This window comes from Chiloscyllium plagiosum, unplaced genomic scaffold (assembly GCF_037043375.1).
Source record: "Chiloscyllium plagiosum isolate Xiang-an unplaced genomic scaffold, Cpla_swu_hap1 HiC_scaffold_21, whole genome shotgun sequence".
In the NCBI taxonomy this organism is placed as follows: Eukaryota; Metazoa; Chordata; class Chondrichthyes; order Orectolobiformes; family Hemiscylliidae; genus Chiloscyllium; species Chiloscyllium plagiosum.
Genome location: NW_028270159.1, coordinates 22572788 through 22861145, shown reverse-complemented (window position 1 = coordinate 22861145; position 288358 = coordinate 22572788). Strand labels below are relative to the sequence as shown.

At 40.1% G+C, this 288358-nt stretch overlaps 1 protein-coding gene across 6 annotated transcripts; it reads left to right on the top strand.

The window, feature by feature from the left end:
• The first annotated feature begins 61832 nt into the window (after window positions 1-61832).
• Window positions 61833-263513, top strand: LOC122564861 (LIM/homeobox protein LMX-1.2). Of its 6 annotated transcripts, none has more exons than XM_043720224.2 (9): window positions 61833-61882; window positions 65970-66092; window positions 66616-66802; window positions 236354-236586; window positions 243028-243206; window positions 244453-244530; window positions 245509-245575; window positions 246269-246430; window positions 259886-263513. In XM_043720224.2, exons 2-9 carry the CDS (start codon window positions 66023-66025, stop codon window positions 260041-260043), a joined length of 1134 nt encoding a protein of 377 aa, XP_043576159.1. In that variant the 5' UTR covers window positions 61833-61882; window positions 65970-66022; the 3' UTR covers window positions 260044-263513. The 6 variants fall into 6 exon arrangements, with proteins under 6 accessions (XP_043576159.1, XP_087854528.1, XP_087854527.1 ...); XM_087998401.1 differs by lacking the exon at window positions 61833-61882 and adding an exon at window positions 64960-65028; XM_043720223.2 differs by lacking the exon at window positions 61833-61882 and adding an exon at window positions 65039-65057.
• The last annotated feature ends 24845 nt before the right edge of the window (window positions 263514-288358 follow it).

Genomic DNA, 288358 nt, shown 5'->3' with positions numbered 1-288358 from the left:
AAAAAAACCCATTTTAATAGAGAGAAGGAACTGGAGAAACAGGTGTTAGTTACCCTCTGCAGAATGAGGAATCAAATCCAGATGCTGTGGAATTTGATGTGCCTAAAAATATGTTAAACAATGAGGAAATCCTTGAGGAGTGGGATAGGTTAGTAAACAATCTGTCTCAGGAGCAAATAATGTAGTTCAAAGGTTTGTTGCAGCAATATGAGAAAATATGCAGGAATAACATGGGGAGGACTAATACTATTGCACATGAGGTAGAAGTAGGGAATGCTGTTCAGGTAAAACTTAATCCTGACAGACTTAATCCTTACAAAGCCACACAGGTCCAGAAAGAAGTAGATGTGATGCTCAGCGAAGATATCATCAAACCGGGTCAGAGCACCTGGAGTCCGCCGATTGTGTTAGTTCCCAAACCTGAGGGGACTCAATGATTTTGTGTGGACTATCATAAGGTCAATGCTGTAACAAAATTGGACTTATACCTAATACCAAGATTGGAGGACTTTTCAGAGAAAGTTGGTCAAGACAGTTACATCACAAAGTTGTACTTAAAGTGTGGCTATTGGCATGTATCTTTATCAGAGAAAGCAAAAGAAATTTCTGCGTTTGGAATTCCAAATGGGCTATATCAATTCAAAATGATGTCCTTTGGAATGAAGTATGCACCTGCTACACTCCAAAGACTCATGAACAGAGTTGTGAACAAACTGTGCAGTCTATCTGGATGATGTAGTGGTCTTCAGTGAGTTCTGGAAAGATCACATGGTACAGACGGCAGAGCTCTTTGAATGATTAAAAGAAGCAAAACTTAATAAACTTAAAGAAAACAAAATTCGTGAAAGCAGAGTTGATGTTCTTGGGCCATAACATCAGTCATGGAAGGTTGATCCCAAGGAATGCAAAGACAAAGGCCATCGGCAAGTTTCCACATCCAACCTCAAAGAAAGAGGTGCTTTGATTTTTTGGGGACTAAGCGGATTCTACCAGAAGTTTGTTCCAAACTTCAGCGGCATAGTGGTGCCATTAACAGATTTACTGAAGAACAACACAAAATTCCAGTTGACAGAACAATGCCAGGAGGTATTTGACAATTTTAAAGCAGTATTAATCACCGTCCCAGTTTTAGCTACACCAAACTTGTTGAAACCCTTCAAAGTTAAAATTGATTGGAGTTGGAGCTGTACTGCTACAGGAAAATGACGATAGAATTGAACTTTTCAAAGAAACTCAGCATTCACCAGAGAAAATACTCTATGATTGAAAAGGAATTACAGAGGAACCTTAATTATCTGAACGAGATCAGCGGGCACTATTTCGTTCAGATAACTGATTATTCGGTTAATTGATTTCCTCCGGGGCTTGGAGTTTTCTGTGAAGTCTGCTCCACGTTCAGGAGACTAGGCAGCAGCACACCGTGTGCGAGACACCGCCCCCCCCCCCCCCCCCCCCGCCCGCCCCCAACCATGCAGCCCCAAACCCGCAGCCACAAATCCACTCCCCAAACCCATAGCAACCCCGTCCACTCCTAGCCCACCCCGTCCACCCCCAGCCCGCCCCAACACTGCAGCCCCAACCCCGCTCCCCCAACCCCATACCCCAGTCCATCCACACTCAGCATCTGACCTGCGCCCCCGCCCCTGACCGATCCACCCTCCCGTCCGCTCTCCCCAAGCCGGACTGGATACCAACAGTAAGACTGCTGCTGCCTTTGTGGGGTAAGTCTCCAAATAGCGCCACACACAAAAAATACTTTTTGACAGGTTCCACCTTGTATAGGATTATATTGGTGAGATTATCTGGGGAAGGGAGTTTAGATTTCACCCCCATGTAGAACTCCAGGGAAAGTGTGGGGTGAGAGAGAGGGTGGGAGGTCAGTCATTTAGAGATGGTGTCTAGACAGCCCAGGACTGTTCTCAGCAGCATTTCAGTGAGCCGAGTTCGTTTTTAATCATTATACCTGTAAACAAAAGACGTGGGTTGAAACAGCTCTTTGACGTAATGTTTCTATCGGGACCTTGAAATCCCCTTCGGATAATCCGATATTCGGATAATTGATATTCGGATAATCGATGTTCCTTTGTATTGAGTTTGGTGGTGGCCTTATAACATCTTATGTCACGAACAATGTGTCAGACATGGTTGTGTCCACGGATCACAATCCTCTTACATTCTTGGAACGATTTAAAGCCAAGTATGAGACTATTTCTTTGGTGTCTTGTGTTACAGATTTTTAATTTACAAATCATACATATAGTGGGTCATAAGAAGGTGATAGCAGATGCGTTAAAATGGATTTAACAAATAAAGTAGATACGATTGAACAGATACCAACGTTTTTTATATATGTGTGTACAGAAGTTAATATGAACTTAGATTAATGACTTGTATATTTCATGACAATGGGGTGAAGAAATAGAACCATCATTGTGATGGTTCATTGATTTCCTTAAGGGGGAGGTATTATAAAGCTGAAGGCGTGTCTTTAAGAGAGACTGAAAGCTAAAATGCTGGCAAGCACATGTCATGTGACCAACTTGCAGGCACAAATTGTACTGGACAATTTGAAGATGTCACATTTGGGCTATAATCTAGATATATGAGTTGTTTTCATAACAGTTCGAATTTAACCACTCAGTTCAAATTATGCTCCAAGATACTAAAACCCAATTGATTTTGAATTTTACTGTTTTGACAACATTGTATCAATGAGATGATCTGATGTTGGGGTATAAAAAGCCAGAGAAAGAGCACCTAGTGCCATCAAAAGACTGCTATTCAAAAACAGTCTCTATTAAAGGTACCTTTTTCACATGAAACATCTTTACAGCAGAAGACAGAAGATGACCCAGGGAGATTTAGAAACAAAGTAAAATCGACACCGGAGACAATAGCTGCTGTCTAGTTTTGAAAATTGATTTGCTGTAAATTTAATAGGGACTTTATCCGATCAGTATATTGTTATAGAGTGGGAGGTTGATAATAAAGCTTTAAGACAAAGGAGGCTTAGAATTGTAAATAGTTGTTGCTTAATGTTCACTTTTAGAGTTAAAGGATAAAATTGATAATTTTCCTTTAAATAGTGAAATTTGGGTAGTTCTTTGTAACTCATACTTTACGAGATTACGAGGCAAGGTGGGCTTTCCTGTGTGGTTTAATTAGCAGAATGGTTTACCGCCATGTTATTACATAATCAAAATCTCTCCAAGGTCAGGGAAGAATTGAATCACTAGTTTCATGATCCACATTACTTTGCTATTAGGTTTATTAATCAGAACCCCTGTAAACCGTGCATTATTGGAATTTACATTCCCAATCTGGAAGCTACAATAGAAGGGAATGTGTTTTAGCGATGGAGACACAGTATTGTGAGTCTAATTCACTGACCTATGTTTACTGGAGATGCCTCTCTCCACTAGGAGCATTAGATTACCCTTTGTAATTCTTTTGTTCAATAGAATGTGAAGATTGCAATTTAAATGTGTTGATACAATTCTCTTTCTATATATCGAAGCTGATAATGTTTCATATTTCAGAAAACATAAAATATTAAAACATTATGGCAGTAAGCCATATATGAATTCCAACGTCCACATTTTTAGTAAAATTGACTGTAATAAATTTTTCACAATAAATATTTCTTCCAACCATTCATTGTGCAGTAGTCATTCATTGGTAAGTATCCAGCAAATTTTACCATGCCCTTTAATAAGATCACAGTTGATCTGACTGTGATCTCAACCATCTCTTTACCTCACTACTGATACCCTTTGACTCACTTGTTAGTTAAGAGTCTGAAATAACTCCACTAAGGCTGGGTGAAATACTCTTTCAGGGGTTGTTGTGGACTTGTTGGGCCGAAAGAACTGCTTCCACACTTGAGGATTCTATATTGCAGAACCAGATCTCCAGCAACCCTACATCTGCTGTGGTCACAGCATGTGCACCAGCTTGGTGAAGATGCCACGCCAACTGAGGGACCAACACATTACACCAAAAAGGGCATGTCTATTGCGCTCTGACCCTCTTTCCATCCCAACCCACATCAACCATTCAACCAATTTTCATTGCATTGAGTAAAATCCATTGTCATATCTACATGAATTATGATGCAGCAATGTTCCCCTCCTTCTACAGCACTTTTGCACAAATGATGGGGCATGATTGCCCATCATTCGCCTGCTTTTAAGTTATTGCTGCTAGCGTTTGCTTCACTGAGATGACACTAGCACCAATGGCATGGTGCAATCTTCTTTTGACCAGCATTTGATGCCAAACACGTTAACTCTTCATGTACTGCATATGCGCAAAGGATTGTTGGCAGTTGAAATGTAGTTGGAGTTTGAAAACCCATATTCACACATTTGCCCCTTTGATGTCCTAGCATCTTGCAGACAAGGATCTTGTGTGATCAAAGAACAGTATAGCACAGGAACAGGCCCTCTGGCCTACCAAGACCCATCACCCATCATAGTGATACTGATTCCTCCCATCTGGGGCATGATCCAACCATTATTCAGTTGCAGTGCATATCATATTTCAGTTGGGCGGCACGGTGGCACAGTGGTTAGCACTGCTGCCTCACAGTGCCGGAGACCGGGGTTCAATTTCCGCCTCTGGCGACTGACTGTGTGGAGTTTGCACGTTCTCCCCGTGTCTGTGTGGGTTTCCTACGGGTGCTCCAGTTTCCTCCCACAGTCCAAAGATGTGCAGGTCAGGTGAATTGGCCCTGCTAAATTGCCCGTAGTGTTAGGTAAGGGGTAAATGTAGGGGAGAAAGTGAGGTCTGCAGATGCTGGAGATCAAAGTTGAAACTTTATTGCTGGAAAAGCACAGCAGGTCAGGCAGCATCCAGGGAACAGGAGATTCGACGTTTCGGGCACAGGCCCTTCTTCAGGAATGAGCAGAGAGTGTTCAGCAGGAGAAGATAAAAGGTAGGGAGGAGGGACTTGGAGGAGGGGCGTTGGAAATGTGAATGGTGGAAAGAGGTCAAGGTGAGGGTGATAGGTCGGAGTAGGATGGAGGGGTATGGGTTGGTTGCGCTTCGGCGGGTCGGTGTGGACTTGTTGGGCCGAAGGGCCTGTTTCCACACTGTAATGTAATGTAATGTAATCTAATCTAGTGAACAGCAAGTGTTGGCAGGGAATACATTCACAGTAACCCCTAGACTGACAGTGGCTTCAACACCCTATGCCTAGATTAGATTCTCTATAGTGTGGAAACAGGCCATTTGCCAGTGTGCAGGTAGGTCCAAAGTGAGCAAGTACTAAAGGCACAATCAAGCAGCATGAAATGCAGCCGACTCCAGTTTGTGAGCTGAGTGCCTGCTCTCGCACACAAAATGACCCAGCTACAGCATTTCAAAGCTCATAGTGGGTGGCACAGTGGTTAGCACTGCTGCCTCACAGCGCCAGAGATCCGGGTTCAATTCCCGCCTCAGGTGACTGACTGTGTGGAGTTTGCACATTCTCCCTGTGTCTGGGTGGATTTCCTCCCATAGTCCAAAAATGTGCAGGTTAGGTGATTGGCCATGCTAAATTGCCTGTAGTGTTAGGTGAAAGGGTAAATGTAGGGGAATGGGTCTGGGTGGGTTGCTCTTTGGAGGGTCGGTGTGGGCTTGTTGGGCCAAAGGGCCTGTTTCCACACTGTAATTAATCTAATTGTCGGCAGACCCTGAATTTCCTGGTTTCCTGAGCAGCCTGCAATTGGAGAGGAGAGATGTTCTGTTGGTTGTGAGGGGTTGACAATTGTCAAGTGCCAGTGTCCATGGATGAGCTCATGTCTGTAGATCATGCCCTGAGATGCAGTTTGGTGCTAAGCAACATAGACGCTCCACTGAAGTCAGCAGTTACCCGCTCTGATTCCCATGATTCACTTGGCATCTGGATGGTTTGATGCATTCTGTAAGACAGGAGTGAATATTAATGAGATAGCTTAAGCCCTTAACAGGGTGTATAACAAGCCCGAAACCTCCTTAATTGGCAATTTTTCTGCCAAATGAGAAACTCGCATTGCCGCTTGGCAAAACCATCAAAGATGGAGCGAGACAATCCAGATGGTGAGATAAACCCCACCAGATTTCTCGTATGACTCCACCACAGATTTCACACCCTTTCGGGGGATTCCGCCCTGTGAAAGAACAAAGCAAAACAAAAACTGGAATTAAACATGTGAACTGGAAGGTCACGTTAAAAATGCTTTATGTTCATTCTATCCAGGTTGTTTCTAAATTGCAAGTGGATTTTAAGTGACAGCGTGCTTTCTGAATGTTTTATCTCCCCTTCATTTCCTGCCTGATGCTACAAAATGGTTTCAGGTGATCTTAGAAGCCGATCGATTTGCAAAGCATTTCTGGCTCTTCAGCCCCTACTTGTGGTGTCATATGTATTTCAAAAATCACCATGATGCCAATGGTCTATGCAGATAAGCTAGTCTAATGACAAAGATTTTCAAATGCAATCTATGTTCAATTTATTGGGAACACTTAATCCAAACTTCACAAACAGTTGAACAATTGATTATTTGCACATGTAAAATTTGTGAAGTACAACGGAGTCTTAGGATACAAATATGTGAATGCGATACACCTTCTTGTGTACTAAGGAAAAGACTTACAAAGGGTTTAGTTTTTTTCTATGTGTTGCTTGCAAAAAGAAACCACATGAAAAATGTACCTGGTTATGTTGCTTGCAACCTTCAACACCAGCAAAGCACATCAAAGTAAATACTTTTGTTCTATTTCTTCACGTAACCCACAACGCTTCAACATCATTTGTCTTCAAGTTATGCATATAATTCTCTACCCAACTGAAGTATCAAATTGAACACAGGGATTTATGGAAAGCTGATTTACCACTATTATTATAAAGGTGTGCACCCACTGCATAATGCTCTTACATACGAGCTGTTTCCCTAAGTAATTGTTCACTGTTAGTCAAAGGATTACCACATTTTAAAAAGGTTCAAATGCCAGGAGCCCAACTGCTGTAAATAGACGTTTTTGTCCTCAGGTCACTTAGGGATAATTGAGAGGCTCCTTTTCTCTTTTTATACATTTTTTGGCATAAGAATGTAATTGTGATCTGTCAACTTCAATATCGTGAATTATGTTTGAAGTTGATGGGTACACTTTCAAACTTTTATATCTAGTTGGAGTTAAAATTAAGTGCAAAACTATTTTTTTGTACAGCTACAGAATAAACTCATCTCATAACTGCAAAGCATTAGTTTGGATTTTATTTGAAGAATTACTATGGCGTTTCCATGATTTTAATGTCAGGTTTTACCTTTTGTAAATTGCAAACTCAGTAATCATGTAATGTTAGGCCGTGTAAGAAAACCTTCAGGCCTCAATTCTAAATTTACCTTAATGTTTGTCAATAAAGTTTTGCTCACCTATTTATTTACAAACACTTCTTCAGTGACAATCTCCACTTGCATGTGAATTTCAGCACCTCCTTAGTGGTATACATAAACTGCACTTCCCCATTCACTACTTGTACAGTGAATCCAATCAAAATCAATTGCATTGCCTATATCAAGGCATAAACATTATTATTTTAAAACAAAGCAACGTTATAAAACGTTAAGAATATTCACGCATTTGTGATCCAGCAATTTTATGCTACTAGTCGAGTTTAATTTGACACTCATTAAATTCACTTGGATGAAAGATAATAATCCTTTAAAATATCAAACAGCCCGCTGAAGTCAGAGGTTACTTACCTAGTTGCCCAGTTTTGGACATCCACTACTGGTGTTATGGACCCCCTTGGATCTTTTTAAGAAAGTAGCCCACAACTTAACTTTACTCATTGTTTAAAGCAGGTGTGTAGTGGATATTCCAGGAGTGATGCAGCTGGCCCACACACTTAGTTTTAAACAAAACAGAATTTATTTGCAAGATTACCAAATGAAACACAAACAAAAGAGCACAGAATAGAGAATAACTTAACCTATCTGAAAACACAGCAGATTATCCCAACTTAATAATGTTGCTTCAAATACATGCAACAATCTCCATTAAACACCCCTTGGCAAAAACGTAAAATCAAACCCAGGGTCTTACAGGAGAGATATCAGAGAGAGAGAGAATCAGCCTGGACCTGCTTCGCTGGGTCCAGCAGCTTCACAATGACTGACTGCTAAAACCAAACCCAAACCCAAACCCAAACCAGAGAAAAGCTGAGCTGGGAGAATTGGCCACACCCCTTTCATTGTACAAATGTCTTTTTTTCAAACTTTAAAGCTTTTTTAAGTAGAGCAACCCCAAACTTGTCAGAACCTGTGTTTTTACAACCTCCTGAAAAAAAACAAAGACAACATAACCTCATTAAAGGAGCAGCATCATCACACCTGCCCTATCAAAACAAAACCATCAATATCCAATTACGGCTTCATTTTAAAGCCCCTTAATTTTAAATTGTTAGTCCGCTATAACACCCATTTATCAGTCGGACTGGTATCCCTCTTCATCTGTGTGTATGGATGAATACTAGTGATAGTTGGTCATGCCTTTTGGTGGCTACTTGGTGCTCATGTTTCCTGGTGGCTAGTTTCCTGCCCATTTGTCTAATGCAATGTTTGTTGCAGTTCTTGTAGGGTATTTTGTATATGATGTTCATTCTGCTTGTTGTTGGTATGGGATCCTTTAAATCCATCAGGAGCTGTTTCAGTGTGGTGGTAGGTTTATGGGCTACCATGGTACCTAGGGGCCAGAGTGATTGGTCGTCATCTCTGAGATATCTTTAATGTATGGCAGCGTGGCTGAAGTCTCTGGGCGCATTGTGTCTTCTTGATTAGGTCTGTTGTGCAGGAATTGGCGGACTGTGCTTATTAGTTGGTACCCGTTGTTCCTGAATATATTTTATAAGTGTTTTTCCTCAACTTCTCATAGTTCCTGTGTGTTGTGGATAATTTTAATAATGTCCTGATGCAGCACCATTGGTAGGTGTTGGGATGATTGTTCCTGTAGTTGAGTATCTGGACAGTGTGTGTGGCTTTCTTGTAGACGCTGGTCTGCAGCTTTCCATTGGCTTTTCATTCTACCGTGACGTCTAGGAAGGGGAGTCTGTTGTTGTTCACTTCTTCTTTGGTGAACTTTATACCAGTAAGGATGTTGTTTATGTATTTGTGGGTTTCTTCTAATTTGTTGCATTTCATGATGACAAAGGTGTCATCCACACAGCGGACCCAAAGCTTAGGTTGGATCGTGGAAATGGCTGTTTGATCTAACCTCTGCATTATTGCTTCTGCTATGAGTCCTGATATTGGTTATCCCATAGCCAACTTGTTGACTCGTTTGTAGATCTTGTCATTGAAGGTGAAGTGGGTTGTGAGGCACAGGCCTACTAGTTTGAGGATGCTGTCCTTGCTGATGGAGTTGGTGCTGTCTAGTGTTTGTGTCCTTGGTTCATCTGGAAGTGAGGTCAGTGTTTGGTTCTTCCCTCTGTGTTGTAACCAATGCCATGGTCTCTTTTGGCCTTCCTTCCCTGTCAAAATACCTTTTGAGCATATTCACATGACACACTCTGTGAGATTTCTTTCTGTCTGAAATCCTTATCAAGTAGTTCACCCCACTCAATTTCCTTTTGACTTCATAAGGTCCACTAAATCTTGCTTTTTTAAGGTTCACCTAACACTGGAAGTAACACTAATACCTTATCCCCTATAGCAAAATTGTGAGTTTTTGATTTCTTGCCTGCTTCCTTTTTCATTGCAAGCTGTGATACTTTTAATTGCTGTCTAGCCAACACCCCTGCTCTATTTAATCGTTCCCTAAAATTTCACACATAGTCCAATGATATGGTTTCTGAATTCTTACTTATCATTTTCTCCTTAATTAATTTTAGCTATCCTCTCAATTTATGCCCAAAGACTAATTCAAATGGACTGAATTTGGTCGATTCATTTGGTGCATCTTTGATCACAAAAAGTACAAATGGAATTCCCTTATCCTAAACATCTGGATAGTCTTGGCTATAACCCCTCAACATGGTTTTTAATGTCTAATGCCACCATTCTCGCGCTCCCTGTGACTCTGGATGGTACGCAGTAGATTTAAATGGTTTTATTCCTAAACTGTCCATAATTAGGGCAGCACGGTGGCACAGTGGTTAGCACTGTTGCCTCACAGCGCCAGAGACCTGGGTTCAATTCCCGCCTCAGGCAACTGACTGTGTGGAGTTTGCACGTTCTCCCCGTGTCTGCGTGGGTTTCCTCCGGGTGCTCCGGTTTCCTCCCACAGTCCAAAAATGTGCAGGTCAGGTGAATTGGCCATGCTAAATTGCCCATAGTGTTAGGTAAGGGGTAAATGTAGGGGAATGGGTCTGGGTGGGTTGCGCTTCGGTGGGTCAGTGTGGACTTGTTGGGCCGAAGGGCCTGTTTCCACACTGTAAGTAAGTAATCTAATCTAATCTAATCTGATTGTATCTCTGTGAGTAGTCCATATCTACTGAAAGATTGGAGTAACTCTCTACAATCCTTGTAGCTGTGATATTGTGTAATGGAACAGCCTCTAGAAATCTAATGAACACATCCATTATTGTGAACAATTACTGATTCCCACTTTTCGTTTCAGATAGGGGACCTACACAATCATTTACGTCTCTTGTAAAAGGTTCCTCAAATGCAGGAATAGGTATTAACGGTGCAGGTTTTATTACTGCCTGTGGTTTTCCAATTACTTGACATGCATAACATGTCTGGCAACATTCAATTGCAACCTTGTGCAATCCAGGCTAGTCAAAATGTTTTTGGATTTTAACTTGTGTTTTTCTCACTCCTAAATGATCCCCTAGTGGTAACTCACGCGCTACCTGCAATACTTCCTTTCTATAACCCACAAGCAATACGACTTGATGAACGTCTGCCCATTTCTCATCTGCCTGAATATGTAATGGTCTCCATTTCCTCATTAAGGCATCATTTTTAAGATAATAACCTTCAGGGATACATTTGGATTCTTTTTATGTGTATGCCTTTTGATACAATTGCTTTAAATATTCAACTTTCTGCTGTAACTCACTGAATGTAACTGAGCTAAAGATGTCTGCTGTGTCATCGATCTGCTCCTGGTTTGCATCAACCATCTGATCAAACAGGGTCTCTGCTAATGCCACTTCAACTTTCTTTTCTGTACTCTTTGATCTCTCCTGTTTCAACAAGTGACTTTGTGACCTTGTTACCACACAGTCGGAAAACAAATCCCAGGATATGTGTCCTGCAATAGTTCAGTTGCCTGAGTTCCCACTGGCCTTTCAACCACAGTAAGCAGCACTCCTACCTGTGAACCAGCTACATCATTAGCAAGGAAAAATTGTATTCCTAGAGCTGAGAGTTTGTCCAGTACTCCAACCACTCTTCACTGGAAACTCTAACCTCACTTTACATAATTGAGAGCTTTTTATCTCAACGTGAATTCCTGTTATTAGTATATTTTCTAGCAATAGTTCTTCAGAGGTAAATATCTCGACATCGTTCAACATCAAAGATTAAGAGGATCCTGTTTCTCTTAACATTGTAACCTCTTTACATGCTGCTCCTGGTCTATGCGAATAAACTTTACCTTCGCAGGTTTTAGATCTGGCACTTCTTCCTTAACCAACCGCTGACCAGCTTGTACATTCTGGTGCAGCTTTCTAGCTCCACTGTACTTTCCATTACCACTCCAACAAAATTCACTGGCTTATCCTGTTTTCTGACATCTGGCTTCCTAACCCACCAACACTGTGATTTCATGTGGCCTACTTTATTGCAGTGAAAACTCTGGAGCTTTTTAACTTCTCTTTCTCCTTCAAGGATTTCCTTTTTACCTTGTGGTAAGTTATCCTTGTGATCTTCCTTGCCACATGAGGGTTTCCCTTTTCCCTAATTTCTATCCTCAAGGATTGAGATTGATTTTGGAAGCCAAACTTTGATTTATGGACCAACTCATAATCATCAGCCATTTCAGCTTCTAATTTTGCTGTTGTAACTTTCTGCTCTTCAACATGAGTTCTCACTACTTCAGGAAGTGAATGTTTGAACTCCTGTCGATGTCGCAACTTCTGAAGCTCAAACTCCTTTTTCTTCCTTTTCTCTTTGTCCTTTTCTTTCTCTTCTCTTTCTCTCTCTTCTCTCTGCTTTTTAATTGTCATTTAAACCATTACATTTCTGTTGCACTTTCCTTGTCTTTTGCCTCTCACTCGAGCTGTTTCATTTTCAGTTGAGCGATAGCCATCTCTAAAGATTGTGATGGTGTTTCCAGCAAATTTAAATGTTGAGCTATTGCTGTAATTATCTCTTCTTTCCTCATGGAAGGAGACAGCTCCAGCTTGTCTGCTAATTCCAGCAGCTTCATCTTAATCACCTTTTGCAAAACTCACAAAGTCACTTCTTCCACCCCCAGTAAACTCTTGGTGACTGAAAGAGTCATTGCTGTCCCAAGCAGTGTTAAACCAACCAAATTCAACACCCGGAACAAACGACACTAACACCTACCACTCACTGCCTTCGAGTCCAACAGCCCCAGTCCCAATTTGGAACTCCAGTGGAGGGCACAAGAATCTGAATTGACTCCCGGTGGGATGTGGACTTTCTTTGTTATTCCCCCTCACTTCATGGAAGCAGGAAGAGGATCATCCCTAAGTATTGGTAGAAGAGAACGAGCTACTCCATTTCACTACTGGATTTTTGATAGGGCACACATCTTTGTTCCTTGGAACCTGCTACAATAGAATAAATGCAAATTACTCTTACAGGTGGAAATATTACAGAAAGTTATATAATGGTACTCTTTAAAATGAAATTTGTATAGAATATCTTTCCAAACTGTGTTACTAGACATCATTAGAACAATAAAAAGCACACCTCTATTGTAGCTCTTACTTATTAGTATCAATACTAAGGTAGAGATTATGACATATCTTTTTAGAAAGAGAACATAATTGAATCATGTTTTAGAGCATGGATTCACTTTAAGGAGACCTGGAAATATTGCTCCATTCGTGTTATAGTATTATAACATTATTATAGGTGACACTTTCAGATAAGGTATATTTCCTAAAGCAGTGGTTTGTAATGCTACTGCAGTGATATATATGTTGTTTACTTACATTTCAGTCTGCATTTGCTGTAAAGAAAATGTAATAATCCAATCATTTTGACTAACACTGCAGACTTGAAATTTATAAGTTTCTTTGAAAACCTTGTTCATTTGAATTGAGTAGGCTACGTGGGCTTAATGTCGAGTATACTATACTCTCCCGGAATGCTAAAACATCGATGTGACTCAGTACGAAAAGTGGAGGAATAGGACACTAGGACACTAGTGAAGAGAAATCAAAAGGACGATTGTGTTTCTAATCAAGGAATTGGTTCAGTAATTACTGACAAGCATACAATTCAGAACATATTGAACTTCAAATGAAAACACAAAAATTGATTTTTCAAATTTGAACAATTGCTCTGTAGTTACAGATTAGATTATTTGGTTAATTTTGTTGCTTGGACAATAATACTTTGGAGCAGATCACCCATTCTTTATTGAATCCATCCAACTCTCAGTTCAATGATATTAGAGTTGCAGGTTCATTGTGATATTTTATAACTGTTGTCTCAGCATTAACCGACTTAATACTTCTCACCTTATGAATGACAAACTTTATTCCTGGGCTTTAATTCATCCCTTCTTCAAATATCATTATATGTGATAACAATAAATGCATATTATTTAAGGAAACAGGGTTAGGGATTTGTTTATGTTAGCTCTATGAATGTGAACATTCACATTTCAGAGTAAGTCTTCTTCAGGAACATTTTCAAATAAATGAGAGCACAAATTCCATGACTTCTCAACAGAAATACCTCAAACCTAATATTTTATGGAATATTAGTGTGCTACTTTAGGAAAGAATTGATATAAAAGAATTTTGCGTTTCCCAGTCCTTGTACTTCCTCCTTTCCATTGTTGGTTAATCCCATAAACTACAGCTAATTTCCTGTCCTCTCCAATCACCAAGCTCCATTGGTGTGTTGGGTGGTGCACACAGATTACCAGATCCAAACAAACAAAGGGTTTTGATCTCAATTGAAGAACAGTGGGTGAGTGCACTTAATATGTTTGCTGTCCATTTTGCACCAAATGTAAAAAGTGGCCTGAAATCCTTGGCTCCCCAACTGAATTGCATTCTGTTCTGGATATTAGCAAATTGCGATTTTTGAGAAGATTCTATGGACTACCTGAAGTACACCAACCAGGGGCCCCCCTCAGACCATAGTCTCACTACCTGGAACACCGACACACAGACTAGATAAAGAAATCCACTGAAAACTAAAATACCTGGTAGAAAACTCATGCCACTCCATTCACTCCGCCCAAGAATTCCTGAATATTGTCAAAGACACCAAGATAGAAGAGGATGAAATAATGGTCTCCTTTGATGTAACAGCCCTGTTTATATCAATTAACGTCAACCTGGCCAGAGAAACACTGACTGCACTACTCGAGGAACCAAGGACCCAAACACCAGACGGCATCAACTTCATCAGCAAGGACAACATCCTCAAGCTAGTCAACCTATGCTTCACAACCCACTTCACTTTCACTGACGAGACCTACATATAAATCAACGGAGCACCCATGGGATCACCAATATTAGGCTTCTGAACAGAAGCAGTAATGCAGAGACCTGAACAAACATACTTCCCCACTGTCCAACCCAAATTTTGGGTCCGCTATGTGAATAACACCTTTGTCATCACAAAACAAAACAAGTTGGAGGAAATCTACAACAACACCAATGCTATCTTTACTGGCATAAAATTCATAAAAAAGGAGAACAACAACAGACTCCTATTCCTAGATGTCACGGTGGAACAAACAGTTAATGGAAAACTTCAAACCAGTGTCTACTAGAAAGCAACACACACAGACCAAATACTTAACTACAGGAGCAATCATCCCAACACCCACAAACAGAGCATCTGGAAATTACTTAAATGGGCCATGACACATTGCAGCACCCAGGATTATGAAGAGCAGAAGAAAAATACCTGTACAGCATATTCAAGATGAACGGGTACCCAATAAACACAGTCCACCGATTCCTAAATAACAAACCCAAGCAAGCAGACACAAGGTGCCCAGAAACTCTAGCCACTCTCCCCTACATCAACGACATCGCTGAAATGATTACCAGACTACTCCGACCCCTTGGCATCATGGTAGCCCACCAACCTACCAATACACTGAAACAGCGGCTGATGAACCTGAAGGACCCTATATAAACAACCAGTAAAATTAGTGTCATTTACAAAATACCATGCAAGGACTGTAACAAACATTACATCAGGCAGCCAGGCAGAAAACTAGCCACCAGGGTATACAAATACCAACTAGCCACCAAAAAACATGACCCACTATCACTAGTATTCTTACATACTAGCTCAGCAAGGGGATGGGAACCTGTGGTGTAGTTCAGGTGTACAGGAGGATGAGAGTAGGGAGGACATGGACATGATTTCACGGTCACAGAAGTGTGTTCGCAGACAGCGAATGGTTTGAAATGTATCTACTTCAACACCAGGAGTATCTGGAATAAGGTAAGTGAACTTGCAGCATGGACAGGTACCTGGGACTTCGATGTTATGGCCATTTAAGAGACATGGATAGTGAAGGGTCAGGAATGAATGTTGCAAGTTCCAGGGTTTAGATCTTCCATTAAGATCAGGGAAGCTGGTAAAAGAGGGGGAGGTGTGCCTTAATAGTCAAGAACAGTATAACGGTGGCTGAAAGAACTTTTTTTAATAAATATATTGTGGCTGGTGGAAAGCAGCTTTTATACTTACTTCCATAGATAGGATCCATATGATTGATTACGTTACTCTAGACCGCTGACACAAATCATGACCAGCAAATTATATGTTATTAGTGGGCGGCACGGTGGCACAGTGGTAAGCACTGCTGCCTCACAGCACCGGAGACCCGGGTTCAATTCCTGCCTCAGGCGACTGTCTGTGTGGAGTTTGCACATTCTCCCTGCGTCTGCGTGGGTTTCCTCCGGGTGCTCTGGTTTCCTCCCACAGTCCAAAGATGTGCAGGTCAGGTGAATTGGCCATGCTAAATTGCCCGCAGTGTTAGATAAGGGGTAAATGTAGGGGTATGGGTGGGTTTTGCTTCGGCGGGGCAGTGTGGACTTGTTGGGCCGAAGGGCCTGTTTCCACACTGTAATCTAATCTAATCTAATCTAATGTTAAACTTTTGACGAGGACTCATCTACTGAGGTGGCATGGGCTGAGGTTAGAATCAGGAGAGGAGAGGTCACACTGCTGGGTGTTTTTTATAGGCCTCCGCAGAGTTCCAGGGATGTGGAAGAGAGCATTGGCAAAACAATTCTGGGTAGGAGTGAAGGGAACAGGGTGGTCATTATGGGGGGCTTTAACTTTCACAACATTGACTGGAAATGCTATAACTCTAGTACTTCAGATGGATCAGTTTTTGTCCAAAGTGTGCAGGAGGGTTTCCTGACACAGTATTTCAAAGGGCCGACAAGAGGGGAGGCCACACTGGATCTGATACTTGGTAATGAACCAGGTCAGGTGTTTGATTTAGTGGCAGGTGAGGGGTGACCACTTTGGAGAGAGTGACCATAATTCAGTTACATTTAGTTTAGCGATGGAAAAGAATAGATAAATGCAACAGGGCAAGAGTTATAGATGAGGGAAGGGCAATTATAATGCGATTAGGCAAAACTTAGGAGGCATAGAATGGGGTAGCAAAATGCAGGGGATGGAGACAATGGAAATATGGAGCTGGTTTAAGGAACAGATATTGTGTGTCCATGATAGGTATGTCTCTGTCAGGCAGGGAGGAAGTGATAAGGCAAGGGAACCGTGGTTTACTAACGAAATTATATCTCTTGTTAAACTGAAGAGGGAGGCTTATGTGACATAGAGACAACATGGTTCAGATGAGGCGCTGGAGAGTTACAGATTAGCTAGGAAGGATTTAACGAGAGAGTTAAGAAGATCAAGGAGGGGACATGAGCAGTCTTTAGCAGTGGGAATAAAGGAAAACCCTAAAGCTTTCTATAGTTATGTGAGGAATAAAAGGATGACTAGGGTAGGAATAGCGCCAGTCAAAGACAGAAGTGGAAAGTTGTGTGTGGACCCTGCGGAGATCGAAGAGTTGCTAAACAAATATTTCTCCTCTGTATTCACTCAAAGGAGGATATTGTCGAGGGGAAGACTGAGATACGGGCTATTAGACTAGAAAGGATCGAAGTTAGTAAGGTGTGATCAATTCTAGAAGGTGTGAAAGTAGGTAAGTCCCCAGGGCCGGATGGGATTTACCCAAGGATTCTCTGGGAAGCTAGGGAGGAGATAACGGAGATGGGATAGTGTAGGGGGATTAGTTCACAGGTTAGTGCAACACCAAGGGCTGAAGGGTCTGTTCTGTGCTCTATTGTTCTATTCTATTCTATTCTGTTATATGAGACAAAGAAGGACATCACTTCGACTGGGACAACACATCCATGCCAGCACAGACTAAACAGAGACACACATGGGAATTCCTACAGGCCTGGCATTCAAACCGAATCAATAAATACATTGATTTGGACCCCATTTACCAATGTCTAAGGAAAAGAACTGGAAATGATATCACCCACCTTAAGAGACCAAGACACATAAATAGGAAGTGGGACAGTACACCAGTACTTCACTAGAGGCTCACTGATGATGCTATTTAGCATGGTAACGAAACATCTGAAGCAAAACTACCAGCTCAGCAAGAAAAGTTAGCAAATTGTTTTACACCAGAGGTATTCCATTTTGCAATCAGGAATCTTGTGTTTATTTGTGGATCTGTGGATCACCCACACTGGGGATTTTGAGCATGAAAGTGAGAGACTGGATAAATCCTAAGAAAGTACTCAAAAAAAAATTGATCCCATCAATCCCATGTACAATTTGTTTCATCATGAACTCTATCCAATGTACATAATCTCCGAAGAAAAACTCCTACCTCTTCCCAACATAATACATTCTTCGTAACTACGATTTTTAACAGAGCTTTGGTGTATATGTTTTGTCATCAATGGCTGGAATGGTATTTTGGTGGAGTGTATGAGCCACCTCATAGAATCCCTACGGTGTGGAAACAGGTCATTCAGTCCAATGAGTCCATACCAACCCTCCAAAGAGCATCCCATCCAGGCCCATTCCCCTACCCTATCACCCTGCATTCCAATGGCTAACATACCTAACCTACACATCCCTGGACAGTACCCTGTAATTTAGCATGGTCATTCCACCTAACGTGTATATCTTTGGATTGTGAGAAGAAACTGAAACACCCAGAGAACACCCATGGGAGGAATGTGCAAACACCACACAGAAAGTCACTGAAGGGTGGAATGGGACATGGGTCCCTGGCGCTGTCTGGCAGCAGTGCGAACCACTGAGCCACCGTACCTCTTGTTATTCAATGCACAGGCATTTCATTGCATCAATGCCTGTAAACAGCAAGTGACTGATACAGGATTTGAAGATGAAATTTACCCATTTCAGTTCAAAAAACAACTCAAGAATAGCAGGGATTAATTGATGAGCAGCAGAGTGGCACAGTAGTTAGCACTCCTGCCTCACAGAGCCAGGGACTCAGGTTCAACTCATGGGTTTCCTCCAGATGTTCCAGTTTCCTCCCAATGAACAAACATGTACAAGTTATGTGGATTGGTGCTGCTAAATTGCCCATTGTTTGCAGGGTAGGTGGGTTAGCCATGGTAAATGTGGGATTACAGCGATTGGGGGGGATTCTGGTTGGGATGCTGTATGGAGGGACAGTGCAGATTCAATGGGCCAAATAGCCTCTACCTGTACTGTAGGGATTCTATGAGTCATGTTCTTTATCACTGATGGGAACACTGTGTAATGTGGGAATATATAATTTGCGCAAACTCATTTACAATGAAACATCTTGTTGATTTTATTCCATTGTCCCAGAAAACACAAAAAAGACTTCTCTTAATAATAAGTGGAAAATCCAAAACAAATTTATGCATTTATTCAAACAACTAAAAGCAGAAATTAAACCAGGAATTCAACACTATCAGGTTAAACAGACTTTTCTTAGCACAGAAATTTCATTCAATTTTTTTTCCCTTTTACATACTGTGACAATAATATGGCTTTAAGGAGTGTATTTTGTCCTGGATTTTTTAATGAAGAAAGGTTGGGATAGAAGTGCTGAGCTGTTTGCTCCAAATCAATAGAATAAACAGCTTGTGACACCTTGTTTTTTTTAAAAGTTGGAACAATAGAAGCAGCCTGAACGAGTGGGGTCAAGCTCCCATAGACCCAGAAGTTTTAGATTTAGCTTTCAGCAGTTGCTGGGGTCTTGAAGCTGGATGTGGAAGCTTTTATTCCTCTCTCTGTTACAGCTAAAAGCTGGGGCTCTCTTCCTGCTGCTAGGATTGTATGTGAGACAATCTAGTTTACTGAATTTGTCTTTGCCAAGGGTGTGTTTATGGGATGTTATGATATTGGAACAGTTAATTAGTAGTAGTTAATATTTGTTAAACATTTCAATAGAGCTAATTTGTTTTTGTTCTGACCTATTTTAGTGTATGAATAAAACATGTTTTGTTTCAAGCCTGGTAGTTTGACCAACCAAATTGCATCTGGAACACAACGCCTTACATTTACCTGTAAAATAAGGAAAAGGTAAGGTCTAGACTATTTTTAAAATATATTTTGAGGGGGTTAGGTCTGATCCATAACAATACTGGTAATATGCATTTCTTGTTGGAACTTCATCTATTTTTGTGAAGTCCTTACTAAACAACACCAGAAATATTAAATACAGATCATGCTGCTACTTTATGACACTACAAAAAAACTTCTATGAAGAAACAATTCTGGAAAATGGGCAAACACAGTGGAGGACATACATGAGTACATTATTTGTATACAGCAAGGCTTGGTGGTCAGACACTATTTATGTAATGCCTAAATGGCTATGCTGGAATCAAGTCCAACAACTCAGTTATTCTTCTTATTTTATATATTTATTTCAATTTGACCTTTGAAGTAAGGTTTTCAGAACTTAAGTACAACATCCAGAACAAATGGATGATATTATACTCATTGCCATTTTTACTCAATATTATGTCCTATTATTTCCCCCTACTTGTATGCAGTTTCGTATAATTAATGTGATAACCTCTCTGCCCTGACTTTTTCACCTCTTAGCTGTTATATTTCATGGTTCTTAGCTCCGTGATGGCAGAAGAATCCATCCACTCATTTCCCAAACTTACTTTCATAGAACCATACAGTACAGAAGAGGCCCTTTGGTCGATTGAGTCTCTATTGCAAAACTATTCTAAATCTACAATGAATCCGTTCCTCCAACACTTGACCCATTGCTTTGAAATGCTATGACATCTTTGTCATCTTCCTTCTCATAAGGAATGATTAATGGTTAAAAATGTGGATTGTCTACAATTGTCTACAAATATATAAACAAAATTTTTAGAAATCTATGATTTAGGATTTTGTATCAAATTATAGTATACAAATTATACTCTTCAATTTTTAATGCAAATGGTGGGGAGGTGATTGCCTAGTGGTGTTGTTAATCCAGAGATCCCAGGTAATGTTCTCGGGACTCTAGTTCAAATCCCACCATGACAGATGGTGGAATTTGAATTCAATAAAAGTTTGGAATTAAAACTCTAATGTTGACCGTGAAGCTATGGTCCCTGTCTAAAAAAAGGGTGGCACAGTGGCTCAGTGGTTAGCACGGCATCAGGGACCCAGGTTTGATTCCATGCTCGGGTGACTTCTGTGTGGAGTTTGCACATTCTCCCCGTGTCTGCGTGGGTTTCCTCCATGTGTTCCAGTTTCCTCCTACTAGCCAAAGATGTGCAGGTTAGGTGAATTGGCCACACTACATTGCCCATAGGGTGAGGGTAAAATGTAGGGGAATGGGTCTGGGTGGGTTACGCTTCAGAGGGTCGCTGTGGACTTGTTCGGCTGAAGGGCTTATTTCCACCCTGTAGGAGTTCTAATTCTAAAATTCTATATAGTCAATTGTTAGAAAATCCTATTTGGTTCACTAGTGTCCTTTAGGGAAGGAAACTGCCATTCTTAACTGGTCTGGCCACATGTGACTCCAGACCCACAGCAATGTGGTTTACTCTTAATTGCTATCAGTGATAGGCAACAAATGCTGGCCTAGCCAGTGACGCCCTCATCCTAAGAATGAATTAAGAATTTTGAAAAATGAAAGCAGACAATGGAAATATATGGCACGTATATTATGTTCACCTACATGATGTAGTTTAAGTTACATGCAGTTAGTATTTTAAAACATATGTTGCCCAATTTAACTGAAAAATGTGGAAAGAAATAAACACATGTATACCACAGCTAAAGTTATTCTGTGTGATTGCCCGCTTTCCCACATGGCAAAATGCCTCATTTAAGATAAGGGTGGATGTGTATTGAAGAAAAAGGAGAATAAAAGACTATGGGGACAAGAATTAGGAATATCTCTCGTGTGAGAGATAAACACCATTACAGAGTGAATGAATCAAACATTGATTTTGTAGGTTCCATTAAAATAATGCAACTGGTTTTTGTTTTGTAAGAAACACTTCTTTTTGAACTTCTGTTCCAACCCCTCAACTCTTGCCATTGATACAGAAAAGCATCCCACGGGACTTCATGAAGAGTAATTAGACAAAAATCAGTTATGAGCTCAAGGAAATATTTGGTGGGGTAATTAAGAGCTTGGTCAGAGTGATAGGCTTTAAGGAGGATCTTGGTGAATCAGCAAGGGATGAAGAAGCAGAGAAGTTTAGGAGGAAATTTTCGGAGCACGGAATCTAAACAAAACTGAAAGTATAGCTGCCAATGGTGAGATGAAGGGATTGAAATATATAATTCAGCAGGGGGCACTTCAAAACCAGAAAATCTATTTTAATTTTGACCACTTTATAATGCCAATGCAAATTGTAAATTAATTGAAAAACTGTCAGAAATACCCAAGAGCTGGCTTGGCTTATGAGTCTGTTATAGTGATATTATATGGTATCATACAAGGGATCTGGCATTAAAGGAAAATAGCTAAAACATCTGATGCAATTTGATCATTTCAAAAGCAATATTTATTTTTAAGCTATTGCTTTAACGTTATAATGGAAACCAGCCAGCAAAGAATATTGCTACAAGAATGAACAGGGATTTTTAATTCCAGAGCCATGTTCTATAATGTGTTTGTTCAGGCATGAGATTTAGCAAAACCACTTTGCCCATTCTCTAAGCAGTCTGTGGACACTCATGTTCTTGCAGGCAGCTGAGGTTAGCTGCCTGTGTTAGGAATGCTAATTGTAGCTGTTGGCTATCAACGCTTGAAACAACCAATGCTCACATAAATGGTATTATGTAAATCACTTATTCTTACTCATTTGATTGATGGTATGGGCCAAATTTTGCTGCAGATCCATTTTCCTTAACAAGTAGTGCATTATACAATGCCGGTTTAATTCATGCGAGTGTTCATGACTTTCTCTCTCTTACTGGGGAAGTTACCGTTTAGCTCATTATTGCTTTAAAATAATAGTAGATACTATTACGGTGGTGACATTTGTAACTCATTGAATGCTCATACAGCACTGTGGGACATCCTGAGGCTATGAGGCATTCCATAAATGTTGAATTTGATTCTTGATTCAATTATATTTTACACACATGAACACAGATTTTTCACCTAAAAGCTGCTTAGCTGATGATGGACCCAATTGTAGTTACACACACATAGCTACTCAGTTCTTCAGTTATCCAAGATTAGAGTGGTGGGCTTTTGCCCGAAGTGTCAATTTTCCTGCTCCTCAGATGCTGCCTGACCTGCTGTGCTTTTCCAGAACCACTCTAATCTTGACTCTAATCTCCAGCATCTGCAGTACCCACTTTTGCCAAGTTGATTCTTATCCAGTCAGGGAGAAAGTGAGGTCTGCAGATGCTGGAGATCAAAGTTGAAACTTTATTGCTGGAACAGCACAGCAGGTCAGGCAGCATCCAGGGAACAGGAGATTCGACGTTTCGGGCACAGGCCCTTCTTCAGGAATCTGAAGAAGGGCCTGTGCCCGAAACGTCGAATCTCCTGTTCCCTGGATGCTGCCTGACCTGCTGTGCTGTTCCAGCAATAAAGTTTCAACTCTTATCCAGTCACTCCCAGATAAGTCAATCCACCTTAAAACCCCTGAACAAAGAGAGGAAAGTAGTTAAGTCAGGCAGGTTTGTTGCCCCCAGTTTTGATTCAGGGAAATCTTGACTGAATGTCTGAGGGTGGATCCTCGTGAGAAAGATTTGTTTGACTTGTATCTCCCCCAAATGACATAAATTGGCAACAGCCTTCAGGAGAAGGGGAAAGAATATTGGAAATAAATAGCAAATTAACATGCTCTCAAGACTACAGATTTTGGACGTATCTTGAAGTGTTACGAGGCAGCAATGCAATAGAATTAGGATGACCCTGTAAAATGATTTGTCTTTATGATTTATAGCAACATTAGATTCGCTCACTCGTAATGCAATGATAGCACGGAAGGCCTTCCTTCCTTTTGCATAAAGAAATGAAAGATTTCATATTGTATGGTTTGGGGACTTCATTATCAGAAACCTAGTAGCCAAAACGTTGTAATGGCTTGATGAAATATAATTATCTGTCATCAGGAGCCTCATGAGTTACGTTTTTTAATCTTTTAGGTTGTGCTGGTCAAATCTGTTCAGGGGAAGATAGTGCAGAGCTAAAGAGAAGAATTGGTATTCTAGCAGTAGGTACTTGGTTTTCTTTCAACTCTGAAAATAGAATATTATAAAGATACAGTCAGCTTTTATGACAGCCTATTCTGATATTCATGAAACTTTGATTTTTAATTCCTTTATATGAGTGCATTTGTGTGCTGAACTCCAAGCTATGTCCTGTTTTATGCATGAGTCCTTCAGATATGTGAACTGCATGATTCTGACTTTGGTTTTCAGATAATCTTCACTGAAGGGTAACTGGGTGATTAAAATATCTATGCACAGTGAAAAAAGTTGTATTGTAACTGTATACTCCAATTTAAATGTTCTGTTCACTCAGTAATAAACTGGTGGAATTGATTCACTCAAACACTGTATGCAGTATTAACTTACAAGGGGACTCATTCTGATTAGGTCATTGAAGGAGAAAATGATACAAGTATGATTAATAAAAATTCTGCTGCCAAAGTGTGTCAGTACTTATACAATTCAAATAATAAAACAATGCAGACTGTGGATTATTTACAAATAATTCAGAAATCCTCAGCCAATTATTTGAAGTCTTTAGTAAACTGAAATTTTAAAGATTTTTTTCCCTCTCACCCAATACACAACAAGCAATTATACATCTCGTAAAACAGCAATGGCTTATATTTATGTAGCACCTAAAATGTAATAACCATTTCAAAGCAGTTTAAAGCAGTGTTATGAAACAAACAGCCATTGTGCCACATAAGACCATATTTGGGGCAGGTGGCCCATATAAATTGGTCAATGATGTAAGTTTTAAGGCGAAGGCTAGAAAATGAAAAATAAGTAGAGAGTTGCAGGGATTCTGGAAGCAAATTCCGGAGCTTAGAGTGTGGAAATCTAGAGGCACAGCCACCAATGCCAGAGGTACTCAAGAAGAGAGAATGAGAGGATCCCAAATGTGTTTGATATCTCAAATAAAAACAGAGAATGCTGGACAAGCTCAGCAATTCTGGCAGGATCTGTGGAGTCCAAAGACTTTTTGGAACTCACCAGGTTGTGGGACCGAAGTGGATTCAGAGATCGCGAGGGGCAAAGCCATCAGGCAATTGCAACAAGGAGGAATTTTCTAAAATCAGGGGTTTACTTGAATGGGAGCGAGCATAGATCAGAGAGCACATAGCTGAAAAGCGAACAGGATTTGTTGCCAGTAAGGACAAGCAGAGTTTTGGCTGACATCCAGTTTATGGAGGGCAGAATGTGGTGGCCAGCCAAAATTGCATTGGAGTAGTCAAATCTAGAGATAACAAAGGTATGAATAAAGGTTTTAGCAGCAGGTAAGCTGAGGCATGCAAATTCAGGTGATTTTATAAAGGTGGGAAGAGGTGATCTTCATCTGAACAGTCTGGTTTATTCTCAGATAGTTGCTAGGGAGAGTCATGAAATTGTGGTTAGGAAATAGAGTTTGGAGTGAGGAGTGAAGACTATGGCTTTGGTATTTCCAACATGTGATTAAAGGAACTTTCTGATCATCCAGCTGTGGATATGGGATAAACAATTTGATAATTTAGCAACAGTAGGAGAGTCATTAGAGATGGTCATTGGGTAGAAGTGGGTATCGTCAGCATGGATGTGGAAACTAAAGCTGTGCCTTCGAATGATAGGGCAGCATGGAGACAGGAAACACAAAGCATCAATGGTTTGATTCTGGAGGGGGTGGGGAGGGGAGGGATTGTGGACCAGAGGTAATGGTACAGAAGCAGAAAGGAAAGCTATGGTAGTTAGGAATGGAAGCACTTGAGTGCAGTTCCATCTAACTGGCACCCAGTGGAGAGGTTTTGGAAAGGTATGCTGATGTCAACCATGTTGTACGTGACAGACCAGTTGAAAAGAAGGAGGGGGATAGTTTATCTTAGTCACACAGAAGGGGCAGAAACTGGACTGCTGGATCTAAACATGGGATTTTTTTCGAAGGCTACCACTTGGATTTGGAGGCAAGGCACATTCAAGTACTTTGGACAGGAAAGAAAGCATAGAGTCACGGGTGATAATTCACAAAAATGTAGCCATTATAGACACCATGAATGTAACACTTGCAAAAGGTCTGGGTGCAGTCAATGTCAAGAAATGCTTGATTCGTTGTAAAGAATGTGTATTTTGATTTTTCTGTACTTTTGATTGTTGACTGAAATGGCAGGGTATAGGGCTGTTTTAAAACCAAGGATTGTGAAAGGGATTGTTGCACATTTTAAAAGAAAGTTTCTCAATTGTTTGTAAGTGATGCATACATCTGCTGCTTTGTTCCACCTCTGGGGAAGGTTACTGCAGACAGGCTGGTATCGGGCGTGGGGGGTTGGGGGGGGGGGGGGGGCAGGGGGATGCTACACAAAGGGAGATGTAGCTGGCAACAAGGAGCTGATTGGTTTGTGGATTGCTGACCAGTTGTCAATAACAAAAAAGTGCCAACGTCAATGTCATTGGCTGCTGCATAGCTGAACAGCTTATGGGTGTGAACGATATTGCCAGAAGCCTTTGAACCAAGAATTTGTACTCCTCTCTGCAGTAAAATGCATAAAGTCTGAAGAAAACCAGCTCAGTTTCCCTTACCAGTTGCTGCAATCTGTTACTATCAATCAACAAATTAGAGACTCTAATCCATATTTTCTATTAATCTGAGAGTACAAAAACAGGTAAAGTAAATACTTTGCATGTTTTAATAAAATCTTTAACTTCTGTGACAACTTGGGGAATGTTTTCCAGCATGCTGTCTCGGTGGAGTGTGAACATGCTTCATTCACCATAAATATACTTTGGAGCAACATGTATAGTCTGTGCTGCATCTATCTTATTAATCAATTGGAAGCAATCATGTAATATTTTGAGAGTATGGTGAAGCCATTGGCTGTTATTCAGTTTTGACATTGAATTATGATGCATAAACCTTGTTCCTTTGAAATCCTTTCAGTACCTTCATTTAGCTTTTTGACTGTGACACAATTATAGTTAAATCTTGTTTTTCCTATATTTCACAATGAAAACAGCTGAGTATTATGTTGAGAATCTGAGATACTCTACAAAATCAAAACTGTATATTGTATTGATACTTCTGAACTATTCTCTCTGCTCCGAAGATCAGATTCTGTATCTTATCCAGTTCATATTTTATTGGTGCCTTTTCATCTGTCAATTAATAGCTTATTGTTGGTTTTAAAATATTATGACCGTCTTTGATAGACAGTTAAAAACAATGAGGGCTTGGCTGCTGACCAAACATCAAAATCAGCTAAATTCTGGTATCATCTTAATGACAGCCATTTAAGTTACTCTTTCATTTTACTTATGCCAACCCCATAAACCAGAAGGCAGTACCAAGCACTAAGGCATTGTTCTTGTCTGAAGGGTTCTCCAGGTCTTGGATTGAAAATCCTAATTCTTGAGCTGCCGATGTTTCATGTCCAATCAGCCATGGGAGGGAAAGTTCGAGGGGCTAAAGGGAGGGCCAACTGCAGCTCATTCTGAAAGGAGGGTATGGCTCAGGCAAATGAAGAGAAAGAAGATGTCAGCTAGCACAGGTGTGGCCAAATAGCATCCTCCAAATGTTGGCCAGCACTTTCAGGGATCTGTGTACCAGGGCAAATGGCTGCTTCTCTGACACCAGTAGTGGCTCAGTTGTCACAACTCTTGCCACAAGGTTTTAGATTCATGCTCCATTTCTGAGTTTCTGCACAAAAGCCACAGCTGGCAATGTGGCCTGAGGCAACAGTGAATGGAGATGATATCTTTCAGTCCTATCTCTTCAGTCAGGAAAATGTGAAAGATCCTGTGGCACTAATTTGATGGAGAGCAGTGGATCTTTCCTCACTGCCATATCAATAATCGCATTCAAACAACACCACATAATACAGATTACCTGGTCATTATCACATTACCGTTTGTGGGAGTTTGCTGAGCACATATTGGCGAAGAAGCATCCAAAAGTGATAAAAAGCGTGATGTAAATGTGGGCCTCTCCTTTTTTTCTTTTATACATGTATCAGCATGTTTCTGCCATGACTCTCTGACCCCATATGCTGATTGAGGTCAGCAACATAATGTTGTCAAGTATGTGACATAGCAGAGGGTCCTTGTGGTACTGGCAAACCCATCTTCCTATCAGGAAATCACCATTATTCCTGACCTTAAAGGCTGTACTAACCTGTACTAACCATGGACAGGCAGGTAGCCATTAAAACTAGGAACCCATCTCCAAGAAACGCCAATGAACCAAGAACTGACCTGACGTATATTTGCACGAATTTCTCACCCAGGGACATAGTAACAGAATAAGAAGCACTCATTTAAAACTTAGATGCAAAAAAATTTCTTCTTCCAAAGGATAGTGAATTTCTGGAATTATGTATCCCAGAGAATTGTGGAGGATGGATGACTGTAAGGGGTTAAAGAGGAAGAGAGTGATTTTTGAAATGCCAGGTAGTAGTGGGCTATTAGGAGCTGACATGAAAGAGGAGTTGAGACTTGGGGCAGACCAGCCTTAACCTTATAGAATGGCAGGGCAAGCTTGAAAGGCCAAATCTCCTGCACCTCCTCCTACTACTTATGTTCATATCTCTCCAATTTTCATTCCAGTTCTGCATCAATGGTTTGACTTTATTTCACACCTGACTCTGTAGAGTCATAGAGATGTACAGCATGGATACAGACCCTTCGGTCCAACCTGTCTATGCTGACTAGATATCCCAACCCAATCTAGTCCCACCTGCCAGCACCCAGCCCATATCCCTCCAAACCCTTCCTATTAATATACCCATCCAAATGCCTCTTAAATGTTGCAATTGTACTATCTTCCACCACATCCTCTGGCAGCTCATTCCATACACGTACCACCCTCTGTGTGAAAAGGTTGCCCCTTAGGTCTCTTTTATATTTTCCCCTCTCACCCTAAACCTATGCCCTCTTGTTCTGGACACCCCAATCCCAGGGAAAAGACTTTGTCTATTTATCCTATCCATGACCCTCATAATTTTGTAAACTTCTATAAGGTCACCCTTCAGCCTCCGACGCTCCAGGGAAAACAGCCCCAGCCTGTTCAGCCTCTCCCTGAAGCTCAAATCCTCCAACCCTGGCAACATCCTTGTACATCTTTTCTGAACCCTTTTAAGTTTCACAACATCTTTCCGATAGGAAGGAGACCTGAATTGCACGCAATATTCCAACAGTGGCCTAACCAACATCCTGTATAGCTGCAACATGACCTCCCAACTCCTGTACTCAATACTCTGACCAATAAAGGAAAGCATACCAAACGCCTTCTTCACTATCCTATCTACCTGCGACTCCACTTCAAGGAGCTATGAACCTACACTCCAAGGTCTCTTTGTTCAGCAATACTCCCTAGGACCTTACTATTAAGTGTATAAGTCCTGCTAAGATTTCCTTTCCCAAAATGCAGCACCTCGCATTTATCTGAATTAAACGCCATCTGCCACTTCTCAGCCCATTGGTCCAACTGGTCCAGATCCTGTTGTAATCTGAGGTAACCCTCTTCGCTGCCCACTACACCTTCAATTTTAGTGTCATCTGCAAACTTACTACCTCTTATGCTCGCATCCAAATCATTTATTTAAATGATAAATGCTACAAGCTGTCAGAATTTGGTGATCAATATCATTGTCAGATATCAAGAATAAAACATTATTATGAATGTCGCCTTTAACCTCTTTCTTTCAGCATTGAGGGTTATTCAACACCTGGTGCCAGGGTCATTCTCATCCCTACTTGATGTAAAATGATTTAAACAAGTTTAGCTTAAACTTAGGTTCCTTGTTTCTAGCTAAAATCTTTAACTTACAAATATTTGTGTCAATAAATGAGCAAAATCTGTAGTACAGGTATATTATGTTTGAGATTACTCAAGTTTATTAATAATGCATACAATTTTGATAAATGTATGAATAAAATAGGATAAAATACATAAAATGTATTTGAAACCTGTTTTAGCATCTTGAAAAAAAAAGCTGTGGGCTATTTCAATGTAAGCAGTTATTTTGTCAAATAATAACTATAGTCCTTAGTAAAGTCTAACAATGGTGCAGAAATTGTGTTCCTGGACTGAATATCCAGAAAAATCAGGCTTTTGCACGAAATGTCAATTCTCTTGCTCCTGGGATGCTGCCTGGCCTGCTGTGCTTTTCCAGTACAACACTCTCAACTCTATTCTCCAGCATCTGCCATCCCCAATTTTGCCCTGAATATCCAGAAATTTGAATGAATAATCTTGAGAATGAATTAAAATTCCATCATGAAGTTAGAGGATATTAAAGCAATTTAAAATTGCATGGCCAGCTACTCATGTTAATTCACTATTTTCTCAGGGCAGTTTTATGTAACAACTAGGAATTCACATTTGCCAGAAACAGACCTTGGAATTTGCAGATGAGTCAGAACCATGTATGAAAGCCTCAAATTCAGACTTCTGTTGCTGACTTTAGCAGAATCACTTCACTGGTATTATAAGTTAATGATCGAAAAGTATGGTGCTGGATAAGCACAGCAGGTCAAGCAGCATCTAAGGAGCAGGAGAATCAACATTTTGAGCATAAGCCCTTCATCAGGAATGATTCTCCTGCTCTTTGGATGCTGCCTGACCTGCTGTGCTTTTCCAGTGCCACACTTTTCAGCTCTGATCTCCAGCATCTACAGTCCTCACTTTCAACTTATAAGTTAATAGTCTGACTACCAATCATTTAAAATATTATATATTGAATATATATAGGTTTTCTCAATACACAATATCTGATAGGTTTAAAGTGATTGTAAAACTTTGCTTCCACCTTTGTAATCTTACAGATCATATATTTATTAGTTGTCTCCAAAATAAAAGGACTTGACTCTTTGCTAATATTAAAAGTTATGAAAATTAATATTTAATAGGTACTTATGATTACTTGTGCAGAGCTCTATGCAAACTGGAAGAAAAGACTGTGCCTGGCACCAAGAAGTGGTGCATGTGGTGCACTCAATACAGATTACTGTCAAGGTGGGAGACTTACAGTAATGTCTTCATCTGAAATGATACATGGCAAGAGAATCCTGAGCTAAGAGCTGAGTTACTAATATCCTCCTCTTATAATGTCATCTAACTACTGGATGCTGTCTTAGAGTCATAGTGTCATCAAGTTATACAGCACAGAACAGACCCTTTGGTCCAACCCATCCATGCTCACCAGATAGCCTAAACTGATCTAGTCCCCCTTGCCAGCATTTGGCCCATATCCATCTAACTCTATTCATGTACCCATCCAGATGCCTTTTAAATGTTGTAATTGTACCCACCTCCATCACTTTCTCTGGCACCTCATTCCATATACACACCTCTCCCTGCGTGAAATGGTTGCCCCTCAGGTCTCTTTTATATCTTTCCCCTCTCACCTTAAACTTATGCCCTCTTGTTTTAGGCTCCCTTACTTTGGGAAAGCACCTTGGCTATTCACCCTATACATGCCCATCATGATTTTATAAACCACAATATGGTCATCCCTCAGCCTCCGACACTTCAGGAAAAACAGCTCCAGCCTGTTCATCTTCTCCCTATAGCTCTAACCCTCCAATCCTGGCAACAGCCTTGTAAATCTTTTTTCTGCACCTTTTCAAGTTTTATGGACATCCTTCCTATAGCAAGGAAACCAGAATTAAACACAATATTCTAAAAGTGACCTAACCAATGTCCTATAAAGCCATATAGGACATGACGTTCCAACTCCTATATTCAAGCACTGACCATGAAGGTGAGCATACCAAACACCTTCTTCAACACCCTATCTATCTGCGACTTCACTTTCAATGAACTATGCACCAGGGTCCCTTTGTTCGGCAACATTCCCCAGCACCTAACCATTAACTGTATAGGTTTTTGCATGTTTGCTGTTTAAAATATATTTGTTTTTGATGTATTTGGATTTTTAACATAAATGAATGCTGAAATTTTGTCTTTTAATTTATTTTCTCCTTGAGCTAAATTTGAGCCACCTATTACACTTGTAAAAATGCATTGATGCTTTTATACTATCATGCTGGTTGTAACAAGTTACTGTTAGTTAATTATTTAGCTACATTTTCACTGGCTTATATTTCTCCCAAAACTGTATACCTGTCTAGGAAGTTGCTGGCAGATATTAAATGTAAGTAGGAGATCCAGTTGGATTCTACACAGGATTGATCATAATGAAATAAAGAAATGACAAAGAAACTTTATGCTTTAGAAATAATTGACTTGAAAACTGGAAAATCTGTTAGCCATCAGTGCAATACTCTATATTTCCTGCCATGGCAAAATCCATTTTACGTGCGTGAATAGTCTTGTACAGACATAACAAGGCAGTCAGATAATGGCCTGTAGCAATTGTATCAGTCCAAATTCCACTCATAGTTGTCTGATATTCAGAAAGGTCATTTGTCCTCCACATCATTTGTTACAGAAAAGTCCACATCCTGACTGGATCAGGTTTTGGGATTTTGGCTTAATCAAAATCAGCTGACCCACAAGAAAACCTAATTGCTTTTTTTTAAAATTAGAAGTCAGATTCGTTGACACATTATGTATGCCATGTCTAGTGGAGTGGGTGTTTAAGAGGATTTAATGTGTCCTCTGGAGAAAAAGTGATACTGGAGAGTGTGTTACAAGGCAATAATCCTAACAAAAATTTCAAATAACCTCACAAACCTCATAGGCCAGAATTTAAATGGCTTATAATTGTCCTCCCCTCCTTGAGATTGGGTTACAGAGTTGAACAGATTCCCAGCAATTTCCATGCATTTCCTGCAAACTTTTAAACAGTATCCATTTTCTCAAGACAGAGGTCTTTTTGTCAGGGGTATGTGGCGCAAGGTAGATGAATGCTTTGTTGAACTCCTCATCCTGCTCCAAAATGTATCTTTTGTCAACTGCCCATGCAATTCTCCATTGGACTTCTTTCAAACCTCCCTGCCTTTGGTTTTCCATATTGCTCCAACGAATATGACCAAGGAATCACAGTTATATAACATCTCTTATGACCACAGGATGACAAATGTATTAATGTTGAAATGTAGACACTGTTGTAATGTAGGGAACACAACAGCCAGTTTGCACAGAACAAGCTCCCTTGAGTGGCAATGAAGTAAGTGACAAAATAATCTTATTTCTGTTTTTTTGCGATGAAGGATGTATGTTGAGCAGGATGCTGGAAGTATTCTACTCATTCCCTTCGACTAATATCACCTTATTGACAGATGCACCATTGGAGTGCCCATTTATATTTCAAACTTGTAGCTGTGATCCTGTGTATGTTCAAGACGATGGATGGTCTTCTGTGCGAAACAGGCAGATACTGAATGTCTTTCTCCAGAATTTAAATAGGTTGGAGGCAGTCAAAATACCAATGTCAAAGGGTGTTTAGTGGACCCACCTCCATTTCAAGTCACTGCTGCTCTGTATATATCAAACGAATGTCTTTACAACTGGTTCCATTGTATAGTAATATCAAAAACGTGGGAAAATTAGATTCTCCATGTTTACATGCCGCCAAATTAGTCATAGTTAAGATTATTTGCTCCTTACCCAAAATCAGAGTTATTTGATGGAGAGAAATGATGTTAATCTTTTTACACACACTGAGTCATGAAAAGCTTTAACTGCATTAAATTATATGGGATGCAATTTTATTAGAAATCTCTCCACAATATTAATAAGTAAACTCAATATATCTACCTTTCTCTAAGTAGCATATATAAATTTGTGTTACTTTTTGTTAACCAAGCTTTCTTGTCATGTGTGATATTTTGATTATGTAATTACCAACGTGAAGAATGTTAGCATTGGGAAATTGGTCATTTTCCAATTTGCAATCTAAGTTGGAAATAGCTGCAGCATAAATCTCCCTGCGTTTAACCTCAGCAAAATTATTCCATTTCAGTCATGAAAGCGTTATCAAGTACTGATTGTTTCCTTATTCCATATTGTTTTCTTTTGCTATTTATTAAAATATCTTTGATGCAATTTCAGAGGCGCTAATATTTGGATATGCTTGACTAATTTAGGTCCTACTTGCACAAGATGGCTGATTTACATTCCTTCTATCTGAACCTGATTTCGTACATGTCTCAGAGGCTGAAGCAATGTTGGCCTATGTGCACTCTCTGGCATGTCAAAGACCTCCCACCAGCCTGCAAACCAGACTTGAACCATATGCACGATTGAAAGTGGCTCCACTGCTAGAGAACTAACCAGTCACCAGGAAGTATCCCAGCATCGCTCTGAATAATTTCCCACGCAACTGCAAGACACTGCTGTCTAGTATGTCGCCTTTGGTGTTGGTGCATGTACTGATTACATTCTCATCTTAGCTTATAATTGCTCCTATTGCCCCCTCCTCAGCTTTGCTTCTCCCTTTTGCCTCTATTTTGCTTCAGTGTTTCAGATCAGCAGATGATGCCTTTTAGCTGTTTCTGGGAGTACCCCCTCCCCGCACCCACACTACCACCATACCACCAGAACAGTAATTCACTAGCAATATCCCATTGTCGAACTCTCACTGACCTTATGTGTGAGAAGAGAATTTGAAATGAGGTCCCGCATGTAAAAAAGTTAGATGACCCCAGACTAAACCATAAATTTACACCTTCTTATCACTCAAATCTATGTTTCAGAAATTGAATACCAACTAGTAACTTTGCTTAGCTTTTAATTAAGTGTAATATTTTTCTAGCTATCTAAAAATGACAGTGTTGAAAAGTGAAGCATTTTCCCACTATTTGCACACACTATTTGTTCTCAATAACAATCAAGCCATAACTTGATGTAAGAAGCACCCTCTCAAACTCTGCTCTCTGTTAATCCAAGTGTGTGTTTTAATTGCTGTCCCACTCATCAGCTATTGAAGTAGTTCTTGGGTAAGGTTTACATTGTATGATTCCTTTTGCATTTCAGTGAAGTGATGATAATTAATGAGACAGTAGCTGTGTAACACAAGCATTCGGTCTGTATTGTAATCCCAAACACCATAAAAGCAGGGTGTGTGAGGCTAATCTGATAGATAATTTCTTTTTATCTTGGTCTAACCTGAGGAATAGGACAAATCCAGCTTGGTGCATCGTCTGGATTTGTTCAAACTCGTTACAATCAATATTTAACATTTCCCCAGAAAGTCCACTGGGATCTCTGAGGTCAATGCTAAATTTGGTTCAGCTTTTTCCTTCACTCATAATTAATATTGACTATCCAGGAACCCGAATTATTGCTCCAAATTCATAGCTGAGGAGCTGTTTTGTCTGTGAGCTCAATACAAAACAATAGTTCATGTCTGCTCAGCTCTGCGAATAACTACACCAATCTGAGTCAGGTATTAACAAGGCAATAAGAAAGTCATTGCATTTCTGTAGCATCTTTCATAACCTCAGCATATTCCAAAGCACTTTACAACTGATGAAGTGCTTCCTTTTAGATATAGGCAATACTGTAGTGTTGGAAATGTTGCTCGCAATTTGTATAGTATAGGGTACCACAAGCAATAATGTCACAAATCACCAGATAATTTTAGTTTTGATGGATAGCCATGTTTAAAAATTCTCTCACAGGATATGAGTGTCAGTGACAGGGAGTATTTGATGTCCATCCCTAATTGCCATTAAAATGAGTAGCTTACTTGGCCATTTCAGAGGTCAGTTAAGAATCAGCCACGTTGCTGTGGGTCTGGAGTCACATCCAAGAACAAGAAAGAATGTGAAATTACCTTCTCTAAAGATATTAATGAATCAGATGGGGGTTTTGCAACAATTAATAGTGGTTTCATGGTCACCATTAGACTAACCTTTAATTCCAGATTGCATTAATGAAAATCAAATTTCATTATTTGCCATGGTAGGATTTGAATCCCTATTCTTAGAATATTAACATGGATCTCTGCATGACTGTTTCAGTGACAACACCATCACCTCCATTTATGAAACACCAAATTAAAAGTTTCATCTGCTATGGATCCAATCCCTGTTACAGATTGCTCTAAAAAAATCTCATACTTCAGAAATGTGGGACTTGTACAACCAGCAGAACAAGGGGGTATTCATTTTGCCAGTTCAGACTGGATCTGGATCTACATCCCAGATATGAAAGCACAATATGCTAACCTGAATGAAAGTCAGTCCTCTTGCATTTCACTTTATGTTTATCAAAATAATTGAAGTTTCATTCAACAAAGAAGGTGGCTATTGGGCTCAACATATCTTTAAAGGGCAAGTTAATTAGCCCCACATTCCTCTTTCTCCCCCTTGCAAAGTCTTGCAATATTTTTTCTCTAAAACAGCAACACTGCATAAATTGATTTTCTATATTTTTCATGACAAACGTATAATTCCATAGTCAATTACACATCAGTTGTTTGGGTATCATTTAATTTAGCTTCTGCTGACTTTATGTTATTGAACACAAATGATTTACATCTGACATATTAATTAATCGTTGAGTGTGTTAAAGCAACAAAGACAAACAGTTCAGGTAACTTGCAAGTAACAACTATGTATTTATAAAGTGTGCAATACAATGAAGTGGGAAGTCTCATATTTCTAGATTATCACAGATAAGTCCATGTGAATTAAGTTAGCAAGTTGTACTAACTCAGCAACATAGTAATTAATGTCCTTATTATTCTTGGACTATGCACCTTTGCATTCATGTTGGTTAGTAGAATAACATTGAACATGGCATCAGAAAACTCCTCTTCAAAATAAATCCTTGCATTCCTTTTGTCCACCTAAACAGGTCTTTATTTAAAAGAGGGCACCTCTTGTCATGTAAATGGAGTGAACTGTGACAATAACATATCAACACAGGTAAGTGTTACCCAGTTTTGACTGATTAAGAATAGATCCAGGTTTCTATAAATAGTTCATTGAGCTTTAAGAGTCTGTGTACATAAATTACTAAAAAATTGCTGTCATGTAAAAAAAAGTTAAAAATTTGAAGGGACCGAATCAAAAAAGGGATGAAGTTTTGGTACACTTATACAAAGCCATGTCTGAAGTATTGTATAGAATTTTAGGTATTGCATCTTAGAAAAGATATCTTGTCCTTGGAGAGGATGTAGCCCAATTCATCAGCAAGGGTTAGCTTATATAAATTACATTTGCATTACCTGGAATATAGGAAGGAGATTAAATGATGGAATGATTGAAATTTTTACATTTTGAAAGGAAGAATAATTTCCCCCAATGGAGGAGTTTAGGCGACTAGGAAAAGAGGATGCATAAAACTTGAAAATCAAAGCCAGGCCAGTCAGAGAGGTTTGGGAACATGTCTCCTCACCAATGGTAGCTGTTTTGTGAAATTCCCTTCCATAAAAGGTGTAGATGATAGCTCAATTAATAACTTGATGTAAGATTAATAAATTGCTACTTACTGAGGGTATTGACATAAATGGAGTCATATATGGAGCCAAAGAGAATGGATTATGTTAGGGTACAAATCGGACATAATCTCATTGTTTAGCAGAAGACGTTTGAGGGGTTAAACAGCCTTCTCCTGTTCCTGTTATCACTCTTTTAGTTTCTCATTCGTCTGTTAACCTAAAAAATGTGCTCAAGTCTTAGAATGATTTTGGACCTCTGATTCAGAAACAAGCATGCTACTGCTGAATAGAGCTGATACTCAATGTGAAAATATATAATACAACTTCTGAAAAAGAATTCAGGCAACACTTATTACTTATACCATAACCTCTTTTCCTTTTATAGATGTTGATAAGTGCTCTGTATATTTCCAATACTTTGTTATTGTATTTGGGTTTCATTTGTTTTATGTACAGCAACACAGTATGGAGAAATGTTTGTTCGGAAGATAATATCTGGCATGTTCATATAGTTCTATCATTACCTCATGGTAAATTGGTTGAGATAAAATCTGTTTGAATTTTCTGCTTAAGTCTGCTGATGCAATCGAGAAACTAGGCATCCAGTTTTATTCTGGATCCTTGGTGCCTTCCCTACTTTGTACCTCATAAAGAATCTCAGAACCTTGCTTTTTCTTTGTTTTTGCATTTACAATAGAGCAAATGAAATTAAGGTTCCAGTGCCAGTTCTCAAATCCTCACTGAATTGCAGCTCAGTGTTTGCCATTTCACAAATGGTATGCTTCATGTGCAAGGGATGGTTGGCATTAGACTTCCCTCCTTACATTGCTATTGTTTTCAGAAATAGTAAATCATTCAGTAGTGCTTAATGTGTGAACTACACGATACCAGTTGCATTCAGAATGACTTGCTGTATTGATACATCAGGCATTGGTTACCCACTGATATTTAGCTGCCACTAAGTAGATTAGATTAAATTCTTTACAGTGTGGAAACAAGCCCTTTGGCCCAACATGTGCACGCCGACCCTCTGAAGAGCAACCCACCCAGACCCATTTCCCACTGGCTAATGCACCTAACACTATGGGCAACTTAGCATGGCCAATTCACCTGACCTGCACATCTTTGGACTATGGGAGGAAACCGGAGCACCTGGAGGAAACCCACGCAGACACGGGGAGAATGTGCAAACTCCACACAGACAGTTGCCCAAGGCTGGAATTGAACCTGGGACCCTGGTGCTGTGGGGCAGCAGTGCTAACCACTGAGCCACCGTGCCGCCAGCTTCTCTGACTAGGTGAAGAGTGTCAACTATTATTACAACTATTATTATAACTGTTATTAAACTATTACAAACTGACTGCAACATATTTTGGCCAAGAAGCTAACCACAGTCATAATGGATATATACAATATTTTCATGAGGTAGAATTTTGTGTCAAACAGCATCAAAATTCTTGATGCCCTTTAGCTAGCCAAGATCATAAGTGGATTAAACTCATTCAATATACTGGAATTATACTATGGACTGGATATTAAATAAATTAAGGGTAGCCACAAAAGAGCTCAGTGCACACATACATTAGAAAAAATTCCATTTCCCAGGAAGTTTGGTTAATGATGAAGGTGGGCAGATGGAAATGTTTCATTTTCCTAACAGTTAAAATGGTAAAGTTTTAAAGATGACTTTGCATACAGAACTTATTCTAGGATTAGATTTTACACTTTCCTGATGGTACACAGCACTTTCTGTAAATGATGTCAGGTTGGCTACCTGACAAAGGAATTCAACCAAAACTAAAAACACAGATGTTGAAAGTCAGAATCAAAACAGAGAATATTTCAAACACTCAGTGAACATATCAGAATGTGTTGAACAACACCTTGCATTCATAAAACATTGCTAATGCAATAAAATATCAGAGCATCTTTCATAGGCCAAACTAGGATTGACACCAAGCCACATAAAGAGCAAATAGAACAAGTGTCCAAATGTTTGGTCAAAGAGATTTTGTCTTGCATCATCTTAAATGAGAAAAGATAGAAAGGCAGAGAGATTTCAGTTTGGCATTTCTAATTTTAGGGTCTGGCTATAGTCATGGTTTCAAACTAATGGGGTGCCAATTAAGGCAGAGACGAGAAAAATGTTTTTTTTGCACAGTGGTTCATGAACCTTTGGACTTCGTTTCCTGAATAGGTGGTGGAAGCAGATTTTGTCGAGGTAGATAGATTCTTCATGGCCACTAATGGAGAGAGAACAAATTGGTCAAGTATGGGTTGTAGGTCTGAGATAGGGGAATAGAAAGGGAACAGGGAGATATCATAACAGAATTTGAAATCAAAAGTATTGACAGAAGAAAATCCAGTCTGCAAGCACTTGGATAAGACTTGGAACAAATTAGGATAGAGACAATAGGCAATTTGTCATTTTTGGTATGAGCCCTTCATCAGAAAAGCATATTGATGTGGCTGCAGTGGTGCAATCAGTCTGCGCGTAGTACCTATATGACAGTAAACAGGTTTGTGAAGTGCCGAGATGGGAATTCAAACCTTACGTTAAGCAATTTTACATTTGGAAAAATATGGACTTATTAGCGGTAGGTAGCATAGCTTTGTACAGGGAGATTGTGTCTCACAAACATTAGAATTTCTGGAGGAAGTGACAAAGGTGATACATGAGGGCAGGGTGGTAGATGTTGTCTATATGGTTTTTAGCAAGGTCTTTGACAAGGTCCCTCATGGCACGCTGATACAGAAGGTAAAGTCACATGATGAACTGGTAACAGGCAGATTGGCTTAATCACAGAAGACAAAGCGTAATGGTGGAATGGTGATTTTCAGATTAGAGATCTATGACCATTAGTGTTCTGCAAGGTTCAGTGTTGGGACCCTGTTGTTTGTAATATATATAAATTATTTGAAGGAGAGCATAGGTGGCCTGATTAGTAAATTTGCAGATGACACAAAGACTGGAGGAGCTATGGATTGTGAGGAGGTTACAGATAGGCTAGCGACTTGGGCAGAAAAATGGCAGATGGAGTTCAATCTGGACAAATGCGAGGTAATGCATTTCGGGAGGTCAAATGCTGAAGGGAAATACACAGTAAATGACAGCACCTCAGTAGCATCAATATACAAAGAGATCGAGGCATACAGATCCACAGTTCCCTGAAATAGTCAATGTAAGTTGATCACGTGATCAAGAGGCGTATGGCATGCTTGTCTTCATTGGTCAGGGTATAGAATTTAAAAATTGGCATGTCATGTGGCAGCTGTATAGAACTTTCATTAAGCCAAATTCAGAGTACTGTGTACAGTTCTGTCTCCACACTACCAGAAGGTTGTCGAAGCCTTGGAGAACGTATAGAAACTGTTTGCTAGATTGTTACCGATTGTTGCCGGTAGAGAATTTGGACAAACTTGGTTTGTTTTCACTTGAACGTCAAAGGATGAGGATTTACTAAAGGAAGAGACATTTAATAAATTATAACAAGCATGGATAGAATAGATAGTTGGGTGTAAATGTCAATTACTGGGTACATAGGTTCCAGATAAACAGGGGAAGGTTTAAATGAGATGAGAGAGGCATTGTTTTTGTGACACAGAGGGCAGTAGGTGTCTGGAATGTGCTGCCTGAGGAGGTGGTAGGGGTGAATACAACAGCAACATTTAAGAGACAACTTGACAGATTATGAATAGGCAGGGAACAGAGGGAAATAGACAGCGAGGAGGCAAAGATTTTTAGTTTATAAAGGCATAATGTGTTGGCATGATCTTGTTGGTTTGAAGGACCTGTTTCTGTGCTGTACTGTTACACTGTTACTTGTTTTTATTCTGTGTTTTGTTAAGGATCTGATTTACAATTTGAGTTTATTATGATCTGGATTCTGACTTACAATTTAAACTGGCGGTTTTATTATCTGAGGTACTTCGACAATTGCTGTGCACTGACGTACCAATGTGAGAGTGAAATGCCTTGTTTAAAAAGGAAATATGTGACCTTTATCATACTGGGAAAGTGGTTGACAGTGCAGGGATATTTCTGGACAATAGTTATGATTTTAGATGCAAGTTCTAAATGACTATTAGCCAGTGTTTTTCTTTTGTTCACTACATGATCTAGCAGACTAGCTCCAACTCTGCATAATCTGAAACAGGGGTCCAATTAATCCCTACCCAGCCCTGCACTGCCCCCTGGGGGGCAAGATACTTTTGTTCATATTTTGTTAAAAGCAGCATTTTGGAATGCTGGGAAGTCAACCTACTTTCTCAACCATTGTCTATCTTATTACTACTTTGCAAATTAACTGGGTTAAATGGTGCTTGAAATAACCCCACGGAGGCTGGTATCCTGTCAGCAAGTCATCCTTTATTTACACATCCTTGACATTGATCCAGCTCCCTCAGAGCTCTCAGAGTGAACAGGATGTCAGAAATTCCTGGTTTATGTCTGTCAGCCAGGGCTCCCTGATTGCACCAGGTTAATAGCACAATCAGGGACTTCATATTCTCTGAGCTCCACCTGGCTGAGCTCATTAAAATCAATTCAGCCCTCACCCTGTGAGTCTGAGGACATAGACTGGTTTGTTTCTTTTGTAGCTCCTCCTGGGTCGTTTTAGCATCAGGTCAGGTTCCTCCGACTCTGTCTCCAATATGGGTGACATGTAAATCACCATAACTCACCTCTTATTCCTGAGCACCTTAGAAGAAGTTAACTCTCTTCTACAGGCAGCAAACATGCTGAGGTATCTTCAACGCTTCATGGAGAGGGGGACCCCACTGGTTCCAGAACAGTTGGAAAGGCTGTCGAGGAGCCAGATAGGTTTTGCTCCTGTACCATTTGCAAGTTTGCAGCTTTCATATGGTCCATGTGCTTGTTCTGGACTGTCACACTGGACTGAACTTTATACATCACTGGATGTGACCTCATGTCAACCAGGCCTCTTACCCACACAGGGCCATTCCTGTGCCTCTTACACCAAACTCCATCCCCGAAGCAAACTGTCTCTCTTGCTTTGTGGAATCTTGTGTCTGGCATTGGTGTTCCTGATGCCATTTCACCCTCTCCCCACAGATCCAGGAGGTTCTCCCCATTAGCAAACCTGCTGGAGCTATCCCTGTAGTTGCACGAGGGGTGGTCCTGTGATTAAATAGGAACCAGCACAGTTTGGTATTGAGTGAAGTTGTTGGCTATTTCTCTAAGCCTGCCTTCAAAGTTTGGACTGCTCTTTCTACCAGACCGTTGGATAATGGATGGTGTGGAGCTGTCCTTAAATGACAAATACCATTCAACTTTAGAAAATACTCAATTTCCCGGCTAGAAAACAATGGCCCGTTGTCTATGACCAACATTTCTGGAAGGGCCAAAAAAACTGCAGATGCTGGAATTCAATAGACAGGCAGGAGTCTGGAAGAACGCAGCAAACCAGGCAGCATCAGGAGGTGCAGAAGTTAACATCTCAGATGTAACCCTTCTTCAGGACTTTATTGCAAAAGATGTTTGCAGTTTTTTTAATCATCGCCCTCCTGATTAGAGAATGAACTCTGTGCACATCCAGCCACTTTCAGTGGTCATCCACAATGACAAAGAACATTCAGCCCATGAAAATACCTGCACAGTTGACATGTAACCAAGTCCAGCGATTATCCGGCCATTTCCACAAATGTGGGCAAGCTGCTGGCAGTAATTTTTGTCTTAGATTGCACTCTGGGCACTGCCCCACCAACCCAGCTATGTCTGACCACTAGACCTAACTTCTTGCCAACATCTTCATTTTGGAAACCCCTGGGTGACCCTGGAAGAGTCCAGCCAGTACCTAGCGGCGATCTTTGCTCGGGCCAATATTATGCCAATCTCTGCCTTGAGCTGGTCCCTCCATGTCCAGAGAGATTTCAATTCTGGTTGTGACAGCCCTTTGGTTTTTCTCCATCACCACCAGCTGTTTCAGTTTTGCCAGGACCAGATCTTTGTGTCCAAAGTCTGATATTGTAAGCTGTGACTGGAAGTGTGTCCAGAAAATTTAAAACCATTATGGACTCTTCCAGTGGTGCTACCAGCAGTAGTGCATCTGCCAGTGGGAGGTGACTCAATGCATCTACATTTGCTACTTGGCCTCCCGAATGGTGTTTCAACTTGTATTACAGTCCACCGCTGCATTCGGCCTGAAGCGATGGGGAGCACGGCCTTGTCCTCATTAAGTTTGGGTTTGTGATCCATTATTATTACAAATTCACATTGTAAAGGTATTGATAGAACTTCCTGGCTCTAAATATGACTGCCAAACCTTCCATCTCTATCCGGGTGTATCTACGCTCTGAATTAGCAAATGTCGTGGCTGCATGTACTGTTGAGCATCCCTCTGTACTGGGCCACCTATGAGCTAATACCACCCTGCTGTCCTAAATGGAGGCATCGTATGTAAGTACCAGATCTCACAGGGAATCATGGTGTGCCAACACCTGAGAGGATGACAGCTGTTTCTTCACTTCCCTGAAAGCTATGGTTTGGCTACTTGACCATTTCCAAGGCTGACCTTGTTTTAAGAGTTGATGCAAAGGGCCGGAGGGGGTGGGGGGGAGGGGGGGGGGGGTGTGCAGGTTATGTAAGAACGTTCCATAATAATTCACCAGCCCATGGAAAGACCTAAGCTCTGGTACAGATGTGGGAGCTGGGACACTTTGATCACCCTCACTTATCTTCCAGTAGATGTAACTTGGTCTTGTTCCAGGCAGCCCAAGTAGTTCACTTGGGTTGCCTGGAACACTCAGTTTTCCCTTTGAAGGCATACATCTAAGGACGATGTCCAAGTTCTCGGGTAACTGCGCCTTTATTGGCCTGCCCTGTTATTAGCACATTATTTAGATAAATGGCGACTTGGGGTAGATCTTGTAAAATAATCTCCATTGTCCATTGAAAAATTGCATTGGCTAATGATACCTCAAATGGCAGTCTTGTATATTGATACAAACGCTTATGGGAAGTAATTATAATATACTGGGAATCCTCACCTAACAGCAATTGCAAGTATGTTTGTCTCACGTCCAGCTTTGAATATAAATCCTCTATGTGAGGGATTGGGTATTTATCCAGCTATGAAAAGCAGTTTACCGTTTGTTTAAAATCCCCATAAATGCTAACTGACCAGTCAGACTTCACAATCAGTCCGACCGGTCATTCCACAATCTGGACACATTTCATTATTCCTTCACATTCCAGCCTGAGTTTTGCCTCTACTTTCACCCGTAAGGCAAATGACACTGGGCAGCCCTTGCAGGATCATGGAGTTGCTTCCTGGTCAATATGCAAGGCGGCCTTGTCTCCTTTGATAGTCCCGAAACCTTCCTGAAAAACTTCCATATATTTACTTAGGGCTTCAGTCAGGCAACCATTTTTCAATTGAAAAATGTTGAGCTGATTGAGATTAATCTTTCTCAACCAATTTCTCCCCATTAAGTTTGGGTTTGAGCCTTTTACTACAATCACTGGTAACTGAACCAGCTGCTCCTCATAATGGATCAGAAACAAAGTTGTCCCCTTAATCTGTAAAGTTTCCCCAGTAGAGGTTCTCAGTCTAGCTGAGGTCTTGTGCAAATTTATGGGTTGGAATCCAGAGTGAATTTTATTAAAGATTGGTTCACTGAAATGACCACGCCGGTAACGATCTCTGTTAGAACTGGGTGACCATTTAAGGAGGCGTTTATTTTGATTGGTTCTGATTTGGATGTTACTAAGCAACTTTACTGTTCCAAACCCAATGTCGGTGGACTTTCCAGGGTGTGCACTCTCCTGGCTACCACCTTATGAGTTCTCTTATCCAATTTAGGTCTGGTGAAAGTCTTTTGCTGTCTCAAGTCCAAGTAGCAGCAGCAACTACAGTGACTTGCTAACCTGCATCTTGAAGGAAATTTTAACCGTTTGGACGAGGCTTGGCTTTGTTTTGGGGTGTTGCTGTGGGTTGGCCTAGAGTCCCTCTGTTCACGATATGTCCTGAGTGAGGCTGTACAACTGTCTTCACTCAAGTAGTGTTTCCCCAAGCTCAGTTGGACTGGCGAGAGTCTCCACTTTCATTGGAACATTCTAGAACTCCTATTTTCCAATGAGTAAGCCAGTTGTTGCGCCTGTTTGGAGTCCAGTTGGGCTTCAGTTAGTAAGTTCTTTTGCATTGTTACATCATTAATCCCACATTCCAAATGGTTTCTCAGCATCTCATTAAGGGTTAAAGCAAAATCACATGTCTCTGCCAGTTTTCTTAACATTATCAGAAATTCCGAAACAGATTTGTCTGCTTCTTGAATTGCAGAGTAAAACCGATAGCATCTCAGAATCAGAGGAGGCTTGGAGGTCAAAATGTTCCTTAACTAAATCCATCAACTCTTGAAAGGTTTTGGTATCTGGTGCCTCGGGTAAGTTTGACTCCTATTAACAGAAAAAGCTGCGGATATACAAGCTGTCAGGAGAATTATTCACTGCATTTCATCTGCCTCAATGTCGCTTGTCTGGAAAAAATAATGCATTCTTTCCACATTCTGGGCCCAGTCTTCAATGGCAGGATTGAATGAGTCAAGCTTCCCAAGTAACAGCATAATGCCAGATATGCTTATCTCAACTCAAAGGTAAGTGTTGAGAAAGAATTTCTTCAGGAGTGTGCATTGAAGCAACTCCAGAGAGGCACCAAATCCCCCTTTATTTAGACATGGAGAGTCCTTGACTCTGATCCAGCTCCCTCAGAGCCAGCTCTCAGGGTGAACAGAACCTCTGACACTCCTTTTTTTGTGTGCAGGTGTAGGACACAGTGAAGAACAACATGTGTGTAAATCTTTATTTATCTTCCACCACCCGGAAAAAAACAAAACACCTGAGTGGCCAGTGACAAGCAATTCTCTTCTCATCAAAGGACAATGCTGCATGATCAGTGAGGGGGAGGGCAGGGATAGAATCAGACTGGGAAATAAACCACTCCACTCCCTGCGGTGCCCACCTCTCCCTGCACAGCTCAAGTGTATTGGTGGACATCCTGTGCTCCTTCTCCAGGGACACCCGGGCTCTGACATAACCACAGAAGAGGGTCAGACAATCGGCCCGAGCGACCCCCTCCACGGCCCGCTCCAGTTTGGTCAGGCTCAGGAGCAGACCCACAAGACCCACACACACTCCTCTTTTTATTACACACTGATAGTGGCCCAGCCAGCACAGAGTCAGTCCCCTAAACTGAGGAGATTCTAAATCTCTTGATTAGATTTGTCTTTTTCCCTTTTCTCCTACAATAATAGCGGTAGTGCTTATTTTTCCCCAGCACCCATGTCATTGTGTGTGCAAGTGTCAGACACAGTGAAGAACAACAAGTGTGTAAATCTTTATTTATATTCCACCACCAGAAAGAAAGGAAACACCCAAGTGGCAAGTGCCCTTCACATCAAAGGGCAATGCTGCGTGATCAAACAGGGAAGGAGAGGGCGGGGATTAAATCAAAATGGAGTTGGACGGGGAAATAAAACACTCCACTCCCTGCGGTGCCCATCTCTCCCTGAACAGGTCAAGAGTATTGGTGGACACTGCGTGCTCCTTCTCCAGGGACACCCAGGCTCTGACATAACCACGGAAGAGGGAGGGGCAGGCATTCAGCCCTAGCATCCCCTCCACAACTCGCTGCTTAGACCAGTTTATGGCCAGTTTGGCCAGGCCCAAGAGCAAACCCACGAGGAGGTTCATATTCTTCTTTTTTTTTGTTTTTTTTACTCTCTGGAGGTTATTAGCATTTGACCTGCAGCAGGCATTGAATATCACACTGTTGGTGAAATAACTCCACAGAAGCTGCCATTCCATTACCAAGTCACCCTTTATTTAGAGAATGGCGAGTCCTTGACACTGAAACATGATGGATCAGCAAACATTTCCCAATTGGTTTCAATTCCATTTTAATTTTACAGGAATAAATAGAGTCACAGAGATGTAAAGCACGGAAAAAGACCCTTCTGTCTAAATTGTCCATGCCGACCAGATATCCTGAATTAATCTAGTCCCACTTGCCAGCACTTGGCCCATATTCTTCCAAACACTTCATATTCATGCACCCATCCAGATGCCTTTTAAATGTTGTAATTGTATCAGCCTCCACCACTTCCTCTGGCAGCTTATTCCATACACGTACCACCCTCTGCGAGAAAAAGTTGCCCCTTAGGTTCCTTTTAAATCTTTCCCCTCTCACCCAAAACCTATGCTCTATATGACTCCCCCACCCCAGGGAAAAGACCTTGTCTATTTACCCTATCCTTGCCCCTCATGATTTTATCAACCTCCATAATGTCACCCCTCAGCTCCGACACTCCAGGGAAAACAGCCCCAGCCTGTTCAGCTTCTCCCTGTCGCTCAAATCCTCCAATCCTGGCAACATCCTTGTAAGTCTTTTCTGAACCCTCTCAAGTTTCATAACATCCTTCCTATAGGAGGGAGACCAGAAATGCACAAAATATTCCAAAAGTGGCCTAACCAATGTCTTGTACAGCCGTAACATGACCTCCCAACTCCTGTACTCAATACTCTGACCAATAAACGAAAGCATACCAAACACCTTCTTCACTATCCTATCTACCTGTGACTACACTTTCAAGGAGCTTTGAACCTGCACTCCAAGGTCTCTCCCCAGCAACACTCCCCAGACTTTACCATTAAGTGTATTAAGTCCTGCCCTGATTTGCCTTTCCAAAATGCAACACCTAGCATTTATCTAAATTAAACTCCATCTGCCCTTCCACGGCCCATCTGATCAAGATTCCTTTGTACTGTTTATACAGTTAGTAAAAGTTTAAGCATTTGTTGGATTTACAATATGTCACTAACTTCTGCCGTGCCAACACCTTGAAACGTTTTTATAGGAAAAATCAGTATTGAGGTACTGTTGGCAGCTTAGCCAGTTGCAGTACAACTATATCAGCTTTTAAATAAAAACGGAATGTTGTTTTAAACCCATTTTTGTTGGTAGCTTCATGTGTGAGAACTATGTAAATGCTGGAACAGAATGGAGCAATTGTAATTTTGTTTTTACTGCCGGCTATTTTAAACAGCCCAGGACATGAATACAGTAAAATGCAACAACAGTACTGCACATCGCCAGGAGATGGCACCAAAGGAAGCGGAGTAAAGCAATATTATGTTCAGGAGCGGTCCAAGAATCCTGCATTCATTATTTGTGTTAAATGTTCCCTGTCTTTATGGTTTAAATGTTAAAACAAATGGTATTGCACTTACTTGAGATCGATTGTCAAACGAAATGCCAGATATTTAATTTTGGATTTAAACATCAAAAGTAGAAGGTTTGTGTCTGTTAAACCCGATCTAGAAATAACTTAGATTTAACGTATTAGTAAAATGCAATACTTAGTGGACTTCGTTTCGATTTATGGATCAGTGTGCCCCAATTAAAGGCTGCTTTTAATTACTTCATATTTTGTTTTTTTTTGGTTTAAGTATTTAAACAGAACTTTGCTGTGCGATTACTGCTAGGGAGCAGGTGCACGATACGTTTGAAGTGTTCAATTATTTTTCTTATTTTAAATGCCGGAGAAGTAAATGAGAAAGGAGAGCAAGGCATTATCCTTTGTCGTCCCAACAGCGGACCACATCTCGCATTCACTGTGTGAAATAGTTGCAGAATGTGTGCTATTTACTTCCACGTTGAAAAGCATGCTTTAAATTCCTGCTCGCGCCTCAAGGTGGGGAAGGTCAGGATAATAATGGTGATTAAATATGAATTACTAGTTAGGTCACAAATCACTCTGAAACTTCTCCACTAAGTCACTAATGATGCGGATCACCAACCGTTTACAATCTGCAAAAATAACTCAGTGAGCTCCTTTGATCGGAGCTTCAGCGTTTTAACCTGTGAAAGGTACAAGACAGAAACTTGTTCTAATGAAAACTCGCTCACCACATCCAAATCTTATTCCTTCGCCCCTTCCTAACTGTTCATTTTTCGTTTTGAACTAACGGGAAAATGTTTTGCAGTTGAGCCGACGGCAATTTAAATGTGTGAATTGGACTTTTTGGGGAACGCGGCGTGTTAATACCTTCAGATTCACGCGGGGGGGGGGGGGGGGGGGGCATTGGATCCTCGTTGACCATTGTTTCAAAATAAATCTAAATCGCAGATTGGTTTATCGGCGCGTCTTTGGATTTCGTTTGCTTGTTTTCGAACACTTACACTAACAGTGACGATTTCAGCCAATAATCCTAAACAGTCTTTTAAAAATAGAAATCAGATCTTCTGAGGCGGTAACAGTTAAAATTCGATCAAAAGGCATTGGGTTTTCAATCGTTGATATTCCCAGGATGTGGGACTAAACCCAGTAGAAGCTTTAACTACAAGCGTGGAATACTATCTAACAAAAAAAGCTTATTTTAAAAAGTTAACAAAAAAAATGTAATTTTAGTTAGACGGTCCGCTATGAGATATTGAAGGAAATAACTAGTAATAGTAGAGTAATGTGTACAGTTTCCCCTCGCAGGAATCTGGAAAATTAGTGTCCAGAGGAGTTTAGTTTTGCATTCCATACAAATTGGTACTCGTTAAGGTGGGAACGCTTATTAAAATTTAGTCAACGCTTAAAAACCTTTTAACCTTTATTTTTGTTTGGAATAAGCTGAATCCATCCAGTGATGGAATAAAGTGGATTTCCAGTCTGTTCTGACTATACATTGAAAGCAAACAAAATGAAGTATTAGAGAAACTCAGCAGGTCTGATAGTAACTGTGGAAAGAGAACAGAGTTAACATTTCGAGTCCAGTGACCCTTCTTCAGAAACCAACTCGGTCTTCTCTCTGGACCGGCTAAGTTTCTACCAGAAGCTGTGTTTTTTCCGTTCGGGTTTCCAACATCCGCAGTTTGATCTTGGACCCCGGGCGCAGGGTTACAGGTGAGAGCCGCAGTCTGAAGCAATGTGACCCTGCAACTCGTCCCAGGCTCCTGAGCAATGCAGAGTCCATCAGCATTTCTCAATGAGGACATTTCGATGTTGCTTCACTGGGGAGTGACAGCAGTGCACGCTTTACCGAGGTAGGGGCCATTTTCCTTGCAATCGGGACGATAAGTGGCCAATTATGGTTCAAATTGGATTCGAAACACGATTAAAAAAGCGCGCTTCCCTTTGAACGCCAAGTAATGACCATTATTAACCGGCGGGATAATCGTTTGAGCTCCAACCGATTAATCACTCTGTCTGGCCTCTGCCTTCCCTTCTTAACTGTCTATTAACCCGCCAATTATTCTCGTGTGGCGTGGGCTGGGTTCAGAACAGGGAGTTTGTGTCTGTTTGTATTCACCATCACCTTCCACTGATAAATATTTAAAATAAATATTTTTGGAGTTCCAGAAATGATCAGGTTTGTGATTCAATCCAATGTCCTCAATAAAACTAGACACCAATTGGAGACTTATATTGGGAGGGGAAATCTAATTACCTTAAACACCACCACCCCCCTCCTTCCCAAACAAATCCTTTTGAAGTCGAGACGATCTCAACGAGTAAAAGAAATGATCTAAAGGTTAAAGCCGAAAGTTCTTCCTTAAAAACATTACTGCCAACAAGCAAAGGGTTAGACGTCTGTAAATCCATCTCTATATCCGGGGTCAAATCTTACATCATTTTCCCAGCGGCCCTGATCAAATGCAAAGTTACAATGTGTGTGTGTGCTTTATTTTAAAGCCTGCCGTTTAAGGTGCAACAAATTCCAACCGAGCTGGTCATTGATTGGCGTTTGATCCATACCTCCATTAGCGAGCTCTGGTGAGGGGCTGCAACTAGCACGTGGGAATCCGAGCGGCCTTTGAGACCGGGAGAGAGGGGGTGAGTTGGAGAGGATCATTGTACAAGTGGCTCAGATGGAGGGGTCTCTGGGAAAGGCCAGATCGTGGCTCAGGTGGCTCACCCTGAACATCACTTGGTGGCGTGGTTCACCCATCGGGAAGGTGGCGTCAACACAGAATGTCAATCTCCAATGGTAAGGGTGACAATGGGCGCGATATTTTGCTAAAAAGTCCCCTAATGTCCCTGAAATCTGACTGAAAGTTTTTTTTAAAGCTATTGCAGTCGGGTAATAACTAATCTCAAATGAGATAGGAGTGTATAGGTCCGGCAAAGTCTATGGCGGTGTTATTTTTGTTTTAACTGGTTAATGTATTGAATTCTTTCTGCTTATAAAATTGGGAGGGGATGCTAGATATAGAGTGGTTTACTTAGTAAATTAGGTTTAAAAACCTTCGAGTTGAGTGCGATTTGTATTGAAGTCAGGATACTGATTCACACTCGCCACAGAGTGGCTTGGAACTATCTTGTTTTAATGTAATGTCGGGTCCCAGTTTCGGAACTAACTGCAGAATCTAAAAGGGGACAATCAAACGGATTCAAACGTCCTTTCCTGTAATCTTCTTTGGATTTAAAATGTACGGATTCCAGCGGCATGTGGGCGTTTGTTACCCAACACCCCCGTTTCCCGGTGGGGGGAGAGAGAAGGAGGGGCGGGTGAAGGTGGGGGAGTTCCCGGTTTATGGAATTGCTCAGGTTTGGAGCATACCGTGAAGGTGTGGGATGATCATGTAAAGGGTCAACACCAGCTGTCTGGGCTAAAGAATCCATCTTGTGTATAACTATATACTGACCAGGGATGTTATAACACACAGCTCTGGAATAGGAAGGACTTAAACCCGGGATTCCTGGATCAAAGGAATGGACCCTACCAACACTCCATAAAAAGAGCTCTTGGACTCTCGCTGTGATTATAATGTGTTTTATGCGCAGCCGGGACTATCATTAAGAGCAAACCATGATGAGCTGAAAGGTGAATATTAAACAAGATTGTGTGCAGGAGTAAACTCCTGCAGCTGCTAGAATCTGTACTGAAAACGACAAATGCTGGAGATCACAGCGGGTCAGGTGCATCCATGGAGAGAAAGCAAGCTAATGTTTTTCAATATTGTTTGGGGGCAGGGGGAAGATGTGATAACCAGTTCTGATTGGGAGATACACAGACTGATCCCAAAGTGAAGGGAAAGCTCCCCACGCAGCCCACATCACCAACCCAGAGAAAGCCAAACATATAAATAGAAAGCAGAGCTCACTATGTCTGTCCAGTCGATGGCACACTAACGTGTCCACTGAGCTCTTTCTGTTGAAAGTTACCCTCACTCACAAGTAATCTTCAGATCATTCAAAGAGGATGAGGAGAGATCTGGAAAACATCCGATCTCTGAGGTTAGGAGTTGATGGACTTGGTTAGGAACTGACTGGAAGTACAGTTCAGGAAGGAGAGGAACACAACAAGGCAGGCAGCATCAGGAGGGAGAGGAACACAGCAAGGCAGGCAGTATCAGGAGGCTGGGAGAACACAGCAAGGCAGGCCGCATCAGGAGGCTGGGGGAACACAGCAAGGCAGGCAGCATCAGGAGGGAGAGGAACACAGCAAGGCAGGCAGCATCAGGAGGCTGGGGGAACACAGCAAGGCAGGCAGCATCAGGAGAGAGAGGAACACAGCAAGGCAGGCAGCATCAGGAGGGAGATGAACACAGCAAGGCAGGCAGCATCAGGAGGGAGAGGAACACAGCAAGGCAGGCAGTATCAGGAGGGAGGGGAACACAGCAAGGCAGGCAGCATCAGGAGGCTGGAGGAACACAGCAAGGCAGGCAGCATCAGGAGGCTGGGGGAACACAGCAAGGAAGGCAGCATCAGGAGGGAGGGGAACACAGCAAGGCAGGCAGCATCAGGAGGGAGAGGAACACAGCAAGGCAGGCAGCATCAGGAGGGAGAGGAACACAGCAAGGCAGGCAGCATCAGGAGGGAGGGGAACACAGCGAGGCAGGCAGTATCAGGAGGGAGGGGAACACAGCAAGGCAGGCAGCATCAGGAGGGAGGGGAACACAGCAAGGCAGGCAGCATCAGGAGGGAGAGGAACACAGCAAGGCAGGCAGCATCAGGAGGGAGGGGAACACAGCAAGGCAAACGTCGACGTTTCGGGTGTAATCCTTCAGGACTGGGCAGGATGCTCCCTCACCCGCTGATCTCGGCAGCGAGAATCTTTCGGGTGAATTTCGTGATCCGAATGAAAAATTATTAAAACAATAATGCATGCAGAATGGTTTGTATTTTTAAAAGTCGAGAATTCTCCTGCTCCTGGGATGCTGCCTGACCTGCTGTGATCTCCAGGGCCTGCAGTCGTCACTTTCTCCTCCTTGTATTTGTAAAAGCCTTGGTAAATTTAATCAGCTAATTAATCCCTGGAACTTTCACACCTATCTCTCCTCCCATCTCAACGCGTAAAGCGCAGGGTAAACCTCACCTCTCATGGATAGGTTCCACGCTTATTCCCTGGTCTGAAGCTCCTAGTTTGGTCAGACTTGTGTACAGACAAAGGCTGTTTTGAGGTTTGTCTGGGGAGGGGACAGAGTAAGGCAGGAGAGATGGATGAGTCTAACAGTGAGCGGCCCAGGGCAGCAGCACCCCCATTCCCCCTACCCCATCCCCAGCTCCTTATCCCCTCTTTCAGAGACAGGAGCACAAACCCTTTTTGCTAGCGCTGAACTGTTAAAACAGACATCTTCAGAAGAAGCAGAAATATAACCGAAAGGATGTGTGTGGGAGGGGGCGGTTGCGAGATTTCGGGTTTGATGTTTGCACCAAGTATTTCGGAAATCGGGAACACTGGAAGATTTTGGGAGGGGAGGGTGTACCATCCCTCGGTGAGAGGGAGGACGAATTTAGGTACTCGAGTCTTGCCTTGTTACAGAATGACAACCCTTGCAAATATAACAAAAAAAACAAGTCCGAGGCGTGATTATTGTTGTGTGACCTGTCGGCCGGATTGGTTCAGGGCTGGGTAAAAGAGTTTATGGGCAGCTGGCTTACTCGTGATGCAATTTACCAAGCTCCGACCGAGAAAACAAACACGTTTTTGATCACCTTTTTGAGGATCCCTTGTTTTTTAAGTAATGGGTGGTAGTGGCTGATTGATTGTGTTCGACACAATGCTGTGTTAAGTGAAAACTGAACTCTGGAGAAACGCAGCAGGTCTGGCAGCACCTGTGGTGAGACAGAGAGAGAGAGAGGGTTAATGTTCTGTATGTCATAGCAACCATGTTGGACTCAAAACATTAATCCTGTTTCTCTCTCCACGACGAACTGTTGGCTATTGATAGTATTATTTGTTGTACTTTTAAAAACAAGATTTCCTGCATTCGCAGTATTTTACTTTTGTCCGTTCTATATGGTCGTGGGAGGGCTCTTACGGTCGATTGGCAATGTCCCCTTCTCTGGATCAGGAGGCATGGGTTCAAGTCCCACCTGCCCAAGCGACAGGTTACTGTGTGGTGACATTTTTGAACAGGTTGATTAGAAAATATCTGGAGTCCGTTTTGACTAAAACAAGGAAACCATTTATATTGTTCTGACACTTACTTTTTTTAAAAAAAAATCTTGGTTTCAATCAGAAAGTTCGAAATGCGAACTACAAATTTCAGATATAAGGTTTTGATATGACAGAATGTAGAAACTGTAATCAGAACTATTTATCGATCATTTAGCAGTTTAGATGTCTCAAGTTGGCTCGTGATTGTGACAGCTAACTTATCATCTTCGATCTTGTCTGAAAAGACGAAGGGACTATGTTTGCGGTCGGTTAGAATCATCGAATCATTTAATTATTTTTTTTTAAAAACCTCATTCATAAATTCGGGAATTCAAATCGGCCCTGCTGGATTCCAATTGCTGTTTTTTTTTTAAAATAACGGTCAAAATAGGTTTGACGGTTTGTATGCTCAGTGGAGTTAGTTTTCCTCCAATTGATAACGTTTTATCACCACAGTACAATGCACTTCTCATGGGCTGGACCGAGAGCCAGAAGGAGCGTAGGGGCAGGCTGCCTTAGAGTGGCCGGAAGGTGGGAGGGACAGGGGGCTTGCTGGGTCTGTACTGTCTGCACTTTCCTATGTAACAGGATTGCCTCATGTACAAATGTCATTGTTGCTGTCTTGTCATATGTGAAACTGGGATTTGAGGTTTGTCCTCATCTCTCTGTAAACTGGTTGAACGGTAGGGTTTGGGGTCTGGCTTTGCTGCTCCTCTCCCTTGTAAAATTGCTGTTGTATAACTGTTTTTCTGTAAACTCTTTTGTAATTGTTTAATAAAATATTAAAAAATACAATCCACTTCTCTGCGGTGTCAGTCACCAAATTGAATCTGAACGCGGATTTCAAACTCTACCGGGAAGATTCCCAGTTTTAAAAATTGAATTCTTTTGGCGGGACTTTCCAAGTTATAATAGAGTACAAATGTGTAGAAGCGGCGCTGACTGGCAGCTCTGACAGGGGTGAGGTGACAGGATTGCACAAAGAAACAGCAAAGTCTTGGCGAGAGCGGGAAACCAAGACTGCTAGACCCCCATAAGACAGCTCTCCGCTCAAAGGCAGCTCATGGCTGAGTGTTCAGGTGGGCGCACCTGGAGAGCTCTGTCACCGCCAGCATATTGCACTGATCTCCTGGACATCTTGCTGCAGCTGCGGACTATCCGCAGTATGTTATAAGGCCACCAAATGTTTTAGCTCCCCTACCGCCACCGGCAGAAGCCGTCAGCATCACCACATCTCGGCTCTCACTCTCCAAGTTGTCACCCTAACGTGGCTGAAGTGTTAATTTGAGTCCCCATCCCACCGGGGCTCATTTCACTGATTTTAATTCAGCTGGACTCTCTGTCGAGTGAAAGGAAAGCGGGCCCACGAGAGGAATGAGGGTCTCTTTTGAAAACGGTGGCCCTGAACTGTACAAGGCAACACTCCCCAGAGTCAGAGGTCAGATTTCGATTAGGAGCGAATATTTTGATTCCCAGAGAATCTGGCCTAGCAGCATCTGTAGACAGAAACACGGTTTACCTTCCAGGTTCCTCCAGGTTCTGTTTGTCTTAGATTTCTACCGTCCGCAGTAATTTGCTTTTATTCGGGAGTTAAAGCTCAATCTGCTTAGTCATGTTATGGCCCACGTCTGGGGAAGCAGGTGGGGCTTGAACCCCCGGTCCAGAAGTATGGACACTACCGCAACGCCACAACACGCTGCCTACAGTCCGCCCCTGATATTCAAACGGCAATTCGTGGCCTGACTTTCAATGAACCTCCTCCCTCCAACTATTAACACACTCAAAACATGAGTTAGCCCCAGCCCAAACAAACTCAGACCATCAAAATGTTGAAAGGGTGTGTACGTTCGAATTCTGTTCCATGTAAGGCGGCGGGTAAGATCTATCCATTTCCAAATACTGCCGCAAGTCGACTGTTTAAGTCTGAACCGACACCTGACGACATCGAGGGGCGCAATCTCCTGTTGAATAGATTGGGTGCAGAGTGCTGTATGCAGCTACGAAAATGGCAACACTTTTGCCTTGAAGTAATTCTGTCAAAAATGGAGAAATCTGCAGCATTTGGCTTTTTTTCTTCAAATGTTAGATTGCTATTAGATTGGTTCATGGTCATTTCGTGTGAAGCAGCTCGGGCCGTTGTCAGTCCATCTCAACGGTTTTAACACAAAAAACTAAATAAAGCTTTTGCAGGCACCTCAGCCTCACCGCGCGTTTAGCTCGGGGGTGAGATCCTGACTAGGGCAAAGCAAAATGAAAAATAACGCGCCCCATTCTGTGTTGCAGAATCGCTCCGGTGACGGTGTTTTGAGGGTGGCCACGCAGTTTGTGAATGTTTAATACGAGCTCGGTTTCCAGTAGCCCTGACCGACCCCTGTAAAACCCAGCTTCAATGAACCAGCCTGCTAATGTACTTGAACTCGGTGGCAAAGTCAAGTGAGTGTGAAGCCAGTGTTATTAACTGTGTTTCAGTTTAAGGCTCGAGGAGGCCAGTGTGGGTGAAAACTGTACAGTCTGCTCAGTTCTCCTCCTTGAGAGTGGCATATGGTCACTCCCCGTGTCCAGGACAGAGACTCACTCCCTGCACCAGACTGACCCCCCAGCAGCGTCTCCCCGCTAATCTGCAGGCAAACAACGGCTGGAGGTTCGGACAGCTTCCTGGCCTGATTTGTAAACCCTTGTGAATCCAGGAGATGTGTTTGACAGGGTGAGAGAGCGTGCAGACAGTAAAATCGGGCCCAAAGATTGTTTAAACTCCTAAGATTTCCCTTGACTCTGTCGAATTTTGTTCTGCTTCCAGTCCACCCTGACAGCAGGGTGTCAATAATAGATGAGATTCCCTACAGTGTGGAAACAGGCCCTCCGGCCCAACAAGTCCACACTGACCCTCCGTCGAGTAACCCAGCCAGACCCTCTATTTGCCCCAGACTAATGCATGCAACACTATGGGCGATTTAGCACGGCCAATTCATCTGGCCTGCACATCTTTGTGATTGTGGGAGGAAACCCACGCAGACGGAGGGAGAATGTGCAAACTGGAATCGAACCGGAGTCCCTGGCGCTGTGGGGCAGTAGTGCTAACCATGAGCCACCGTGCCACCCTCAGTAGACACGGGAGTTCATGTCTGATGCTCTGGTGAACGATCATTCACGCTCAAACCCAGGGAACTGTATCCTTCCTGTGAACACAATCTTTGCCAAACAGGTCGATCAGGTCTATACCAATGGGTATGCCCTTTGTGCACTTCCACACCGTCCCGCCCCCACCCCAACACCCCAACCCCCCCCCCCCCCCCCCACCCCCACACTCACCCTCGTATATTTGTCCAGCTATCTCTGAATTATATTATCGCAGGCCCAGGGACTGGACTAGCTTAGACTGCTCCATTAATTCGTTCAACCCTTCATTTCATTCTCTCCTGGGGGCCTGGATGGTGAATGTACAGAGCAGTTGACCCAAGTTGCATGGTCAAATGGTGAGGCAATGTGTTAATGTCACTGGACCAGCAATCCAGTAACCCTGGGCTAATGCTCTGGGGCCCTCGGTTCGAATCATCCCAAGGCCGACGATGAAATTTGCATTTAAATAAAAGTATACTCTCCGTTGCTCTCAATTTGACTCGCTAATACCTTTTAGGAAGGAAATCTACCGTCTTTACATCTGACTTCAGACCCTGTAGTTGACTCTTAACTGTCCTCTGGTCAATTTAGGAATGGACAATAAATGTCAATTTAGCTGGCGATGCTGAATGGATAGTTTTACAAAATGCTGGAAATAAAACCAAAAAGTGCAGGAGGAAGCAGAGTTAACTTTTCAAGCCCAGTACCCTTTCTTCAGAACTGATATTTAATCCTAAAATTGAAACCTCCCAACAGAAGGCCACCGTGGAAGTTGCGAATGCGGAGTTGGATCTCAACTAGATCAAAAGAGTGCCGATTCTGAAGAAATCCTTTCAAACTGGAACCATTAACTCTGCCTGACTCTGCGCAGATGCTGCTAGAGTTTCTCCAGCCAGTTCTGTGTTTTGTTTTGTTTCAAGTTTCAGCTCTGTCGGTTTCCAATTCTCTCGCCTTCTCATTCGCCACGTGTACCGTCTGACTTCCAGACCATCCAACTCCCTTTTAAGGAATGGTCTGTCAATGTTCCATGTGGGGAAACGCTCTCTGTAACAGGGTAGGGACGTGTTGGAATGTAAGTCTAGCTAACGGCTTCAATGAATTGGGGGTTGCTCAGACTCTGTTGGCATAATGTGGCAATCAAAGATGTTTTTCCAAGCCGGATGTTGTGCCGCCCTGTTTAAGTGTCATGAAGACTTTGTTTCCCTGACTCCGTTTAATCACATTGCATATCTCAGACTGGTTTGCATTGGCACCAAGGTGGAAAAGACTCAGGTTAATTGCATAGCCAGTACGAACGACCACACGGTTCACCCGCAATGACATGATTTTTACAATGTGCGACTGAAATATTGATAACCATCAGCTCTTGAATATCAAGGGGATCTAGGGTTACCTGGAGAAAGCAGGACTATGGGGATAAAGTTATCAGCTATGATTGAACGGCGGAGTAGATTCGATGGGCTGAATGGCTTAATTTATGCTCCGATGTCTTATGGTCTTTCCGGCCTTAACAAAATGTCACTTCCTTGGTGTTTCCAGGCAGATTTTTTGCTACGTATTGGCGCATTGGAAAGATATACGAAACGACAGCGCTTCTGTTCTGCGAATAACGTTTCGTTCATGACTCAGGAAGGATTTTCAAGGTAGACCTAGGTTGAGAGCAGAAATATTGCGCTGCTCGGCTCAGTCCAGAAGCCAACCAACAAGCGAGACCTGGACAACACGAGCGAGGTAAATGCAGCCCACATCTATGTTTGTGAAGAACCCAACTCTGTCTCGACACAGACGGCCCAGTGTCACTGAACACGACTCGGGAAAACAACGTAACACCTCTCAAAGTATTCTTATAGGAAATCTAATCAGTTGTTCTAAGTTTTGGAGATCCCTCTAAATTGGGCCATAATAAACTACATGAGCTGGTGGGTGGGAACTGTTCCTGGAAATGTAGTGGAGGCAAGTTTAGGAAGGAATTGGATGTTTCTTCGGATGGAAATAGACTGCGAGAGGAAGGGGCAGGAGATTGGCGCCAAGGCATGAAGCAGCGGGCCGAATGGCCTCCTCCTGCACACTGAGCCCGGCCTGTGGCACGTGAACCCCCCCCCCCCCCCCCCCAGGCCGTTTCCGGGCAACGTACCTCGGCGTTCCATTGGGAGACAGTCCCAGGTAAGGACAGGGTGCACAAGCGTGCAACTCCCTCCTCAGATCTGATCACCCCCCCCCCCTTCCAGATCTGACCTCCTCCTCAGATCTGATCACCCCCTTCCAGATCTGACCCCCTGCCCACATCTGACCTCCTCCCAGATCTGATCACCCCTCCCAGATCTGACCTCCCTGCCCATAACTAACCTCCTCCCAGATCTGATTGCCCCCTACCAAATCTGACCCCCCGCCCACATCTGACCTCTTCCCAGATCTGATTACCCCCTCCCAGATCTGATTCCCCCGCCCATAACTAACCTCCTCCCAGATCAAATCAACCCCTCCCCAGATCTGCCCCCTCCCCCAGATCTGACCCACTCCCCTGACCTGATCACTCTCCTCCCCCAGACCTGATCAGCCCCCTCCCCAGATTTGACCTCCTCCTCAGATCTGACTCACTCCCTCAGAGCCCGGATTCTGACCCAGCTCAGAGCCCCAGATCTGACGCCCACCCGCACCCCCGCCCTCACCCACGTGCCCTTTTTGATTTTCATGCCCATACCATCGATTAGAGGCAACAGTCTGCACTGGCTTCGTTTACTGAACTTTTGCAAAGACTTTCCATTGAGTTGATTTTGGAACATTAGACCTCAATGCACAAAACCAGCCACTAACCCGCAAGAGCAGTTAAGGCGTATCATCCCGGATATGAGAGATTTTTAAACACTGCATAGAAATTACATTTGTGCTGAGCGAATAAATGTTGTAAATTAATAAATATCGTTCATTTGATTGTTGCGCTTTAATTTCCATAACGTTCCTTTCGATGGCTAAATTTGAACAAACAGTTGCAAAGTCTTGGCAATAATTTTATGTGGATGCTGCTTGATTATAACCTGCACACCCGCCAATGAAAAGGATACTGTTTTGAAGAAATGGAAAATTAACTACACAATATGGTGAATTGGCCACGCTAGGTCGTCCATAGTGTTAGGTGCATTAGTCAGAGGGAGTTGGGTCTGGATGGGTTACTCTTCAGAGGGTCGGTGTGGACGTGTTGGGCCGAAGAGTCTGTTTCCACACTGTAGGGAATCTAATCTAATATGTTATTGTCAAAAGTTTGTTCTAATAATATGGTTTGGACACAAACTTTCCAACTTTATCAAAACACCGTCAGTGTATTGATTCTGTTCACTGGCGTGTTTACTCCCCTGCAAATAGTCATTTTCATTCGTTAAAGAGATTGCGCCGGAATATGAAAGGTAACATCTGTCTTCTGCCCCAGACGTGACAGTCCCTCAGCTATTGCGACTATAACACTAGTACTATAGCTAGCTGTATCTCATTCATTCACTGACAGATATGAAGGACACATTAAAGTCTGTTATAATCAGACCTCCAAACCCGCGCCCAAGTGATGGAATTGAAAACGTTGCTCTGTGTGAAATGTATAGGTAATTTATCTTTTAAGTCCCTTTTGGCCAGAGTAGACCACAGTTGGAAAAGCTAAGGGATCTGAACGCGGATACAATTCGTTTTCAGTTTATTTCTTGTTCAGAGTTGCCCACGTGAGAGAAACTTTGCAGTCACTGACGGCAAATGGCTCGGCTCTCACTTTGGTAAAGCTCAACGCTCCAACCTGGAATATCCAATAGAGTCCCAGTCACATTCTCTACCTTGTCGGCTTCAGTTCTGTGTTTTTTTTTCATGCAAGACATATGCATGCTTTGCTCGAACGGATTGATGGTGCGACTGTACCGCATATAATCTCTTCTGTCCAGGGGGTGTAGCGCCCCCATTCTCTCTCTTACACATTCACACAAAACGCCCTTTAGCATGCTTTTGCCTGAAAGGTTGTCTTCTTCCTTACATTGGTTTGTGAGCTACAAAAGCAAAGCTTTGCAACAGAAGGGAGGCTGTCTTTGTCTTGTTGAGTGTTTCTGGTGTACAAACCCTCTATTTCTATTGTTATCCGGACAGGTCGATGTATTGGCGACACAGGGACAGCGGGGGGCGCAGTGGTCCGGTTGCGCCTCGCTGGTATAGTTCAGTTACAAACCTGCCTGCGGGAGAGCTGATGCGGTTCAGGAATTAAGGTACTGTAATGCCCCACTTATATTCGAATCTACTTTGCAGTAAACCATTTTCATCCACATTTCGACTAATAATTCGCTCTAGTCCGAGCCCCAAAATGAACAAAAATAGTGTAAACATAGAGGTCAGTTCATACAGCTTCAGTACTCACGTTGGTGACATTTCTGTTACGTTCACTTGTGTGGATTGAGATGTTAAATAACAGCAATGGTCTGCAGTGAGAAACGTTAATTTATATTAACACTGTCGCTATTTCTCAATTGAGAACCGGTACGTTATCGCCCTCAAAATTGCAATCAAGCGTTTGAACACAAAAAGGCAACAGCGCAGTACACGTTTCGCAAACGTAACTAAGAATATATTAAGACACTTGAACAAAGTATTTAAAAATCAAACACTGCAATTCAAATATTTACAAGAATAAATTAGAGGCTATAGTATTGTTTTATTCGCCTGCTTTCAGTTATGGTTCTCAGTTTCAATTTGTTAAAGGAATGGCTGACTCTGAATCGAAACATTTCAAAAATGTAAAATCCAACGATAAAGAAATTCTCGCTCTGCCGTTTCCCTGCACTGTAGTCCGTGTTATGAATTTTTGGCGTTAATAAAATGATTGTATTCGAATTGGCAATGAAACTTCGTAGTGGTGCTTATAAATTTCCTTCAGTTGCTGTTAAAAAAATAGATTTACACAATTCGAAATCTCCGGGATTTTGAAAATCTATTCGATGTCAAAACTAAATGTAATCGTACGGAGAAACAAGGCCGGCCACGGCTTGCATCCCATAATCTTTAAACCCAGAAACCGAAAATTCCTAAAACGAAATTTCTGGAATCTGAGAGATAAATCCATCGTGTGCTAATTTTCCCCGAATTTCTAACAGATACAGCATTGGAATATTCAGCGTAGAATGTGGAGAGTCGGACAAGGTAACAGAACAATTATTTAGGAGAGTATGATGCACATATAAAAATATATTTTGACCTAGTTATTTTAAGCGATTTATTTTTTAATAACCCCCCTTATTTTAATTTAAAATGTTTCCTTCCATGGGCCAACTAACATGAAATTGCAAGTTCTAAATAATACATATTTAATAAAATCAATGTGTGATTTTTATGAACCTGAAATAAGCAGGCGATTTCCCCAGGATGCCAATTAGAATTTAATAATAACTACGACCGCGATTCCAACTTTAAAGCAGTTTGGACAATTTTGTGAGCCTGGATTATATTGAGATATGATCCGGAATCGTTTCCAATGGATTGTACGGCGATTTGACATTTGCAGACGAATGCTCCCATTCAGTATAATCTCCCATTGTGTGCGAGAAAAGTTTACACGGGCATATCAGTCTTGTTCCGGTGCGCCTCTCGCGATGCGTGGTTTATAGGCAAGTAACGGAAAGTAAGTACATTTTAATTAAATAAACCCAATGGTTTAGCGGCTGAGGGTCACAATTCCCCACTGACTGTGCTCGATCGACTCAAAAGTTGCATTAGTCTTGGCGCGGTCAAATTCGCCTAAACTCACCTAAAAACGTGAGAGGCCACTTGCAGCCACGTCTAAAGGCGTGAAAGCGGCCCAGTGATGTGTGTATGTCTAATTTTATTTAAAGCCCCTCTTATTTAACGCTTGAGCACTAATGAAGGAAGACTCCGTGATCTTAACTCGCTCATCCTGCAACTTATCCACATCAATCTCCTCTGGCCAGTCCAGAGACTAAAGTCATTTTTAAAAATATAAATTGAGCATGATTGGGACTGTCTAGTACCCTTAGTGGGGCAATTTACACGCAAGTTAGTGAAGTCTGCCGCTAATAACCATTTCAATAATTGTTGTAAAGATCCAGAGTCTGATCAGAGAAGAGGGAGATATTTTCTCCAACATCATAACCAAGCCGCCGACACTGATCTTACTGAGAGCGGCTCACTCACACCTAGGGACATATGCAGTTGATGAAATTCAGATGTTATTAAAGGAAGACGAAAAATATTTTAATTGAGATATTACGACTTCAAAACGCCAAGCGCGCAGTTAGAAAGAACACAGCATAACGTCCCAAAGTAACCGTCCAGATAGAAGATGCGTTCTTTATTCATATAACCACTCTCAGAGCTCCTGCGCAGACTATATTTTAGTGATAGACATTAGGACACACTTGCTGACGGCGAGTGCAGATGTCAGATGAATCAAGAATCAAACGGGTGTGTGTGTTTGATGAGGAGGATATTTACAGATGTCTCGCTTCGAAGGACCTGCTTGAATATTATCTCCAGTCCCTTGTTGCAGTCGAAAAGAGGGAGACAAAATGACAATGGGTGCCGGCAAAGCCGCCCGATATCTGAGCAATCTATCACTGCATATTTCAGCGCAGAGATACCGGCTGTAGCTGGGGCATAGGGTGCTGAGCGCAGTCTCTCTGCTTCTGGGGAGATTATCAGCCGCGAGAGCCAGGTGCAAGGTTCGCAATTTGCTCAGGAATATAAAATAAAAGGAACGTCGTTAGTGTTCCTGGCTTTCCAACATTCGTTTTATTGTCAGCGAACATCACTGAGTCAAAAATCTGATCAATTGTGAAGCCTCGCTTTTGTTTAATATTGTATTTTATTTTAAAAAATGTACTAGCAAGTCATTAGGAGTGCGGACACATTGGTTTAAAATCTGAACGCGCATCAAGTGTCCAGGCTGGCTCGATGCCCTGCTGGAGAGACAGTCTTTGCTCGCTTTTAGGGAGTGCAATCTGGGGACTGCAGCGTTCGCTTTTAAACAAGTGCGTGTGTGTGTTCCAGTAAACATTTAACACACTTTATATTAACTGAAGTCAAAGACGGCCACTCTATCAGTCACGGTACAAGCGAGTGGCCCGAATGAGACGCCTTCGGTTCTCCTCGGTATCTCGGGGAGCTCTCGCCTTTCCCAGCCGGAGCGAAGTCTCTGGGCGGCAATTGGTCACATTTAACGATTTCCTCCCCTGTCATTTTAACATAAACAAAAACACGAGCGTTTCCGAAACCATTAACTCGTCACTTAGGCCGGCTCACATTTCCAGGGCAGAAATGTGCATGTCGCCAGGTTTATCCTGAAATATTGTCTCGTCAAACATTTTGTTTTTTAAGTTTTGAGGAGGGGAAATGGGAATCAGTGGTGAGTCAAATTGAGGGAGAGAAATCAGGGTGCGTTTCGCTGTCAGCTTTTTTCGCTTTCATTATTTTTTGCCTTGAAGCTGGGAAGTTACTAGTTTGAAGGGGAGTAGGTGTGTGAGAGAGAGAGAGAGAGAGTGGAGCTGCTGCCGGTGAGTGGGGACCGCACCTGGTCTCATGTGTGTGTGAGAGAGAGAGAGTGAAGCGGGCCCGTGGGAGGCGCAGTGCTACAGCGGCCAAGACAGCGTTCACGAGCTGGTGGGGGGGGGGGGGGGGGGGGGAGGCGCATCTCCAGCGTGCTGGCGTATGTATCCGTGCGCCGGGCTCTCCACCCCCCTCCCCCCTCCCCTCTCCCCTCCATACCAACACCGCCCCCCCTCCCCCCCATCGCTCTCCCTGGCTCTATACCCACCCCACTGCAAAGAAGGGTCCATGGCACACTCCCACCCGAGCACCCAGGGAAAACCTCAGCTTCGCTTCTTGGGATTTACTCCTAGTTCATTTCCTCCTTCATCATCCCTCAAAAAAAAAGAGAGAAATCACCCCGAGAAGATTGGATTGCAAGTTTTGTCCTGGCGAGTCTCAGCACTGCTCCTTTCCTCCTTCACTGGGTTCCCCCAGGTGCCAATAAGTAACGTCTTTATTTCAGAGCAGCCTTTATTTTTAAACTGAACCAAGTGCTGATCTTGTAAGTGCAACGATCAATTACTCACCAATACCAAGTTACAAAGCGATCTGTCTGCCGCCTCATTTCCCCCCTCTCTCTCTCTCCCTCCTGTGCATGTGAACGTGTGTAGGAAATAGTTTGTATCGATTGTGCTAAAGTTAGCATTAAAGTTGGGAGTTGTGGGAAGGTTGGGGGGGAGGGGGAGGGGTGGTGAATGTGTGAGTGGACGCCGCTTGGTGCTTTCAGAATAGTAATCCTAAGGATGGCTCTCACTACAGGTCCCGAATCTCTGACCAGGGGCTTCAGCAGAAGAGAACCCGAGTGTCGAAAGATGCTGGACGGCATCAAAATGGAGGAGCACCCGTTACATTCAGGTCCTGCTACCTTGGGAATGCTACTGGGTAAATCAAGTATTTATACCATTTATACAGTCTCATTTAATTGAAAACAAAGTAAGCGCCATTTGTTGCATATCGTGAACCAAGCCATTGCTGGCTTTGTGTGCAACCTTTCACTGACTGAGTGGCCAGTTGTAAATGTGTCAAGCAGCTCTCGGGCACTCAGTGAAATCGGCACTCTGTACAATAGGATTTCTTTATGAAACAACGTTTGAGGAACCATTGCTGCCGGTCGATATGGCACTAACTTTCTCCAAGTTGTTTTCTGCCTCCAACAACCCACGTCTCTTTTCTCAAGGAGTGACACATTCTCCCGAGCTGTCCCTGAACAAACCCTTGCGTGTAGAAGTGGAGAACGCGGTGAATCATTCTGGCGGGGATGAGGTGTGGGGGAGATACAGTACAGATCGATGCGCTGGGGAAGGGGTTTTCGTCAATATTAAAATAGCCAAAATAAAAAAAAAGCACCCATCATCCAGCAAGATATACTTTTCTCAATGCATTTTTGTTTTGTTTATTGCTGCAGGTTCTGACTGTAAACATAAAGAAGTATGCGACGGTTGTCAAAGACCTATCGAGGATCGCTTTCTGATGAGAGTGAATGAAGCTTCTTGGCACGAACATTGTCTGCAGTGTACCGTGTGTCATCAGCCTCTCACCAGGAGCTGTTATTACCGAGACAGGAAACTTTACTGCAAACAAGACTATGAACAGTAAGTTCGTGCCCATCTTGTTTAAAGAACACAAGGAGACTGTACCCCATTTAATTTTTTTTTCTTCCTCTGTAGTGAATAAGGATTGTTTTGAGGGATGGGGGAGATACTGACGCCGCAACTTTCCAGATTGCTTTGCAAAACACAAAGTCAGCTGCCATCACAGCCTCCCCCCACCCCCAAAATATTGCTTCCATGGTCACTATTATTGACGGTGAGTTTTTCTTTGTTAACCAGAGCTTTTGACACAGGGATTTTTTTTTTTAAAAATAGGAATATAAAAGCTTGCTAGCAAAACAAAACCCGCGCATTTTTCCTGGCCGTATTTCTGGGTTTTCCCACGTTTTCTCAGGATATTCAATGCGTGATAATAACTAAACAAAAACGGCTGATTTGCAAATGTCAGTTTCGAGGCCTATAACTCTGGGCCTGCCTTATTCCGCCAAGGTGGAAATGTAATCATGGATTCGCTTCCATTTCACGTGAGGGTCGGTGCCTCCGAGATTCCGCTTGGAAAAGCCAGCGGAATCTTCTCTGTCATTTCTTTCATGCAGTTTGTCCTTGTTCTAACGTACAGTAACGGTGCCACAATAATTAGACAGTGACCATCCCTCAGCAAAGAGAACTTGGTCGATGTGCTATGTCAAGAATTTTCTTTTGTTTTTGGTAACTGTATTGTGTGTGTGGAACGACAATGAGAATAATATCGATATTAGCCGAGATTGGCAGTGTAACTGTGGATATGGGTGTTTGGAGCACAGTTTGTGGCATAGCTGGGAGTACATATTTTAATACTCTCACCTTACTTTCGAACAGAATAATTTTAACACATGAGGAATTCTCTTAAAAAAAAGAGCTCAGTTTATGTCTGGGTACAACATGACCACAAAACCCCAAATGATACCTCAAGTATTTCCCCCCTCGCCAACATTATCCTCAACAGAATCAGCAATATGCAAACAGTATTCGTTCATAATAAAGCAAGTGCTGCCGAAACAAATCGCAACTGAACGGAATCGAATGTATTGTGTGTGTTTAATTCAAATCCCCTCGTGGATCAGCCCCTACCTCCACCTGGCTATTTGCCTGTTTCTCTCCATTTGGAACTTTGTTGTTAATTTTTTTCTTTTTTTTGGTGGGGTTGGGGGCGGGACGGGGAGTGTCACTGAAGGTGCCGGGAGTATCATCTCCTGGGCTACTTTACCGCTATTCCATTCTCTGAAATTAGCGGGCTGCCAGATAAACTGCAGATAGCTAAATATAAAACAAAGCACTCGGGCAAAGTAACGCGCACGTCGCCGTGGACCCGGGACAGCAACGTCAAGGCGTTACAATCCTATCGGCCTGGACCGTTTCAGCTCCCCCACCCCCCTCCTCAACACACACACAAAATGCCCCCCACCTCAAAACCCTCCAAAGATTCGCTGTGATGGGACAGACACATTGAGCCACTGCTATTGCATGAGGAGTCGAGTTAACACTTTGCATTGAGAGCGAGCGAGCTTCCAAATAAAAATCCCGTAAATCGGCCAGTGCTGATACATTTCACGGACATCACTATTTTTTTGTCTTTAAATAATACATTTTGTTTTAAATCACCAGGCGGGATTGCTTTAATATTTTTTTTAAAATGGTGTTTGAGGTGTCACTTAGGCTTTGAGAGTTTGATTCAATCTGTAATTATTCTGTATTCCCACGTTTATGGGTGAGATGTAGATATTTGTGCAAGTTCTGAATATGAGAAAGAAACGTGTGTGTGTGTTTGGGAGGGGGGGGGGGGCAGAATCAGCCCGTCCCGGGTCGGTATTTTTAAAGGTCTTTCAAAATAATTTTTAAAAAGCCCATCCTTCAGACATTTCCCAAACAGAATCTCGCAGTCAGGCCTGGAATGCAGGAGGAAAGCACCAGCGGTTCCACACAGGCCTTTGAATGAATACAGGTTCTGGGGAAAGTTACGTTGGACGGGTTTGGGGAGCACAGTTTGAACTCAAAACCAAGCGCCTGGATTTGACCTGTTCAACAAGTGTGTTCGCCGGCCTGGAAATCAAAGCAGCATTTGCAATTGACTGCCTTTGATCGGCTGGAAAATGCCACCGAAAGTATTTATTATAAAAGACAAATTCAGTTTTGAATATTGTAGGGCAATTGTGCCATCTTCCCAAATAGATGTTCAGTGGGAAAGGGACAGAGTAGGCGAGAAAAGAAAGCTGATTGTGAATTCTTGGACGTGAGTGGGCCTTGCTGTAGCCTGGAATTCTCATTTTCTAAAACAAAAGTTAGTTACACTCCGAACGGAGAACTCAGTGGGGCTTAAAAGTTGTGTTTTATATGTACGCATTGGTTCTTGTTCTCAATTATTAACAGCGTTCCTAACTATTGCGCCCTTACTTAAATAATCGTGAAGTTTTCCTTTCGCAAACTGCGCTCTCCATTTCCCACCCAACAGTCTGGATCAGAAAAGGCTCCTTTATGGAGTTTAATTCTAGCCAGACCATCCCAGAGCGTAGGGTGGGAGAGGGGGAGAAGATGGGGGTGCGCAGAGGAAAAGCGGACGAAGAAGTGTTGAAGACGGAAGGGGGAAGGTGGGAAGGGTGAGGGGGAAGGTGTGAGCACAAGGTAGGAAGAGAGAGATGTGAGCGCGAAGGAGCAAAGGAAAAAGAGGAACTGCAGGAATGAAGGAAAGAAAGAAAGGGGATTGGGAAGGAGAGATAGAAAATAGGGAAGAGTAGGAAGGGGAAGGGGAAAGCAGGGAAGAGAGAAAAGCAAAAAGAGTGGGAAGAGAGAAAGGAGAGTGGAAAGGAGAGAAAGGCAAAGTAGGAAGGAGATAAAAGAAAAAAAGTGGGAAAGACAGAAAGGAAAGAGAGTGGGAAAGAGAGAGAGGAAAAGGGGAGACTGAGAAGAAGAAAGGCAAAGGAGGAAGGAGAGAAAGGAAAAAAGAATGAGAAAGACAGAAATGAAAGAGAATGGGAAAGAAAGGAGAGAGTGGGAAAGAAAAAAGGGGAGAGTGGGAAGGAGGAAAAGAAAAAAGGGGAGCAGGAAGGAGAGGAGGGGATAAAAGGGAGGAAAGAAGAAAAAGGCAGGGGCGAAGGAGGAAAATAAGAAATGGGGGAGAAAGATGTGTAGACTCATAGCAGAGTGCGGTCCATCTTGCTTGCCTGAGTGGGGTTTGATGGTGTGAGGCAGTAGAAATGCTAGAGGAGTTTGTTGCAAGTGTTTCGGAGAGTTCACGTGTCAAGTTGATGCACAGAGGCGGCGCCTTTAAGCCCAGGCACAAACTCTGATCGGGATGGTGCGGGAAACGCAGCACGCGTCATCACAGCTGGCTGATTTATTCGGCCTCTTGACTAAACAAAAATTCAACCTTTCAAAAATGACATGATTTATTTCTGTCTTTTCACTTTTTTTTTGTTTTTTTTTAAAAGAAAGGCAAGTTACGGGATGGTGTGTGTGATCTCTGCAGTCTCCGCAGTAACAGGTGGTAGGGCAAGCAGACGCGAGGGGAAATCCAGAGCTATCAGCTCCCTGTCTGTCAGACTGGGTCCAAACCTGCCCTCTCATTAACGTGTGCCTCTCTGTGTGTGTGTGTGGCAAGGAATACTTTTTTGGGGGGTGGGGAGGGCATTTTTTTTTAAACTTGTTTGAAAGTTTGGTTACTGCGGTCTGAAAATTTGAGCAGTCAACTGAAGTAGATAAAAACTCCCCAATTTTAACCTCGCCATGCACATATCCCTAAGAGAAATATTCCCAAGGCGAAAAACCGCGGACTATGTATTAAACACTTTCGGCACCTCGAGTTCTCAACACATCTTGGTGCCTTCAGGTTTTTTTTTGTTTTGACGCGGTTGGTGGGATTTTAATGTATAGGAATGTATATTTAAAGTGTAGGAATTAGATGGTTAGATCGTGAGCCGACGGACTAACCCTCCAGAGAAATAAGCTTACTGCAGTGCTTTGATTTCTACGATATCTCTTGTAAAGTGAGAGTTTGAAATGCTCGAGAAGCTTCCGTTGGTACCGTGAAGTCGATCTTAATAAAACCTTTAGGCCCGAAGCAGTTTTGAAAGAATTTCGATTTTTTTTTCTTAAAAGTCAACCATCTCTGAAGTGCAATTGTGGGGCTGTGTGCATTTTATTACAGTGTCAGGAAGGTACCCCGTTTGGATTGGAGGAATTATATTTTGCGTGAACTCGGTATAAAACAAACGACAATATTGCAAACGAACGATGTTTTTTCAACGAGGCAACTCCCTATGAAATAATAAAAATGAACGCACATGATTGCAGATAAGGGCTGTGTTATTAACAGTCACACGGGAAGCACTACGTTTACCTTCGGTAGTGTTTCTGAATAAGACCACGCGTTTGGGAGGTTTAGATCACTGAGCTTTGTGTTCCGTTTCCTATTGAATTCAAGGCGAATGATTTGAAACGATTTTGAATGGCCACAAATGATTATTCTGTCTGTTGCAGTCGGCTGATGTAAATTGTTTGCGACTGAATTGGTGTAATGGCTGTCAGAAATCAAAACGAGCCCATGGAAATGATCACGTTACTAAGCAGATTTTTTTCTTACAGTAGTTCCTACAATTATTCCTGTTTGGAACACGCTCATTTTTCAGTCCTCTCAGAAGTGTATGCTGATAACAGTGTTGTCTCTGGAATTTAATTGCAAAGAAATCAAAATTGCCATCATATGATATAGGTGTACGATTTATGTTTGGGAACATTCGTAAGGTTGTCATTTAATCAAGGGATTGATACTGGTTTTCAGATCACCATTGCAAAGCTTTAATATTAACTTGCTGCTTAAGCTGTAACATTTACTGAGATACATTTACAAGGAATTGAGAGTTGTGGAAACAGCAAGTCTGTCAGCCATTTAGTTATTGTTGTGGACAGTTAACTCACATAATCAGAAAATAAATCGCCTTTGGTGGGAATTATCGTCATTCAATGATTGTGTAAAATATTCATTTACAATGTTCTGTCTGGAAGAAATTTATTACAAGTTGTACTTTTTTTAAAAAAAACTTTATATACACCTTATTAGGATTTCTCTGTTACTACCAAATTTGCATTACCGATATATCAGAATTGCCCAATATTCACAAACATTTACCTCCACCAATCTGCTCCTTCCTGTCTGGGCTGAAATGCCATTGACTGATACAGGTTAACTACTTATTCTGGGGTTTCTGATCTGAAGTTCCCATTTGTGACCAATTCTGTGAATTCATAGCACAAGGGCTCAGTTTGTTTCACCCTTATGTGAGTTTCTGAGTTAAGCTTAGCCCTTAGTTATTTTAGTAAGACTTTCTTTCACCAAATTTTGGGCTTTCCAGAGAGAATCAATGTGATGTCATTCTTAAAAAAATAAAAGGTCTACCTCACATAGCTGTCCACTGCATTATCACACTTCATGCCTGTCACTAAAATTTAGGCCCTTTTTATATATAGGGTTTTAACATGGCCACTTCAATCACTGAAGCATAATAGTACTCTGCTAGAAGCCTGGCAACTAAACAAAAGACAACAACTATTGCTTTGCATCAACTTTTGTCAGGCATTCACTAGGCTTCCCAACAGGGCTTTAAGTGGTTAGTGGCAACAATGTGAATTTCATAGCTACAGCATGAAAATCCATTGCCATGGATACTGGCAGTAAATGCTTACATAGGAAAATCTTTGTTGAGGTTATTGTGCTTATGAAAGGTTTTCTTTTAATGCAAACTGGTATAACATTACATTTCCTCAACACTGGCTGAGGTCTCTGCTCACTCTATTATGCAAAGTTTGAAATACTAAAGTTTGATTTACCTGTGCAGGGAACCTTGTGACATCATGTGGATCTGATGCAAAATTATTTAAATGTACAAATAAGTTACACATTGACCGAGCATGTTAAATGGTGCAGCTGAGATGTGTAAACTGTTCTGTAGCAGAATACTTTATACTTATTAACCTCAGTTGAATCATGATACCTGGTGTGACATGACATGGTAGCCTGCTGTGAACACCACCTCAGACTGACAGCAACAAACATTTAATGAGATGGGATGCAGCCGCATAAATCAACAGCCCTTTGGAGAACCCTGTTCTGAAATGCTTTTATAAGTAGGTATGTTCAGCATGGTAACCCACAGTTTTTTTTTCTCTCTACCCTTTTATTGGACCTACTTAAACACGAAAGGCACCCTACAAATTGAAACATTGTATCCTAATCACTTTTTTTTTCTAACATTGCAAAGAAGCTGGTGCTTTATCATTGGAATTTTTTGTCAATTGAGACCACAAGGAAAAAGGTTATATAAAGTGTGGAGTCAAATTGCTTTACCCACTTTAATTTGTTAATTAGGATTACAGTTCATGCTTCCTAAATTATGGGCACAGCTGATTGTTATTGTACCCAAAGACTTGTCTACATGGTCTATTCTTAAAGGAATCAAGCCCAGAAACCATGCGATTTTTACGAAAAATTGATTTTTTTCATATATGCTGTGTATTTGATATTATTTTTGTTGTAAAGAACAAGTGAACAAAATATGTAATATCTATTTAAATGTAAGTTTCTTCAGGATATTTAGTTTCTAGTAAATCAAATTGTGTACTTTTACTTTTGTTTATAGTAAGGCCATATAGTGGCTGAAATAAAGGTATCATACCAGAAATGTATATGATTTAGCCCCGTTGTCATTGCTGAATAAGACAGGAATTTAGTTGGTGTGTATGCAGTACTCCAGCATGCAATTTGTCTTAGGTTATAACTTATGATGAAATCTAAAGTTACAGTTGTACTACTATCTTTATGTTTCACAGTGATGCAAATGTGGCAAAGTAACTGTAAAGTCAAGTCTGGACGTGATTCTGGAGGGGAGCAGTGTGACACACCTTGAAAAAGGTCATCTCCTGTTCCTTATTAGAGCTTCAGAGCAATCTAACGCCCAGTTTTAAAACATGCTGATGAGTTCATTAAAGGAAATCGTAGCTGTGACATAATTGTAGTGTTGGTTAAATTCTGGGAGTATCAGTGCTGTCATTTTCTGAGAGTTAACAAATAAAAATACTGTTTTAGGCAATGAACAATTAGATTTGTATATGTTTAATCTTGAAATACCATAATGTTGGGAATGCTGTGTTGCTTCCATAGAGATTCTAAGATTTGTTGGTGAAGTAAGTATTGAGTTGCCCTGATAGTAGTGTGCACCAGCAATACCTCCAAGGAGAGTTTAATTCTTTATTGGTGCTAAGTTTTACTGAAAGAGTGGTACAGTTACCTTCAGAGTATTAGATTAGAACAAGCAGCCAGGGTCCACTTCTGATTGCTGTTCATTGAATACTGCTGGATCTATCTGTGCATGGTAAGGACAGTAGTGGACTCAGCTGTGATGTTCAGCCCATTGGGAGTAGCTGGTTGACATCTCCACTCTACACTTGCACATGAAGCAAACCAGGTACCACGGCCTGCCATGTCTCAATGTAAATCACTGCCCTCAGGAGATGGGGGGATATAGAGGGGGAGAAAATTGGAAAGAGAAAGCACATGTGTATTTCACTTTAAAAAATGCAGACAATTCTGTAATTTAATCTTGGTAACACTTTGAGGCTGATTTCCCTTGTTTTCTCCGTGTAGAAAAGTATGAAGATTATGACTTAATAGAGTGGTCATGTCCTTAGAGTGGAGTTAATAGGCTTACTGTCCTTGGCGCTGGTGCTAATTTGAAAGGGACTTACCTTAGAATCTTCCTGTTTCAGGCAGTAGCCAATTTCAATATGCAATATGAGGGCTTTGATTGTGATTTCAGTTTGGAAATGGTTAGAACATGTGCTGTGCAACACTCCATTCATTACATGGGTGATTAGAAAGATATTATAAAATTGACAAGGAGCATCATACAGGATTGCAGCTCTCTGACATTAAGCAGCCCAATGTTGGCAAGCCTTAATCTAACAAACGGCATTATGTTTCTGTTAAGTCACCTACTCGCTGGTTTGATTTACATGAGGCTGGTGCCACAAAATCATGGCTCTCTTTTCACCATGGATACAAGCAAACTAAGGTTAGCTTCATTCCCTTTCCAAAACTCCACATCTTTTTCTAGCTAACTCTCTAGAATTTTGAGACTTGAATGAATGAATGAAAAGGAAGCATGAAGGGAGTTAGTAAAATATTGAAATCAATAAATGCGATAAAAAGAAGCTGTTAGAATTTTTGGATCCTTTATATTTTGTGCTTTGATCATGTCCTTTATTAGATAATGGAGATTAGCTTATAATACATAACTGCATTTACCTTTCCAATCAGTGTTCAATCAGTTAAATTAAATGCAGTATTTACAAGTGTAATGAGGCATTTAATGCTTTGATTGATACATTCCAATGTTAGTCCACTTTTACAAACAAAACGTACTAACATTTGATAAAGAATAAAAATTTAGCATTAAGCTGGGGAGTTTTTAAATGCCTTTTACTCATTTGAATGGCAACTGCTTCTTTATCATCAGTGCCATTCAATACTGAGTGACAGCAGCATCTGCTTTTAAAGTTACTAAACATTTGCAGATTTTCTTAACCAGATTTTGATTAACCTTCATTTGGCTTTTCCTTCTCCCCCTCCAGTCATCCTTCGTCTTGTACAGCAGCTGTTGAAGTGCTAGTTTAGCAGTGCAAAGAATCTTTGGGGAGAGCATGTCATTAGGGAACTGTGTTAAGATTGGGAGGATCAGAATACACCCTCATTCTCTCTGTGTTTAGATTGCTGATACTTAAAAAATATTCCTCAGTTTACTAAATAAATAGTGGCCTCCTATTTTCTGGGAAAATTAATTTTCCCATCAGTAAAATGAAGGAAACAATATGGAGGTGACAGACCTATCTTTGTCTCTCTGTAACCTCAGCAGCTGAAGAAATTAAAATGAGGACAAGTAAATAGCTGAAGCATGCAGTATAGACTGATTCCCACTAATCACTGTTGTGTATGTTTAACACCAAGGAATATCGGCAACCAATAGTTTGACTCCTATGCTGTTAACCTGCCCATGTCTTCCTTCAGACTCAAGGGCCAGATTGCCTGGTTTCACATATATCTGCTGCCATCATAGGCATGATGGACTGAAAGGCCTCCTTCTCTGCTGTATTATTTCATTATTCTGTGTCCTTGATGTTTACTTTTATCTTCTTATCCTTAATGGCGTTAACTCACGATAGGTCACGATGTTGCAGATAACAGCCTTAATGTTGAGTTTCAGAGGCTTGTTGAATCACGAAGGTCATTGAAATCAAGACTGATAGTGTTCTCACTCAAAGTCTACCCAAACGCAGCCACTAAATGACTTTATTTTATCTTGGCCAGAGGACGGAATGGGGAATAGTGGAATTATTGGTACACTCACATGCCTTGCCAGCAGAGATTGTCTAAGCAAGCAACAACAGGATTGGAACCTGTCAATCCGCTGGTCTGTGTGTCTCTGTGCCATATGCACCAGCTTTGATCAATGACAGGGATGGATCTTTCTTGTAAATTTTTCCCCCTTGCAGACAAACTGATTACTTATATGTAGGAGAAAATAACTGGAAGAACATCACAGAAGCTGCAGTATTTATTGTTTTGCAAAATTCTTACAAATAATGCATTGTATGTTTTAATGCCATCTCTAATGGAAGAAGGTTTCAGAAGGAGTATTATGGGGTTAGCATAATAAAACTGCACTTTTTTTTAATCGAGTAATTTTCTTGTAAAAGAGACACTTTTGTGGGAGAGATAGCAGTTGGAACACCCACATATTATTTACATCATGTTAAAGCTATGCAGCGATGTGGATTGCATCCTCCTATCTCATTGTTTTGGAAACAAGAAGATTTATCTTTCATAGGTTGATCTGTGCTCAGATATTATTACACATTCACGATTGCCTACTTAGTGAATCTTGATCCTAGATGACTACGGGGGAAGTGTTGGACATGTTGCAGGTACGGCTGGGAGGGAAAATTAGAAAATGGCTTGTATGGTGCATTTCCTTGTAACTACTTATGGAGTAGTGTTGACAAACTGCTTTATTCAGAGAGTGATGAATGAACTGCTAGAGGGACACTGTGAGGCCTGACTATACCAATGAATTCTCAGAAGACTTGGAACAGATCCTAGAGGAAAAGCGATAGATGAATATGAGAAGTATCATGTTTGTTAGACATTGGCAAAGGACAGAGAGGCATTTTCTATGGTCGTTTTTTTTAATTTCAAGGATTCCAGTGTTTCACTTCAAATAGTAAATAATCTGATGTTAAACTAAAACCCTGTCTATTTGTTCATTTCAATATAAAGCATAGAGTAGCCTTATTTGAAGAAGAGCTGGGAATACGCCATCAGTTTCTGACCATCACTCATCAAACAATTGCAAACAATTAGTGCAAAAACACATCAACTGCTTAGTTATCTCATTACTATTATTGAGACACAGAATAGAATGCATTTCATAGAAGGAGGTATTGTCTGTCTGACACTAGCACTCCGCTATAAAAAGTCAAATAGTTCCACTCCCCAGTCCATTCAGTGGAGCCCTGCAAATATTTTCTGTTCTGGGCCTAGCTGTGTGTAAATCGGCTGCTGCATTTGCCTGCTGAAACTAACAAACCAACTAACAAGTCAATAGTTATGAATTATCTGTGCAGTGTTATTGGATATACTGGGGACTTGGTAGATGGTATATAAATGTGAATTCTTTCTTTTCCTTGTCAAAGGCATGATCAGGAACTTCACAGAAGTTTTTCAGAGGGTAGGTCAGAAGAGGGAGAGAAAGATAAGGTTGAAAATGTCATCTCTCCAAGTAGGCTTGTTTGGACAGGGCGGGTGGAATGTTAATGTCCCAGCGAGATGACCTGGTAGGCAGGCAGATTGGGGCAGCCATGTCAGAACAGTTCCCAACATAGTCCCATCTCAGCAGCATTTTCACAGTTATGTCTGGCTGAAACTTGGCTGCACACCAAACATGCTAGGGCAATGGGCTGCTGTTCCAGTAGGGCTAGAGGTTCATGGTTCACATGGCCTCCAGCAGAAAAGGCATCGGTATAGTTCATATATGATTTAGTTACATTGCATCTAAAAATTAAGAAGCTGATCTCTTTTTGTCTTTTAAAATTAGTCTCTTTTTCCCTTATAAAATTACCTCCATAGTTCTTAAATTGACCGCTAAGAATGTCAGAGCATTTGGTGAAATTGGCACTGATCTTGATAAACTTGTATGCTATTCACTAATCCTTTCCTTCAATGCATGTTATGACATTGCTGCACTAAGATCTGTGGACACATGAGATTTGCTTTAAGCTATGTATGTTAATCCTTTTGTCTCAACTTCGTTCTGAATTTTTGCATGCTTTAGATGGTGGAAATCTTCAGACTGTGCCAAATTATTTCAGCAATTCTACCTTGCAGGTAATTATAGGAGTGGATTTCAAAAGAAAGTATTAAAATTAAAGGCATTGTGTGAAGACAGTATTGACATTTTACATTGTTTTCTAACAATCTATTTATTAAAAATGTTCTGATTAGATAAAATCAGATTCTATTTATGAGCTGCTGATTCACCAAAAAAGAAGCAAGAGTTAGCTTATTGTTGCAGGTTTTCTACACTTCTACCATTACACACTACATGAAAAAAGACTCTCATTACCTTTTTAGCGTCTTAGCGTTGTGTATACACATTTTATGAGGCTGATCTGATTGAGAATGCAAGAGTTTGGTCAGTTTTAAGTTTGATATGATAACCTTTTGCTGTAAAGGGTGGTTGTGCATTTATAAGGCTAACAACCTTCATATTTATAAAAGATAAATAGCCCGAACCTCATTAGTCTCCTTTTCTCATTGTTCAGATAATCCAGTAGGGAAACACAGCATAAAGTTTGGTGATAAGCCATAAACACCAGAAAGTGTTCAGCTTCTGTACCCATACTGTGCTGAGTTTAATTATTATTGCTTAGAGGAGAAAGAGACCATTAAAATCGATCTCCTATTTTTAAGCTTGCGAAGGAGAAAAATGACTAGATTTTGTACTTAAGGTGAATAACAGCACACCATCCTTCTTCAGGAGGCAAAAAGTAATTTAAAGTCAATTATTCGACGATCTGAGCTGTTGTCCAGTGCTGAATTCTACTCATTACATCATTCAAATTACTTGATAATTCAACCTTTTTAGTGCAAGTAGTGACTGAATTATCAGCAATGGATTGGAGAATAGGAATAAATTAAATGTTGAAATAGAACTTGTTCTTGTAAGTACATCTTGCAATAAACATTGAATGTACCTATGACCTACATTCCAAATGTTAGTACAAATGTTGACTAAATTAAAGAGTTGAAGCAATTTAGTTGTACAGCTAGTAACAGCATAGCAAACCTTGCTGGTTGTAACCTCTGCTAATAATGGCTGTAAGTCCCTTCCACACTGTCTTTCCATCACTCTTAATTCAGTTCTAAGGTATTTGTGTGGTGTACCTGTGTTGACAACTGCCTGATTCCATTTCATTTCAGCCTTAATGGCATAGAGTGGCATAGCCATGATGGGCCAATGGTCTCCTTCTCTGTTCATTCATTCCATGATTCTATGTTGCAAGCTACCTATATCTGAAAGCAGAGTGTACTCACACATTGGCTTGACCCAACTACAGAGTGTGTCTTCTTTGCTGCTTTTGTGGTATAGCACAAAGTTTATTTCCAGTTAATTTTCCATGCATTGGAAAAAGGAAGAAAAACAAAGAAAACTTCAAAAACTTGATTTTTAAAATGTATGTCTTCCTGGGAAGTAGGTGTCACTAGCTAGACCAGCACTTATTGCCATCCATTGCCCTTGTGAAAGTGGTGGTGAGCCAACTTCTTGAAGCACTGAACTCCATGTGGTGTGGGTACTTCCACAGTGCTGCTAAGAAGGGGGTTACAGGCTTTGACCTCACAACAGTGAAGGAACATCAGTACAGCTAGAACTCAGATTAGTATGTGGCTTTAAGAAAAACTCACTGATAGTGGTATTCCAATGCATCTGCTGCCCTGGTCGTTCCAGATGGTTGAGGTTACCAGTTTGGAAAGTGTTGAAAGGAACCCAAATTAAATTGCGGCAGTACATCTTGTAGATTCCCATTCACTCCAGTTTTGCTAAGGCTATTTGTTGATGCCATATAGAGCTAAAGGCTTCTTACCCATCTAATCTCAACAATGTCTCATCCCATTTCTGGAATTCAGCTTTTTTTGTCCAGTCTTGGACCAAGGGTGTAATGATATCAGGAGCTGAATGACCCTGGTGAAAACCAAACTGAGGATCAATGCTTAGATTATTGCTGAGTATGTATCACTTGATAGCACTTTGATGACCCTTTCCATCACTTTGCTGATGATCTAGAGTACACTGATGGGGTGATCATTGGCTGGGGTGAATTTGTCCTGCTTTTTGTGGACAAGAAATACCTGGGCAATGTTCCACATTGCTAGATAGATGCAAATGTTGTAGCTTTACTGGAACAACGTGGCTTGGGGCACAGCTAGTTCTGCAGCTCAAGCCTTCAGTGCTATTGCCAGAATATTATCAAGGTTAAAAGCCTTTGTAGTAGCCAGTGCCTTCAACATATTTTTGATGTTATGGAGAGTAAAGTGAATTTTCTATAGTCTGGCATCTGATGCTATGGACCTCAAGAGAAGGTGAAGATGAGTCATCGATGTGACATCTCTGACTGAAGATTGTTGCAAATACTTCAACTTTGACTTTTGTACTATTTTGCTGGTCTTGACCATGACTAAGGAAGGGGATATTTGTAGAGTCTCCTCCTCCTCCTGCAGTTGTTTAACTGTCCACCACCATTCATGACTGGATGTGGCAGGGCTGCAGAATTCGGATCTGATCTGCTGTTTGTGGGTTCACTTGTTGCATCAGCTGTTTGGCATGCAAGTGGTCCTGTGTTGTCAGTTCACTAGGTTGACACTTCACTTTCAGGGATGACTGGAGCTATTCCTCAAATGCATTCATGTTCTCTTCATTGACCCATATTTGATCTCCTGCCTGTTGGTTCTGCTAGAGTAGGGAATATGCCAATACATGAGGTTACAGATTGTGGCTGACTACAATTCTGCAGCTGATTGCTCACAGTGCCTCATGGATAGTTTTGAGCTTCTGGATCTGTTCAAAACTGTCCTGTTTAGCAAAGTGCTAGTGTCACACAACACAGTGAAGGGTGTGCTCAGTGTGAAGATGGGTCCCTCATCATCTGTCACAGATCCAGTCTACCAGGTATGACCTTTAAGACTTGGCCAGCTCAGTCAGTTGTGGTGTTACTGAATCATTCTTAGTAGTGGACATTAAAGTCCACCATCTAGAGTACATTCTTCTCCCCTGCCACTCTCAGTCATAATTCCAAGGGGTGTTTAACATGGAGGAGTTTCAATTCATCAGCAAGAGGGTCAAGGATGATGGGAGATAATCAGAAGGAGGTTTCCTTACCCATGTTTGACCTGATGCCAAGGAACTTCATTGGGTCTGGAGTCAATGTTGAGGACTCCCAGTGCAACCCACTCCTAGGTGTATACCACTATCCTACCATTTCTGGGTTGCTGGTGGGACAGGGAACATCAAAGAATGGTGTTGGTGGTTTCTGGGACATGGTCTGCGTGATTGCACATATAATTCCATGGGTGCTTGACTAGTCTGTGGGTTAGCTCTCCTGATTTTAGTACTGTTCCCAGATATTAATGAGAAGATATTTCCAGGGTCAACAGGTCTCTGTTTACCCTTTCCTTTCTGGGTTGGTGCTGAGTGGTCCGTCAGCTTTATTCATTTATTTGCACTTTGCAATGGTTTGATAAAATGAGTGGATTGCTCAGTCATTTCAGAGAGTGGTAGTTGCTGTGGGACTGGAGTCACATGTAGATCAGACTAGATAAGGGTGACAGATTTCCTTTGCTCAAGGGCATTACAGAATCAGATGAATTTTTAAAATGGCAATTAACAGTGGTTTTAATTTCAGATTTTATTCACCATCTGTTGTGGTAGAATTTGAACAACATCTAGGCCTCTGAATAATTGCCCAGTGCCATTACCACTGCCTCCCCATAAATGTTGTGATATAGCAAACTTAAACTGGGCAGATGGACATATTTTGGCTTTTAAATATGCAGGAGGACAAGCACATACACTGAAGCTGACAGGATAGTACAACAGCCAAATGGTTACCTTTGCAAGCAGAACATTTGTGAAGCCTTTAATTTTTTTTCAGATGACAGTTTACAAATGAATCTAAAATATACAAAAGTTTGTAGCAGGTGGAAGGAAGATTAAGCCATTTAACTCCTTAAGTATTCTCCTCCTTTCAATATCATGAATTTCTACTTCAGAAGACTAGTCTGCTCAGTTTATGAGACAATCCCATCAAAACACCCACATTCTAGAAATTGCCTCACATATACTTTACATTATTTTTAATTTGCCTATATCTCCCATTGTAAGATCTCAGCCCAAGAGATTTTCCCATCAGAAGGCAAGATGACTTAACTTGTGCAGCTTGCATATGTTTCATTGCAAATAGGAGAGCAGAATGATACATGTGTCAGTGTGTCTGCATCCTTGCATGGAGAATTAAGCAGTCTCTCCTTAACAACCACCTCAATTGCATGAGAGAGAATATGAAGTACTAGATGGAAAATCACAGAGGTGAATCCATAGGATACCATTCAGTGACGCAGTCAAGGAAGAATTTTCATTATTTGACCAAATGAACTGAAAGGTCAGGCAGCATCCAGGGAACAGGAGAATCGACGTTTCGGGCATAAGCCCTTCCTGAAGAAGGGCTTATGCCCGAAACGTCGATTCTCCTGTTCCCTGGATGCTGCCTGACCTGCTGCGCTTTTCCAGCAACACATTTCCAGCTCTGATCAGCATCTGCAGACCTCACTTTCTCCTCAAATGAACTGAAACCCAACTTACACTATTTTAAACAATGGTTAATATATTTGTACCAGAAAATTGAGGCAATATTGAGTTTGGGACATGTTAAACCTTGACATTCAAAAACAGCTCAGCTGCAGTTTCATAATCAGATACAGCTTTGAAACGAAGGAAAGACCAGGAGTAGAGCATTCAGCCCTCAGACTGTACAACCACTCAATTAGACCATGTTTGATTTGTATCTCCACTACATTTATCTGGCTTTTCTCTATCCCTTGATACCATTACACAACAAAAATCTATCCAACTCAGTCCTGAATATCTCAAGTAATCAAAGTTCAACAGCCTCGTAAGAATGAGAGCATGTTATTCAGTTACATGGGTAGGAAGGAAGAGCTTCTATGCAACATATAAGTAACAGTAGAGTTTACAGTCATTTTCAGCATAATAACCAGATGCTATAGGGATCACTCTATTAGATGGTAGCATAATAGTGTTGTCATTGGACTAATAATCTAATGGCCCTGTTCAATGCTTGGTGGTCATGGATTCAAATCCCACCAGTGCAGCTGGTGGAACTTAGATTTGATTTAAAAATCTGCCATTAAAAACTTGGCTTGGTCATGATGACTTTCATGAAAGCCACCCATCTAGTTCAATAATGCCCTTTGGAGAAGGAAATCTGCTGCCTAAACTGGTCTGGCCAACCCGACTTCAGACCCACAGCAATGTGGATGACCCTACAATTGCCAGCAAGCTACTCAATTCTGTCAAGCCATGGCCCAAGTCTAAAAGGGATGTAGCAAAACAGATCTGGCCCATGCATCAGAATCAGCAAGGGCAAACCCAATCCTGTTGACCCTGCTAAACCCATCTTACTTGCATCTGGAGGTTGTTCCAATTTTGACAGAGCTGCCCCACAGGCTAGTTAAGCTAAAGCCTGATGTAGTCACCACATACTCACCAAACCATGCCTTAAAGTATCCTAGATATCTCATTAAGCTGAAAGCAGAAGGTGTTGAAGCAAAGCAGGAGAACTGGCAGCATATTTGGAGAGAGAAACAGAGCTCACCTTTCAGACCCATGTGACTCTTCATCATACGGTCAGAAGTAGGGTAGAAGCTGGGGATTGCAGACCCCTGAGATACTGAAGCAGTTCCTATCCATATACAGCAAAACCTTGACAACATCCAGGCTTGGGCTGATAAGCAGTAAGTAACAATTACTGCTCACAAGCACCAGGTATACCCATCTCTAGTATAACAATTTAACCATCACCCCTTGACATTCAATGACACCACCATGACTGAGGGAAGAAGGATTCTATGACAGAATAAATCAGCCATGGTTAATTGAAGCAGTTGAGGATAGTTTCAAAATGAAAGATAAAAATACAACGTGCAAAGATTTGCAGGAAACCAGAGGATTAGGAAAGTTTTAAAAAACAGCAAAACTGATCAAAATAAAAGGAGTGAAAATAAATTTTAGGATAAACTGGGAAGTAATATCAAAATGGACAACAAGAGCTTCTTTAAAAATATGAAAAGGAAGATAAAGGTGAAAATGTACAAAGGCCCCTTCAAAAACGAGGCTGAGGAAATAATGGTCTACTGGAAATTGCAGAGGTATTTTTGCACCAGTCTTTAAGATGCAGGAAGACTAATAGCATTTCAAATGTACTAAATGATCAAAGGGCAAAAGGAGTAGAGGAAATAAATGCAATAACTATCACTAGAAAAGAAGTACTAAGGAAGCGAAAGGGGCTAAAGGCTGATACATCCCCTGGACCACATGTCTTGCAGCTTACAATATTAAAGGAGGGAACAAGCAGGTAGTAATCTTTCAAGAATATTTACAGTCTGGAAAAGTTTCAGAAGATTGGAAAATTGCCAATAGAACACGATTGTTCAAAAAGGTTGTGAGATTAAAAAAACAATACTGGTAACTACAGCTTACCATTTGTCATTGAGAAAATGTTAATCTGTTATTCAACATGTCGTAGCAGAGCAAATAGAAATGCAATTATTTGCAATGTTTATTAGACACTTGGCCAAGGGAGGTGAATGTACAATCACCAAGTTGTGGATAACACAAAAATACAGAGTTAAAAATCACAGAACACCAGGTTATGGTCCAACAGGTTTATTTTGAAGCACTAGCTTTCAGAGTGCTGCTCCTTCATCAGGTGGTTGTGGAGTATAAGGTCATAAGACACAGAATTTATAGCAAAAGTTTACAGTGTGATGTAACTGAAATTATATATTGAAAAAGACCTGGATTGTTTGTTATGTCTCTCATCTTTTGGAATGAACATGTTGGTTTCAGTTCTTTCATATGTAAATCGCAGAACTTTTTTAAAGTTACATCTTACATGGATTCATTCAGTTTTTGAGCTAAATAAAATGTAATTCTTATGAATCCATGTAAGATTCTTTAAATCTGTTTTTTAGATTAGAATCAGTGTGAACATTGTGACAGAGACAGTATCACACAGGACATCTGACATCTCCAATGCATTATCTGGGCCAACATGACACCAATTGTTAAAGTTCACTTGAGAATATAACTTTAAAAAAGTTCTGCAATTTACATATGAAAGAACTGAAATCAACATGGTCATTCTAAAAGATGAGAGACATAACAAACAATCCAGGCGTTTTTCAATATATAATTTCAGTTACATCACACTGTAAACTTTTGCGATAAATCCCATCTTATGATTTTATACTCCACAACCACCTGATGAAGGAGCAGCATTCCAAAAGTTAGTGCTTCCAAATGATCCTGTTGGACCATAACCTCGTGTTGTGTGACTTTTAACTTTGTACAACCCAGTCTAACACTGGTATCTCCAAATCATGACAAAAATACAGGAAGGCGAATGGTGAGGGTGACACAAAAAATCTGTTGAGGAATATAAACAGGCTACATGAGTGAGCAGCACTTAGCAGATGGACCATAATTTGGAAAAATGTGAGGTGACACACTTCGGCAGGAAGAATAGAAGAGCTGAATATCATTTAAACAGAGAAGAATTGTAGAATACTGTAGCACAGAGGGACTTCAGATCCTCGTATAAATCACAAAAAGCTAGCAAACAAGTTCACCATGCAGTAGAGAAGGCAAATAGAATGTTGCCTTTATTTTGTCAGGAATGCAGTTTATTTCATAGAGGGCATTGTGCTTAGCACTGCTGACTCACAGCACCAGGAACATGGGTTTGATTCTAGCCTCGGGTGACTGTGTGTAGAGTTTGCATGTTGTCCCCATGTCTGCATGGGCTTTTGCAGGGTGCTCTGGTTTCCTCCCACAATCCAAAGATATGCAGGTTAAGTGGATTGGCCACGCTAAATGTGGGGTTATAGGGATAGGCTGGGTCTGGATGGGATGTCCTTTGGAAGATTGCTGCAGATTTGATGGATCAAATGGCCTCTATCTGCATTGTAAGGATTTTATGATTCTAATATAAAAAAAGAGAAGTCTTACAAGAACTGTACAAGTTACATCATAGATCACATCGAGAAAACTATGAAAGGTTTGTACCCTTATCTGAGGAAAGATATGCTAGCATTGGAAGACGAGATTGATCCTGAGTAGGGAGGGATTTTGTACCAGGAGAGGTTGACTAGATTGGTCCTGTACTCATTGGCGTTTTGAAGATTTAGAGGTTTTAAAGGAAGTGGCTGCAGAGGCATTGATCAAAATATTCCAGAACTCATTGGATTCCAAGTGGGTTCCAGGGGATTGGAAAACCACTAAATTGTTTCCTCTGTCAAGAAGGGAGGGAAACAAAACAGGAAATGTAGTTCAGATAGCTTAACATCTTTTCTTTGGGGAAAATGCTAAAATCCATTATTAAGGAAGAAATATCGAGAATTTAGATAAAGCTTAACAAAATCAGAAAGACTCAACATGGTTTTGTGAAAAGGAAAACGTGTTTGACATAATTTCTAGAGCTCTTTGAGGACATAGCAAACAGAATTAATAAAGAGGAATGAGTAGATGTGTATTTCAATTTCTAGAACGCATTTGATAAGGTACCACAGAAAAGGTTAGTGCACGACTAACCTTTGGGGCGGCACAGGCGCTCAGTGGTTAGCACTGATGCCTCACAGTGCCAGGAATCTGGGTGCAATTCCAGCCTCAGGCGACTGCCTGTGTGGAGTTTGCACATTCTCCCTGTGTCTGCGTGGGTTTCTTCTGGGTGCTCTGGTTTCCTCCCACAATCCAAAGATGTGCAGGTTAGATGCATTGGCCATGCTAAATTGCCCACAGTATTTGGTGCATTAGTCAGGGGTAAAAAAAGGGTAGTGGAATAGGTGTGGGTGGGTTACTCTTTGGAGGGTTGGTGTGAACTTGTTGGTCTGAAGGGCCTGTTTCCACACTGTAGGGAATCTAATCTAATCAAGCTACGAACTCATGCTATTGGATTAATGTATTAGCATGAACAGAGGATTGGTGAACACATGTGAGGCAGAGTTAGGATTAAAGTCGTTTTCATATTAGAAAGATGCAACAAAAGGATCAATGCTCGCACCTCAATTATTTACTATCTGCATTATTGACTTGGAGAAGAGGGCAGAGTACATGTATCTATATTTGCTGATGATACAAAAATAGGGGGTAGGGTATGTTGTGATGAGAATCTAACTGACAAGGCATATGGGTAGGTTGAATGAGCGGATACAAACTTGGCAGAGAGAGTTTAATGCAGGAAAGTGTGAAGTTGTACATTTTGTTAGGAAGAACAAAAAAGCAGGCTTATTAAAAGAGAGAGAGACTCCAGAAGAATGCAGCACAGAGGGATCTGGGTGTTCCTGTGCATGAAACACACAATGTCAGCATACAGGTGCTACAAGCAATTGAGAAAGTAAATGGAATTTTGTCCTCCATTGTGATGGGGTTGGAGTTGAAAATAGAGAAAGCTTGTTACAACTCTACAGGGTGTTGTTGAGGCCACACCTGAAGTATTGTGTACAGTTTTTCTCTTTGTATTTAAGAAAATGAACACTGGCATTGGAGTATGTTGAAAAGAGATTTACTAGATTGATTCCTGGGATGAAAGGGTTGACTGCTTAAGAACAATTAAACCTTCATTCATGAGAAGAATGAGGTGGTCTTATTGAAACATACAAGATTCTGAAGGGGCTTGATAGGGTAGATGTTGAGAAGGTCCACTAGTCGGGGAATTTTGAACAAAGGGACATAGTTACTCATTTAAAACTGAAGCACAAATGAGTTTCTTCTCCCAAAGGGAATGAACATAGGGAATTCTCTACTTCAGAGAATTATGAAGGTTTAATCATGTAAAGTATTTAAACATGAGGTCAATACATTTTTGAAATTTCGAGACTTTGAAGGCAATGAGGAGCTGACATGAAAGAGGAGTTGAACCTGGACAGGCTGGAGGGAGCTGAATGACTACTTCCACTCCTAGTTCTTATGAATTGCAACTACATTGTAATGGGTAGGATTCTTAGAAGGCTTGATAGGCTAGATACTGTGGGGAGACCCTCGAGTCAGATAGCATGATCTCAGATTAACAGGTCATCCAGTTAGGACAGAGGTGAGGAGGGATTTCTTCTCTGAGGTTGGTAAACCTGTAGAATTCTTTCCTGTGTTCTGCTGAAGAGGACTGTTTGTTAAGTATATTTCAGACTGAGATAGACAGATTTTTAATCAGTAAGGAACTAAGGGTCATGGGGAAAAAGTCGGAAAGTTGAATTGAGGATGATCAGATAGACTGTAATCTCAATGAATTGCCGATCAGATTTAATGGGCTGAATGGCTTACATTTACATCTGCATCTTATATCTAACAGCACCTTCCAAATCTGTGACATCTACCACCTAGAAGGACAAGGGCATCTGATCCATTCGAACATCTCTGTTTGCAAGTTCCTCTCCAAAACCACACACCTTGTAACTACTTTGCTGTTCCTTCATTGTCACTATGTCAAAATCCTAGAGATCCCTTGCTAACAATGCCGTGCGAGTCCTGACACTCAAGGACTGCAGCATTTTAAGAATGCTGCTTACCATCAACTTATCCCCGACAACTAGGGATTGGCGTTAAATGCCAGTTTATCCAGCAACACCCACATCCCATGAACAAATAAACAAGTGCGTTATTTCCTTCTGTGTTACTCATTCCTCCTGTTTCTCAATACATAGATGAGTCAGCAGTTTAGCAGTTGCATAAAACTGTACAGAGACAATGAAATGGCTATGATATTTCATTGCAAGCTGCAAATATATTCGGCACAGATTTTGTCTGCTCCAAATTTTTATTTGTACATATTCACTTATTCTTCCTGTTGCTGAATATGAATAAATGTGATCTTCTGCAATCACAGTACACTTGGAAACTGACTTTTGGAAGTTAGCAACAGGAATATTTGAAAGGGATTTGCCACAAAAGCAAATTTGCATAGCAAAAGCTTAGGAGTATTGGCATGGATAAAATAGCCAATGAAAAATATACTTCAGACTACCTTTTCTCTTTCTGAACTCTGTATTTTTCTGGGAATTTCGCCAGTCATTCTAACAAGTGGATGGTATAATTGGTGTAATAAGTAGGAAGCTTGTGGAAGGATCTTGAACACAGTGTGCCAGCTGGATGCTAATCTTTTGTCTTCAAGACCCTTCTGCCTTTGTAAGTACCCGCCTACCTGCTCTGGGCCTCAGGCAGCATTGCCAGGGCTTTGCAGTCAACAAATATTGGACACCTGCCATGATGACGGGATTTCCACTGGGAGTGACCCAAGCCTGGCTGACCCCAAGTAACTGGGCAAGATCTTCAGTGATGTGAGAGGTGTTGGCCGGAATGCTGCCCCATCAGAGAGCACCAACATTGGAGGACAACTGTGGTTGCTGTGTACCAGGATGAGAGAGACCGTGACAAATTTGTAACACTGTCAAAGAGCAGAGCATCTTTTCAAGTTATTTTATGTATTAGATTTATCCTGTGTTTTCCCGTGGTCCAGGTTTGGATTATTTGGATAGAAATTGTGTGCAGGATTATGGGGAAAGGCAAGAGATTGGCACCAGGTAATAAAACGGGTGCAAGCACGATGACCCAAATGGCCTCCTTCTGTACCGTAACAGTTCAGTCATTCACTGATTTCCAGGAGGTGCTAGAGGAAAGCCAGTGCTTTTGACTCACACATCACATAGTAAAAGGGCATGCGAGTAACATCTATAACATAAAATATGGATTTGTAGATCTTAAGCTTGAGCTAGCTCTCTAGGGATGACAAAAGCATGGTGTTTGCAAATGCATCTCTGAAGAATAGTGTATTCCTGTGAATTAATCTGCTTCCTTTTGTTTTGTAACTAACTTTGGGCTTGATTTTTACCAATTACTTATCTTTTGAAAGATAAAAAAGCAGACTCTTTAGCTGAGGCCAGATTCAAAAAATGTGCCCAACATCCATTGGATTCAAAAAGAATTGTGCTAAGTTCTAAGTCAATAAAAATATATTTGAACATGTTATGCAATATACTAGTATTTAAAATGAATGGCCTGACCTTTTCTTTTAACTCCTGCTTGACAATAATTGATTTCTACAACAGTGCTGTGAATGAAGCTGACTTTTAACCCATTAATGGTATTTCAGTTCATTATAACCTTAAAGGAAGGAAGTAAGATGGACTGTTGTCAGGATGACATTCCAGAGATTAGGCACTTGAGAGCTGAAGGCAAGGTCACCAAAGCAAAATGATTACAAGAGGCCAGAATGAGAGGAGCTTTGTGATCCTGGAGGGTTTTGGGGATCAGGCAACTGTGATAGAAGCTCGTACTAAGTTAAAACGCAGGTGGAAACATTTCATTTTCTGTCATACCTTACCCCTCCCCAATTCAGAGTCAATTAATGTGAATCTCTTGTTGACGTGGTGTCAGACAGGGTTGAAGCCATCTTTATTCCTGAGACAGCAGCATGCCAGCATTCCTGTATCAGGACAACAATATTGGGCAACTGTCATCCTTCTTGTCATTTGATCTATTGCAACAGACATGCATTTTTATTACAAGATGACCGTCAAACCTACAGAATGATTATGGTCAGCACAATAGCCCCTTGGGATGTTTTACTATTTTAGAGGTTCTATATAAATGCAATTAATTGTTGCAGAATGCAATCTGATTAAAAGCTGGTCTTAGCTTCTGCAGTGTCTGTCCAAGTGACACTGAAGCATTCCTTTTCGGTTGTTTGCTGTGACAATAGCATATGATTTTTCCTGCTGCAACTCAGCAAAATAAAGATAGCAATTTTCAGTTGATTATTCTTAGTAACAATTTGGATAACTTTGCATGGGTTTGCATGACAGGGCATCTTTCAGATTTACAAAACCAAGATCAAAACCAAATTAATTCAGACTTGCTGCAGTTTGTGCTGCTAATCATGTAACACCCTTGTTTAAGAAGGGAGGGAGGTAGAAGTTGGGACATTATAGGCCAGTTAGCCTGTCCTTGGTCGTTAGTAAGATTTTAAAGTCCATTATTAAGGATGAGTATACTTGGAAGTGCATGGTAAAATGGGCTGAGTCAGCACAACTTTGTCAAGGGATAACACAACATCTGTTAGAATTCTTTGAGGAGATAATGATCAAGTTAGACAAAGGAGAGCCAGTGGACATGATCTATTTGAATTTCCAAAAGGTATTTGACAAGTTGCTGTACAGCAGGCTGCTAAATAAGATAAGTCCATGTTGTTAGGGTCAAGATATTGGTATGGATAGAGGATTGGCTGACTGGCAGAAGGCAGAGAGCAGGGATAAAGGGTTCTTTTTCAGGATGGCAGCCAGTGACTCATGGAGCTCCGCCGGGGCCAGTGTTCGGACCACAACTATACATTAACGATCTGCACAAAGGAACTGAGGATGTTGTTGCTAAGTTTACAGGTGTCACAAAGGTAAGTGGAGGGACAGGTAGTCTTGAAGAAGCAGGAAGACTGCAGAAGGGCTTGGACATGCTAGGAGAGTAGACAATGGAGTGGAAGATGGAATACATTGTGGGAAAGTATAAGGATACGCACTTTGGTAGGGAAACCATTTAGAAAATAGTGTAGACTATTTTCTAAATGGGGAAAACTTTGGAAACCTGAAACACAGTGGGACTTGGGAGTCCTAGTTCAAAATTCTTTTCAGGCTAACATGCAAGTTCAGTTAGCTGTTGGAAAGGCAACTGCAATGTTTGCATTATTTTCAAGAAGGCTAGAATACAAGAGCAGGGATTTCTTGCTGAGGCTGTATAAGGCTCTGGTCAGACCACATTTGGAATATTATGAGCAATTTTGGGCCCCGTATGAGGGACCCGAAGGAGGTTTACAAGAATGACTCCAAGAATGAATGGGTTAGCGTATGAGGAATGGTTGAGGTCTCTGAGTCTGTATTCAGTGGAGATTAGAAGTATGTGGAGGGAATCTCACTTAAACTCACAGAGTACTGGATAGAGGTCTGGATAGAGTGGATTAGGCGAGACCAGGACCCAAGGGCACAGCCTCAGAGTTAAGGGGCAACCCTTTCGAACTGAAATGAGGAGGAATTTCTTCAGCCAGAGGTTGGTGACTCTGTGCAACTCATTGCCACAGAAGGCTATAGAGACCAGTCATTGAGTGTATTTAAGACAGAGATAGACAGGTTCTTGATTAGTAAGGGATCAAGGATTACTGGGAAAAGGCAAGAGAATGGGGTTGAGAAACATATCAGCCATAATCAAATGGCGGAGCAGATTTGATGGGCCAAATGGCCTATTTCTGCTCCTATATCTTATGGTTATGATTTTATCGTATATAGTTCAAAGCCAGTCCAAAGAATGGCCAAACTGTGTTCTCAGTAACTACTGCAACAATTCAGTTTATCCCTACTCAAAGGATGACACAAGTACACTGTCTTCATTGCACCTTTTGCCTTCAGCCATCAGGCTCCACACAGCTGCATTAATATGTTAGTTATGTTTTTGAGGTGTCCAACTAAACATTTTGATATACGGCTGTCAGAAATAAATTCATCAGCTGCCAAAATATGTGTCTGTATATTTTGTTCCAAAGGTATGACTCTAAACTCCCACTGTGAACCATGACTGGATTCTTGCTTTTAATAGCATTTACCAATAGCATAGTCAAATACAGACCAAATAAGGCTGGCAAGTATCGCCTAGCTTTCCAAGGATTGTATAAATTTGGTTGTCAGTGTTCAGCTTCTGCTAGGTCCAGGTAGCTGAACCACATGATCTAAGTATAGTACAGTTGACAAAGTCTGTGCAGCACTTTGATCAGACTGCACCTTGAGTGCTCTATGCAGTTCCAGTCACTGAGAAATAAATGGCAATATACAGGTATGAGATAATGCAAAGAGTCACAGATATCCAAGGACTGAGTTATGAGAAACGTCTGTCAAAATATTTGTGTTTCAGCTGAAAAAGGCAATATATAAAAAAATGACAGTATTGAAATACACAAAATCATGAAGAAAACATAAATCATGAATATTGGTGACTTTACTTGACAGTAAAACTAATGGATACAATGTCAAACTAGTGAAAAGGTAAGTACCAGGAAGCACTTTCTAACACTTGGCATGAACTTATAGATAGAACATTGTTCGCTGAGCTTGGAATTTGTGTTGCAGACGTTTCGTCCCTGTCTGGGTGACATCCTCAGTGCTTGGGAGCCTCCTGTGAAGCGCTTCTGTGATGTTTCCCCCGGCATTTATAGTGGTTTGTCTCTGCCGCTTCTGGTTGTCAGTTCCAGCTGTCAGTTGCAGTGGTCGGTATATTGGATTCAGATCTATGTGCTTATTGATTGAATCTGTGGATGAGTGCCATGCCTCTAGGAATTCCCTGGCTGTTCTCTGTTTGGCTTGTCCTATAATAGTAGTAATTGTCCTATAACACTACTATTATAGGACAAGCCAAACAGAGAACAGCCAGGGAATTCCTAGAGGCATGGCACTCATCCACAGATTCAATTAATAAGCACATCGACCTGGACCCAATATACCGACCACTGCAACGGACAGCTGGAACTGACAACCGGAAGTGACAGAGACAAACCACTATAAATGCCGGAGGAAACATCACAGAAGCGCTTCACAGGAGGCTCCCAAGCACTGAGGATGTCACCTAGACAGGGGACGAAACGTCTACAACACAAATTCCCAGCTCGACGAACAGGACCGCAACAACAAGCACCCGACCTACAAATCTTCTCACAAACTTTGAAGATAGAACAATACAAATAAAAAAGAATCTGATTCAGAAATAATTTAGCACTGAATTAGAAGGATTGTAGAATTTGTTTTGAGGGATGACCAAATATCATCCTCAAATGAAATTATTTTGTCAAGACTTTGAAAACTAGGTCTAGAAGATTCAAATCTATAAATTGAAATAACTTCAAATTCAAACATATCATTTTCTTTTCCATCAGCTTAGTACATATTATTGAAATAGTTTGACTTTGTCATTCACAGTGAAACGAGTGAATGTTCATGGTATGTTTAATTTTTAAATCTATCCACAGTCGGCAGAGCAAGTTTGTACTAATATTTATCCAGAATATAATCAACGGAGAAAATGCTTAAAGACTCCAGATTGTATTAATATGACATATATTATACTGTCTTATATGACTCTATGCCTCTACTATCAAACTTGTGGGAATGAAAATTCATACCCAATTGGAAACAATGACATGAAATAGAGAAGTTGTTATCTTGCACATTGTTATTGAGGGAGTGTGGTAGAGTCTTGGGACTGAAGATTTCAAGGGGTCTGCTGAGCCCCATGGTCCATCTCAAATGTGGGTTCAGCAACCATAATGTGTGGGAAACAGTTACTACTGTGATTTTCCCCAGAGTGCTCTAGTCATGGCCACAGGGTGGGCTTGCTGTTCATTGAAGGACAGCCAACCAACTCTCAAAACCAGAGGGACAATCAGTTGCCTTGAAAGCAGTAGCAGGATGCAATGGCAAGTAAGCGAGACAGGGCCCCCTTTAGAACCTGTTAAATGTTTAAAGATAAAATGACTTTTACTACCTGGCCACCATTATAGTGTTCTTTGGCTGCTGTAGTGCCCAAACAGTCAGGCAGGGCATGTAGACTTGCCTGGAGTACAGACACTCTGGATTGCCGACAGGAAGTTGCCTCCAAGCAGTCAAGTTCTTGCCCGGAGGGAATAAGAAAGCAAACTGGAAAATCTCAGTGGACTTCTTTTAATTAACCTCAAGTGGCCTCAGTTGAGCTTGTTTGGTACCTGTCATATAGAGGCAGGTAACACTGTTGCTTGATCCCCAGTTGGTCTTTGGGATAGGATGGAGTTAGTGTGCGAGTACACAGGCTGATGATGCCTTTTTTAACCACCTACCTCTGATCCTGACCCCTGAGAGGTCAAAACTAAACCCTGGTTCGTTAGCCACCATCTCAGGTAGATGTAAAAGATTCCATGGCTTTATCAAAGAAGGATAGGACATTCTTCCTTGTCAATATTAATCATTCAACAACACCATTATAAGCAACTTATCTGGATCATTCTCAGATTGCTGTTCATTGGAACTTATTGTATGAAAATTGTCTGCCATATGTTCTATATTGGCAACAGTATGAATAGATAAACAAATCTTTTGACGTAACACAAAAATGTACACTGTTGAAAGTCCAGACTAAAAACAGAAGATGCAAGAATTACTCGCTACATGGTAAGAAATAAAAGTTAGATTTTCACCTCAGTGGAGGTCACCCCCACCGTGGCATGATGCTAGAAGAAGTCATGAATCCCAATTCCCACTCATGAACCCAACATTTCTCATTCTTGTGTGATTTGGATTGGGGGTAGGCTGTGGTTATGTCTGTGGTTTTCAGAGGCAGTGGATTTCGGAATATCAGTGTCTGAACTCAAAGTGTGGAGTTTGGAATATGTCTATTCTCAGTGCCGTATTTCTGGTTAATAAAAATACCCTTGCAGATATGGTCACACGTCCTTTTTGGACTCTGGATCCTTTAACGGTGAAGGTCGGGCATTCTCTGGGGGAGAGTGGTGCAGTCAAGTGCTCTTTGGGACCGTTAACTGGGGAGAGGATTGTGTGTAAAAGGTGCAGAAACCCCTCGGAACTGTCCAATATATCAAACCATGTCAAGAAGTGACGAGGAGAGTCAACAAATGTTGACCCGTCAAGAAATATCAAAATGTGTTTCTGTGAATGAGTGTTTTTCTCAACAGAATGTAATGTGGAATGTAGATCTTTTAAGTAATATATGATGTAAAGTGTGTGATTTATATATTTTAATATAAAATTAATATAATATTTTATTAGAATTCATTTTAAAGTTTGGATTTTGAATTAGTTTCATGTGGGTTTTGGCTTTTGTGTATGAGAAGATTTAATGATGAATTTGTCTTTACTTAGTCATAGAGTCATAGAGATGTACAGCATGGAAACAGACCCTTCGGTCCAACTCGTCCATGCCAACCAGATATCCCAACCCAATCTAGTCCCACCTGCCAGCACCTGGCCCATATCCCTCCAAACCGTTCCTATTCATATACCCATCCAAATGCCTTTTAAATGTTGCAATCATACTAGCCCACACCACTTCTTCTGGTAGCTCATTCGTACACGTACCACCCTCTGCGTGTAAAAGTTGCCCTTTAGGTCTCTTTTATATCTTTCCCCTCTAACCCTAAACTTATGCCCTCTAGTTCTGGAGTCCCCCATCCCAGGGAAAAGACTTTATCTATTTATCCTATCCACGCCCCTCATGATTATATAAACCTCTGTAAGGTCACCTCTCAGCCTCTGACACTCCAGGGAAAACAGCCCCAGCCTATTCAACCTCTCCCTGTAGCTCAAATCTTCCAACCCTGGCAACATCCTTGTAAATCTTTTCTGAACCCTTTCAAGTTTCACAACATCCTTCTGATAGGTTTAAATAGGTTCTGGAGCCATAATTTGTTTTAAATTCGAATGAGAGAGGGAGTCTCTGGGGTGATAATGGGAAGTTGCTTGCAATGGGAAAGATTTCTGAATGTACAGAGTAAACATTGTGAAGCATCAGCTAATTTTCAGTTTGGAAGGATCATGAATTTTTGTTGCAAATTTGTCCCAAACCATTAAACATAACATCCACAGCGTACCTTCAGCTCATCTATCATGATGGTACTGAATCTGGATGGGTTACATAGATTCTGATAGATTAATGCAAAGTCACCATGATAACAAAAGCAGCTTTATATCCTATTCCAAGGTTTGGTAACTGTACTGAGCAAATTAGAAACATGACATCTCTCAAAGATTGATGAGCTAAAAGTATATTTTCAAGTTCCGTTGACTGATAAAGCAAAAGAAATATCACCTTTTGTAACACCAGAATAAAAATTGTAGCAGCAACAGTGTTCCAAGGTTAACCAATTAAGTCATTGAGTGAATCAGTATTTGTGCTCTTCACATCGATGATTTGGCTGTTATTAATCAACCTTGGTAGAATATTTACACCATCTAACCAAACTGTTTAATTGGCTACAAAAAGCTGCTTTGTTTATAAATCTGGTTAAGAGTAAATTTGCCAAAGCAAAAGTGACTTATTTCGACCACACTGTTGGACAAGGCCAGGTGGCACCTAGAGAAGTGAAAGTAACAGCTAGTTTTCCTGTGCCTCGGAAAAAACGGGAAATGTTTTGTTATGTTGGCATGCATGGATTTTATTGCAAGTTTGTTCTGAACTTCAGTACCATTGTTGTACCTTTAACAAAATTGTTTAAGAATGGCAGAGAATTTGAATCGATGCAAGAATATCAAAGTGCCTTTGACAACATAAAACTTGTGCTGACAACTTCATTGGTTTTAGCTGAGCTAAATTGTGAACAGTCATTCAAACTAGCTGTGGATGCCAGCAACATTGGTGTGGGGGGCTATTTTATGACAACAAGACCCAGATGTAGATTGAATGCCTGCCAGCTACTTTTCAAAAAGAATGCACATTGTCAAAAATATTCAGTGATTGAGAAGGAGTAACTGAATCTTCTGCTGACTGTACATCATTTAAAAAAATGCATCACCAACAATTTGGAAGGAGCTGTTATTTATATGGACCACAATCCTTTGATTTTCATGCAAACATTTTGGGACAAGAACTTACAATTATTTTAGTGGAGCATAATTCTCCAACTGCATAATTTGAAATTCATTCTTGTTCCTGGCAAAGAAAATGTTATAGTGAGTGCTGTATTGAAAGAACTCATGAAGGACACCAAGTGTTATGGTGCTGGTAGACTTCATGTGGTTGTTGTATTTGTAATTCATTGTATGTTTTATGTGACTACTGTTAATGTGATATAGAAATAGTGTTAAGGTAATTTGAAGAGTAATGAAAATGCCTGTAAAATGTGGGAGGAGTCTTAGAAGTTCTATACATCTCCGCATCTATTTTGCAGTTTGGAGTTTGAACTAGAGGCATGTGGGTTTTGGTCTGTGAGCATGAGGGGATTTAATGATTAATTTGTTAGGATCAGAGAGAGGATATCTGGTGTATTAATAGGAATTTGTTTCCATTGGGCGAGTTTTACGAGTAAACAGATTAAACAGTGAAGAGCATTAGCTTGTTTTCAATTTAGACGGATCAGGATTTTAAACATTTTGCTTGGATAAAAAAACCCATAGTTTGGAAAGTTTGTGTTTGACTTTAAGAATACTGGTTGAAGTTAGACATACAAAACAGTTTTGCTTGGTAAAAAGAGTTAGTTCAGAAAAGTTAACAATAGATCAGATCAGTATAATGGTCTTAATTGAAAGCTTGAGACCAGAAGTGTTTCGATTAGAACACAAATGGTTTATTTGAAGATGGAAAACTCTAAGCTCGGTTGACTAATCACTGAAGAATCTATTAAATGTTCAAGACTGTGAATGAAAAGAAGCAGATAAACCAAATCTGTTTAAGTATTACATTGATGGTTTTTTGGGTAGATAGGATTGCAATTTTACTGTGTGTTTAGAAAACTTTAAATTTGTGTTACTTGTAAATAACTAGGTTAATTCTATTTTATCTTCTTTTCTTTCAGAATAAATCGCTGTAAAATTGTTAAAACAAATCCACAGAGTTGTGTACTTATATTTCAGTTAAAAGCCACCACGTTAAAAAGACAATCACCAAGCAAAATTTCAGTATGGGATCTGACTTAGAGTCACAGAGATGTATAGCATAGTAACAGACCTTTTGTTCCAACTTGTCCATGCTGACCAGATATCCTAACTTAATATAGTCCCACTTGCGAGTACTTGGCCCATATACCTCTAAACCCTTCCTATTCATATACCCATCCAGATGCCTTTTAAACCGTGTAATTGTACCAGTCCCCCACACTTCCTCTGGCAGCTCATTCCATACACACACCACCCTTTGCGTGAAAAAGGTACCCATTAGATTCCTTTTAAACCTTCCTCCTCTCACTCTAAATTTATGCCCTCTATTTCTGGACTCTCCCAATAGACAAAAAGACCTTGTCTGTTTACCCTATCCATGCCCCTCATGATTTATAAACCTCTATAAGGTTACCCCTCAGCCTCTGATGCTCCAAGGAAAAAAGCCCCAGCCTATTCAACCTCTCCCTATGGCTCAATTCCACCAACCCTGGTTGCATCCTTGTAAATCTTTTCTGAACCCTTTCAACATTCACAACATCCTTCCTATCGGAGGGAGACCAGAACTGCACATAAAATATTCCAAAAGTAGTCTAACCAATGGCCTGTACAGTCGCAACATGACTTCCCAACTCCTGTACTCAATGCTCTGACCAATAAAGGAAAGCATACTAAACACCTTCTTCACTATCCTATCTACCTGAAACTCCACTTTCAAGGTATTATGAACCTGCATTCCAAGGTCTGTTTGTTCAGCAAAACTCCCCAGGACCTTACCATTAAGTGTATAAATCCTACCCTGATTTGCCTTTCCAAAATGCAGCACCTCACAGTTATCTAAGTTAAATTCCATCTGCCACTCCTCAGCCCATTGACCCATCTGATCAAGATCCCATTGTAGTCTGAGGTAACCTTCTTCACTGTCCACTACACCTCCAATTTTGGTGTCATCTGCAAACTAACCATATCTCCTATCTTTACATCCAAATCATTTATGTAAATAATGAAAAGCAGTGGACCCAACACTGATCCTTGTGCCACACCACTGATCACAGGCCTCTAGTCTATGCTTCTTTCTCCCCACCCCCACCCTCCTCTCACTTATCTCTCCACCCTTCAGGCTCTCTGCCTGTATTCCTGATGAAGAGCTTTTGCCCGAAACGTCGATTTTACTGCTCCTTAGATTCTGCCTGAACTGCTGTGCTTTTGCAGCACCACTCTAATCTAGACTCTAGTCTGAAAATCAACCCTCCACCCTCTGTCTTGAACCTTCGAGCCAGTTCTGTATCCAAATGGCTAGTTCTCCCTCTATTCCATGTGATCTAACCTTGCTGACCAGCCTACTGTGAGGAACCTTGTTGAGCACCTTACTGAAGTCCATATAGATCATATCCACCAATTTGCCCTCATCAATCCTTCTTGTTACTTCTTCAAAAAAAACTCAATGAACGTTTGTGAGACATGATTTCCCACGCACAAAGCCATGTTGACCATCCCTAATCTGTCCTTGCCTTTCCAAATACATGTAAATCCTGTCCCTCAGGATTCCCTCCAACAATGTGCCCACCATTGAATTCAGGCTCACTGGCCTATAGTTTCCTGGCTTTTCCATACCATCTATGTTAAATAGTAGCACCACATTAGCCAACCTTCCAGCACCTCACTTGTGACTGTCGATCATCCAAATACTTATCTTGCATTAACTTTAGTCAGGTTCATAACAAGTAGAACAATATTTTTTCTCCTAAGTGCATAGATGTTTGAGGATAATTAATGAGTTGGCACGATAGGTGAAAGGGAGATGGGCGGTCATAAGTTTGCATTGGGGTTTGGGGGGACATTGGTTATGTAGAGGGTATTTGGCTTCATGGGTTCACAAGAGAGAGAATGAGGGCTGCAGGAATGTTTTATATTGTTCCTCTTTCAGGATCTGGTCCCAGGAAGTCCTTTGGTAGATGTCTTAGTGGAGGATAGGTACCCTTTTGGATTGTGCAAAGGCATCCTTGTCTGTAAAAAGTGCATAAACGCACTGAGACTATCAAGAAAACTATTTACAAAATATGTGGAATTTTTAAAAAAGGCAATGCTCAGAGTTTTATCATGGAAACTGAGAGCATCCCTGAGAATTACATCTGCAGGAAATGTACACAGCCTCAGCTGCTCACCGAGTGGGTGGATTGGCTTGAGTGGCCATTGGAGACACTAAGGAGCAAACAAATGGCAGAGAGTGCCATTGATAGAAGTTATAGAAACATGATTACACCCAAGGTACAGGAAGGTAGAGGGGTGCCTCCTAGGCAGAGCAGGCAGTCAGTGCAGGAGTCCCCTGTAGCTGTGCCCCTGTTAAACGAGTATTCTAGTTTGGATACTGATGAGGGAGATAGCCCATCATGTGACAGCAGCATCAGCCAGAGCAGTGGCACCATGGCTGGCCCTGCTCCTCGGAGGAGGGAGGGACAGAGTATAACAGAGCAATAATAATTGGAGATTCGATAGTCAAGGGCACAGATAGGGAGAGATTGCAGAATGGTATGTTGCCACCCTGGTGTCAGGGTCATAGATGTCTCTGAGTGGGTACAAGGCATCCTAAAACAGGAGGGTAAACAGACAGAAGTCATTGTCCATATGATTCCAGGGAGGAAATGGTCGAGCGAGGGAGCCATGGTTTACTAAAGAAGTTAAATCTCTTGTTAAGGGGAGTAAGAAGACTTATGTTAGGATGAGATATGAAGGCTCAGTTAGGGCACTTGAGAGTTACAAGTTAGCCAGGAAAGACCAAAAGAGAGAGCTAAGAAGAGCCAGGAGGGGACATGAGAGGTCCTTGGCAGGTAGGATCAAGAAAACCCCTAAAGCTTTCTATAAGTATGTCAGAAATAAAAGAATGACTAGACAAAGATTAGGGCCAATCAAGGATCGTAGTGGGAAGTTGTGCATGGAGCCCAAGGAGATAGGAGAAGTTTGTCAGTATTCACACTGGAAAAAGACAATATTTTTGAGGAGAATACTGAGATACAGGCAACCAGACTAGACAGGATTGAGGTTAACAGGGAGGAGGTATTAGCAATTCTGGAAAGTGTGAAAATAGATAAGTCCCCTGGGCTGGATGGAATTTATTCTAGGATTCTCTGGGAAGCCAGGGAGGAGATTGCAGAGCCTTTGGCTTTGATCTTTATGTTGTCTTCATCTACAGGAATAGTGCAAGAAAACTGGAGAATAGCAAATGTCCCCTTGTTCAAGAAGGGAGTAGAGACAATCCTGGTAATTATAGACCAGTGAGCCAGACTTTGGTTGTGGGTAAAGTGTTGGATAAGATTATAAGAAGTAGGATTTATAATCATCTAGAGAGGAATAAGTTGATTAGGGATAATCAACACGATTTTATGAAGGGTAGGTCATGCCTCACAAACCTTATTGAGTTCTTTGAGATGGTGACCAAACCAAACAGGTGGATGAGGGTCAAGTGGTTGATGTGGTGTATATGGATTTCAGTAAGGGGTTTGATAAGTTTCCCCACAGTAGGCTATTGCACAAAATATGAAGGCATGGGATTGAGGATGATTAGTGTTTTGGATCAGAAATTGGCTAGCTGAAAGAAGACAGAGGGTGGTGGTTGATAGGAAATGTTCATCCTAGAGTTCAGTTACTAGTGTACTGCAAGGATCTGTTTTGGGTCCACTACTGTTTGTTATTTTTATAAATGACCTAGGTGAGGGTGTAGAAGGATGGATTAGTAAATTTGTGGATGACACTAAGGTTGGTGAAGTTGTGGATAATGCTGAAGGATGTTGGAGGTTACAGAGGACACAGATAAGCTGCAGAGCTGGGCTGGTGGCAAATGGAGTTTAATGCAGAAAAATGTGAGGTCATTCACTTTGGAAGGAGCAACAGGAATAAAGTGTTCTTGGCTAATGGTAAGATTCTTGGTAGTGTAGATGACGAGAGAGAACTCGGTATCCATGTACATAGATCCCTGAAAGTTGCCACCAAAGTTGATAGGGTTGTCAAGAAGGCATGCGGTTTGTTAGCTTTTATTGGTAGAGGGATTGTGTTTCGGAGCCATGAGGTCATGCTGCAGCTGTACAAAACTCTGGTGTGGCTGCACTTGGAGTATTGCGTACAGTTCTGGTCACTGCATTATAGGAAGGATGTGGAAGCTTTGGAAAGGGTTCAGAGGAGATTTACTAGGATGTTGCCTAGAATGGGAGGAAGGTCTTATGAGGAAAGGCTGAGGGATTTGAGGCTGATTTGATCAGAGAGAAGAAGGTTGAGAGGTTACTTTATTGAGACATATAAGATAATCAGAGGGTTAGATAGGATGGACAGTGAGAGCCTTTTTCCTCAGATGGTGATGGCTAGCACGAGGAGACATAGCTTTAAATTGAGGGGCGATAGATACAGGACAGATGTCAGAGGTAGTTTCTTCACTCAGAGAGTAGTAGGGGTGTGGAATGGACTGCCTACAACAGTAGTAGACCCGCCAACTTTAAGAGCATTTAAATGGTCATTGGATAAACATATGGCTGAAAAGGGAATTGTGTAAGGTAGGTGAGCTTCAGACTGGTTCCACAGGTCAGTGCAACATCGAGGACCAAAGGGCCTGTACTGCGCTGTACTGTTCTATGTTCTATATTGGCACAAATGATGTAAGTAGGAAGGTCTTAAACAACAATTCAGGGAGTTAGGTAGTAAACTAAAATGCAAGACCTCTAGGGTAGTAATCTCAGGATTACTCGCTGTGCCACATGCTGTTGGGGTTAGGAACAGAGACAGAGCACGATTGAACACGTGACTGAAGAGCTGGTGCAGCAGAGAGGGCTTCAGATATTTAGGTCATTGGGGTATCTTCCAGGGAAGGTGGGACCTGTACAATAATGGATTGCACTTAAACTGGGGGTGCACCAATATCCTGGTAGGGAGGTTTGTTAGTACCACTTGGGAGGATTTCAACTAGTGCGGCAGGGCGCTGGGAACCGGAGAAGCAGGTCAGTAATTATGGAGACCAGGGACGAGCTTGAGATTCTTGAGGCAAATATAGTTAAGAGGAAGAGCAGTCAGGGAGAAGTTGCTAAGCTCAGCGGAACTGGAGGCTTGGACTGCATTTGTTTCAGCACAAGAAGCATAACAGTTAAGATCGACAAACTTAGAGCCTAGATTAAATGCATGCAGTTATGATGTTGTTGATATCACAGAGACATAGTTGAAACAGGGACAGGATTGACTGCCTAATGTTCTGGGATATCGATGTTTTAGATGAGACAGAGGAGGAAATAAAAGAGATGAGTGAGTTGCATTACCGGTTAGGGAGCATATCACACCTGTGCAGAGGTAGGACACCCTGAAGGGATCTTGCAGCAAGGTGTTATAGGTAGAGCTCAGGAATAGGAAGGGTGCGATTACAATGCTGGGATTATACTACAGATGTCCTAGCTGCCAGGGCATTTAATATAAAAGGTGGCAAGTTATGTTAGTGCTGTACAAAACTTTAATTAGGCCCCACTTGGAATATTGTATGCAGTTCTGATCGCCACACTATCAGAAGGGACTTAGATGCTTTGGAGAGGGTGCAGAGATCAGGATGCTGCTGGACTGGAGGGTTTTAGGTCTGAGGAGAGGTTGGATAAACCTAGATAGTTTTCACTGGAAAGATGAAGACTGAGGGGCAATCTGATAGAGATATATAAACTTGTGAGAGGCACAGATAGGGTGGATAATCAGAGGCTTTTTCTCAAGGCGGAAAGGTCAACTACAAGCAGGCCCAGGATCAAGGTGAGAGGGGGAAGGTTAAGGGGTGAAGTGCAGGGGAAAGTCTTTCACCCAGAGGGTGGTGGGCGCCTGCGACACACTGCCAGTGGTGGTGGTGGAAGCCAACATATTAGCAATGTTTAAGGTGCATCTTGGGTGATAATGTGATGTAAACAGAGGATGGATACCACACGTGGCCAATAAGTAGTGGTTCTAAATAAGGGTTAGGAAGCGGCACAGGCTTGGTGGGCTGAAGGGTCTGTCCCTGTGCTATATTGTATTGTGTATTGTATTGTTTCAGAGCCCCTGTTCACATAGGCCATTATAGAGTTTGCATTGCATTACTGATATCTTGAAGTATCATTTTTACAATTGAGTGCCAACTATTTGATCATTTTGATGGACAGCTGCAGCTGCTTATTAACTGAAAATGTTCCTTTCCACAAGAGATTTCCACAATAGTGATGTTGCCAACGGATACTGTCAGCATGCCTCATGATGTTTGTCCATGATGGGTTGGCATAGAGTGAGAAGGTAAAAACTCCTCTGTTCCTGATGAAGGGTTTTTGCCCGAAACGACAATTTTCCTGCTCCTCGGATGCTGCCTGACCTGCTGTGCTTTTCCAGCACCACTCTGATCTAGACATAGAGTGGGAAGGACAAGGGCTGGTGTGTTGTGGGGCATGAGTTCATATCAGTTAGTATAGGGCTACAAAGAACCATGGGGCAATTAGGGACATAGGGTGCACAGGGTCTATGACTGGTTGAGGGTAGTGGGTAGATTGGTCATAAAGTGGCATGGGAGTAAGGGGCAGTAAGATTAGGTAGTTGGGCATAGAATTGAAGAGGGACTATTAAGGGCTATAGGGATATCTGGGGACATATGATGGCACAGGGTGTATGAGGGTCCATGGGATGGGCAGAGTGGTACAGGCTGGCTTGGATGGGCATAGAGTGTGAGGGTATGAGAGCAGGGAGATGCTTTATCTTCCATCTGTAGTTTTAAACTTTGACCACAGTGCTGGAGGTAGGATGACTTTGCTCATGAAGGCTTGTGTCGGGAACAGGTCAGCGTCTAAGATGCTTCCCCAGTCTCCAACCAACTCCTCTCCCACACCCCCAGACCAAACCTCAGCAAAGTGTGTGGCCATTTTTAAAGGCCTGGTTCACCAAGCTAGGGGTTCTCCCATCTCTCTATGCACTTGACCAGCGGAAGAGTATCAGGGCTAGAGTTAAGATTTCAGTTTTTGGTTGAAAAGATATCTTGGGACCATGAAAGCTGCCTTTAAATGGTATTTGTTTGCTTCATTTTACATATGTGTTCGAATATTCAAATTGTTTCTCCTAATTTCCACATCTGCTATATCTGTTATATATTACTGTCTGATATCCATGTTGTCACATATCCCTAATCTTTGGCCTCTTCACCTGCAGTTTGCGCGCTCTGTTGTAACTGAAACAAAGGGCAAGGGAAGTCATTTTGGATGTCATTAGAAAAAATGAGGCAGCTGGGTTGAACTGTGGATGGTATGTGTGGGGTCCCTTGCTGCCTTTGTGCCTGTATCTGCAAGACTGGTGTTGGCACTTGAGCTCATACAAGCTCAAAGTTGAGAAGGAGCCGCAGGAATGTGCATGTCAGCAATTCATCACCACCGTCATTTTACACGGCATCTTTCAAATTAAGCTGCATCTCAAAACGCCCTTCATCTCTACTCTTTTTAAAAGGTACATTTTTCATGGCATGCATCAGAATACAAACAGTCAGTTGCAGAACAGAGTTTAGCCCAATACCTGCCAGAACGCCTACTCTTTATGTTTTTCCACCCTTGCAGCAGCTGTTATCTGGGACCATCTTAGCTGCTGAAAGTGAGTTGTAACATAACACCATACTTAACATATTGCAGGTTCCTGCACATTTTCAGGCTAGCTTTATTACTTAAAATTTAACACGCAGCAGTAGAGAAAAGAGCCATTCAGTAATTAAATTGTCTTTACTGATCGGGCTGTAAATAGATATTTTTCTTTATGAAAAGATTGATGGAAGATGAAGGTGCAGTGTGTATAAAACATCCAAGTACAGTCTCTGAAGGCTGACAAAAGGAGCTAGTGTCTCTGTGTAATCTGATATGTATAGGGATGGTATCATGCAAGGAACGAAATTGTGGTAAGATTTTAATGATGCCCTGTGCATTATGTACGGTTTATTGTATTTACTGCTGCTTTTAAAAGCTTGAATGAACCAAGACTCCAGGTAGATTTTTGCTTCATTTCTGTAATTATTGACCATCACTTTTATGACTTTGGTGAAAAAGGTAAAAAGTGCAAAATGTGGCAAGGTCTAACTCTGTTTCATAAGTAGACAGCCTAAAGGGTGAAGCTTTTGTATGGTAACGCAAGGGAATTTTATACACCAATTCACATATCTGTCAATGTTTGAGTAGGTAAAGGAAGTATGGTATAGCCACTGGGAATGAGACCATGAGTGATGATGAGACTGAGGGTGGGGGTGATTCAGAGATTGAGAGTTAGGGCAGCAATCGGGATTGCATTCTCAGAAAAATATAGAATTACACCCCAGTAACAGTACAGAAACAGAGCATTCAGTCTAACAAGTCTCTTCTGGTGTTTGTGAAATTCTGATGGAATTTGAACTCAATTAATAATTCTGAAATTGAAAACTCGTCTCAGTAATGGTGACCATTGTTGATTGTTGTAAAAACCCATCTGGGTTCACAATAATGCTTCAGGGAACAGAATCTTTCTTCCTTACCTATTCTAGCCTACGTGTGACTCCAGGCCCATACTATGGTGGTTGAGTCTTAACCAACGTTCCCTCTAAACTGTGCAGCTATACATGCATGCAATCGCTCCCATCTTCCACGCATGGTGATTGGCATTGGCACGGTGACCACAGCGCAGACATCCAGTTTCAGAATTTGCTGAGGAGGCCTGTGCAGTTGGTGGAAGGAATGCTGTACTTACCTGCTCTCTGAAACCACCCAGCAGATCACTGAGTTCAAGGGCAATTAGGATGGGTAACAAATATTGGTGTTGGTGACACCAAAATCCCGTGTAGAAATAAGCAGCATAAAAACTTTAACTCACTCAATCCACATATCATCAGATTAGGAATTGGCAGCAAGTAAGCACAAAGTCTGAACAGAGAATGATCTCCCCGCTAGCACTTCCACTGGGCCTCAGGCTTCACTTAAAGGAGGCTGGTGAGCTGTTGGTGTGTGTTGCAATATCCAGGAGGTTTGCAATCAAATTGACATTGGATGTCAGGCTGCACTATTGCTAACAACAGCCTTCAGGTAGGTCTTCGGATAGGATGGAGGTGTTGGCAGTCAAGAAGGTGGCACAATCAGAAAATGGCCAAGTGGGGCTGGCAATGGTCATCAGGACTGCTTCGCCTCTCAACTCATCTCCAGGTCAATATTTCTTAGCAAACTTGTCTCTTTATTGGCAGCTCCAGATTAAGCAAAAAACAATTTTCTAGAATGCAGCTGACCGAGAACCAGGACAGCTTAATTTTGATTTTTTAAAATATTCATTCATGGGATAAAGGTGTCACTGGCTAGACCAGCATTTATTGCCTATCCCTAATTGCCCAGAGGGCAGTTAAAAGTCAACCACATTGCAGTGGGTCTGGAGTCACATGTAGAGTCATAGAGATGTACAGCACAGAAACAGACCCTTCAGCCCAACTCATCCATGCCAACCAGATATCCCAACCTAATCTAGTCCCATTTGCCAGCATTTGGCCCATATCCCTCTAAACCCTTCCTATTCACATATCCATCCAGATGTCTATTAAATGTTGTAATTGTACCAGACTTCTCCACTTTCTCTGGCAGCTCATTCCATACACACACCACCCTCTGCGTGAAAACGTTGCCCCTCAGGTCCCTTTTATCTTTCCCCTCTAACCCTAAACCTATGCCCTCTAGTTCTAGACTCCCCCACCCCAGAGAAAAGACTTTGTCTATTTATCCTATCCATGCCCCTCATGATTTTATGAATTTCTATAAGGTCACCCCTCAGCCTCCGACGCTCCAGGGAAAACAGCCCCAGCCTGTTCAGACTCTCCCTAAAGCTCAAATCCTCCAACCCTGGCAACATCCTTGTAAATCTTTTCTGAACCCTTTCAAGTTTCACATCTTTCCAATAGGAAGGAGAACAAAATTGCACACAGAATTCCAAAAGTGGCCTAACCAATGTCCTGTACAGCCACAACATGACCTCCAACTCCTATACTTAATGCTCTGACCAATAAAGGAAAGCATACCAAATGCCTTCTTCACTATCCTATCTACCTGCGACTCTACTTTCAAAGAGCTATGAACCTGCATTCCAAGGTCTCTTTGCTCAGCAACACTCCTGAGGACCTTACCGTTAAGTGAATAAGTCCTGCTAAGATTTGCTTTCCCAAAATGCAGCACCTCGCTTTTATCTAAATTAAACTTCATCTGCCACTTCTCAGCCCATTGGCCCACCTGACCAAGATCCCATTGTAATCTGAGGTAACCTTCTTCATTGTCCACTACATTTCCAATTTTGGTGTCATCTGCAAACTTACTAACTATACCTCCTATGCTCATATCCAAATCATTTAAACAAATGCCGAAAAATAGTGGACCCAGCACTGATCCTTGTGGCACCCCACTGGTCACAGACCTACAGTCTGAAAAACAATCCTCCACCACCACCCTCAGTACCTTTGAGTCAGTTTTGTATCCAAATGGCTAGTTCTCCCCATATTCCATGAGATCTAACCTTGCTAACCAGTCTCCCATGGGGAACCTTGTCGAATGCCTTACTGAAGTCCATAAAGATTATTTCTGATGTAGGGCTTTTGCCCAGAACATCGATTTTCCTGCTCCTCAGATGCTGCCTGACCTGCTGTGCTCTTCCAGCACCACACTGTCAACTCCACATAGATCACATCCACCCCCTGCCCTCAACAATCCTCTTTGTTACTTTTTCAAAAACTCAATCAAGTTCATGAGACATGATTTCCCACGCACAAAGCCATGTTGACTATCCCTAATCAGTCCTTGCCATTTAGGCCAGACAAAGACAACAGTTTCCTTCCATAAAAGGCGTTGGTGAATCAGATGGGTTTTTCCTGACAATCATATCATCGTCATCATTCAATTCATAATTCCAGATTTTTATTGAATTCAAATTCCACCATAGCAGGGATTTGAACCCAGGTCCTCAGAATCTGGGTCTCTGAATTAACAATCCAGCATCACCTCCCTTTGTTCATTGGGGCTTCCCATTTGCATATCAGGCATTTCAGGCAGGGTGCAAAACACTTCTGCCTTTTCCAAAATGGTCAACAGAGAATATGGTGGCATCTGTGGTGTTGTAAGTGTGTGTAAATTAGGCAGAGCATCACTTGAAGTTTTACCATCTTTGTTGATTTCTGTGAGTAAATACTAATACGACAAAACAAAATAAATGTAGAAGTAGGAGAAATAACTTAAATGAGCAATTAAATGACGAGATAGCATTCTTTCTGTAAACCATCCCCAATGTCAGTAAATATCAATATTCCACCCAAACATGCAAAATGACTTGTGTGATGTTACTCTTGCAATCTTCTGTTGAAAGGACACAGTATATGTGTGAAAAGAAACGGAACTTGTAGAAGAAAATGGAAGTCAAATTCTTGCATGCTGAGTTTATGGCATAGTGATTAAATGCACAATAATTGTTTTGTGTGATTACGTTGTGTTGATCAGAAGATTTCATCTTATATTTGCTGAGTTGGTTCATTTTGGCTGTGCTCACCTTGAGGAGACACAACTAGTTTCACTATGCCAAGGCAAAAGTGGAAGATCAGTTTGTTCCCATTCCTGACTTCTGCTCTCTAGTCCCTGTTGGAAGTAAGCTCAGGAGCCTGCCCCTTTATGGCAGTTTGCCACAGATTTTACTCATCATCCAGGTTCAGTCTTAATGATTCGGTTTTTGGGTGATTGATCCGAGACCTGTTGATGTCTAAGCATCAATACTCAATCTGATTTTCCATCTACAGGAAAGGAGTACAGATAGAAAAAAATATATATATTCCTCAATGAGCCCATATTTTGATTTCAATATTTTGTATTTATAAAATTACAGTAGAACTTCATGCAAGTTTGTCAAAGATTACTCCTTCCACACTCTTTTTGTTCACTCATGGGACATGGGTATCGCTGTCTGGACATGCTTTTATTGCCCAGCCCTTGTTTCCCTGGAGAAGGTGGTGGTGAGTTACCTTCTTGAGCCAATGCAGTACACTTGCTGTGACCTACAATGCTGTTCCTTCCTATTGCTTTTCATCCTTTTTTTTTGTCTGGATTTCTCTCCATTTATTTAGCTCCCTGTCTTCTTGGAATCCATGACTACCCCTTCCCTGGCCTCACCAATACTCTGACCACTATTCTAATTCGTATCCTGTGTCTTCTGTTCATGGTGGAATCTTCTGTAGATGGATGTGGTGAGTTTAAAGGGAGCAAGGGTATTTAATTAAGTGGGAAGGTGGTGTAGGTTAATCTTCCTGCTCCACAACTGAGGCCATTAAGTGATCACTCAAAGATCCCTTAAGGTTCTTCAATCACTGCGACTATTTTATCCCCTTGCTGAGGGGTGCGGAGAGACATTCTGCGTTCAAAGGCACTTAGTATCTGAGGGATTGGACACAGGAATAGGAGTAGGCCATTCAGTCCTTGAGTTTGCTGTGCCATTCAACTAGTTAATTAGACATCTATGCCATCTTCCTGTGCTATCCCCATAACAGTGTTTGATATTAGTATTCAGAAATCTATTGAGCACTGTCTGTCAAGCAATGATTGAGCATTCCCAGCCTCTGAGGTAGAGAATTCCAAAGACTCCTTAATCTCTAATGGATGAAATTTGTTCTCATTTTAATTTTAAATACTTTACCTCTTATTCTGAGACTGTGTCCCCTTTGGTTCTAAGTGCTTTCAACAGGTTAAAGCCTTACCCACATCCATCCTGTCTAACAGTTCTGTTGTTCCATGATTAATCTGGTAAAATAGAAACAGAAAGTGCTGGAGGAAATCAGCAGGTCTGGCAGTATCTGTGGAGACAGAAAAACTGAATTAACATTTTGAGTCTGACACTTCATTGGAACCAAATTCTGAAGACATGACCTTCTGTTTTTATTTTAGATCTCCATCATCCACAGTACTTTACATCTGTAAAGGCATAGGTTTAGGGTGAGAGGGGAAAGATTTAAAAGGGACGTAAAGGGCACCTTTTCACGCAAAGGTTAGTGCATGTTTGGAATAAGCTGCCAGAGGAAGTGGTGGAGGCTGGTACAATTACAACATTTAGAAGAAATCTGGATGGGTATATGAATAGGAAGGGTTTAGAGGGAAAGCTTGCAAATGGGACTAGATTAGGTTTGGATATTTGGTCGGCATGGATGAGTTGGACTGAAGTGGCATGTATATTCTTTCTTGGATAAGGAATCCAAAAGTGTACACAGTAACTCCAGGCACGAGGCTGTATATGAATGTAACAAAACATCTTCATCCCTATATTCAAATCTGCTTGTGATGAAAGCCAAGATATCATTTGCCTTCTGAACTGCACATGCAAGTGATGAATCTCCCAGATCCTAATGGACATCAAAACTTCCCAATGCTTCAGCTTTTAAGAAATACTCTGTCTTCTCTAACAAAGTGATAATATTGTGTTTATTTGCATTATATTCAATTTATCACATTTTTGCCCATCTTGCCAAAACCTCCTCCAAGAGGGCCTAGTTTTGAACAATCAGCAAATACTGCATTTGATTCACACATTCAAGTCAACTCTTTAAAATTACTTTCCTAGGAGTTGGATATTACTGACAAGTCTTGCATATGTCACTCATCTGTAATTGCCCTGAAAGTGATTGGCTTGCTAGGCCATCTCAGAGAGCAATTAATGTTTTTGTGGATCTGGAGTAAAACTTCTTTCCCTAAAGGAAGTGAATCAAATGGGCTTTTGCAATGATCAATGATTGTTCATGATAGATGTCATGGTCATCTTTACTAAGATTAGCTATTTAATTCTAAACAAATTAATTTAAATTCCACCAAAGATAAATTTGAATCTGTCTCTCAAAAGCATAGCCTTAGTCTCAGTATTACTAGTCCAATGATCTTGCCACTACACCATTATTTGGTCTGATAAAGGTCATCAACAATTGTGGCTCCAACACCGGTCCTTGTGGTCTTTAGGATTCAATGCCATTTGCCCTCTCACTATTTTTAGATGTGGCTATCAATTTTTGCTCCTTCCAACCATCTTGTATTATCAAGTTATCAGTCCTATTCACAAACATTAGGACCTCAGCAAAACATATGATTCAGCATGGTAAGTGATGTGTGTTCCAAATCCCTAACATAGCTTTGGGTTCAGGTGGCATTTCATTTTAACAATTTATAAGTTCTGCCCAACTTGTCGATTTATTCTGCCTGAGTGGAGTGTCCTCTGCAAGTCTTTTTGTGAATAAAGAAAAGCATGAAAGTTGTTAATTTAAATACTGGGTACATTAAGATGCAGCAGGAATGTGCTCAAGAGCCTGATCTTGCAGAGGAATAATTTCTTTATTCTTTTTTCTCTTGTTTATGAGGGAATAAAATGCAGTTTTGCAGAGTATTTGACAAGTTGCTGCTTCTTTACTGGGTGCACGTCTTGAAGATTTATACAGACGTGCTCTAAAAGAGCGGAACAAATAATTTTACCCTCTCATTGTCTTATTAGCAGCACTGCTCAGTTTGAAAGGGATAGTGTGCTTGTTAAGTTTAATGTGGCTTGTAGTGTGGGAGAAATTTGAAACCAACAGCTGTTTTGTTGACTTTTAAAAAATAATCAGCAGAAATAATATTTATTTTAAATTAACTTTTATATTTGGCGAGGGCAGGGGTTGAGGCATGTTCTGCCATTTTAAGATGCTTCACCCATCTTGCTTTATAATAATTGCCTGTTGGTATTAATAAAGCTCAGTATCTGAATGACAGAATGATCAAACTCAGGCCAAAAGCCTTTTATGCGAAGAGGATATCCATCAGTTAATGATCGTAATGCCCTTTCTGTGAACTATATGTGCGGCATTCTGCCAAAAATGTGCTTTCAGTTCTTTGGAGACTATAATGTCAGTATTATTTACCTGTTTGCAAGGTTTTATGAAATAAAGCATGACTTCTCAACGCAATTGTCCTGTAGTGAAGTAGTCGACTATATTTTTGGTCTGCTGATACTGTATATTATAAGAGGCACATTTTTGTAATCTGTGACGCAGACTGACTACTCTTAAAGAACATTAATTTGTAATGCTTTCCTTGTACACAAGTCACAAATTATTCAGATGTCAGCATGTGTTTTGCAAAAGCAGCACATGTCCTATTAGTTTCCACTATGTAATTTACAAGGCAATATTAGGATAAGTAAAATATTTAATACAGAATTAATTCTCGACATTTTGATATTTCCTTTGGTTATAGACATTACACTAGTTTAAATGGTTCAGATAGACCATAGCATCTTCACGATGCGGAAGCAGGCCATTTAGCCCATGTCCACACCAACTCTCCAAAGATGATCCCACCTGGATCCACTCCCCACCCCTGTAACCTTACATTTTTCATGGCCAATCCACCTAACCTGTACATCTTTGGATTGTGGGAAGAAACCAGCACACCTGGAGGAAACCCACGCAGACACATTATTAAGATGTGCAACCCAAGGCTATTTGTTGCTTGAGTTCATCAACCACCAATTATGAGCAGTGCTGGACATTCTCAGATCAAGTGGAAATTAGAAATATATGACCTGGAGTTTCAAGTTATTTGCCAGGGTTGTTTTTTTTTTAATGAGACTCACCTGATCTATTGGCCAAAGCATTGCAAATGATTGCGGAATTTTAAGTGCAAATTGCTTTTAGCATCATTAAGTTTTCACAATCTTTTATGCTAGTTTTAAAATCATTTGCTGGGATCATCCCAGGCACTGAATGATGTGGACACTAGTAAGAAAGTTAGGAAAATCACCTGAGATGGTTAATGAGGAGTTGCTTGACATCAAGAGCAAAAGGTCCCATTTCCAACCAAGCATTGAATGTAGAAACTAGACAGTGACAATTCCCGATATGAGAGTCAGAGCAATGACTGGGATCTCCAGCTCAATTAGGTAAAAACAATGACTGCAGATGCTGGAAACCAGATTCTGGATTAGTGGTGCTGGAAGAGCTCAGCAGTTCAGGCAGCATCCGAGGAGCAGTAAAATCGATGTTTCGGGCAAAAGCCCTTCATCAGGAATAAAGGCAGAGAGCCTGAAGCGTGGAGAGATAAGCTAGAGGAGGGTGGGGGTGGGGAGAAAGTAGCATGGAGTACAATAGGTGAGTGGGGGGGAGGATGAAGGTCAAGGAGGAGGGTGGAATGGATTGATGGAAAAGAAGATAGGAGGGTAAGACAAGTCATGGGGACAGTGCTGAGCTGGAAGTTTGGAACTAGGGTGAGGTGGGGGAAGGGGAAATGAGGAAACTGTTGAAGTCCACATTGATGCCCTGGGGTTGAAGTGTTCCGAGGTGGAAGATGAGGCGTTCATCCTCCAGGCGTCTGGTGGTGAGGGAGTGGTGGTGAAGGAGGCCCAGGACCTCCATGTCCTCGGCAGAGTGGGAGGGGGAATTGAAATGTTGGGCCACAGGGCTGTGTGGTTTCAACAGTTTCCTCATTTCCCCTTCCCCCACCTCACCCTAGTTCCAAACTTCCAGCTCAGCACTGTCCCCATGACTTGTCCTACCTGCCTATCTTCTTTTCCATCTATCCACTCCACCCTCCCCCCGCCCGCCGACCTATCACCTTCATCCCCTCCCCCACTCACCTATTGTATTCTATGCTACTTTCTCCCCACCCCCCACCCTTCTCTAGCTTATCTCTCCACCCTTCAGGCTCTCTGCCTTTATTCCTGATGAAGGGCTTTTGCCCGAAACGTCGATTTTACTGCTCCTTAGATGCTGCCTGAACTGCTGTGCTCTTCCAGCACCACTAATCCAGAATCTCCAGATCAATGCTAGTTCCTATAGATCTCAATCAGTTACCGACATCTCAGGGTATGGTCTATGGGCAACAAAAACTCCACATATTGCCTCTCCCTCCTCAAACCCTTCCTCCATCCGCTAGGGCAACCAGATTGCTAGCAGTAAAGCAGGGTGCCAGTTACTCTCTGTCTGACATGCCCTAGGCAAATAAAACAAGAGTTGCAGGGCAGCTGTGGACTGCCAGTGCTTAACCAGGTCCACAGGTGGACTTTAAAGGTGGCAGAGGCCAGTATTTCTAACTGTGGTGAGTGGGAGAATTTTGAGAATATGGTGTACAACAGAGGTGTGGTGGATAGCTAATGAAATAAGTTTGCAATGATAGTGCAAGAGAGCTTGCTATTGCTCGCAGCGAGTGACCCTCCATTAAACTTGTCAAAAATGAGTTTAGAGTCAAGAGTGTGGTGCTGGAAAAGCACAGCAAGTCAGGCAGCATCCGAGGAGCAAGACAATTTACGTTTTGGGCATAAACCTTTCATCAGGAATGAGTTTAGGCTAATTTTTGGTGAGGTCCATTGTGCTAGAAGCTCGCCATGCTGACCAAATTGGCCATGATTCCCTGATGATTTAATCCCCACTGGGAGTTCTCATTAATTGGTCTCATTTGTTTCTCCTTTATGGAGAATCTGAAAATTAAATTGGAACTTTCAGTCCTGAGAATTAAATGGGTCTGTTTTTCTTGAAAACTTCCTTTATTTGTTGAGAAACTCATGAATGTTCCTCAATAAAAACTAAAAACAATTTGGTGGATTATCAGCGATAAAAATTTTAATTTTATTAATTGAATACATTTACAATAATTTTAATCAAACTTCATTACATTACCATACTTAAGTTTATCAAAGGATACATTTTAAGGCACAATTTGTTTTCTAAGTAATTATTTTCTGTAATATCACCTGATAACATAAATTCACAGATTTGGAGATGCCGGTGTTGGACTGGGGAGTACAAAGTTAAAAATCACACAATACCATGTTATAGTCCAACAGGTTTAATTGGAAGCACACTAGCTTTCGGAGCGATGCTCCTTCATCAGGAGCATCGCTCTGAAAGCTAGTGTGCCTTCCAATTAAACCTGTTGGACTATAATCTGGTGTTGTGTGATTTTTAACTAAGTTCACATAGATTTTGTGGATGTGCAAATGAGCTCAAGTGAAAACTATGAGACAGATGTGGAGCAAAATGCTTTTCAAAAGTTGGAACAATTTTGGATGCAGTTTGCACCCATTTTGCCCAGTGTGCCCGAAGTGAAAATTCTGCCCCATAAACCACCCAGCTGGAAGTTCTCCTTGCAGGTGAGTTTGTGAATTACATCAAAATCAGTGATATAATCGACAGTTAAGAAGGTTATCTCAGATTACAAAGAGATCTTGATCAGTTGGGTCAACAGGCTGGAGAATGGCCGATGGAGTTTAATTTGGATAAATATGATGTTTGCATTTTGATAAAACAAACAAGGGCAGCAATTAACAGTTAAACATAGGGCCTTAGGTAGTGTTGTAGAATAGAGAGACTTATGGGTTCAGGTACATAATTCTTTGAAGTTTGCATCAGAGTAGACATGGTGGTTAAGAAGGCATTTAGTTCACTTACTTTCATTTCTCTGACCTTTAAGTACTGTATAGGAGTTGGACCGTCATGTTGAAAATGCACAAGACATTAGTGAGGCATCTTCTGGAATACGGAGTTCAGTTCTGGTTGCCCTGTCATAGGAAGGATATCATTGAACTGGAGAGGGTTCAGAAAAGATTTACCAGGAATGGAGGGTTTGAATTATAAGGAGAGGCAAGGTATTTTTTTCATTGTAGCATAGAAGGTTTGAGTTTATAAAATAATGTGGGGTACAGATAAAGTGAATGACAGGTATTTTTTCCCTCGGATGGGAGATTTCAAAACAAGAGGGCCATATTTTTAAGATAAGAGGAGAAAGATTTAGAAAAAAACATAAGGGGCAATTTTTTACACAGAGAGTGGTTCATGTGTGAAATGAACTTCAAGGCGGGTACAGTTACAAAATTTAAAGACATTTGAAAAGAACATGAATAAGAAATGTTTGGAGGGATATGGGCCAACCACAGGCAGGTGGGACCAGTTTAGTTTGGGATTATGGTCAGCATGGACTAATTAGACTAAAGGGGCTATTTCCGTGTTGTATAACTCTATGACTCAGCGGCTGTAAATAAGATTCAAAAAGCTGATAGAATTGTTTCATCCTAGTTTCTGATAACTAACTCTCAGGATCTTATTCTGCTCAATGGTGAAACAAGCCATCATGGTTGATAGGTATTCATAACTTGGGCTGGTTACTGGAGAAAGAAAGAAACAACTGATTTGTATCCAAAATTGGTAATTATTGAACTTGTATAGCTCTTGTGTTAATTGTTAAAGAAGAATATGAAGAATTTAAGAGAAGCATTTTTTGTAAACTTCCTGATAATTTTGGCAAATGCACCATTATAAAGTGGTAATAGGTAGTCCAGACTGACAGTTTTTAAAAAGATGGCAAGTTGGATGGGTTTACCCAAAAGTTCATAAGGACAAAGTATAGAAACCCCTATTAGTAATGCCAGTGGTTGAGTGGTTTGTGTCCAGGCATTTAGGGGACAGGGTCCCATAAATAGAACAATGGCACTGAGCTATAGATCAAATTTGGGCCATAAAATAATTTGAAAGTAGGAGTGGGGATTTCAGAGTTTCAAGAGCATGATGATCGATGATAGATGGGGATTAAGTACCTTACTGGATGTAATTAATACAGTTCCAGTTGAGTTGCAGTTTACATAGAGTGGTGGTCAGAAAGCTGCTCAGGACGGTACCAAAAAATTTAGTCATGAGATGAAAAGAGAGCAAGCCTGAAAGTGTCAATGGCAGTGAGACTATGATACAGGTATAGGCTGTTGATATTCTGCAGTTATGGGTAGGCAGTGTTGATAATGCATTAAGTGTAGTCTTGAAATTCAAACAGGAGCTTGGATAGAAATATACGTTAATTGCTGAGATTTAACCAGGCATAATAGCCATTTGTGCAATTGTTGTTAGCGTATAGGATTAAATTAAATAAGATCCAACATCTTCGTGGAATCAGAAAAGCAGAGAATCTTGCAATATGGGGCAGATATTCAGCCCGTTTCTTTGAGAGAACTGTTAAATAGTCTGATTTATCAGCTTGTTGCTCAAAATCTTGCAAATTAGACTTTTGCAACGACATACCCAGTTGCCTGTGGGAGCAGGTTCAATGGGAACTTTCCATCACCCTTTTCAGGTAATGCTTCCTATGTGAAAATGTTCCTCTTTGTTTTCTCTCTATTGCTTTCGCAGTTATTTTAAATCTAGGACCACTCGTTGTCAATCCATTTTCTAGAGGAAACAGAGCAAGGAGGGAGAACCTATCAAAACCTTTCATAATTTGGAATTGGTGTGTTTGATCCCCTCTTGTTACTCTGCTCGAAGAAGAACATCCCCAGCTAATTATTTTCATCCAGTTGCCCTGGTGCTGGAAGCTTTCCTTCATTGCTGCAATCCTCTTTCACATAATGCTCCCAGTGTTTCTTATCGTGGTGGTTAATTGTGGTTTTTGATTTAAAATGACTGAATTGCTAGCTCAACCACTTATAGAGTCATAGAGATGTACAGCCTGGAAACAGACACTTCAGTCCAAACCATCCATGCCGACCAGATATCCCAGCCCAATCTAGTCCCACCTGCCAACACCCAGCCCATATCCCTCCAAACCCTTCCCATTCATATATCCATCCAAATGCCTCTTAAATGTTGCTATTGTACCAGCCTCCACCTCTTCCTCTGCCAGCTCATTCCATACATGTACCACCCTCTAGTGTGAACTGCTACCTGTGGATTAGAATCACCTGTCAGCCAGACCAGGAAGGATGGCAAGTTCCAATTTCTGCGGAACTTTAATGAACTGATTGGGTGGGACTATCAGATTTCATTTTCCTTAATATTAGCCGCAATTTACTGGATTTATTGAACTCTATTTTACAGTTTATCATGGTAAGATTTCAACTTGCAGCCACTGGATTGTTGGTCCAGTGCGTTAACCACAACATGTCCATACTTACATTTGTAACACAAAGTAGTAGAATAGTACCAGTTTTTAGTTGAATACTGAAAATCAGAACTCAGGACAAAATATTTATAAAAGCATAGTTGCATTCATTGTTAAGTTTAGTCCTTCAGAAAGAAAGCTATACTTATGATGTCAATTTAGTTGCAACTATGCTTGATACACAGGTGAGTTTTATTTCTCTTCAAAAGTGCTTCATTTAATCTAATGCTTTTCTATGAGATTTGAGAGTCTCTGAAATTCCCTTACTCAAAAGGCAATGGATGCAGAATCTTTAAATATTTTTAAGGTAGAGGTCGATAGATTCTTCCTTATGAAGAGGATGAAGGATTATCAAGGACATGCAGGAATGTAGTGTTGAGGTTAACATCAGATCAGCCATGGTCTTATTGAATGGCTGAGCAGACTGGAAGGGCTAAATGGCCTCCGCTCGTTCCTTGTTCATGTGTTTGAATGTTTCTTACTAGAAAATAAGATATTAAAGGGAATTGACAAGACAACACAGAGTGTGTGTACTTATATTCTGAGTGATCAAGTTGTCAGTGGGCTATGTGAAACTGCTTTACAAGTACACTGTCGCAGGAGCAACATAGGCTGCTTTTACATCCCTTCAGTATTCAACTTAAATTAAAAAAAACTATTAGAGGTGGAAACATGTGTGAGAATGTTGAACTCTCACAGATTCTTGAAGTTGAAATATTGCTTTTTGCAGACAACAAAAAGTGATTTATCGTAGGAATCATAACAGGGCTCTGAGCTCTGTTAAGTTGTATATTTGGACATCCATAAAGAGTCCCACAATGTTGCACTTTTGAGAAACCTGGCATGCTGTGATTATTTCCTCAAACTGACCCTAGAAACTGCACTGTAACAGAGTCTGCCCAACATCAACCTTTACAACCTTGGAGAAGCCATTGTTGAAAATGAAACCTGTCTTTCTGTGCCAGCTTTTCCTTCCATTATGGGAAGATTTATTTTAACTGTGCTGCCATTCAGCACAGACTTTGTACAGACTGGAAACATGTGAGTGTTCTTATCGGCTGTTTTCAATCAGGAGAAGATACCCAGAAGGCTGATTTCATCCTGTGCATGTATTTGACCACAGCCATATAGCTCTATCACTCTCTGCCAAAACCAATGTAAATAGGCAGTATGATGAGGTATGTTCCATTCACCACACTACATAAGCATGCCAGAATTCGAGTGAAAATAAGCTTGGAGTGTAAGCAACTTTATTGGTGGAATGTTGCTATGGGGCATTGCCATTTTGCTCTTTGCACACCTGCAGTGTTACCTATGCCTCACATTTTTCCTACTATGTATCTACTATACTTCAGCAACAGCACCTGAAAGCACAATGTCCAGTCCACATGTACGCTGCCAACTCTCCATGCTGTCTCAATCTCTCAACTGCCTCTGACTTGACAACCTACTTGTCAAACATTCAATATTGGATGAGCAGGGAGTTCCTGTCACCATATACTTTAGCTTTAGTACTCTCCCTCCTTCCACTCCACAGACTCCATTCTCTGGTTATCGACTCCATCTTCGTCTTGGGTCACTCTCTGAGCCTATATTAGAGTGCTCATAACTCTAGCATCCAATTTGTTTCTGAGCTGAATTTTCCACTTTATATCCTCTCTTTTACCAAGAAGGTCTACTTCTACCTTTGCATTATTGTCCAACTCTGCCCTTGCCTCAATTTATCGATGGAATACAATATCTCCGACTGGCTTCTGATCTTCTACCCCTTATAAACTTTAGCTCATTTAAATTCTTATGTCCTAACATGGTATGGCCAAGTCCCATTCACTCATTATCCCTGTACACAGAGACCTACATTGTCTGGCAACACCTCAAATGTAAAATTCTCATCCTTTTATTCATGTAGTCTTTGACCCCATCTCCAAATATATCTTGAGATAGCACTATTTTAGACTTTGTTTTATAAATTTCTTGTGAAACCAGTTGAAATAGTTTACAATGCTGAAGGTGTTATATTAAGTGTAATTTATTGTACCTTTTTAAATATAGATCTCTAACTTATTTAATCTCTATTCTAGCAACCAAGGACTTTTTGCGATTCCTGTCAGCTGTTGGAAAGTTCTTTGTTTTAATTTTATTTTGGTTTTATTGAGGAAAATGTGTTTGCTTCAAAACATTCACTTAATTCTGTTATGTATAGCAACTTAATTTCCTCTCCATCAAAGTTACAGAGCAAAATGAGGTATAGAATCAAATGCCACATGACAACAGTGAGCTGTGGGTACTATTTGTACAAATATACAGCACATTCTTCTGGAGCCTCTGTTTGAACTGGTGCTTTTCATTATTGACACAGAATGTGGAATTCTTTTTTAGTTAGAAACCAATGAACAACTGTCTTCAACCTTGAATTGCTTCCCTAGGTACTCCATCAATACGAAGTTGGCCTTATGTCTGTTAGTCCCTCCTGGGTCAGCTTTCTCATGTAAAATTGAATAAAAGAAAGAATTCAGTAAATGCAAGCATTTGTGTGGTTATTTCCATGACATTTAACAGTTATGCATGTCAGAATGAGTTCATCAAGATGATCTCTAATGCATTAAGGCATTGCTTTCTGAACAACCTCTGAAACATTTGCAGTCTGCTGTCGTTTCCAGCTATGCAGCACAATTATGTAAATTCATGAAAAACATTCCCAATGCAACGTAAAAATGAAAATTCATTTTATACAATACTATTTTGCCTGCCATGGTATATTCACAGATATTTTATAAACCTCCATGTTCAGAGTTTGTTTCTAAATGCCCGAGTGAAATCATAACCCATATGGCATGTTTTATAAAAAAAAAGCTGAGTCGGAAGTACATGAATAATCAAAGCTTACATCACCTCTCATTTAGATAATAAATGTAGAAGTGATGAAAATAATATCTAACTTAATAGTAGCTTAAATCAACACCAGATCCAGAATGGCTTCTTCAACTGATTAAACTAAAGACCATTTGTAACATGTCAGTCAAGCAACAATGCCTATAAACAATGGCAACTTAAAAGAGCCCAGTCCCAACCACTTGATTTTCATCACCCGAGGGTCTTGGGGGAGTCATAAAGGTTCATTTAGAACTGGAATAAGTACTTTAATTCTTCATTTTATAAATAACTGAAACCTGTGGAAAACTGAAACAAAACATATTTTAAGTCAGATTTTAAAATGAAAGGATTTGGAAAAGAAATGAGACTTCATAAGCTGAACAAAGTTGACTAGGTGATGTTTGCCATTTTATCAGTTTACTGGACTGATCCCTATATGTCATAAGTGTCCTGTGTCATTTGATGCCAAAAACAACACAATCCTCCTCCCCAAAGACCTTTAGGGTTTTTTGTGATGAATGTTTATTTATTAATAATATACTTTAAAGAGCTCAGTCCTGACCTCAAGTCAGTAAAAAAATCCATCATCTTCTGGAAAAACCGTTTTTGGTTAAATGTTTGGGAAAAGAGGCAGCTGATAGGCAGTACATGTAGTGCATCAGCTAAACTGCTGCCTTTATCACAGCTACCATGCTTAGGTTATGTTGCATTATACTAACTTTTTATGAGGCTCTATTGTCCCATGAGTGGCTATTATTGTAAATATTATAAGGAATAGAGCTGACATTGACAGAACTTCTTCATAGTTAGTTGGAACTGTGTGCAATTGCATTATTTTAAAATGAAGCATCGAGATTATTTTGTTCATTTGTTATTTTTTTTGTATGAAATTGATTAATCAATTTTATAGACTTTTTATATTTGTACTATAAATGGGTTTTCATTTTTATTCTTTTGACTTCTGTCCTATAATGTTTTAAGGATGGCCATTGCAATGCAGGGATAATTTACAGCAAGAGTGAAATATACTACCATTTCTTAAATTGAGCGTTGTTGTACTGAGTAGAGAAATGTATTGAGTTATGTTACATTTTTTGACTTTTGTAACTATTTAAACATGTTATGACCTTGTTCTGAAATACAGGGCAACACTGTTATATTGCTTGAAGTAAACATCCTAACAAAAGACTGTTTCTGTATATTTGATTTATTTTGTTGACATTTATGTGATTCTGTTTAAAGCAGGGAAAGGCAAAACACTTACATTTCTTTAGCAAAATGGGATGCAGGGAGCCTTAAAACTGTCTTTAAGAAAGTTGTTCTAACCTGATATATTCTCATTTCAAAAGTACTGATTAATAATTAATTTCAACTCGAACAATTTTGGATGGAACTGGTTTTTTGATGACTTTGAATTACAACATCTAAATATGTGAAAGGTTTGAATTTTAAATCCTCTTACATTATTCTGAGTTCATTAGCAACACACTTGTCGTATGACAACAGAAAAACAGTTTTATTTATTTTCCCCCTCTGCTCCATTCTAATTTACTGCAACCTCAAAACTCTGATTTTAAAACTATCTGTTCAGGAAGTAGAACAGGTGCCTCTCTTTAATGTAGAAAGCAAAACAGCATATGGATGGAAAGGGGAAATAATAGGATGAGAGCAATTAAACTTAACTTTTCCATATAAAAGGGACTTTACTCTTTTATCCTCTAATAAGATTATGTCACAAACACAAGTACCTAAGAGAAACCTGATTGACAGGCCCCTGTACTTTTATCAGTAACTGTGACACTAAACCCCTAGGCTCTTTGTCCAATATGGTGATCTGACGGAAGCATGCCACCCTAATCCCCTTATTTGTGTCAGGCAAAGAAAAGAAGTCTGACTCACATTTGGATGGCATCAGACAATGGGGTTACAACCAAGAGCCAAATGAACAGTGGACAGATTTCCCCCGACATTGTGGGGTGAATCTTATTTTTCCCTAATCATGATGGGCATGTTTAACTTTTCCTTCTTCCAGACTGGCCATCATTTCTATTGTTTGCAGTGCTCTCTGTGCAGTTAATTGGAGTGAGAAAACTACAATGCACTGTAAAATCATATTTCACGTACAAAACCAATTTCATGATCACAGTATCTGAACTAATCAATGAGAGAAATGCTCTTTTTCAATGTGAAGGATGTTCTGCAATGCCTCAGTGCCCAAATGCATTATATGCTGAGGTGGTGAACATACAGAAAAGAGAAGTCCTATTTGTTACCAGTATGTGTGTCCAGAGAGAAGTTTGGTGAGTAATCTTGATCCAGATTACTGTTCAGGAATTCTAGTGCGTGCACATGTCAGAGGATGATTGGATTAGTCTCAGCATGAGGTGACACTTTACCAATATTTTGACCATTCAGACTTGTACACAATGCACAAATCCTAAAATGAGGCTCTAAAGAAAGAAAAAAACAGAACAAAAGGACCTGGGATGCAGGTGCATAGTCAAAAAGTGTGGTGCTGGAAAAGCACAGCAGGTCAGGCAGCATCTGAGGAGCAGACGAGTCGACATTTTGGGCATAAGACTTTCATCAGAGCAGTCCTCACTCTCTCCTCTCTGACTTCTCCAGCATCTGCAGTCCGCACTTTCTCCCTGCAAATTCATCGTTCCTTGAAAGTGGAGTTGCAGGTAGACAGGTAGTGAAGAAGACATTTGGCATGTTTCCCTACATTGTCAGAATATTGAGTATAGGTGTTGGGACGCCATGTTGCAGCTGTACAGGACAACGGTGAGGCCACTTTTAGAATACTGCACATAATTCTGGTCACCCTTCTAAAGGGAGGATGTTATTAAACTTGAGACGGTGCAGAAAAGATTTTGCAAATATATTGCCAGGACTGGAGAGTTTAAATTATATGGAGAGGCTCAATAGGCCATGGCTTTTTTCCCTGGAGCATCAGAGGCTGAGGGGTGACCTTATAGAGGTTTATAAAATCATGGGGGGCATGGCTAGGGTGAATTCCTGCAGTCCTTTTGCTGGATTGGGGGAATCTACAACTAGAAGGCTTAGGTTTAAGATGAGAGGGGAATCATTTAAAAATGACCTGAGGGTAACTTTTTCACTTAGAGGGTGACATGTATGGAATAAACTACCAGAGAAAGTGGTGGAGGTACAATTATAACATTTAAAAGGTATCTGGATGGATATATGAATAGGAAGGGTTCAGATGGATATGGGTTAAATGCTGGCAAATGGGACTAAGTCAGTCTGCGAAATCCGGTCAGCATGGACAAGTTGGACTGAAGTGTCTGTTTCCATGCTGTATAACTCTAACATTGTAACTGCATTTATGTAACTTTATGGCTCGTAAAGCAAATCTGAAGGATAGTCACTGTGGCAATGTAGAAGACATTATATAATTAGGAAACATTAAGATTTTCACACAGAACCATACCCCATTGAAGCAGTAGAAGAGGTTTTATCGGGAAGAGATTGACAAAATAAATTGATAATAACATAGAACATTTTTACTTTTAAAAAATTGTAAACCTTTATACATAGCTCTTAAAACAACTATCACAGATGTGATTTGTCATCTTATCTTTATATTATTACTTTATAAGGTATAAGATATAAATTTGCATAAAGTTTATGTTATATGTCATAATTATTATATGGTATAAACTGTGTAATTGAATGAATTCCACTCCAGCAAAGATGACAAAATGTTCTCAAGCTCTCTATTGTTTTGACTTTACTGATGAGTGCAAAAACTTCAAGCAAGTAGAGTTAAATATTACAATTTACTCTGTTTCACCGGAAACAGCTACACTGTGATATGTCAATATAATGGTGGAAAGTAGACAAAATTACACACTTCTTGTTGGCTGGTGTAACACCAGAATTATTCTCTGTGGTCAGTATTATACTTTCATAGCTGCAGCTTTTGACTAACTTAAATTCCTTTGTTCATATCCCTGTGGTAAACCATTTGAAATGGTTATTCCCTGGAGTGCTTTATTTACTTGTCCAACTGTTTGGAAGTCTGTTAGAGTAAAGATCAGATGCACTGAAACAAATCTTATTACCTTAACCAGTCCAGCAAATTCTTTTCTATCCTTTCTTTATTGACTTCTCTTCAGCTAGAACTAATACACGTACGGCAGGTGGGCAGGAATGTCTGCGTCAGCTTAGACTCTCAAATTTAATATGACCTGTTATAAATCATATAGTTTTTTCTTGGAAAAGAGGCAGAACCAAAGGCATTTTTTTAAAAAAAGTGACCTAAACATTGATAGATATGTCTGTGTGTGAGAGAGAGAGAGAGATAGAGAGATAGAGAGAGAGAGAGAGAGAGAGAGAGTGTGTGTGTGTGTTCACTCTGTTCATGAAAAATAAGTTTTCATGAGGCTGCAAAAAGTCAGAGTGACACAAACAAGACTGTGAAGTTTTGAGAAAATCCATGCCTTATTTGTCTGTCAGCAATCTTTTAATATTAAATAATTAGTTATTCTGGGTGGATTCCTGCCTTTTCATAAGGGTGAAACCAATAGTAAATAAAAGCGTTATTATTGTCTTTTCAAATATCATAATTATTTGCTTATATTTTTCTGTCCAGCTTGGCTTGTGTGCTTTTGTCGCTCTTGTAGTCCATAGTAAAAAAAAATGTAAAGTTAGAAGTTGCATATTTATAAATGATGCTTCTGCCAGCACAATCAATAATCATTCTATGTATTTGTTTCTCTCTCCCTCTCTCGCATGCAAGTAGTGCAGAGCTGTCATGCTTGAATTTGTTGCCTCTCCAAAGCTAAGACAGTTTATTTTTAATGCTTCTGATACATCTGAAATTGGCACAGTATGTCCACCTTCTATGGTACAAAGTTTAAGGCTGGTGGAAGGAAATCAGGTTTTCATTAGGTAAACTTTAAAGCATTTTTGCTTGAGTGATAAAAATGACTGTGCTTCAAAACTTCTTGACCTGTTTACCACAGTGGCAGTAATTCATAAAAAGTGCCGCAAGCTGAGTGTTACACTGTAAAAACTAACTGCTCTGTTTTATTGGAAACTAGACAATGTTGTAAGTACTGCATCTATCAAAGTGAACAAAATCCAGGGTAAGTCATGAACCTTTGCCCAGCAGGGTGTGGAGCACACTAGCTATCCTGTGCTTTCGGAACAAGAGGTTTTGCAAACTGAAAGAACAACATTTGTATCGGGGCCCATTCCCTTGGACTTTGTTGTGGTGTTGCAGCTGATGGTAACTTGCTCTCTTGGAAAAGAAAAATAACGTTAGCAAACGTTTTCAGATTGAATTTCAGAGCCTCTGTTCTCTGTCCCCAACCCCCCACTATTAAGCAAGATGATTTGTGCTCAGAGGTCCGTGACCTAGGGAAGCATCAAACAGAGAAGAGGGGAAGCGTGTGGAGGTTCAGAGGAACAGTGGATGTAGCTGACCAATGTAAGACAATGCAGATGTTTCCGATCAGAACTGCCCACCAATGACAGGAAAAGCCACTGCACCAGGCTTACCACTTTGATTTTCAACCAATTTGAAATTGCAGCGAGTGGTTCCATTTCAGTTCCAGTTATTTGGGGAGCTGTTAAAGGTAATGCCCATTCTCTTCAGCAAAGGGATCATGTTGCGTTCAACAAACCAAATTTATGCCTGATGATGTTTCCCATCAAAATAAGTCAAACAGTGAGAGTTTAAATCTTTTATTAGTATATTCTCCAAAGCCAAGAGTGTAGGAGGGAGTCAAAAGTCAATGGGTTCTGCTTCTGTAGGGACAAAGTTGCAATGAAATGTTAGTCTGATCAACAAAACATTATTAGATACTGTTAATATTGAAAAATGAGAACTAAGCAATTTCTGTTTATGCCAGCTTTAGTGGGAATAATCTACAGTGATGATTGCTCATTACAATATAACTGTAGAATCTGCTGATGCAATATTCCAAATCTATTTGAATTGCACTTGTAACATTCCCTTATCTGCTCTACTGTGCCGGTACCACATGCCTTTGCTTATCCATTTAGGTATAATTCATATCAAAATCATCTCAACTTCAGGCATCTATACATGCAACAATTATACAGTTCTTTTTGTTCAAATGTATTTCATTATTGCTTAGTAGTCTTTGTATTGAATGGTTCCATTTATATTTGTAAGAAGCCGAAACCTTGCAACATGCTGATTTATATTTTGAAAGGGCAGTGACTATTACTCTGTAGCCAAGCACAACAGCAGTTCTCTACCAGCAATGTCTGAGAAACGTCACTGAGAGGAATGGCAATTTGATTTTTTTTTAACAGCAGTACTTGAGAAGGATCGTTGGCCAAGTTACTACTCTTTGAATAGCACTCTGAAAGATGGCAGATCTGACAGAGCAGCACTCCCTCAGGGCTGCATTGAACTACAGAACAAGATTGTGCTAGCCTCCGTCTCTGAGGAGGGAACAGTGCCAACTGAGGTACACTGGTCAAACTGTGCTGTGCTTGGAAGATAGTAAAGAGTTTTATGTATCAGCAAATGCCCCATTGCACGGGTCTCTTGTTCAACAAATAACTGTGCTGATAAATTTTTAATATTTTATTAAAACAAATCACTTAGGAATTAATGAATATAAAGTTCAAGCTTGTTAATGAAAACTATGATATTACAATAGCCTTGTTAAGAAAACTCACTTTGCCATTCCCAGCAGTATCTTTGTGTATCATAGAGAATTATGATAAATACTTGCTAATGAATACCTTGGATTATAAACTTTGTTGGTCCCTCTGAGTTTTACTAACAACATGTTACTGGCGTAGTCGTTGTATTAGGGTTTTATGCTGTTGTCACTAGTATATCCTAGGGTGTAAAGAATCCCAAAACTTGTAAAACTGGTTTAAAAGTCAAATCAATGTTATATACATGTATATTATATATGTGTGTGTGTGTATATATATATATATATATATAAATTATGAACTCTGACATTCTTTTGTATGCAACTACTTGTATCTAATAGGATTAGACATGCGAGAAAATGTGAATCTTGAAACCAAAGTGAACCATGCAGTTGTTTAGCTGTAGGGGCAATACCTGCTCACACATCACCTCTGTGGTTGAAACAGGTTCGTTTGGCACATGTTTGTGGTCTTACTTGCAGCAAATGTGACAAGAAAACCTGTATGAAAGGAGAAATTCCAAAGCTGGAAATTTGAGGTGGAAAATTCATGGGAAATGAATGCCGGAGCAGTCAGCAACCGAAAGGGAAAGATTAATTTACAGTTCTGTGAGGTTCTAATTAAGGAAAGTTTATCTTACTGTTCAAGATGCTAACTGGTTATCATTTTCACTTCTTGCTTTCAGATGCATAGAAAACAAATTGAATGCAAAAAGGAACAAGTGAACGCTGTATGTTTCTTGGCAAGGTTCCAGGCACAAAATAAATGCTTACTGCAGTTTGAATTACTATACCCTTGTATTTCAAAAAGGGTTACTGTACCAGTGTCTTAAATACAGTGTTTATAAAGTTGGCCATTCATAAGTGTTTTCATTTCTATTTTTTAAAGCAAGTTTTTGTTTTAAATTCATACATGGAATGTGGGCGTTGCTGACTGGGCCAGTATTTGTCTCCCATCCTAAGTTGCCCTCGAGAAAGTGTGTTCCAAACTGTGTTCCAAGAATATTATGAATGATTTAGCCATATGTTAATTTGTAGTTGATTCAAGTTTTATAAATTCTGCATGATACGTGCAAGAACCCAAGTGTGTGCACCATGTTTGCAGACCAAAATCAGTCTCATCAGTGTGCTAGGTCAAATATATAAGCTCGAGTGATATTGTACTGTAAGGGTAGAGCAGGAAGATCGAAACTGCATGACATCTCACCTCGATATTGATACATGCGCGGTGTCTTTAAACTTATTCAAGTGACAACTTGTTCCAGATCTGGCAGTTGTAGACAGCCTTCTGAGTGAGTGTGTCTGAGCCCAACAGGAGCACTTGGAAATATTTAGCTACTTTGAGTTAGCAATTTAGTAAGATTCAAAAGATAAACCTGAGCCTATGTGAGATTTAAGATTTGTATGCTTTGACTTTGAGCATGTCTGGTGTGACTGCAGGATATGTCAAGGTCACGAACTGTTCCTTATAGCAAAGGTGGTGTTTTTCAGACTGCCTTTCTACTGACACATTGCATCAATCTGAAGTTGTGTGAGTGTTTGCTGATGTGAAGGTGGCCTTAGATTTGCCACCCAATCTGATTCTGGGATGTATTAAATCTAAGAACTGTGAGATTCCTCCAAGATGCTGCTTGGAGTTGATCCCATGTGGTGTAGAATTCTAGGAGAGTGTGAGGTCAGATATTACATAAAATTAACCCACAGAAATTTTTAAATGTAATGAGTGCATGTTGCCCTTCAAGGTTTCCCTAACATTAGAAGATAATGGCCAGAGGAGCAGAGGTCATTGGTTGTGCAGACTCTCTTTTGGTGGACAGAGTAAAAGTCAGAACCACGCAAAAGCTGCAGTAACCTGGGCTTTGCTGACGTTATGTTGTATTCCTCAACTGTGGGGTAAGTTAATTTAAACACTGTGATGATTAAGGTTAGCTCTATCATGGAAGTGTAGTACTAAATATGATGAAAAAAAGTTGCTTTGGAATACATGGTGTGATAGGGAACCTTGTCAGGTACTTATATACGTCACAAAATCATGGACAGCACATCCTCCATTCCTTGATCTGTTTAGCTGGTGACCCGTGTTGACTACCAATATCTGCAGAGTGTCAGCTTGTTCTTTGCCATCCATTTGCTTTGCATTTTAAGTTGTGTGTTAGATTACCACACTCAGCTTCTGTACAGATAGGAAAAGTATAAATGTTTCAGAGGTGGTGGGGGGCGTGGGGAGGCATGCATCGCATTTCTGTGCCATTCTTTGTTGAACATTCACAAACTACCCCAAGGGTTTAAAACCAAAAGCATTGTGGTTGCTGTGTATCTGCAAAAAAACAGAAATTGCTGGTAAAGCTCAGCGGGTCTGGCAGCACCAGTTCTATAGAAGTGTGCCGAAACATTAACTCTGATTTCTCTCCACACATGCTTCTATATTCTGTTTTTTGTGATATAGTTTAAAAATAACAATTATAGAGACATAGAGTCATAGAGATGTACAGCACGGAAACAGACCCTTTGGTCCATGCCAACCAGATATCCCAATCCAATCTAGCACCACCTGCCAGCACCCAGCCCTTATCCCTCCAAATCCTTCCTATTCATATCCCTATCCAGATGCCTTTTAAATGTTGCAATTGTATGAGCCTCCACCACTTCCTCTGACAACTCATTCCACACACGCACCACCCTCTGTGTGAAAAAATTGCCCCTTGGGTCTCTTTTATATCTCTCCCCTCTCACTCCAAACCTATGCCATCTAGTTCTGGACTCCCTCACTCTAGGGAAGAGGCTTTGTCTCTTTCTCCTATCCATGCCCCTCATGATTTTATAAACCTCTATTAGGTCACCCCTCAGCCTCTGACACTCCAGGGAAAACAGTCCTAGCCTATTCAACCTCTCCCTATAGCTCAAATTTTCTAACCCTGGGGGCAACATCCTCGTAAATCTTTTCTGAACCCTTTCAAATTTCACAAAATCCTTCCGATAGGAAGGAGACTAGAATTGCACGCAATATTCCAAAAGTGGCCTAACTAACATCCCGTATAGCCGCAACATGACCTGCTAATACTCAATACTCTGACCAATAAAGGAAAGCATACCAAACATCTTCACTATCCTATCTACCTGTGACTCTACTTTCAAGGAGCTTTGAACCTGCACTCCAAGGTCTCTTTGTTTTCCCTGCTCCTCTTCAAGACACTTCCGTGAGTTTATTTCATATCCATCTGAAATGGCTTTGGACCTTGATTTAATGGCTGAGCCAATAAACAACACCTTTGACCATGCAGCACCAGTTCTGAAGAAGGGTCACTTGACCCTAAATGTTAACTCTGATTTCTCTCCACTCATGCTCAGCTTTTCTAGCAATTTCTGTTTTTGATTTATCCCAACGCTTTGTTTAATTCCAAAATGTTTCAAAAATTGGAAAAATCAAATCTTGAGAAGATTTGCATGCTAATAGAAGCCACAGAATACTAGTAAGTTTTAATAGTCTGCGAAATTACCTATTGGTGAATGGTGAACCTCCTGCTGGTACATTGCACCATTACTTTCTCGCTCCTCTAAAGTTGAAACATCTGATGATTGAAAGAAAAATTTATATTTATATAGTACTCACAAGCCATCCTGAAGTGCTTTATAGCCAATTAAGTACTTTTGAAGTGAGTCAGCATCGTAGGAAATGCAACAGTCAATTTGCACACAGCAAAGTCCCTCAAACAGCAATGTGATAACAGCCAGATATTCTGTTTTTTGTGATATGATTGAAGAATAACAATTGAATGGGAAGAATTTCCTTGCACCTCTTCAAGACACTGCCATGGGGAATTTCATATTTATTTGAAATGGCAGCTGGACCTTGTTTTAATGACTGATCCAATAAGCAATATCTTTGACCATGCAGCACTCCCTCAATACTTCACTGAAGTGACAACATTGAGTTTTGTACTCAAGCTGTGCAACATGGCTTAAAATTCTCAACCCTTTTGATTTCAGAGTTAAGGATCTACATTGATAATGTTATTTTCTCATTGTTTGTAATCATCTCCATGAGTTAATAATTTAAAGGCACCTTCAATTGAATGTGATTAATACTGTTTTTCAACAGTACTACTATATTCTTCCTTATAAATATGTATTTAAAAGAACCAATTTTTAAAGGTTCATTCAAATTTGAATCTTTTGAATGTTTTTTGTGACAGAAAATCCTAAATGTTAATATGATTCCAGCCTATCAATTGACAACCTCAAAATCATTGTTGTTGGACTTTTTTGAAATTGTAATTTTCCAGCTGTACAAGAAATGTACCCATTATCCAAACAGCTAAGTGTTTGCTGTTGTTTCCTCTTACTGAATATTTCAGAATCTGTTTAAATTAAATTGAAATTCCAGAAATGATTTCAGTTTTAATATTCTAGGCCTTAAAGGAATAAATCCTAATGGAACTTATATCTGCATAAAAACAACAAGAGAACTATTCATTTAAAAGACAAGACAGGCCCTTGTAAGCCAAATGTATAAGAGTGAGCACCTGGATTATTGTGTGGGTTCACCACACTCAGAATCACAAATTGCAGTACAGCGGAGATCATTCGGCCCATCATGTCCATCATGTAAGACAAAATAAATGACCGTCCAGAGAAGGAGAAGGGAACAGCAGAAAAGTGTATTGGATTTAATGTCAGATAAAATTACGTTGCTCTCCCATACCTATAAAAACGTGGCTGGGAGCAGTTTGTTTTGTGGATAATGCAAATAGAACTGGTCCTTCTGTTTCCAAAACAGGGACAGAGCGGTAACATCAGTGACAGCCTCTGTCACACCACCCTCTGATTCCCAGGGTCATTCCACCAACGCTGCCATTAAGCTATTTTAATCAGCATTGATTCCACTAGGTTTAGAGTTTTGCCCCAAAGTGCTATTATCATAAAATATGACCATTTGAAAATTGGGCAGTAAAAGTATTACATGCAATAAAGACCAGTCTAATGTGGTTTTATCAACTTATGTGCCAGTTTGCACAGTGTACTTTCTGAATGCTAGCCAAATTGTTTTTATTACCTTTGTGAAATTATATGGAGAAAATTGGTAAATAATGGAAGAACATTAAGTACCTCAATCACTGTAATTTTATGCTGTAATCTAAAATTCACAGTGAAATGTAGGCTAATTACAATTATTTTTATAAGGCTCTGTACTGCTTTACTTGAGTAATGAAAAAGCCAACAACCCTGATTAGATTAACGATGACCTTAAGGACAGGTTTCTTAATACCTTGAAATGTTTTTTTGCATGCCATGAAACCTCCAGATTTGTTTCATCAATAGTTCTTTGCACATTTTTCATGCTGTACTTTGGAAATGACTGATTTAACCTAGTTTGCACTTCATACCAGCATTGTTGTGTATTTTACTTAAAAGGAAATGGTTAGCCCATTAAAACTGGTTAGGTTTGCTTGAAGAGGCAAGACAGCGTGAATACATTGTGTGTGTACATATATGAACAATTTAAACTTTTAATTTCTTTGTAATTTTAGTATCGCAGTTGCATAGTATCGCTCTGATTTTGACCCTCCTGTCAATTACGTAGTACAATATTTCCACAGTGACAAATGTCACTGTCATTTATCAAAGTCTTTGCAGCCCATTCGTAATGGAAATGACTTTGGAAGAACAAAGTCCAGGTTCATGCATATTGTGCAAAATAACAGCACTTTGTAATTAAGTACAATGTTGTAATCTAATACCTGTTTCAGATGGCAACTACAGTAGCTTCCATTCATATAGTGCTTTAATACAGTCAGAGTTCCCAAAGTGATCTGCAGGTTTCACACATAATTGGGCACCTCGCCACGTTAGGGTACATCACCAGTAATGTCACAGCGAGGAAAGTTTTAAGGAATGTAAAAAGTGTGAAGTGATTTAAGGATGGAATAATAGGATTTCAGGCATGGCCACTAATTATGGCATAATTTAAATAGAGGATCATAAGAGGCCAGAATTGGATGAGCGCAGGGATGTCAATAGCTCCTAAATTGGAGGAGACCACTGAGATAGGGAAAGGCAATCCAAATATGAAACAATACATGGTTTTATGTGTCCTCCAAACCAGTTCATTAAGTTGCAAATACATTTTAATCTCACCCCCCGATTATCTATTACCCTAGCTAAGGTCAAGACTTTATGCCGAAAAGCCTCCTCCTGCGCTGTTACAATTAAGATGAGATTTAATATAAATAAAAGGTTTTATTTATTTTATTTGATTTATTATTGTCAGGTGTACATAGATACAGCAAAAAGTTTTGTTTTATATGCAGTACAGGCAGATCATACCATAGAAAATGCATGGAGGAAATAGAACAGAGCAAGGATTACAATGTTCCTGCTACAGAGAAAGTGCAAAAAGAGTGATATCAACATTAAATTTAAAATTTGAATTTTTCTTATTGTGTTATAAAATTGCATTGTGCCTAGGTTATTTTTCAATCATTCTTTCATGCAGTAAGACAGAACCTGCAAAAATGATTGAGACAACTTGACACAAATATTACAAGAACTACTCAACATATGAACCTCAGCAGGACAGGTACTGACAACAGTTATTTTATCCAGAATGGATTGCATTATCAAATGTGGCACATATTATAAATCAGTATTAATTATTGTTTGATTACCGTCAAATAGATTACCATTTTGGTGAAATAACAGATTTCTTACTACTGCAGATTGCCATCATAAGCTGTCATCAAAGAAGTTTAATTGTTCTGCAGCATTCTGGGTGATAGTGCTCATTTGAGACTTTATTGTCTCACAGATCTGACTCATCAAGTGTACAGAGGGCTCTGTGTTCTGGCTTTGATCTGTGCTTTTTTTCTCCTTCCTTTTATGTTATTTCAATAATAGTTTATAAAATATTGATGCAGGTTGTATTTCTTCCCAGTATCTAGACTTAACTGGTATCTTGCCAACCTTTCCAAGTGCCAAATACTGGAGTTTATAGAGTTAGCCATGCAAGGCGTTGAGTTTCTTTCTGACTTAACATGATTTACTCAGCAAAGCATTTGATTTTTGTGAATTTGAAATGAAGTGAAACACTCAAGCTCATAATGATGCTGAGCAAGCATGTAGGAAAGCTGATGTGGCTTTCTGTAAAATGTGATCCCTCGTGAATCAGCTGATTCTTTTAGCAGTTTGATGTTGCTTGTATGTATATTTTCAAAACATCTGCTTTCCATATGGATAAGTACATGCTTTGTGTATATTTTTCCTTCTCTCTGTAACTGAATGTATAGGTAGCATTATTGAATGTGAATTTTCTGTATGTGTCGAAGTGAGAGGGAGGTTTAGCCCGAAACAAGTCATGTAAAGACATGGACGAACGTGGATTGGTTCACACTCAGAAAACAGTGTAATGGTGTTGCAGTTTTACTAGGGTCCTGTATGATGTTAGACCATATTTTGGCAGGCACTAGTAAAATTAGTAAAGGAATTATCCAAATGGGAGGAAAGTGTATGGACTTCCCATAAAAATCTCTCTATTCATATCAGAGAAAGTTAATGGTTTGGATTTAATTTCCTCTTCTTAATCACTGTTTAATATCTGATGTATATCTGTTTAATCAGTAAAAATTCTACTAAACCTTTATATTAGAATTTATCTCTTATCGTTTTAAGTTTTTTATATTTAGAAGTTTTCTATTCTAACTGTTGCTCATTATTTTGATTGAGGGTTTAAGTTTCTCCCCAACCTCAAAACTGATTCAGTGCAGAGCATGCAAGACAAAACAGTACATCATTCTGCTCGTGAATTCAAATTGCTTCTGATTATTTTAACTTTGAATGCTTTCTCCATGCTGCTTTTATTACAAGACAGAATATCTTTCTTGCAATAGTGTCTTCAATTAAGTGGAAAAAGACAACATTCTGTAGCTATATGTAGAGAAAATAGTTATTACTGCCACAAAATTACTGTCAAACCTGTTTCTGGTAAAATAGACGTCTCCTTCAGTAACCACAGTATAAAGTCATCTTTCCCTGCAAAACATTTTTTTTAGCCATTACATCAATCGTCTACATGCCACTAGGCATTCTAAATTTTAAAAGTGTGCAGCTAGAAAATGGGACAACTTTCAAACTGCTGGTTTTCTATTCCCAGCAACTGAAAGCTGTGTAAAATCTTCTCTCGGCCATCTTAAGTGCAGTAGCTACAGAAATACTCGGCCTATTTCAATTAACTAAAAATGTCATTTAGGCTTTTGTTCAAATGAGGAGTAGGTGGAGCTTTAATGGTTCTATCATTTGAAACAAATAGCAAATATAGTGAGGGATTGTTCACAATTGTCACTTTGAACTATATTTGGATGTCCCATGGAGGTGACCACCTCCTCCCCTCCTTACCTCAACAGGCAGGGATCTGGTTCCAGTCTGAGAGCATTGGAGCCAGTAAGTGGGTCTGGTCAGGTAGCCCTACTGTGAGATGGGAGTCTGATAAGTGGAAGTCCAGACTTATCAGTAAAGATCAAGTATATGGCACATGAACCCACATGTTTAACTACCAGCATGCATTCAGGGCCAGCACTTTGAATTTGGAAGGAGCAGTGAACTGATAAAACCCCTTTTTAAAGTGTGGGGTGTACTTGAAATTCAATCCTTTCAAAACAACGATTTGAACTAAAATATTGAAAAATTAATTGGTCTTTCAAAATGAAAATACTTGCTGGCCTCTGTTGTTAGGCAAGTCACTATTTTCAGAATGTAATTCAATTCTTTATTTTAATAAATATAACATTGCTGTCTGTGTTTTGCTCTATCCCTGTATACTTGTCTTCTATGTGTTCTTTATTCAAATGAAAGCAAAATGACTGAGACAATAACTACATTTTTATAGTATTCCTTGCACCAAACGCTTTCCACTGAGGATGCAAAACAGCAATGAGGAAGAACTTGGGAAGTGAGGGGAACAAGTGAGATGCATAATGAAAGAGACATTCAGAGAATTTTGAGAAAACTGGGAGAAGTGGCAAGGCTAAGTGTTTTTCAGAAATCTCCACTTATATTTGTGACAGATACCACAACCACATGTGTTACAGGACAAATATTGGTATGGTCAGGGCTGATGGTATGATATAAAATTAAAACTTTAACCTGTTGATTTGCATTGTGCATGTTGGATGAAAGCATTGTAACTTAGGTGGCAGCGGAGTTAGCAAATTGATTTTAACTCTCAGTATTTCATCCAGCAGCTATGTATTCATTTACCTTAACATTTTTCTGATTTGTGTTGGATAATCTGGTAATCATTCCACAGAGCTGTCTATACATTTTGAAGTTACAACTATATGATAGAACAAGGAAACCAACATTTCATCCAGTTATGATTTTTGAAACATTTATAAAGGCAGCATGTTGCTTTTCAAGTTTCATGAAATCCTTGTATATGTTTCAATGAGTTGATATAAGAGTGTTGCTGTTTGAGCACCACTTTGCAAATAATTGATGCACCCACAAACCACGAAGTGTGCACAGTGCCAGGAAAAATGGCTATGTTAACCTTTCATGTGAAATTCCATTAATCCTCCAAACGATTTTTGGTTAAATTGTTTCCATCATGGCCAAAAGACAGAGAAAGTTGGTTATTTGTGATATCAACTATCATAAATTTCATTTGGTTGAAGTTATTAAAACTAAATACTCAATGTAGGAGGATAAGCTGCATGTTAGATAAACTAAACATTTATATTTTTCTTATAACGTTCTGAGTCTCTGACAATGTTGTATGTAGCCAATTCATTTTGTGTCAGTGATTGTTATACATTGATCTGTACTCCATGAAGAAGCATATTTTGTTTTATAAAAGTAGTGCTTGAAAGATGGGTTATATTTTTGTTAGGTTATTTAATCAAACAGATTTCTTCTGATTGTACTCCACAAAAATGTTTGAATACAACACTGTGTTCCCTGCAAGTAGGAAATAGAGAGAGGCATGTCACAAGACTAGGTCTCTTTGGGTAAAAATACTTAAAAGAGTTTTTGTAGTTACTTGCAGGTTGTAAAGTCATGGCTGGTTTCAATTAGTCAGTAAGATTGCCAGTGATAAACAATTCCTGTGGTCTCAAATCTAAAAGTAATGGCATGGTTCTTGAAAGTACTGTGATGACCAGTCTGGATCCTTTGGAATATTGTCACTTGTCATGGATATAATTTATATCTCTGGAGCAGTAAGATTATACCGATTTGTAAATTTACTTGTTTATGAGAGTGTGCTCCTTTCTTCCTTTGCTTCAACTGCTGTGGTGTTGTATTTATTTGACAAGAGACATTTACACCACATTCCTATAAAAACCAAGATGCAGAAAGGTTAATCAATGTGACTTATTCATACACCAAATCCTCATTATCCATGGGGAATAGGGACATAGACTTCCCACGAAGGACCAAGAACGCAGATGCCACACCAATGTAACTTTCCTATGTACTATGAAAGTTCAAACTAGATGAGTTAAATGGGACAAAATAAAGGGGTCTGGGGTCCAACCTATGATTGCGTGGATCCATGGCGAGTAAATCAATGGATACTGAGGAATTAGTATGTTCTGCACAGACCTACAATTTGTAGAGATGTTTTTAAAAATACAGTGCCATGTTTGTACTATATTTTATTACAAATGCAGAAGCATGTAAAGCCTTGCTAATATATTTATTATTAATAAACAATAAATCTATTTGTATTATTTATAACAAATCTATCTGGCGAGAGAGAGAGTGATTGTTAAAACATCCTCCTCAAATGTGAAGCAAGCAACCTAAGCAGTAACATTTGGTGACTTAAATGTTGGGTTTTCATTTGAAGAGTTCTTGAGATGTGAGTGACCCTGCGAGAGACTGTTTTCTGTGAGTTTAGGATGCACAGTTGAAAAGTATTTGATTTAATGTTGTTCTGCAGAATGAAGATTTATTGGCAATTCCACTGCTTGGACATCTTACAGTCAACTGTTTGTGCTAGATTTAGTTAATAGATACTTGAAGAGAAAAAGTAAATAAGAGATCAGTTGGAAAAATCGCAAGTAAAGTGAGGAAGGTCTTTATACTCAATGGCAGTTCAACAATTACTTAATTTCTTCACAAGTGTCGGTAGCTTATGTAACAATCAGTGAAGCTGATTGTTACATTATCCAGTGGACTCTGTTGACATGGGAAGGAGGCACATCTCAGATTCAATAGGAAACAGAGGAAGGAGGATTTAGTAACAAGGTAGAATCAAGATACTCATTCATAAGCAATTTTTAAATGTTGGAAGATGCATTGATTGATAAACCTTTCTCATTCCATGTTTTTTATGTCCATGTTCAAGGCTTGTGCAAATAGAGAGCATCAGCATGGTTTGGGTGAGAGTGAGGGTGGCTGGTGGGAGGGCAAATAAAGAGAGAGGCAGAGGAACATGCAGGAAAGAGAATGTGACCAATGTAGTGATTGTAACGGTGTCAGCCAGGTAAATCTCGTAGAATATGAGTTCCCTGACTGGGGCTGTTAACCTGGTCCAATCAGTTAGCCCTGGCTGACAGCTATAAACAGGAGTGTCAGGGGTTCTGCTCACTCCAGGAGCCGGCTCTGAGCTAGCCTGGTTGGTGCCTTGTATTTGCATGCATAAATAAAGGGTGATGGGATGCTAGCCTTCATGGAGTTACTTAAACCAGCAGTGAGGATTTTCTTTTATTCAAACTGGACAAGCAGGAAAGAATAAAGGGAATGTCTCCAAACATGGATGTGAACAGTGCTCACCGCAACACCACCTATCTCTTACTCGCCAGCTCAGATGTTTTAATAATAGGAATCCTAGCAAGAATAAAACTCAAAAACAAAAACAGCTACCATAACAATGGTAATCTTACTCGAAATTCTGGGGAATGCGCTCAATTACCAGTTATCACAATGCTGACCAGGTTTCTTTGCAAATATTATATTTCATTACATTGAGTTACTGTTTCACCTCCTTTGCCAAAAAAGTTAGAAAATTGAAAAATATTATTGTGCTGAATAATTTTACTGAGAGGACTTCTGGTCTGTGTACAAATACAATATATATGAAGAAAAACTATTTTGCACTGTTGTAAAGTTATCATTGTAAGTGGCCCTTAACACAGTTAAAGCTAATTAATATTGAAAAATGCTTAACCTCCTAACTGCTGGAGGTGGGTTGGACTTTAACAAGAAACTAGGTGTACCAAATGAGAGTGGCAACTTTAGTTGCTGTACAATAACAACGGGAACGAGACACTGAAAGATTTAATTTTGGCAGCATAATGAAAGAGAAATCACTGGGATATATTAAATAAACATGAGTAATTAGGTATCTGTAACATTGCTGATGGTATTCTGGGATCGAGGATCTGAGATAGAGTTGTAAAGGCCTCATTTTGAGCCAAAGCAGAACATGTTGCAGAGCACAATGAAGCCATGGCATTTAGGAAGCAGTGCACTGCCTTTTTAAAGTTTAAAACCACTGCACCTTGAGTAGAACTCTATTAGTAGATATCACATGTTGAGTTGTGATGGCACCTTTTGCAATAGGCTGTTCCCCAAACCAGATCTGATTTCCAATCAGAAGCATGAATGTGTAAGAAAGGATTATTGTTTATCTGATCTGAAAGCTGAGATGGGAATTACTTTAAAATGCCAGTATTCTTTTCATGACTGACAATGAGGACGATTCTTCAATAGATCATGCTCAAATTGGCTTGCTTATCTCTTGGTGCATTAAATTAAAGTGAAAGTGGTTTTCTAAAGCAGATTCTAGTTTCTCAGAATCATTCTCACACTGGCACCAGTCCATCGTGAGGCGTGCAATCCCATCATTGTGACATGGAGAGTGAGAGACTGACACATTGTTAGAAATATGATACTCCATTGAGCACCCATTGCCGTATAATGGATTTTTGGGAGCCTAACAGTGATCAACCTCCCGGGCATAATTTTAGGTTCTCACAGGATCTGGTTGGCAGGCTGATGGGGGTCATAAAATTCAGCGAGATGCCATGGCCCTTTCCTGGTGCCCTTCTGTTTGCCCCTGACCCATTGTGATTTACATATGGCGGGGTGGGTATGGATGGCCCACCTACTCTTGGACTAGCTGAGGCTTTTCCTGGCCAAATTGTGCCCACTAAAAAGCTTCTTGAGCTGTTGCCCTCCCATCACAGGGAACCCCATTCCTTCAGGTAGTGAAGAGCAGTTTGAGATTTTTAAAAAATCACACTCACCTTTCTAAACAAGAAATTACACTTTCCCCTCCTGTTCTCTCTCTCTTAATGTAATGCTTCTCTCTGTCTCCAGCTTTTCTTTTTAATTGATTTGATGTTCGCCATTAATCCACACTTCAGTCCTTTTGTTGTTTGTTTCTCTATTCCTAAACCTTCATTGGTTAAGGTGATGCACAGTTGGCCCTGTCTTTCACCAAGTCCCGGATGTCTTGTTGCCCCAAATGCTCCACCATTAGCTCATACTTCCAAACATTGCAGGAAACACATTTTCATTTCAAGATGTGGGAATAATAATAATTATAATGATAATAATGTAATAACAAAGCAATCACCGGGATGCCCTGCTTCGGTAAATTCTGACCCAAAGGTCTTGTAACATGACATTAAATCTGTGGTTGGTATATTAAATGCCTTCACAGTAAAGTTAGAATGTTGAAATTTTCTCAAACAAGCCACATTTCCTACTGCTGGTTTGGTGAAATGTGGGGCAGCAATGAACGCACAGATAAACAACTTTAAAAAGTGCAATTTATTTATTTTGTTACAGATAGTTCCAGTTGATAATTTCACTTTTTTTCTTATTAATTATGTTGCTGAATGAAGAAGATAAATAAGAAAACAATCTCTGTAAAATTTATAATTCTGGGAAACAGTTAATAAAAAAATTCAGTCTCTCATGTTAGAAACGTTTACTTTATCAGCTGTAAATTCTGGATTAGCGTTTGACAGATCACTGGGCAAGTGGGACTTGAACCCAGATTGTCTGGCCCAGAGGTAGGGATACTACCACAGCACACTGTTAAAGTTGTTTTTAATTGTTTACTTTCTAAGGCACAGAAGTTGATTGGCAGTCAGCAACAATTATTTTATTGTTAAATTTCCTATACATATAGACAAAGAAGGGCACCACTTTGACTGGGACAACACACACATCCTTAGACAGACAAAACAAAGACATGCACGAGAATTCCTATAGGCATTTTAACCAGAACTCCATGAATAAACACATAAATTTAGATCCTATTTACCTTCCCTTGAAAAAAATAACCAGAAATGGCATCACCCACCTTAAGAAACCAAGATCTATAAATAGAGATGCGGGACATACCACCAGCGCTTCACCGGAGACTCTCACTGATGATGTTACCTAGTATGGTGATGAAACGTCTGAAAACAAACCTTCCAGCTCAGTGAGCTAACTTGCATACTTATAATCAACTGAGCTACAAATCTCAAAAATAATTAATTACGACAGTTAACTTTCTGAGATGAGTTTAAAATGTACCTGGCAGAAAAGTGTAAGGCAGACAGCAGCTTGTGGGGTTGACCATTCATGGGCTATCTCTTCGGTGCTCATTCCTTGCTGGACAATTTGTACATTAGTAATGTTTATTTTGTTTATGCGTTGTTTCATTTTCAGCTTTTCTGGGCTTTTTTAATTGTTTAGGTTTTCTAACATAATTAGCTTACAGAAGATACACCAAAATGAGAGTGCTACACAGGTATGATTAGATGAGGGCTAGTTTGGACTTAAACAGATTTACATTGGCAGATGTGCATTGGCAGATGTGCACAGAGCCTAGATCATTGTGAATGGTTACCATGCTGAGCTGTGGTCCATGGTATATTGACCTAGTGTGGCCTATATGTAACTCCAGACCCACTGAAGTAGCCAAGCAAGTTACTCAGTTCAAAGACAGTCAGGGATGGACCACAAATACTGGCCCTGCCAGTGATGTCTGATCTTTAAAATATGACATTGTGACACAGGAACTGTTCAAAAGTAATTTCAGAGAGCCTCGAGTACCACAATCATTTTAGTCAAAGGAAAGTTTGGAGTGTTATCTTTTCCTCTCTCTAACTAGATCTCATTCAGTCTTCATGCATTTTGCTGTAACAGCTTGTGAATAAGAGCTAACTGCAATGATAATTTACCTAAATTTTTCTATTTCATCAAGAGCATGAGGCTTTAACTTTTGGTTTCCCACCCTCCATCTTCACCTCCAATTTAATTCCTTTTCCTACATAGCTGTTGAAAATGCCAATTGTTGTTGGGATATGATTCCACAGGCCATTGCCCACATTCCACATTGCTCAAACGACCCTGGTCATGGACAAGATTAGCAAACTATGCCATAAGTATCAGTGCTCAGGCCTCAGATGTTTACAATTAATGATATGGATGAAGGAGTATATTGTCGAAAAAAAACTGTTGACAATATGTTGGTTGGTGACAAAGCAAGTTGTGAAGAGGACGCAAAGAACAAAAGAACTTAAGAACTAGGAGCATAAGTAGGCCCTCTGGCCCTTCGAGCCTGCTCCACCATTTATTAAGATCATGGCTGATCTTTTCATAGCCTCAGCTCCTATTACCCACCCTCTTACCATAACCCTGAATGCCTTTACTTTCAAAAAGTTATCTATCTTAGCTTTAAAAACATTCAATGTGGAAGCCTCAACTACTTCACTGGGCAGGGACCCTGCAAAAGGATAGTGAGTGGACAAGAATTAGCCAAATTGAGGATAATGTGGGGAAAAACAAATGTCCTTTTCCACATTGACAGGAGACAAGCAAAGCATTAGTTGGATGGAATAAGTTGCAGGATGTTGGTATACAGAGCAACCTGTGTGTGAAACACAAAAAGTTAGCATGCAATTAATTAGGAAGGCAAAAGGAATGTTGCTCGTTGTTATAGAATGGATAGAGTATAAAAGTAGGACAAAGTGAGGACTGCAGATACTAGAGATCAGATTCAAGAGTGTGGTGCTAGAAAAGCACAACAGGTCAAGCAGCATCTGAGGAGCAGGAGAATCGACGTTTTGGGCAAGAGCCCTTCATCGGGAATGAGGTTTGTGAGCCAAGAGGGTGGAGTGATAAATGAGAGGAGGGTGGGACTGGGGGGAAGGTAGCTAAGAGTGCGATTGGTAGATGGAGCTGTATGTAATGGTGATAGATCGAGAAGAGGGTGGAGCGGATAGGTGGGAAGGAAGATGAACAGGTAGGACAGATCATGAGGGTGATGCCGAGTTGGAAGGTTGGATCTGGGATAAGGTTTGGGGAGGGGAAATGAGGAAAGTAATGAAGTCCACATTGATGCCGTGTGGTTGGAAGGTCCCAAGGCGGAAGATGAGGTGTTCATCCTCCAGGCGTTGGGTGGTTAGGGTGTGACGATGGAGGAGGCCTAGGATCTGCATGTCCTTGCTGGGGTGGGAGAGGGAGTTGAAGTGTTCGGCCAGGGGGTGGTGGGGTTGGTTGGTGCGGGTGTCCTGGAGATGTTCTCTGAAGCGCTGTGCAAGTAGGCATCCTGTCTCCCCAATGTAGAGGAGACCACATTGGGAGTAACGGATCCAGTAAATGACATGTGTGGAAGCACAGGTAAAACTCTGATGGACGTGGAAGGCTTCTTTGGGGCCTTGGATGGAGGTGAGGGGTGGAGGTATGGGCACAGGTTTTGCAATTCCTGCGGTGGCAGGGGAAGGTGCCAGAAGGGGAGGGAGCATTGCTGGGGGGAGGCATGGACCTGTCAGGTACGCATCCATCAGAGTTTTACCTGTACTTCCACACATGTCATTTACTGTATCTGTTGCTCCTGATGCGGTCTCCTCTACATTCGGGAGACACGATTCCTACTTGCAGAGCGATTCAAAGAACATCTCCAGGCCACCCACACCAACTAACCCCACTCCGCCATAGACATATAGGTCCTGGGCCTTCTCCATTGTCAGACCCTAACCACCCGACACCTGGAAAAACACCTCATCTTCTGCCATGGGACCCTCCAACCACATGTGATCAATCTGGATTTCCTCATTTCCCCTCTCCCCACCTTATCCCAGATCCAACCTTCCAACTCGGCACTACCTTCATCACCTGTCCTACCTTTCCATCTTCCTTCCCACCTATCTGCCCCACCTTCCAACCTATCACCATTACCCCCACCCCCACCTATCTATCGCACTCTCAGCTACCTTCCCCCCCCCCCCCCCCCCCCCTCCCATTTATCTCCCTACCCCCTCGGCTCAAGCTTTATTCCTGATGAAGTGCTCTTGCCTAACACGTTGACTGCCTGCTCCTCAGATGCTGCCTGAAATGCCATGCTTTTCCAGCACCACAGTCTCAACTATAAGAGTAGGACATTCTTGCTATGATTATACAGGGCATTGGTGACATCAAATGTTGAGTACAAGGTGCAGTTTATGTCTCCTTAATTAAGGAGAGATATATTTGCATTGGAGATGTAAGGGAAAAGGTTCATGAGGTTATTTCCTAGGATAAAGGGGTCATCTTTTGTGGAAAATTTGAAAAGTTGAACCAACAGAAGACCACTAGTGACCAGAAAAAAGACCTTTTGCAATCCCACCCACCCTGATTCCTCTTCATCCCCTTCTGCCTGTAAGGGGGTAGAGCTCAGCTGGGGCTTTCCAAATACACTTGTCGTTGAGATGACAAAATTTAGCGCTGATCAGGAATCAAAAGTCTCCTTACATGGGTTATTATTACATCAGGAATGCCTTTAGACCTTGGTTGCTTATCTCATTGAGACAACTGATTGCTCACATTGCAACTGTTTTTATGTCAGTGTTTTGTGTTTTGTCAGTGTACCCAACATCAGTACTCTGGGCATCCCTATTGATCATATGCTGAACTAAATCAGTCTGATAAATACTCTGGCCATGACAGCGGGTCAGAGGCTTGGAATTCTGTGGTGAATAAACTTCATTCCTGACTTCCAGAAACCTTTCCACCATCAACAAGGCACAAGTTAGGGGTGTGATTGAATAGTCAACACTGGTCTGGATGAGTGCAGCTCCAACAACACTCAAGACTTTTGACACCATCTGGGACATAGCAGCCACTTAATCAATGTTTAACATTCGGTCCCTCTACCACTGACCCACACAGCGGTAACAGTGCATACCATTTGCAAGATGCACAAAACAATTCATCAAAGCCACAGCCACTACAACTTGGTACAATGAAAGATAGCTGTGGTGATTGGAAGGTCATCATCTCAGCTCCAGAACATCTCTTAAGAAGTTGCTCAGGATAGTGTCCTTGGCTCAAACATCTTCAGCTGCTTCATGAAAGACCTTCCCTCCATCACAAGGTCAGAAGTATGATGACTGCACAACATTCAGCATCTTCCACAATTCCTCACATATTGAGGTTCATGCCCAAATATAATATGATTTGGACAATATCCAGGTTTGGGCTGGCAAGTGAGAATTAACATTCATGGCACGCAATTACCAGGCAATAGCTATTTCCATCAAGATAGAATTGAACCATCAGCCCTTGTTGTTCAATGGTATTGCCATCACTGAACCACCTCCCAGTGGTTATTATTGACCAGAAACGGAACTGGACTAGCTGTATAGCTGTGGCTGCCAGACCAGTAAGAGGCTAGGAATCCTGTAGTGAGTAACTCACTTCCTGACTCTCCAAAACTTGTCCACCATCTACAAAAGGCAAGATGGATTATTCTCTACTGGCCTGGATGAATGTAGCTGCAACAACAGTCAAAATGCTTGATATCTTTCGGAACAAACCAATCCATTTGATCAGCACCACAATGACAAACATTTTGTCCCTCCACCACTGACACTCAGTACCCGCAGTATACATCATCTACAAGATACACTGCAGAAATTCACCAAGGCTCCTAAGATAGCACTTTATGAATGCATAACTACTACAATCTAGAAGGACAAAGGCAGCAGATACATTGGAACACCTCCAACTGCAAGTTTCCCTACAGATCCATCAACATCAAGATTTGTAAATCAATCAACATTCCTTCAGTATCGCTGGATCAAAATCCTGGAATTACTTCTCTAAGGGCACAGTGGGTCTACTTACAACAAATGAACTGCCGCAGTCAAGAAGGCAGCTCACTATCATCTTCTCAAAGATGGGCAAAAAGTGTTGGTCCAGCCAGTGCTGCTCACCCATGAGTCAATTAAAATAAATCTTGAAGATCAAGAGCATTAGACCACCTTCAAGTTCCCTCCAAGCAACAACATTCTGACCTGGAACTATATATCACCAGCTCCTTTTCTTGTTACTGTTCAAAAATCTGACACTCCCTTCAAAACAATCCTAAGGGTGCACCCAATTGACATGAACTGCAGAAATTCAAGAAGCCATCTTACCACCATCTCTTGAAGGATAATTAGGAGGAGGCAACCAATGCTGGTCTTGTCCATTGATGCTCACAACTCTTGAATTAATTTTATAACAAGATCATTAAAACATCCTTATAGCTAGTTGTGCAACTTCCTCAGTATTTACAGTGGAGTGCTGATTCCACTCTGAAAAAACTCCAGCAATTTGGTCCAGGCCAGCTCAATGGATTGAGTGCCATGTTACTCAGTAAAGCTTAATGGAGTCAGAAATGGAGTAGAGAAAGGATGTCTGTGAATTAGAGTCAAACAAAGCTTATGAATACTCTTAATATTTGCTTTATTTCTGACTGTGACATTCTTATTTCATAAGTGTCTGTCATCAGATGTTTGACTGCCTGCTGTTCTGGATGCTTTTACTGTGTTTTTTCTAAATAACTTAGACAGAAGTCACGGAGGTTGTTGAAATATAATGCTAAGCTAAAGATTCCCATTTATCTTAGTACTGGCTTATCTGTTGCTGTAGATTTATGGCAACCTGCTTTGAAGGAGGTTGGGGGTATTGGCATGATGCATGTAGGACACCAGATGTAGACAGAATGTTTCCGCCCGTGAAGATCCAAAGCTTTATTTAAACAGCTCCAGTGATCAAACTCATGCTTGGCAGCTAAACACAATTCAGAAATATTTTATTTGCAAGGCAGAGCTTTAGATATTCCCCACTATCATTACCTGTTAGGTTTTATTTCTGAGTTTCAGTTTCTTATTAGAAGTTGATTGTTGAGCTGTAGCAATGTTGAATCTGGTAGAGTATTTAAGAGTTTTCCTATTTTCCCATTTGGTATAAAATTTGTCCATGTAAAGAAGTAGAATTCTAATCCTGCATCAAGGTAACTTTCCAAGATTTCTTAATTCTTCAGTATTTGCCGGTTCATGGAGGGTGCAGATTCATGAAATACCTGTAGACAGTTGTGCAATTGTTTGCAAATAAGAAAACCAAGTGAAGGCCATGCAGTATGAAAATGTACTGGGCTATTGCTGCATGTTGTTATTATGCTGGCTCCTAACCATGCTCATATAATTCTATAAGAGATGCAGTTTAGAAATTGCTGTTGTAGGAAGCTGAATGGGCTTTTAGGAGATTTGATGTTCACTGGAAATGACTAGCAGAGCAATATAGAGCAACATATAAATTACATGGTGCCAAGTCAGTTAGTGTTCTATCAGATTTAGAACCATATATTGTAGAATGAGATCTTTAGATGCAATGCTTGTGCAGAATCCTGTTGGAATCATTCAAAATGAATTGTGCTATTTTACTATTTTCTACATAGCCTTTGATCCTTTGCTCAGTCATTTCCTTAAAATTCAAGTAGTATACTGTGTTCTCTATTAGAACAAATTCTATGCCTTAAAAAAATTCACATGTTTTGAGTTGTCCAACATTCTTACTCCTCCCTCCTGGTAATCTGGTTTGAATTGATAAGCCTTATCACTAACTCTGATTTAAAGAAAATCTGTCCCTGTTCATCCTAAGAAAATGGTTTAATAATTTTAATATCCTCTATCAAATCTCCTCTGTGCTGTCTTTACTCCAAAGGAGATAACACTAGTATCTGAATCCATTCCTCATGCCTATAGGGCTAGAAATTTGACTCGTAATCAATGGACCTAATACAGTGCTGTGTATAACCGGTGGCTGATTCATTATCAGCACTTTGAACTACTTCCCAAGATGAATTTCCAGCCCACAGTATCTCAGTCTTAACTTCATCTTAATGAACTCTCACTCTGTGAAATTAGGAATGTTTACAAACTTGCATTTAATCTCCAAGTGGTGGACATTTTCAGTGACCCTTGAGTTGTGAAATGATAGTATGAGTGTATATTTTAAAAGCTATGAAGGCTATTCAAATTGAAATGTTTAAAGGGGCCCTTTCAAGCTATTGACTTCCAATGTGTTCATTATTGTTTCCTTTTGGTGGTCCCCTCAAAAGCAGAAGTGTTAGAAATGGCTTGAGAATACACCTTAACCAAGAAAAGTAAATTATGTCAAATGTTTATCATACCAATGTATAAGTGGGGAAAATAACAAACCAGTGGAGGTCGCAAGGTATCAGTTGTCTGACAACAATGTGTGTGTTGTAAAAGCTTTGGTCATGTTAGTTGATCGGAATTGATGTGCTGTTGAACAAATGGCTTAACCTTGCATGCAAGAGAATATGCTCAGTAACAGTGAAAATTGTTGACTGAATTTTGTGGGAATGCAGAAGGAATGGGGAGATGATTATGTCAGAAGAGTGGTTTGGACTAGGAACTGAAGTTGAGCTTGGCTCTGTCATTCTGCACCAAATTGGCAATCCTTTTCTTTAGCTCTAAGAGCCAGTGGAAATGTCTCTTTGAGCCAAAGCTACTTCGATGATCCTGATATTATGACTCAGATACTTTGGACTGGCATCGAAGTTATGGTGAGATTATACTGCATGGATTTACAAGATGTTTCACAGAAAAAAATCCGCTTAGGATAACTCTGAGCAAAACAGTATTAAACTATAATATGTATTTAGAATAGGTTTAACATGCTTATTTTATTGGCAAAGTAGAAACATTGGTTTAAGTAGCCATAGATAAAAAAGTCTGTCAACAACAAATGTAAATATGATGTGGTACTGCAATTTACAGAAGAAAATATACAATAACAGAAATTTATGACTAAAAATATCACAATAGGTATTCTTATTGTGCATTCTTTGTTTCCTCAATATTGATGGTTGCAGAAATTGCACTTAATTTAATATTTTTGACAGTAAAGTATTTTAATCTAGCCTTATTGATTCCTTTCAATATTTCCAAGTAAATTTTACTTTATTACACCTATTATACAGTAAACAGTTTTGCTTCTGCACACACATTGAGTAAAATTTGCTTCCTTGAAATTGTCATGTTTCTATTTTCACTTCCCTGTCACATATAATTAGTTGATCAATGTATATCACGAGTTAAGTAGAAGAGAAGCATTAGGCAATGTATGGATATAAACTATGTTTCGTAGAGAGCTCCCAGAAATCTGAGAACTTTTAAAACATCCAATGGCCAATAACTAAGTTAAAAAATACCAAGGTTCACCAATCAGATCTCTTAAAGCACTTTTTTGGGGAGATATTAATGTGGCATTTTTTTCCTTCACAGTAACTGCAAACTTTTATGTATTTATTATATTTGTTTGATCAATCAATATAAAAGTATCAAATGATCCATGACTATGAAGAAAGAGAATGGGATCAGTTGGATAACTGTCCCAGAGAGGTGGCATAGTCACAATGGGTTGACTTTCAACCTTCAATATCCAATTGTTCTCCGATTAATATTTCACCACATAGTTATCAAATTTACACATTGAGATTCCCTTTGTCACGAAATTAAAGTTCTTCTTCTAATAGAAAAGCTGAACAGTATTTCACTTTTTCTAGGTGACTCCTAATATGAGCTACAGTCTTCAAACATACTAAAATGAGAAGGAAAATCAGAAACACTGCAGAATAATTTGAAAGAGAAAGCAATGTCTAATCTCTTTGCATTGTATTCTTTGTTTTAACATTACAACAAGAATCTCAGATTTTGTGGAAGCCCCTGGGATAGTATTAAATTCTGAGCTTTATTTACGAAAGCTGTCTCTGAATATGATCAACTTTCTGCAGAACTGAATTGATCATTTTGATCATAAACTAATGTGCAGGTGTTAGATTTTAATGATCGAAGTGTAAGTTACTGTCATCTGAAGACCATTATGATATTAGTTTTATGCGTATGATATGCAGGTGTATGTGCTACATAAATACAAATTGTATTTATTTCTTGCATTTGGTTTTGTTTGTTCACCTTGTGCTGATATTTGTATGACTGCCTCACATATGACTTCAGGATAAGAAAGTTTGATTTCTTCTGTTCCTTAAAAAAAGTGCAAAGTTAGTTAAATCCAAAACACATACTAAATGTTTACCATGCATCATTAATATTGTATCATATCCCTGCCATCAAATAACAGAGAAAAAAAAACAATAGTTCTATATGTAGATTACTGTGCATTTATGGTTAGCAAGTAATGTTGCTATGTGCTCAGTATTTTATGACTTGGTAAATATAAATTTGGTAAATTTCTACAATTGATTTAAGCTGCAAATATAAAATATTTTACAATGGAAAGTTTGCAATGGATAATATATTCAACTTAACGTTTTCACCTTTAGGATCTTATTTCAAATTCACTGCAGATAGATGCAATGATGGTCTTCTCTTTCTGTTCATTTGCATCCTACTTGAGCAAGCCCAACTCAGCTTTTATTGCTTCTGGGCCAATGGCACAAAAATGACTGTAATTTGGAAATCTCCACCTGAATGGTCACAAAAGCTGGATCAACCAGGAAATGAAAATATCTCACAGCTGTCGAGTGGGTGCTTTGCTTTTGAATTTGGGCAAGCAAGTTTTTGGAGTTACGCAGTGCAGAAGGAGGTTCATTCACTTTGCAGCTGTGTCTGCTCCACCTGAAGAAAAAGTGAATGTTGGCTTCCTGAAAAGAGAATGTTTCAGGTTTCTTAGCACTGGCATCACTCAGCTTGAAAGACAGCACAGTTCACTAGAAAATCAATCCAATATCTTTGCACAGTCTTCAATACATACACTCAGTGTTGAAACGTTACAACTTGCTCTGATTCACACCATTTAATCCATTTTTTTTTAAGGATGGGGGTATTACTAATTTCTACATTTTTTTTCCAGTAAATCAGGTGGTTTATAATGGATGGTTAGTTCCTTTTGTAGCCTCGTCCAAAGTTAGATTATCGTTATTAAGTTCTTACCACATTTTCTCTGGAGAAGCAATTGTTGTCTTAAGTTTTCCACTTAAGCATAGAAGCCTACATTTTTTCCAATGTGCCCAGAATTTACAGTTAGGTTTCTCTCAGTCCTTCTTGATGACATTTGCCGATCTTGCCCTTTATTGTGCTGCCAAGCCTCTTCCTTCTGATTTCCAACACAAGCTCCATGAATATAGACATCATCTTGGTATTTGGAGGTCACTAAGTTTGTTAGCCATACAGAACAGATTATATTTTCACGACTTCTCTCCTCATACTAAGCATCATCTTAGTATTCATGGTCATCAGGTAATTGTTAATTTCAGTTAAAGCATGCTCCTATATGTGGAAGTGTTGTCTATGGGTATGGCCTTGAGCATTATTGTTGTTTTTAAGCTGTATTAGGCATACACGTACTCATTTTATTACATCATTTCAGAACCTTAATGCACTGGAATATTTGAAGCTATCCAGGGGATAATGCAATAGGATTACGTTCACAAGAAGAGTCTTATCAAGTTAAGTATTTATATTAGCCTGCGAGGTAAAAATCCTAAGCTTGTAGAATCTAAAATTATTTTGATACTGTTTGAAATTGAGGAAGTGTCCATGTACCAGCATTAAGATGTTAAATGATTGTCACTTTCACCTACACCTGTTATCATATTAAAGCTCCAGATTGTTCCAGATGTATCTTGGGAGTCAAATGGGTAGTTATTATTGGTTGTACAGTGGACTGCCAAGAGAATGCAACATAATTAATGCGTTAGCTATCAATGTTGACACGTGCTCAACTTTGAAAAAATGTATATTATTAACAAAATGATGGTGATACGATTCTAATCTGGAGGAAGGTTTATTCAATGCCTTGTTTTGCTCTGAAAATATAACTTTACTTTCTATATGTTACACGTGGATGAAATGGGGTAAATATTCATAGAGGAAGAACTTGCAGGAATTTGTATCTGAAACAGTGGCCACAGTGCGGAACAGAGTTACCGTACTTTGTACGTTACGACATAACATGTCCACAGTTTTGTTAGCGCAGCTTTGTATTTTAACTGCATTCACATTTTGATTGTGTTGTGCTGGAAGTTATTGAACCACTGCACTGTTCTGGCTCAGAACCGATGACCACTTTTTATATTTCCAGATATAATTTAATGGTGTCAAAAATCGTGGTTTAAGCCTGAAATTTCTACCTGATGCTAAAATTCAAGAAGTAATAACAATAAAAAGTTTTATTGTTTAGTTTTAGTCTTCTGTGATAATATCTCAAAAATGTACACAATTAATTTATTGCTGGTAAATAATATTCACTGATGTCTCGTACGTAGCTAGAAAATTACAGGAGTAATGCCTTTAGCAGAGCAAACTGACATGGAGAGCACATACAGTAATTACTTGTGTTAATTTTTCATTATTGCTTTTCTTCTCTGTTTTATTAAATGAAAGTCTAATGAAAATCATATAGTCTCAAGCTACTGTCGTTTATTTAATTGCTTTTATCAATACCTGAAGCAGTAAAAACGAGTTGGCAAAAGTCCATTCAACGCCACTGTTCCATGCATTAAGAACAGCAACGGTGTCAGGTCTTATCCTTGGTATTCAGGGAACGGAACAGAAAGTAAAATCACTGCGATTTTTTTCCCCTTTGCATCCACTGACAGCACCGGCCTGTGATTGCCAGTCCGATTTGGCAGTTTTTAATCATTTTATCTCTCTTGTTCCCTCTCGTGGGAGACAGTCAGTGTTTAGCAGTCTGCCGTGAAGACCTCAGGGCTAGTTTAAGCGGCTGTAGCTCAGAGCTCGGATTATTAGCTCTGCTCTTAGGAGCGCGCTCAGATCTTTCCCAAGGGAGCAGTGTGAAAAATTAACACAGGCTCAAGCACCAGTGCAGCAGCAAATGATGCAACTGTAATTACTCCATTGATATTCTTCACACAATAATACTGTCATCAGTCATTTACATAAACTTTCTTGCATGAAAAGCATATGACTGCTTACAATCTTACAGTGCATGCATTATTTATCCCATGCTCCAGACGTGCTAATCCGTCGATTCAAACAGGCCAAATGGAATTGTGGAAGTATTTTTAAAGTAACCCAATCAAAAAGTTTAAAACTTAATGTTATTTAAAAGCAGGACATGGATGATAATAAATTCCTCTTTATCAGTCATGTTATCCTTTCTGCCAGTTCTCTATGTCTGTATTATCAAGTATACATTTACCAATGCATAGCATTAAAACGGAATATCAAACACATTCTTTTTTTAAGAAAAGGGATTGTTGGGTTAATGATTGGAAAGTAATTGTATGTGTCTTGTTTCTGAGGTTGTGCCTGTGACTACAAAAAGAGGTGTCCTTTTCGGTAATATCTGGGCGAATGAGTCTATTTTCATTAGTTCTCCTGCCAAAAGCAAAACTCGAGTTGATGCCTTATCTTTTTTTTTGCTAATAACTCAGTTGGAGAAATATACGACTAATGATGTTCGGTTATTAGCTGCTCAACATCTGTTTTCTTTTATGCCTGATCCTATGTGCACCTACAGCAACAAAGGATGCATTTTGAAAGAACAGGGATGCTTTGAAGTGCACGCTCAAACAGAACAAAATATAAATCGAGCATTTTTTGATTAGTTGCGTTCTGGGATGGAGTTGTCAGGCAAATGCAGAGGCCACATTGTGGATTGACAGGTCCTGGTCATCCGCTTCTTTGTTCCTGCGCTGAGCAACAAGGACCTGCAGGGTACAGCATTACTTATTGCTGTGACAATAAACATTCTGAACGCTGCTGCAGGGGGTGTCAAGGGGAAATGTAGGCACCTTAGTCAAATTTCAGCTGTTGAATATTTAATGAAGCCCGCAGTGTTTATTTGGTTAGGCTGTCGATTTTTATCGTTCTGTCAATAGTTGCTCATATGTGGTGTGGTGATGATCTTTAGCAGCACATCCCCAAGGAGTGGAGCCCCTAAATGCAATTATGGAATTTATACTGCAATGTGTTTGATATTTCTCTTGATCTAATTTGCAATATGGTAGTTTATTGTTTGGCATTTTAGAGCAGCTCAAGTGGCAAGAAAATTTGATTTCCTCTCATAATTCTTTATAACATCATTAATGTTCTTAGCACATTGGCCTCAGTTTTTATAAACCACAAATGAGCCTATAAACCAAGATATTTTATTTCCCTATGTCATGGATGCAATAATTATTAAGAATCATCATAATTTCCTCTCTCTCTTTAACACAATATTGGCGATTACTGGGATCCATTTGAGTTTTGTATTGATGTTCAAGCTAAAACTTAATTTATTCGCACTTGTAAGAGTATCTGTTTAATGAACAAATACAATAATTCAGACATTCTCAAATGGTATGTTATTAGAAATGTGAGGTTATTTCTATGAAACTAATTAGCATCTGTAAAAACCAGCCCCAGTGTAAGACATTTTTACAATTTTACTGCGGTTTGTTATTACAGTGCTTTATTGCACATAAGACCATGTAAGATGCCTTTAAACAATTTAATAATTGAACAGAAGCTTTTCTTTTAACAGCTTTGCATCAATAATATTAAGCTGAGAATTGCCAGTCTGTAGTTTGCACTGAACATGTCAGATATGTATGCTCTGTTGCAATATTTAACTGCCTTCCTGTTATGTTGCTTTCTGCTCAGTGTGGTTCAAAATTTTGGATCTGTTGTCATAAAGGTGTGCTCACAATGAACATTTTTTACCAAAGCAACCTTTATATTAAATAAAATTGTTACAAGTTGGACCCCAAAGGTGTAAATTATAGAATAACATATCAAACAAGCAGTCATATGCTTTAGCCCATTTTCCCCAGCTTTCAGCAAAATGTGCATTATGACATTTGTTAGAAATATGCTGCTTGACAATTCAGCACAAATATTTTGTCACATAACAAGTAGTTTGTTGAGTACAGCTCCTGCATTCTAAGATGATCCAACTTTCAGATAAAAGTTACAAAGAGATTTTATTGATTTTTTGGAGGCAAAATACTGCGTTCTCATATTTTGTTTACAATTTTACATCCATTTTCTTGAAGTTTTATGAAACAAAATTGAGCATTGACTGGAAATGGTACTGTGATGAAATTTTAAGGCTGAGTTAACAGAGAACAAACTGTGGACCTGGCTGCTTGTTCTCCAGTATCATTCCAGATTGTTGTCTACCCACAGCAATGCAAAATATTTGAAGTCTATAGTTAAGAGCCACGCGGTGCCAAAAAATCGAGGCGACTAAAATACGAGCTCTGGTTCCAAAAACCACATTCTGGTAAACAAACTGTTGATTGAAACAAACTGAAGAAAATTGGATGTTTTGAGTGCTGTTTTAACTCTTTGCTGCTTATGAACATGATAGCTTTATCATGCAATTCTCATATTGAAATAACACATGGCTTCTATAGTGCAATTGTCCTTTTTAAGTCAGTTTGTTGCTCTATTTTTTGGTGGATGCAATTAGCAATTTATTTCATAAGCACATAGAATGCAGTTTAATTTTAAACTACAATAATTTCTATGAATTAGTGATTTTAAAAAATTCTTATCCTTTTCACAATAAAACTTGACTATAAAAATCCAACATAATGGATGCATTTTGAAATTTATTTTGAGGTGCTAAGATGTTGATAACTGAGGACAAGATGCACACTTTATCAGACATTTATGCATTGTTTTCCTTTCTATTAATTCACTAGGTGTAGACATTGTGGGCAGGGCCAAGAATTATTACCCATGCTTGCACTTAAGAAAGCTCTGATGAGTTGCTTTCTTGAACCGCCGAAGTCCAAATGATTGTAGGTACTCTCACATTGTTCTCATTTTGATCTAGGAACTAAGAAGGAACGGAGAGATGTTTCATTGCCAGGATGGTTTGTGGGTCAGAATGTTGAAGGGAAACGTGCAGTTGGTTGTTTTCCTATATGTCTATAACCCTTCTCCTTCTTAGTATTAGAGTTCCACTGTTTGAATCTGCTGTCGAAGGAATCTTGGCAGGCTGTTGCACATTATGTTATATTACATAGAAATGCTGTATTAATTTGTTGACTGGATGCAGTAAAAATTGGCAAATTAAAACCAAAAAGTATCTGCTTTTGTTTAGAACTCTTGCTTAAATGTGGTAAGGCACAATTGTGCTCTTCGAGTCAAATTTTTCTCTGTGTCTTATTTTATTCTGGAGCTCTCAAAATAGCCAAAACTGTGCAATGTAATGAGTTACAGCGCCTTCCCTTCCTTTGGTAGATACAGATATTCAAAATAACACAATATGGTTAGTGGCAGTAAACAGATAACGTCAGTAGTGGTGTTGCCTGATATCTGTTCCCCACATTGCACAACCTGATAGGATTGAGATATCAAAGTGACTATTAGGATATTCTGTTTATGTATAGCGTTAAAATATATATTCCAGTAAATTCAATTCAATTATATTGGCAATCAGTGATTGGTGGTATTTTAAGGGATCTCCTGTGATCAACAGATCAAACTCATATTTAGTGATCTGCAGACACATACTTTCATTCTTTTTTAATTTCCCTATAATTGCAATACATCATCAGAGCAAACAAAGCTTTCTGATCTAACAGCCTTCAGTCTTGCATGTTAATTTAATTGGTGACTTAAAAAGTCTTTTGTGTACCCTTGTAGACTTATATTTCCTTGATTCTCACAGCTTTAAATAAAAGTACATTTGTTGTCATGTTGAAATGCAAATCTGCTCAGTTAGAAATTCCTCTGCACAAATTTGTTTGTTGTACAAATTTAAGGTGTGAACATTAGGTTATTAGCTTCCATAAATCATGAAATGCCAGGTCCAATAACTTGCCCCAAGTCTCTTGACATTCAGTAAAGAGTCAAGGCAAGAGAAGTATCGAGCCAAACTCATTAATGGCATTTGTTCTCAACCACCTAGTGATCTATTTGCAGATGATAGATGAGTGCTTTCTCACCCTACACTGTGACCAACCTTGTCCCAATCTTGAATATCTGTCAAGACGTTAAGTGGCCTGCCACAATCACCAGTGAAATAAGACCTCTGTAATCTGATGTTCCACTTAGAAAAGAAAACAAAATTCCTGCCACTTAATACAGGACTACAGCATGGTCAATACAAAAAGCGCATTCAGCAAGTGGTGTAGAAGCTAGATAAAATCTTTACACCTCATTATCAAAAGTATTGCATTTTCAGCCAGCTGCCACCGCAGTATAAATCTATTTCAGTTTTAAGTCATTTTGTTTGAATGGTTTTTGTCAAAAGCACCTAGAAACATATTCTGAAATACTTTATCCTATCTTCTGTATGTGCACCTTTTATAACTTAAAGTCTTCCATGGTCAATCTGTACGAGTGAAGTGGGCAATAAATTTGTAAATTGAATGCAAGGCCAGGAGTAAAACACTGCACAAATCTTTCTCTGTTTTAGAATACTTAATGTAGGATAGAACACTTTTATTTCACAGCTGATCAGTTTTCAAAACAAACTCAAAAGATCAAAGTGTCTGTTCTGCCTTCAAGTCCATTCCTCTTCATTCATTGAAGCCTAACCTGTTCACACCTGACACATTTCTAATTCATAGTTTGCATTTCACGAAGGATTAGTAGCCTGTAATTGAATGCTCTGCATGATTTTCAAGGGTGGTAGGAGAGAGGTGGGGATGGCAAAAGTCACCAGCATGCACCCTTGGCCTCATTAGAGCTACGACACAGCTTTACAACACCAAAGAGTGAGGCCAAGAATGTGAAGGCCTGAGGTTAACCACACGCGTGCACAGAGGCTTCTCATTGGACATACTGAATTCCTTTACATAATTCAATAGAGCTGCAAACAAAAAGATATCAAAGTTTACTTCTGGTTTTCTTTGTTTAAAAAGCAAACTGTTCTCATATTGTTTCTATTAGGAGGCTTCATTTCTGTGTACTTTGCAAGCTATTCATATATGGATATTAAAATAAATTAAGAGATTATAGTTTTACCTCTGATGTGCAGCAGAAGCTAAAAGCTCCTGAATTTCATCTCTGTGAAATTGTGAAGTAACAAGGAATCATATTGTGTAATGTCATAGAAAATTACCCCACAGCGAGCATCAATTCGACTGCGATTTTTCAAAAAATGTAACTTTGAAGTAATTGCACACTTCTAAATATCAAAACATTAGCAATTTCCATAGCTATATATATTAGAGCAATTATATTGTTGAGTGATATTTCAGAAAAACTTCCAAAGTGATGCTAGTGATGTTGAGTCAGTATCCATAAGACTGATGCCATTGTGGTCTTTATTCTACACAATTGATGCAAACCTGTGTAGTTGTGTATATGTTACAGCTTGAGTCATGGCTGTGTCAACCTTTGTATTGTTCCATGGTTGACCAATAGACGTATAGATTTACCATCAACCTGACCTTTACCAGTGCACATTAGTGCCATTTATTAAGATAGTGCCTTTATACCGGAAGCTTCAAATTCACTATAGTAGCCAAAATTTAATAGTGAAATTAATTATTGCAGTCAAATATGAAAAATTCAGAAATATTATCTTGATAAGGGATCAAGTCTGCTTTTCCTTTTCTAAGTAAGTTTAGAAATCTCATCAGATGTATTTATTATCCTTCAAATAATTGTGATTATATTCATTATTTTTACTTTAATATTTCTGTTTGACTGCATTTTTTGTCCAAAAAGTTACAAAGGTGGTAGTGTGCTGAAAGTTTGAATCCCAGCTATTATTATTTTTTAAAAAGTATCTTTGTTGGTTACATAAATCAAATCAGTGAATATATAGTTGTGATTGCTGTGTGTCATGGTTCAATTAGATGTATAATTAGGTTGATCGCGCTTCAAAAAGTTGAAGAATTTATTTTGAAGAAATGAAGATCAAAACAACATACTTCTCAGACTTTACTAAATTATAAGATACAAGCAAATGGAAGATTCAACTGTTCATCTGAAAGTTCTGCTTTCATTAAGATTCTTCTACTGATTTAACCAAGGGAAACAAGTTGAGGTGTAATTGGTTGCGACAGCCTGTGTGGTTGATCCATTCACTCTGCTAAATCATGATTTAAATTCAGAACTGATCGTATTTTAATTTTTAAAAGTAATTATTTTCAGGCAAGTGAAATCCACCATGTGTGACTCCCACTGAGTATAGATTATTGAGAACACACAGTCTTGGAAAGGCTTCTGTGGATCACCCTGATCAGTAGTGCCTCTTAGGACATGGGTTGACCCAGGACCCAACCAGGTGCAGAAAACTGTTCTACATCAGCAAAATGATGAGGAGGTGCTCGTGTTGGACTGGGGTGGACAAAATTAAAAATCACACAACACCATGTTCTAGTCCAACAGGTTTATTTGGAAGTAATAGCCTTCAGAGCACTGCCCCTTCATCAATTGTTCTCTTGCAATTGTGTTTTATTTTTGCACCTTATATAATAATGAGGAATGACAATTAAAATAAGCCAGGGGAATAAGAATCAAAGTTGGGTAAGATCTTGTCGCACTAGCTACCTGACGAAGGAGCAGCTCTCCAAAAGCTAGGACTTCCGAATAAACCTGTTGGACTATAACCTGGTGTTATGTGATTTTAACATCAGAAAAAATGTTTCTCAGTGTACTCATTGCCAATATCAAGTTTGAGGTGGCTTCAGATTCTGCATCTTTGTCATTCACACATCATGAAAGAAATGCAGTATCATTGGTCCATAAAATAGACATTTCTTGTTTAATCTTTGAAGAAACACAACTTCTGAAATTCGGAGCTAAGTGTAATCCTGTAACCATGTGTTTGATGTCATTGTACAGGAAGCTCTTTACAATACATTTGCTGAAGGAAATGTATGTTTTGAGCCTTTCCAGGATTGTTGAATCCTTACAGTGTGGAAGCAGGCCATTTGGTCCATCAAGTCCACACCAATCTGCTAAAGAGTCTTTCACCCATATCCACCCTATACCATATAACCCTGCATTTCCCATGGCTAATCCACCTTGCCTGCACATCCCTGGACACTATGGGCAATTTAGCAAGGCCAATCCACCTCTAATATACACCTCTTTGGACTGGGGGAAGACAATGAGAGTTGAAAAGTGGGGCACTGGAAATACACAGCAGGCCAGGCAGCATCTGAAGAAAAGGAGAGTCAATGTTTTGGGCATGAGTCCTCCATGTCTGATTAAGGCCTTGTGCCTGAAACATAGACTCTCCTGCTCCTCAGATGCTGCCTGCCCCACTGTGCTTTTCCAGTGCCACACTTTTCAACTCTGACTCTCCAGCCCTCACTTTTTCTCACTGTGGAAGGAAACCCAAGCAGACATGGGGAGAATGTGCAAACTCCATACCCTGAGGGTGGAATCAAACCTGGGTCCCTGGCATTGTGATGCAGCAGTGCTAACCACTGAGCCACAGTGCCCCCCTTTGTTTAAAGTATTAAACATACCTTTATAAATTATTTCATTTAAAATATAATGCTCCTATAACTACAGCATAGATTTTTAAATTGTAATTGGTCGTGGATTTCATTCACGTACAAATTTTAACAGAAGATTTTTATGCATCAAGTTGTATGCTTGAAGCAGAGGTGTATTTTGAACATCAGAACGATTTCCTGTTGATTCATTAGAAGTCTTACAAAGTCGGGGTTTCATTTTATTCCCAGGACTTTGTGTTTAGTGACCTGGGCTTTTAATCTTTTATCTTATATAAATATGTTGTCCATTGGACAGCTGCAGTCACATTGTTGTATCAGATGTAAGACGAAAAGTTACAGTTTTTAAATAGTTCTTTCCATGAGCATGATTTAAAAATGTTAAACCAATCAATTTGGCTCCGTTTTTCGCTAATGTTTAGTGTTATAAAGATATATTGCAAAGGAACTGGCATACAAAGTGTTACACAAGAGCTTATTATCGTTTCATAAAAGTGACTAAATTGCTTACAATATTTTTCTTGAAGCAGATTTCAATCCCTGCTTTTGTTCAAGATAGTGAAGATGATTCTACCCTTTTATAATGTATTAGGTTTTTACAACCAAAAAAACATTGAAAATTGTCCTCTTTTCCATGGATGAAATTTTCTCTTGTAATTGTGTTTTATTTTTGCACCTTATAGTAATAATGAGGAATGACAATTAAAGTAAGCCAGGGGAATAAGAATCAAAGACTTGCAATTCCCTTTGGCAAAGAGTTCACAATTTGAATGTGCAGTCACCAAACTCAAAACAGATGTGAGCACACGGCTGTAAGATTCATGGTCAATGCCAGAAACATATAACAGCTCTATTTTGTGCAAGACTGCAGTCTGCAGTGTACTGATCATTTTAATTAAGGAAAGCCATCCCTTAAATGTGCTTGTTTTGTAAGTTTCATGTGTAACAATTAGTCCAACTTTCAATTAATCCTGTAAAGAATAGCAGGGTACAATTACTGTCATTATAGTTTTCAGGTCCAGTAAGCCCATACAACTTATTCTGCCAGAGAAAGTTTTCATATAGTTCAAAAAGCTGTAAATCTACATTTTATTAGGATATATTTGGCCTGTTTTATTGATGTACACTTAGAGAAGGAGTCTCACATTCAAGATCCCCTTTTTAAAATCAAAGAGTAGAGATAATGTTCAATATTCTTTTTAACTTTTTCTGTGTCAGTATTGATTCATAAAGGCTTGTTTAAATATTAAATACTGATCTGGTCAAATGACAGCATGCATGTGTCAGTTACTGACTTACTACACCCATGTGTGTACCTCAATTTTTCATGTTTTTTTTATGGGCAGAATCTTCTAATTCCCTGCTGGATTTAGGGAACTTTCTCGGATGGCAAATCCAATTTCAAAATGGTAGCCCATGCAACACTCTTACCCAGAACAGGCCAGTCTCAGGCTTCCCCAACCAATTGGTGATGGTGTGTCCATTCTGATAAAGGAGTCTGCACCGTGGGTAACACCAGCCTCTGGACCTCTGAGGCTGAAGCAATGATAGAAAGGAGAGATCTGGGAGTGCTGCTCCCAATGTCTGTTGTTCATGTCTGGAGGTCCTCCTGCAGGACCAGGGGGAGTGCAGTGAGCTGGCTTCATCCAAGGCTATGGAACGGTCAAGGAAATCAGCTGCAGAAATAGGAACCAGCCAATAAAGGATCCAAGGATCCAAGCCCTCGGGACACCCTCTGTCTGGAGGTAGCTCACATTCTTATCTGAGCTGTCAGCATTCTCACTCACCCTCAGTCTCATTTCCACTCCCAGTCATACTCCAAGTGATCCTTGACAGAGGTTGTTGCAAACAGTTATATCTCTCTACTTTCTTCCCTTGACGTAGTTGGGAGTACCTAACCTCAAACAGGGAAAGGAGTTCAGTGTCCTGTAGGGAGTGGCCTTTGAGTGACAGTTACTTTATCCCTCCTGGCAATGCATGTCCACCTCTTGCAGGAGGAGAGAGGGAAGTTTTGTTCCAGGCGTCTGTAGACAATTGCAATAGTCTGCCATGAGAGTTTGAGCTGCCTGAGGCACTTACATTCAGACATATTAAGGAAGTTAACTGTCTGCCTGTGTTTGAGGGGCTCACCTCCTTCCAGTGAACCTGTCAGTAGAATCACCTTGTAATTCATTGGAGAGCAGGTGAGACAGCTGTGCTGCCTCTTATAGGGGAGCTCCATCAAACCACGAGCTGATTAGGCATGGCAGGCTTTCCCCTGAAATCCGGAGAGTGGAGGTATCAGAGTATCAGAAATCTGAACAAGGGGTTAGCTTCCAGCGGGCAATACTCTGCTCAATGTCCAGTCCCATGGTTGGGCACTGATGGTCTTTGATTGATTGACTAATGCCCATAAGGTGAGGTTGAGGTGGTAAACTGTCCATGTGCCCACAGTTAATCCCAACAGCAGTTGATTGAAGCTCTTGAATGGTGGTGGCATTGGAAAGTCAGTCATGGATCTTCTCACCCAGAATTTAACCCTGTTTCATTGATGTCGGTTAAGGGATAAACATTGGACAGAACACAAGGAGAAAGCTCTCTTGCTCCTCTTGGATGGTTGCCATTGGGACACTTTAGGTCCACTTGAGAGAGCAGACAAGTAACAACTCACCTGGAAGACAGCACCTTCCGTTTTTGCACTGCACTGGAGTGCCTGCTGGAGAGTCGAGAGTGGGACATGTTGGCACTGACCTTCTGAGAATGATACAGGTAGCCAATTCACTTTTAAGAAAGATCTGCTTTAGTACCTGTTTTTGCTAACCAAATGCCTTTTATGAGAAAGTGCGCGCAGCGAGAGTGGCGCCACCATGTGCCTTCCCCAGGAACTGCACTCAGCATCTCAGCATCAAGCTGCCATAGCTTTGAACCGTGCCTGTGAGCATATGTGCTTTATCTTGATTTATTTTGTGCATCCGTTAACAAGATGTGTCCAAAGGTCTCAGAAAAGCCTAAAGAGCTTGTGAGGTTGTTACACTCAGCGTAAAACTGGATATAATGAAACATTTCAATCATGGTCAATGAAATAAAGACATTGTGCATGCAGAATCTTGAAAGCTGACAAAGTTACTATTGGTTCGGCTCGTAGCAGAGTGGTCTCTTTTAGTTGGCATCCAGTATGGATAAAGTGGAAAGTCTATTGCTTGACTGGATTTATGGGTGTACAAAGCGTGGTGTTCAATTTTCGTTACGTTATCTTATACTTAAGGAGAATAAAGGACGGCACGGTGGTTAGCACTGCTGCCTCACAGTGCCAGAGACCCGGGTTCAATTCCCGCCTCAGGCGACTGACTGTGTGGAGTTTGCACGTTCTCCCCGTGTCTGCGTGGGTTTCCTCCGGGTGCTCTGGTTTCCTCCAACAGTCCAAAGATGTGCAGGGTCAGGTGATTTGGCCATACTAAATTGCCCGTAGTGTTAGGTAAGGGGTAAATGTATGGGTGGGTTGCGCTTCGGCGGGTCGGTGTGGACTTGTTGGGCCGAAGGGCCTGTTTCCACACTGTAATCTAATCTAATCTAACATCAGTCAGTCTTCTTAATAAGCTGAAACAGAAAGCACTGGACGATGGTGATGAAAGTGTTGCGAAAGTAGAATTTAATGGTAGTCATTGATGGTTTGATTGGTTTTTGAGGTGAAGGCACCTTCATAGCTTAGAGGTTTCTGGAGAGAGTGCTTCAGCTGATACTGAAGCAGCCGAAAATTTCCCAGAAGAACTGAAGAAAATAATTACAGAAGGTGGTGATTTATATAAGCAAGTGTTTAACTGTGACGAAACTGGAATTTATTGGAAAAAATTGCCGAGTGAGACATTTATTTCGACAGAAGAAAAGCAGGCTAAGGGACACGAGGCATTGTAGGACAGGTTTATCCTAATGCCTATTATTAATACCACTGGTAATGCTGTCCTTAGGCCTCTACTGGTGTATATTTCAGAAAATCTGAGGGCACTTAAAGGCGCTGATAAGGATACACTTCTTGTTGTATTTCTTTCACATCCAAGTTGTTGGAATACCCAAGTGATTTTTATCTGAGTACATGAGTGGATACATTAGTCCTTTTGTTGAAAAATATTGTTGGGAAAATAACCTCAATAATGGGTGTCTTGTGATTGTCGATATTTGTGCTGCTCATCCACCTGGCATTGCCGAGAATGGCGGTAACATTAATGTTGTGTTCTTACTGCCGAATATGATGTCATTGCTCCAACCATGTGATCAAAGCCTACTAGCCACAATTAAGGCTTAATCATATGCAAACTCTGATGCCTTTTATTGTAAGTGCCATCGACAGACAGGGCAACTCTGAAGCATCTTTTCAAGCGATCTGGAAACAGTACAATATAAAATTGGCAATTGCCAACCTTGGAGATGTTCTCAATAAGCTAACAGTCCTGATGAGAAATGGCGTTTGGAGAAAGCTGTGTCTGAAGCAGTGAACGATCTTCAAAGCTCAGAACCAGAAACAACAGATACAGCAATAGTGACTTTGGCTAATGAGGCTGGGTTTATGGAAGTTGATGAAGATGATGTTGAACAGGATTTGGCATCCCATGACCAAGAACTGACAGATGAAGGGCTGATGCAATTGCAAGAGGAAAGGATACGATTCAAAAGGAATGCAATAGAGAACAGCCTGTAAGTGAAATCATCCAGGAACTGAACGTGAAGCACTTGTGTGAGATTTTCACTACAATTGACAGTACTGCAATGAATGCAGAAAAGTATGACTTTAATTTTGAAAGGACACGTAGGCTCAGGGCAGGTTTGCAGGATGTTTTCAGTGCCTACAAAGAACTGTATGATAGAAAAATGAGTGAGGCTAAACAGTCAAGCATATTGTTGTATTTCAAACCTTTCACATCGGCCACAGCAGATGACGAACCTCAACCTTCAACATTGAGACAGGCCGACATAGAAGGAAGTGTAGATGTTAGGGACCTGCCTGCCTGATAGATTCAGATAATGCTGAGCTGATAAAGGATTATCCTCTTCCTTCCTCTCCTACACCCCTGTCGCCTGTGCCTCCCCCACCCCAATCTCTGATGATCTCCACTATATGTTATTTGGTATGATTTGGTAGGTTATTTTTTGGGTTGGAGAATGGTCGAATTTTTTTTCCATAAACTAATAGTAATTGCTTCTTTGCTTTACTCCATTTTGGCTTACAAATGGTTTCATAGGAAGGCTCTACTTTTGGATAGCGGAGTATACCTGTACCATTATGCCAAAAATGTGCTAAACATATTTATCACTATCCTCAATGAAAGCTGACATGGGTTCTCTTTAATATAGTGTTCTGCTGCTTTCCTTCATTGGGAGGAAATATTACAGAAAGCTATTACTATTGGATGCCTGGTGAGTAGAAGCAGACCAATCCGCACAGGCAAGGGACACAGGTCCTCCTGAAACTGGATATTGGTGGGAATAAGGTTCCTGGGATGTCTTTCTGACAAACTAAAAAGCACATAACAACTCATCATGGAGATTAACATAATTTCCACCATATGGATATAAAGTGTCATGAAGCACATAATAACCAACACAGACTCATAATCGGGACATCTTAAAACCAGTTCAAAATTACTGAAATCAAAGTAACATACCGAAAACACTTTTCCTTTAAAAGGTGATGCAATTAAAGATAAGTTCGAAAAGCTGTTAGTATTTTCATCTCTTCACTTTGAGCCAGTGATTTAAAGCTCATCTTTATCTCCCTCACTTATCAGCATTCACATGAATGAGTTCTTTATTGCAATAAGCTGTCCAGCCAATGAGCATCTCGGAGAAGTGAACAGATTATGTCATTGACGGAAGGGGGTGCAGGGACAAGGGGATGTACTCATAGAAGAACCTTTTCTTTATTCATGAGACATGGGCATCACTGGTGTGGTCAGCATTTATTGCCAATCCTGAATTGCTCAGAGGGACAGTTAAGAGTCAACCACATTACTATGAATCTGGAGTCACATGGAAGGCCAGGCCAGGTAAAAATGGCAGAATTCCTTCCCGAAAGGATATTAGTGAAGCAGATGTCATTTTCTTACAACAATGCACAGTGGTTACATTGTCACCTTCAGGCTAGCTCTTTATTCCAGCATTTAATTGAATTCGAATTTTACCATCTGCAATGGTGGGATTTGAACCCAGTGGTACTGGATTACTAGTCCAGTGTTAACAGCACAATGACAGCACCTCCAGTTGTTCAGATATAGAGCTGGCCAATTGTTAATTTGGAAGGACAGATTTTAAAAAGAACTAGCACTCAATAAGTGATAATCACCAGCAATATTCATAAAATTATAGTCCATCATAAGCAGATCCATTAAACAAAGGATTCACATATCTCAAAACAGTCAAAACGTTTTGTTCATTTAGAAATGTGACATGTTTTCTGGAGTTAAATCAGTTGCAGTTTTAATCCCTGAATTAAACCTCCATTCAGTAATATACTTATGGTGGCAGACATTCTCTCTCCATGAAATTTCAAACCTCAATAAATGGACTTGATTCATTGGTTGACACAGTTGAACTTTGACCTCAAGATCTGGATTTGTAAACCAGCTGGAGCTGGCACAATGAAAGCAGGAGGCTCTGGGAGTGTGGCCCATGCGGCGTCAGTTGTTGGTAAGGGGCATGCAGCATGTGTGCCGTAAACTAGCCAGATCATGATGTTATCCAGCCTTCCTGGCTGATGTGAATTCAAACATTTTGATTGCATGATCTTATTCAGGCTGTGCACTGGTCACTCACTGAACAGTTGTGCTTACCACCACAAATTAGATCCACCACTGGCACTATTATGGCTAGGAACCCATCTTGCAGGTGAGGTGACCTACACTCACCTCTCTTATTGCAAAGTCTCTGGAAGTAGTCTGAAGTAGATTTAGTTAAAAATCACACATCACCAGCTACAGTCCAACAGGTTTTTTTTTGGAAGGATATTAGACTGTGGGATGGTGGGGAGGTCTCGGGGTATTAGACTGTAGGACGATGGGGAGGTCTTAGGGTATTAGACTGTGGGATGGTGGGGAGGTCTCAGGGTATTAGACTGTGGGACTGTGGGGAGGTCTCAGGGTATTAGACTGTGGGATGGTGGGGAGGTCTCAGGGTATTAGACTGTGGGATGGTGGGGAGGTCTCAGGATATTAGACTGTGGGATAGTGGGGAGGTATCAGGGTATTAGACTGTGGGATGGTTGGGAGGTCTCAGGGTATTAGACGGTGGGATGGTGGGGAGGTCTCAGGGTATTAGACTGTGGGAGGGTGGGGAGGTCTCAGGGTATTAGACTGTGGGAGGGTGGGGAGGTATCAGGGTATTAGACTGTGGGAGGGTGGGGAGGTATCAGGGTATTAGACTATGGGAGGGTGGCGAGGTATCAGGGTATTAGACTGTTTGATGCTGGGGAGGTCTCAGGGTATTAGACTGTGGGGTGTTCTCAGGGTATTAGGCTTTGGGATGGTGGGGTGGTCTCAGGGTATGAGGCTGTGGGATGAAGGGAAGGTCTCAGGGTATTAGACTGTGGGACGCTGGGGAGGTCTTAGGGTATTAGACTGTAGGACGCTAGGGAGGTCTCAGGGTATTAGACTGTGGGACTGTGGGGAGGTCTCAGAGTATTAGATTGTGGGACGATGGGGACGTCTCAGGTCATTAGACTGTGAGATGGTGAGGCGGTCTCAGGGTATTATCTGTGTGACGGTGGTCATTAGACTGGGACTGTGGGGAGGTCTCAGGGTATTAAGACTATAGGACGGTGGGGAAGTCTCAGGTCATTAGACTGTAGGATGGTGGGAAGGACTCAGGGTATTAAACTGTGGGACGGTGAGGAGGTCTTAGGGTATTAGACTGTGGGAGGGTGAGGTGGTCTCAGGTTATTAGACAAGGTGATGGTGGGGAGGTCTCAGAGTATTAGACTCTGGGACTGTGAGAAGGTCTCAGGTTATTACACTGTGAAGAGGTCCTGAGAGTGCACACCTTGACCTCCTTATCAACTATCTTCCATTTCCTTCAAAGGGCAGACTTTGAGGGAATCCTTGCCTCCAGCCTTTCCCCACAAAGAAGATAACAACAAAATATTCTTGTCCTGTTCACCTCCATACTTATGCTTCAGGCATTAGATTGGTGAACCGAGGAAGCCTGTCTCTTCTCTGCTGCTCCATTGTACACCTCCTACAGGCAGCTAGTCCCACCTCCCTTCCACTGATAGCAGCCCCCCTTTAAGAGAGAAATGCACTCTGCTTCCAAAAATAGTCCACACCAACATTCTTTGGCCCATTACCTCATCATCATTTTTTTTTCTTCCTGTACCCTCAGTGTGACATTGGCTTTTTTTCAGGGTGCATGTCTCTGACAATAAAGGAAAGTCTTTGCTTATCAATGGTGGACAAAATTAAAACCTGGACGACTTAACATTTAACAAATTGCATGGTATGTTCCTATCAGAGGCACAGTTCTTCAATATGTTTACGTTTTAAACTTTTAGAGAACTTCTCATTTAGTTGCATGATATTGGAGATTTCCTTTTGCTTGAACACAAGCCATTGTTGAGAGAGTTGATTGGGAAAATGTTCCTATTTTGTTATCAAGCTTTCTTCAAACATGTGCAATGGTGCCAGCTGGATTTAGTCCTGGGATTTTGGGATCACCCTGTCATTTTCCAATCAACAGGAAACATTCATTGATCTGTTTATTCCCACAAATTGGAGAGAAGCTCTTGGGAAATAAAGAAGCCTATCCTTGTGTTACCAGCCCATCTTTAAAATTAACTTCTGGCAAGATGTGCACTGTGACATTAGTATTAATGATTCAGTATCAATAGTGTATATGTGTAATCCCAGATCTGAAATGGTATTCAAAACACCTCCCAGCCTGTGTGTATTTGAGTTGGTTTTTAATCCATCATGAAAATTGGGAATAGGTGCAGTAATTATGGGAGGGATGTGGTGGAACAGTAGTGATAGTAATTTTTGGTAATTGGTTAATATAGATCAAATAATGTAATTTATTACAGTATGTATTTACTCAGCCATTGCAAAAAGAAAAAAAAAGTTTCCTCATGAAGATGATTCATTTAAGGAGCAAGTGGAGCTCAGATGATGACTTTGTACATAAATGTTAGTGAACCCCAGTGTGAGGTCTCTGATAGCCCTCTGTTGTAATGTGTTATTCATATATATGATATATATTTGGCTTGACACATGAAAACCTCAAAAGTCTGATAAATTGATATGAGGATTCTCCAGTCACTTCTGTTGTAATGTCAATGCAAGAAATTCAAACTTTATAATGCACATAATTGTGAACTGCATGACTGGTACAAAGGCATGAATTAGCTGACTTTTGCAATGTTATTTGTGTATGTGTTGAGCGTTGACTTTAAAAACTCCCATTTTCAGTTGTATAAGTGACTGATTTATTTTCTTTGGTGCTGTCTTGTTTGGATTTTGTGTCATATCTTACATACGTTGGCTTTCTCATCTAACTGTTATCTACAAGTGAAATGTTAACTGTTAAGTGAGCTGCTGTACTGTGACAGTTTGTTCTCTGATAAGTACGAGCTGTGCTATTTGCTGCCAGGAGTTGAAAGATGTTTCCTTCAAGGATGGGTAGCAAAGAATGCCAAAAAAAAACAAATCCGAGGTGTTTAGTGCTGGATGATCGGGTGCAAATGATTCATTTCTGTGATGAAAAGAATAACACTGAGCTGCTTTCTTTACTTGACGGGATCAAAGACCAGGAGACAAAAATGATGTGAACTTGATACTCCTCCACAGTGCTGATAGTCATGGATGATATACACTGTAACCAAAAGCACTTAGGGTTCATGTAACCCAATCTTCTCTCTGTAGCCCCTTTCTTTATTTCGTCCTTGTGACCCTCCTGCAGCTGAGCTGACTGGACAGTAGAAAAACATGTCGAGCATAAAAAGGCAACATCTTGGGGGTGAAGATGACCCCTTACTGATTTCTGAAAGCAAATGCATAAGCAGAGTCAGCTAAAAAAAAAAGATAGGGAAAGGATGTTGAGCGAGATGGGAGGTTAGGTCTTTGCTCTCATCTGAGCGAGTGTTATGCTTTAATCAAAGGGAGAGCTGCTGCTTGGCAGCCACTAATCTTTTTTTGTTTGCAAATATAGGACTGGCTTTTTCTCAAAACACAGAAGGAAAACAAGAGTCAGCAACAGCATAGAGTTTCAATTCCTTTTCACAACAGGAAATGTGGAGAATTTTTGGTGGGGGTAGGCATTGGGTACTGGTCAGAAATTAATTTTAAAAGGAGGAAAATGCCATTATTATTGGCATCTGTATTATCCTAATGCTCCAATGTTGTATATTTGTTTATCTTGCAAGCTCCTTTAACATATTAGTCTGTAACATTCAAATTAATTTTGTACTTTGTGTTGAAACACAATAAATGTTTGCCACTACAATTTGAAGGTAGGGTTAACAGCAGCATTTTAAACAGAAAATGAAAAGTGCTAACCTTAACATAATTTAAACACTAGAGAAAAGCTTTGAGTAGCCTTAGAGGGTTAATTATCAAATGTAAGATCACCAAGTAGTTTACATTCTATTGTCTCCAGGGTACATTTAAGAGAAGGGTAATATATATACTCTGATGTCTTGTAGGCAATTTAGGTAATGACTCTGATAAACTGAAAAGTGCACTATAGATAATTGGGGGTCTGAATGCTGAGGCAGACTATTGAAATATTGTTGCCATTTCTGGTCGTTAAGTAAGTGGTAAAAGGGGACATGAAGTGTCTAAACTGTGATACGTTTGAATTGGGACAATAGAATTTTTTGACATTTTATTTCCAATACGAAATGATATTTTTTATTGGAAAAGCAGCAAGAAGTATAAGCCTGTTACTAAAAGTAACCTAAATATTTCTTCCTTGATCCAAAATGCTACATTCCCAAATAAAATTTATTTAGGAGCTTTGAAGGCAAAGATCAAATATTGCATGGCGGTGATAACTGTGGAAATGGCCTTTCAAAAACATAAACAGTGCCTGCAAAATAAAAATGACCCACTGCTTATAAGAATTGGGTTTAATATGATTAACCGTAATCTATAGAACTTGCCAAGTCACTGCCATATCCCTAAGAACCATTGTTGTATAGCTTTACAGAACCTCTACATAAATCAGTTAATAAAACCTTACCTGACAACTAGCAGCTTTATGTTGGATGGAGCTGCCAACAGAGCCCTCCCAAAGCCTGGAAAACACAGAAGAAAAATGAACCTTGTCAGACAGTGCCGCAGGAAGATTCACAGTTTCCAGAAAAAGACTTCACCTCAAGCACCACAGCACTATACCAAAGACGTTAGATCACTCCCATAGTAGATTATCTCTCTAGAGATAAGATGAAAGCCTACTGTCTCAAGTGGAGAATCGTGTCTGGCCTATTAGGATGTAACAAGATGCAGTTTGGGCCTAGTGAGATTCTATCAATCACTTCATGAAGTAACCCCCTAATTATCATTTAATTGCAGCCTTCAGCTTGAGCTGCCCATCTTCACACTTAAGATTAGTTTGCCTCAAAATAAACAGTGTGAAGGGCGTTAGGTACAAAAATCCCTGGGCAACCAAATTAATGGCTTTGTGATTTTTTTCTTGCTGTTGGGTGAATTTACTGTTCACTATGAAGACAGATTGACTAAGGGAAAAGCACAGATAATAGAGATTCTGGGATTGTGGCTGATGATACGTCCATGACAAAGATTAAGGAATAAAAGAGAACAGTGCACACCACTGTTAGGGCTCAACATTGTGAAAGAAAAATTAAAATATGTTCATGTAAAGTACATGTTAAATTTGAATTAAGTGTGGCTAGCTGTAATTTGATAAGGTACGCACACACATATATATGCGCACATACAAGTTGAGTTTCTGAGATTAATTTTTTAGTCAAAAAGGTTGACTTTTATTCAGGTAACTTTTATACAGATAATGTTTTGGATAAACTGAAATCTTTCCTCATCTGACTCGTCACTGTTGCAGCTGCCATGTTGGAAGCTGTCCCATTAAAATGACCCCTAAAAATAGCAGTAAAGAAGCTGAAAGTATTTTTATCATTATACTGGTATTTCTAAATAAATAATAATCTTCATGGAGACAGACTTTGGTGTGCACAAATTAATCAAACTTGTCATAAACAAAAGTGATGTATTAATATTTGTACAATTTCACTCAGTTTTTTAACAGTGCAAAATAGAATACGACCTTGCATGCAGCAGCATATACATTGAATTCATGCTAAAATCCATAAATTCATCCTCTTTCTCCTCGTCAGAACCAAATAAGTCATTCTGATCTGCTTCTTGAGTAGTATCATCATGTAGATCACCTTCATTGGAATTCCCATTGTCAGCAGCCATATAACTCTGCAAAGAATCATGTTCTGTGCCATCAAGTGCATTAGATATCCCACATTTTGTGAATGATTGGATGACATTTCCAATTCTGAATTCATCCCTGAATTTTACAATTCCATTCCCACAGGATTGCTCACATCAGAGATCATATACTGCCTCCCTTGGTGAATCTCTTGTCTTCTCCAATCGTCCAAACATTCCACTTTTTATCTTTGAGGGGCTTGTTTAGAGAGGCTGATCTGAACATGTCCCAAATGAGAAGACTTTTTCTTTTAGTAATCCTTCTGGTCAGAAACACCAAAATTCCCTCAGCCATATGTTTAAGTTACCTTTATCTATCCATCCATCTCTTGTGGGAACTTAAGGTTTTTATCTTGAATGTCATCATTGGTTTAGGTCTATCCCATTAGACAACTATGAATCTACTCTTTTCATGGCCAGTTGTCTTCACTAACATTATTTTGCTCATCATTTCAAAATTCTTGGGAGCGTCATTCATGTTCTCAAACAGGCCAAGGTGTATCTATTCTTTTGTGATGTTTGATTATAAGTGTTGAAATGTTGTCCTTCTGTGTTAGGAGACACTGTGAAATCGTAGTCTTCTGACACAGGACAAAGTTGCTTCTGATAATAAACCCGGTATGTCACCAGAGTTGGCTTTGAAATTTGCAATGCGTAATTTTCTTAAATAAAAGCAAATTACTGCGTATGCTGGAATCTGAAACCAAAAGAGAAAATGCTGGAAAATCTCAGCAGGTCTGGCAGCATCTGTAAGGAGAGAAAAGAGCTGACATTTTGAGTCTAACTGACCCTTTGTCAAAGCTTTGACAAAGGGTCAGTTAGACTTGAAACATTAGCTCTTTTCTCTCCTTACAGATACTGCCAGACCTGCTGAGATTTTCCAGCATTTTCTCTTTTGGTGCCTAATTTTCTTACTTGATTCAGAGTGAAGATTTTGGATAGACTTTCAAGGAACTGAGAGGCCACTCTGGTGATTTTTATTAACATAGTTTTTAACTTCATCTTCCAACTTAAAGCCATGTGCTGGGCTTTCCTCTATGCATTTATTCTTAGGCATCTGCCCAAGTTGTGTTGAGAGCTCCTTTCATTCTTTTCTGATACATTCAATTCTCTAGCTGATTCACACATATTTGTCTGCCCAGAAATCTCATTGATTTTAAGTTTGAGCTGGGCTTTCTATCTATAGTAAAGGGTGCGATTGACAGGAGTGTAGTGTGCAAGGTGAGATGGTAGTCTTAACATAGATATTGACGTGCGTAGATATGAGGAGCTCAATAGCTGCCTGCAATGGTGTGCTATTCTATGATCCTATCATGTTGGTTGCAACAGAGTGAGTTTGACTTCAGTAGGGAACATCAAAAGAATATGGATTAGAGTGGTGCAGGAAAAGCACAGCAGTTCAGGCAGCATCTGAGGAGCAGTAAAATCGATGCTTCGGGCAAAAGCCCTTCATCAGGAATACAGGCAGAGAGCCTGAAGGGTGGAGAGATAAGTGACTTATCTCTCCACTCTTCAGGCTCTCTGCCTGTATTCCTGATGAAGGGCTTTTGCCCGAAACGTCGATTTTACTGCTCCTCAGATGCTGCCTGAACTGCTGTGTTTTTCCAGCACCACTCTAATCTAGACTCTGGTTTCCAGCATCTGCAGTCATTGTTTTTACCTGCATCAAAAGAATGGATGTTTTAGCAAAATGTCAGGGTTCATCTATACATGAGGTACGTGTAAAGCGTAAAATTATCTTTTCGCTAAAAGTCAAGGTTCAATTTTTTTAAAGAGCATGACCATTACTCATGTATATTGTATCTTGAATATACATGAAGGAACATTCTTCCACTAAATATGAACAACTTCGTGTTCTGGGATTTTCTAATAAAGCCTCCCACAGAGTTATTTGTTGATAAGTTGTGATGTGTTTGTGTATCTTGCATAAAACTTCTAAAGACTTACAGACGATAGCGTCACACTGATATAATGGTGTAACCTATTTGTTAAAATGTATGGTATTATAATTGGAAAATGTTTTCTGTTGTTACAACACAGAATAAAATGCAGATGAAAAAGTACGTTTGTAAAGAAGATCTCAGGGTAATTCAAAATATCATATTTCAGTATTATCCACGGTTTTCCAACTCTTTCTTTCCATCTGGAAAAATAATTTCCTTAACATGAATCAAGTTCCTAAATGCAATTTGTTTTATCGCTTTGTTGGCTGATAAAATTCTAAAGTGACACTTGGGCTGTTCCATGTCTATTCCTAGTGAATCCAGGTCCGGAATATTAAACTGACCTCAGTTTGTTATCAAATGGACAAACTCACAGCGGATCCAAAATGACACCTGGTGCAGGTAACAAAAACATTGGGGATATAATCTTCACAGCTTGGTAGTAAGTCCTCCTGCTGTGACACAGGGTAATGTTTGACCATAGGACTGTGTAAAATGAATTGTATTCTCCCGAACTTTACACCAACTTCTTATAAAAAATTAAGTGCATGCCAGCACTTGTGTGAAAATAACTGTAGTGGGTGGCACATTGACAGATTTCAGTTTGGAGAAAATGAGAGCTGCAGATGCTGGAGATCAGAGTCAAGAGTGGGGTGCTGGAAAAGCACAGCATGTCAGGCAGCATCCGAGGAGCAGGAGAATCAATGTTTTGGGCAAGAGCCCTTCATCAGGACTGAAAGATTTCAGTTTGGACCAAGCCCAGGCTGATGATAAATGAATATAAGCTTTGCTCTTTTATACTGACATTTTAATATTTGCACTTGGTCGCTATTGCTTTATTCATGACTCAAGACATGAAAAAACTCCTATTGGTTTTATTTCATTGTTTTCTGGTTCAATAAAGGGCAGATGTTTTGTTCTACCCAACACTGCTTGGGGGAGAAGAAATAAATCTGCTCAGTGGTGTTGCACTCAAACCAATCTTAGTGTAATCATAAGTACACAGTATGACCAGTATACAACTATTATAATGGCATCTTTTGCAAATTAGTTTGCAGTTGTGGGTGAGTGTAAGTGAACACGAGACAGTTTTATTTGGTCGTTGTACAAACTATTTCTAAGTACTATGCCATGGCGCATAGAGTTGCACAATGATATAACTAAAATGGAGGTCATTTTGCACATCATGCCTGAGCTGACAGCTTGAAAGTGCTACCAAATAAATCCCACTCTCCTCCACCTAACCCTGCAATTTTCTGTCCTTCAAGAATTTATACAATTTCCTTTTAGAAAGTTGCTATTAATGCTATTTTCCACACCTTTTCAGGCAGTGCATTTCAGATCATAGTAATTTGCTGCGCAACAAAAATTGATTTCAAAAACAGAAATTGCTGGAGTAACTCGGCAGGTACCGGCAGCATCCGTAAAGAGAAAACAGAACTGAAGAGGGTCACTGGACTTGAAACACAAACCCTGTTTTCTCTTCACGGATGCTGCCAGACCTGCTGAGTTTCTGCAGCACGTCCTGTGTTTGTTTCAGAATGTCCGTGTTTGTGGTGCAGTTGTGTGTGGACAGCTGTTTTTCTGCACAGCGTTCCAAGGACATACATCTGATTTCATTGCTGTATCCGATGTTATGGTTTCCAAGTATGCCGTTCTCTGCCAGGATTTCATGGCCAACTCTGGTTCTGAATCCAACAAGAATGACAATTTTGTCTTTGGGAGGCACATTCTGGATGGGTTCATGGAGATTTGTGTGGAACATTGCCCTGTCAGCTGGGCTAGCCTTTAGGTTAGGAATAGAAACACTAGAGATAGTTGTTGATTTGGGGAAGGAGGAGGCACAGTAACATGAGTAGGCTTCATTAGTAGGCTTCAAAGTTTCCTGGTGATACCTTGCTTCACCATCAAACCGACATGACAGAAAGTGTTGTTCAACTTGAGATCTAAACCAATCAACAGAGGCTGTAGCCAGCATTGAATTCTGTCATACTCTGAGAAGTGTCTTCACTCAGAGCTGAATTATCAATGTCAAGTCTGATGAGCTCCAGAGCTGAATATTGTTGGGATGACCCCGTTGTTGTCACCTGAGGTGAACAGTGATTTAGGTCTCAGCGAGCCAGTTTCAGAAATTTTTAAAATCTTTTTCCCGCTTTTGAAGCAAGGGTAGGAAGTCGTGTTTCTTTCACTGTTGCTGTCTGGCTACATGAGATATCTATTGACTGCAGCAAGCCACTTGAGTAGCATTGAGATCAGCAATTGTTTAGAGCACCTATTTCAGACCCCTCTCCCATTCCGTGGGCATCTGTGCTCCTGTCGTCACTCAGGGTGTCAGTGGATGATAATGCTAACTCATTGACAAAATGAACAATATCCTACGGTGTCTATTATGGAGGATTAGACACATGGCTGCCAGGGTCACCTTATACCTACCATTTGAACCCCTTTCTCAATGCTATAGCAGTTGCTTGTTGAGTCCTTGTTGAGTTAGACTCATTTTCCCTTCCTGCCTGTTCTGTTGAGCATTAAAGTGGAGGAGAGTTAGCAGTGACAGACCCCGCAGCCTTCAAGCATGGAGCTCCTCTGTCATTGTCCAGTATCTAGGATGGTGACAGTGAGGTCTGCAGACTGTTGGTTTGGATTCAAGGGTTTACCTCTCCCAGATGGGTTTCTGACTAAGACTTGAATGGACATTCCTTGCCTTGCTATTATATTGATAACTGGTTTAGCAACAATTGTAGCCCACTCAATTTGCCATGACCCACTTGTGGTGCAGAACATGATGGTTGCTTGAGTTGCTTGAAATGCTTCCATCTTCCATGTTCATCATTTCTCCCCACACTACATGTTGCCCATCAGCTAAGATGGTGTGCTAGAGTGTGGAGTTTGGAGCTCGTAGTGAGACTTGAGTACAGAAGAGGACCAGGGATTCCAGTCCATCCTGCAAGTAGAATAAAACTGACCGAATGTACAAGGGTACTACCTCTTTCTGAATTCTCCATAGATCCCTCGTCATCTATATTTGTAAAAAGAAAAGCTATCCTGCTCGCATGCCTGTCTCTATCACAACATGGACATCACAGCTTTTTAAACTTATTTTTGTGTCACAGTTGCACATAGAATTTCTACAGTACAGAAGATGCTATTTTGTCCATCAAGTCTGGACTAAACCTCCAAAGAGCATCCCATCCTGTCCCTGTGACCTTGCATTTGCTGGACGAATCCACTTAGCCTACGCATCCCTGGACATTATGGGCAAGTGTAGCATGGCCAATCCACCTGACCCTCACATCTTTGGACTATGGGAGGAAATCAGAGGAAACCATGCCATAAACCCATGCAGACATAGGGGAATATGCAAACTCCACATAAGACAGTCATCCAAGGCTAGAATCAAACCCAGGTTCCTGTGACTGTGAGGCAGCAGTGCTAACCACTGTGCCATTGTCCCTCATGTCCTCTTCAGAAAGCAACAATAATCATCTGGACAGGCAGGAGAGTATTGCCTCATTGACAATGGAAGTCAAGGTTAAACAAAAACTGATTTAAACAAGTGCAGATAGTAACAGCTACTAATATTTTTTTTTCCCAATATTGCTTGCAATTTCCATTAGCTTCCACGTGGTAATCTTTACTAAGTTCACCAATTAATAGAAATAAACATAACACGCTATAAAAATTGCATACTGTAGAAGATTATTAAACAAACAAGGATGTTTTCTGTATTAAAATTGCCCTAAAAAACAGTTAGTTTAAAGGCCAATACCTCCATAAAAAAACTGAACTTCCAGGATTTGCATGCTCCTAAATGTATCACTGAAAACGATCAACAAAAACAGCACTTAAATTAAGATAGCACCTTTAATATAATAAAAAGTCTCAAGGTGTTTCAGAGAAGCATTATAAAACAAAGAAATGGCACTGAACCTTTTAGAAGATGGTAGATCAAGTGACCAAAAAGTTTGGTCAAAGAGGAAGGATTTAAGGTTTAGCGAAAGAAAGTGAGGTAGAGAGACAGAGACGGATGGGAGCATAAACTGGAATTTAGAGGCTAGGCAACTAAGGGGCATACACCAATTGTGGAGCAATTAAGGAGGGGTCTCAAGAAGCCACAGTTAGAGGACTGCAGATATCTTGGAGGGTGGTGGAGCTGGAGAAGGTTAAAGAAATAGGGATGGGTGGGGGAAGAGGAAGACTCTGCAGTGATTTGAAAGCAAAGATGAAGGTTTTAGAGTCAAGACGTCACTCCTTTAATACAATGTGTAAAACTATTAAACCTTGTATCAAGACCTGCCATTTGTAGATCACACCCTGGGAACATACTATGCATCAACTCTGATCTTCCCTTCCTTTGTATGAGTGATCCTCACCACAATCAGATTGCTGTATGATGCTGTCTGCACTACTGTGAGGTAGGTTTGGTGCTATCTTCCTCTTTTAGGGTAGGAATTGACAGGGTCTGTTTGGGTATAGTAGTATAGGACTTGCAAAGCTAATGAGATGAGGTTCTTTTCTTAAACAAGATGCTCCCTATTATATGTTAGCAACTAAGTTATATGTCACACTGATATGATAGACAGTGGCACAAAGGCTATCAGGAGGACCTGCATGATCAGTCTTACTCCTTTGAGATCCTGAGATGTTCTACCAGTCGTTCTGTATGGTATTATTATAGAGGGCAGTGCTTGAGGCACTCCTCAGTATTAACCCTTTCAGATCCTTAGGCTCTTTTACAACAGAGAATGAGAGAGAAGGATTAATGTCCGACCTTTTGGCCTAGCATCAATAGTAGGGAAAATGCTAAAATCTAAAATAAAGGATGTGATAACTGGACACTTAGAAAACAGTGATAAGATTTGGCAGAATCAAAATGGATTTATGAAAGAAAAATTATATTTGACAACCTGTGAAAGGTGTTTGACGATATAAATAGCAGAATGGATGAGGGGACCTGTTAATGTGGTGTATTTAGATTGCCAGAAGACTTTGATTGAGGTCCTGTACAGGAGGTTAGTCAGCAAAATTAGAGCACATGGGATTGGGAGCAATATCCTGGCATGGGTTAAGAATTGGTTAACGACCAAGAAAAAGATTAGGATGAAACGGGTCATTCTCAGGATGACAGGCTGTTACCAGTGAATACCACAAAGATTAATGCTAGGTCTATACTGTTCACAACCTGTATTGATAATTTGAGGACCAATGTAATTTTTGTGAGTTTCCCAATGGCACACAGATGAAAATGTATATTGTGAGGAGGATACAAAGAGGTTTCAAGATAATTTTGACAGGCTGAGTAAATGAATAAGAACATAGATGGAATCTAATATGGAAAAAAAAAAGGTGAAGTTATCCATTTTGGAAGGAAATGCAGAGTACTTCTTAAATAGTGAGAGATTAGGAAGTGTTGATGTCCAAAGGGACCTGGACATTCTTGTTCATAAGTTGCTGAAACTGAACACAGAGTTGTAGCATATGATTGGGAAGACAAATAGTATGTTAGCCTTTAGTGTAAGAGCATTTTCAGTTCAGGATTGAATCATTTTTGCTGCATTTTGAATCCTTGGTGAGACTGCTCCTGGAATATCAGTTTTGGTCACTTTACCTCAGGAAGGATAGAGGGAGCATAACAAAGGATCACCCAGCTGATTTCTGGGTTGGTGGGACTATCCTTTGAGAAGAAGTTGGGGTGATTGGCCCAATATTCTCTAGAGTTTAGATGATTTCATTAAAGCATACAAAATTCTTCCGGGGCCCAATGAGGTGGATGCAGGAATGATGTTTCTACATTTTGGGGTGGTGGGGGGATGTGATTCTGAAAACGGGAATTGCAGATTCTTTAGAACTGAGGTGAGGAGAAAGTTCTTCACTCAGAAGGTGGTAAATGCTTCGAACTTTATGGTCTGGAGTCCTGTGGAGGCTCAGTCTTTGAAGATGTTCAATTTGAGGACTTCATTAGATTTCTATATGTGGAGATATCAAACTGTGGCATTTTACTTATTTCACTGCTAGTAGAGTGGAAGGAAGGAAAATGTTTATTTTCAAGAAGCCTGGAAAAATCACTCTTCCTCGGAAGATCTGTTACGAATTTATCAAATGTTCGTCATTGGAGGAATGCACTAACCCATATTTGTAAGATTGTAACTCAGTATTTCCCAACTGTTTCTCATTGTAACTTGATTCTGAGGTTTGAAGAGCACCAGGATCCCAGAGCTGGGGGAATGGGAGTCAGGGAACTGTGTAAACAGTTGAGGGGAGGGAGGAAAGTTTTGAATTTGGGATATTTAAACAGTAGGATGTTTTAATTAAAAGCACCTATGCCAAAACTGGGTTTTTCAGAATAGGAATCAGGCCTCAAGATTAACCAGTGAGGTGACGCCCACTATTTTTTTAAAAATGCAATCATTTAAAGAGGGCTATCTACAATTAGTACTTGGTCAGAGCACCATTACAGTCTTTGTTGACTTAAAATCAATGATTCAGGATTGGAACCCACACTTTGGGAAGATTACTGTAAATTCTCACTCACACTGAGCCATGTAGGACCTATCAAATCTATGTATCTATGTTATATATCCTGCATTCTGGGATGTTGTACTTTGAATGCCTTGTTGTTTTCATGCAGAAGTGCATATCAGACATGTCCTTGATAAGTTCAAGCCTATTTATGAAACAGCAACAAATTTCAAATATAGAGCGCACCTATGAGAAAGTAACAATAAAACCAGTCACCACTTCAAAGAAAATCCTAGAATCAGAGTTGTACAGGAAGAATATTTGAAGACAAAATGATCAAATTGCTCAAAATCTCAATTTTAAACTGAGAATGTATTATTGAAAATACTGTTTTATTTGCAATATGAAAATTACATTTGTAGTGAAATAGGCAAAAGTGAGGACTGCAGTTGCTGGAAATCAGAGTCTAGATTAGAGTGGTACTGGAAAAGCACAACAGGTCAGGCAGTATCCAAGGAGGAGGAAAATCAACATTTTGGGCAAAAGCCCTTCATCAGGAATGGAACTGATGAAGGGCTTTTGCCCGAACCGTCGGTTTTCCTGATCCTCGGATGCTGCCTGACCTACTGTGCTTTTCCAGCACCACTCTAATCTAGACTTTGTAGGGAAATAATCAAGCTTACCCATACAGTGATCACTGTTAATGATCAATCATCCCTCTACTGTCTCTAATTGTCAGACTCCTCGTCCAACATCCAAACTGTTTCTTCAGTTAACTTTTGGGAAGTCAAAAACCAAGGTCTTCAATTCCCAACACAAACTCTGCTCCTCAGCCACAAGCTAAGGTGAGCCTCCCATCACTTATTTCTAATGTTTTCCATTTATGCCTCTGTGGCTTTGCGCCCGTCTTGGCTTAAGCCAATTTGAAATCCGATTTTTTGTCTATTCCAAAGTACTCATGGATGGCCGGCCTCCTTCTAAACTTCATAAAGTTGAGGTGATCCAGAGTTCCACTGTCTTAACTTGCATCCATTTCCCATTCACCTTTCTGGGCATACAGGTCTGCATTGGGTCCTAGTTAAGGAACAGATCAGTTTTGTAATTCTTATCCTAGTTTTCATATCTGTCCATGGCTTTGCCCCTCCATGTCTCTGTAATCTCCTTTAGGCCTATGACCCACCAACCCAGCATCTCTGTGCTCTGCCATCTCTGACCTCGCGACTGTCATAATTTTGATCCCTTCCACTGCTTGAGTTCATCCCTGGATCTCTCCTTGAAAGCCTAACCTCATATTCTGCCAAGGATTTCTGTCTGTGCAATTAAAAACAGAAAGTGCAAGAGGTTTTGCAGCCCCTGTGGTGAAAGAAAGTGAGGTAACATTTTGAATTCATTGGATTACCGGTATCTACATATGTGTTTGGGCCTAGATCATTCTGTGTGACTGTGTTGTGCTACCTCAACTTATCTATATTTTAACCTAAGGAAACTTGTTTGAATAAATTCTTCATGGTCATAAAAATGTAAATAGTGCGACACTTAGAGAGTTAGCAAGGCACGTCCTCTCGACATTCAGAAGTAAAAACTTGTTATGGTCATACAAGCAGTGGGAGAATTAGGGGAGTCATTTTATCTCCTCTTGCCTGGTTGTAACAATCTGAAAGCATAAAATCAGAAAAGGAAGGTTGTGCTGAGGACATGGAAGAATATAAAGCAAGGTGTCCATAGTTACACTATCTGTAGTTTGCACATTATGTCACATAACAAGATGAGTGTGAAATGGGAATCAAGAAGGAGTATAAGGCAGTTGCATGTCATAATCTTGTTCTCAGCAGTATCAGATGCTATGGGATCTGTCAAAGATACCTCCATAACACATAGCATGTTCTCCAGCATTTGACTCAGTGGATGGAGCTGTGCCTGACCTGCGCTGGTTTGGCTGCGAGCTGAGGTGTGTCTTTCAGTGACATCCCCCTTCCCCACCCCAGCTTCCCATCACTGGGGCTCTTGATGCCTCTGAATATTGGACCGTTTCTGGGAGTCCACAAACAAATTGGCATGGGTTTGCTTATTGCTTATTAATGGTCTTTCCCCCCAGCTCCCATTAGGTTGATACAATCGATGGTGGCAAGGGATTCTGCAATGGACATTAATTGGGCACTGGAACACCTCAGTAGATTAATTTTGGTCAAGGCCTGGAAAGTAGTGGGGGACTCCTTTGATCAAATGCCTATTCTCACCACTGAACTCACCATAGGGATGGGCATTAAATTCGACATTGTATGGAGCTGCCTGGCTTCCCTTCAGATGAGGCACTCATGCTTTCATTCCGCCTCTCACACCAAAGCATGACATCTCTCCACCTATTACCCTCCATGACTACATTCGGACAGACTGCCTTTAAGAGCTGAAGGCTGGCGACAATGCATGTCAGCCTCAAATGATGTTAGGCCTCTTTTATATGCATGTGGCCAGCCAACAGTGTGAACCCTGCTGGAATAAGGAGAAACACTGTGGAAATTAATGAGCCAGCACAAAGTTCACATGCTTTTACCTGAATAGCAATTGGAATGGGTAGTTTACAAATTCCAACTACTGCTTCCCCACTTCCAAAAATAGACCTGGTTGAATTTTACCCCCTTTGTATTTCAGTGAGTGAAATAGTTTTGAAGAGTTCTTGTTGTGCAATATAGGAAAGATAACTTATTTTTAATTGAATATTACTTCATGTTCCCAAATCCTTCAGATATAAGGGAGCAGAATATCTTTCAGAGGTGTATGTTTAATTTACTTAACATTTGGTTGCTTGATGGTTTTTTTTAATTGAGCAAAGAACCAAAGTTAATTTGGCACCTTTGAATAATAATTCAATAGAACTAGATTAAAAAATGATAATTAGTTGCAGTTATTGCTTCTTTGTATAGTCTACTCTGAAGCCTGATCAAATCCATAGAACAAATTTAACGTAGTACCATTGATGCCTTGTTTTTATACTGGGAGGTATTAGCATAACTCACTGCTTGTGATTTATGAGTGCCTTGTGCTGATGGGGGAGAAAAACAAGTTTTATCGTGCATTTTCACTGCTGCATTATCTTTGACACATACATATATACAACAGAATTCTTTGCAATGCCTCTGAATAGTCTAAAGTATTTATCATAGGTAGGTCTGTGTATAATGGAATGGTAGGACAAATACTGAAGCAGAAAATGATTTTGATAATTTGCATTATGCGTATATTTTTAACAACAATCACTGCAATTGTGCAGAAAAAAAAATTCAGATTCTCAAACATGTGCCTTACCTTTGTTGTGTTCTAGTGCATGGTATTACAGTTCAGACATAAATTACTTTTTATTGCTGTGTTGGAACCTCTGGGGGCTGTTGAAGTACATCAAAATATTCCAAGAACTGTGAACGTAAAGTTTGGCTGCTAAAACGCGTATCAGTCTGTAAAATAAATATTGCCTGAGGTAAAGTATGAGCACATGAAAGAGTGAAAAATCAAGCTTTTTTCCAAGAAATATTTCCACCTTTGCATGATAGATTTTATGGAGATTTGAAATGTACTTCAATGCTTCAGTAACACTGCCCCATAATTAGCTTGTTCAACCAGGAATTTTTATGAATGGCATGTGTCCTTCAATATTTGGGTGTACAATAGATAATTTCAAGTGGATTTGAACTATGGTCAGTACAAACCTTCTGCTAAGCTCCTGGAAAGGAGTCTCTCAGGTCATGGCTTAAGGATACTTATTCGTCCCTAGGCTTATAAGACTGTTTGTCTTTTAAGAATGGATGCACAACTAAACCCACTTGTCACTGACGTGAAATTGGCATCCTTTATTGTTACTGCATTTTCAGAAATGGACTTGCATGTGAATGCTACAGATAAACATTGTCCAGCTGTCATTGCTTTTTGTTTCAGAATTTATTCCCTTTTCAAAATAAAGAAGTCAAGGAATGGAGGCTCAATATGTCAGGTAATATTTATATTCAAAAGCATAAAGGAGAACCTCTGATAAGTTGGGATATGATGGTCTATGGAATGCAAAGTGTATGTTATATAGCTTGATGCTAGCTAATCACTTCTTCCCTAGTTACATAATCACCTCTTGCACATCCTTCGCTATGAACCTCCTCCCAAGATTTTCTGAAGCTGCTGGGCAGACCAGAGGGCTGTTTTTGAGAGTTTCTTTAGGATTTCATCAGATCAATTCCTTACCTCACCCCAACAGGAGCTTGTGCAAAACATTGGGTTTAACTGCATCCCCAGTGATTCTGTTGCAACAGCAGTGTGCAACTGAACTATACAGACCAATAGATTCCCAGGTTTGATTTTCTTCACAATTAGCTGATCTCAACCTCACGAACAGCGAGGATGATACAATTACTCTCAGAGTGGTGGAGTGTAAGCACCTCGGGAACTGCTGCTCTTCATCATGTAATGGCCTTTGCTGTAAAGCCTGTGAAGTTTAGCTGTCAGGTGCTGATGAGATTATGCTTAGTTGTGATGGTCACCCAACTGTTGAATTTGAAGAATTGCTAAGATTTGGCATTGCTTCTGGAACAGCCAGGTTTGGAAAGTTTAGAGAAGGAAAAGTAAAGTTAAGGAAGTTAACAAAAGGTGTACAAGGGCACAATTTAGTTACTTGATAGCAAAGTTGACTGAAAGTAATGTTTAACTTTTGGCTTTGCTAAGACATCATTAATTCCTTTGCATGAAAATGTAGATGGTACAGAGGAAGGAGGTTGGTGAATTTTGACTTGTATGTATTGCAAAATTGACTTTATCACATCTGTCATCAGTTTATAAGCTGCTCTCAACATTGATCCATTGAATTCAATGAAAGTGAATATAAGACAAACTGAATGCAGTTTTACATCTCAGCCCAACCTGGATATTGCACAGCCTGCACACAGTTTTAAATCCAGGTCCAAGGTGCATTCCTTCCTATCCCACTCTAACAAGAAGGTATCTTAGCATCTTCTCTACTGGATGTTTCATTTTGTTCTTGAATTGCCAAAGGAAACAAAAGTTTGACCTTTTGAAGATGTTAATAGAGCAGTCGAATTTAATAAGATTATAATGCAACTTCCTCACTTTTCTTGCACATTGTAATGATTTATTTTTATTTAATGAAGTTTTCATATTCACATGTCATAGGAACACAGGGGTAGGAGTAGCATATGAAGCCCATCAAACTTGTTCCTCTATTCAGTACAATGGTTGCTAATCATCCAGTTCAATGTAATCCAGTTTTCCCACACTATCTCCATATCCCTTCAAATCATTGATATTTAGATGCCTGTCAATCTCTATTTTAAACAAATTCAATAACTGACTCTCCATAGCCCTCTGGCTTAGAGAATCCCAAAGACTCAATACCCTCCCAGGAGGAAGTGAGGACTGCAGATAAGGAATTGACATTTCTTGATGAAGGGCTTATGCCTGAAACATCGATCCTCCTGCTCCTCAGATGCTGCGTGACCTGCTGTGCTTGTCCACGGTCACACTCTCACTTCCCTCCTAGTCAAATACATTTTTCTCATTGCAATCTTAAGTGGCTTCCCTGTTATTTCTAAACTGTGTTCCCCTGGTTCGAGACACCTCATCCAAAGGAATCATCTCATCTGCATCTCCCTGTCTATGCCTTTTCGTACATTTCAATGACATTTCCTCTCTTTCTTCAAATCTCTAGAGGCCCAGTTTCCCCAATCTCTCTTCAAAGGACAGTCGTCACCATCCCTGGAACAAGTCTGGTGAGCCTTTGTTTCATACTCTCTATGGCAATAATATCCTTCCTAAGTTAAGAAACTGCACACAATTATCTTGGTGCAGTCAAAACAACTGAAGCAAGACCTCACCAGTCCTGTATTCAAATGCCCTTATGATATCAGCTAACATAGACATTTCATAGTTTGAATTCTATCATCAGAACAGTTATGATTTAAGTATTAAATGATCTCCAGTTTAAAAACAGTCAGAAGAAACAAAAGTATACAGATAAATGGAACTTCTTCTCAAGAAAGTGATGACCTGTATAAAGACTAGAAACTGTGGACCAATGTGGTTCACAATTTTATTGTGATTCATCTAACTACAGTCAGGGAAGCGATCACCTTCCAACAGAGCCCTGGAGGTTGAACAATTGAATAATATCTTTATTGCTTATTGGAAGCCACCACTTTTCTTTGTTTGCATTTGTCATTCCTGAGGATGAGAAACTTAAAAGCTAAGTTACATATGAATAATGCACAACATGTGATGACATTATTATGCTGATCTACAGAAGATAAGGAGAGATTGATGTGACATCATGAAACATAATTTTATGCATGAAGCTTGGAAAAGTAGTTTGATCTGGTCCTCCTACTGGAACCAAAAAAAATCAGATAAACATATGGAAATAGGAGACAGTGTATCAAGTATTGAAATTAATACATTTGATGAATGGTGAAAGAAACTGCAGAAGAAAATGAGGTATTGATCGCCAAGTGTACTAACACCACACATAAATGCTGTCTCTGGTATTTTTGCAAACTTGTGTTTTCTACTAAAGGTTCCCAAAGGAGTTTTCAAAAGTTGATATTCGACTGGCTGAAAGTCAGAAATGATTATTTTAGAAGAATTTACAATTTTAGCAAACACATTTCATTTAGAGTGATTTATTTTATTACTCAGATACTGTTAATGTTCTAGATAGTAATTTGAAAGGGCACGATACTTGCTGGTTTGTTTACATAAATTTGTTTGTATGAAAATTCTAAGTTACCTGAGACCAAAGTAAAATCTCTACAGCATACATATATCTGCCAAAATTGGAAAGTGCTAAAGCAATTATGTTCTAATGGAACTGAAATTCAAGATATTAATTTAACAATTGTTTTTCATGAAAGTCATGTAAATCTAATTGTTTCCTTTAAAATTTCAAAGTCAATTGTCTGATCAGGAAATGGTTCAATATTGCTCTTTTGTCAGTTGGTATGATAATTTTTTTGCATCACATTTTCATATTAGTCTTTGAGGATTCTAGTTCCAGCATTTGGTATGGTGTAATGTTTGATATAATGTAGCTTTAATTGATATCTTTAATTTTGTCTTCAGTGGAACATGAGAGTGTTCCTACTTATCCCTATTTTTTTGTTCCTGTGGTGATTTTTATAATGTTGGAAGTAGTTTAGTTTATAACTCTTATCCTATTTTACAGGAAAGTAGAAGTACCTTTTGAATCAATTTACCTTTGATTGGCAAAAAAATGATAACTGGAATGTGACAGAGTAGCTACAGTTGTAGCTGTATGATTAAACATGTTGTGTCTGCAATTATGTTCATTTTATTTATTATTTTGTGTGCAACTATCATACCAGCTGGATATTTGGCAGCAGTTAACCTCAATAATCTGATTATTTGCCTACACTTTATCTTAAGCAAAGAGACTGACAAATAACTGCAAACTAATGAGATAAAAGCTATATGTATCACAAGTTTGCCCAGGCATCTTATCCTTAACTAGTGATGACAAGGTAATAACACTGGCTTGCAGATACGCTTGACTATAAATTGGTTTGTTAAAAACATGATGGATGAGGCCAACTATAACCTTATTTCAAAAAGCAGCTCTTGATTTTTAAAAATCTAATTCCTATGTATAATGAGTGATATTTAATTAGTGGTTCCTAGATCTAATTGTTAGGCTGAAAATGTGAACCCTAACTTACAATGCCTCTCTAATATTCAGTGTTGTTTGCTATTTAAAAAACACTGGCAGCAATCTATAAAATGGCAGCAAATATGACCAATCAAGGGACAACATGATATACAGTACAAACTTTCTGCTTCTTTTGTATCTAAGAATTGGTTCTATGTAGCTTGCCAAGAATTGGTTCTATGTAGCTTGCAATCAATTGTTTTGTTATAAGTTATTTCAGCAAAGTCGTGTTACATGGGTTCTCCAAATAGGAAGGAAATGATTAGTTTGTATAACATTTTTAGTGCTTGACAGCAAGAATATTTAGTATATTAGTGCACAAATAAGTTAGTAAATATATTGTCATCTCGGGAAAAATAGCATAGCTTACAAAGCGGTAACTGCTAACTGATACCATATTGTCATTAAAAGGAAGGATGACCATTTTATAGAATAGAGCCTGCCGGCTGCCGCTGGTGTGTTGGTTGGTGCTTTTCAAGCTAAATTACAATTTCATGCCTTCTGTCACTGGCTGTGCTTTGGCGTACAGGGATCGTTGATTGAATTCTCCACACGTTTGATGGTAGACAATTGTGAAAAGCTTTCTTGGTTGTGTCTTGTCAACATTATAATATATGCCGACGCCATAATATCTTTGTTGTGGCTATATTTTGTAGCAAAAAGTAACTGCTTGCTTGTAAATCATTGGTGATTCAACAGAAGCATTCTTTTTTTTAGTCGCATATTTCATGTAAAGGATTCAGTTATTTTATTTAAGGCCGAGAATTTCTTTTGACGATATCTACAGCAGTGCATGAATCTGTTTGTTGTCTACTTTATTAAACCACTAGATTAAGGTCACAGTTTGGAGTGTTCATTGTAGCTGTTAAAGGCATTTCCATGGTCTCTTTCACGTTAGCATGCACTTTACCAGTATCTCAGTTTAAAATGTTAGCTGTCATCCCAGAAGAGTAAATCATAATGTAAACAGAGTTGTAACTGAAAACGATGGAATAGTATGCATCCATTTAACGGGTCTAGACCCAGAAAAGGTAAAATGTTACCAGTTTATATGGTGAGCAAGGGGAAGTGTTTTTTTAAACCTCGTCTCAGTTGTTCTCTTCCCCCATTCAGATTGATCCTCCACTCATCAAGCCTTAAGCAGTGCTCTGGTCAGGTGTTAATGTCAGCTGTCCCCTGCCAATGCTTCTCTATGACTATAGCATGTGCTAACAAGTGGATTCAAAGTGGCTCCAAGTGACTTGCCCTCAGATTTCCCTTTCGCTCTCAGTGGAGGAATTGTTTATCCTGTACTTGGCACCTTCTTCAATATCTCAGCCAAGATTAAACCTCCCTTGGTAGAGAATTGTGGATGCACAACAATCTGTGGTATTGTGCATTGGTAAAATCAATGCATCATAATGCCTCCATTCCCCTCATATTTTAATTTATCTGTGAACACTGCTGTATGAAAACATTCTTTTTTATTGGAGCTTTCACTGGATTTTTATTGGAATTTTTTTATTGCTTTATGAACACAGGTTTTAAATGACTAATATGGGTGTAGAATAGAAGTGCAAAGTGTGAAGTATTAGAGTGAAAAAACGATTGATAAACTTGTGTCATTTAAAATTTTATAATGTAGCAGGATAATATTTGATTGTAGGGGTAGGGTTTGCATTTCATTTACTTTTAAAACACTAGCCCTCACATTTATTTTGATATTTACAGTTCATTGGAACAGGAGCTGAAGGCACCAGCTGAACCATTAACACTAATACTGTTAAATATCTCCTATTGTACTTGTGTCTTGCAAAAGAAGTTTGTGAAATGATGGTAATTTACTCCAGAAAGCAGGCATTATTAACCATTCAAACAGAGTGAATACCTGAAAGCTCACTTTGCGCAAAAAATTACATCAACCTGAGTTTAGAGAAATACCAGTTATTTGATTTGGACAGCTGGAATCCCAAGAGTACAAGCTGGAGTATAGTCCCTTTCCAATTTGCATTTGGGATTTGCTGATAGGTTCTGCCCTCGGGCACTACATTTGGGGTCTTGGATTGTGGTGGATATGGCATTGAAGCTTGGACCACCTAAAAAGCACTATACTTGTTAAATGTTGCTGGGTAAAAGAAAGCTTCTAGCCAGAGGGCTTGTCAGTTAAATTCTATATGACACAAATGTTACTGCTTATTTTGGGGGACACATTTCATGTATTCAGAATTGAATTGAAAGTAATACTGGTGCTGGAAACGCTGATTAGAAGCAACTGACACCTGGGTAGGAAAGGCTAGCTACCCTGCGGCAGATCACTGGTGTCCAAGACAATATGGGGCTGGTGGGGATAAGACCTCCCCTTGTGCGGATCATTTGGGGCCTGGGTTGCAAACCTCCCATTGCTCATCCTCACACATACAGAAACAGCTGTTTCACAAGGTAAATTAGCCAGTGACCCAACAATGGATTATTGCAGGGGCGTGAAATTTTCAGATTAATTAATGCTTTCAAAAGATTGACAAGGATTGTCTATGTCCTGTTTGCTTCCATTTGCAGCTGCAGATCCTGGTGGCTGCTAACATAATGCATTGCATAATAGACTGCTGAGTTTAGCCATGTTCCACATTGTACATTTAGTTCTCTATGCACCATAATGCACAGCTGAATTCAGAGCTCTGCGCTCATTTGCAGAACAGTAACATACTGCCTGTCCTGATTTAGCAATACCCTGATTTATTTCACAATCTGCACACGTTTCTTACCTTAACTCTCTAATTCCAAACACATTGGTTTCAAGCCTACTGAGTTAAAAGCAAGCAAATGTCGTAGATTTGCTTAAAGACAATATATGAATAGCTAATCTCGGACATGACAATATGGTGCAAAGCTGCTGCTTTCTTTAAAGGAAATATGTTTTGCACAAATGATCATTTGTAACTCTAAACATGGGATAATAAAGCTTAGTTTATCTTTAAAGGAATGAAATTAATTCAGTAATATTCTCAATGTGATTTTACTGTATTCAAACTGAGCTTTCAAGAATCACCGTATTCAGGTTTTTGGAAGGAACTATCTTTTTTTATGTAGTAGATTTGAAAATATCCTGAAAGCAATATTGGCTGTTACACGTGCAGGATATTGGATACACACTCAATTATATGACTGACATGTATAGGTAATTAAACATAAATATTCCAACAGTCTACTAAAATACATAAGTTCACAGGCAATATATATCTGTAACCTATGTGTAAACTTTAAAGTGATCCTGTACAATGAATCATATGTTTGGCATGAGATAGTCTGGAAATCCTAAACATTATTTTTTGTAATATAATTCATTTGTTCAAAACTCTTGTCTAAGTAACAGCACTTGGAGATTCCCCATAGACTGTACATCCTGATGAATGGGAGAGTTTTGTCGGTTTACAGCATGTATAAAATGCTTTGGCTGAGGTTCATGTAGTGCATGTCTCAATAGATGGGTTCTCTCTGAAGGAGCTGATTAAGTTTCCATTCCAAGCTCGCTTCAGATGAGGGATCATCTGTGTTAGTTTGCTGAATCATTACTGTAGTTCTCAGGTCTGCTTATGTTCCATAGTATTCTAATTTATTGCACACTGATTATATTTCAAAGATATGAAGGGCCGTTTTTCAATTATGAGTGACCTCTGATTGTCTTTGTAAGTCACAATTAATAACCAAAACCTCTATTTTTGCAGCTTAACATCATTTCTCACCACTAATGCCATACTAAATCAATGCAAAATATCTTCCATCAATTGATACTGAATCTGAGTTATTTTATTCAGTGTATTATTGGTTTCAAGATGCCTAAATCCAAGTTGTTAATAGTTTAAAGGCTATAATTAGATTACATGTTGAAAAAAATCCCTGCAGGACATTTTTCATGTGTATGTGGATAGCAAGCCAGAGCTCATTATCCACTTTTAGCCACGACTGCTTTCAAAGCATTATGTCGTGTTAAATAGTTTTGCATTATATGATGTTGAGCTGCATCCTTGCGCATTTACATTCCAAGCATGAATAATTCAATAAATTTTACTTGCAATTTTAATAACTTAATTTTCAGAATTTCCAAGGTAGCCCAAATCAATTAGTTTTACCATTAAAATATACAGAAGTTAACTGATTATTAAGGAAGCAGTTATTACAGGATTAACAAATGATTGATTGTAAGACACAAGCAATTATTTAAGTAAGATCTGATAATACTTATTTCCTAATGATTAGCTAATTATAAAAATGTTAGAGAACCTAACCTGTGTGTGAATTTTAATTAATTGTTCTTCCTCCCTAGATATTATTTATTTTAAATAACCAGTCAGAGCTTAAGAAACAAACAAATTTGAAAAAAAGAGTGATTGTGATATATAATATGGAACACTGGGAAAAGAATGTTTTTTAAATTGCCAAGTGTAGTACTAAAACATTATTCGGGACTTCCAATGATGTGTTTTAATAAAATAAACTTGAGCAAAAAGGATATTTTAATTCTTTGTGCAATTACACACCCATCCATCAATTCTTTACAACCAAGGATTATTATCTGTAGATTTCTTCATTTTTACGTGAAACACAATGGAAAAATCCTCAGATTTCTTCAGATATATTTATTGATCTTCATGCACATTGTTATTAGAATAAATTGGATTGACAGATAAAGAAATTATTATCTTTCAGATCTTCAGGACATCCCCAAACTACTTCACAAGCCACAAATTGGTCTTGAACTTTCACCATTGTTACTTTGGGAAAGGTCACAGTCACTTATTGGAAAGGTTTATTTCACTAACAGTGATGGACCAGATGAGGAGCTAACTTGCTTTTGTGGTACAGGTTAAAGGATAAATATTGGACTGGACCTTAGGGAACCATTCTATCTCTTCTTTGATTAGTGCAAGGAATCCTTCATACCCATATGAATGGGCAGACCAATGTTAGTTTAATGTTTCATCTGTAAGATGGCATCTCTGATAATGTAACGCATTGTAAGTAATGCTCCCATGTGTCTGTCAATCTAGATTATGAACTGAAGCCCTGGAGTGTGGGTTTCTTTTTCTGTAGATAAGCTAAAAGCTTATTTTAGTGTGGAGGTATTACTGTAATAAGTCAGAAGTTTAAATGAGCTTATTGTATGAGAAATATGTATGAGTAACTGACCTTTACAGTGGTGGTGAGTGGTTTAACTTGCATAGGACTGACTTTTAAGGTTATGCATTTGTATATTTAGCTTCCAGCCCAGAAAGCTGAAGGTAAAAGTTCCTGTAATTTACAAAGACCTGACCTTCTGCTTTGGAACTGATTCAGTTACAAGAAACTGAAATTAGTCTTTGGATTCAAGTCACTCAAATTTAATTCAATCTGAAGGAAAGTTCCAAAAACTCAAACCTAAAGAAATCCCCAAGCAGCTTTTAAACTGAAGAGATGTTTGTTATTATTATGATAGAATTATAGTAAGGTACAGAATAAAAAGAGGCAATTCGTCCAATCAAACCTGTGCCAGCCGTTGAAAGAGATGTTCTGTTATCCCTGTTCTCCAGGGGTTCCAATACTTTTCCCTTCAAGTATATATACAATTCCCTTTTATATGTTGCTATTGAATTCCCTTCCGCCACCCCATCAAACACTCCATTCCAGACCGTAATAACTTGTTACGTTTAAAGAAAATTTACTTCTCCGCATCTGACCTGTTTCTTTTGCCAGTTACCTTAAAAGCTACTGCCATGAAATTGTCTGGAGTAGTTTTGAGAAACAAAAGAAAAATCCTCATGCTAGCATTTCCAACTATCCTGAACATAAACTATAAATGTTCCTACCATAGTTTACCACTTCACCAGCTTTCTCATTCATCACAACGGGTAGAAAGCAGAAAACTGCAGCCTATGTTGCTTTGGTGATATATATATAAAAGACTAGCTTTCAGGATTATGATTTATGATTTTCTTTTCATGTGTATTTTATCCTGAGAAAAATACAATGATAAGCTTTTCCACTGTCACCATGATCAGGTGCCATTTTGAATAGTTTAAGAATAGGAAAAAAAAGAAAGATATACCTTAAAGAGAGACCATCAGTCCTGAGGCAGCTCATCACCATAAGCAACACCTGCACCACCATCCCTCCTCCACCGCCTCACTGCTGTCTACACTGGAACCAATCAAAGTTGTCACTCTTCAGGCGCCATCTTTCACCACTGGGCCGATTCTCCTCCGCTGAGACCTGGTCACCATCTGCACCGGATCCACCAACGTCAGAGTGGCATCTCTCACCACTGGACCCACCTTGCTGAAGTTGCTGTGATGCCCTTCCATCACTGCCAGCACTGGGCCAAGCCAACAAAAGTCGCCAATCTTCAGGCACCACCTTTCACCACTGGGCCTACGCCTACCTCACTGATGATGCCTTTGATGATGTAAGAGCCACCCATTCTGATGTCAAGACTTGTGCTCCTCCCAGAAAAATAAATAGGAGCCCATTCACTGCCACAATGTTCACTCATAGCTCACTCACCATCGCTGTGAAGTCCGTGCTGGGCTCACTGGAATCCACTTTGGGATTCCTTGCTGCTGCTGATGGTAAGGAAAGGGAAGTCAGTAAATAAAGAAAAAAAAACAAGAAAAGAGAAAAAAATGAAAAGAAAAGTGATTGGTGCAGACAAACCCCGGCACAGGAACCCCACTCTGCGCCATCTTGATAATGGAATGCCAGTGCAAAGCATAAAAGCAATGGGAATGCCAGAATTTTAGGTATGGTACAAAATTTACTTATTTAATTTGAAGGTTTTTGATTCTGTCATTGCATCTTCATTATTTGTACTGTTAAATGCTCAAAATACTGTGGACTTAACCTTGTGTAAGCGATTGCCTCATTGCACAACTATTTTACCAGTTCTGTCTAATATTAAGTGAATAAAAACGCTATTTATTTTGTATGTATGGTGTATGCCTTTATTGAGTTGCTTAATGTATTTTTGAACTAATCCCCAAAGCCAGAATTTGAATACCCTTCCATTTCCCAAAAATTCCTATCTCCTGTTTGTGGAGAATGGCTCCTCTATGAAGCCAGATGATAAAAGTTAAAGTATTCATTAATTTTAGACATTGGAGCCAAAACTATAAAGCAGACATATTTTAGTTGAGTTCAATTGAGCAACATGGATGTTTAAATAGGTAACATTTATTTAATGCAAACAGAAGTGTTTGCTTTCTTTGTTATGATAGTTCCAACTCAAAATACACCTAAGCTTTTAATTGCAGGAGTCAGTGCTATGATAATAACACAATGTCAAAACTGTTGTAAAACTACAAGGTCAATAATTCTTTATACTTTGATGAACATCAATGTTTACAAAAACAGCATGCTCATTTGAATCCCTGGGGCAAAATATACGGTTCCTCTTAGTTAAAATGACAAAATGAGAAACAAACTCTTGCTCTGAAGTAATTAGTGAGTTTATCTGGTGAGCCATATAGATTGAGAAAGTCCTAGTTACAACTGAGCTTCACTGAGCTATCTGATCTGATCTGTACTGACTTTCTCTTAGGGCCCTTAGATTAGGGAAAGCCAAAGTTCTTACATTTGCCTCTGACCATCCAACTACTTTTGTCTGAATATTGGCTGAGAACAGGGTTGATAAGCAATTCCTCAGCAAGGTAGCTACTTGTCATTGCCTTTTGCATGTGTTTGATAATGGCCTCAAGAATTGTAGAGTGAATGTTGCCTATGGAGTTACATTCTAGTAAAGAGTCTGCATCTGTAAAGGTGTGGGGCACAAAAGTGTTGAGAAAATAAAGAGAAAAAGATCAATCTTTGAAATGAACACACTTACTTTAATGTGCTTATCCTGACCTCTACTCATGTAATTTATTTTATGCACTGAACAGATAAAAGCAATTTCAACCAGTTGCACATTTATTTACTTGCCTATTCAGTCGTTCATTGATTTGTCATGTGCTGCTGTACAAGTGTGTATTGCAGCTTGCATGCGGACAATGTGGAAGGATAGCATCACTCAGCAACATGTCTACATTGAGTCAGGTTTGTAAATTTGCTGAAAAACATATAAACTTCATGAGATCAAAAGTAATGTTTGAGATGGCTTTTGCCTATTATACTTTCGAACATCTCTGTAAGCTTTTGTTTAGTACAACACAAATAGGTCAGTTGCACTTTGTAACTGGCACAGCTTCGCATACTCCTCAATGATTTTAAAGCCCATTTGACATTGTATGAATATCCCTTTCTAACAAGCCAAAGTGGGGAAATTGACAAAAGTACCTTTAGAATCCAATGAGTGGCAGCAGCAAAGTGGAATCAGTTAGATTAATAAATGAGGCAGATGTCATTGCTTTGTAAGGTTTCAATCTCTTCAAAGTCTTTTGGCTACTGTGAAAAGTGGGTTCAAAATAGAGCGTGAGTGCATGAATTGTGTACATCAATCAACCAATTTTAATTGTCAGCCTCCAAAAGATGATGGGACACAAATGATAGTGCCAGTTTGTAGGCTTTCATCTTAATGGCGAATGTTTCATATAATTATTTGCACACATCCAGCTATCTGCCACCCATTTCCATCTCTTCATTTCTTGTGTTTACAGTGGAGCCCAAACATTTTAGAATAATATGACCTAAACTGAACATGTCCTCCCTGTGTTTTCATTCATTGTCATCTTCTTTCAATTTGCTGAATGATATATTACAAACCTGGTGAATACACTGAGTTCTTATCCCTGCAATGTAGGATGGTGGATTCATAGCATGGTCATTGTCCCAGCTCTGTACACACAACTTTGGTAGCCAGGGAAATGTCACAATACTAAACTGTGGTGGCTGCACGTCAATTCTGTTTCAAACATTTTACTGTGGACTACATACAATGGCTTTGGCACCTGTCATTAGACCGTCAGTCAGAGAGCTACTGCATTGAGATAAATGAATTAATATAGAAACCCATCACTTGAAAGCTTATATCATATCGCTAGGAATATAAAATGTAGGTAAGTAATTGAACAGCTTGTAGTCAAAATAGAAATTTCATGTTGCATAATACTCTAATGTTAGATCTGTACATAATAAATCTTACTTATCTTTGGTTAATTGCTTCAGTGATTCGAGGGATCAGGGGAGGTAAGGTTATGTTCAGTGTTATGTTGTCCTTTTTGACATTATTTGAAAAGAAAATCTTGGGAAGTATTTTGATTTCTATTTAGATCCTTTGTTTTGTTCTTTGCTTCTACCTGCGCTTCTCCCATGACATATATCGCGAGGGCAGCCCAGGTACATTTTGCAGTGTCCTCATTCATTTTGTTATGAGATTATGCTAGATATGTTTAGAGTCAGATTTGCACAAAGCTAGTATAGTGTAAATATACAGTGGACCCAAACCCAGACCTAGTGCTGCTTGGATAGTTCTAAAGTGAACAACAAACTGGAGTGAACTTTTCCTTTTATTATCATGATTCGGAAATCATGTAATAAAAGTGAAATGTTTTACAAGGAAATAGCAATGGAAGAGTTAAAGTTGAGGTTGCATTATCTCCAGTAAAACCTCATACAGTCTTTAGTGGAGCAACAATTTTATATGTGGTCCCAGTGGAGATAGAAATGGCATACCTGGCTCCTGATTGTAATAATTGTGCTTAACCAATTGATGTTGATTATATCTATTGATATGTAAAAACAAATACTGTATCTTATTATGTATGCTGAGTGCTCCTTCTTGATAAGGCTCTCTAGTGATCTATACCAGAGCCTCAGAATCAGAAAGGCTGCACATTTTATACAAAAGGCATGTTTAGGAGTTTTAAAGAGAGAGTTTAAAAGATGAAACAAAAAGTTTAAGACGTTTATAAGTTCTAGTCACTCAGGATTTAAACCATGATCTCAGCAAAAGGATTATTAAGGCTGGAGCCAAAGATCATTATTTAAAAACCTGTGCATTGACACACATTGAAAGGTGGGAAAGCATCCATTCATCCAGAAAGAATTGGGAAAACATTCAACTTGGCCACAGAAAGCAGGAACTTCCATTTTGATTGTTTAACAATGCAGGAAACCTTGGTAAGCAGTCCAGCAATACACTATTGCCATCTAATAGCAGTTGAAACTTAAAAGAAGTAACAGAATTCAGAGTTGCTAGTTAACTAAATTTAAAGCTTTATTGGAAAAATATCGTAAAGTATTGCTGTAATACAGACTTTTAAAAAGTCATCAGACTTTAAGACAATATAGCATTGCTATATTACAGGATTATTGCTGAATGAGCAGCAATCCTCCAATATTATAATTGAGGATGTGAAAATGTTTAATTCACCGCAAAACCATTCACAGAAGATGAATTAAAATGACCAACCTCATTGAGGAATTGAAGTGAAAAGCTTGCACACTTCAACATGGATATATCAACAGATTGAGGGTAATGACTTGCTTGTACAAAGCAGGGATGAGCTGCATCTCCGTGGAAACCAGACCCAAGCCCAGGGATTCAGCATATGGTCAAAATGAAGAAATTACCTGGTGTGTACATTCAGGGTACTACGAGGTAAAGAATACCCATTCAAACCAAAAGGCAATCAGCTGGTCCAGAAATACAGGATATAGCAAGGAAGAAAGTCCATGCTTCAACAAATCAACCATCTTCCATGATGGGTTTTCATGAGAAGAAAGAACCCTCAGATGATTTTATGGTGCAACTGCTTGAGCAAGCAAAGAAGGGTTCCTCTGCAAAGGAACCTCAGGGGATTAAGGTCTTCCATTTGAGGTGATGGATAGACCTCTGGGTTAAACGTGAATGACATCCTCTGCAAAGGATATTGAAGAGACAAAAGATCTTCCAGCAGAGAAATGAGTTGCCAGAGTTCAGAATCAATGTAACAGTCCTCCAGCTGAAGACTTATCAATCTCCCAAGTCGGAAGACATTGCATCCTGAAAGAATTGTGGAAGTTCCATACAGCTATTTCAGTAGAGATCAAGACTTTGTAGTGGTAGGTAGTAGAAAAATGGGGTGGAGGTAAATGTAAAGCTTGTATTATAAATTAAAGGGGAGAGATGTTATACAGGTACACAATCCTTTATGTGAAATGCTCAGGACCAGCTGGTTCTTGGAATTCAGTATTTTCCGAATTTCGGAATAAATGACAGTTCAACGGTGAAAGTTTTCAAAATCTTACTGAACAGCAGACTCACAGTGAGTAATGGGCCCTGAGACAGAACTGGGGCCTTCCATTGCTGGGCCATGCCTCCCCCCCTCCCCCCATCTATATCGCATCTGAGTGACACACATTGAGTGGGTGTGGAGTTGGGTTAACTGTTTGCATGCCAAACAACCTTGTTCATGAGATAACAACTTCATGAAAAACCTTCAGATTTTGGAGTTTTTTTGGATTTTGGGATTTTGGATAAAGGGTTGTCAACCTGGACAAGATAATAAGATGAAAGAGTTAATGTCAAAATTGCAGTAGCTCTTACACAACCTGATGAGCTCACATAATCTTTGGATAGAGAACCAGTTAGTCTTGCATGAGGTCCTGATCGAGACGGACATGACATACTTGACACTTGATAGATATAGTTGGATGACCTTATCAATTCATCATTGTTTTTTACAGAAATTATGGAGAGCATTGAGCATATTTGCTTTTATTTTTCAAATAGCCCATGAAGAGCACTTTGTAGAGAAACCTTTTTTCTTGTCGATGGGTTTTCTGTTCAAATTTCCACCTGTGGTACATATAGAATGAAAATAACATCTGTAATTGTAAACATAGACAATTATACCATAGATTGATCTGGCTATATAAGACATTCACAATGTTTGGTCCCCAAAACTTGTGGTTTTACATAAACTCAGCATGTACGTTGACACTCCTTTACAGCCATTAAACAGTATGCTCGCATGAATGTTCAGCCTCAATGTTTAATTTCACAAGTGGAAGTTTTATTTCTTAGTAGCTTATAACTGTGTGCAAGAGATCATGCAGGCAATATGGTCTGTGTTGCGAAGATGATGGAAATTTAAGATATACCCAGGCAGAGCAGACCCAGAATTATGAAGAACATAGTTGGTGACTACCTTACACCCACCTGATGGTTCACTTTATATTCTATGTATAAATGAGCCCTGATTTTGGAGAGATTATTCAAGGATTCAAAGGTTGACTTATATAGTATTTATTTCTAGTAGTGACACCATCTTGCAATTCTTTACCAATTGAGCCACAAGTAAGTGGTTTTTGAGATCTCATAAACAACATATTTCATTCAAAAAAAACAGAGAGAGCTGGAAAAACTCAGCAGGTTTGGCAGCACCTGTGCAGAGAGAAACAGAGTTAACGTTTTGAGTCTGGTATGACTCTTCTTCAAAACATATTTCATTCCCCTCTGTAGTATAAAATAATCTTTTAAGTTTTATTTACTGTTTCTTAATGTTGAATCCGGTTTTAGACTAGAATTTTAAATTAAATGGTAATTAAAGCAATATATGCAGTTATCTTCTGAATGATATAAGAAGTTTATTATCATTCTTTGTAAATAAAAATGGAGATATCCAAATAAACTGCAATAATCTATTACAAACATGAACAACTCTTTGTTTTCCTCATTGGATCACATGCATTGCTATCACCTTTCTCCCTTCATTTAAAAAATCAAATGCTAAATTAGTTAATTGGTATTAAAGCTGTTTCGGTCTCCAAGTTCATCTTGGCTATGAGTGATAGGAAACCATAAATATTTATGTCCAAAAACTACATACCCCATAAAAATGCATTTTTAAACAACAATTGGAAAATTATAAATGTACATTGCATAGAAAGGAAGTTTCCTATGCAGCAAACAAGCTTTAATTACATGTCTAAAGAGTGTTTGATTATTTATTACATTGCAGGGAAATGTATCTTTAGCAGCCTGGTAGATGAGCTAAGTGGTAATGATATCTAATTAAAAAGCAATCCTGAGTAGCACTCCCAACTTTACCAAAAAAATACAAACATTGTGGATATTTTACACTAAGTAATCAATCTGTTTCATTTCATCACTACTGATAACTCCTTCATATAGAAAATCTACAAGAGTTAAGCATCTGTTTTAAACATTGGAAAGCACCATCTTTTTATCTATTGGATGAGCAAATTGATGTGAAACACTAATCTCTGCATTTATACTGCAGTAGTATCTCCTCCATAAGACACTTGAACAAAATACCTGGAAGTAGAAACATACTAGAACGTATTAGGTTTCTTCGATTGCTAACTGAGATCATGTCTGGAGAAGGAACGTTAGTTTTATGCTACTAATTACAATTTAGAAAAAGCTTAATTGGTGATGTGGTGCATTTATCATCCTGAAACAAGCTTATACTGCTCATGTGGGCTTCAGTTACAGAGCAAAGTATTTTGGTGCTCTTAATTGCATTTGCGCTGTTTTAGTTATTACTCTTACCTGTTCTCAGAAGAGTGATCGCATAGGGAAGATTTTTGAGGATTTTTCAAATCAATTATGATCTGTTTAAGGTAGAGCAAAATTGCTGGTAAAAATGTCCTTTAGTATTTATAATAGCATAACATTTCAATTTGATGAACCCTCCATGGTGGCTTACATTGGGTTGTAACAGAATAAAATGAGATAGATTGGATTTAATAGTTCCAATATTACACTGTTTGTGAAATGGCCTGGCTACATAGCTCGAGGCCTGTTGAGTTTCTATAGCAACATTCACAAATTCCTATCTAGCTCATCAAAGTGAAAGACATATTTGTTTTGCTAGCGTAACTTTGTAACACAAAAGCTTTTTTGCATAACACCTGCTAATCTCTCCCTGGTCCTTTTGAAGAACCCTGCTGATCAGAAATTCAAATAAATGTTTCATGCTAATCTCAGCAGTAATCCCTGGCCTTTGGTTCATTCACATCCTGTCAGAGAAAATAGTTTTCTCTATAAATCACCATGCTGAAGCAAGCCTGCAGTTCTGCAAAGAGTGAAAGCAAAGGGGAAGTCGCACTTCACCTTCACAAACTTTCATTTTGATAGATTGCTGGTTTTTGGATGGCGAGCAGATATAAAGACAATTTCAGGCACATGCGAGCAGCAGAAATACAGCTGATTCACCATGTCCAGCCGCTTTCAGAGAGAAGCATTAACCAGTGGTGTCCACAATCTGCCTTCTGAATAGAAAAAAAAGTTTCATAAAAATACAGAAATACTTTTGCAGAGTATTAAGCTAGTTTAGGACTCTTTAAATGTTTATCATAATGTTTATATTTCATGGAAATTATCTCATAATTGAGAACAGAAGGCACTTGGAAGAAACACGTTTCACAGAGATGTCACCACAGCCAATCTGCTCATTGATGTGGTTTGAATTTATAATTTGTTATTTTTTACTTGACTTTTAGCATTTTTGCCCATTTACCAAATCTATTTTTTTTTGTTTGGCTCAGAGGCTCCTTGATGTTTTCTATATATTTAGGATTAAACAATCTCATTTCCATACATTCAGACAAGAACATTATCGAATAGTGCATCCTGCTAATTTGGTAAAAGGCATCCCTTTGGCAAAGCTATCGTGTAACATTCATCACTTGACAGCTAAGGGGAAAATAACATTCTATTTCTATTGCCAACCCTGGCAGCCTTATTATAGAATCTGAGGGTTCTGTGCATTAGAAGCATGGGGATATTTTTACAAAATTGTGTATGGTCCTGGAGAACACATTTATTCTTTAAAATACAATTAAGACGTACAAAGCTGAATTACAGCAAAGGTGTTGGAGATATGTAAGACATTCAGCAGCCTGCAATTGTCAGTTGTACTTTTGTGATAACCACTTGAAGCTTTAAAAAGCTTGGCTTTTCTCACATTTGAACAGCTTGCAGTTTCCTCCGTAGTGGCAACATAATACAGCAATATTGTATTCATCCTGTTCTTTTGTAAATAGCTACTGGCTTCAAAGTTTTGCCAGTAAGAGCAAACAAGAAAATCAAATTATCCTCAGAGTTCATGCTAAAGGGGTTTACAGGGGGGGGCACTCAAATCTCAAAGTAAAGTTGGTATCATGGGAAGAGAAGTTTTCATAAGGAAAAAACAAATCAATGACCAACCACAATCTGGACAGTCCCTTAGTTTAATTCAAAAAGTTGCCAAGTCATCTTCATACCACTTTAATACGTTGTAGTATTGATTTGTTGCAAGGTTATGTGAATATGACAATAGTTTCAGTTTGTTTGCCTTAACCTATTGATTTCATGGAATAGACTTATGAATACGTTGACTTTGGGAGTAAATTATAATGTTAAAAACATCTCAGTAAAAGTATGGTCACACAGTACAAACATGTTGTTCCATGAAAATGATTAGTCCTCTAAGTTAATGATAATGCAAGCAGTTGTCCATCTATTTGTTTAACAGTTATTTGCTGTTGTAAATTTTACTCATTCCAGTTTAACAGCTGATGCTTTGGATTGTGAATTCTTTAAAAGTTACTTTTGAAACTACATGGCTTGTTTAAAGGAGGCCACTTGCAGGAAAAGCTCCTGCATAAATACAGTTTCCATTTTTTAAAGTAATCCTCCAGCATTTCACCTTCTGCATGCTGAAAGTATGAGTTCCTCTGAGCAAACCCACTAACCATGGTCTCAGTTAGATACTATGTTGAATCAAAAGCCTGGCCATTTTCAGTTTGTATATGTTCATTTGCAGAAGTTCTTTAGCACAAGTCCTGTTATTACCATTGCCAAACGCTGAAAGTTTCTATGTCTCAATGGGTTTAGTTAAATGGTAGCCATACAGGAAATCTGATTCATAATAATTATGACAGCGTAACAATCATTTAGGTGTTCATTAATTATTTTACTGCTTTCTGTTTTCAAATAAATCAGTTGTTAATTAAATTCCCTTCACTTGGGCAGAAATATTGCATTGAGAAAAACATCTCACAAATGCCATGTTTTAAAAGAAATGCAGTCCAGTACTGAAATTTTAGCAACTCATGTAAAGAAGCTCTCTTTTAATCTTCCACTCAGAATGTGTGCTGTGCTCCTCAGCTACATACCCAGCGCTGGGTTGCCAAGCATTGGCACTACCACATCCTTAAACAGTCCCCTCAGTACATAGTAACAGCTGTGAGCCTTCACATCATTGCTACACGTGCACCATCAGGTCTAACTGGAAAGTGCCAATCGCACAACTGCTTGAATTAGCAGCATCTACTTGTGAAATGCAAATCTGCAAAAAGCATTGAGAAGCCTTTGTGTTTAAGTAGCTTTGATTCTGAAGTAGCCTCCAGTTTATTTTTACTTTTGGGGAATCGGTGTTGGGTTTGCTTTGAGTTAATTTAACACTGCTTAGATAGCTGGTGCCAGTGAAGAAGGCTCTGGGTTTTATTTGCCTGCAAAAAGGGTCTCGATCTTATCAGCAGACAGCTTCAAGCAGATATTTGTTGAAGAAATGGATAAAGGCTCAGACTGTGATAAAGCAAACCTCGTACATAAATGTAAATGGAGGGAGAAAAATTGTTTTCAGTAGTTCAACACCAGAGGCCCTTCACTATCAAGTGAGACTTGCTCAATCAACATTCTGTGGGACGTGAGTGAAGATGAGTTGGTGTGACCATTGTATACTTTACTTTGTTACAACAGAATTGGGAAAAAAATTAAATATTGCCATCACAAACCTACTACTGAATTTATCATTGTATTATACACTACAATACTATATGTCATAATACTGAACATTACCCCCAAACTGATTAAAGAGTTTAATTGGAATATACAAAGTAAAATGAAAACCAAAATTGTTGCAAAGATCAATTAGATCAATAGTTTCAACAAGTGTAATCTCAACTTGTGATGTTCATTTGTTAACCTATGAACGTTCCGCATAATTTTTCAGACTGTGACTGATGTATAATACTTTTCAAGTATTTTCTTAATTTTCTTTCCAGCACTTGTGGCTTTGCTTCTCACCTCCATTGCCCAGACAGGAGCTAATTCTCAGTTTAGCTCGTGAATCAAGTTTGATGCAGTATCATTGGTCCTTCCTGTCGTGCAATTAAATATAACTGAGAGCTTTCTTCATCAGTCCTGTCGATCATTCCTTTGCCTGCAATACTCTGTAAAAGGTCAGACTTTGCACACAGTTCCCTATATATATATATATGTGTGTGTATATATACACACACATATATGTGTATATATATATATATATATATATAAAACCCAGCCAAAACTAGATTCATTTTGATCCTCACAGAATCAGGCTATCAAGCAAAATATATCATGCTGGCATCAGTTAGTAAGTGAGAACTATTCTTTTCCAGTGGATTAAAGTCTTCAAATGAATTACAATGACTCGCACAAAATGAAAAATAAGAATCAAGTGAAAGGATGAGGTTGTTACAATTTGAAAATGTTAAATGAATATTTATGAGACCTTTATTTTTCATTTTCTCTTGTGAGTAGTAATCACATTTAGTTCTAGAAAGATTCCACTGCGCATGAGAGGAACCAACTTTAAATAAAAGCTCCTTGACCATTTGCATTACAGTGGGTTGTGGACTTTATTGGTGTCTTCAGACACTGTTGCAGTGTTGAAATGATTGTTGATAGTTCTTATGGTCCACAACATCAGCAGCATCCCCTGATGATACTGCAATCTTTTTGTGCTTTCCATCTCAATGCTTTTTTCCAGAAGCTGAAAGTTTTGCCTTGTACCTTGCCTTCATTGGTTATAAAAATGTTTAATAACATTTTGCAAGTTGAAATTTATACTTAACTCCATATTCCGTCTTTTGTTGCTGGTACAAAAGTCGGGCCATTTTAGAAATAAATTATGCAGGATGTTAGTATTCCACAGCCTGTAGCCTCGTCTTTGGTGATGTTCTTATTATCTGACTCTTGAAGTAAAACCAATGTTCGTTTTCTAATGCAGGCTGGTTTTGAAGACTGACTCAGACCCGAAGGTTTGCTGAGCAAATAGTCTCAACAATCATCTGGGCCTGATACCTGCTAATTAAATCCTGCGCAAACATCCCTCTCTAGGCCAGTATTCCAAAGACAACCAAAGCAGAGAACGCCAGACATGGCTTTTCTCCAGATTTTCCTTCTCTGTCTAATCCAGCAGTTTCTTAGAGATTGTAACCTTTTCAGCACCAGAAGGTCAGGTTTTTCTGCCCTCGGTATCCAGCGTTGGAATTTTTCAATAAAGAGCAGCTGGGTCACAGTGAGATTCGGTAATACAAAAGCTGCTGTAATATCCTGTAGGCTTATGGAGCAAAACAAGAAGAAAAAAACAATCATGATGTTCACAAGAAGCGTCAGTCTTTGAATATTTAGTCAGACAACTTCATAGCTCTGTGAGGATTTCCAAATTCTAATCCTTTAAGGCATACAATTGATATCTTGGAAGCAAGCTTAGCTCTTAATCATAAAAGGGTTTTTTTGCTCAGTTGAAGATATTCTGTGGAAAATGCTGTGTTCTTTTTTAACTGCATTACATTGATGTCTCATTTATAAAAGTACGGTTTTAAAATGGTTACACTACAGCAGTGCAGGGAGTATTTCCAGGTAGAATGCCATTCTGAAGTTTAAAGGCTGTGTGTTATCCTGCTGACAGCTTGGGGGGATAGAAACACAGTTGTTATAACAAGCCTTGAACGCTGTAGAGCATGTTGTCATGGCAACACTATTTATGTGGCATTTGGCACACTGTTCATACCTGCGACCCAGAAATGATATGAAATTTCTTCCATTTGAGAAGAAGGATTTTCTGCTTTTTTAAAAAAATTTAGAAGTTCAAACCTTTGCAATAATGTGAAAAATTCCTGCTATAGTACCTGCAGCTGAGTTTAACTGTCCAAACCACGAGTCTTAGCCCATGAAGGATTCTGCCTGTATTTTCATCATGGAGAGCTGAGGAGACTGCACGTACATTATAACCTGGTGCATGATAGGCACCAGCAAAAGAGAAATGAGTGCCCTTTACAAACCTGTCAGCTTTCAAAGATGACCAGCTTTTATCACTTTTCATACTGTACAGACAACTGAGAGATGGCTGAATGATATGCCAACGGTAAACAATGACAGCTGGGTTCCTTTTCTCATTTGATAAAAGAGAAACAAAGAATGTATTTTCTTTTGTTGGAGTGCAAACCAAAGTTATGGTCAATTGTACCTTTATAGTTCCTTTTCCACTCCACATTTATAAAGCCTGGGGTGACGGTTTCCAGCAGAAACAAGTGGGGTTATATTGTCGGCCTGTTTATGAACAACAGTGCACAGAGTTTTTCATTGCTCATATGTGAAACCGATATACAATAAATACACAGTTGCTAGATTTTATTGTTGGATTTTGTTGCTTTCACACTGGCAATAATTTGAAGTTATGGCTTTACCACCTTCCTTATACTTGAAGAAGGCTGAGCTTTGGGGGGGGAAAGAAAGCCTGGGTTCCTGGCCAACCAAACCTAAATCCACTTATAAAATATTTGGCGCTTGAGGGAGGGAAGGCAGTCAGATGTTCAGTCCTAAAAGCATCAGAAATAGGAACAGGAATAGGCCATTCAGCCCCTCAAGCTTGCTAGCTACTCAACAATGACATGGCTGATCTGTACCACACCTCAGCTCCTCTTTTGTGTTATCTGCTCATAGCCCTCAGCTCCCTGATATTTTTTTAAAAATCATCTGACCCCTCTTTAAATATTTTCAATGATCTAACCTCCACAATTCTCTGGGGTAGACAATTCTAGATATTCACTACTCTTTGGAAAAGAAATTCCTTCGCATTCTGTATTTGCTATAGGGAGATGTGAGACAAACTTGGAATGTTTTCTCTCGATGCCAGAAGCTGAGCGGTGACCTGACAGAAATATATAAAATTATAAGCTGCATGGATAGGGTGGTTAGTCGGAATCTTTTTCCCAGGGTAGAAATGACAAATACCAGGGCATATAGGTTTAAGGTGAGACGGGAGAGGTTTAAAGGAGATGTGCAAGGCAAATTCTTTACACAGAGAGTAGTAGGTGCCTGGAATGTGCTGTCAGGGGGAGGTGGTAGAAGCAGACATGTTACAAAATTGAGACATTCATATGAACAGGTGGGGAATGGAGAGATATGAGCCATGGACAGGTAGATGGGATTAGTTGAGAATGGCATCATAGTTGACATGGACCTGCCCCAGAGCATTATGTAGAAGTGGAAATAAAAGGTTATTGAATGGCAACGGGAGTGGAGATATCACAGACATTTTGTCCTCATTGAACTAGGATCCATGTAACATAAGGAAAGAAGAAAATTGTGATCTATTCAATATTGTTTAAAAACGGACTTAGAATTGAATAAGGAGAAAGTGAGGACTGCAGATGCTGGAGATCAGAGCTGAAAATGTGTTGCTGGAAAAGCGCAGCAGGTCAGGCAGCATCCAAGGAGCAGGAGAATCGACGTTTCGGGCATGAGCCCTTCTTCAGGATTCCTGAAGAAGGGCTCATGCCCGAAACGTTGATTCTCCTGCTCCTTGGATGCTGCCTGACCTGCTGCGCTTTTCCAGCAACACATTTTCAGCTTAGAATTGAGTAACACCTGACATACTTGGATAGGATATGAAAGGTTAGAGTTTAAGAAGGTGCAAATGGATAAGAATGACAAGGGACTTCCTGGACAAATCCAGTCAATTGCAAAATCTGAAAAAAAATACAATTCTGGGAACAAAAACAGAAATTGCAGGTAAAGCTCAGCAAGTCTGGCAGCATCAGTGGAGAGAAATCAGAGTTAACATCTCAATTCAGGTGAAAGCCAAAGCAAATGATACAAAGTTACTTTCCACATTCCACACCAGAAATATCCTTCCATTAAAGGCTTCATGTTTTTTTTGGGAGCTTTGGCCAAGGCATTTTTAATTATGAACAATTCTTTAAAAATATGTTACATGGTGCAATTTAAATATGAAACCATAACCGTTGTTTGCAAATTTCACCCAGGATTGGGGAATCTGTTCCATTGACTGCAGTAGAAGCAGATAGTGCCAGTAAATTCAGAACAAGCAGTTTTTGGTGAGAAAGGGGACTGAGAGGTGCAAGGATGAGAATGTCAACAATCGCTTCCAATCTGAGACAAACAAGCTGTCTGCCCACATGTCACACAAACAAGCTGAAAGTAGGAATGACTGGAACTGCAGCAGAAACAGTGCAGTAAATGTTGCACCACAACCTGTGGATGACAGGTCAGAGGCAGCCAAAATATTTCAGCGTTCAGTTCTAAAGGGTCACCTGAATCGAAATGTTAACTCTGATTTCTCTCCACAAATGCTGCCAGACCTGCTGAGCTTTTCCTGCAATTTTTGCTTTTGTTCCCAGAATAGAATTGGTGGCTTAGTGGTTAGCACTGCTGCCTCACAGCACCAGGGTCCCAGGTTTGATTCCAGCCTTGGGTGACTGTGTGGAGTTTGCACATTCTCCCTGTGTGTGCATGGGTTTGCTCCAGTTTCCTCCTACAGTCCAAAGATGTGCAGGTTAGGTAAATTGCCCATAGTGTTAGGTGCATTAGTCAGAGGGAAATGGGTCTGGGAGGGTTGGTGTGGACTGGTTGGGCTGAAGGGCCTGTTTCCTCACTGTAGGGAATCTAATATAATTGCAGGGTTTTTTTTCAGATTTTGCCATTGACTGGGTTTGTCCAGGAAATCCCTTGTCATTCTTATCCATTGATACCTTCTTAAATTCTAAAAAATGTACTTGAAACAGGTGGAGTGTTCTGTGTACATCACAAAATTTCTGGACATTTTCACAATATTTTTGCTCTCATTATAAATTCCAATAATGACATTTACAATATCACCCTAACGCCACCAGTTGTAGAATTTCTCTACACACACTTTTTTATTTTATTTTGATCTTATTGTCAAGGAGTAAGATTGTGATTTGAAACACCAGTATAAAGTGAACTTATGACTTTCATATATAATGTTTGCATTAGATTTAACTGGCAGAAAAAGATGATTTGAAATGTAATGGGTATATAAAAATTGTAGCCGGAAAGTGACAGTCACATACCGCAGCGGCATTGCATTAGTATCCCTCATTTTCATTTGCTGAGTATACCATAAAGATGCAGAGGCATGAGTTCCTGCATTCGTATGTCAACTTTCATGACCTGAGGATGACCCAAATTGCTTTGCAATCAATTGGACTCATAGAACTGTACAGCACGGAAACACACCCTTTGGTCCAACTTGTCCATGTCAACCAGATATCCAAAATTAATGTAGTCCCATTTTCCTGCATTTGACCCATATCTCTCTAAACCCTTCCTATTCATATACCCATCTAGATGCCTTTTAAATGTTGTAGTTGTGCCAGCCTCCACCACTTCCACTGGCAGCTTGTTCCATACACACACTGTGTGAAAAATTTAAGTCCCTTTTAAATCATTCCCCTCTCACCTTAAACCTATGACCTCTAGTTTTTGACTCTGCTACCCTGGGGAAAAGACCTTGAATATTCAGCCTATCCATGCCCCTCATGATTTTATATAGATCCAAGAGGTCACTCCTCAGCCTCTTACGCTCCAGGGAAAACAGCCCCAGTCTATTCAGCCTCTGCCTATAGCTCAAACCCTCCAACCTCGGCAACATCCTTGTAAATCTTTTCTGAACCCTTTCATGTTTCACAACATCTTTCCGATAGGAGGGAGACCAGAATTGAACGCAGTGGCATGTTTTAGCCACAGATGCAATTCAGGAATTGGGGTGTAGAGTAAGATGCCACAGCACCCAAATGATTATGACCATATGATTTGTTGTTTAGTGGGGATGGTTGAGTAATAAACTGTAAAGAACTCATCCAGCCAAGAATTGTGCTCAAGCTCTGCAGTGGGTTTTGAAATTTTCAATGTTGTTCTCATGTGGAAGATAGGTCTCAATTCCACATGAGAGATGAGGCACAGAACACAAAGATAGCAATTAATATTGTAAATATATTAAAAGTAAACGCTTATTTGTTTCAACCCCTGCTGCTCTCAAATTTAAAGTTAAATGCAATAGTTCCAGATTTTGTGTAATAATATGAAATGGTCAATAGGAAATCAGCAGCCCATATTAACTACCTCCTGCTGTAAATGAAAGTAAAGATTGAGAGATATAATGTTGATCTTGATTCGCAATCTCTATATTGCAGCAAGACAATATTTATTCCAATGCATCTGGTCATCAAAATCAGTTTCTGACCTCATTATCAGGCTGTTTTTCGCATTGAACTATTCTCTGCAAATATCTGGATGAGTTGTTAACAGCGCAAATAAAATAAACATCAATAAGTAAAGCGCATTTCATAATTCTTAGTAACCTTAGAATAAATGAAAAATATTGTGAGTTTCACTTTATTTGTTCAATTACAAAAATTAAACATACATTTAAAAGGAAATTGTTATTTCATAAAGAAATATTGAGTTAAAAAGGTTTTAACTTCTGTGCTTCATCTTTGATGAGTTGAGCATTAATGTGACAATACCTGACCATTGATAAAGATAAAAGATGGACCTCATTCCCGTCTATTGCATTCAGGTTCAGTTTGCACTCACCCACAGAGCATAAGGCAATTTTTATGCTTCATCAGAACATTGTTCCATTCAGACTGTAAAGTGAGTTAGTAGACCAGCACACAGAATGTGCCAGCAATTACAGTGTACATCAGCTGTTGTCTTGCTCTGAATGACCTACTCTGCTGTGCCATTATTCATTTGTTCAGTGTCATCCTTTGGGACAAGAAACAATGCAGTATTTCTTTCCTACATGGTGCAGAAGGTATCCATGTGGCACCTCGGTCTTGTGGTTTCATCATGTCTTCTTGGTTTCTTCATTACTTCTGATGAACGTGGCCAGAAGGAAGGGCCAACTCTCAATGTTTGACATGAAAGATGTTCAGTATTTTTAAGAGTGATTCCCCTCTTGCACTTCCTGATGAAATAGGCTATTGGGAGAGAAAGGAAAAAGAGGGTGATGAAATGTATGAGAATAGCTCTGTGTACTTTGGCTAACAAAGAATAAACAGTTAGTTATCTGGAGACCAGGTACACATCCAATGTTTAGTCAGCTGCAGTGTCAAACTACAGATGTTACAATATAGTGGTTTGTTGACAGGAGTTTCTAGTTTTGAAGCCAGTTTACACAGTCTATTGCATCCCTGGTTGGAAATAAAGGATACTCAGCCAATGAAAGTCCATTATTTTCCTCACGCAAGTGAACTATGAACATCATGGTACACCATGATGAAAGAACTTTTGGAATATGAGTTATCATATTTGTTTATATTCTGAGGATATTATTTCCTTTGGAAAACACCTTTGAGTGACCATTCGTTGTAGTGAACAATTGCCTTATCGAACCGAGAGAGAAGGCACACGAGTAAGAAAGGAACTCAGAGTTTAGAGGAGAGACAATTTGTGATTAAATGTTCACATATCTATGTTGAGACCTACTGTGGAAAAAAAAACTTTACAGCAGGTTAAGGCGTGTTACATCATTCTTGAGAGTTGTTCATATTTATAAAAATTATAACCCCAGACATGAAAATTGTATTTCTTTCCCCTTTTTACCTTGTTTGCATTTTGGTGTAATCGCAACGTGAATGAAATTGACAGTGAAGCAGACAAGTAGAGTTGTGAAATTCACCTTTCTATTAGTGCAAACCAGTGAGAGCAAATGGGCAGCAATTCAATGCGCTACACTGGTTTCTTTTCCATTCAAGTCATGATTAGGCTCGTCAATTGGTTATTGCTTATTTGGTGCTATTCTTCAACATGATTTTCACCCCCAGTTAAAAACAGATATTTTCATTGACATTGTTAGAGAGAACTGTTACAATCAATTAGTGGGCTCCTACACATGACAATAACCAGTTAATCTAATGTATTGGCAGTGGTGGAGTGAAGGTGGAATTTGGATGAAGAACAAAGCACTCTCTCTGTAGTTTCTTTGAATTGTGCATTGGGATGTTGAACACCACCAGAACAAACAGGGTATCAATATTATCTCTCATTCAGAGATTCTTTATTCAATCATGGGATGTAGGCTTCACTGGCTGGATCAGCATTCTTTTACAGGTTTCTAATCTCCCAGAAGGCAGCTAAGAGTTAACCACATCACCATGGGGATGGAGTCACATGTATGCAAGATCAAGTAAGGATTGCATATTTCCTTGCCTGAAGGACATTAGTGAATTAGATTTGGTTACATGGTCACCATTAGACTAGCAGATTTTTATTGAATTTAAATTTCACGAGCTGCCATGGTGGTTCTCAGACCACGTCCCCTTAACATTAGTCTGGTTTTCTGGCCTATTAACCCAGTGATATTACACTACTCCACCATCTCTCCAACCTCCTAACAATGCAACAGCTGTATTGAGCTGTTAGTATAACAGATGAGAGTGTTAAGTGCACAGAGAGGACTATTCAGTCCATTGCGCCTGTACCAGTTCTTTGCAATTTAGTCCCATACGGTAGTTTTATTCCCTTGTAGCCCAATAAATTCATGCTGTTCATGTACATGTCCAATTGTCTTTAAAAAAAATTGAGGGATCTGATTCCATCATACTTTCAAGTAGAATATTCCAGATCTAACCTAAACCTGGGTGAAGAAATCTTTCCTCACACTCTCTCTATGGTGATAGACGAAATTGATTTCAAAAGATATTGGATGGAAGAGAACTGGAGCCTCGTTTTTAATAATGAAACCTAAGAAACATGAAGCCTTTCAGTTTACAATGATTTTGTCTGCAGTGCTAAGACATAGGGATGAATTTAATAGCCTCAGTGGTGGCCCTATTCAATGATTCAAAAGCCACCGTGACCATTTTTAGAAGCCCTAAGAATTCAGTCACAGTCAGGTCATTAATAGCCTATCATTGGGCCTATAGCCCTGATAAGGACTGATATCCCCTCTCCATCAGTTGCCATCAATCATAGGGTTGTAGGCTCTTATGTCCCAGTAATGTTACTAAGAATGATGGCCACTGCTGGAATTGCACAAATCCTGGATCCAGTAAGCATGGTAGGTCCTGGGATCGAGGTGAATTTGTGGGACTTGCTGGGGCCAAACCAGCAGACTCTTATAAGGTGGTGATCAGTCATGAGTGCAGAGATGGGACTTGCAACAGGGTTGACCCTCATCATGTGTACGATGATCAGGAAGGCCATCCACTTTTACTGGGTGGATACCCCACATTAAGTAGATTATTAGTTAGGATGTGATGAGATCATCATCCTCAATTGTTTCCTAGATGAGAGCACCACCTTTGACCTCTTATCTCCCTGACTTAATTGGAGGTGCAGGGGGAGATGGGAACTTAATATGGACCCCCATCTCCACTTTCCCTCCTGATTCTGTACACTGACCCAATCTGATCTCTCACCCTGTTCCTGAGCTGGCCCTTTAAATTCCACCTATAATATGCAGGTGTGAAAAAAAGTGACTTAGTTTTCAACAGTTCAGGGATTTAACTTTCTCATTAAAAATTTAATGAATAGTTCCGCATAAGAATGAAAATAATGCAGAAGAACACATGGGATGTTGTATCTTTATATCAGTACAATCTCTTCCTCACGATTCCTGGACAGAATTGAACCTGTGAAATCTTTCAGCAGAGAAGACAATAGTCCATCAGGTGGAGTGTACTGCCTCTCCAGACACAAATTTGGAGATTTAGTGGGTGCAGCCCCACCTCCTCATTGTGGATGGCCTTCTCAACCAGACATTAGTGAGACCCTTAAGTGGGTAATGAATGTCCACTTAGCATCCCCACCCTGCCGCCATTTGTATTGAACCAACAACAGTTCATCATGCGGAGAGCTTAAAAAGAGGCAGACTCTGTTGGATTTACCTGTGGGGTTATGGGTTTCTCTGGTGGTGTGAGGGCAGGGGTTGGGGACAGTGAAGAGTTCTTCATTAAAAGACTGAGCACTTGGTTGGGAGACTTGAATCCAGAGGGAGAGTCTTGTCTGAGTGTCACCTCCAACCCTTTCTTCTGATAAACCTGTCCATCTCTACTGCACCCGTTTCCCCCATGCCACCGCACAATGCGAGTGACCCTCTTCCCACTACTCCCATCCCATTCACACTCACTTGAGTGAGAATGGGATGGGAGTTTCTCAATGAAACTTGGCCTCTGCTTGGCTCATTTCAGACAGCAGTCACTCCTCATGGTGGTGCTGGTGCATGGTGGAAGGCTGCCTAAATCCTGGGCTAAACCCAACACTAACCATTTGTTGCTTGACGTGTGATTAATTTTCATGGGTCTTTCTCAATACAGGCAGTACATGGTTTCCCAGGCAACAGCAAGATACCCCATTGCCAATTATTAATTACATCCCATCCTGGTTGTGTCAGGTCTTTCGTATTAAGCAATAAAATTAATCCCATTCCCCTGTTGTTTCCATAAAACCCTGCAATATTTTGTCCTTCTCAAGTATTGAACTTACGAGATGTCCATTAGAAAGTCATGATTGAAATCTACCTCACCCATCCTTTCTGTTCAGTGCATTCTGAATCACAGCAACTAGCTACATTGAAAACTCTCCACATCTCCACTTAGTGCTTTGGTCAATGATCATACATCTGTGACCTTAGGTTATCAACTCTCATGATGGATTTCACTATTTAAAACCTCATAATCTTGATTACCTCCAATAAATCATCCTTTTACCTTCTCTGATTAAAAAAAAGAACAAATCCAGTTTCTCTAGTCTCTCCACACAACTGTCATACATCAACTCTTGTTCCCTTCCAGAAATCTGCTCTGCAACTGTCATGGTTTGATATCACTGTAATTAACAATTTTAAAATTATTTTAGATGCTTTCTCTAGACACAACTGGGGCAGAGCTTTTCATGCATATTTACAAAACCATTTTAGTTACAGTGCCACGGGTGTCTATCTGATTCAGTACTTAACTGATACTACTCAGTTTGCTGTGAAGAATCAGTGTGTTAGTCTAACAGTATCCCATTATGGTTCATGGGTTGCATTAGACAGGCCATCTTTCTCACAACGGCATTATGGTGAAAGGGAGTGTTTTATTTCAGAAAAAAAAGTACTTCTGCTATGAGGGAGAATTTTAAATCAGTATGTGTTGCTGGACACTGATCTATAAGATTAGAATTTTGACCTTGGTATATTCCTGCCACAATAAGTTGTTTCCTAATTCCTTGACAGGTCTCCAAATGAAGGGTCAGCAGGTAACATGGGTGCAAATCTAGGCATTTGAGTAAAAGAAAAGTTTTCTTAAAATGTCATCAATGAGGAGCTGCTACATACCATTGTTATCCCACAGATGAATCAGGACATAACATTGGGTGAATTGTTGTTTGAACTGTGACTGGAATATTGTACATACCGCCTAAGGGTCCTTGTTATTTCTGTTTGGTTAGCAACTAAAACTGAAATCGGTTGACGATTGATGGGTGAACCTGACACCCACCTAAAAATTCAGATCACGATGTACAATTTGTATTTCTGTTGTGGTTTCATAAGCCCAGGAATTCCCAATGCACTTTACAAGCAATGAATGAAGTTTGAGGTGCAGTCAATGGTGATGGCATGGTTTTGTCAAATATACAAAATATGACCCATGTAATCTAAGAACAATGTAGTGACAATAACACAATTTACTCACCCAGAGTAGGAAGCGTTTCAGACATTCACATGTTTCTTGATATCTAGAGCTACTACCTTTATTCCTGATGAAGGGCTTTTGTCTGAAATGTCGATTCTCCTGCTCCTCAGATGCTGCCTGACCTGCTGTGCTTTTCCAGCACCACACACTGGACTGTTACCTTTAGTAGTTCACTGGGGGAGTAAGGCATTTATCAATGAAGTTGCTATAGGGCGCAGAATTCTTAAGAGGTGACTATGTGAAATACAAGTTGTAAGGAGAATGAAAATGTATTCACCAAACATTGTTTACCTGGAACAATATTCTGAAGCAACTGACAAGCCACTTGACCCCAATAAAGTTTTAAAACTTCGGGTGTCTGACTGCAGCGTCTCAATAACAGTAGCCTGAGACCAGTTTCAATTAGCAAATCCTGGCAAATCCTGTTGTTCAGAAACGAATTTGTCTTTGGCAGAAGTAGGATAGTTATTTAACAGGGTCAAGCAGATCTACTCATATGTTCCCTGGCAGTGTCCATGCTATGCCCTCCACTCAAAGCACCTGTAAGGATATTTGGGAAAGAGTCCAATTTAAAAAGAATAGGAATAAAACAGTGGATATTGCTGTTAAATCAAAACATAGGATGTGAAACAAAGTTCTAAAAACTGCATGAAAAACAAATCTGTGGATCACTGGAGAAATGGTCATAAGATTGTAAACATTTGACATATCAATAGCAGGATTATGCAAATAGCATCTTATGTATACTGTGGTGGATTCAAATGAATGTTTTGCAGAGGGAAATTACACTTACCATATCATCAAGTCTCAAATCACAATGCTTTCACATGTCAGGAAGCTTGAACATTATAGGTGAGTGTAACTTGTGACAGATAGAGATTACCAGACCTGAATGTATTCTGACATATGAAGAAAAATTGGTGGATTTCATCATAAAGTAAAACCTGGAAAGTGGTTGTGTTTGTGACAATTTAGCTAACATAGGTCTGTAGTATGTACAATATTCATTACTTTATGATTTGTATGGCTTGCTGCATGAAAATATCCATTCATATTCCATAACGGTCCATGCAGTAAAATTGTGTTACACAAATGGGTAAGTGTGAAGTGTATTATTTGTTTATAATATCCCTTCTATTAATGGCAGATATGAAGTTGCAGAGGAGCAATGACTCGGCAGTCATTATAAACAGTTTTGTGCCATAACTCAGCCCTCACCCATGACGGGAGCTTACTGACAAAGCACTGAGCCTACAGCAATGCTGGCAAGGCTGAAGTTATTGCTTATCCCTAAATAGAGAAGGAGATGGTTAGATTCATTGAACTGCTGCAATCTCTGTGGTGATAGTGTTACTACAATTGGGTTCTGTGGGACATGGTTGAATATCGATCCAATGGGAATGTCCGTGGTGGTGTCTGATTTGGAGGGAAATTTGATAACGGTGTTCACATGAGACTGCTGGCTGACTTTCACTTTTATTTGCAATTCCACAATGAGCTAAGTAGGTCGTGCAATTACAAATGGGTAACATCAAGTGTTGGAGATTGCCTGCAGAAATTGAGGCACCCAAAAATTGAGCAGAATGCCTAAATCCAACCCTTGACAATTCCTGACTCCTGACCAGTGAGCACCTGGAGGGTTTTTGTGGTCCTCTTACGTCCATTTACTTGCCTATATTTTGGTAGATTCACTAGATGAGGAATGTACTCAGTCCCACCTCCCAAATCCTTCACATATTTTGCATTCCCAGACCTCCCTCTCCGTATCCAGCACATTATGCATGATTACTATTGCATGGCTGTGATTGAATAATTCTGGTTATAATCATTGCTGTGACAGCTGTGCACACTCTTTAATTTCTGAAGTTACTTCGAAATGTTCACCTTTCAATGCAGAATCTTCTTAGTTGCAGAATACGATGTGATGTGGCTTGAAGGCAGCATTCCTATTACTGAGCCAGAGGGTTCAGGTTCAATTCCTGCTCTTGAAATTAAGAATGAGCAATAAATGTTGGCAAAGAAAGCTCCTTCGTGATGCAGATCAACAGGTTGATAATCAGCCTGCTAATCTTTCCAATACTTCGCCAAACAGAAAAAAGCATATGTGAAGATATGAAACAATCAAAAGCACTAGTTGCTCAATTGGGCTTTCAACCAAAGAAAGCAGTCCATAATCATACAATTGTAACATCTTAAAGCACAGGCTATTTGATCCATTGTGTGCCTGACCATCTTACCTTTTTTTAAATTTTTTAAATACAATTGCATATTGAGTAGAATTGGTGAAATGAGCTTTGGTGGTGTCAAAATCACACCATAATCTTACATCAATATTTCATTGGTATATCACCAGACACAAAATCTGCCACAACTCAGCACAATCAGGTGGTGATTAAAATGCAATTTTTCTTTTTAAACAAAACCCTTTAAAATGTATCCTTGAGATATTTAAATATGAATGGCAACTGGGTAAAGTTTGATTAACATAAAAAATGGCTTTATCAACTAAAGAGATATTTTAAATCACACTCTCAGTGCACCACCGATGATAACCTGTTTTGAAATAACTGTTAAATACACACCATTTTTTAAAGTTATATTGGAGTACAACAGTCTGCTTCTTAATGATCATTAATTGCATTCCAAGCCCTTGAATACACCCTAGAATCCAAAAGTTCCAGAGTAATACTTAGAGCCTTTTGGAAGGCCAGTAAGTGATTGCAATTCACAGAAGCTCCTAGTTATGGTTACGTTAGCCTTGGGGTGGAGGAGGTGGGGTGGTGGTGTGATGTGAGTTGATTCCTGGGCAGGGCCTGATCATTTTGTACTTTGGAAAGCTAGCACAAAAGATTATGGAAACCCTATTCACGCAGAACACAATCCTTGCCTGAAATTCCGCAACCTTTTGCAGCAGTTACTCTGATTTGAGGTGAGTTGCACCTGGAAAATATCCAACAGAACTGAGTGGAACCTTCAGGCTATTGATTTTATTGTAAAATAGATAAAATAAATTATTTATAATTTTCAGATGTAATACAACAGCATAATTAGATATGTAACACCTGCAGCTATTAAAATTTGTTTTTTAAGATAAAAAGAAAATGCTTTGGGCTATTGATATCCGAATATTCTTAAGTAATCTGTTATATTTGCACCTGCTGGGATCTTAATTAAAAAAGAAAGGGCCTCAATTTAAAGCTCATTACTATGTAAACATATGTTAATTTAGTAAGAATCAGGCGGTGATTAAGTATAATGCATCCTTTTAAAAAGGAGGTTTAAAATGCCTGGGAGACAGAAGAATAGGAGTTTTTTCGAGTCAGTACGTTAACTTGTTTCACTATGTGGTAAAAATAGAAATAGCATAAATCTAGAATTTATTTTTCAATATAGTTTTCATTTAGTCTGTTAAACTAATCACAGACTACAAAAGTGCGTATGGTTCAATAAATTATGTTTTTCATGAGTTTCTTTTGGCTGAAAGATCCACCTTCCCATGTAACTCTTTTTACACTATTACAGAAATATACCAGTTTAGCATGTAGGCTTAGCAATGGTGTAATTTCAATTTCCTAAAATCACTTAATCTGAAATTGCTTTCATGGAAATCTGTGTTTTGATTAATGGCTACAAACTCTCTGACTCCAACCTTGCTGTCACCAGCACCTTTATTTCCAGAAAGGCAGCACCATTTCAGTCTTTTCAACTGACTCAGAGCATTCTCAAAGTCAAAGAGTGCGCTGTGCCACTTGGTGTGGAAAAATTATTTTATTCGGCGATCTTATTTCAGTTCTGATAAGGTCAGTGCATCAAACTGGATCCATGCTGCAAACTGCTGACCAAGGGCAAGAGGCTGAATTTACTTTCATTTTCACAAGTCGGTAACTAAATTAAATTGTTTGAGATTGCTTGTACATCTTACTGTGTACAAAGACTTAGAGCCAAGCTGGCATCTCAATAAAGATAAATATTTTATCAGTCCCCTGAGAAGGGTAACAAGTCATTGCAAACAGTTCCAAACATTTTCGTCTTCTCTTGTAATAGTTTGACATGACTAACTTGCTCTAGTTAATGATGAATACCATCAGATATGAAAGGCAATTCCTGTTCTGCATTGCTTGTGTTCTCTCCCCGAGAGTGTTGGCACTAACAGACAACTGATTTCTCACTGCTAAACAGTTGGCAAATTGTGCTCCATTTCTTGTATTTTTTTTACAGCTGGTAACGTTTCTGAAGTTTTCAATGAAACTTATAATCAGAAAAATAAAATGAGGAAAAACACATCATATTTTCACATTTAGAGGCAAATTACATTAGAAAAATCACATTACTGCACTGTTATTAAAAAAAATGCCTAATCTATCGTTCTAAGAGTGAGGTTGTGTAAATATATATGTTAAATATCCCTAATTGAATTCTGCAGATCATAATACTCTATGTCGCACACATGGAACTCAAGTGTTAATAAAAACCAGCAGGATCTTCTATTTATTGTCTTTAACTTGCATCTTTAGAACATCAGGATGAATTGACTCACTCTTTGTACAAGCAGGCAACATCACATGGCAGCCAGAAATATGTGAGAGTCCTGAGATCTCAAGCAGTGCCACCTTGTGTGTCCACGAGACAGACTCAGGCTTGAGGCTAGCCAGAGAGGTGCCTGTACAGGCCAAAGGTCAGAAGGCGATATAGCCTGTAAATTTTCAGTCCCCCAAGCCATGCTGGGTTTGCTAGAACCCCCAAGGCCTTTGAAATGTCCAATGGCCTTCTACTGACCCTGAATACACCTTACCTTCTTCTTTTAATGATTGACACACAGTGGGTATGTGCCTTAAGGCACAGAGAAGTCATAGTCTCTTCATCAAAGCAAATGTTTACAGCTGTTTCTACTTTCATTCTAATAAACAGTATTCTTTTTGGCCAAAATATGGAGCAGTTAAGTCTCTAAATAGATTGTGTACTTGGAGACAGTGAAAACTCAACCAATAAGATGCAAAGATGAAAACAAGACATGTTATTGAGTCAAAATACCCAGTACTAAAGCTATTAACAGCTTTTATCTCTTCAAGTGATTGGAGTGTAGATTCCTATCTGAAGGAGAAGTGTAGCAGAAATGACAAGTCTTTAGTCTAGAATCATTCATGTCATGTGGTGAAAGCTTAATATGTTGTTATACTTTAACTTGGTCTTAATAAGGTCAGAGTCTCATCTTACTGTTTCTAAGGAGTCCTCAGCAGGTAGAAGCATTCTGAGAAGTAAAGCATTTACTTAGAAAAATTTAGATTATATTCTCAAAGAGCAGTGAAGCAGCTTAATGGTGTCTGCAATCAACACTAACGGATTTCACTGCACAAATGAACTTGCAGTTGTGCCTTTTACCTTTATTTTACAAGTCCTGCTTTGAAAGCATATTGAGTATTGTTTATTATTGCAAGTACAGCTAAAGATAGGAACCCTTTGAAAACATTCAAATGCTTGTTTAGCCAGATATTTGAAACATTCAGTATCTTTCATATACACCGTGACCTTCCCATTGGTTACATCTTACGTATCAATATCTTGTTATAGGTTGACAAATGCTTATGTCTTTTAATTCAACAAAAATGTAATAAAGTCAAATTTAAGATTGGTAATTACCAGCACTTCTGAAAGCTTTGTAACCCATGGGAGATCTTTAATTCGCAAGTAAGCAATTTTAATTTACAGACAATTCAACATGATGGTATCAAACTGAGCCTGTTATTACTGTGCTATCTAACGTACACATGAGTTGTAGGCAGTTCAGAGACCACCGCGTGATGGTCATTGTTTCAAAGATATCAATGGGATTTGTCATAAGGTATTGGCCCTGAACAGTCAGAAAAATGACAAGGTGGTTAAACTCATTTTGAGTGAGGCAGCTCTTGGTACTAACACTTAGAGTGTACTTCTCTTGAATAATTTCAAATCAAAGTTTACTCCATGCTAATTGGCTTCTACGTTAAAACGTTTTTGTTCTTGCTTAAACTGCAGTGGAAGTACACTGGAGGGGAACAGTAACCTAGTTCATATCGTTTAGTAGATTATATATTTAGAAGAATAAATAGAACAATTAAAGCATCCATGATGTAGCATTGAAGCAGAGAAGTCATAAAATGTCTTTGGTGGAATATTATGTACATTATACCTCTTAACATTTCTTTTCATATTCTAAAGAACTTTAGGAAAAGTAAGTGTTGTTGAACATTGACTTCATATCTCTCACAAAGTGGTTCAACTGTTCTTGCAGTCTCAAATTTTTACATGAATTCCTTTTGCACAGGTACAGAAACGCATTCATACAGACCTATGTTTTAGCACAGCATTAAAAGCCAGAATAAACTGCACAATGCTAAATCTGCTTTTCGGATCTCGTTTTGATTGTTTGGCAAAGATTGACTCTGCACACCTTTAATTCCTTGCAGAGATCCTCAGTCCGTGTAAAACTATGGGAAAGCACAGAGTCAACATTAGTATTCCCGGTGAAAGGCCACACGGGGTAGTTTACCATGCGCAATTTATCTGGAAATCTGTAGATTCAGGTGTGAAGAGGATGGTCCGTAAGATCCTTACCACAAACACAGATGCACAAATGACATGCCAGGAGCTAAGCTAGTGCTTATCAGTCTTATCTAATCGTATCCCAACAGACTACTTACTGGGTCATTTACCTAACACTGACAGGGGAGCTTTTTGGTTGCACTGTTAAAAATAGTTCTGTTTATCAGCACACTCAAATGCTACTTTTGCTGTGAAAATTTTAGCCATGTTTTTGAAAATAAGAAACAAATAAAAATGGATCAGGTTTTTTGTTGGTCCCAGTAACGAAATGAAGCACATTTTATGGTTTGTTTAATCAGCACCTTACGCATTACCAAAATAAGTTGTGGTTATATAAGAATTCTGTTGAAATTTGAAGTAAGCAATTAACATTATGCTGCAGTTGATATAACTCTTTTGAATAAGAAAATGATTAAATAAAAGAATTGCATTTCTGCTGTATTACAATCATTTTATTGAATGCTCGTAGACTTACCAGTTTAAAATGTTCATGCCACTAAATTCTAATTATAACCATTGTTCTAATTGAATTAAATATTAAACTTTAACTATTTAGACTAACTTTTAACTAGTAACACAATGGAATTGTACAGTCACAATGAATCTATGTTTCTTGTAAATAATGTTTTGGTTCGTACAACACTGATTTTCCTCTTAATAGCATGCACAGGGTCATTAATGGGTTACGTCGCCTTTCTATGTAGGTTCTGAACTTGGAAAAGTATTAAAGAAAGATTAGACTCTTCCACAACACAGCTCTTGTATCATTCAGAACTTTTTTTCTGCTCTGTTTGATGGTACACAACAGCAGGGGTCTGAATGATTAGTGCTGAAAAAAAAAGCTGGGGGTAGGGTTAAGTCCTCAGTCCAGTGCACCCCACTAATCCCTCTTGTTCCATAAAGGAGGAATTACTCTTGCTGCCAGGCTGTGAAAAGCTTTCTTGGTACATAAGAGATTGTCCTTGCTTTCCTGGGGAGGTGTGGTTGCTATAGTAGAGTGTCATGCCTGGATTTTCTTAAAAACCTCAGTGTTCATTGGTATAAGAGCTAAAGAGAAAACCTTGAGGTTTAGAAAACATGACAATAGATAAACAGGAAGACAGGAGACAGGGCAAATGGGTATTACAACAGAAAAAATAATGAAATGTGAAATAAGGGGAAATGGAAAATAATAGATGACAACAATAGGAGAAAGGGAGGGAAAGTCATGTTGAATGAGAGGCAAAATGAAGAAGCTGGGATACAGACTTAATATAAAAGCAAAAGTATAACAAATTGTCACCTTAACAAATCTTACAATGAGGTAGTTTCTTAAACATGTACTGTTGCTTAGAATGCTATATATATTTGTGCAGAAGCAGTTTTATAATATTTGGGGTAATTTTGTTTACCGTGTTCTGTTTGCTGAAGCATATGTAAGTTAAAATTTGGTACATTTATTGAAATGGGTAGTAGGTGGACCACAAGCTGACTAAATAACCCAATGGGAAAGAAGCTGCTCGAGGAGCAGCAGGTCCATTGCCATGCCATGCTTGTTGCATATTATTACGGACTACACCAAAACATTCCCTGCCAGCCACCAATATCCTACCTCCCGTAAACTTGATGTCATCTAAACCTCTGCTGCTTTGTGAGCTAACCCACATCTCAGTGCCATTCACCCAGTACTCAAGTGCTGCGTTGCTGATTGATATTGAATCTCGCTTTAGCAATGTTTCAATTTGAAAAACCGCATCCTTGTTTAAATTCACATTGCTGCATGTGTCTCACACCCACCACCTCTGTATTCACTTCCAATCTCACAATCCTCCGAGCCACCTGCATTCCTCCAAATCTGTCTACTCGACCCTTGCTAATTTTAATCAGCTCCACCATTTGTGACCTCCTTACACCAAAACTGAAGTTCAGAAACTCCGAAACTCACTGCCTCTCTACATCCTTTTCCTCTGCCACATGACCCATCTCTTCTCCTTCATGGTGCCTTTGTCTTTAACCAAGCTTTCAGTCATCTGTCATTTTACTTTCTTATATGGCTTGGCTTTGCTTTATAACACTCCTGTCTCATCGGGACATTACAGCTACATTTGAGCTACTACATAAATGTAAGTTGTTGTTGCACATTGCATATAAACTGTCATGCCATGTTGAGTTTGCTGTATGCAAGTGCCAAAGGAGAGAACACTTACTACAGTTTGACACAGTCAGCAATAAATCACAGGTGCCTATATCCAGAAAGAACTTGAAAAGTGAGATAATTGCAGCTGAAGGAAGTGGGTTGCAGGTATCACCACTTAACATAACTTGTTTGCATTACAGTGGCGAGTTGACAAAATGAAATAATTACCTCTGTACTCAGTGATTATAGCTGTGGCTGGTGACACACTCTGTAATCATAAACCTGAATGCTGAAATGGGGTTGGGGATGGCAGAAGGGAATGGAGAAAATATTTCAATAGCAATTAATGCAAGAAGCAAACAGTGCTTCTACTTAACAATTATTGTGACAGCATAGATATTTAAAAAAAAATGCATGTGAGTGTGTGGCACAGAAGCGCTCCATTACTTACAGATGACAATATACTATGCTTTTGTGTAGAAAAACCTGATTCAACCAGATACTCCACCTTAAACAGTGGTAAAATCATGCAGGATTTTTTGCTAGAATTTTATGAGATTTCATCAGAATCATATATTATTTGTTGTCAGATTGTCAATGATGGATGAATAGTCAACAAATGAATGTTCTCTAACAACAAATTTATCATTTTTTTTCATAATAGTACACAATGATAATGTATCCTCTACATATAAATCAGAGATTTTTTGAAATGCTTGCTTAAGGGAATTAAAGTTTAATTTGATGTTGTATGGCACATCATTGACTTTATATAGGTGATGGCCTGGCATTATAATCTTCAGGTTTCATGTTCCTATCATCAACCCTTGCAACGTTTTTGATGAGCAGTTATGATTTTTTTTAGTGAGCCATTAAACAAACATCGAAAAGAACTAAACACAGGAGTCGCCGCTTGCAGGAAAATGAGAGTACCCCAAGGAAGATGCTTACCCTTGTAATGTGTCACTATAAATCTCGAGCCTCATTGTATCATCGTGGGTAGTATTTCACTTAATCCACTGTGCACCATTTAAGATGGGAAAATGTATTTTCATCAACGATTTTACTTTTGGGGGTTTGAAATTCAGATGGTAGTGCCATGGGTTTCTGTTCGAGACTTCAATAATTTATGATACTGATTTCTGTGTTTCAGCACAGATTAGGAAAAATTGAAGCCATTATATGTACTGTGCAGTTTAATGCTGTAAAGAGGGAAGGGAATACAAAAAGAATTATGGAATTCCCAAAGGTAGTAATATTCTTTGCTTTATAAATGAAAAATTGTTTTAATTCCCTGCCAGAAGCAATAATTTGATTTTTCATAAATTCTTTCATCAAAATGTCATGAAACAAAAATTGACACAAACTGCATCTTTCATATAATGAACAGATACAAGGGAATAAACTACATAATTGAGACAAGGAACAAATAGACTCATGGAAGAAAACCTGACTGAAATCCAAGATAGAAATAATAGTTGTAATATCTAAACTGTGAGAATGTTTTTTATTATTGAAGCACACTATTGTTTCTTCAGTTTCGAGAAACATAAAGAAATAAAATGATTCCTTGCTCTTGTTTTAATGGTGTGAAAATGGAGACTATTTTTGTCATAAATTGTCACCCAATGAAACATGTAAGTACACAATTTAAAACATGAGCAGGTCAGTGGCATCTGTTTCATAGTCAAATTCAAACAAAGAGTTAATAAATCCTAGCTTATTGCTATGCCCCATTCAGAACAAGAGATAATTCAGTAAACAAGCAACATAGCTAAGTGAGTAGACTTTTATAACTACCATTCATTTATCAGACTTCTTGAAGCACACTTAATGTGAACAGCAAATTGCACGAACTGCACTGAAACCTATCGAATCATAATTAATTAGTTATAATAAAACAATTAAACTATGTTTGCACACAACAAAGGAAATGAAGGGCAGGACAAAGCTATACAGAGGTAAAGAGTGGGTTGTTAGGACAATGTAAATGTAAACAGTGGAGTACTGATTTGTAGCAAAAAGGACAGGGTCAAACCAAAGCAAGATAAGCACCCTATAGATAGTAAATCAGCTGTACATATTAAACAACAGATGTTTCTGACTCAAGCAGGAAGACACAATGGATCATATAACAGCAGTTATGTTTGTAAGGATTACTGAATCAGACTTCACTTCAGAGGAATATCCTACTATATAAAATCTTTATAGTCACTTCCTTTAACTAACACAGATCAGCCTTCTGATTTAGGCTTGAAACATCTGCCTACTCTTTAAAGGTTTATGGCCACGATCTGAAACTGTGCAGTGAAGCCTACATAGTGTTCACTCATAATAGGTGTCCTGTGCAATATTATCGTCATCTCAGGTCTTAAACTGGCTTTATTGCTGACAGGTTCTTAGATTTACTCCAGTCAGCAGTTAGATTAGGCACAGTGCAAATACAAATCATTTCACAGTAATGAATGCTGATATACTTTCTTGAAGAGTACAAAACATTTTATTTAGTTTGTGAATCCTTCTACACTTAGTCTCCAAATGACTTCATTTTTAAAGAAATAATTGAGCATACCACAGCTTAAGACTATCATTGAGTAAAGATACTCTGTGAATTCTGAGATAATAAGCAGGAGAATAATGGTTTTGACCATAAATTAATCACAGAAAAGACTAGTGAGTGTGGATTTTACACCGCAAAATGAAAGTGGATTTTATCCCATACCATGAAATGTCCCTCACACCTTTTGCACTCATGAGGAACAAATTATTCTATAGTTGTTACTTCGTTTATCTCAAATGGTTCTATTTTGGTTATATTCAAAAAAGAATTATGTTATCAGGCCCTACTTCATTTAAAAATGATAAAATGTGTAAAGATTTATTAGGTTGTACTTATAAAGGAATAAACTGATTGGCTCTTAGTTTAACATTTAATGAATCATGTAAAATGTCACTCTATGCATGGACAAGCACAAAGAGTATTAAAAAAGACTTGGGTTGAGAACTTCACTTTGCACAGACCTATCCTGCCTAATGTATGATATTTCACTAAGTTAGATAGAGCTCAGATTGTGAAGCAACACTTTTTTATTTGTCATGCCCAAAACAAAACTGTAGAACTTTAACCTGCAGAACAAATATCAAGAATTAATGAAGGATCCAGGAAAATGGGTCTTTTTGCCAAGACTAACCATTATAGATAAATGTGGATCAGTTTCTATCTTGGAACTAGATTTTCAATCATGTCAATGTCTGTGTTAAATAACTCATCCTCACTTCCACCCATTATTGCAAATGTTGTTAATTGTTGTAAATGTTTGTGTTGGTTATTGATTGTTGTATTATAGCTAATCTGCTGTCGAAGAGGAAAATTTAAATCATGTTATACCAAACCCACTAAGCTTAAAAAAAGTTACTTGACTTTATACCATAAGAACACCCATATTTAGACAACAGCCTGAGGCTCAATTAAACTGAGCAAGGAGGTTGGTTTACAGCTTATTGTGAGTTGAGAGTCACAGGTGGTTCATTGACAATACAGGCAGCAGGCTTAAGATTTCCAAATGTAATCCTTTAGGCTTTTCTGGACAAGGCTGCCTTAACAACAGATATAATAAGTAAACTTGTCAGTGAAATATACCTATACATTAAAAATATGTGCAATAGTCGAGAGGACAGTCTGAAAGATGGCCAGTGGCTAATTATAACAGAACCAAACTCCTTCAGAATCATGTAATGGTAACTTGTGATAAATTGCTGGATTCAAATTGAAAAGCTACTTTCTGGAGTTATTTTGTTTGAGACATTGTACTGAGGACTGTTTGTTTTCAGCTGAATATGCAAAATTCTGCATTAGTGGTGCTGGAAGAGCACAGCAGCTCGGCAGCATCTGAGAAACAGTAAAATCGACGTTTCGGGCAAAAGCCTTTCATCTGCAGTCATTGTTTTTACCCTGAATATGCAAAATCCCATGGCACCATTCAGAGAAGAGTAGGGAGCAGTTCTGATGTGCTGACCAGATATTTATCCTTCAACCAACACCTCAGAACAGATGACTGGTCAAATTGTCTCACTGCTGCTTGTGAGTGCATGCTAAATGTAAATGATCTGGCACCCAGCATCGAGTATACTTCAAAACTACTTCACTGATTGTGAAGCACTTTAGGGTGTGTGGGAACTTGAGGAGCGCTGTAAGTTTTTGTTTCTTTTCTTTTAAAACAGTACTGAAATAACTCCAAGGAGGAAGTTATTCCATCACCAAACTAGCCTTTATTTACATGTGCACAGTACATGGGCTCTGACCAGCCAGCTCTGAGCCAATCCCTACAATGAGGAGACTCTCTGATTCACCTGTTTCTTTTTTCTCTTACCCCACATTACCGCCTAACTGCGGTAGTGCTTATATTTTCCCCAGCATCCATGTTGTGTGTGTGCAGGTGAGACACAGTGAAAGACAACAGGTGTACAAATCTTTATTCAATTTCCACCACCAGGAAGAAAGGAAACACCCAGGTGGCCAGTGACAAGCAGTGCCCTTCTTAGGGGGCAATGCTTCAGGATCATCACCTATTTATATCTGTCAGAAAGGGCTCCACAATTGGCCCACGTTAATAACCCCAATCAAGAATCCTATAGTCCTGGCCCTCACTCCAATCACTGCAAGTACCAATGCGCAATATCAAAATTTTCAACATGCGTGTGATTTTGAAACTGGTCAGCGATGTCCAACAGCCAAACATACAGAAAAAAATTGACAATTCTTGGTGTATAATGAGCCCACCTTCAGCTTTTTCTTTTGGTTGGTATTTCTGTTATCAATATTTTCTCATACCATTGCATCTGATGTGAAAGCTCCCTCACGAGACTGTTCCTATGAGCTGCCTGATGTTCTAGAGAACCTTCAGATATTGTATTCGAATGTTCACAGAGGTATCAAGGGTAAGCATTGTATGTCGGATGGCAGTAATATCCATCGACAGCGCCTCAGCTATGGGCTAGGCTGGGGGTACACGTTTGGTTATCCTAATATTGCTACGTTTCTGTTCTCTGATGTGTCTGCTGTGGGATCCTGCTCCCACCGTAGGATCAAGACTGAGAATCAATGCTGAGCAAATCAGCATTTGCTTGAAGAGTGGTGGAATCCTGCAAGCTAGTCCTCTTCTCTGTGTCTTTGCTGCAACTGGTGAGTGGCCCTGGTGACGTTGGTGAACTGAAAAGAAATAACTGGATAATCAATATTCTTCAATACTCACTTAAATTGACCTATAGCCAAAGTCACATACTGTAAACTATAAAAAAGATAAATTAGTCCAATTTAATCCTTGAAACTAACTTAACCTTTTCACTTCACACTATTTCATTTTCTGAGAGTGATTGATCAATTAAATACCTATGTACAATATGATTGTTCTGTTTTGCAGTACACAAATGTAGCTGCCACTAGTAGCACTCATATCTCTGATTCTGATTGTTCTGAGATCCAATCCCACTCCAGGGCTTGAATGCAAAAATCAAAATGGACACTCTGTTGCAGTAGTTTGGGAATGAAATCAGTGGTGTCATCTCCTGTATGGTACATTAGAGACCCCATCTACTCTCTCAATTGGAGGGAAAAGGTTCCTTGGTACTATTTTGAAGAAGCACAGGAGAGATATGACCACTGACCTGCATCAAACTTTCATAGTCAACATTATTAAACCAAATCATGTGGTCATTATCACAGGAAATTTGTGGGTGCTTGTTGTTTGAAAATTGGTTACTATGCTTCCTACAACAGTGACTGCTTTTCGAAAGTACATCATTGGTTGTAAAACACTTTGGATCATCTAGTGTTTGTGATGGGGTTATGTAAGAACGTAAGAAATATGTTATAGCAGGAGGAGGTCATTCAGCCTTTAAACCCACTCAATAGGATCATGACCTATCATCTACTTCAACACCATTTCCCTGCACCATTGTCATATCCCTGGATGTATTAAAATATAAAAGTCTATTGATCTCAATCTTGAACATTGAATCTCCACAATTCTCTCAGGTAGAGAATTCCAAGGATTCATTATATACTAATGCAAATGTTTCTTGCTTTAGCTTCTTTAAAAATAAAAACATGTTCCTGGTTTATATGGATGTATAAGGCTTATTTTTAGAACCATGATAAAAATTGAGAACTAAGTAAACAATTAGGAAAAGTAATTAGATATAGTGAAAACAAAAAACAATTTAATATAAGATGCTTTTAAACAATTTGCCACAATCAGTAGTCTGTGAAGAGAAAAAAGATCAAAAGGTAATTGATTTAAATGTTTCATTAACATAGACATTGGTTAATATTTAGGGCTTGCAAATTGCTTACCATTCAGTGGATTACTTTTATGTCTATGTAATTATCTGTTATGTTACATCAGTAAGTACAGCCTGCAATTTACATAGAGCACCATTCCATGTAAAGAGCTGAGTGGAAAAACCAATCTATCTGCTCAACACGATTTTGGGTTCAGGAGGAATGATAGCCAGGACAATTCTCCCACACTTTGTATGGTCTTATCAGTTTTCCAACTGTTCAGAATCATATCAAACAGAAAACACTTCTCAGCATTGTGCTGGAGTGCAAACCTCAATAAGGTGATACAAATCCCAGAACAGATCTCCAGTATCTGACACAAGCTGACTTAGAATAACTGAAGGAAATCATACAAGGCACTGTTTGAGTGTGACATAGAGTCATAGAGATGTACAGCATGGAAACAGAACCTTCGGTCCAACCCGTCCATGCTGACCAGATATCCCAACCCAATCTAGTCCCACCTGCCAGCACCCGGCCCATATCCCTCCAAACCCTTCCTATTCATATACCCATCCAAATGCCTTTTAAATGTTGCAATTGTACCAGCCTCCACCACTTCTTCTGGCAGCTCATTCCATACATGTACCACACATATATGATATGTGTGAAAAAGTTGCTCCTCTTTTATATCTTTCCCCTCTCACCCTAAACCTATGCCCTCGAGTTCTGGACTCCCCGACCTCAGGGAAAGGAATTTGTCTATTTATCCTATGCATTTCAAGACATCCAGCACTTCCTCCTCTGTAATGACATTTTGCAAGATATCACCATCTATTTCCCTACATTCTATATCTTCCATATCCTTTTCCACAGTAAATACGGATGCAAAATACTCGTTTAGTATCTTCCCTATTTTCTGCGGCTCCACACAAAGGCCACCTTGCTATTCTTTGAGGGACTCTTCTCTTCCTAGTTACCCTTTTGTCCTTTATGTATTTGTAAAAACCCTTTGGATTCTCCTTAATTCTATTTGCCAAAGCAATTTCATGTCCCATCTCATACAAATCCTCATAATATTCAAACTTCTGGATAAATAAAAAACTCCCTGAGTTTCTATGCAACTAAGATATAATTATTAATCCAAGTGATGTTAAGCCTCACAAAATGCCATGCACAAGTTGCCGTGTCTTAAACTGTCTTGTCTTTTCCAGATTGTTTGCCACAAAATGCAATGGCTGCATGGAGAAGATAGCACCGACAGAATTTGTGATGCGAGCTTTAGAATGTGTTTACCACCTGAGCTGTTTTTGTTGCTGTGTTTGCGAAAGACAACTGAGGAAAGGCGACGAGTACGTTTTGAAAGAGGGGCAGCTGCTTTGCAAAAGTGACTATGAGAAAGAAAAAGAACTGCTGAGCTCTGTTAGCCCTGATGATTCTGACTCAGGTACTGATTACACATTCCAAATATTTCCCGCAGCAAAAAAATCATCATTAATGCCTAAATTATTTTTATTCATTTGTATAACTTTACTTGTTGCTGTTAAATGTTTGCAGATTCACAAAATATATGATATCACTGCATAAACCAAATATGTTGTCCTCCTGTGAAAAACTAAGTTGAATCTAAAGACCCAGTCTTGTCTGGTATTTATTGGAAAATACATCATGTGACCAGTGTATGATGCCATATGGTTGTCATGTGCTGTCATGACAATAATCTGCAATACTTTGCATACTTTAATGGTTATGTTCACACCAAAATTACCAATGAGCTGTAATAGGACTCTGTCTTAGAGTCACAGAGATGTACAGTATAGAAACAGACCCTTGGTTCCAACTTTTCCATGCCGACAAGATATCCTTCATTAATGTAGCCCCATTTGCCAGCATTTGGCCCATGTCCCTCTAAAACCTTCCTATTCATGTACCTATCCAGATGCCTTTTAAATATTGCTAAAGTACCAGTCTCCAACTCTTTCTCTGCCAGCTCATTCCATACCTTCACCACCCTCTGCATGAAAATGTTGCCCCTCAGGTCCCTTTTAAATCTTTCTCACCTTACAAACCTATCCCCTCTAGTTTTGGACTCCCCTACCCTGGGAAAAAGACCTTGACTATTCTCTCTATCCATGCCCTTCATGATTTTATAAACCTCTATAAGGTCACCTCTCCAACTCTGACAGTCTTGGGAAAATAGCCCCAGCTTAGAGTCATAGAGTCATAGAGATGTACAGCACAGAAACAGACCCTTCGGTCCAACTCGTCCATGCTGACCAGATATCCCAACCAATCTAGTCCCACCTGCCAATACCTGGCCCATATCCCTCCAAACTTCTCCTATTCATATACCCATCCAGGTGCATTTTAAATGTTGCAATTGTACAAGCCTCCACCACATCCTCTGGCAGCACATTCCATACATGTACCACCCTCTACGTGAAAAAGTTGCCCCTTAGATCTCTTTTATATCTTTCCCCTCCCACCCTAAACCTATGCCCTCTAGTTCTGGACTCCTCGACCCCAGGGAAAATACTTTGTCTATTTATCCTATTCATGCCCCTCATGATTTTGTAAACCTCTATAAGGTCACCCCTCAGCCTCCGATGCTCGAAGGAAAACAGCCCCAGCCTGTTCAGCCTCTCCCTTTAACTCAAATCCTCCAACCCTGAAAACATCCTTGTAAATCTTTTCTGAACCCTTTCAAGTTTCACAACATCTTTCCAATAGAAAGGAGACCAGAATTGCACACGATATTCCAAAAGTGGCCTAACCAATGTCCTGTAACAGCCGCAACATGACCTCCCAACTCCTGTACTCAATACTCTGACCAATAAAGGAAAGCATACCAAACGTACAGCTCAAACCCTCCAACCCTGGTAGCATCTTTGTAAATCTTTTCTGCACCATTTTAAGTTTAACAACATCCTTCCTGTAGCAGGGAGACCAGAACTGAATGTAGTGTTCCAAAAGGAGCCTAACCAATGTCCTGTACAGCCATAACATGACGTCCCAACTCTGATACTTAATGCACTTTGAAGATCAATTTCATCAAACATTTTTAACACATATTACATCACAGACAATATTTGATTTTAGACCAAACCATTTGTCACTTTGAGCATGTACGAGTTCTCTGAAAGAGCCATCAAATTAGCTCCAACCCTCTGCTCTGTCTTCATAGCCTTTCAATTTTTAGTTTCTCAAATATATACCAAATTCAGCTTTGCAATTTATTATTGTATCCATTCCAGTCTTTCAGGTTGTGCATTTCAGATCATAACTACTTGCTGCTTAAATAAAAAAATGTTTCCCCCTGTTATGAATATCCCACAGTCAGTTTAGCTTTAAAAGACATGTTTGTGATATCATCACCTTATCATAACACATGACTAGATTAGATTACTTACAGTATGGAAACAGGCCCTTTGGCCCAATAAGTCCACACTGAACCGCAACCCACCCAGACCCATTCCACAACACCTAACACTACGGGCAATTTAGCATGGCCAATTCACCTAACCTGCACATTTTTGGATTATGGGAGGAAACCAGAGCACCCGGAAGAAACCCACGCAGACACGGGGAGAATGTGCAAACTCCACACAGTCAGTCGCCTGGGGCGGGAATTGAACCCGGGTCTCTGGCGCTGTGAGGCAGCAGTGCTAATCACTGTGCCACTGTGCTGCCCACGTGACCTTTTTTAAAATTCATTGGATGAGACATCACTGGCTAGACCAGCATTTATTGCACATCCCTAATTGCCCAGAGGGATGTGGGTCTGGAGTCAGCCACCACCTGCCATAGCAGGATTCAAACTCAGGTCCCCAGAACATTATGTGGGTCTCTGGATTAATAGTCCAGCGATAATATCCCTAGGTCATCACCTCCCCCGAAGACATGAAAGTCTTAAACTCCATCTTACCTCAGGATCACTTGAAGCATGACACCCTACCAGAAGCGTGCTGCTCCTTGAAATCCAATGTCCGCCCAGATACTTACGCGCTTGTGAACATAATGTTTGTAAATGATAGTTAGCTATACTAAATGTCTGCTAGATTCTTCAATGCTCACACCCCATTTTTCACAGGAGATAATATAAGCATTGCCGCATTAGGTAAATTACCCTACTGGAGGCAAAACCACACTATTCCCTAATTGTTCTTCAATCAATTATTACAAATCTTCTGGTTACCAAGTCTTCAGCAAGTGGAAACAGATTCTCCTTAGTGCCATGATCAAAACTTTTCATAATTTGGAACTCCTTCATTAAATCATAAATGATCCTTTCTTGCTTTATGGTGATGAATCCCAGCATTGTCATATAACTGCGTCAACTCTGGCACAGTTCTAGTAGTTCACCCCTTGGGGTATTCTATTTGAATTTTTGACATCCTGCCTAAAGAGTGGTGTCCAGAATTTTACACAATCTAGCCAAGGCCTAGGGATTTACTGCCCAGTGTATCCCTGTCTTGGTTTTCTGCTGCCGAGATCTACTTGTCCTCGTCTTAGTGATCATAGCATCTAGCATTTTCTTAAGATCAGTGTCCGGATTGGAAATGGTACAAAATGGCATCTGCAGAAATCAATGAAATGGTACAGGCTTTCTTCTGAATCTTTGTTCAAAGTTAACCTATCTTTTCTGTTCACTACCACACAGCAATGTTCATATTTTCAGCCAAATTTCTCCATTTTAATTCAATAGCGGCCAGTATTCATAAGTTCCAAAAATATTTACTATCCTACAATCCTTCCAATTGTTGGTAGCACCACTGATTATGAATAAATTCACTTCATTAAATTAGTATCTGGCATTATTATCAAAGTTTGTTTCATTTATGTTGTTACTGCCTTATTCCAGTTTGAGTTCAGTGAGATGTATAACATTTTGAATTAGTCATAGATAAAATTACTCCATGTGTCAATAGCTAGGTTTGTTTTGTTTAGCTTTTATAAGAAACAGTGTGTTACTCAAGTAAATGCACCCACTAAACATCCACACCCGTTACTCAATTTGCACTATTAGCTACAGCTGTTCCTTATTTTGTTGCAGACAACTGTCAAAGAATTTGTCAAAGCATCTCCGTGTGCCTGTTTTTGTTTTCTGGAACATTCCTTCTTAACTCAAAGTGGACTAGGGCAAATTCCATGTTTGATTAACAGCCCAGATGTAAATATGGCATCAAGGAACACCAATAGTTAACTAACCTTTATAACATTTAGCTGGAAGAGTACAAAATGCTCACCATTTTTGAATTATCAAAAACAGATGATCAAAGAAAGACTCATATTGGCAGAGAGTGAGCAAATGTGTGTATGTGTCTGGGAGGGGTGGTTTGGGGGATCACTATTTACTGTAGAACTGTTTCTCTTCTTTTATCGTTTGCAAATGTCCACTTTCAATGTAATTTTAAAAAAGTACAAACCATTTGACGATGCCAGACCTGCAGTTACTCTCCAAAGACTAGGAGTTATCATGTTTAGAAAGCCATTAAATTTAAATGGCATTTCAGGAAGTTAATAATGACATGGCTATTAAAGTGAGTGAGCCAGCATTTGATCATTGCATAAATATGTTGAATCGAAATAAAGGAAGATGATGGGGCAGAGCATGTATGAGGCAAAGTTAATGGTGAACAATATTAAAACAAATCTTCTGGCTGGCTTACTTTTCCAAAATTTGCAAAAACCAAACCTGTTGATTTACATTTTGTAGCTTTAAAGACAATAACTTTTGAATTAAAAATCCTTTTAAACTGTAACTTCAAAATTTCAACTTTTAGCCAGTTTGCAATTTAACAGATACTCCCTTCACCAGAAGAAGCCATTCTTCAAATGAATAAGCTACACGTTTTTCAAAAAAATTCTTTAATAGTTACTGCAGTTTAATTACCCTTATGATGTACGATGAAAAATGTTCACTAATATTCATTTCCCTCAACTGCTAGGATAGAAATCTAATATAAACAGCACAGATAAAAAATAATCCCAGTTGCTACATCAGGAAAGGTAAATGCAAGGACTCTTAACAAAGTTGCAAGGTATGGAGGTTGGAACTCGATCATGTGACATTCAAAGCTCAAATTTGACTGCACTGCCTCTTACAGACAGCATTGTGCTGTGAGTGAGGTGTTCCTCTGGGAACAGTACTACAACTTAACTGTAACGTCAAACAAAACATACAGACAACAGCAGGCAGTATATCTCTTTCCCTCCATATTGGCTCATAACATAACAGAGGAAATGGTTCAAACTGAGATTTGGCACAGGATATTCCCTGCAGGCTTCTGACTACCATCAGGCTCAAATGAAAGTTATATGTCCACACCATGACACTCAAAGTGAGCTTCTCCAAAGTGGCCCAAATTGGGTGGCATGGTGGCTCAGTGATTAGCACTGCAGCCTCACAGCACCAGGGACCTGGATTTGATTCCAGCCTCGGGTGAATATCTGTATGGACTTTGCACATTCTCTCTGTGTCCACATGGGTTTCCACCGGGTGCTCCGGTTTCCTCCCACAGTCCTAAAGAGTGCATGTTAGGTTAATTGGCCGTGCTAAATTGGGGATAGGGTGAACTGGGTTTGGTTGGGATGGTCTTTGGAAGGTCGGTGCAGACTTGATGGGCTGAATGGCCTCTTTCAACACTCTAGGGATTCTAGTGGGCAAGTTCATTTTCAATTTAACAATGGCGGACATTTACTCCAATGCTGAGGTCTCTGTGGAGGCCATCCATTCCAGGTACATGGGACAGATGGCAACCCAAATGGAGATGCCAACCCTCCAATTTCATTTTAAATCTTGGAAGTAGATATAGTCAATGGAGCTGGGCCATGACCACAGTGGGGTTTGGAACGGAGAGTAGTTATGGGATGGGGTAGGGTGGATTGGGAGGCGGGGGGGGGGTGGCGGTGGTGGGGGGAGGTGTGTGTTGGCAAATAGAGGAATATATTTGGGTTGGGAGCATACTCAAAGATTCACAGGCATCAAAATTATAAAGTACAACACCAGCACAGGAACTGTCCTTTTCCTGTGGACTATTGCATGTTATTTGTGTAAAAGAATGGAAGGGTCATCAGCTTATATGTAAACACTATATAGAGTCATAGAGATGTACAACACAGAAACAGACCCTTCAGTCTAACTTGTCCATGACCAGACGCCCTAACCTAATCTCGTCCCATTTACCAGCACTTTGCCCATAGGCCACTGAACCCTTCCTATTCATATACCCATCCAGATGCCTTTTAAACTTGATTTATAATAATTGTTGATTCATATAATGAAAAATTAATTTGTAAATACTTCTCACTGGATATGCTTCCATGTGTCAGATTTTATCCTCACTAAATACCAGATTTATTTTCTAACAAATCAGAAATAGGAATCGCTCTTACAAGTTCACCTTTGTTCCCAAGCCAAAGGGCATGCAGGGTATGCTGCAGTGACTTTGCGAACCTGGAACAGTTCACTCAGGAAACACAATGCTAAATTTACACACATGGATATATTCACTGGGCAACAGAAAAACATTTTATATTAGAATTTAACTACAACAATAATGTTTGATCCTATATGTGGCCTTTGTGTATTTGATTTTCACAGTTAAGTGTTTGAATTAATACAAAGTGCCTCATTCCAATCTGTCACCTTATGCCTAACTTCTCCTGTGGTAGTATCCCTACCTTTTGAGGTGGGAGACCGGCATTCAAGTCCCAAATGGTAAAGACGTGTTTACAACGTTTTTGAACAGGTTGATTAGGAAATATTTGAAACCAAAGTTCTCTTTTCTTAAAAGACCGCTGTATCTTTTCAAATCATTAAATTAGCATAGAATTACCCATGGATAAAGAGTGATAATGAATTGTGTTGCATTTGATACATTCACAGTGAAGAGTGATGATGAAGATCTTGACATTAAGCCAAATAAAGTTCAGGGAATTCAGGGAAAGGCTTGTGAAGACACCAAGGATCAGAGACGACCAAAGCGTCCTCGGACAATTCTTACAACACAGCAAAGGAGAGCATTTAAAGCGTCATTTGAAGTTTCTTCCAAACCATGCAGAAAGGTAAAGGTTTTCTCTTATTGTTAAGTACATATACTTAAACTATTTGAGTTTTCACGCAAATACAAAAATAAACCAGTGCAAAGGCTTTTAAACTCTTACTGCTGCTCAGACCCAGCTTTAACATCTGGTAGGTGTTATGTGAGCAGAGTAGAAGGGGAGATGCCAAACTCTCCAATATTTGTCAGAGTGATCCCCGGGACATAGGCACTCCTGGCTTTCTGCATAGGCTGTGTTGGTCTTCCATCTTAAGCTGGTGCAAAGCACTAGCTTTCTGTTTATGTGGGAGCTGAATTTCCCATGGGAGGAGATTACTGCCTGAGATCAGAAATAATGAGCCCTAGAAATTTGCTGTGGGTTTGAGACTGATCTCTGGGTGCGGTGCTGTTTTTGTCTCTATTGTCTTTGGTGGATGAGGTTGGTAGTGGGAGTGGAATGGATCTAGGGAGGAGGAAAATCAGGACCAGGAGGCCACAACTTCTTTCCAGGGCTTGAAGGATTAATGAACAAAAGATATAAATTGAGCTCATTTTTCTGGTTCTCATCTGGCTCTGGTTCCTCTTGGACCAGGTTGACTTGGTGGTGAAGCCTCAGGGGCCTTCCTGTGTAGGCCTGAGTTAAAAATGCATGTGTGATTGGAGACCAGCTTTCCTGTTTTGAAAAGGACCCTACGCAATGAGTGTTCCTTGACTGTTTAAAACTGCAAACTGCAAACTACAGAAAGGCAGTGGGGTCAATAGGGAATGGTAAGTCACTGCAACCATTTTAATTGACTCCCTCCAGACCTCTCAATTTCCGCCAAGTGAGTCAGAGGTTGAAATTGATCTGTTTTATTTTTCAAAGCTTTTTAACTATTTCAAATGCATATGAAATAGGAGCAGAAGTAAGCTACTAAAAGCAATCAGCTTTGGGTTCTGGAAATCTAAAATAAAGACAGAAAGTGCCGTGGAAATTCAGTGGGTCTGACAGCATCTGTGGAGAGAGAAACAGTCAATGTTTCAAGTCCAGTGATCCTTCTCCAAAACTCTTTGGCCTCAGCATCCCACTCCGCCTTTTTATAACATCATGTACTGCTCTCCTATCCTGATTCCAAATCCATGTCTTTTCCACACATCCCTTGATTTACTTGCTGTCTGTCATCTATGCAAAATGGTTTGCTTTTGACTTCAGGAAGATCATTTTAACTATCAGCACTTAACTCCTTCTGTTTGCGTAATAAAGTCAACATGCAAATGATTTTTCTGAACAGGTCAGAGAGACACTCGCAGCAGAAACGGGGCTCAGTGTCAGAGTAGTTCAAGTGTGGTTCCAGAATCAAAGAGCCAAGGTAACTTTTTTGTCACAGATCACTCAACTTTGAAATCATTTTGCTTAACATAATGTTTACAATATGACTTCCCGTGCAGTGGGGCACAGTGATTAAGTAATCATTGATTACTCAATAATTGACTAGTGGGCAAGAAACTCAGAGATTGGGAGTCCAAAGCTCATCACTCCAACACAACAAGTTGTGAAATTGAAGTCGGTAATTTGCAGGCTAACATCCAATGGTAATCATGAAAGCGACCAGATTGCCTCCTACCTGGCTCAGTCACTCGTGCCTTTCAATCAACTTGCCATCTCCATCTGATTTGTCTTTACATTGACTCCAAATCTTAACCTGGTGCCAACTCAGTTGTGAATTAGCTATAAACAGCAAGAGATCCATTGTAGTAACTAGAGATGGTCAAAAAACACCACCTTACCACATGTTGATACAGCAGGAGAAGCCGCAAATAACACAAAGCACTGTAAATGCAGAGTTATATTTGATAGATAGTAGTGTTAGATATGAGATAGGCAGGTACAAACTGCACAGTTGGAGTAAAATACATAATAATTCATTTTCCTTGAACTAGCTTTTTGTTGCTATGTTCTAATTAATATAGATCAAAACACTAAATTACATTTTTTAAACTTAATTAGAGAGAAATATTCTTGTTTGGTGGGTGATTTGAGCAACTAAATCATAGTTTTAAGGATGCCCTTCCACTCATAATAGCTAAAGTTACAAGAGTGTGATTTTATCACATGTAGTGCTATTCCATTCACAAAGTGATTTCCATTTTGCAACAACCTTTTCTTTTCAATTGTACTTTACTTCTCCAACATGGAGAACAACGTCACTACCTGCTAAAATACTGTATGTTCTCAGGATGTCTTTGTTTCGTTATTAGTTGAAGTTTGGAGATGTCATTCAGTGTACGTGCTTTAAAACTCCTCTTACGTCACCTGAGCTCAAAGTGATTTCTTTGTGATTTTTAAGATGAAAAAGTTGGCTCGAAGACAACAGCAGCAACAAGAACAACAGAACGGTCAGCGGCTTGGACAAGGTAGCCATCTGAGAATGGGGCTGGTGGGGGGATGGCAGGTGGAAAGGCCTGCTCAGGAACTGTTCTGAAAGTAGTAGGTGGCTGCTGATACTTCTGTAATAAAGAATTCAAAGTAACCTAGTTTTAAATTGCATTGCCATTGAAAACAATGTGTGTAAACACGACACATTGTTTAAAAAAAAGTCACTATAAATATTAAGTATAAAACTCCAGTTGTCGAAATCCATCAACACAGTGCCACAGTTTAGAACAAAAAGAATATTTCCCAGTGATGTTACCCCAACCATCGCACAGTCACTTCGGCAGTTTAATTTCCTTTTAAAATTAAAACCTGCACCTAGGTTTTATCATTTTAATTTAGATTACTTATCTAGCCTGTGGTATAAACAGAGCCCATAATGAACAGCCATAGGATACAATTGATATCCGACTTATGAGGATGACTCACTATTATGGTTCTTGTGAATTATTAGACCAGGCAAGGAATCTGCTGTGGCTCCTTGTCACTGTGTTCGCTCCCATAATTTATTGTAATTCATGTCGCATTTCCATGAAAGATTAAAATGCTTTATTCAGACAGAAAGCTGGTTCCTTTCTAACAAAGAAACAAATCTGTTCAACTAGAACCAGCTTTTATTTTCTGAAGGCAGAAAAGCGAGGCAAATTTCTGATTGATCTTCATTTCAATAACAGAAGTTATGTCAAGTAGAATGGATGGGATGATAAATTCGTACGCACCAGTTGCACCTCCACAACAGCAACTTGTGTCCATGGACCAAAATGGCTACAACTCTGATCCATTTCAACAAGGACTCACTCCACCTCAAATGCCAGGGGACCACATGAATCCATATGGTAGGTGGCTGCTTGTATTCAGTTACTTTGTCAACTTGCAATTTCATTTCCTGCAGCGGTTTCACTTTATACTTGTTCAGGCCACCAATCCAGAAGGATTGAATAGGCTTGGGCTCTTTTCTCCAGAGAACAGAAGGTCAAGAGCTCTTTCAATTTAGAAAAGGGTGGACCCACAGAAGGTGTCTCCACTTCTGAAGGAAACCAAAACAAGATCCACGAATATAAGATAATCACTAATAATACCAATATGTTTGAAATATACAGCATAGATAAAATTAAGGAGAAGATAACAGATACATGAGGGAACAATAGAAAGATACACTGATAGGGTTAGACAAAGATAATAGAGTGGAAGGAGGGTTGTGCAGAACATAAACACTGGTACATCTCTTTTTTTAATTCATCCATGGGAGGTGGGCATCACTGGCCCATATATCTGTTGCTTTTGTCCTTCTAGATTCTAGTTAGGAGTTTGGAAGGTGCTATCTAAGGGGCCTTGTAGAGTTGTAGCAGTGTATCTTGTCAATGGTACTGGATGGTACACATTATTGCCACTGTGCATTGGTGGTGGAGGGAATGAATGCTGAATGTGTTGACGGGGTGCCAGTCAAGTGGGCTGCTTTGGCCTGGATGGTGTTGACCTTATTTTGTTGGTTGCCATCCAGGCAACTGAAAGAACATTCTTCACAACTCTGACCATAAGGCATAAGACCATAAGACAGAGGAACAAAATTAAGCCATCTGGTGACTAGAGTCTTCTCCTCTATTCAATCAAGGCTGACAAGTTTTTCAGCCCCATTCTCTTGCCTTCAGTCTGTAACCATTGATCCTCTTACTAATCAAGAGCTTGTCTATCCCTGTTTTAAATGCTGTCAGTGATTTGGCCTCCACAGCCTTCTGCAGCAATGAGTTCCACAGATTCACCACCCTCTGGCTGAAAAAATTCCTTCTTATCTCAATTCTAAAGGGTTGTTCTTTCATTCTGAAGCTGTGTTCTTGGGTCCTAGTCTCTCCTTCAATGATCTCCATATCTATTCTATCCATGCCTCGCAGTATTTTGTAAATGTACATGGAGATAATCCCCCATCCTTCGAAAGTCCAATGAGTACAGACCCAGAGTCCACAATCACTCCTCATACAACAAGCCCTTCATACCAGGATCATTCTCGTAAAACTCCTCTGGAACCCCTCCATTGCCAGCATACCTTCATTAGATATGGGGCCCAAACTGCTCAGAATATTCCAAATATGATCTGACCAGAGACTTATGCAGCCTCAGTAGTATAGCTCTGCTCTTGTATTCTAGCCCTCTCAAAATGAATGCTAACATTGCATGTGCCTTACTAACTGCCAATTGAATTTGCATGTTAATCTTAAGAGAATCCTGAACTAGGACATCCAAGCCCCTTTGTGCTTCACATTTCTGAAGCCTTTCCCTACTTAGAAATAGTCTATAACTCTATTCTTACCAAAATGCATAAACTGACACTTTCCCACATTTTAATCCATCTGCCACTTCTTTGCCCAATCTCCTAGCCTGTCCAAGTCCTTCTGCAGCATCTCTACTTCTTTAGCACGAGCTGTCCCTCCCATCTATCTTTGTTGCAAACTTAGCAACAATACCCTCAGTTCCTTCATCCAGGTTGTTGATATATAACAAGAATAAATGTGGTATCAACACTGACCACTGCAGAACTCCACTAGTCACCATGCTGAAAAAGACCCCTGTAGCTCTACTCACTGCTTCTGCCGGGCGGCTAATCCTCTATCCATGCCGGTGTCTCACCCCTAACACCATGGGCTTTTTTCTTATTTAGCAGCCTCCTGTCAAAGGCTTTCTGGAAATCCAAATAAATTAGTCCACTGGCTCTCCTTTCTCTAACTTGCTTATTATCTCCTAAAAGAATTTGAACAGATTTGTCATGCTTGATAAAGCAGCGCTGACTCAGCTTTATTTTAGCATGCTCTTCCAAGTACTCTGTAATCTCATCCTTAATAATGGAATCTTACCAACAACCAAGGTCAGGCTAACTGGTCTATAATTTCCTGTCTTTTGCCTCTTCCTTTCTAAAACAGGCATGTTACATTACCCATTTCCAGTTCTCTGAGATCCTCCCTGACTCCAGTGATTCCTGAAAGATCAGAACCAATGCCTTCACAATCTCTTTAGCCATGTCCTTCAGAATTCTGGGGTGTAGTCCATCTGGTCTGAGTGATGTATCCACCTTCACACCTTTCAGCTTCACCTGCAATTTCTCCTAAGTGATGCCACCTACACTATCCTCTGTTCCTCACTGTCCTGAAGGCTTGATGTGTCTTCCACCATGAAGACTGATACAAAGTACGCATTCAGTTTTTCTGCAATTTCCTTGATGTCCATTAAAACTTCTCGAGCCTCATTTTCCAAATCCACTGTTGCCTCTCTCTTACCATTTATGTATCGAAAACATCTCTTGCAATCTTCTTTTATATTACTAGCTAGCTTACTCTCATATTTCATCTTCTCTCCCTTATGTCTCTTTTAGTTGTCCTCTGCTGTTTTTTAAAGGCTTCCCAAACCTCTGGCTTCCCATGAATCTTCACCACATGATATGCTTTCTCTTCTGCTTTCATGCTGTCCCTGATTTCCCTTGTCAGCCATGGTTTCTGTCTTCCCCTTAGTATGTTTCTTCCTCCATGGGATGAATTTCTGCTGTACCTCCCAAATTACCCCCAGAAACCCCTGCTATTGCTGCTCCATAGTCTTCCCTGCTAGGCTCTCCTTCCAATCAACTCTGGCCAGCTCCTCCCTGATGTCTTTGGAGTTACTTTTACTCAATTTTAATATCTTGCCTTGAGATATTAAATGGACATGCTTTGAGGAGTTGGGAGGTGAGTTTCATGATGCAGAATTCCCAGCCTTTCCCTTGTAACCATTTATTTGTATGGCTGATACAATTCAGTTTCTGGTCAATGGTAACCCCTAGGATATAGAGAGTGTGGGACTTCAGTGATGATAATGTGGGATGGTTCAATTCTCTCTTGTTGGAGATGGTCATTTCATGACACTGTGTGGTGGGAATGTTATCAGCCCAAGTCTAGATATTGTCCAGCTCTAGCTGTGTTTGGACCTGGAATGCTTCAGTGGCCTCCTCTATATTGGGGAGACAGGCCGCCTACTTGCGGAGCGATTCAGAGAGCACCTCTGGGCCACCCGGACGAACCAACCCAACCAACCTGTAGCACAGCATTTCAACTCCCCCTCCCACTCCACCGAGGATATGCAGGTCATTGGACTCATCCACCGCCAAACCACAACAACCCGACGGTCGGAGGAGGAGCGTCTTATCTTCCGACTGGGAACCCTCCAACCGCAGGGGATGAACTTGGACTTCACCAGTTTCTTCATCCCCCCTCCCCCCACCTTGTCTCAGCCGGATCCCTCCAGCCCGGCACTGCCTTCCTGACCTGCAGTCTTCTTCTTGACCTCTCCGCCTCCATCCTACTCCGACCTATCACCCTCACCTTGACCTCTTTCCACCTATCACATTTCCAACGCCCCTCCTCCAAGTCCCTCCTCTCTACCTTTTATCTTCTCCTGCTGAACACTCTCTGCTCATTCCTGAAGAAGGGCCTGTGCCCGAAACGTCGAATCTCCTGTTCCCTGGATGCTGCCTGACCTGCTGTGCTGTTCCAGCAATAAAGTTTCAACCATGCTTCAGTGTCAGATGAGTTGCGAATGATGCTGAACATTTTGTAGCCATCAGTGTACTTGACTTCTGAATTTATGGTGGAGGGAAGGTCATTGATGAAGCAGATAAAGTTGATTTGGCCTAGGATATTATCCTGAGGAACTCCTACAGAGCTGTCCTGGGCCTGAGATGGCTGACCTTTAATATCCATAACCACCTATTTTTGTGCGATGTATGACTCTAAACAATGGAGAATTTTCCTCTGATTTGCATTCACTTTCGTTTTGCTGGGTGTCCTTGATTGAACATTCAGTCAAATGCATCTTGATGTTCAGTGCAGCCACCTTTACTTCTAGTCTTGAGTTCATTTTCTTTTGTCAGTGTTGGACCAAAGTTGTAATGAGGTCAAGCCGAACGAGCCTGGCAGAATCCAAACTGAGCATTGTTGGGCAGGTTATTGTTGAGCAAATGTTACTTGGTACCACTGTCGATGACACCTTCCTTCACTTCGCTAAAAATTTAGAGTGGACTGATGGGCCAAATTGGATTTGTTTGTTTTTCAGCTTTTTGTTCACAGACATACCTGAGCAGTTTTCCATGTTGTTAGCGAAATGTCAGTGTTGTAGCTGTACTGAAATAGCTTGGCTAGGGTTCAGGGTTCGTTCTGAAGACAAATCTTCCATAATCCTGCCAGAATGTTTTCAGGGCCTATAGCTTTTGCAGTGTCCAGGGCCTTCAATCATTTCTTGTGGTGTAAATTCAAATTGGCTGAAGGCATTTGTGATTATGGAGAACTCAGGTTCATCCACGCTGCACTTCTGGATGCAAATTGCTGCAAATGCTTCAGTCTTGTTTTTTCCAATGATGTGCTGGATTCCCTCAGCTTTGAGGACGTGGATATTTGTGGAGACCCCTCCTTGTTCAGTGAGTTGTTTAATTGTCCACCTCCATTCCCAACTGATGTAGCAGGATTACAAATCATCAATATGATCAGTTTGTTGTGGCACCTCTTAGCCCAGCCTATCACATGTTACTTGTGCTGCTTAGCACGGGAGTTGCTCTGTTTTTTAGCTTCACCAGGTTGACACCTCACTTTTAGATATTCCTGGTGCTGCTCCAGGCATGGCACACCTGCCCTGTACATTGGGCCACTGTTGATCTCCTGAGGCCATGAGGATGCAGATTTTAAGTGGATACAATTCTGCTGCTGTTGATGACCCACTGAACTTCACAATTGTCCAGTCTTGAGCTGCTAGATCAAGATCTATCATGTTCAGTGGTGTGGCACAACTTAGTGGAGAGTATTTCAGGACTTTGATTCCACAAAGTGGTCACTCCTACCCATACAGTTATGGACAAATGCATCTACTATAGGTAGATTGTTGGAATAGAGATCAATATGTTTCTCCCACCACCTTTCGCAGAGGTGGCCTGTCAGATATGTCCTTTAAGACTCAGCCAACTTGGTCAGTAGTGGTGCTTCAAGCCACACTTGGTGATGGGTTCTTCACCCAGAATCCATTCTGTGTCCTTGCCACCTTCATTGCTTTTTCCGATTGGTGTTCAACATGGCACAGTATTGATTTACCAGCTGAAGGATGGCAGTGTGGAGTCATCAGCAAGAGATTTTCCTACTCATAGAATCATAGAATCCCTACAGGACAGAAAGAGGACCATCAATTCTGCACTGTCCCTCCGAGAAACATTCCACCCAGACCCCTACCCTATCCCAGTTACCATGGCCAATCCACCTCACCTGCACATCTTTGGACTGTGGAAGAAACCTGAAGCACCTGTCAGAAACCCATACAGACACAATGAGAATGTGCAAACTCCACACAGACAGTCCTCCAAGGCTGGAATCGAGCCTGAACCCTGGCGCTGTGAGGCAGCAGTGCTAACCACTGAGCTACCATGCCAGCTCCATGTTGACCTGATGCCGTAAGACTTCATGGGGTCAAAGACAATGTTGAGGACTGCCAGGGCAAGTCCCTTCTGACTGGATTGCACTGTGCTGCCACTTCTGCTGGGTGAGTCCTGTTGGAGAGATGTCACATATCCAGGGAATATGTCAGCACTGTCTGGGAAATTATGCTAAAATCAGGATTCCTTAGCATATGAGTCAACTTTTCCAATTTAGGTACAAGTCTCCAGTTGTTACTAAGGGCTATGTATTCCATTGTTATTTCAGGTCCTTTGCTCAATGTTGGGTAGGCCACTGGTTTTATTCCCATTATCAGACTTTGTAGCCAGTGGCATTGTAGGCAATTTTAGATGCTGTGTATCTGGGGTCACGTCTAGGGTAGAACAGATGAGGATACCAGATTTTCTCCCCGAAAGGACACTTCTGCACTAAAATGTCATCAAATGTACCGTCCAAGAGTATAGATATATTTGTCTTTGCATTCCCTGCCTTTCAGAATCTTTTATATTTGGAAATTCATCAAGTTCTGATTTTACAAAAGCATTATTTCCTCACAAAATAGGAAGATAAAAGTGACTGCCCTTGATGCCAAGGTAACATTGGACTGTGTGAAATGTCAAACAAACTCTAGTAAACCTGGCGTTTTACTGGGAATTCAGGGAGGATGTCTCTCCACTTGTTGGGGTCATGTCGAACCCGAGGAAGATAATTGTGGCTTGTGGAGGTCAATCATCTCAACCCCAGGATATCATTACAGGGATTCCTCAGGACAGGGCTAAAAGCATTTATGTCTTTAACTGATTCCCCATTGATTTTTCTTCCATCAATGAACAGAATGATGATGATATGGATGATGATGAGATTATATGAACGTGATGATTATTAATGATTGCAGAATGTCCAGTTGTATTTACAGTTCCCAGGTGATGAAGCAGTCTGTGCCCACATTCAGATCTGAGCTGATATATGATTCATCAAAGAGGTGTGAGGCATTAGAGAGTCTAACATCTTTCCTTGACAATCAATTTAATTATCATTTACTGAAAGTATCCACTGTCAATGTCTTTTGACTAGAAAACTGGGCCAGCCAAATAAATACTGTAGCTACAACAATGGGCCAGAAACTAGGTATTCTGTATCAGGTAACTCAGTCCCCAAAGCCACTAAATCATCAGCAAGGCACATGTCAGGTCTATGATGGAATATCCTTCACATATCTGGATGAGTATAGCTGCTTCAAAAACACTCAAAAAGCTTGACAACACTCAGGAGAATGTAGTCCTCTTGATTGGCATCCTGCCACCAAATTCATTCCCTTCATTATCAGCATAGAGTGGCAATGGTACGTAGCTTCCACAAGGTGCTTTGTGGCAATTCATCACAGGGCAGCAGCACTTACATGGGAACACAACCACCTACAAGTTGCCTTGGATCCAGATACCATCTTGACTTGGAAACGATCGGTGACACTGAAAGAATTGTCATGCAGGATGCAGAAACTCCTTCCCTGATAACACCGTCCATGTAGCTACACCATATGTGGTTTAAGAAAGCAGACCACTTTCTCAAGGACAGCTAGGGATAGGCAATAGTTGAAAATGTGTTGCTGGAAAAGCGCAGCAGGTCAGGCAGCATCCAAGAAGCAGGAGAATCGACGTTTCGGGCATGAGCCCTTCTTCGGGAAACAGGAGACTTCTTGAAGAAGGGCTCATGCCCGAAACGTCGATTCTCCTGCTCCTTGGATGCTGCCTGACCTGCTGCACTTTTCCAGCAACACATTTTCAGCTCTGATCTCCAGCATCTGCAGTCCTCACTTTCTCCCATAGGCAATAGTTGCTGATTTAGCAGTGATATCCAAATCCCATAATCCCAACATCATCCAAAGTGGAAGAGGAGCATCTGGGAAGGCGTTGAGCACATGAGACTTGCCGTTGGGAAAAAGCTAAAGCCAGACAAATTCAGAGAATGGAGCATGCTGCCACACCAATGCCACATCCACCCCTTCCCATGACTACCTTCTGCCCCAAATGTGACAGAGTCTCTGGTATCTGCATCAGTCTGTACACTCACCTATGAATCATAGAATCCCTTAAGCGTGGAAACAGGCCCTTCAGCCCAACAAGTCCACACCAACCTTCCGAGAGTAACCCACCCAGACCCATTCCCCTGCCCTATTATCCTGTATTTACCCCTGACAAATGCACCTAACCTACACATCCCTGAACACTGGGCAATTTTAGCATGGCCAATTCACCTAACCTGTACGTCTTTGGATTATGGGAGGAAACCCACGCAGTCAAGGGAAATAATATACAAACTCCACATAGACAATCACCCGAGGCTGGAATTGAACCCAGGTCCCTGGTGCTGTGAGGCAGCAGTGCTAACCACTGAGCCATCATCTCTCCCAGCTAGTGTCCTCCCTGGCGGGGAATTGAACCATGGTCTTCCATGTGACAGGCGGGGATACGAACCACTATATTACCAATGATTTGCCCTCAGAGTGGAAGAGAGTCATCCTCGTCTGAGAGAGACTGTCAATGAATGAATGAGACCAGAATTTAGTGCTGATGATGGAAATGACAGTCATGGACTAGGAAATGAATGACAACTCTCTCCTGTGGTCAAGGGGACCCAGGGCTACATCTCATTCATAACGACCGAAAACTTGTTGCAGCAAGGGAAGCTGTCCTTATCAAAGATGTTCATTGACCCCAAGAGGTGCTGGTCAGTCAGAAATTGGTCAGATCAGCAACATCCCGGCCTCCACTTTGTTCCGTGGCAATGAATTCCACAGGCCCATCACTCTCTGGCCGAAGAAAACTCTCCGCATTTCCATTCTAAATTGACCCCCTCTTATTCTAAGGCTGTGCCCACAGGTCCTAGTATCCCCGCCCATGGAAACAAATTCCCAGCGTCCACCCTTTCTAAGCCATGCATTATCTTGTAAGTTTCTCCTAGATCTCCCGTCAACCTTGAACTCTAACGAATACAATCTCAGGATCCTCAGCCATTCATCGTATGTTAGGCCTGCCATTCCAGGGATCATCCATTTGAATCTCTGCTGGACACGCTCCAGTGCCAGTATATCTTTCCTGAGGTGTGGGACCCAAAATTGGACACAATATTCTAAATGGGGCCTAACCAGAGCTTTATAAAGTCTCAGTAGCACATCACTACTTTTATATTCCAACCCTCTTGAGATAAATGACAACATTATATTTGCTTTCTTAACCACAGACTCAACCTGCAAGTTAACCTTTAGAGTATCCTGGACTAGCGCTCCCAGATCCCTTTGTACTTCAGCTTTATCATTTTCTCACCATTTAGAAAATAGTCCATGCTGTATTCTTTTTTCCAAAGTGCAAGACCTTGAATTTGCTCACATTGAATTTCATCAGCCATTTCTTGGACCACTCTTTTAAACTATCTAAATCATTCGGTAGCCTCCCCACCTCTTCAGTACTACCTGTCTGTCTGCCCAATTTCGTACCATCAGGGAACTTCGCCAGAATGTCCCCAGTCGCTTCATCCAGATCATTGATATATAAAGTGAACAGCTGCAGTCCTGACACTGAACCTTGTGGGACCACACTTGTCACTAGCTGCCATTCCAAAAAAAACCTTTTATTCCAACTCTCTGCCTTCTGTCAGACAGCCAATCCTCAATCCATGCCAGTAGCTCACCTCAAACACCATGGACCCTCACCTTGCTCAGCAGCCTCCTGTGAGGCACCTTATCAAAGGCCTTTTGGAAGACTAGGTAGATAACATCCACCGGGTTTCCTGGTCTAACTTGGGGATGGAGTGGACTCTATAAAGGCAGACAGCACCATTGCAAGTGAGGCAAATGCAGCAAGGACCCCTCCTCTTGCTAAAGAGTGTATGAACAGAAGGACTGCCCACCAGCCAGCTACCTCTTCCTGGCCTAAAATCCACTGGGAGGTTGCCAGTGTTGGCTTGGCAGTCTCTGGTTGTGACATTGCTGGTAAATCATAGAATCCCTTGTAGTGCAGATCGAGGGTATTCAACCCATTGAATCTGCACCGACCCTCCAAAGAGCACCCCACCCAGACCCAACCCCCACCATATCCCCATAACCAGCATTTATCACGGCTCATCTACCAAGCCTAAACATATTTGTCCTGTGGCAGGAAACCAGAGCAACTGGCAGAAACCCACGCAGACACTGGGAGAATGTGCAAACTTCACACAGACAGTCACCCAAGGCTGAAATCAAACCTGGGTTCCTGACACTGTGAGGCAGCAGTACTAACCACTGAGCCACCAAGCCACCATTCAATATGTGAAGAAGCTCTTAATTGGCTGCCTAAGTGGCTCACTTGGGCTCTGGATGGAGTGACTGTCTGTGACCTATCCCCACAGCTGGCAAAATGGCATGGCAGTGGAAAAATGACATGTGCCATCCCATCCCCCATGCCCATCACCATTTTATCTCCTGAAGGTTGGTAAAACAAAACCCATAATTTCCTCACTATTCCCATTGAGGATTAGTAAGAGATATTCACAAGGAATGTACAGGTGCGGGTGCATTCTGATATTCTGAAACTTTATTTTGTTATGTCATTGTAATTCAGATATGAATAGTAACTATGGGTATCCCTGACCCAAAGTTCAATCTAGATTAAATATGATCTGGCTTGTGCCTATTAGATTTCTTCCACCCTCTAAGCGTCAGTTCCTAATTGCATTTTTTAGTCGATGACCTGAATTTCTCAGTTACTCAGAATGACATTTTTACTCCTTGTAGAAGTAAGCTAGCAATAAAATTCTAGGCTTTGGCAGTATTTTGCATCCAGTGGATAGATGTACATTTTGACGTAAGCTTTCTTAGATTTTACATTCGGCTTATTTCCCATTGTATTCTTGCACATGTTTCTTCCTGGATTTAATTCTTTTTTGGAAAGCTGCACTGTTGATTTTGTTTTTGTTTTTTCAGTTTCAGTTGGCATTCCCATGGCTATCCTTGATGACCCATTGAAGTGAAACAATTGGAATTCAATGTCACTTTAGTGTTGAGCCCTCCACGCTCTCCTCCTTCCCTCCCAATCCCTGCAAATGTCATTGTACCACCACTGTTCCCAGATAATTGTGGAAAGTCTCTTGTGTCAAAGAAAAACTTTGAATAAAACTGACCATAGACCTCATTAGAACTGAGAGAAGTGGAAAATTGAGCCCATTTATCTTTCACTTTCATGTACTCAAAGAGAGTGGTGAAAGGAGGGTCATTGTGACTGCACACACTTTCTGAAACAGTTATCAATGAGTACCACTCTGCTGCTTTCTCTCCATGGCCCTGCAAATTCCACACATATCCAACACCCTTTCAAAGTGACCATTGAATCTTTTCCCACCACCCTTTCAGTCAGTGAACCCAAATCCAAACAACTCATTGGGTTTGTAAAAAAGAATCCTTGTATCATTAGAGTGTGACTTTAAATCTGTGTCTTCTGGTTACTGATCTTCTTATCAGTAAAAACAGTTTCTCCCCATCATAGGGCCCAGGACAAGGGGGCAAGGGAGAGTTTATCATAGCCCAATAACTGGGGCCTGGGACTCTTGGAAGCCTGTCGTGTTTGGGTCAGGGGCCTGAGGTGTGGCTGCGGAGCCCAGGCCAGGAGCAGCACCAGAGCTTGTGATTTTTGCTCCTGCCTGATCTGCCACTAACTCTGTGGGCTGGATTTTACATTCTTTTGGCCAGAGTGAGAGAGGCAGAACAGGAAACGGAGAGTTCCAATCACTCCCCCACCCTGCCATCTCGGCCCGTCCAATCAAACATCAGATGGTCAGTCAGCGCCTGTCTGCTGGCAAGGAGGCCTACCTGAGCAGCAGATCCATTCCTAATCTAGGCCTGACTGAGAGGCTAGGAAGCTGGTCACAGCTGCAAGTCTAAAAGCCCCCTCCTCTCAGAAACCTTTTATTTTTATTGAAGGCTCACTAGAGCTCAAATTATTTTTAAAACAAACATACAGGTGCTGTCACCTTCAGTGGCAGAATCTGCTATTACATTTGGCTGTGGTGCTTGTGACACGTCTTTTCTTCTGCTTCTGAGCCTCTTGTCACAACGGGAGGTGATAGCCTAGTGGTATTATCGCTGGACTTTTAATCCAGAGACCCAGATAATGTTCAAAACTTGCCATGGCAGATAGTGGGATCTAAATTCAATAAAAATCTGGAATTAAGACTCTAATGATGATCATGGATCCATTGTTCATTGTTGGGAAAAAAGCCCATCTGGTTCACTAATGTCCTTTGCAGAAGGAAACTCGTCCTTACTTGGTCTGGCATATTTGTGACTCCAGAGTGTGGTGCTGGAAAAGCACATCAGGTCAGGCAGCATCTGAGGATCAGGGGAATCGACATTTCGGGCATAAGCCCTTCATCAAGAGGCTTGACTCTCCTGCTCCTCAAATGCTGCCTGACCTGCTGTGCTTTTCCAGCACCACAATCTCATCTCTGATCTCGAGCATCTGCAATCCTCACTTTCTCCTACATTTGACTCCAGACCCGAGCAATGTGGTTGATTCTTAACTGCTCTCAGGGCAATTGGGGATTGGCAATAAATTCTGGCCTAGCCAATGATGCCTCATCCCATGAATGTTTTTTTTAAAAAGCTGCTGTAAAATCACTCTCAGACTCTCTCATGTTGAATGTCCAACAAATGCAGCAGGCACAGAATAATCAGAGACAATTGGGTTGTTAACAAACTCATTAGTCTTTTCAAAATAGTGGCCAGGTTATCAATTTCTGTTCCTGCTTGCCCTCAGCAGTTTTAGAGACTGGCCTAATGATGCTGAGCCAACATCATCACTTCCTCACGTTCACATGAGGGGATGAGCAGGAGTTGTAACTCTTCATTTACAGCTATATTAAATCTCCCCTTCTCCTTCTCTGCTCTGTAGAGAACAATCCCAGCTTCTCAAGTGAAATATTGATTCCTTCATCTCTGGTAATGCCAGAGAAACGTGGACCTAGCTGAAAGCCAGGTTCAGCTGCATGCCCATAAGCAAGGGCATTACAATTGCTGGAATCAGAAATTACTGGAAATACTCAGCAAGTATGGAGAGAGAGAAAAACAGAATTAATGTTTCAGGTCATGACCAATCAGTATCTCTGGTCAGTCTCTGTTACATTGTGACAGAACTCCGATTAGGAAAACCTCTTCTCTATGACCTACTTGGAATTTGAAGCTTAATTTCTCCTCCTTTCCAGCACAGTAGTGAGGAAAAGTACTGCTATATTTGAATATGTTAATACCACAAATAGGGGAAGATTCCCTCTGTGCCATTGAATCCATAGCAAATCTTTTGTAATGAACATATTTGCAGATTCCTTCTGCTTCACATGCAAATATGTTCTTTGCAAAAGGATTGCATTGGATTCAGTGGTATAGAGGGAATCTTGCCTTTCGAATAGGTGTTGTTCTGCATACCTTCCCTCAATGTAATTTAAAAAATGGTAACATTTTGGTCTCAAGTGGAACCATAACATTAATCAGTGTGATGTCAATGTGTACCAGTGCAAAAAGGAAATACTGTTTCCTGGAAGTAGTAGTCTAATAATGTACCCACATATTTGAAAAAGAGCTCTCTTCAAGAATGTATAATTCTATGTTCCTCCATATGCCTACACTGACACAGTTGAAATATCCCTGTATTTCTTTTTTCTCATTTTCATACATTATTTATTATTTATCAATTGCTTTTTGGATTTCTGTATTTTATGAGCATCCAAGGACCACAAAGAAGTCATGAAGCCTCATTAAAAATGAAAATTCATCATAGCACCCTTTAAGTGATTTAATACTGTCAATTAAGTGCTTTCATTTTGTGATTCCAGGAAATGACTCCCTCTTCCACGATATCGACAGCGACACCTCCCTCACCAGCTTGAGCGACTGTTTTCTCGCCTCATCAGAAGTTAACCCCATGCAAGCTAGAGTGGGAAATCCTATCGACAGGCTGTACTCCATGCAGAACTCATATTTTGCTTCGTGAAAGCAGCAGGACTTTAGAAGAAATTTGATGTATTATGGTGACTTTAAATCGGGGGGAGGGGGGGTCAGGGAAGAATGGAAAAACTAAATAAAGAAAACTGTACAGCCATATATTACCTTATTCTTGCCTCATAATGAACTTATCCACTATTTCCCATGTGGCCGAGAAACTGACAGCAAGAAGATAATGAAAGTGACACACAAAAAGACAAATTCAATAGAATTCAAATCAGCACATCAATGAAAGCACCGGGACATAGAGACTGCAGCTGCATTCCATTGTTTCAATGTTTTTATACAAATACTCCAGAACTTATTATTCTTAAGCATATACATCAACATTTGGGGATCTCATCTCAGCCTCTTCCCTGCCATTCTCTGTTTATTACTTGTTTTGGTAACAACTGGATCTCAAAAATATTTTACATACGCTCAATGTAAAAGAGGTTAGAAAATGTTATTTTCACCTTAGTCAGATACATATGCATAAAATAGCAAGTAGACTAATTTGTTCTGAGCTCCCTTGTGTTTTGCATGAATCATCTCTCTAGCAGGGTAACTGCCAACACTTTATTAAGCTATAAACTGTAGTGCTTAAGTTTGCACTGCCATTTCCTTTCACAGTATTTGCTGCTTATGGCTGGAAAAAGATTTCCCCATTCTACAGTGCGGAATAATGCGTGACTCACTCTGTTGTCAGCGCCATCACGTGAGTGCCAAGAAATGGGAAAATTGTTTGCAAAGATGGCTGTTGATAATCTGCCAAAATTGACGACCAGAATTATTTTGCACCTTGCTATTTCAAAATAAGTTAGCGATTAATTGGCGTAGCTTCATGCAGTTTAGCATGTCAGACTGGTTTTCACTATTACGTTGCTTACATTGCTGTACATCATGTAGGTTCAAATATGAAGCCCATGTGCAGCCATGTACAATGTTAAATTAAAGTCTTCGTAAATGGAAGTGGTTTCAATGCCCAGCTTTAGGTTGTTTAGTGGAAGTGGCAAAGCATCCCCCAACCGTGATAAAGAAACCAAAGTTTTGCTTTAGAAAATGTACAATGAATGAAGTTCTATTGTGGTGAAACTTACCTCCTGATCACAATAACTAATTCCATTAACAAAATTGCTCAGTATTCAACAATGATGAATATGTTGATAAGAGGAGAGATATTATGCAATATTGAGACAAGAATTGACAAATTGTATAAAAGCAGAGACATGAAGCCCCTCTCCCTCCCTGCTCTTTATCCATCATGTCACCAAATAATTGGGATTATAGAGATAGTGTGAGAAATCAGTCCACATTTACTTCACCAATATTACTGTTTTATATTAGTGTATCACAGTATCCCTGTGGTAAATACTTAGAGATTACAAACCAAAGGTAATTGTTGAAAGCTAACCTCATCTTTTCAAGTCAAAATATACAAGAAACATTTGACCTATAATTCAACTGGGAGCCACTTGTTCTCTAATATTAATTAGACAACATAAGCACCCCAGAAACAAAACATATTCCACTGATAGAGTTCAAAGGTATGAGAGTAGGAGTACAAGTACTATTACCATCATTTGTATCATGATTCATCCCATCTAATGGTAATTTCTGTTCTTTGACCTGATAGTTCCAGTAAAAGAGTAAGCCTGAAAGCAGCCTTTGACCTTTCTGATTTTGTTCACCTCATTTTGGGACTGCCATGGGACAGTATGATTGCTCAAGTGAGGATAATGTGCTTTAACTGAAGCAATACTTTAAAGCGAAAAGTAAATTGACAAACTCCTGTCAGGCACCCTTAGCATTTGATGTGTTCACTCAGACAGCATGCCATTGATTATACAATTGGGACTTGGAAGGTTGTGGGTCAAGGCAACTACAGTTTATTAGTCTTCCCATACAATGATTGCTCTCTATAGGTACCTGGGGAGGAAACCAGCCTCTTTACTGTATGCATGCATCAAATTATATAGTAATTCCATTGTCATTCAAAGTGAATTTTCTATTGAGGAAAGCAGAAGGAACAGTTTACAGAATGATGATTGATTACGCCAATATGTTGAGAGTTCCGTTAGTGCTGCAGTGACTATGTTCACATAAACTTAACTACTAATAATTTGGGTTGCCACTTCTTGTGATTCCATTCAGTATGGTAAGCTGGTTTAAAAAGCATATTTGTTTAAAGAATATGCCTTCAAATCTGCAATATTTTACTTTGGATTATAACCTTAAACCTGAAACTGTTTGATATGAAGCAGTTTAAAAGATATATTTCTTGACCAGTTGTTAAGAATAGTAGAAACAAAAGCACAAATTAACCAACACATCAACCACCAAATTTTTTTTTTTACTGTCAACTTCCTCGCTTATGTATATTTGTACTTTAATGCCATACGATTTTTGGAGATTATAAAATTGTCCACTATTAACTGATACTGAAAAATGACTTGGAATACTGGAAGTCAAAAAACAATATCAACAAAGTCTTGAAGTGCATAAGTCCATTCAAAGCAAGTGTAAAATGAAAATGATAACTAAGTTCACTGAAGAACAGTTTCTCTGCTCTTTATTAATTGGTGTATAAAACTGGATGGAGTACTGGATATTACTGTCACCTACATTCCCATGGCTGAACTTTGAAGTGAAACCATTCCGGGAGGGTCATAACCCGAATATGTTCTGCGTCTTAAACAAAAACATGAAAATGGGAATAATATAAATTCTGTATAAAGTTATGTACAGTGAATTTTCTTACATTTTGGTGTACCCCGTAGTTTAGAACAAAAGACAAGCAAACCTCTGTCTCCTTTATTGAAGGTTGTCCATGATTTCAGTAAGGCTGTATGTATTGTACATTTATATATTCTGTATTTATGTTAGACTGAGTGTAGAATTTTTATAGTTGTGTCTGCTATACTTGTCACCAACTTGCAAACAAACCCATGCTAAAATATGTAGCATCTATGACTTTTCTTTTGCAACATTATTTAGTGACAGCTCTGGTTTCTGGATTCCTCCCTTGCCCCTCCTCACCTGCGTCAGGCATGCGACTTTGCATTTGTGTGTAGAACATATTTTATTATTTAAATTACTTGTTATTTTTAAATTATTTATTAGTGTTTCTCAAGTTCATTTTTGTGGCATTGTTAAATAAAAGGAGTTTTTGTACAACCTCTTGCTTTACAATAACCACCTCACATTGTTTTGGCATATGTAACACTGCATTCTCCAGTAATTTCTCTGTATATGTTACTTCCGGGTAACTTTATAGTTGCTCTCACTTACCAATTACCGTGAAGCAAAGAGATTGAAATGTATTTATATGACAATTAAAATTAGTTTCATCATCCTAGTGTCTAAACTATGGAAACGTTGTATAATAAAGAAAAAAAAAGTTCACACTGTACAAAATGATGTGTTTGAAAATATAATGCATAAAAAAAACACAAATTAAACCTTGGCTGAAACTTGTAATCGCGGTGATACTCGTTGCATTGGTGTTCTGTAAAGTTGCCGGATTGGTAAGTGGAAATTGATTTATCTAACACAGCTGTGGAAGACAAAAAAGGTGTGAAGTAAGGAAATTTGACTGCAGGTAAAAATGCCTCCACCAAGGCTTTCAGTCACTGCCGTTGCTGCACCTGGGTTGTTTAAAATGGGTCAGACAGCTTAGCATTCAAAGCTGCGGCTCGCACGTTCCGTGGCCTTTTCACTAAATTGTAAATCTGATTATCAGCTGAACAGATGAGTTCCAACAGCTCTTCAAAGATTTGTTTTAACGATCACTGCCTTATCTTAATTCCCGATTTATCTATCATTCTGCTGCTGTGGGGCTGATCTTTTTTGATAAAAGCTTGTCAATCTTTATGTACTTTTTCACAGCTTTTCTACCCCCGGACCCGGTCTACCTTAGTTTTCAGCCTGACGAGAGAGGAGGATTGTGTTTCTTCCAAGTGATGGACTTCACTCCGATTGTCAGCATCTCTTGACTGGATTTGAGTCACGATTGACTGCAGCAGAGAGAGGCCGGGCAGTGTTGTTACAAAGTCTCTCTATCTGTCCAGTTGACCAAGACATGGTGATTTTTGTAAGAGGCAAAGTCTGTAGCAGAGTGATCACATACCTGTGATAGGAATGGGCTTTGCTTGTTCGATTGAATAATACAGATTGATTTGGATTCTTCACCAATTCTGTCTTGCTACCCTCTTCCTAGATTAAGAGCTATAGAGTTTGAACCTCAGGCCAGAAAAAAAACATTTTCTTCAAACTTATATCAACCAATTTGGATTTCGAATTTAAACCAGGCCCTTTTATATCCCTGACAGCCCGAAGACTAGAAAGAGAAGCCAATAATGAAAGATGAAGGGGAATATTTCATGTTAAATTAACCTTGATTTTATTTATGAAGCAACTAAATATGACTATTTTGTAATAGAGAGCATGGACAATTCCACAGTATTGTGCAATGTGACTCTGGAACAGCTCTTGGTCTGTATTGTATTATATTCAGAATAGGGTGTTTGATTGCAAATTTGTTGATCAGGAACACAACTCCTGAAACACAGATTATGTTTTCAAACATTTTGAGCTAAAGTTGTTGCAAGGCTGTGTTTACTGCTGAGGGCGGGATATGCTGGAACTGGACAGCATTTAAGTGTAAAAGTATTGTTCTTCGAGAAGGTATATTTTGAGTTTGTTGCTACAATTATATGTTGCCATTGCAGAGTCACTGGGCTTGTAATACAGAGCTCCAGGCCAATGTTCTTAGATGGTGCCATGATAGTTCCTTACCTTTGACTTGTCGTGTTCCACCTGCTCCAGACATGTCATAGCACATATGAACAAGTTCATAAAAAAATCTGTTTACTTTATCAGCAATCTTGCTGAAGATTTGGAAAGGATCTGATCTTCCTTGAAAAGCTGCCCAACCTGATTGTCAACATTCTCTGGTTTTATTCAGCCTTTAACACCTTTAATTTTGTCACTATTTTCACTGGTGCTATGCATCCAAACACAAAATGTTGTTAGTGGTTAACATTTCTTTCATGAGAAAGCACAAAACCAACAATCAGAAGATGGAATATGATCAAAGGTCCAAGAAGTGAAATAACTACTACTAATCGATCTTGTCATACCCCGTGCATCAAAATCCATTTCAAAGAAGCTGTTAACTTTCAGTATCATTCAGTATTTGGCTGGCTCAGAGTAAGCATTCTTGCCCCTGGGCAGAAGGTCATAAGTCCAAGCCCTGCTCTATAGACTGAATAATCAAGGTAATCAAGGTTGGGATTTAGGTGCTGCTGAATTACATGGGTTAAGCACTCTTGTGGTTGAAAACAGAAATTCTTCTATCAGTTGCATAACATTTGCAACACAGCAGCAAGCCATTCAGCCAAATTGGTCTATGCTGGTGTTTATACAAAACGTGAACTTAGAGTCATAGAGATGTACAGCGCGGAAACAAACCCTTCGGTCCAACCCGTCCATGCCGACCAGATATCCCAACGCAATCTAGTCCCACCTGCCAGCACCCGGCCCATATCCCTCCACACCCTTCCTATTCATATACCCATCCAAATGTCTCTTAAATGTTGCAATTGTACCAGCCTTTACCACTTCCTCTGGCAGCTCATTCCATACACGTACCACCCTCTGCATGAAAAAGTTGAACCTTAGCTCCCTTTTATATCTTTCCCCTCTCACCCTAAACCTATGCCCTCTAGTTCTGGACTCCCCGACCCCAGGAAAAAGACTTTGTCTATTTATCCTATCCATGCCCCTCATGATTTTGTAAACCTCTATAAGGTCACCCCTCAGCCTCTGATGCTCCAGGGAAAACAGCCCCAGCCTGTTCAGCCTCTCCCGATAGCTCAAATCCTCCAATCCTGGCAACATCCTTGTAAATCTTTTCTGAACCCTTTCAAGTTTCACAACATCTTTCCGATAGGAAGGAGATTAGAATTGCATGCAATATTCCAACAGTGGCCTAACCAATGTCCTGTACAGTTGCAACATTTTGTCCCAACTCCTGTACTCAATACTCTAACCAATAAAAGAAAGCATACCAAATGCTGCCTTCACTATCCTATCTACCTGCAATTCCACTTTCAAGGGGCTATGAAACTGCACTCCAAGGTCTCCAGTCTGAAAAACTGAACAGTCTGAATTGTTCAGCAACACTCCCTAGGACCTTACTATTAAGTGTAAAAGTCCTGCTAAGATTTGCTTTCCCAAAATGCAGCACCTTGCATTTATCAGAATTAAACTCCATCTGCCACTTCTCAGCCCATTGGCCCATCTGGTCCAGATCCTGTTGTAATCTGAGGTAACCCTCTTCACTGTCCACTACACCTCCAATTTTGGTGTCATCTGCAAACTTACTAACTGTACCTCTTATGCCCACATCCAAATCATTTATGTAAATGACAAAACATCCAGCACCGATCCTTGTGGCACTCCACTGGTCACAGGCCTCCAGTCTGAAAAACAACCCTCGACTATCACCCTCTGTCATCTACCTTTGAGCCAGTTCTGTATCCAAATAGCTAGTTCTCCCTTTATTCCATGAGATCTAAACTTGTCGAACGCCTTACTGAAGTCCATATAGATCACATCTATTGCTCTGCCCTCATCAATCCTCTTTGTCACTTCTTCAAAAATGCCAATCAAGTTTGTGAGACATGATTTCCCACACACATAGCCATGTTGACTATCCCTAATCAGTCCTTCCCTTTCCAAATACATGTACATCCTGTCCCTCAGGATTCCCTCCAACAACTTGCCCACCACCGAGGTCAGGCTCACTGGTCTACAGTTCCCTGGCTTGTCCTTACTACCCTTCTTAAAGAGTGGCACCACATTAGCTAACCTCCAGTCTTCCGGCATCTCACCTGTGACTATCGATGATACAAATATCTCAGCAAGAGGCCCAGCAATCACTTCTCTAGCTTCTCACAGAGTTCTAGGGTACACCTGATCAAGTCCTGGGGATTTATTCACCTTTATGCATTTCAAGACATCCAGCACTTCCTCCTCTGTAATATGGACATTTTGCAAGGTATCACCATCTATTTCCATACAGTCTATATCTTCCATGTTCTTTTCCACAGTAAATACTTAATTTCTTCTCATTCTACTTCATTTCACTCTGTCAGCATAACCTTCTGATACATCCTGATTAAAACTTGTCCCTCCAACAACACCACCACCCTCCCTGCTCTTTGATTAAGAAGAGCAACAGAAAAGGTGGTGAACAAGCTCTCTTTACATGCCAGAAACCAATGGTTCATTGCAGAATGGAAAGTGATCTAGTTTTGTTAATTCAGAGGTAATAAGAGATCCTCCTGAGAGCTGTGTCCAATATCATCAGGTCTCTGGAGGTTCGTCGCTTTATACCAGAGAGTGCAATTGACAGGAGGACTGAAGAATACCAGCTGTCAGTAGAGTGTCTGTGTAAAAACACTTTAAGTAAGAAGTCAACTAACACTTTTCATCTTTAAATCAGTCTTAACCTTTCACCAGTGCATTGGACGAGTTTTATCAGAGGAGAACTGACCTATCTTACCTTGTTCTCATATACATCACCATTTCACCAATGGATATTGAATAGTAGCACCAACACAAATGCCAAATGTTTGGCAATCCATAACTTATTTTCGGCACACCTCTTTTTGTCTTTTCCTTTTCGTGTTCCAATCAAACTTCAGGTGAAAAATGTGATATGTCAACCTGCATTGCAAACTGGTATCTATTTGAACAGGTTAAACCTTGCCCTTTGCATAAATGGATTTAAACCAGGTTGCATAATCCTCTGAATCACAGCTTGCATGTAGCAGTGGAAAATGTAGATTAACCCTTGACCATGACGATTGGGAGCAATGGCAGTCCTGCTTTCAGCTGCCTAGGCTAGAACCTTGGAAACCTCCTAAAGACACTCCTTTAGACCTATTGCTTTGGCTGAGTTTCTGTCACCTGATATCTCTTCCATGGCTCAATAATAACTTGTTACTGTAAAAGACAAACTTAGGAAATAATGACAGAAGATGCCTTTATAGATATAGACATACCCAAAATAATCACATTTCCATCTCTTTTTTAATGACATTTTATGTATTATCTCACCATTTAATAAATATGTAACCTTTGCATGCATTAGAATCCCATGCAGTTTCTAAATGAAAATTAATTTGCTGAATAATTAATCATTCAAATTATAAAGGAAAATGAGTAATGGTGAGGCCCACTTCAATGTGATCTACACAGGCAACTTTGAGTTAAAAGTTGCAGAAGGCAGGCTAATATAATATTTCACTGCCTTCATCGTTGAGATTAGGTAACTATGCTAATGTATTTCAAAGAGATTCAATTTGAAACACATGAAACTTTCAAGAAAAATGTGAAAGTTGAGCTTAACTTGACAAAAATCTGATGCATCCGGGAAATGAAATAAATCGACCCAATTCAACAGCAGGAAGAGAAACAACAAAGGTGGCCAAAGGAAGGCTTGGGTCTTTACTCTGTTGTCAAGAAAGAGACAGAGAATGGCAGGTGTTGGTGCCTTCTATCTGGAGGTTAGGCTGAAGAGATGTGAGGGGCTTGTTCCTGGCATGTCTTCAGAGCACATGTGATACTGGATGTTAGCGGGGAACACACCAGGAGGATTAAAATAAATGCCATTCATCTATGTCACAAGCATCTTGATCTGTCTGTTTGGGAAAGGTTTTCATGCACGATACATGATCATGGAGAATATACAGATCCTATTGGTTACCACTTCAAGTACATTCTTGTTACTAAAAAAGGAGAATTGTAGCCTAATGCTGGAATAAAGTCAGACCTTCATCTACCACAAGTGAACACAGCACATTTTATTGTGACATAACTTACAAAAATTGCCTTGAGCATTTTTCTGTCTGTTTTGTGTAGAGTGATTGGTTTTGCATCTTATAAGTGTTTAGCATGTGGAAAATACACAAGACACTTGAAAAAGAACAATTGATTGGACAAAATAGCTACTGTCTGTTACACAATTGTTGATTAGCTTAAATGCAGAAAGGAGGAGGCCTAAAAGTTACAAACCTGGTCTGTATTTTGGAGGAAAAATCACCAAATCAAACAAAAAGTACCTCAACAACACCAGCAGACTTGTTGAGTGTTTCCTCCCTGGAACTAAGTTCATTCAGCAAGACAGTTCCAGAATACTTCAGGGTTTCAACTTCAAGTCTGACTTTGCAGCCCATGCTCAGCTTTCTGATCACTGCACGAAGCACTGGAGCTCTCCCCCTGCTGTCCACACCACTCATAGTTGCACTTGCACTTCCTCCTAATACATCTGCCTCCTCCCAGCCACAGATTGATTCCCCTACTTCCCAAGAATATAGTTTAGAAAATAAGCAGGAAATAGGAAACAAAAAGGAAGAACGTGAATTGACATAGCACCTTTCATCACCTCATCAAGAAAGCCAAGAAAGAACTATTGAAGTGCATAAAGTGTGACAGCCAATTTGTATACATAGCCTTCTATAAACAGCAATGTAATCATGACTAGCTAATTTGTTTTCAGTGATGTTAGTTAAGGGATGAATATTGGTCAGGACACCGGACAGAAGTTTCCTGTCCTTCTTTGCATAGTTTCATAGGATATTTTATATCCATGTGAGAGGGCAGTTGGAGCCTCTGTTAACATCTCATCCAAAGGTTGGAATTGCCAACTGTACAGCAGTCTCTCTGCACTGCACTGAAATGTTAGCCTGGGCTTTGTGCTCAAGTCTCAAAGCTGAGACTTTAATTAACAACCTTCTGATTGAGATGCAATTTGTTGGTATTGATAAAAGTTAAAATTCAGCTTTTGATGGTTGTAAAATCTCAACTGATTTACACATGTCCTTTGTTGTAGGAAGCTGACTGTCCTGACCAGATATTCACAACAACATGGTTGACAATTCGTTTTTCTCTGAAGTGACCAAGACACCCTTGATGTGTCATATTTAGCATAACTAGGAATGGGCAATAAAAATCAACCATGGTTCCCACATTCTGAAGAAGAAATTTAAAAACCTAAAACGTTGTCCACACAGAAGGCTATTGCACAAAATATGGAATTTCGGGATTGAAGGTAATTTAGCAGTTTGGATCAGAAATTGGCGAGCTGAAAGAAGACAGAGGGTGGTGATTGATGGGAAATGTTCATCCTGGAGTTCATTTACCAGTCGAATGCCGCAAGGATCTGTTTTGGGGCCACTGCTGTTTGTCATTTTTATAAATGATCTGGATGTGGGCATAGAAGGATGGGTTAGTAAATTTGCAGATGACACTAAGGTAGGCAGAGTTGTGGATAGTGCCAAAGGATGATGTGGGTTACAGAGGGACATAGATAAGATGCAGAGCTGGGCTGAGAAGTGGCAAATGGAGTTTAATGCAGAAAAGTGTGAGGTAGTTCACTTCGAAAGAAGTAACAGGAATGCAGAGTACTGGGCTAATGGTAAAATTCCTAGCAGTGTAGATGAACAGAGAGATCCTTGGTATCCAGGTGCATAAATCCTTGAAAGTTGCCACCCAGGTTGATGGGATTGTTAAGAAGGCATATGATGTGTTGGCATTTATTGGTAGGGGGAATTGAGTTTTGGAGCCACAAAGTCATGCTTCAGCTGTACAAGACACTGATGTGGCCGTACCTGGAGTATTGCGTACAGTTCTGGTCACCGCATTATAGGAAGGATGTGGAAGCTTTGGAAAGAGTTCAGAGGAGATTTACTAGGATGTTGCCTGGTACGGAAGGAAGGTCTTATGAGGAAAGGCTGAGGGAACTGTAGCTTTTTCTTTGGAGAGAAGAAGGTTGAGAAGTGACTTAATTGAGATGTAAAAGATAATCAGAGGGTTAGATAGAGCGGACAGTGGGTATCACTGCCTGGATCTGTTTTTCCCATCTATACTTACCTTCAAGAAAGTAATGGTCAGCAGCCTTCTTGAACCAAGGCAGTCCATTTGGCACAATGTCATTAGGGACGGAATTCCAGGAATTTAATCCAGTGAAGGATCAGCAATATAGTTCCACATCTGGAGGATGACTGACTTGGAGGAAAATCAGCAAGTGTTGGTTTCCCCATGTATCTACTGCCCTTGTTCTTCTAAATGGTAGTGGTCACAGGTTTGGAAGATATTGTCAAAGGAGCCATGGTGAATTTCTGCACACTGCCGCTACTGTTCATCAGTAGTTGAGGAGTGACTGTTTGTGGTTGTAGTGCCAATCAAGAATGCTGCTTTGTCCTGGAAGGTGTTGAGCCTCTTGAGTTTTGTTGGAGCTGCAATCATCCGGACAAATAGGGATAATTCCATCATAGTCCTTATATGTGCTTTCTAGGTGATGGAAGGGTTTAGGGAATCAAGAAGTGAGTCACTCACAATTAATTCATAATTACTGACCTACTCTTGTAACCATAATATTTATATGGCTTTCCCAGCTCAGTTCTTTTTCAATGGTAATGCCCAGGAATATTGATATTGGGGGACACATTGATGGTAATGCCATTGAATTTCAAGAGGCAATGGTTAGATTCTGTCTTGTTGGAGATGGCTATTGCTTGGCTCTGTGTGGCATGAACATCATTCGCCACTTGTCAGCTCAAGTGGGACCAGGTCTTGCTGCGTTTGAACATGGTCTGCTTCAGTATCCAAGGAGTCACAATGGTGCTGAACATTGTGCATTCATCAGGGAACATCCCCACTTCCGACCTTATGATGGAGGAAGGTCATTGGTGAAGCAGCTGAAGATGCTTGGGCCTCACCCAGAGGAACTCCTGCAGAAATAACCTGGAACTGAGATATCTGACATCTAACACCCATGACCATCTTCAAATAGGCTAAGAATAATACCACCCACCATCTGACTCCAGTTTTGCTAAGGTTCCATGACGCCATACTTAATCAAATGAGGCTTAGATGTTAACAGCAGTTGTTCTAACCTTCCCAAAGTACTCAAGGGCTCCCCACCTCATTCACTGTTTCCTTCATGATCGCTGCATCTGTCCTGTGAACACTCTCCAAACCCCAACCAGGAGCTCACTTCCTTCCCTCATTCTAATCCAGCTCCAGCCTCTCACTTACCCCATACTTACCCTCAGTGTATTTCCACCACAGCTGCTTTGTCTTGGATGGTGTTGAGCGTCTTGAGTTTGTTGGAGCTTTATTTATCCAGACAAATGGGGATTATTCCATTACACTCTCACCACCAGTCAGTGTTCACTCTCCCCACAACTTATAAAGGATTCATCTGAAACAATTCTGTTTCTTTTGCAAGTTTTCTCATTGGCAAAATTTCTTCTAGTTTAATTGAGTGATCCGCCAGTTGTATTGAGGTCAAATGGGTTCATCTTAATCAAGGAATTGTGTAAATGCACTATTCCTAAACACATTGGAAAGTTACATTTAATTGCTGCACTGGGAATCTCTTTTTCTCTCCTTTGCTAAGGTGTATTTTATCAGAATTGTGATCTAGATCTCCTGCCTTCTGCTAATGGATTAGTAAGGTTTAGAAATTGCAATCAGTCATAATCCATATCAAGAGGAGAGTCCCCAGAGAGACATGCTAAGAAATGTAAAGACCAGTACATACAGTTAGGCAACATTACACATCTAGTTTAATTTTACCTCTAATGCAACATGCTTACAATTAGCCCCCGTGGTGACTGCAATTTATGTGAAGTGTATTTTAATTTTCCCAGGTTATCTCTTCCTGCCAGCTGGTAGCAATGTAGCATTATGGTTTTCCAGTGAATGAGCCATCTTTAGTCTAATGACAGGTTTAGAGACCAGAGCCTCTCATCTTTGAAACCTGGCTTCCATAAAAATGATGTCCTGGGAAGGAAACAAATGGGATTTCTCCAGGTTTACTATGAGGACCATCTGGCTAGATGCTAAGACTGTCTGGAGCACAGCTCATGTGACTCCTCCCTGTGAATGAGTTGACTAAGTAAGAATAGACATGTAGTCTGTAAGGAACCATTCGCATAAAGATGTTTTCCCTCAGGTCTTATTTGAAGGTTACGCAGAAGACAGTACTTTATCTGTACTAAAATCTAATATGTTGTGTGCAGAGGGAGGAAGCAGCCACCTGGTAGGCTGCAAGAAGATGTTCATTGCACTGATGCAAGCGGATGCCAGAAAGATTGATACAGTTTGAGTCTCCGAAACAGCAGAGTAATGATCAGTACCTACAATAAATGTCACAAACCTGAGTATTGTGTCCTGGCTTTCTTTCAGTTCAGCGGATTGACTGGCCAGGGATACAGCAGTCAGGGCTCATTACAAGTGCTTTGATGCTCAGATGTGTGGCTATTATTGACAGACACTTTGTAAAGACCCTGGGGGCTGAGGCTAGACCAAAGAGAGTATTACTCTGTATTGGTAGCATATGCCCACCACCTGGAATTGTAGAACATTTCATGGCAGTCCTTAATCATTATGCAACATAACTTTTTCTGAGGTCAAATGCTTTCAGTCAATTTATTGTAGACACCATCTAAGTATTATGTTCCTAATAAGTTTGTTTTGAGGAGTTGGTGTACAGTATGGAAATGCATGATCTATATGAAACCTTGCCATATTTTTCTGCAAATTAAAAAAAAAGCAGAAACAGAGACTGTCAATTGTTTGATGGTGTTCTACGGCCTCCACAGATTAGAAGCATAATAACTAAGCTACATATAGACTCCCTCAATGTGCAAACTACAGGCTGAAAATGACCTACTGAGCTATTCTCAGTTGTGAGAAATATCAGTCCAGCTACGACAATTGATTCAATCTGTGTGGATTTGTTTTTTAAAAGACACTAACCTCTGCTTTTCTTTTCAAAAGCCCATGTGAGTGTACTCTGCGTTCAATCTTAGAACCTGTTAGCAAAACCAAGAAAACAATATTTGTCTGATGGAAGGTCTTCCCAAGAAATGGCACAGATTGTTAACCCATCAAACCTCAGAACAGATGTGGCACACAAGTGTTGAGTGATTCAGATTAAGCTACCCCCAGACCAGCAACCAGACCTAGAGAGAATGCTGATTTGCTTTTGGATCTGATGATGCCTTTTGAAAACATTATTTGCAGCTAATATCAGGAGGACAGATTTCTGATGAATTTTCTGACCTGGAATATCTGGTCAGTGCAGAGCAAGCGAAATAGTATTGATTCAAAAGGTAAGAAACTTTACAGACCATTTCTGTTTATTTATTAATAAGGGGAAATATTTCAGCTTCAAATGATCTCTTCAATGCTGTTTAAAATGGATTTGTTTAGAGACGGTCCTTCAATATGACAGATTGTGTCATGTTACTGAATAGACTTTACTAAAATAAACTTGTTAAAATATAATGGTGGCCCAAGGAGGACATTAAGCTTTCATAAGTTCACATGTCCAAAAGTACCCAATGATTCTGTCTTGGGTTTTTTCCGACAGTCTTTTCTGTTAATGAGTTTGATGCAACAGGAGGACGGGGTTAATGACTGTTCTATCATTGGAACATTACAACAGAAAAAATTAAAATTGTACCAGCCTCATGTGACTTCGTTATTGACTTTGAAATTATATACTAATAGTTGAACCCTCTAGAGAAATGCATTCAACCACAGAAAGGACACGGGGGTTTTATAGGTTTTGGTACTCCTGGTTTTTTTCAATGATGCTTCACTAATCTTCAAGTTACAGTTTGACTTTCATTATCTGTGGTATCTGCTTAATCCTGGCTGCATTTCTTTAACCTGGTACAACTCACCTTGCTTCTAAAAGGCAGAATGTAATTTATATCATTATTACAAGTCCACTTTAGATGTATTTGCTTGTGATACAGATATATTTCTGGGTTATGAATTGACTTCTTCATGCATTTATATCATTTACATACAAGATAATTAATTCAAGACCCAACCTTGCAAACATTTGGCTGTTACATGTATTGGTGGAATTAGTTCCAGGCTATTACGGATACGTGATACTTTTAGGAGGACCCGAAATATCAAAAATCAAGATTTTAAAAAAAATATTTTTAATCTATATAAACAAGATTGAAGGGGGTGTCTTATAGGAGCTGAGTAACATGGGCTATGGTGAGATGTGAGACAGAATCTGGAAGGAAGTCCAGTGAGGCCAATTTTGACATTAAGACCATCTCACTCCAGCTTTTATGCTTTTCACAAGGCGTGTGCCAAAATTCTTGCTATGCTGCAGTGAGTTGAAAATTGTTAGAGATTATGTTTGTCAAGCTCCCTGTTGGTGGAGTGACTCACTTCAATGGTATACTGCTTCTGATATTGCTAAACTAGCCATCAGGAATACCTCATCTGGAAACCAGAGCATGCCTGATATACCTCACAATTGCTGTCCGTCAGGCAGAAGAAACAAAAGTTTGAAAACACATATCACAGATTCAAGAACAGCTTCTTCCCCACTGTTATGAAACATATGATAGGATCTCTCATGTAGTAACGTTGAACTTTTCCTGCACCTTCTCTGCAGATGTAACACTATGTTCTGTTCTATTACCCTGTTGTACTTGTACTTATGTATGATTTGTCTAGATAGCATGCAAAAACAGTATTTTTCACTGTATCTCGGTACATGTGACAATAATAAAGCAAATCAAAAAAACATTAAAATCCTAGTGACCTCCCTGTTGCCCATGATTAAACAGCAGCCCAGAACATGATTTGCAAACTCCAGCCTTGCCCAACAGACATTGGCATCTGACTTTCAGTGAACCTTCACAACCGTCCTGGCACCTCTCTGATGCACTGACAGTTCACCCAGGAAAACCATACTGGCCTAGATGGGCACATTGGTAAACCAGAAGTGCAAGGCTGCATCAGGTATGGTTACTACATAGGGAGAGAAACCCAGTCCATTGCTTGAACCAGGCTGCTTGCCCATCTGCTAGCTCATGGCCTACTGCCTTTCCATGCCTTGCAATGTCAGTTTGCTCAGTCAAACTGAGTAGCTGGCTGTGCTGCTCAGTAATATGTGCCACGTCAGTGTACATCTATACCAGGTGGCATCAGCATTCATGCCAAGCACACTGCATCTGCGGCAAGCAGTCAGCTGTGCCCCAAAGTCTTCAAAACATTAGTCCTCAGTTAAGTCAGTGGTGGCACCATTAGTTGGGGTGAGCCTGACATGGCAATACAAGTCCTGGGCATCAGGCACGGTCAGGCATCTGATCATTCTGACTTTGCAAAGGGAATCCGTGCCTCTGTTCCAGGGAGTGATTCACAGTTAGTCTCTATAGAGGTCTGTTCCGGGGTGGGAGAGGGAATGGGTGAAGACTGACTCAGTGTGAACATGTATAACCAACAGTCAGGGATCTAGGCAGGACTCTGTGTCCCCATAGGAGCAGTCTCAGTGTTAAAATCATAGAAACACTACAATGTGGAAGCAGGTCATTCAGCCCATTGAGTCCACACTGATCCTCTGAAGAGCGTCCCACCAAGCTCCCCCCCACCTCCCACTTTTCCTGGCTAATCCAGCTAGCCTGTACATCCCTGCACACTTATAGATAATTTAGCGGGACCTGTTCTACCTAATCTGTACATCTTTGGACTATGGGAGGAAACTGGAGAACCCGGAGGAAACCCACACAGACACGGAGAGAATGTGCAAACTCCACACAGACAGTCGCCCGAGGATGGAATTGAACTTGGGTCCCTGGTGCTATGAGGTAGTAGCACTAACCACTGAACTACCATGTCGTAGTGTTCTCCTACAAGTGTAAGGATTCTGTCTCGGAGGGGGATATCAGACAGATGCCCCATCAACCTGTTCAGCATTGCTTCACTTTGGTATGAGATGTCTGCTGTAGAAACAACAAAAGGGGTGAATGAGTAAGATGTAAATTACATAGCATAGCAAAGGGTAAATCAGGGACTAGTGCATGTGAGGGCTTGGTGTTGAGGTATTTTGAGGGAGTGAGGAGATAGTTCACAGGGTGTGCATGGTCAGTGGTGTTGGAGGATAGAGGGTAATGAGAGAAGGTTTCGTATGCAACAGTGGGCATGTCACAGCATAAGCCTTGCTGGGAGGTGGGTGTGGTGGCATGGATAGAAAGACAGTAGAGAGAAGTGCATGGCACTTATCCTGGCAGAGTGGCACATGTCATTGACTTTCTGCACTGCAGCTCAGCCCTCCTTACCCTGGGGTGGCATTGCTATAGTATACTCTGACCAGGTGTGGTGTGGCCATCTCTTTTGGTCCTCCAGGAAGAAGTCTCCGCTCTCCTGGGCCACCACCTTCAAGGCCCTGTTGGAGTAATGTGGTGTCAACTTCCCCTTCTCACCCATTTCTCTTCACAGTCTTCAAAGCTCACCCCAACAGCTTCATGCAAGGCACACTGCATCTATGGCAAGCAGTCAGCTATGCCCAAAGTCATACAAGTGATCTGACACACACAGTGGATTAGGTCACTGTTCCAGAAGGACTGTCTGACCTGGGCATTTTCTAAATGCTTCTGAAAAGTAACTGATCCCATATTCCACTCTTCTAAAACCAAGCTCTAACAATGGTATTTATATACTTATGCATGTGCGTATAAATCAGGCACTTTCATCACAGTTTTTTCAGAGACATTAGATTTAATTGAAAACATAATACAACCCCTATAAAAATACCCTGCTATGACATTGATAACAAGCACAGAACTCTAACAACTCTGACAAAGCTCCTCCCATGAACAATCCTTTATATCCTATGGATGGAGCCCACCTCATGACATTAATTAATGTTTTTCAGATCCCAATGATCTTGTACAATAAGCTAGGGAGATTTATTTGCCAGGCTTTTACCTCCAGTGATCAAAGGAAATTATTTGACTCCTGATTTGATTCAGCTCTTTAACATCTTTGGTAAATGGTCCACATCCAGGAGTGATATGATCTTACAGATGAAGAAATACTGATAACTCTACTGAAAAATAACTTCTTATATCAGCTTCTGGGGGATCCTTATGTAATTCAAAAAAATATTTGTGGGTCAGGAGCAGCTTCGGGTCCTTGCAGCTGCTGTCACCATGTCAGCCTGCAAGATCTTCCCAGATGCAGGCAATTAAGATCAACTAGGAGAAAGTGAGGACTGCAGATGCTGGAGACCAGAGTTGAAAAATATGGTGCTGGAAAAACACAGCAGGCCAGGCAGCATCCGAGGAGCAGGAGAATTGACGTTTCGCTCATTCCTGAAGAAGGGCTTATGCCCGAAACGTCGATTCTCCTGCTCCTCGGATGCTGCCTGGCCTGCTGTGTTTTTCCAGCACCACATTTTTCAATGCAGGCAATTAAAAGCCTGTTTAGTATCATAGAATCCCTACAGCGCAGAAAGAGGCTGTTCAGCCCATCAAGTCTGCACCAACCCTCCAAAGGGAATCCCACCCAAATCCACACATGCTAATTTTCTCCAAACTCATACAAGTGTTAAACCATCGGTATTTTAGAAATGGTACACATTCTCTGCCCCTGCATAAAGGATAAAGGATTTTTGTTTAAACGATGGGGAGGAAGCATCTCTTTGGTGACCACACATAATTGATGAATCAAATGGAATTTGAAATCAGTCAGCAAGATTCAAAGAGGTTAAAAAAGAATTGTCATTATTCCCCCTCTTAGCTCAGGCTAATAAACCTCCTTTAGTAATAACACATGATTTTTAAGTGTTGGAAATAAAATTTGTGAGCAAATTCCACGAAATCTAATGTCTGTTTAAACATTGGTTGCGCTTATAAAGGCAAAGCATTGTCTTGCCTGTTATGACTGAAGTAATTTTATTACGATCAAATTAGTTTCTGACCAGTAACTTAATCCATAATTGTTCATAGCTTTGGTGGATTCTAACAGTACTAATTATACCTTGGTGGACTATCTAAAGACATACATCCTTCAGGCATCTATTCATAGAACTTATTATGCTATTTTCTTATTAGGAGCAAATACAAAGTTAAACAACATCAGTTTCTAATTATCAGCAAAGTGGCATCAATTTGGCACCAGTGATATTTAATCATGGAATAGTTTGTCCAGCAGATTTAATTATAAACCTCACTTAAACAATAACTCTAAGCTTTCATCCTTATCTTACGGGTGGTGTGTTAAAAGTAAGCATGTGATTTCCTTTACTATAAATCACAAGAATACGTCTTTGTGATCTTGGGTTATTGATTGAAATTCATCTTTTCTTCCCCGCAGTATTCAAAATTTGAAGTTAATGTTTTTTGACGGATTGGAATTTTTGTAGCGTGTGGACTTTTTACTATAATATTTAATTGCCCTGGCCATTCTATCCTGTTGATGTACAGTTAACAGTCACATATCTCCTTTTGTTACAGTGAGCTGAGAGAAAAATTATGATCCAGTTTACTAATTTTTTTTTCTTGACAAAAAACATATTTCATTTACGTAGTACCCAGTAACATCTGAGGAGAATGCCAAGTTTGGAGGAAACAAAAACTGAGCTTCCAATTGGGAGGAGACCTCAGAAGGACTTTAGAGAGAAACTGGTGGTGAATGGGTTTAAGGAGGGTATGAGATTAGATTCCCTACAGTGTGGAAACAGGCCCTTCAGCCCAACAAGTCCACACCAACCCTCTGAAGAGTAACCCACCCAGACCCATTTCCCTCTGACTAATCCACCTAACACCATGGACAAATTAGCATGGCCAATTCACCTGACTTACACATCTTTGGAACGTGGGAGGAAACCAGAGCATCCTGAGGAAACCCACACAAACACAAGGGGAATGTGCAAACTTCACACAGGCAGTCGCCCAAGGCTGGAATTGAACCTGGGACCCTGGTGCTGTGATGCAGCAGTGCTAATCACTGAGCCACTGTGCCACCCAGTATTTCAGGCAGTGGGATCCAAGGGCAAGATTTTGCTAGAGTTATGGCAAGTAAGTGGGCAAATGTGAAACTTCCTATTGTTATGTGGGTTTATTGGCCACAGGGACATTTTTCTGGAGGGTGGTTAGGGAGCCTGTAAGCAATAGGTAGCTAATTAAGATAATTAAAGGGTAAATCGGGGACAGTTATCAGAGTTGTACAGGCAGACCCAGTTTCCCCATGGCATCGGGAGGACAGAGGTCAGTTGGAAACAGAACTGGAACCCAGAGCTCCTGGAAGACTTTTGTGCATTCTCCTCCACAATAATGTATTGGCATATATGGACGAATTTACCTTCAATGTTTTCAAAATGCTGAGAAAACGCCTCAAGATGTGATTGCCATCCCTCTTATGTGCATCCCCTTATGTGATGGACCGGTCCTATTTACCTTCCAGTTTGACCCACAGTGCAGGATCTGGATCTGCCATTAACCCATCAAGACAAGCATCCTGATCCAAAATACAAAATCCTGACCCTCAGTGGCATGATTCTCAGATGAGACCAAGGGAGATTCAAAAATGTCTAGAATCTGAGGCATTGAATTTTATTAACTTGGCAGTGGTTGCAAGTGAAATTTCAGCATTAAAGGTGGTTAAAGGAAATTAGCAAATTAGCTGAAACATAACAAATTAAATGAAAACAGTAGGATCAAAGGTAATCAAAGCAATGTTCAGTGTTATGCCCACCAGTGCAATCATCAATGGCAAAGTCATCAGTCCTTAACTATAGTGTTTGTTTTTGAAGCTACTGTAGATTTTAATAGAAATTTGTGTTGCCATTACAGACAAATTGCTCTTACGTATATTTACTCCATTATTGATGCTCTACATGTGGCAGAACCTATTTTGATTTAACATCTATGAGGCTGAGTTGAAGTTCTGCTGTGTGAATGGCCAGACTTTGATTTTTATCTGCTGGAAATGTGATTTTTGTTCTGTTTTCCCAATGCTGGACCATTTTCTTCTGGCATTGTTTTGTGCAGGTTAGGAATACTTTGCTATAATGGAAGAGGCCATAGAGCTGAGTGCCAAGCCACTATTACAGAAGGTATGGGAACAATGACTTTTCCTGGAACAGTCACATTCCAATCATGTCCCAGTCTTCCTGTTGCAGTTATTTCAACATTTCCTCGCAGTGTGGTAATTTTGAAAGTTCTGCAGCGAGCATGATGCTAAATCAAGGTACTTCAGGAGTGACTTCGCTTACCCTGACAACACCAGTGAGCTAATGAAGCAGATTGTTATTGGTGAGACCTAAGTTACTGAATTCTGAATGATTCTGCCTTATCATTATGACAAAGCTGGAATTTGTTTCATTTACAGACAAATGGCTATGTTTTGTTTTGCAATTTTTGAGGAGCATTCACAGATGCCTTTTTTTGGCTCTGTTACAAAGATGACATTAGTAGCAACTACCCAACAATACTCCCATTGAACAAATTGGCTGCAAAAGTAACCCTCATTTCATCTGTTTTTCTGCTGGCGGGGAAAGTATTGGATAAAAGGTCCAATTTTATGGGCTGAAAATGTGTTGCTGGAAAAGCGCAGCAGGTCAGGCAGCATCCAGGGAACAGGAGAATCGACGTTTCGGGCATAAGCCCTTCTTCAGGAATGAGGAAAGTTTGTCCAGCAGGCTAAGATAAAAGGTAGGGAGGAGGGACTTGGGGGAGCGGTGTCGGAAATGCGATAGGTGGAAAGAGGTCAAGGTGAGGATGATAGGTCAGACTGGGGTGGGGGCGGAGAGGTCAGGAAGAAGATTGCAGGTTAGGAAGGCGGTGCTGAGTTTGATGGATTTGACTGAGACAAGGTCGGGGGAGGGGAAATGAGGAAACTGGTGAAATCCGAGTTCATCCCTTGTGGTTGGAGGGTTCCTAGGCGGAAGATGAGGCGCTCTTCCTCCAACCGTCGTGTTGTTGTGGTCTGGCGATGGAGGAGTCCAAAGACCTGCATATCCTTGGTGGAGTGGGAGGGGGAGTTGAAGTGTTGAGCCACAGGGTGGTTGGTTTGGTTGGTCCGGGTGTCCCAGAGGTGTTCTCTGAAACGCTCCGCAAATAGGCGGCCTGTCTCCCCAATATAGAGGAGGCCACATCTGGTGCAGAGGATGCAATAGATGATGTGTGTGGAGGTGCAGGTGAATCTGTGGCGGATATGGAAGTTTCCTTTGGGTCCTTGGAGGGAGGTGAGGGGGGAGGTGTGGGTGCAAGTCTTGCACCTCCTGCGGTTGCAGGGGAAGGTGCCAGGAGTGGAGGTTGGATTGGTAGGGGGTGTGGATCTGACGAGGGAGTCACGGAGGGAGTGGTCTTTACGGAATGCTGATAGGGGAGGGGAGGTAAATATATCCTCGGTGGTGGGGTCCGTTTGGAGGTGGCGGAAATGACGGCGGATGATGCGCTGTACATGGAGATTGGTGGGGTGGTAGGTGAGGACCAGTGGGGATCTGCCCTGGTGGCGGTTGGATGGGCGGGGCTCAAGGGCGGAGGAGCGGGAAGTGGAAGAGATGCGGTGGAGGGCATCGTCGACCACGTCGGGGGGGAAATTGCGATCCTTGAAGAAGGAGGCCATCTGGGTTGTGCGTTTTTGGAACTGGTCCTCCTGGGAGCACATGCGGTGGAGACGAAGGAATTGGGAGAATGGGATCGTTTTTACAGGGGGCAGGGTGGGAGGAGGTGTAGTCCAGGTAGCTGTGGGAGTCGGTCGGTTTATAGTAGATGTCCGTGTTGATTCGGTCGCCTGAGATAGAAATAGAATTGGAGGAAGAGCGCCTCATCTTCCGCCTAGGAACCCTCCAACCACAAAGGATGAACTCTGATTTCACCAGTTTCCTCATTTCCCCTCCCCCCACCTTGTCTCAGTCAAATCCATCAAACTCAGCACCGCCTTCCTAACCTGCAATCTTCTTCCTGACCTCTCCGCCCCCACCCCAGTCTGACCTATCGTCCTCACCTTGACCTCTTTCCACCTATCGCATTTCCGACACCGCTCCCCCAAGTCCCTCCTCCCTACCTTTTATCTTAGCCTGCTGGACAAACTTTCCTCATTCCTGAAGAAGGGCTTATGCCCGAAACGTCGATTCTCCTGTTCCCTGGATGCTGCCTGACCTGCTGTGCTTTTCCAGCAACACATTTTCAGCTCTGATCTCCAGCATCTGCAGACCTCACTTTCTCCCCAATTTTATGGGCAACATTTGACCATATATTGGTGCAGCTGATAGTAAGGTTGATCTGGCAGCCATCTTTAATTAGTGTGTGACACCAGTTCCTTCGATGGTTTAACCCGTGATTTGTTTTCTCCTATGAAAATGTAGAGCCAGGAGAAGCAGGAGGTAGTCCCAGACAATATATTTCCCTCTTGATGCCCAGGAACTATACAGGAGTAGCTACCAGTATCACAACTGGTCAAAATTGGAAGATGGAGATACAGCAAACTTCTTAATTTTCCAATACCTATGGGATTGGAGTGTGCCAATTGATCAAATATTCTAGATGATCAAGAGGTCCACATCAATGTAAAACTAAGCCATGGAAACACATAACTGTTTATACTTTATTTACAACATAAATCACTTAAATAATAATACAACTTTGCTTTAAATAAATTTTACCGGCAGAGAGACTTCTCACTCTCACCCTCAACTGACTACTCGGACATCATGGTAGGTCGCACTCTTTGAGGAGTAGTCGACTCAAAATTGAATCAACTGTTGATATTTCGTGTGGCCACTTGATTGAACAACAAGTATGTTTATGTCGAGGTAAATGAGTTTTAACAAAACTGTGATGATTGGACAGAATAATACAGGTAGTTCTTCTACAACGCGATAATTGCGTTTTTGTTCAACCCTGTATTATAGAAAAATTGTGCTTTAGAAACAGCACTTAAAGTGTTGGCAATGTAATCGCATTACAGCCAACACACATTTTACAAGCTTGTGCTGTAGAAACAGTGTCCTCAATTTGTCAATCGCACTTCCACGAATCTATGTTAACAAAACGTGCATTTATAGCAGAACAACTTGTACAATAAACTTTGCAGTATTTGAGGTGTATAATTTTTGCTGCTTTTTCAAGAGTGCTGGTTCATAAGCTGCCAGTTAAAGCAAAGTTTGTTGTAGATACCCCAGGTGATCTAATGGGTGTCTATAGCTTAGGGAGTTATTCAGATGAGGTGCAATTTCAAATATACCTCAGAACCTCAACCTTCTGGTGTTGTTGCAAGACACTTTCTGGCCTTAAAATGAGCTGAAATAAATACATCTGCCACTTTCACTTTCTTCAAAGGCATGTGACCTCCACCCTGATAATATACACTGAACATGAGACAGAATTCCAAAGAGGAGTTTAGTATGATGTATTTAGCTAAGAATTTAATCTCATGAAAGTTCAAACAAATCATGTTATTAGAACTAATTCATTTGACCTCCTGAGATTAATACATCTGTGTCATTATTATTTTAATTGGCTACTGTGAGAACATTAATGCAAATGTACTAAAGTTATCAATCATTTTAATTTTGCATCAGCTCAATAGGGAATGTTAGTGCAATGATATGAAAAACTGTCATTTTTCTGGGATTTTTATACCAGAAAACAAATCTAATTTCACAGAAGTACTGCTACAGCAGCATTGTTGTCAATGAATCCAGCGTTACTATCACAACAAAGATCACTTAAAATCAAAACTACAGCTGGTACGAATTTGACGTGTGAGGTAATTATGACTTCAGTTTTGACAATGGCAACCATGTCTTTTTGAGATCAATATTGAATGTTGCCTAAGTTGTCACCATGTCAGAGGTGTGCAAGTGAATCATTGATACTGGGCATGGCAATGGAACTTAAGAAGGCCTTGGGTTTATTGAGCCCAAAGCATTTTCCAGCTGTGGCATGTTTTGGTAGTTATTGCCAGGTCCCTAAAAGGTGCTGTGATTGCTGCTGGGAAGCAGCATGGTGCTCTGTTCATTTCTCACAAGTCCACCAAACAGCAAAACAAACACAAGCTTTAAAATCATTGGGGGTGTGGGGATACCTAATTTTAAAAGTTCCTTGCCCTGTGTGTCTCCAACTGTGCCATAATTAATGGCACTGGCTTTTACACTCTGTCGTAGTAAATGACCTTTACATTCAGGTGTTGATTCCAATCCAGAAGATTAATTGGCACAAACACAGGTGTAAGAATTGATGCATTTTCCTTATCTGCATGGTCCAGGAAACTTTGGGGCATTGTGCTTAGACGAATCACACATTGTTTTAAATCCTGGGTACGTAGACAACAGGAATCTACATTGTCATGGAGGGGAGTGAATGCTTGGTCTGAGGCAGGACTCCAGTCAAAGGGTTTGATTGGTGCAAAACACAAACTCAGAATTGTGATTTGTTTGACTGAACTAAAGATGTAATCTACTCAGGTGACATGGTATTCACCGTTATTTGGAGCATGGTAAAATTTGGCCATTTTTAAAAAACATGGTAAAAATTGTTCTTCACTGTGCCTTCACTGATGTGTGCACAATATATTTAGTGTGTGAATGGTGGTTATTTTGAGTAGTTCAGTTTGCTATTCGTTTGGGTGTGGATATTGCAGAGGACATTTGAGAGTAAATTAAAGCTTTTAATCTTATCAGGCTGATTTCATAGTATATTGTGGAATGATTGGATGAACTCGATGCAATTTCACATTTTAAATCTTATCACCCCGATTGTTTTTCAATAAACATCTTGTGAAATCTGCATTATTGTCCAATTATTTTCTATCACACTTGTACTATTGAAAAAGTGACATCTGATGGCTTGCATTTCCTGGTGATGTTCACTGTGCAATGTCTCTCCCAAGCAGTGTGTGTGTGTGTGTATGTGCGCGTGTGTGTGTGTGTGTATGTGCGCGTGTGTGTGTGTGAGATATGTATCCTGGGACCTAGACTTTACACGCATGCACGTTGAACAGAGCTGGTAAAACTGTAAATGAAAGGTTTCTGCATGGAATACAATTCCCATCCATTGAAATATCCTCTTCCACTGAAATATTTTCTGTAAATTCAGGGTTTTCCAAAAAAAATTGTCAGAAATAACATTTGGTCAGGAAAATGTGTGAAACTTGACTTCAGAAGAGTATCAGGAGGGTTTCCTGATTATGTCTTTGAGGTCCTGAAGGGAGAGGGTGACCAGCCCCAAGTTGTGGTCCATGTAGGTACCAATGACATAGGTAGAAAGAGGGATAGGGATGTAAGGCAGGATTTCAGGGAGCTAGGGTGGAAGCTAAGAGCGAGAACAAAGAGAGTTGTTATCTCTGGTTTGTTACCTATGCCATGTGATAGCGAGGCAAGGAATAGGGAGAGATATCAGCTGAACACGTGTGTGCAGGGATGGTGCAGGATGGAAGGTTTCAGGTACTTGGGGCTCATTCTGGGGAAGGTGGAACCTGTACAAACAGGATGGTCTTCACTTGAACCAGAGGGATACTAATATCCTGGGTGGGAAATTTTCTGGTGCTATTCAGGTGGGTTAAAACTAGCTCAGCAGCGGGATGGGAACCTGATTTGTAGTTCCAGTGCACAGGCGGATGACAGTAGAGAGGGCATGGACAGGATTTCACGGTCTCAGGAATGTGCTGGCAGACAGCAAGCTGGTTTGAAATGTGTCTACTTCAACACCAGACGTATCCGAAATAAGATAGGTGAGCTTGCAGCATGGATAGGTACCTGGGACTTCGATGTTATGGCCATTTCAGAGACATGGATAGGGCAGGGTGAGGAATGGATGTTGCAGGTTCCAAGATTTTTCATTAAGAACAGGGAAGGCGGTAAAAGAGGGGAAGGTGTGGCCTTGTTAGTCAAGGACAGTATAATGGTGGCTGAAAGAACTTTTGACAAGGACTCGTCTGCTGAGGTGGTATGGGCTGAGGTTAGAAACAGGACAGGAGAGGTCACATTGCTGGGAGTTTTTTATAGGCCTTTGCAGAGTTACAGGGAGGTGGAAGAGAGGATCAGCAAAATGATTCTGGGTAGGAGTGAAAGGAACAGGGTGGTCATTATGGGGGACTTTAACTTCCCCAACATTGACTGGAAATGCAATAACTCTAGTACGTCGGATGGATCTGTTTTTGTCCAATGTGTTCAGGAGGGTTTCCTGACACAGTATGTCGAAGGACCGACAGGAGGGGAGGCCACACTGGATCTGGTACTTGGTAATGAACCAGGTCAGGTGTTTGATTTAGTTGTAGGTCAGCACTTTGGAGAGAGTGACCATAATTCAGTTACCTTTAGTTTAGTGATGAAAATGGATAGGTACATGCCACAGGGCAAGAATTATAGATGGGGGAAGGACAATTATAATGCAATTAGGCAAGACTTAGGATGCATAGAATGGGGTAGCAAAATGTAGGGGATGGGGACAATTGAAATGTAGCTGGTTTAAGGAACAGATATTGTGTCTCCTTGATAGATATGTCCCTGTCAGACACGGAGGAAATGATAATGTAAGGGAACAGTTATTTACTAAAGAAATTATATCCCTTATTATGCGGAAAAAGGAGGCTTATGTGATGTTGAGATGACATGGTTCAAATGAGGCGCTGGAAAGTTACAGGTTAGCTAGGAAGGATTTAAAGAGAGAGATAAGGAGAGCAAGGAGAAGATATGATCAGTCTTTAGCAGGTAGAATTAAGGAGAACCCTAAAGCTTTCTATGGTTATGTGAGAAATAAAAGGATGACTAAGGGAGGAATAGGGCCAGTCAAAGACTGAAGTGGAAAGTTGTGTGTGGACCCTGTGGAGATCTGACAGGTGCTAAATGAATATTTCTCATTGTTTTCACTGAAGAAAAGGAAAATATTGTGGAGGAGAAGAATGAGATATGGGATATTAGACTACATCTACATTAGATTAGATTAGATTACATCGGCCCAACAAGTCCACACCGACCCGCCGAAGCGAACCCACCCATACCCCTACATTTACCCCTTACCTAACACTATGGGCAATTTAGTATGGCCAATTTAGCTGACCCTGCACATCTTTGTGACTGTGGGAGGAAACCGGAGCACCCGGAGGAAACCCACGCAGACACGGGGAGAACGTGCAAACTCCACACAGTCAGTCGCCTGAGGCGGGAATTGAACCCGGGTCTCTGGCGCTGCGAGGCAACAGTGCTAACCACTGCTAACCACTGTGCCACCGTGCCGCCCACAAATAGCATGGAGAAAGGTTTCTCGGGCCATCGTAACTGTGCTTGTCAAAACCAGGAAATGATTAATCAAAGGGGTAAGTTTAAAATGTGTCTTTAGAGGAGTTAAAAGCTATTGTGATAAAGCTGCTCCTTTAACAAGGTTATGTTGCCCTTAGTTTTTTTTCAAAGAGTTGAAAAGGCAGGGGTTCCGATATGTCTGGAAATATCTACTTGAGAAGAATTTTAAGTGTTTTCATTTAAA

Bases quoted from the DNA above. Each gene is read 5' to 3' on its own strand.
- LOC122564861 (XM_043720221.2), top strand. From the start codon at position 65,954: ATGGCTCTCACTACAGGTCCCGAATCTCTGACCAGGGGCTTCAGCAGA. The intron at 66,093-66,615 runs GTAAATCAAGTA...TTATTGCTGCAG, and splicing joins TACCTTGGGAATGCTACTGG to GTTCTGACTGTAAACATAAA. The intron at 66,803-236,353 runs GTAAGTTCGTGC...TGTCTTTTCCAG, and splicing joins TGCAAACAAGACTATGAACA to ATTGTTTGCCACAAAATGCA.